The 288,358-nt window shown below is 44.1% G+C and overlaps 1 protein-coding gene across 4 annotated transcripts; it reads left to right on the forward strand.

Annotated features, from left to right (window-relative positions):
* Positions 1–91,418: 91,418 nt before the first annotated feature.
* Positions 91,419–194,814, forward strand: LOC146861264 (uncharacterized). 4 transcript variants are annotated; one of them, XM_085645451.1, is made up of 6 exons: positions 91,435–91,592; positions 129,170–129,278; positions 129,664–129,760; positions 145,243–145,350; positions 150,225–150,570; positions 192,546–194,814. In XM_085645451.1, exons 2-5 carry the CDS (start codon positions 129,271–129,273, stop codon positions 150,393–150,395), a joined length of 384 nt encoding a protein of 127 aa, XP_085501577.1. In that variant the 5' UTR covers positions 91,435–91,592; positions 129,170–129,270; the 3' UTR covers positions 150,396–150,570; positions 192,546–194,814. The 4 variants fall into 4 exon arrangements, 1 of the variants encoding a protein (XP_085501577.1); XR_014978938.1 differs by lacking the exons at positions 129,664–129,760; positions 192,546–194,814 and having other exon boundaries at positions 150,225–152,067; XR_014978937.1 differs by lacking the exons at positions 129,170–129,278; positions 129,664–129,760; positions 192,546–194,814 and adding an exon at positions 149,088–149,466 and having other exon boundaries at positions 150,225–152,067.
* The last annotated feature ends 93,544 nt before the right edge of the window (positions 194,815–288,358 follow it).

Raw genomic sequence — 288,358 nt, forward strand, 5'->3', positions numbered from 1 at the left:
CTCCAGTGTGCTGCAGGGACCCACCCTGCCTCTGATGCCTGCCAACTTAACCCCCTTCTCACCCTTCTAAGCCTGCCAGGGAGGCCTTCCATCATCTTCCATCCCCTCCTAAGAGAAGTGCCGCCCTGGAGACGTGGACTATCTGTTATGAGCCCTACAGGAGCCACAGGTAAAGCGCTGTGCCCACCTAGCGCTGCCCAGCTGGGACTGTGCTCCACAGAAGATTAACCTGCCCAGACTGTTCCTAAGCGCTGTGGAGCTTCTGAGCGCTACTGCCCCTAGCATCACTGAGCTGCTGCCGTGCTTCTCTTCTCCCCTGCCGTGTCTCCCAAGCGCTAAGGCTCCAAGCGCTGCAGGCCATCACCGCCGCAGCCCAGGATTTCGCGGAGCTACCGCTGTGCCCCATTCAGGGTTTGTCTCCCCAGCGCTAAGCCTGCCAAGCGCTGCATGCCCCCCAAATCGCCGCTGCAACCCGGTACCTGCGACCCCCCCCGCTGAGGTCCAGGAGTGCTTGCCTGCTGAAAATCACCGCTGTGGCCTGTCGCCTGCTGCCTGAAGGATCGCCGACTGCCGACATCCCCGCCGCGGCCCCCGTGGCCTGGAGAGGGTCGCTGCGGCATTGGGAAGGCCCGCGCAGGGCCAGTGAAGCCAGCGTGTCCTGTGTCATGTGACGGGGGCGCCAGCCGCGTCACCAGCCACGCCCCTGCCACCGCTGAGCAGCCATTGGACGAGGCTGCCATGCCCCCAGCGAGCCGCGCTGGGATTGGGCGCTGCGGGCGCGCCCCACCAGGCCGGTGCTCGGCGCAGTGCAAAACGAGGAAGATGCCGGGGAGCCGGGACCGGCTCGGACACCCCCTGCCTCGCCCCACCGTGAGTGTGGGCCGTGGGGAGCCCGCTTTGCCTGCGCGGGCTCCCGCCTGACCCAGAACTTCCTGCAGCGAGCGGAGGCCCCGGCATAAGGTAATTCCCCTGAGAAGGAGGGCGGAGGGTCGGCGGGAAATAGCACGGGCTGCCCAGGAGTCGCCCCCGTTCAGCGAGGTAGCCCCGCTACCGCCCCTCCTTCTAGAGGTTGGCCCTGGGCCCCCAGAACCCCCCCCAATTAACTGCTTGTTGCCCGGGGCCTGAAGACCCAATAAAGGAGGAACTCACTGTGGGACTGAGCCCTGGTAGTCTAGCGGTAGGAAGGAAGTGATTGGTACCAGAGAAATGCACCGTTTGCCTTCCAGAAGTGAAGTAATGGTTGTGTAACAACGCACTGTTTGCCCCACAGGAGTGAATTAATTGCTGTAAAACATGTAATGTTTGCCCCTGGGAAGGAATGAATTGTTGTATGGGCATGCACTACTTTGTTCCACGGTATAAAGTACCTGATGCACTGATTCCGATAGTTGACGACAAGGACGGTTGTTCTGTGATTATCCCAATGAGTTAACGGTTGTCCTGAAACGCCCTGATTGATTAATGCCATGAATTCATTGTTCTTCTACCCTGCATTGCTGAAAGTAATTGAATGTACTGATTATGGTCGTTGCCTTGAAATTAATGGCGTTCATCCTGAAATGAATTGATATCCTGAGACCTACAATAGATAAAGAATCTTGTGTTTCACAAAACCTCTGTGGTGGCGTCCTTCATTGTGTGCGCATGGCTGAATCCGTGTGAGTGAGTGCTGCACCAGTGCTTTACACATTGCCTTCGGGTGCCTTCCTACCTCGCGCCAAGCTACCGTGTCGGAATTGGCGACCCCAGTTCTAACAAATTCACTAAATTTGAGCGAGATATTCTTACGTTTTCTCAGTTTCCTTGTTTTTTCTCTTTTCTCATGAAGGCTCCTCCTTGGAACTATGAACGCACCCGACGAGCTACGGAACACTATCGCTACCGACGGGCATGCGCGATGAAATACTAACTACTCTATTCTTTCCTAAATACGCATGAACACTAATACACCGCTACTCTCCAGACTGGATTTGGTGAAGGGCGCAGTTGGGAGGGTGCGCTCAAGCCTCACACTGTTCTCTTGTCCTCGCGCTCACAGTGAGAAGACTGGGGCACTAATGTTTTACTGGCAGCCATCTTAGGAAACCGCAAACCCACCAACTCAGTCCAAGACAAATTGTCATGCTTTCTCTGGGGATGGGAACAACCTGGGCTCCTCCGAATCTTGTTCCAAGAGACTGAGAGACTGCCCCCACCAACTGGCAGATATTCCTTTGAATTATACAGGTCTGACAGGAATCGGGGCAAAAAGCAACCACCGCCTCTCCTTCTACACACCCACCAGACACCTCCGCTCCGCACAACTGGCCCAGGCCACCATCCCATGGATCCAAAAGACCTCGGCTGGAGGAAGATACTTCTCCTACTTAGCAGTGAATACCTGGAAATCCCTGCCTCTACATCTCAGGCAATCACCGTCACTGCCTCAATTCAAGAAGGACCTCAAGACCTCGTTCTTGGACTGAAACGCGGATCCCCCTACATCACCTTGAGACCCTAACGGGTGAGTAGACGCTCTTTACAAGAAACCTGATTGATTGATTTAATGGCATGTACAAAATATGTTAGCCTTTACAAGAAATGAAGCTAATAAACTCACGTTAACAGTGGCCTGCAACTAGGCCTAGCACTTTTAAGGTACACGCACGGACATTCATTAAGGCCTATGACCTGTAAAAAAGGTATGCTGACACACGACTTGAGTACTAGAAGAACTGTTCTCAGAAGTCCTAAGGACAAGAAGATGAGACCCTGGAGGACTAAAGGCTGAAGGAAATCAACCAGGAAGACCAGTGCCAAAGAGACCACAATCAGTAGATCAGAGTGGGCCAGAGCCTGTAGTACCCAGAACAGATTGACCCAAAGGTCCAGGAAAACTAGGAGTAGGTGGACCAGAGGGAGAAAGACAGCTAGGATCAGGAGAATTATGACTAGAAAGATGAGAAGTAACACTTGGAAAAGATGACTAGGTGGCGGACCAGTAATTGGAGGCATTAATGATTCTTGTCCTCATATATTAGGACATACCCTTAGTAACATATGCCATACCTCTTATCAATGGTTGTTAGGCACTGCCCACTTTTTAGTTCCTTCACTGATCTTTTGCTGCCCACTTATTGGGGATATCTGTAATATAGGAAGGGAACCGTGAAGAGGATAGAACAGCCTGTGAAAACAAATTCTTTAGAAAAGCCCCCATTCTGTTAAAAAACATTGGGAATAGCCCCACACTCTACCAAAGTTGGGTAACTTCCTCCCTGCTTTCCACATAATACATTACCTGATGGTTTGATTGGTCACAAGAAAAGTGCACACACATTCATTTTCTATGTGTGTACACACAGAGAAAAATAGTTAGACGAAATTGATTCCATATTACAACCAGATCTCTCTTGTCAGTTACCAATATTTCTATTGAAGGAGGAGCCTATCTCTTCTGCTAGTGGAGGACCTCTTGCTTATGCTAGACTTACACCTACATGGCTGTTCTTTCCTCAATGGGTGACATCTTTAAGTTAGATCAGTGATCATTGTAGTGGACAGGCTCAAACATTAAGGACAAGTTGTACTAAAAACTGGTTGAAACATACTGGTTGCAATTTTCAAGCTGTATTTGTGTAACCAGAATTATAGTGGATCGCAATTTGACCTATATCATGAATATTAATGAGGTAAAATTAAATTGTGTCCCACTATGAGGCATAGCCATCCCAGATTCTCGCATGCTGGGATCTGCAGACCACCACAGTCTGTGATGGCTTTTAAATAAAGCAAGCATTTTGTTTATATGCAGCCTGTTTTCCCTAAAAGAGAGCAGGATGCATTTTGTTTTTAAAAAGAAAGAAGAGTTTAACTAGCATTTTTAAGAGTAGGCAGTAGGAACCCCTGCCTACTCCTAAAAAATGCTTTTATCAACATTCACAAAGGGGAAGGAGTCCCTTTGGACATTTTTATAGTCAGTAATCTATAAGGAATCAAGTACCTCCTGCCGTACATTATAATGGTGTTGCAAGTCACTGAGGAGTTCCGTAGCCATATAGAGGAACAAGTCCGAGTTACTTTATAAGGTTATGGAACTTCAAGGTGACTTCCAATTTCCTTATCGTGTACACCAGTGGGAAATATATTATGTGGTCAGACCATCACCGTTCCTACAAACAACGTAAAAACCTTGGTGCACAGCCTTTTCATATGAAAGAGTGAGCATGTTTTCAAACATCAAGAGTACAAATAAAACCTCCAGTGCAAAATTGAACACATTAAAAACATGTTAGATATTTGTTTCAAACAGATATTTGAAACAGTTCAATACAAGTCAATTTTTTAATTATTAAAACTACAATAGCTGAGAATGTGTAGAAACATGCAGAAAGATTCTAGTTTTTCTCTAAGGAGTTAAAACATATTCTGTCTGCTTACAACTTTCACTCACAAAATACCATACTAATCCATCTCATAAAACAAATACATTAGCATCCCTTTTTTCTACTCCTCAAAACAAAACATATCACGCACACCAGCACAACAAAATCTCTCATTCGCAACACCCCATAATACTTACCATCACAAACTACAAACATACACACACCTTTCAAATTACACAAATGAACAAACTCCAGTACCAGGCTTTCGCTCTATCACCACAGCCAGCACATATACAGCATCACAACAATTCTCTTTCAACCATCTGTCATCAATTGGACAATTTAGAGCCTTACTACATGACCCTCATGCTACACCGCCACCCCTAACTCATACACCTTCCACCCTAAACAGACACAAACAAAATAAGCAACGTGCCACACATCACAACTTTGCTTCTCCAGGTCTACTGCACAACAAGGTTGCTCTCCAAAAACAACACAGCACACCAACTCACTCTCAAACACTGTCTCCACCACCTATGCACGCAGACCCATGAAAATGCCTTCTTAGCCTGCTGGGCGAGGAGCACGATACCCAACAGTCACACGATTGCTATCCTCATACAGCTAATACCAACAGTAAGAACACCAGCAGCAAGCCCACAAAAAACTGCTCACTCCTCTACAAGACAAAGTCACACTATCTCCAAAGCACATTCTCTAAACTGTGTACTAATAAATGCTTGATCGCTCTCTAAGAACAAACATCACCTCCACAAGCTTCTCTTTGGCGCAAAACCAGACATACTATTCATTACTGAATCATGGTTGGAAGATGATATGGCTCCAGTCCTGCATGAAGCCGTTCCTGAAGGCTATCAAACGATCACCCAAAATCGTATAGGCAAAGAAGGAGGTGGCTTAGCTGTTGTGTTCGGGCAAACATTACATATCACTAAAGTTGGCAACGTCTCCATAAAAGATGGTGAGTTCCTTTTAACCAGATACAATCCTACACCGTCTTCCTTCTGTAACTTCCTGCTCCTTTACAGACCCCCACCTAGCAAGGCAACTTTCCCAGACGCACTTCTAGACACAGTTTGAAACCTGATAACACTACACTCCAACTTATGCATTCTGGGTGACCTCATCATTTGGTTTGACAAATCAAATATGCCCCTTCCAAAAACAATCATCGCTGGCCTAGAAGCACTGAACCTGCATCAGATCATCCACAAACCCACACATCCGAGAGGTCATTTTTTTTTTTTTTTATAATTCTTTTTATTGAACATTAGCTGGTCACAATTTCAAACAATCACATACATGAGTTGTATAGTTATGGAGACATGACAGAATCATATTTATAAAGCACCTTTTCATTAAGACATGATAAGTTATTATTATTACGGTGATGTTAGACCGTCTTGGGAGGAAAGGATAGGAGGCTCACATATATACCCAAGATAGGCATTCCATTTATCCCAGATAGCAGTCCATTTTTTAGGGCAGCCTCATGCAACGTAAACAGTTTTTTCCCTGGTCATGCACCAGTCCATATCCGCCTTCCAGGCTTTAAGTTTCGGCGGGGTTGCTGCCCCCCCATAGTCGTGCAATATTTATTTTTGCTACCATTTGACCCAGGGTTGCCCATAGTTTATCTTTGCTATTAAGATCTGTGGGTTCCCACACATTCAAGCGACACCTCTTTGCTTCAGGCCTAATCACAATTTCCAATACTTCGCTCATGCAGTCATGCACCTTCTTCCAATATTTTTGGATACACCCACACTTCCATATAATGTGCATAAATGAGCCCTCTAGGCCGCACCGTCTTTTACATTGTCCGTCCATCGGCCTGCCCATTTGTGCTAACCTGGGTCCAGAGACGTAGACTCTGTGTAAGATTTTTAGTTGGACAAGGCGCAGTCTGGATGAAATCGCCACTTCCTGTGGGGAGACTACTGCCTCCTGCCACTCCTTGTCATCCAGTTCCAACCCGTCCCTCTCCCATCACTCCCGCTGTGTTGCAAGGGGATTTGCAGTATTGTTGATGAGTTTTTTTATAGGTAAGGGAGATTACTTTATCCGGCAAGTAATCCTCAAGCAATCTGTCCTCTAAGGGAGAGGATTCTGGGGGTGGGGTTCCCTCTGACAGGTTCGATTGGAGGGAGTGCCGCACTTGCAAATATCTAAAATATTCAGTGTCTGCCAGCTAATGCGTGCGCTGGAGTGAAGCAAACGCCACCACTGTGCCTGCTTCCTATAGATCGCCGATCTGTGATATCCCTATGAGATCCATTTGTCAAACCCCTTAGACCTCCCCAGGGTGCCCAATTGTTCCGACTCCCACAGTGGGGTGGCTAGTGTGAGTTTTCGGTCTCACCCTAAGCTACGGTTCACTGCGTGCCAGACTTGGGGTGAGTGGCTTGTTGGTCCCGTTAAGAAGTTTCTGCGGGGTTTGGAGTAGAGCGTTTAATTGAAGTTCCCACCAGGAAGTATCCATCTATCCATTCTGTACCCAGGGTCGTCCTTGAGATGGTATGTGCAGTAGTTTACGGCTGCCAATTGGACAGCCCAATAGTACTTTCTAATATCTGGAAGCCCTATACGTCCGTTATACCACCCAAGTGTGTTTGTGTAAAGCAAGGCAGGGTCTACCATCCCACAGCAGTTTTCTCTGGATGCTCTCTATTTCCTTAAAGTACCTAGCCGGGACCAGGTCAGGGGAGTCCTGCAGGACATAGAGGAAGCGCGGCAAGGACATAATTTTTAAAAGCGCTACTCTTCCCAGAAGTGATATCGGTAACGCCTTCCAGCTCGCGGCATCGCGCTTCAATCTTTGAAGTGGGGGGAGGAGGTTGTATTCATAGCGAAGTTTGGTGTCTGAGGTGATAAAGATTCCCAGATATTTAAAGCCCTCTTGCGCTATTTGAATAGGACAATCTCTAGGTTGGGTGGGAGGAATCCCATGTAGGAAATAAAGCAGAGACTTGCTCCAGTTGATTTTATACCCAGAGTTTTTTCCAAAGTTCGTAAAAATGTTGAGAACTACATGCAGTGATGTTTTCCGGGAGGCGAGATACAGGAGAATGTCGTCAGCATACAAAGAGATACGGTCCTCCTACCCCTCCGTCCACGTGAGCCCCCTGATCAATGGATCTCTGCGTATCCATGCCGCTAATGGTTCCAGGGATAGAGCAAAAAGCAATGGTGAGAGTGGACAGCCCTGCCGAGTCCCCCGACCCAGGGTGAATATATCCGACTTCTTGTTGTTAACTACTACTTGTGCCAGAGGGGCCGAGTAGAGGAGCTTTACCCATCCGATGAAGACGGGACCGAAGCCCAACTTCCTAAGTACTGCAAAGAGGTATGTCCATTCAATAGTATCAAACGCCATTGTGGCGTCTAGTGAGACCACAATCGCATCTTCCTGGATCGTGTCCAGTCTTCCCAGAACACTGTGTATCCTATGTAGGTTTAAAGCTGTGTTCCGATGAGGCATGAAGCCAGATTGATCTGGAGGTACCAATTTGCGTATAACCTGAGCAAGCCGGTTTGCTAGTAGCTTAGCTAGGATTTTGGGTTCTGCATTTAGGAAGGAGATGGGTCTATAGGATGAGCATTCATCTCTGAGTTTTCCTTCCTTATGTATGGTGACCAACGTTGCCACCCTCTGGTCGCGTGGGAGTTGACCCCGTTTTCTACTCTCCTCGAACATGGCTTTAAGATGAGGGGCTAGTTTATCTGGTTTTAATTTGTACAGCTCAATGGGCAGTCCATTAGGGCCCAAGGCTTTGCCTGGTTGGAGGTTCCGTATCGCCTGTGCTGTTTCATCGTCTGCAAGGGCTAAAGTTTGACGTTCCTCAGCAGACAGAGTAGGTAGAGCAATATCAGCGAGGAGTGCTGTCGAGTCCTCCTCTGGTAAGTCCGAGCCGTTTTGGTATACCACTTTGTAATGGTCTGCGAATTCATTGACTATAGCCTGGGTATCCGATAGTATGTCACCGGAGCGACTTTTAAGTTCTGGGACCAGCCAACTTGCTCTCTCCTTCCGATCTAACCATGCAATCAATTTCCCTGCTTTATCTCCCTAGTTGTACAGTCTGCCGTCCTTGTCCCTCGCTAAGATCTTGGCCATATTTGTAGCAATGGCTTTGTACTCGTCCCTTTTTAGTTGTAGTGTGTGGAGTTCCTTCTGCCGGTCCCCTTCTCCCATTTCTTCCTCAAGGCGGAGGAGATCGTTTTCAAGGCGGACCATGTCTTTGAACTTCTCTTTACGCACTCCGGCTATAGCCGATAAAGCGTGCCCCCTTATGACTGTTTTGAATGCTTCCCAAAGAGTTAGGGAAGATCCAACCCTAGATGTCATTTTCCCTAACACTTAACTAGTTACCTTTTAAACAATGACTTCAGTCACATGGTCAGACCACCATTTGCTTGACTTCTAACATAAAACAACGCTAAGCGACGCACCTAAAACCACCTTACTTGCATCCACCTTACGGCCGTGGAACAAATTCAATTTGAAACACTTAGAAACACAACTAACATCCCATAGAGATCTAGAAACTATAAATGCTATTAAAAAACTATATGAGTGGATACAGGAAGCTTTTGATATCCTGATACCACTAAAAAACCACACAACAGAACAAAAGAAAATAACCATCTTGGAAAAATACAGAGATAAGAGAGATAAAACAACAAATTATAAAGCTGCAACGTGCCAGACTCTAAACATACGCCAGCCAAGACAAACTTTGCCCATAGAAAATTAACAGATTGTACAAGCCAGCTATTAAAAAAGTGAAGAAAGTACTATTCAGGCAGAATTAAAAATGCTAAATGTGCAAATAAAGAATTCTATAAAATTCTCAATGAATTTCATAAAACAAATTGCCTAGAAGCAGCTCATCCCATTACTCAAGAATTCACAGACAAACTGGCAAATCATTACGCGGATAAAGCAGACACGTTGGACTCATACTTAAAACAGAGACAGAGTATCAGCACTAACCCTTTTACAAAGCTACAATTCAAGAATACTCTAACCCAGCCTCTCCGTTCCTTCCAACATATTTCACGCAATAGATGTATGGACCTGGTCAAAGCAAGCAGGCCTGCTAGCAGCCCTTCTGACCTGTGTCCACCGCTAACCTTCAAGACAATTTTTCTAACAACCTCTGCTGCCACTCTAGTAAGGAGAATCATCAAAAACTCCTTATCTCCTGGAATATTTCCAGAAGAACTCAAAAAGTCATACATACATCCATTACTGAAGAAAACAAACTTGGACCAGCTTAACACTGACAACTACAGACCGATTTCAAATGGACCTTTCCTGGGCAAACTGATAGAAAGAGCAGCTTCGCCCAGATGTCACAATTCATTGAAGAGAATGCCATACTGTCAGACGTCCAAACAGGATTCCATCCAGGAAGTGGCACAGAATCTGCCCTCCTTGCCACCTGGGATGACCTAAAGAACACACTTTTTATTTTTTATTTTTTTTATTAGCATTTTCATATGAAAATACACAAAGAACAGAATGAGCCAGTGTATAGACAATGTATATCCAGGAATAAAATATACATTTACGGTTCACTGCAAAGCTTGTACATTAAGTGCCTTTATCACGAGTACTAGCCATGCAAGCATACAACTTACTTTATTGTGATGTCAATCAAAAAATATACGTCTGAGGGACCGTTGTTTTTAAATCTAGAGCCTCGGCTTATATTGCGTGCATGTTCAGCGGGGTAGCTACCTGAAGAGACTAGTGTAGCAAGTTACAGTGGCCCAACGGGTGACCTCGTGTGCGTCAATGTGTCCCCGTCTGATCCCTGCCGTTCCCGGGCCCAGATGATGAATGGTTCCCAAATGTCCCTAGGTCTAGAGGTGGGGGGCATCAGTTCCCAAAATGTGGTGAGTTGGGAGTGGCCTTATGTAACATCCCTTATCCACTCCTTAATGGAGGGCACCCTCTTCTTTCCCCAATGTACCGCCACTAGTCGTTTTGCAAGTGGAAGTAGAGCATGTAGTTTGCGTGTCTTGGGTTGCGTGTCTTTAACATAGCTCAGCAATCCTAGTAGAGGGGTGGGAGATAGAGATGTGCCAATGATCTGATTTATCATTGAAAAGATTTTTGACCAGAATGACTCCAGTCTCGGGCAATCCCATGCCATGTGTAAGAATGAGGCGGGTTTAAACCCGCAGCGCCAGCAGCTATCGTCTTCTCTTAGCCCCATGCGATGTAGACTTACGAGCGTCCTGTAAAATCTGTGGAGGAATTTGAAGTGAATCAGGCGAAGCCTATCATTTGGGGACAGTTCAGTGAGTTGGCAACAACAGTATGCCCATTGATCCTCAGTTAGTGGCACAGGGAGTTCCACGTTCCAGCCCTGCAATGTTTTGGGCTTCATCAATGGAGCCGAGGTTTGCATCTCTGTGTAAAGACGTATGACGAGTTTACGAGGTGAGGGGGAGAGTAGCAGGCTTTCTAATGCCGACAGTGGGGCAGAGGGCGACGGAAAGCTATCATGCAGGGAACGGCAGGCAGCACGCAATTTATGATATAGGAAGAGTTCAGCAAACGGTACCGTGTGACCTTCATCTGCTGTCGGGGGGAAACGAAACGTGTTGTCTGGATATAGATCAGCAAATGTGCGGAGGGTCATTTGTTGCGCCAGTGGTTTGCTACTACCATCTTTCAAGTTTGGTAAGATAGGGTTATGTGCTAATGGTATCGAAGGGGCATACAGTACAGGAGTGCCCACCCGCTTACGCAGTTCATCCCATGCCCAACGTACGGTCTCTGGGGTATCTATACCATTGCGAGGGTGGCGATATGGCTGATACAACGCCAAATGTACAGGGAGAGGTGCAACTGCATCGGTTTCCACAACCACGTGGGGCTGAAAGGGCGTAGGGTGGACCCAGTGGTGTAGGAACTGAGCCTGAGCACATAAGGCATATAGCTGCATGTAGGGAGCGCCCATGCCACCCTGTGCCAACACCTAAAGAACACAGTTGACTGCAACGGGGTTGCTGCGCTATTTCTCTTGGACCTCTCAGCTGCCTTTGACACAGTTGACCATGACCCTCTGATACAAAGTCTCCATGAAGCCGGCATAGAGGGGACTGGTCTAGACTGGATTGCGTCCTACCATTGCAACAGAACTAATGTCATCCGTACCCCACCTTTCTCGTCCAAACCGTACTTCACAGGAGCAGGGGTCCCTTGAGGCTCTATTATTTCACCCATGCTTTTCAACATCTACATGAAGTCATTACCGGCATGATCAATCAATTTCACCTCATGTGCTATAATATGCAGATGACATGCAAATACTCCTCCAACTGCAATGCCCCAAAGATATTGGAAACTCACAAATTTTCAGCTGTCTCAGAGCTATGGATCAATGGATGATGTGGAGCCATGTCAAATTGCATGCATCCAAAACGCAAATACTCACATGTGGCAATTGGAAACATTAGGACTCACTCGTCATGTGGCCTAATGATCTGGGATCACCGTTTAAAATATCGAAGGAAGTAAGAAACCTCGGAATGACCATGGACTCCAAGCTATCAATGAATGCCCAAGTGGACAAACTAGGAAGATCAACCTTTGTTACTATAAAAACTCTGCAACGAATCTTCCCCCATTTGGGATTTCCACACAAGGTCCAGGCTACCATCTCCCTTGTTTTGTCCAAACCTGATTACACCAATAGCCTGTACCATGGATCACCTTTAACCACCATGAAAAGACCACAACGGATTCAGAACTCGGCTGCCAGACTCCTCTTACATAGAAAACCGCAAGACCACATCTCCCCTGCCTTGAAAGCCCTGCATTTGGTTACCGGTAAAATCTCATGCGTTGGCTGACCACAGGCAACGTCCCTCTGGGCACACCTCATTGAGCGAAAGCTTAAAGCATGTTTAATCCATCTGATTGTGGCATTGAGTGAAGATGCAGTAAATACTTGAAATCAAAACATTTATTGATCTCTGGGCTTTTCAAAATGCTTCATGTGCTTTAAATGCAATAACGATGATATTATACATGCTCCATATCATCTGGTTGCCATAATCCCAATGCATTTCGGGCCCATTTGGCCCTTCATCAGGGGAGTCTAAACAAAAAAGATACACAACAATAAATGACTGTTTACAATGAGAAGTTGCGCCATAAGACAAAAGCCAATAAAGGACCCTGCCAGCGAGTTTACAAAAAGTGCCAAAATACCATGGTGGCCACATTGTCATGTGCTACAATGCATAAATAAACGTGATAAAGACCGGAGGTGTATTGCTTTAATCAAAGAATAACCGAGGCGAGTTGCCAACGGTAACGAAAGAGGTGAACCAAAATGCCGTGTTTTGTGCTCAGTAAAAATGACGAAGTGAGGAGGAAAAACGAAAAAAGGTAAACACAGCTGCTATGCGTCTCATAAAAATCAAAACGAGAAAGTGAAACGAGTGCCAATAAAAGCTCCATACATAGTGAACTAACGTACATGCAACTGAACGCACAAGTATTCCGGTTAAAGCAAGTGTTTACCTTGTGCTGATAATTCAGCTGTTCGAGCTGTAATAGTGCAGCGGTGCCGGTTTTCTGTCACGGAATGTGGGTAAAGCTGCTCGACAAACGGCACGCATTTAAAGTGAAAAGGTGCCGGTGTAAACCGGAAGTGATGTGTGATGGTTAGTCCGCATAGCAGTTTAGAACTAGCGGAAATAGTCGGCGCCATGTTTCAAGTACCAGTGAACGAGCAAAAAAGCAAAAGATTAATAAGGTGTGAACAGAGAACAGGCAGTTTGTAAAATGGGTGAAAACAAAGAGTGTGTATAAAGATAAAAAATGTCGTGAAAATAATGGAAGTTAAAAAACTGCAAACATGCACATGCAACTGTACAGAATTTATAGATAGCAAGCGAATTCCAAGCGGTCATTGAGACCCTTCGGTTTCAAAGAGTCCAGTTTATAAATCCAGAAATTTTCGCGTTGCAGTAGAAAGGTGTCATTGTCTCTGCCCTCCATCTTTGATACAGTTTCCAAAACCAGGAATTTCAATTGCGAAATGTTGTGTTGTTTCTCTAGGAAATGAGCGGCCACTGCTGATTTCAAATTGCTGGTGCGTATATTGCTTTTGTGCTCCAAAATGCGCGTCTTTATCTTCCTTATTGTTTTACCAACATAAACCAGGCCGCAAGGGCATTTTAGTAGATAAATAACGTTGTTGGTGTCACAAGTGGCATTAACATGCAATTTGATGGGAGTACCTCTCATTGGGTGTGCAACTGAGTTGCCCCTGATGATGCTGTTGCAGTTGCTGCAGTTTAGACAGGGAACTGTCCCTCGGAACAGTGTGATGGGTGCATCAATCCTAGGGCGAATTAGCTCTTGAATGTTTTTACTCCTGGTATATGCAAACATCGGTGGATTGCTGAAGATGCCATTAAAATCAGTTTCAAACGTCAGCATTGGCCAATGTTTTCTGATTGATTGTTTAAACCTATGGCTCATGGTGGAAAACCTGGAAACCATGACCATGCGATTCTTTTCTCCACGTGTAGTGGGTTGTAACAGTCTCTCACGTGGCGTATTAGCCACTTTTGTTATGGCGTTAGAAATGACCTCCTGAGGGTATCCACGGGTGGTGAAACGATGTGCCATGGCTTGAATTTGATCTTGTGATTCAGAATGATCAGACACAAATCTTTTCACTCGGAGTAACTGTGAAAATGGTAGGTGGTTCTTCAGTGCCGGTTGATGGAAACTGGTGTAGTGTAACAGGTTGTTACGATCGGTGTTTTTTCTAAACAAGGTGGTGGTGAGTTGATTGTCACGTATTGTCACCTGAACATCCAAATATGTTATAGTTGCCTCATGGAAACTGAAGGTAAATTGAATGAGGTCGTTGATCTGATTGAGATTTGTCAAGGCTGCCTTGAGAGAATCTAATGAGCCAAACCATAAGACGAAAATATCATCTATATAACGCAAGAATAGTCGTGCATGTTCCTTCCATGTGTCCAAACTCAGAATTAATTTATTTTCAAATGCATGCATGAACAAATTCGCGTAAGTAGGTGCGGCACAATTGCCCATCGATGTACCAGTGAGCTGTAGGTAAAAGTTGTTATTCCATCTGAAATAGCTTTGATAAAGTGTGAAGGTGAGGAGTTCCATCAAGAACACTTGTAGATCATGGTCCAGATCAGACTGCAGTAGTACCTCTTCAATTGCTTCAATTCCTAAGTCATGAGGAATAGTGGTATAAAGTGACTTGACGTCAATGGTGCACAACCACACTTCTTCGTCATCAGGCAATGTAACCTGATTGATCTTAATTAAAAAATCAGTGGTGTCCTTAACATATGTGTTCATACGTGAAACAAACTGTTGTAGGTGAACATCCAAAAACTTACCAATTGTTTCGTGTATACTGCCCCTTGTGGACACTATTGGACGTAGTGGGGGATTCATAAGATCCTTATGAATCTTGGGTAGCATGGGCAGGGTGGGTGTTCTGGGATGTTTGGAGATTAAAAATCTCTTGGTTTTTTCATCAATGGTTCCGTTTTCCACGGCCTTGTCAATAATGGTTTGTAGAAGATTGGCGAAACTGACTGTGGGATCTTGAGGTAAAATCATATACGTGTTGCCGTCATTCACGTGTAGATCTACTTGAGTTTGATAGAAAGTAGAGTCCATTATAACTAGGGCGCCCTTGTCTGCTTTTTGACAGGTAATGTTCCGATTGTTAGCCAGATTGTCCAAGATTGCTCGCTCCTTGTTGGTAAGATTTTGGAGTTTAGAACGTTTCCTAAAATTGAAGGAAAGAATGTCATTTTTCACCTGAAACCGAAGGGTCTCAATGACCGCTTGGAATTCGCTTGCTATCTATTAATTCTGTACAGTTGCATGTGCATGTTTGCAGTTTTTTTAACTTCCATTATTTTCACGACATTTTTTATCTTTATACACACTCTTTGTTTTCACCCATTTTACAAACTGCCTGTTCTCTGTTCACACCTTATTAATCTTTTGCTTTTTTGCTCGTTCACTGGTACTTGAAACATGGCGCCGACTATTTCCGCTAGTTCTAAACTGCTATGCGGACTAACCATCACACGTCACTTCCGGTTTACACCGGCACCTTTTCACTTTAAATGCGCGCCGTTTGTCGAGCAGCTTTACCCACATTCCGTGACCGAAAACCGGCACCGCTGCACTATTACAGCTCGAACAGCTGAATTATCAGCACAAGGTAAACACTTGCTTTAACCGGAATACTTGTGCGTTCAGTTGCATGTACGTTAGTTCACTATGTATGGAGCTTTTATTGGCACTCGTTTCACTTTCTCGTTTTGATTTTTATGAGACGCATAGCAGCTGTGTTTACCTTTTTTCGTTTTTCCTCCTCACTTCGTCATTTTTACTGAGCACAAAACACGGCATTTTGGTTCACCTCTTTCGTTACCGTTGGCAACTCGCCTCGGTTATTCTTTGATTAAAGCAATACACCTCCGGTCTTTATCACGTTTATTTATGCATTGTAGCACATGACAATGTGGCCACCATGGTATTTTGGCACTTTTTGTAAACTCGCTGGCAGGGTCCTTTATTGGCTTTTGTCTTATGGCGCAACTTCTCATTGTAAACAGTCATTTATTGTTGTGTATCTTTTTTGTTTAGACTCCCCTGATGAAGGGCCAAATGGGCCCGAAATGCATTGGGATTATGGCAACCAGATGATATGGAGCATGTATAATATCATCGTTATTGCATTTAAAGCACATGAAGCATTTTGAAAAGCCCAGAGATCAATAAATGTTTTGATTTCAAGTATTTACTGCATCTTCACTCAATGCCACAATCAGATGGATTAAACATGCTTTAAGCTTTCGCTCAATGAGGTGTGCCCAGAGGGACGTTGCCTGTGGTCAGCCAACGCATGAGATTTTGCTTGTCTTTTCACACTCCCAGGGTTATGAGAGTGATACCTCAGTGGCACCCGACAATTTCTTCACCTTTTCTACTTGCCCGGTCTGTGCACGACCCGACCATTTTTTTTGGATCTTCAATTTGGTTACCGGTAGCCAGAAGATCCATGTTCAAGCTGGTTTGTATCACCCACAAAGCGATACATGGAACGGGACCACGCATCATCAGGAATAAAATCACCAAAAATATTCAACAAAGGAACCTCTGCTCTAGAGTGGCACCTCGCCTCAAAATCCCAAAATACAAGAAAAAAACAATGGGTGGCACATCATTCTCTGTTCAAGCAACCAAACTATGGAATGCCCAAAAATGAGATCAACAGATAACCACCTTATCTTCAGAAACTACTCAAGAATTGGCTCTTCCCCACATAACCACTATACACAAATAGATAGAAATATACAGCATATCTCTCTGTATATAAGCTTTCTTTTTCTACTATAGATATGTACCTATGTGTATTGCTTTGTACAAACTTATAAAATACTTATGTAAAATGTTTTATTATATATAGATATTCATTAGTTCTGCTTAACAAAGCAGAACTAATGAATATTACTACACTATCCTTCTCAATCCAAATAACTGATTAACATATCCACCACTCAAATTATTTTCATGTTTTCATATTTTCACTACACTATTTCACTACTAATCCTTTATGGGTTCTGGAGCAGCGTGCTACTCGCCGAAAAAGCATTTAGAGGCCTCGTCAGGGGTAGTGAGCGCTATATAAAAACAATTACAATTACATTGTAAGCTATTAAAATAGAGTAGAAGAAAAAGCAGTGTTCCGTTTACGTTGCTTTAAAAAGCTACTTCAATTATGATCCGTGACCTTACCTGCCATTCACAGTGGCTGCTGGCAGCAGGCATTGTGATGTCAGAGCTCAACTGTAATAACGGGTTCTGAAGTATTTTCTTTATAATCGGCAACTGGTCGCCAATTAAAAATAAATTAGAGATGTTCATTTATACAGGGATGACAGAATCCCATGTATTATATTAATATTTTGCCACTAGATTTTGGTTGCAAAACATTATTATCATATTCTTTTCCTATTCCAAATCAGTACTTGGAAGGGACTCCCCAAATCAGCCTCTTCCAAGTGCTGATTCAGTATGTACTCGGAAATACAATTTGTGTTTGGTGGTTACCAAAACGGCCTTTTTCAGTTGCACTTGACCTGATTATGCTAATTGGGCCCTTTGAACAGCAAAAAACAGCAAACAGCAAAAAAAAAAGAGCTTTATTATGTAGTTTGGAGCTCTTTTGACAGATTCTTTCCATATGCTGATAACGTCTTTACCCTCACCGATTCGACAACTATCTCTAATATTAAACGATAGTCTGTCAAAATACTGAGCAGATAAAAGTTATAACACATTTTGCTTTCATACCATTTCTTAAGCTAACTGCATTTTTTATTACATCTCTTTGATTTCTGACAAGAGGATGAATCTCTCTTCGCCTTGGCTTTCCTCCTTATTTACATCGTATTCATGTTTGAAAACACCTACAACACATAATTGATATGTGACTTGTAAAGAAGTCTCTATATTAGGAAACGCAAGGGTCCAGATTGGAGCAGAGCCCACGAGTTGGCTTGGGGGGCTTACAATAGATACCCACTTTTATCACTTCCTAAATGTGAAGAGCTGACGATTTAGAGGTGTAATGTATTTTACAGAGAAATGCAAAGTTAAAGAATGACACTTTATTCAAACACAGAGGGTGAGTTGCACATTAATTTAATATCAACTCTTCAATTTAGCTCAACAACAGCAAACCTTATGCCATTCCTTCCCAGACACGAATTGTGTGAACATGGAGTTTTAGAAGAGATAGAGGAAGGGAGATTACTTAGTGCAAGTTTGACAAAAAATAAACAAGAATCCCTCAACTTCTCCAATAATTGGGAAATCTCATGCCAGTCATAAATTCAAAACAATCAGTTCCTGTGAAGTTCACTTCAGATGTTGAAAGGCAATCATTATAGAGACGTGCACCACTAAATTGTCTTTTCCAATGATACAGACGGACAAAATTCCTTTACGTTTAGATTTTCCTTATTTCAATAATATCATAAAATAGGCTCCAGCCAACGCGTTTCGTTCAATGAGGATTGAACTTCATCAGGGCTGAAAGTAACAATATAAAAGAACATAAATATGCAGGTATGCTGAAGTAAAGACAATGTGACAATATACATGACAAACAAGTCATGTGATATGGAAAAAAGGACACAATACAATCATACAATTATCAATTGGACAACTGAAATGAAAAAATGGCATCAGAAGACAACGAAGACAGAAGTAGCCATGGTCACAAATAAGATACAATATAAACCACATACAATATAAAAATCATTCTCATGTTGTGCTACAGATAAATATTTACAGCACCAGTACAGTAACACACAAACCCGTGAAATTGTTTGTTAAAAGAGCTCTAGCGCGTACCACGTAATTGTATATAACAATTACGAATGAACGAAGGGCATCAGAAATGAGAAATATATATGTATTCCAAGAAGGGGCTATTCGCTCTGTAGGACCCCAGTCATGATTAGAGTGTACACCACAATTTCAACCTTACTGGTACGCAATGAGCCTATTCATTTATTGCAAGCAAAAAAGCACATAGAAACATAAAACTTAAAAAGTATCAGGTGGGTGCTCAGAAGATGAGCAAATGAATGTAAAACACGGCCACCCTGTTCTTATGGTGAGTATATTGATTCAAGAACTGAAAGATAGCGTGCCTTTTATATTATATGGACAGTAAATGATCCAATTATGGGGTTTGGCAATTGATCAGCTATTAAGAGTACAACGCGGAATGCAATAATACCCCAGTGTTCCATATGTGGGAACCAGTGTCAATCACTGCGCTGAAGGTGTATCACGCTTGTGCTCCCTGATAAGGGCCCGGCATTCGTACCCAGGTAACAAGAAATAAAAGATGATTAGAAAAGATGTGTGGAACCAAACAGAGGAGAAACATAGAACAAAAGCACGACTAGACAGAGAGCCTAATGTAAAAAGCCTCCCTCAATGTCTGTATGAGACTATTCTGAACATGGGATGTGTAATCAAAGTGAGATTGGAAATTAGTACATTACGGGTGTCTATGTTCAGGCCGTTGATGTGAAAAAGTGGGAGGGAAATATATACATGCTAGGAGTAGATATTTACATCAATGCTACGGGCCAGGCCGCAGCCAGGATATTAATCATAAATATGCCAAAGACGTAGAGAAATGTATGCGCCACGCAAAACTACGTGTAGTGCTCCAAAGTGAAAGAAGGGTAAGTGGATGGTGGCGCTGCAAAAAAGGGAGACTAGGCGCCTGTGTGCTTCCCCTGTATATGCATGGTCTGCGCTCATACACTGCTTGGAGTAAGCAGGGCGGGCATGTCGAATAATTTATAATGCAAGGTGAGCGTAGTAGTTAATACGAAAAAAGAAAAGCACTATAACTGACTTAAAAAGTGTGCATGGGTCACTAGAAGTAAAGAAAAGAAAAGAAAAAGAAAATAACCCCATAGCGATATATAAATGCAAATTAATGAAGCACATGGAAGAGAATAGCTAAGGCACTTAGGGCATGGAGAGAATGCCAAGAGCTTCATGCAAAGTCAGGATAAACAGGAAAAGAAAAGGAAAACAACCCCATAGCGATGCAAGTTAATGAGGCACATAAATGAAACAGCAGAAAAAGCCTCCAGTCTCGTGTCACGACAAATACCTTGGACGCGTGAGTAGGGCATCTTCTCTCTGGACCGGGTTAAAGATCAAATGTGCTGCCTCGAGCGCGTCCCTTTATACAGTGATGGGCGAGGCAACAAAATGAAAGACGGCTCGCAGCTCAGGGTAGCTGGTGGGAAACGTATGAGATCCACATTCCACAGCATGACCTGCGCTGCTACCTGTGGCCGTATACCTGCCTGTCTGTAAAATTAGGCAGGCCCCCGGGGGGTGGCGTAATCCCGCAAAGGCAATGAAGAAAGTACTGTCAATATTACACGCCGATACAATTGAAAAGGTGAAGAAATGTGCCTAACCTTAATCATTGCGTAGATAAGCACTACTTATATAAAAACTTGTTTATAAGTAGTGCTTATGTGACATTCCTAATGATGAAAGATATCATCTTGGTATTAATATGCCTAAAGGCAGCAAACATTTGTCATTTTCAATAGGTCGCGCATTACTTAATTCAACATGCTTTTATTACCGATGGCCTATTGTGCCAACAGTCTGCTTGTAGTGGCGCAGGCCTCCCATTTTATATAATAAAAAAATAAAAAAAATAAAAAAAAAATATATATATACATGGTACTTCGTTTCTGGATTATGTGACATTACCGGTTCTGCTCTGCCGGTCTCGCGCCACCCCTAAAAGGATTGAGGGCACCGAAAGGAGGATCTTGTGTTTATATATAGATATATATATATATTATATATATATTATCTACTGGCGGTCGCCAGTAGATAGCTATAGTTAGGACCTATTTTCCATAGGAAATCCGCAACATTCTATTGGGAATATCTTTGGCGCCGGTTGACGAATCCTCACAAAATTTTCCAAACTTTTGGCCATCTCCGCTCCGCTCCTACCCTGAAAGTTTCGTGGTGATCCGTCAAGCGGGGGCCGAGAAAAAAGGGGGGTCCCAAAACGCGTTTTCCCCATGCAATTTCCTATAGGATCTGTTGTCGCAGCTACAGCCCGAACCGCTGAACGGAATGACACCAAATTTGGAAAAGAGGTAGTCCTCAGTTTGGACTCGTGCCTTTTGCATATATGGTGTGAATCTGTTCAGTAGTTCCTGAGAAAATTAAGGTAAAAAAGTTAGTGATATCTGTGGCCGGGGAGGATCCGCGGACCGTACCCGCACCGTAAGCGCACCCTCCCCGAACCGAGTGCGCACCCTCCCGATCGCGCGCTGAATGCTAATTGGCTGTCGAGTGTCTCTCTACATTCAAAACCAGGAACTGTTGGTGGCCATTTTCTGCCTCGGTAGAAGCGAGGCTGAAGAAGCAAGGGGAATAAGTGTGTAAAACATATAAAGGGGGCAGAGTGGAAATACTGTGACCCTCTAGAGGTGCTTAGGGGGTCCCAGAAGGACCCCCTGGGGCCCCCCTTTTAAAAAAAAAAAACAGCGAAATGCGCGCACGGTGCGGGCATCCTATTGCGTTAGATGCACGGATTCTCTCGCGGTGGGTGCGCGGATCCACGGCAACGTTTTTTAAAAAATGACAAGAAATCATTGGTTGTATGACAACTTTCTACACTGAAAGGTAGGGTGTATATTTTTGTTTTTTAAAGGTATGATTGTTATTGGTTAACAAAAACAGATTGTAAGGAACATTATATATGATAAGCGCTAAGCGCGACACTGATAGAGACTCCTGAGGCGGAAGCCGGGAGGGCGAAAGACATCTTTTTAAAAATTATTGTGATACCATGTACCTTTTAATTACTGCTTGATCCTTGCTTCTCCTGAACAGCGCGCCTCGCGCTGCAACGTTTATTTACATCTTGGTCGCCATTCCTGACGGCGAGGCGAGCCACGAGACACGCCCACCTCGGTTGGCCACGCCCCCTCACCAAACCTATAAATAGTGCGCGCAGATCTCTAAGCGCGACACTGATAGAGACTCCTGAGGCGGAAGCCGGGAGGGCGTAATTACTGCTTGATCCTTGCTTCTCCTGAACAGCGCGCCTCGCGCTGCAACGCTTGTTTACATCTTGGTCGCCATTCCTGACGGCGAGGCGAGCCACGAGACACGCCCACCTCGGTTGGCCACACCCCCTCCAACGCCCCGACCAACCAACATAAATTATGTGCCTTGGCAGGAAGCGCAGCGGACGAGCGCAGCGGGCGCGACGATTGCGCGCCGAAGGCGCGCTTAAGGCAAGCTCGTCTGCGCTCGTCCGCGACCGTCCGGGGCAAGGGGCACGCCACTCTGCTTGCTTTACCACCTACTCACCTGCCCAACTGCGCTGCCTTCGGGGCCCTTGGCCGTTACCTGCCTCCACCTGCTCCCACATCTTGTCTCTTGGCTTAGCTCCTCTTGCCCCTCTGACAATACCTTGGCCACAACCTCTGCCCCCGACTCCCTCTAGCGGTAGCGCTTCTCCAGCTGCTTCTAGGTCTCTTACGGCGTTCTATCTGAACACTAGGTCTGCAGTTGCCCACGCCCATGAACTTTCGGTCCTGCTGGATCTCCATGCCCCCGACCTTCTTTTCTTAACAGAAACTTGGTTCCGCGACGACTCCCTCCCCACCTTATTGGCTACTCTACCAGCTCCATATTATGCTATTCGTGCCGACCGGGCTAATGGCAAAGCTGGAGGTGGGGTGGCGGTCATCGCTCGAACCGACCTCCCCTTTCAGCCCCTGTCCCTTCCTGATATCGCTACTACGGAATTTTTAGCCATCCGTACCACCTCCATCACGCCCCCTCTCACCTGTATTCTCATCTATCGTCCCCCCCAATCTCCCTTATTGTTCCTTCCGGATTTCTTGGAAGTTCTGGCTACTATCACTGTCAACAACTCTTCCATTTTACTTTTGGGTGATTTTAATTTTTGGCCTTCTGACCAAGCCGAATGCCCATCTTCCAAGGAGTTCTCAGTTACCCTTTCCTCCCTTAACTTTACTTCCCACATTCACTCTCCCACCCATGTCAAAGGTCACACTCTCGACCAGATCTGGTCCTCCAATTGTCCCGTTGAATCCCTTTCAATCTTACCCTGCACCTGGTCCGATCATCACCTGATTTCCTTTTCTCTTCCCATTCACCCCCCGATCAAGCCCCCGCTCCCCAAAAACACCTGGGTTCGAGCGTGGGGCCGAGTAGACCCTAACAGTCTATCCTCCATACTCACTTCCTCCGCTCCCCTCCTCCAAGACCTATCTACCTGTTCCCAGGTCACGGCCATTGACCAATGGCTCTCTGCAGGCTGTGACACCATTGCTCCTCTGAAGCGGGTCTCAACCAAACGAGAGAAGGATGCCAACCAGTGGTTTAATCAAGATCTTAAAGCCACTAAACTGGCGGTGCGGCGTGCGGAGCGGGCTTGGAGGAAAAACTACTGCCCCTCCTTACGCTTAGAGTTTATAAACATCCTGACCCTATATAAGAAAAACATCCTTGAGGCAAAAACCATCTACTTTTCCTCCAAAATCCTCGCAGCCGAAAGCAAATCGAAGGAAATCTTTTCGATTGTTCACAATCTAGCGTACTCGGACAGAACCTCTCTCAAACCCACCCCTTCTCTGGAACTCTGTCACTCCCTAAATAATTTCTTCATTCAAAAAATCGAAACCATTAAAACCAATATTCCCCTTCCTTCCCCTACCTTTGTGGACCCTCAGTGTCCTCCTCCCAAGGACCATCTCACCACCCTCCCACCTCTAACTAAGGAATCAATAAATGCCATAATTCCACTTGTTAAATCAGGGTCCCCGCTAGATCCCTGCCCGGCTCATATCCTCCGTCATATCTTCTCTAACTGCCCAGATCCCCCCCTTTACCTTCTCAACAGCTCCTTATCCCAGGGTGTGGTACCCAACTCACTTAAATCTGCTGTAATAGTCCCTATCCTGAAAAGGCCTGGTGCCGATCCATCTATTCCAGCCAATTTCCGCCCCATCTCTCTCCTACCTTTACTGGCGAAAGTACTCGAGCGTCACGTCACCTACGCCCTGAGTTCTTTCGTGGAGAAGAACGGGGCTCTTGCCCCCCGCCAGGCCGGGTTTCGCCCCGCACACTCCACGGAGTCGGTAGTGCTCTCAGTCCTTGATAACCTCAGGGAGGGAATGGATACCAACCAACCTCAGGCCCTGGTTCTCCTCGACCTCTCAGCCGCCTTTGACACGGTGGACCACTCCATCTTACTTTCCCGTGTCAGGGCGGCGGGGATCGGGGGTACCGCGTTGGTCTGGTTATCCTCCTTCCTGAGGGATCGCACCCAGGCTGTCCGCCTGGGTGACTTCACTGCAGACTTCCGTGACGTTCAGTGCGGGGTTCCCCAAGGTTCCTCCCTTTCCCCCCTCTTATTCAATCTTTACATCTCCCCCCTTATCTTTTCATTGCAACAAATGGAGGTCACCGTATTTAATTATGCGGATGACCTCCAGCTTGTGTTCAACCTCTCCTCTTCCCCCGATTCTGTCTCCAACTTTCAAACTATCATGATTCACATCCGAGACTGGATGAACCACAACCATCTTAAGCTCAACCCAGATAAGACTGAGCTGGTGTTGACGGGTGGTTCATCCAGCCCCTGGTCCCCCATTTTCTGGCCCCCTTCCCTTGGTGCCCCACCTGTTCCCTCCACCTCGGTTAAAACCCTAGGCATCAAGCTCAATTCACAACTCACCCTTCACTCCCAGGTGAGCTCTGTGGTTTCTTCCTCCTTTCTGGCTCTTCGCACCATTCGCAAGGTGTCCCGTTTCTTTTCTTTTGATGCCCTAAAACTTATCACTCTTGCCATGGTCGTATCCCGCCTGGATTATGGCAACGCCCTATATGCAGGTATCCCTGCATATAGTCTTCGGCGTTTGCAGCAGATCCAGAACCAGGCGGCACGCCTGGTGTTCAAACTCCCTAAATCCTCCCACACCACTCCCCTTTTGAAAGCTTTACATTGGCTTCCCGTCTGGGCCCGTGTCCAGTTTAAGCTTGCATCTATCACCTTCCAAGCACGACTGGGCACGGCGCCAGCTTTCATCTCCTCGGAGATCATTCCCTACGTTCCATCTAGGGAACTGAGGTCATCTTCCCAATCCCTTCTCACTGTCCCACGGTTCCGAAGAAAGAAATGGGGAGGCTCGAAGTTTGCGACTCTCGCCCCGACTTTTTGGAACTCTCTGCCTGCAAAACTCAGGGCTTCAACCTCATATCTGTTATTTCGGAAACAACTCAAGGCATACCTTTTTGCCAAATCCTTTAATTAATACCTTAGTCTCTCTTTCTTCCCCTAACCCGGGACTTCTTCTCTGACCTCTTTCAGTTTTTAGCGCCAAGAAACCGCTGGTGTACGTGCGCTGTACAAATAATTTTAAAATAGAAATAGAAATAGAAATGATATGTTGAAAAGTCAAGCACACTTCCTGTCTTGTGTAGGAACATTGTGTGCTGAATTGTGACCTGTGAGCTCAGTGCAGTGTTCCATGACCTGTTTCTATGGTAACAGGTAGAAGGCAGATTGGGAGAAGGGTTGAAAGGTATTTCAGTTGGAAAGGGTTGAAATGTTTAACCAATAGAAATGTGTGTTTGCTTTTGAGTTTATGTGCGAAGGAGTGTGATTTGATGTTTACATGTATATGTGTGGAAAATGAAAGGGAAACATTTTCATTCTTTTCTTTTGCTGAGAGGTGCACAGTGCAGAGATTCTGTAAAAGAAAATATGGTGAGTGATTGATACACTCCTTAATCTACAAAAGAACTTGAAAGATGAGTTATTTAATTGTGAGGGGATGTATGTAGACTATTTTGATTTTAATCAGACTAATGTATTTTTCCTGCTAAAGTGTAGGGAGTACTTATTTTCTCTACAATGTGTGTGCATGTAGAAACCATTCTGTGATAAGCATTTGTGTTTTTCATGTGTTTGTAAACAGATAACTGTGCAGTTTTTATATTTTGGTAGAATTAGAAACCAGTCATTGTTTATGAATTTGTGAAATTAGTTATGTTATGTTTCTATACTAAAATGTAGTACTACTTCTAGATGAAGAAATGTGTTTTGATATAGTGCAAGGGATAGTGTTGTTTGTCTAGAATCACACAGTGAGTCTGTGTGCATTTGGGAACCACTGTGAGAGAAGCATTTGGTAACATTGTGTATTTGCTGACAGATAACTGATTTAACTTGTCATGTTGTGAAGTTTTAGTAGCATTAGAAGACAGTTATGGCTTATGATTTGATTAAATGAGTCAGGCTTTGACAGAAAAGTGCAGTCCTGAAATATGTAGATTGTGTGCAGTTCCCTTACCAGTTGCACTGTAGTGAATGAGTTTTGGTAAACTCCTAGGGATAGTGGTGCATGTCTAGAATCACAATGTGAGTTAGTGTGTATTTGGGATCAGTGTGAGAGAAGCATTTGGTAACATTGTGTATTTGCTGACAGATAACTGTTTTAAAACCAGTCAGGTTGTCAAGTTTTAGTAGCATTAGAAGACAGTTATGGCTTATGCTTTCATTAAATGAGTCAGGCATTGACAGTAAATTGCAGTCGTGAAATATGTAAATTGTGTGCAGTTCCCTTACCACTTGCACTGTAGTGAATGAGTTTTGGTAAACTCATAGGGATAGTGGTGCTTGTCTAGAATCACACTGTGAGTTAGTGTGTATTTGGGATCAGTGTGAGAGAATCATTTGGCAACATCATGTATTTGCTGACAGATAACTGTTTTAAAAATCTGTCATGTTGTGAAGTTTTAGTAGCATTAGAATCCAGTCTTTGCTTATATGTTGATTAAATGAGTCATGCTTTGACACTGATGTGCTGTACTTAAATATGTAGATTGTGTGCAGCCCCCTTACCCCTTCCACAGTAGTGAATGAGTTTTGGTAAAGTCCTAGGATAGTGTTGATTGTCTAAAATCACACTGTGAGTCTGTGTGCATTTGGGTAAGGATTGTGAGAGAAGCATTTGGTAACATCGCGTATTTACAGACAGATAACTCTTTTAAAACCTGTCATGTTGTCAAGTTTTAGTAGCATTAGAAACCAGTCTTTGCTTATGCGTTGATTAAATTAGTCAGGCATTGACATTAAAGTGTAGTCGTGAAATATGTAGATTGTGTGCAGTTCCTTTACCACTTCCACTGTAGTGAATGAGTTTTGGTAAACTCCTAGGGATAGTGTTGTTTGTCTAGAATCACACTGTGAGTCTGTGTGCATTTGGGAACCACTGTGAGAGAAGTGTTTGGTAACATTGTGTATTTGTTGACAGATAAGTGTTGTAAAACATGTCATGTTGTCAAGTTTTAGTAGCATTAGAACACAGTTATGGCTTATGCTTTCATTATATATATATATATATATATATATATATATATATACATATGTTGTGAAGTTTTAGTAGGAATAGAATCCAATCTTTGCTTATGCGTTGATTAAATGAGTCATGCTTTGACACTGATGTGGTGTACTTAAATATGTAGATAGTGTGCAGTACCATTAACTCTTCCAGAGTAGTGAATGAGTTTTGGTAAACTCCTAGGATAGTGTTGCTTGTCTAAAATCACACTGTGAGTCTGTGTGCATTTGGGTAAGGATTGTGAGAGAAGCATTTGGTAACATCGTGTATTTGCTGACATATACCAGTTTTAAAACCGGTCATGTTGTGAAGTTTTAGTAGCATTAGAAGCCAGTCATTGCTTATGCTTTGATTATATGAGTCAGGCTTTGACATAAAAGTGCAGTCCTGAAATATGAAGATTGTGTGCAGTTCGCTTACCACTTCCACAGTAGTGAATGATTTTTGGTGAACTCCTAGGTATAGTGGTTGTTGTCTAGAATTACACTGTGAGTCTGTGTACATTTGAGAACCACTGTGAGAGAAGCATTTGGTAACATCGTGTATTTGCTGACAGATAACCAATTTGAAACCTCTCATGTTGTCAAGTTTTAGTAGCATTAGAAGCTAGTCTTTGCTTATGCATTGATAAAATGAGTCAGGGTTTGACACTAAGGTGCAGTGCCATGTACTATTCTGTTCACTGTGGCAGAACTGAAAATTTAAAAGTTTTACCTAAGCACTGTCCTAGAAGTAGTCTGATTATTTAGTCAGTTTCTAAGTACCAAATAGACTGCTTCAAATGTCTATGCAGTATGCATGTAGTGTTCTAATATACTATACACTTGTCTTTCACACCTTCAATTCCCCAGTCAGTATCCGTTCACTTCCAGCAAACACCCTGTCACTCCATGTGCACTCCTCTAGTGACCCATTCAGCATCATGTACTAATCCATTCACTGCGCCAAACCCTAATAAATTCACCCAGGCACTCTCCTTGCAGTACTCTAATCATTCAGTCAGTACCCAAGTACTCATCCAGTGACCCAGGCCTTAGTATATGGACTGCTTCAAACCCTTATCCACTATGCATGCAGTCCTCTAACCACCTACACAATTGTCTTTCTCACCTTCAATTCCCTAGTCAGTATCCATACACTTCCAGGAAATACCCTGTCACTCCCTTTGCAGTCCTCTAGTGACCCATTCAGCACCATGTACTAATCCATTCACTGTGCTAAAACCCAAACACTTACAAATTCACCAAGATACTATCTTTGCAGTACTCTAATCATTCAATCAGTGCCTAAGTATTCATACACTGAGCCAGGCCTTAGCACATGGACTGCTTCAAACCCTATGCACTATGCATGCAGTCTTCTAACCATCTAGACACTTGTCTTTCACACTTTCACTTTCCTAGTCAGTATCCATACAGTCCAGCACTTGTGACTGCCTTTGCACTCCTCTAGTGACCCATTCAGTACCAAGTACTATTCCATTTCCTGTGCGAAAAGCCTAGCACTTATAAATTCACCTAGGCACTCTCCTTGCTGTACTCTAATCATTCAGTCAGTACCCAAGTAGTCATGCAGTGAGCCAGGCCTTAGCACATGGACTGCTTTAAATGACTATGCAGTATGGATGCAGTCCTCTAATCACCTACACAGTTCAATTCCCTAGTTAGTATTCATACTCTTCTAGCAAACACCCTGCCACTCACCCAGTGTGTCTCCTTATAGTACTGTAATCATTTAGTCAGTTAGCATGTAGTCTTTTAGGGCCATATGTAGGTAAATTACATTTACCGATTCTTAAATACCGAATTTTACCGATTCGGTATTTATGAATCGGTAAATGTAATGTAGGTAAAAAAATACCGATTCGGTAAGTGTTGGTATTTTAGAATCGGTATTTACCGATTCGGTAATGGTAACCTGTATCTCATTGATTCCTATGGGCCAGGAGGCCCATAGGAATCAATGGGAAGCCAGTTACCATTACCGAATCGGTAAATACCGAATCGGTAATGGGGGGAGCTCAATCAAGGGTGGCAGGGTGTCACATTGACACCCTGTTGCACCCCTGATTCCTGCATGTGTGCACATGTGGCACACATAAATGCCCTGAGGGCATGTGTGTCTGCCACATTGCACACATCTAAGGGCCAAATAATGCCTTAACTGAGACATTCGTCATTTACCACCAACTTTCAGTTGGTGGTAAATAACGAATCCCCACACCCACCACACACTCCCCCTACATCTCATTTCTGTATTCGGTATTTACCGAATCGGTAAAATTACCGATTCGGTAATTTTACCGATTCAGTAAATTACCGAATACAGAAATGATCCCCATACATATCAAAAGCCTAAATACCGGTCGGTAACGGTATAATTACCGAAAATCGGCCGTTACCGACCGGTATTGGGCTACCTACATGAGGCCCTTAGTGAGGTAGGCTTTAGGGCATGAACTGCTTCAAAGTAGTATGCACTATGCATGTAGTGTTTTAACAATCGTCACACTTGTGGTTCAGGGCTATAGTTTCTTAGTCAGTTTTTATATAAAATGTGTTTGTACAGTAATGGAATAGTATAAATTTGAAAGTTATTAATATACATTTATTTGTGATTCTTTTTTACAGATACAGAACAGGAGTGTTTCTCTTTGCACTCTTCTCGTGCAAGATTGTTTGGATGAAGGGTCCTTAGGTGTTTCATCATACTTGCTGTGCCGCACGAGTATTTTTTGTTAGGATCCCCTTGTAACAGAACTCTTTGGCAAATCTTGCGAATGAAGAAGGTGGCATTGGTCTTTGTTTGCCCCTTGGAAAAAGTTAAAAATTTCTTCACCACTGAAGAAAAACGTTGTGGGCGTGGTGCCTCCTGCAAAAAAAATTCCTCAGATTCGGTAAATATTTTAAAGCGGCAACATTTACAGTTTTTGTAAGTTAAACTTATAAAATTTTGTTAGCTGTATACATTTTATATATCTGTGATTTGTTTCTTGTGGTATTTTGTTGAGAATACCATGTTGTTTTTTTTTTAACAATCTTTCTGATTTTCCAGGTCTGTCGTCGACATCCGTGGTTCCCACAGGAGTGTTCCGCCTTGTTGTTTTGTATTATTGTTGTTACATTTTGTTTATTAGTTTATTGTTTATATTTATGTTAATAAAAAAATAAAGTTTGAAAATAGTTTATCGTTTATATATTTAATATTATAAAAAAATAAAGTTTGAAAAAAAAATTAATAATGTTTTTGGTTGTTCTCTTAACTGCTGTGTGACACTTTCTTGTTCTTATTACTGTTATTTGATGGAGTCCACCCTGGTGTTAAATTTTGGGGCACTTATCGCTGGAATACTGGTGATATCTGTAGTTTGCACCAACTTCTGAATAGTGTGTTAGATTTATCACAACTTTACTTCCGTTAAAGTGCTGATAATGAAATGGAGAGTAGCCGTTCCCGTGCAAAAAGACACGAGGTGCATCTTTGCGATTTATTCTAAATAGTAAAATCCTGTATTGTATTGCACTGAGGTATTGGCTGCACTTACAGTGTACACACAAAATCTATTAAGAAATCTCATTGTATTTATATTGATTGGGAATAGTGCGTCAGGGGCTGGATCTTGACGAGATACACTGCTCAGTTCGTATATTGTTGTGCACACGAAAAAAATCACATCACAACTTTCACACCAATTGCAATGCGAAACAAATTCTGGCGATAAGACACGTTAGCACCAGGGATTTTACACCTGCTTTCTGCTGGTGTTAAGCAGGACAACTACCTGCACCATGAAAGGGAACACACCCAAGAGCCACACCAGAACACCCACAGGTGCCATAGAGTCAATGAGCATGATACAGGGATACTCATGAGGGCCAGAAGACTCATCTCAACAACTCCAGGACCGCCAATGCCCCCCAAACCCACATCTTAGTAAGTGTGTCCCTGTGGTCAATGTCTTAGCATGATAGGCACGAGCCCTGCAACATCACAGTGTGCTGTCACCTCAGTGTTGGCTGTGAGCCTGGATGTGTAGCTACATACGCATCCTCCTGCATGCACAACTGGCGTGTGCTGGTCTGTTGTTAACAGGTCAGTGCAGGGGTGTGCCTATCCGGCAAGGGGAACGGGGTGTCTCGGACATGTCCGTGTACAGGAAGTGCGGTAAGTGTGTCTCTGTGTTCTGGTGTGGCCTGTTACAAGAGCCGCAGCAGTCGATGTTGTAAAGTGGCATGTACCACCTCCAAACGGCACTGTGATGTTGTAGTTGGAATGTAGCAGGACATGCGCAAATAGGCATTACAATGGCGTGCCGTACGAGTGCACGAGATACAACAGCTCACCGTACAAAAGTGTGGGGGCTCGTGGGAGGGAGGAGCAGCCGTTTGGCAACATAACACACAGTGAACTCGACCATGTGCCACATGCTGGGAATCTCATCCATGATGACCACGGTCGCAGACATCCCACAACACCAATGACTGGCCTTTGTACACATCCTGTATGAATGCAGCGTGGTTTTCACTTCTATGCTCGTTCAGTGGTGTGATGTTGGCAGGTTGTGTGACTTGTGCTCCTTGTTGGTGTGTTTCATTTTGGCCATTGTTAGTCTATATGTGTGTTGTACTTAATTGTGCGTGTGTACCATTCTGCCCATCTCCCCCCTCCCCCCACTCCCTGCTTCTTCCTCTTCCTAGTGCTGTTGTGTCTATAATTTTGTTGCTGCACACATAAATACATGTAAAGAATAAATTAGAATAGTTCCTTGATTCTTTTAGGTTTCAAAACTTCTCTATTGGTTTCTTTTTAATTTTTCATATGAACCGTTTTTTTAAATATTCAACAACACATAGAAGTCAGAAGTGCAACGTATTCTATCAACACACTTTCTAGAACATTCTACAATACATGCAGGTTAAAAGTTCATCAATTTTTTAAAACTTTACAATATTTTTTTTTTTGTAACATTTTCTTGAACATTTAACGACACGTGCAGGTTAAAAGTTGACGATTGTTTTAAGTTCGAACAGTGCCTTCCAGATGCAAGTAGCAGGTGTGGGTGAGCTGAGCAAATTTTATCCTATGATATGTACTCCACGTTGAAACTGCTTTTTCTTAACCAATCACAAAGATGCTATTCCACAAAACTAATGTGCACCCTACTTTTAAAAAAGAATGCTTTTCATGATATCTTCAGAGATAAGTTATAGATAGGAATTAACATTTAAAAAACCTTTGAAATTCACTGAAAAAACCATAGGTTTCATGCACGTTATAGTTAGGAATTGGCATTTAAAAAACCTTTGAAATTCACTGAAAAAACCAAAGGTTTCAGGGGCGTTATAGTTTGGAATTGGCATTTAAAAAACCTTAGAAATTCACTAAAAAAAACATAGGTTTCAGGGGCGTTATAGTTAGCTGGACATTTCCCCCGTACAAAATCCTAGAAATTCCCCTGTTATAGTTAGTTCAGCTAACTATAACTTGCGACCCAGCAATGCACTGCTGATGACGTCACATATTACATCACTCATGACATGGTCAGCGACATCACTGATGACATCTCAAATGACATCACTGATGACATCATCCATTGAGTATGTGTTTCTGAACAGTTTTATTATGTTTAATATATATAGGGAAAGGCCTGTTGAAAAATAAGTGGGTGTACAAGTGTGTGAATGGATGATTTTCTAGGTGCGTAACTGACTCTATAAAGTGAGTCATTAAATGTATCTTACTGCAGACTAATGACTAAACTGTGTGAATGTCTGTATGTGTCTGTGTGTTGGTGTATAAGTGGCTGCATGGTTTTGTCAATAGGTATATGAGTGTCTATATGGGTCATTGATTGGTTGTTTGAGTATCTGTATGGGCGTTATGGTACTATTAGCGCAACAAACAAAGGGCATTGTGCTTTATGACTGGGATCGGGTTAGCCCACTGGGGCATAACGTGCGCTTATGATTCACTTCTACCAAAACTCATATGACGGTCTGAGTTCTCCAAAATGCAAATTGTATTATACTTTAATCTTGTTTACAATTTTATTTTAGAATTGTTAATGAATGTGCAGAGGAGATCAGACCGATTTGAAGGACTGGGTTATTCCTAAGACCCAGCGGTGCCAGGGAACAACACCTGAAACCTTCGTGGGTTACCTGTTCTGGCGTACCAAACACAGAGACACGGGACACTTCCAGCGACGTCAGAGATCAGCGTTTATTTACTGCAGGGATACAGAGGTCACAAGAAGTACACAACGTGTAGGTTCTCGGAGACTGCTTCAAATTCGTAGAAGTGGATCGCTCCTTTTATACAGGTTTCGGCCATAGCACAGTATGGTGAACAAAGGTTACAACTCAGTTCCCACAATAAACTGCAAAAGGGTCGCATTCATGTTTCAAGAGGCCGGAACATAATTACAACAGTCTTGCCGGTTCCCAACTGTAAAAACATATCCCCTCCGCGATAAACACATTCCATCCTAACCATAAACGCATTAAGAGGAAGGACGGAAAACAGATGTAAGGAAAGGACAAGGATGCACAACAGGTTAGAAAAGAGGGTTGGGGCAATAAAGGAAACTCGATAGAGGGGTCAAAGACCTCGTGTCTAATGTATGCGTGGCTAAAACAATAGACCGGAGCGGCAAGATGAGCCTCGAGCGGGGCCATCTGCCTTAGTCGCGTCATTTCCCTCATCATAAAAGTCACCTCAAAGGAACACGTGTCCTTCGTGTAAGCTTGAGAGTTCCAGGGTCACGAAGCGGACAAGAAGCCCGTTCGCTGGCTACCTGAGGGCAAGAAACAAAATGGACGCTGTATCTAAAATGGAACCCGAGGGCTCGGATGAACGAACCCAAAAATGAGGCGAACCATAAGTGGCTGCATAGCGAAACTTCGTACACCCACTATACTCGTCATTTGCGGTTCATAGATACCAAACTCATCCATATTCGTCACCACTCAAAACTGCGGTCCCGTGTCATACGGAACCTCAGACGCTCCTTTTGCCCTCATGTAGGCAAGCACTAGTCAAGATCGGAATCTATATCAATATTCATCAGATCGTTCAGCTGCTGCTGGAACATCATTCTATCCATCAATGTCTCCTTGGTAACAGATGGCCGCCTTATACACGTCGTAGCACATAGGCCACATAAGGCAGGACCACACTGCACACAAAGACAACACGTGAACAGAAATGCTACAACAGCCCCTACGATCATTAGAATCTTCCAACCCCAGGTTGACATCAAGCCCCAAAACCATCCTAGGAGCGTCCAATTACCTTCGTCCACGTGTATGGACTCGGAAATCTTGTGCAACTTCGAGATGGCTTGATAAACAGTTGGAGCATTGTCAGGAATAAAAATGCAACAACTCGAATGGATAATTTTGCACACGCCCCCTCTATCTGCAAGAACAACGTCTAGAACCATACGGTTCTGCAGCGTCATGAGTCTATCCGCCTGTAGTTCAGCTGTTAGATTACCAAGGGCATTTGCAGTAATATTAGCAGTCGACTCTACCACACGGGTCAACTGTCTTAGGTTCCTACTATTAACCATAGGTCCCCAAAACGGCAAGAAACCCTTAAAGAAGTCTCCTGCTTCTTGACCAGCAGTATCCTCTTTGCTAATAACGCCTCTCATGACTCTAGTTTTGTGGTAGTCCGAAGCAACTGTGAAGGTTGGAGGCAAAAGATTCGCAATATAACAGGTACCCGAAAAGTCGCGGGGTAACCATGTATATGCGCGTTCATAACACACAAAATAGGTGCCCTTAGCAGTCAGAAAAACAGGGGAGGAGAGCATCGGTAGGACGTACGTTTCAGTGCAAGCACTGTTCCCAAGTTGTGCTCTCGGATTTCGACCCAAACCCTGCAAACAGAAATTTCCAAGGTGCGGTACAATCCATATTGGGGACGAGCTCTTAAGTTGTCTATCACCCACTGACGTACTATACTCAGTCTCGCTCAGATCCTTATAGGCCTGCACTTCTTCATCTGGAATGAGTGATGTATCAAAAACATCTCTATCCAGATCGGCTATGGCTATCGCCAAAGGCTTGTGGTACGGCCCAGGACCAAAGTTGACAGACCGTGGCTCTCGACTGGGGTAGGAATCTAATGCACTGCGAAACATAGTTTGGAATGCTCGAGCTGAACCCTGGGAGCTGTATGGAAGGACCAAATACGGAATACCCCTATCCATAGTGTGTGGCATTAACCCACACACCCAACAATTGGTAGTATTCACCACCAACTGATGCTGATGTAGGAGTTGAATAAAGGAATTATTCATAAATTCCGCACGTCTAACCTGCTCATGTTGAGGCAAAGGATGAAAGGAATGTGGGGAAACAGTGGTGAGGGAACTTAGGTTAAGAGCAGAGGTAGGTGAAACAGAAGGCAAGAACAACGATACTCCGAAATACACTCCACCCACCAATAACATAGATACAGTTAGAAACAATAGAAACACCTGGAACAGAAAACATTTTGTTTGTACAACCCTCCATAACTCTGATCTCTGCGCTGACACCCTTTCTTCGTCCACTAGCTTAGAGAATGCCATCCTCTACAAACCGTCCGTGACGTACTTGACGCACTTCGTTCTGAGTAGCGATTATCAATCCCCAGGAGTTCCCAGGAATCGACAAAAGTAACCGACCTAGCGTCAGAAACCTGCTAAACAGAAAGGAGTACCCGCACGGCCCTACGGTAACCCGGATGGCGAGGTTTCCTCGATTTATTACAAGTCTCTTAGCAGTGGAAAGCACAAAAAACTCAGAAAGAAAGGATGTAATGGTACATAATATTCGTAACGTTAAAGACCACTATACTGTCAATTTTTATTAGTCCTTGAACGAAGAAAGTATCGACTTCTTCCAGGTCGAGTTTGCTCTACGAACAATTGTTCAGATGGCGCAACAGTGTTCAATGAAACAGATGACGAGTCGGACCTTGGGTTCTCTGCTACTAATGACTCCACCTGTAGATCTGACAATGACGAATCCTCCTCCACAGGGTGAGCGTCGCTAAATGGCACAAAGCGCAAAGGAGTCTCAGTTTCTGCGGCCGAAATCCCAGTTCTCACCCAACAGTCGGTTGGTAAGGGGATCGGTACCTTCTTTGTGTGGCTGGCATGAACCCAATTTTTCCGGCCCGCCAGTCGAACCGCTGTCCTCGTCGTCAACAAGACTTGGTGGGGTCCGACGAATCTTGGCTCCAAATTACGCTTTTGACCAAAGTTTCGGGTAACCACCCAATCTCCTGGCCGAAGCTGGTGTCCAGGACCCTCTGTCTGCGCTGGTAGAGCTCCAAAGACCTGTTGGTGAATTAACCGTAGTTTAGTGGTCAAATCATGCAAGTAATCGATCAACATTGGATATTCAAGACTATCAAAAGCCCTAGGTCTCGGGACTCCCCAGATGTTCGCAGGGCGACCGAACACAATCTCATATGGGCTAAGCCCTACTCGAGAGTGTACAGTCGCTCTGGTCGATAGGAGAGCCAGAGGCAGGGCATCAGGCCATGACAGACCAGTCGTAGCTTGAATCTTGGCAAGTTTCAGCTTCAGGGTACCATTGTACCCTTCAACCAAACCCGCTGCCTGAGGATGATTAGCACTGTGGAATTTCTGACGAATTCCAAGGCCCTTACACACACTCTGCATTACACTTCCCACAAACTCACTCCCATTATCCGACCATACAATCCGGGGCATTCCGTACCGAGGAAAGTATTCCTTCAGCAGGATTTTTGCTGTGGACAGGGCAGTATTATCCTTAAGAGGATAGGCCTCAATCCATCTGGAGAACGCGCAAACCACAACCAAAACATACTTCAGATTATTGCATCTCTCCATATGGATGAAGTCCAGCTGGATAACCTCAAAGGGACAAACAGGAGGAGCGAAATGACCAGGTGGAGTGGGGGTGCCTTTCCCGGGATTATGCATCAAACACACCATACAATTCTTAACCACTCTTTCGGCACACTTAGCAATACCATCATTCCTCCATACAGGAGACAAGAACTTACATATTCCTTTCGCACTAATATGTGACAACCCATGAGCCATCGTCACAACAGCTAATACATATGCGTCTGGTAACATCCACCTCTGGCATTCCGTCAGGTCAACCCAACATCCATGCATATCCAATTTCCCTGTACTTTCTTTCCACTTGGTCCTTTCAGCTTCCGTAGCTTCGTTCTGAATTGCTTTCACACTTTCAACAGTATTTTCACACATACCAGTCTCCGCCGGCCACCTCACTAAACTCGTGACATACATTCGAGTCGCAAGATTCTTAGCCGTTTCTTTAGCAATCTCATCCGCAAATGCATTACCACGACCAACATCATCCGTCACTTTCCGATGTGCACTACATTTGACGATCGCCACTTGTTTAGGCAATGTGAGTGCATCCAAAAGATCATTCACGAGATGCCCGTGCTGGATCTTTGTACCATGCGATGTCATAAATCCTCTTTCTCTCCACAATCTTCCAAAATTGTGCGCAACACCAAACGCATACTGACTGTCGGTAAACACATTCACCCGCTTTCCCTTTGACAAAACACACGCTCTTGTCAATGCAATTAACTCTGCCGCTTGCGCGGAATTCTGGTTCAATCTTGCAGTTTCCACAACCGTACTCAACGTCACTACAGCATACGCAGTCGTCACATCACCATTCGGCAACTTGAAGCAAGAGCCATCCACATACAAAGTACCATCGGGATCTGACAAAGGAGTGTTTTTCAGGTCCACACGACCTTTTGTTTCTTCCTCAGTCCGTAAATAACAATCATGCGGTAGCACATCATCTGATTCCATATTAATCGGCAATAATGTCGCCGGATTCAGTACATTACAACGCTTGATCTGTACGTGACTTGCCAAAAGGGTCAGCTCGTACCCAGACAACCTTGCACTCGTCAGATGTTGAGTCTTTGTCCGATTCAAGAGAGTGTCAACTGCATGCGGAACCATTACTATGAGCATATTGTCCATGACCAGACCTGCGGACTGCCGAATAGACGCCGCAGCTGCCGCTGTTGCCCTCAAGCAACTTGGCAACGCTCTAGCCACCGGGTCTAAGGTCGAGGAAAAATATGCACACGGACGCTGCTTATCACCAAATTGTTGCGTTAGAACACTCAACGCACAACCGTCCCTCTCATGGACGTATAATGTGAAAGGCTTGCTGTAATCAGGAGTACCTAACACAGGAGCCGAACACAATGAATCACGTAGTTCAGAAAAACTTTTCTGACATTCTTCCGTCCAAGGCAAAGGGGTTGAAACGTCCTTGCACGTGAGAGCTACCAATGGCTTCGCTAACAGTGAAAAATTCGGGATCCACTGTCTGCAGTATGACGTGATACCTAAAAAGGCACGCACATCTCTCTGAGTTGCTGGCACAGGCATTCGAGCAATTGCTGCAATTCGTTCAGGGGTCAACCTTCTTCCCGCCTTTGACAATAAGTGACCGAGATAGGTTACTTCTTGACAACAATATTGTAGTTTGGAAGGTGACACTTTATGATGTAAAGCACAGAGATGCTGTAACAAAGACACTGTAGCGGCTCTACAGAGCTGTTCAGTGTCAGCAGCAACTAACAGATCATCAACGTACTGAATCAAGGCTGCACCAGCCGGTAACACAAACGCATCAAGCTGACTCTTAAGAGCTTGACTGTAGATTGATGGACTCTCACAGTAGCCCTGTGGAGCGCGTTTGAATCTGAAGCTACGACCACCTAATGAGAAACCAAACAAATCTCTGCTTTCCTCAGCAATTGGAATGCTAAAGAACGCATTCTTCAGATCGATGACCGAGAACCATGATGCAGTGGCTGGAATCAGAGTCAGTAAAGCTGTAATATCTGGCACCACAGAAAATTGCGGAACAACTACTTTATTCACCTCCCGTAAGTCGATAACTAGACGATACACGGGAGGCTTGGAGGGATCCGTTCGTTTCAGAATAGGCAACACGGGACTATTGCACACATTACCTCGTGTCTCCTCAATAACATCCTTGCCGATCAGATCATAAATGATCGCTAATAGTGCCCTTTCACCATCAAGGGAAATACGATACTGAGGTATACGTGGCAAACGCGCACCAACTTTTAGGTGGACAACATAAGGTGGTATATCCAACAGGCCCACGTCATTGGGACCTGTCGCCCACAAGGAGTCTGGAAGAGATCTCAATTCTGATGGGAGCTTGTCGATCGATAAATACATAGGGGAAATCACGCTCTTACCCAACGTAAGCTCAACACCCGTAGGAGAACAGTACAAAGTCGCATGTAACCTTTTCAACAAATCTAAACCCAAAAGATTCTCACCACAACCAGTAGTCAAAATCAAAGGAGCTTCCAGCTCATGAGACCCGATTGTAAGGGGCAAAGGGCTAGAAACTGGATTACTAACGGGGGCGCCAGAAAATCCAATGGAAACATTCGTTAAGCCAGACAAAGGCGCGCCAGGGAGTTTTGAATGCATGATGGAACTTTTTGCCGCACCAGTGTCCAACAGAAAAGGCTCAACAACGCCCATAGTGGCTACTGCAACATATGGCCCTCTCTGATCAACCGGAACTGATACTTCTCCCTTCCTTTGTCTATGGCTGTCCTAGTAGATACCATCCGTATCAACATCACACTCAACATAACAGTCATCCACATGATACTGTGTAGACCGGCCGGACGGCAGGTCGCGGCGATCGAAACAATTTTGCGAATCCGAAGACGTCGCAAAGCGTTCGGCCTGAGTCTGGGTAACTCCGCGACCTCTACCACGAGAGACCTGTTGAGGGCCACTACGTCCTCCTCGAGCTGACACACCATTGTTCCTATCACGGAGAACCGAACAGTCAAACTTCAAATGGCCCTCCCCACGTCAATTTGCACATTGATTATAGCCCAGCACAAGGCGAGGCGCAGGCGAAACATTTCGCGGCTGTGATCTAGAGAACTGTGATTGCGATCTGTTTGGCTGCTGTGAATCACTGAAATTCGAACGCGGTGGGTAGGCTTGCTGCAACAAGACCTTAGTTTTGAGATCCTTCGTTTTCTTTTCTGCACGCTCACTTTCCTCCTTTTCTCTATTCTCGTAATATTGGGCCGTAGCCAATATTTGGGCAGTGGTAGAAACAGCCCACGCACTCTCAGAATTCTTCAACTTGTTGCTAAGGTCGGGCAACAAATTCGATACAAACTTATCAACGAACAGCCGCTGACCACCCTCGGAACCCATGTCCTGACCGCTATGGTCAATGAACGCTTCCTCAAATCTCGTAAAGAAATCGGAAACACTTTCATCTCTCTTTTGCCTGCACGCCGATAATTTGTCCCAATTTACGCGCATCGCAGGCATAAGCGTTTTCATGAGGGTAATTATCCTCTGGGGCAAAGCCACAATAATCTGTTCGGGTTTAGCCCCACCGACCTGCCGGGCATCTGCCGCTGTAAGGGCAGCCCAGTCACCGCCTAACTCGGCTACGTGATTCTCGTGACGAATTTTCGCCCAAATCGGCTGAGGCACCACATTGCCAAACAACATATCAACATCGGCTAGGTTCATAACAGTAGCATCCACCAATTGGGACAGTTCTTTATAGTACCCTGCAGGATTCTTACAGGGATCAGGTAGGGATTGCTTCACTTGCAAAACTTCCGATCGCTTCCAAGGGAGGTGTATCCACACTCTCTGGAAATGGCCTGGGACAGGAGGGTTAGCAGCAGCGTCACCTGGCATCCATACCGGGGGAACTTCCCGCATAGGATATTGGCCAGGTTGTGCCATCCACTCCGCGGTCGCGTCCTTAAACAGCGCGCGCGGTTGCACTGTACATCGAAAGGATAACAAGCGTTCCAGAGCCTCTCGAACTTTGTCACCTATAATGACACCCGTGGCAAACCGAAGCTGTAGCTCGGAAACCTCAGGTGGTATATCATCAGCTATATCATCGTCCCACTCCTCTTTCAATGACTTACACAATTCTTCGAACACAAACCGTTGCGTGGGCACATTAAACTGAGAAAACGTTTCGAACACTACACGTGGGGTGTATTTAACAGGGTTGCGAATCCATCTACGTGCAGTTTTCACCAACGATTCACGTTCCCTACCATCAGGAAGCTGACTGCGCCTTTGAGCAATATCTGAAAGAGTCGAGCCAAGTATCGGCCCAAAAAGCGGAGAATAAAGAGAAGCAACAGCAGTTAAAAGACGACCACGAACAGAAGGAGAAGAAGACGAAGATGCAGGCGTAGCAGCCATAGGGGTGGAAACGGTAGAAGTAGACGCAGCAGCAGGAGTAGCGGGAACGACAGGCTGAGGAGGAACTTGGAAAAGCTCAGTAGGGAGAGAAGCCGGGACAAGAGGATGTACGATCTGTGGCCCAAGGGGATTCGGGAGTACGGGAGGAACGGCGGGCTGACCAGCAGCCGCCAAACCAGCGGGTTGAGGAAGAGGTGGACGAACGGGACCCATAACATCGGGAGCATAGGGAGGTGGCGATTTCATCAGATAAGACAAAAGCGAATCTTCCACCGATTCTTCTCCTGCCTTATCGGTCGTAGAAGGTAGCGCCGGATAACATTTGTCCACTGTCATGTGGTGAAGCCGAGCACTAACTTCCTGCTCTTTCTCATCTTTATCTAACTGATATTGTTCTGCATTGCGCATCACCGTAATAACACCTTCTCGTTTATTTTTCTTATTCTGTTTGATTTCTTTCTGTTTGGCCTCTTTCCGCCATAACCGGAAGGAATCAAACATGGCCGGCCTAGCTTTCTTTTTAAATAATTTAGCTTCCAAGTTATCTAAAATGGCAGTCTCGAAACTACCATGAGGTGGCCAACTAAGGACACCATCCTTTTTAGTGTAACGAACCCAATATGCATTATATACGATAGGACCCACGCCATGGCGACTATAGAGCTCGTAAAGCGGAGTTCCAGCCGGAGGTATCGGACATGAATCCTCCAGCCGGGAATCCATGCTGCAACATTTAAGGAACCCAAACAAAGTACTACGGCCAGGCATCGTGCACACTAACCGAGTATACAAACTTCAAGGGCTATCGGATTACGATGTCCTCGCAAAAATGCAAGACCCTCGGTTTTTGGCAATTGCAATCGTCAAATAAAACCCAACAACTAAGAACCACGAATGCTATGGAACCATGCAAACAACAAAGCAACACTGGGAGCGACCCACAAATACTTAACTGAAAGAACAATGGCGTCACCAGGAAGGCCCGTCAATCGTCTCGCCGTACAAAGGACTACGCCAGGCGCCAAAACAGGTCGACAGTCAGGGCATCGGTCCGTCGCAGCCGTCAGGAGGCGGGGATCTTCGCGGGAAAAGACGTCGGGCCACTTATTTCGACAACTGGATCGATGAAGCGGGGTGCACCTTCCCTCGGAGATTTCACACGAAGTTCCTCACGATCGTCGGGCTTTGGACCGGTACCGTTGATGTCGCCCCACGTTGGGCGCCAACTGAAGGACTGGGTTATTCCTAAGACCCAGCGGTGCCAGGGAACAACACCTGAAACCTTCGTGGGTTACCTGTTCTGGCGTACCAAACACAGAGACACGGGACACTTCCAGCGACGTCAGAGATCAGCGTTTATTTACTGCAGGGATACAGAGGTCACAAGAAGTACACAACGTGTAGGTTCTCGGAGACTGCTTCAAATTCGTAGAAGTGGATCGCTCCTTTTATACAGGTTTCGGCCATAGCACAGTATGGTGAACAAAGGTTACAACTCAGTTCCCACAATAAACTGCAAAAGGGTCGCATTCATGTTTCAAGAGGCCGGAACATAATTACAACAGTCTTGCCGGTTCCCAACTGTAAAAACATATCCCCTCCGCGATAAACACATTCCATCCTAACCATAAACGCATTAAGAGGAAGGACGGAAAACAGATGTAAGGAAAGGACAAGGATGCACAACAGGTTAGAAAAGAGGGTTGGGGCAATAAAGGAAACTCGATAGAGGGGTCAAAGACCTCGTGTCTAATGTATGCGTGGCTAAAACAATAGACCGGAGCGGCAAGATGAGCCTCGAGCGGGGCCATCTGCCTTAGTCGCGTCATTTCCCTCATCATAAAAGTCACCTCAAAGGAACACGTGTCCTTCGTGTAAGCTTGAGAGTTCCAGGGTCACGAAGCGGACAAGAAGCCCGTTCGCTGGCTACCTGAGGGCAAGAAACAAAATGGACGCTGTATCTAAAATGGAACCCGAGGGCTCGGATGAACGAACCCAAAAATGAGGCGAACCATAAGTGGCTGCATAGCGAAACTTCGTACACCCACTATACTCGTCATTTGCGGTTCATAGATACCAAACTCATCCATATTCGTCACCACTCAAAACTGCGGTCCCGTGTCATACGGAACCTCAGATTGCATTATTATGAAATGAATTGAGTAATTGCAAGATCAGCCGCCGGAGAGTCCGTAAATTACTTTGGACTACAAGTCTGTTGTTACTTTCTATTGTTTAGTAGTTTAACACGTATTACGTTCACACGCAGAGCTTATAATGGCGGCAAAACTTTATGGAGGCCGTTAGTGAACAAGCTTGCGGGACAAGCGAAACGCGTCTAACGTTGTAGCTGACTGCAAATAAAGGATATTTTGCGCATTTGACACGGCGTCGACCCTCCTGCTTTGTAGGAACTTTGTCAAATATATATGTATATATATATACATATTTCACTTTTCCTATGGGATTTATTATATCCATCTGAACCTTTTTTCTTCCCTTTTTTTCGGCATTTTTCTTTAATACCCATAGATTAGATTTAGTATTAGTTGGTAATTTTTAAGTGGTCTGCATGATAGTGACGCATCCTCAGTCACGTGACTCACATCACATGCTGTTGAGTGCTGCTTACTCCAGTCCTTAGTAGAACTTTTTGTAGTTTGTTAAGTGAGTGAGTAATAGGCTTAGTCGAACATCAGCAGCAACCAACCAACAATTTGGTGTTTGCAAAAAGTCGATCAGATTAGATAGGTCAATTTTATTGGAATGGTAGTTTCCAAAAATGTTTTTTTGAGCGTTTTTTTAAATTATTTTATTTGTTTCACACCAATCATCAATGTTTGTCTCTTTCTTTATTATATCTTACATGATCAGCACCCAGGGTCAAGAAGACGGGGGTCGGAGTCGGAGGGAGCAGCTAGAGAAGAACACCAGGGCCAGGACCGCTCCTCTACCGAGGGCTCTGCTGATGTCCCCAGTAAGTCTGCCTCCTGTTAATATTAATCATTATATTTCCCTAACTTTTACTGCACCTTATTTTTTCTGAACTATTATTTCCATTTCCTAATTCTATTTGACCAAATCTTCTTCGATCTAGACTATCTGTTTTTAAATTCTTGTTATCCCTGCCTCTAACTGCCTCTGCTCTGACTCTCTGTACTACTACTATATCATTAGTCTGTCTGTAGCTAAGCTTGCCCAGTTGGCCACTCTTTATTTTTATTTAAAATGTTTTAAAACTCAGATTCACCAATAGCTCTAGCCACTGAGTCCAGTCCTTTGGGTTGTCCTCTTCTACTCTTCCCAGTCTTGATAGGCTTTGACAATTCCCACCAACAAAATGCCCAACCAGATATTTTACTAGTTTTGTTAGGCTAGGACATATTCCTACTAGTGTCTACTCTCTTCTCCTGTACCCGGTTTGTACTAGTGATGTATGTGGAATATATATGTATTTTAACTATTTTTTCAATCTTGCTACTGAAAAAGAATCAATTGGGGGAGGCGTATATGGCATCTAAAAAATGTGTAATGTTTTTACTAGGCGTACTGACCATCAGGCGACGCCAGCCAGGAGGGAGCAGCGGATGCGGCAGCTGCCACAGGGGTGGGTGAGGCAGCAGCAGTTGCGGGCGGTGGTAAGTTATACTTATATTCCTTACTTATTAACAATAGTTACACACTCGCTGCAAGGGTGTACACTGTATGTTGAGAGAGACTAAGTTGTTTTGAACAACAGTTGAAGAAGAAGACACCCTTTACTTAGCATTAGAGGCGAGCAATTGAAGTAACGGTGGGAGTAGTTGAGTAACTAATGGCTTCTTCAATCTGACTTCAACTCAGCTGGGAAAGTTTTATGGAGAAGACAAAGAGTCAGACGACCTTGATGGATGGGTTGATCTAAAAAGGGAAAGAAGGATGGAAGGAGGAAGGACGGGCAAGATGTAAATATATATGACTGGCAGAGAAGGATACGCGCCACGTGGGATGCATGCATAGTTGGCTGATAGGAAGGAATCAGATGCATGGGTGGTTGAAGGATGAGTGGAAGGTGAAAGAAGAAAAGATGCCTGCCTGGGTGGATGAAACTGTATGTGTGATAGCAAGAATCCTCTGGGGTGTTTGATGGGTCAAACTCAAAGGCAAGCAAGGAAGGAAGGACGCATGGGGGTGGTTTAAAAAAAAAGTTTGTTGTTGTTAAAACAAACTAAGGTTTGTCGAGAGGTTAAGAAGAATGATAGACATGTTTACTTTGAATGGATGATGACTGGATGGTATTCATCACATCATATTCATAGCATAGGTGGAGACTGTCACTGGATGAAGAGTCTTTGAGGAGAATGTAAAAGAAACCAAGCCAGAGTAGCAAGCAAAGCCAAGGAGAATAGAAGTTGTATGTTCAGAATACTCCCTTGACTCACAGTAGTTTGCAAGCACAGCATATATTTTGTGTATGTATGTTATCAAGCGCCTCCTTCCGATTGCGATGCCTACTCACTACCTACTCACTACCTATGTGAATTTATTTTCGACTGTTTCAGCCTGCCATGGGTGGCCTTCACTAGCCTATCAGCTGCATGGATTGGTTACTAACCGGGTACACAATCAATTAAAACAAAGTACCTCATGTCGTCCCATATAAGCAATGATCATTTGGATAAGAAATCATCATGCCTTGTTGTAATAGGCAGGGTGAAAGTGAAATTGAGCAGTTGCCCTGGCCTTGATGTAACAGAGAGTATGGCCAGTGCCACCCATAATAGAAAAATAAGATGATTGTGTAGTCAGCATCACCACCTGCAGAGTGCAGACAGTAGGAAATATAACGTGAGTCTGTGTCACAAGTATAATGTTTGTCTTGAGCGCAAGCTGACTGAGCTGGCATGCCGGCTGCAACAAGGTTACTTAATTTAACAAGAGAGAAGAAGAAAACTGGTGCACTCGAGTCCATACTACCACAAATGTTATGTCACGTGCTTGCTAGTGCTACTGTGCCACTATGTGTAGAAATAATTTTGTGTTGCTGTTTTGCTAACAGTATTATCTTTTTTGATATAGGTAATCCTTCTCAACCAAAAAGACCAAACAGGAAGGAGTTGACAGCCATGGCCCGGCACCGGAAGCTTGAGGTCATTCGGATTGAGTATCGGCGGCTGGTGGCTCTGGCGGTGGTGGAGGCGGCAGAAGCTGCAGCCTCCTCCAATGCCCCGGGCCCCAGCCAGGCCCCTGGCCCTCAAGTGGTACGGTGCCGCGGTCTGGCAGCCTCCCGCTTCACTACATCCAGCACTGTTGTCCCCCCATGGATGCAATTGCCGAGCCTTTAAGAACCGCGTGCTCCTACGAATGAGGAGCAGGTAAATGAGGTCCTTAAGAGACAGCGAGCCCGCAGATAGACTGAGATCCCGTTGGATTGCCCCTTTTTTATTCTTTTTTTGGTAGGTGGGGGATGGGCTGCGTTGGGGAAAAGTTGGGGTTTATATTTATTATTTATTATGGACAATTTTTGAATTCAACGCCACAGACATTGTTTGAACTCTATCTTTTGACTTTTTGGACATTGGTTGGGGTTAGGGAGAGGGGTGGGCCAGGTGTTGTGGAATTTTTCACAATAGTTTATTTTGTTAGGGGATTAAATTATATTTATACTTAAACTTTACATACAATGTAAATGTTTTTGGGGGGGGGTTACTCTTTTACGTCAGACGGTTTGCTTACTTTGCTGCTGCAAAATAATCAGCAATTTTGTAACACACGAACAGATAGATGCGGTACCCTCACTGAATGACTTGTCCTACTAATACTGTCAGTCTCTCCTCGTAGCCTATGCAGTCTGCCACTGGACTCAAAGGTGTGGGAGTGTGAATTAATGAACCAATTAATTTCCATTATTAATTATGCCTCCCCCAAACTTCCTCTCTTACCTGTGATTGATGTTTAAACTTAGGCACAGCGATGGCTGGTTATAGTGATGATGGTTTGTGTTTCCCAAGATGTCATGGTTGTGGTGGTAGTAGTAGACACTGGCTGTTGCATTTGCAAAAAAAAGAAAATGAGACAGTCAGTCGCCTGAGAGAGACTCTGGGAGGAGTAGTAGAACGAAGTACTGTACAGTACACTAGAAGACTGCCAAACAATAATAATAATGCTGATTAGAAATGCTAAAGTAAAATAAAACATAACGGTGGTGGGGATAGCCTAGTACAAGAGCAAGTTGCAAACTGTAGTTGTGTGGTAAATAATTTAATTACCGGTACTTAATTTGATGCGGAAAATCTATAACAATAGCTCAGTAAAATAAGAGGCAGAATCCGTGGTATTAGAGGTTCGGAACGGGCTTTATTCCAAAATCAATTCGAATTGAGGACTCCATATTCCGTCACCACGAAGGTTCAGGAAGTGAAAGACAATACTTTATTGACAGATAATCATATTTATAGAAGAGGCATTATAGTGAAACAGATGCAGGAGGCGTAACAGTTGATAACAGAGATAAGGGCATACATACGTAACTAAAATGGGTGTAACTAGGCGTAACTAAAGAACGTCATTGGGTATGATGTCACAAATGGGTGGTTCCATGAAAGAATTTCGCAATGTCAGCAAAAATACTTGGCAGAGATGCGCGCGCAGCAGCATGACGTGTGATTGATGTGTAACTAGAGGGTGAAGGGGACTTGACATTTAGCTCTACATGTGGAGACAGAAGTCTGGGTTTATGTCAACCTAATCCCAAATCATATCTAATATCCTATGTTTAAAGAACTGTGTTATCCAAAAAGAGAGGTCTCTTAGGATAGAATCTTATTCTATACTGACTATACTGACTGTTAGTGCGTGTACAAGCATCTAAGTGTCTACACTAGATGCGAGGGGGTAGGAATATTCCATGGTAACAGGGCTATGAATTACTTGCATGAGGGCAGCGAGGCCTGGCCCCTTTGCACGGTAGCTGGAGGAATGTTTACCTAAACTACTAGACAGGAATGCATCGGATGAGGAGCGAAGCAGAGCAGATAATCTTGAAGGTGAAATACAGTTTTTGGCAGGCAGACAGGCCGAGTCAGGCACCGTTAGCCGCGCAGGGAGTAGGACAAAGTTCATGGTCACAGATGCAGGCTCAGACTGGAGCTTTCAGAGGCAGAAGGCAGAAAAGGCTTGATGGCAGAATCAGGGCCTACTCGCCTGGACTGTAAAAATGTGGGAAGTGAACCATATAAAGCCGGTGGCCTTTCATACTTAGGAATAGAATATCCGGCCCATTCATGGCGGATCTGAAAGAGGACATGTTGACGGTGGACGCACATGTGTTTGCGTCTTCATAACTGGAACTGGAGGGAACATACATGTACTTGTGATTTATACATGAAACCGTTGGGGTCCAAGATAGGGGACATAACTGATCATAAAAATCCATATTTCCACATTCCCTCCTTGTCCCCTACTTGCCCTTAAGAGATATCAATCTTCATCAATCCATCGATCTGTTCATATAACATCATTTGTTCTTCTTTCTTCTTCCGGGATCTTGAATGAAAACTTGGATGTGGGATACACAAGGTGGCACATAGACCACAAATCGCTGGCCCACATTGTAGACATAAGCAGCAACTGAATAGTATGAGAAAGCCAATACCTAGGAAGGAGAGCATTCTCCATCCCCAGGCTGACAACACGCCCCAGAACCAACCGGACCAAGTCCAGGTGCCTGGACTCTGGTGTATCTGGCTTACAATCTTATGAAGGCGGGTTATGGCCTTATATACAGACGGCGAATTTTCGGGTATGAAAATGCAACAACTTGATCCGATGACCCTACAAGCTCCGCCCCTATCGGCCAGGATGACGTCAAGGACAAGACGATTCTGAAGCACAACAATCCGCATAGCAGACTGCTCTTCTGTTAAATTGCCTAAGGCGGAAATAGTTTCGTTCACTACTGCTTCAAGGGTTCTGGTTAATCTACGTATCAGCTTACTATTAGTGACTGTACCTATATAAGGAAAGAAACCTTTATTGAAATCTGTGTATTTTTCCCATGCTGTTTCAGTGTAATCGACAATTGGGAGATCTCTCTGCTGTCTATTGTGTACTAAATGAGTATTTCTATGATAATCAGGAGGAGCTAGGAAAACAGGTGGTAGGAGGAATGCTATGTAACAGGTACCATCCCAATCTAAAGGTAGGCGTATATATGCGGTCTGGCCACATATAAAGTAGGAATGACGAGAAGCTCTAAATGTAGACTTGCCTTGATCACTGAATTTTATCACAGTGGTGCATTTACTATGGCCCATGTGTATGGAGCCATTCTTTCTTATGCATAGTTCCCCTTTAACCGGGAATACGGACATGGCGGACAAGATTGGTGTAGCTTCAGATTCAACGTTCAGGATCATGAGGTTAAGTGTAAAATTACCTAATCCATATACTTCATTTTCTAGATCAGTTCCTGTTCTTTTGGGAAGTCCCTCCTTGTTAGGGTAGCAGACTTTGAGCAAAACTAAGTTCAGGTTTCCCCATACCCAGTTGTCTTGATAAACTGCTGAGTTTGAATCTAAGGAATTAATTAAACTAAACCATGCTCCACAGGAGCCATTGTGTGTGAACGGATATGGAAAGAGGGGCAAAACTCCCTTATAGTTCTGATAGGGAGGGAGTCGGCCACATATCCAACAATTTGTAGCATTGCTAGTCTGATGGGAATGATGTAACATACTAATAAAAGTGTTGTTGCGCAGCGCAAATCTATATGACAACTCATGCGGTGGTAATTCACTAAAAGAATGTTCAGCAGTAACATTGTAAACATGTTTAGAAATAGGATAATATATGTGCAACAATATACTTGCAGCGATTATTAAAAGACATAAGAAAAACAAAATTAATAACGTCACTGTGCAATGACTACGCAGTGATTTACAGTACGCATGTTTTTTCAACTGCATTTGATTATTTCTTTCTCTATTCTGGTCCAGAGGATACATGTCAGAGACAAATTCAACCGATTCACCTTGGAGAGGACTTAAACAATCAAATTGTCTGACTGACTGGACCTCAATTTTAGTCTATATAGTTCTGAGTTCGTTTGCTCAACCAAGGGGAGCTTTAAGTCTGTCTTTGAGGAAATACAGGGTTTAGTCTCTATATCGGATGGTAGTCCATAAAATTTCTTGATATGACTCGAATGTATCCAACCTTTGCGACCTTCGATCTTCACGGCTGTCCTCGTGGTGAGCAGTACAAGTTGAGGCGATTTCCACCTCGGATCCAGCTGAGTCTTCCGGTCAAAATTCCACACCAACACCAAGTCCCCGGGAACTACGTCGTGGGGTTTCACCTCGGTGTTGTCGGGAAAGGCTGCAGCTACCTGTGAACGACAAGATTGTAGTGCAGACATCAAGGAAGCCAGGTAATCTGTCAGCATATTACAGTCAACGTCAGGGATTTTACGAGGTATAGGCGTCCCCCACATATTTGGTGGTCTACCGAAGATCACCTCATACGGGGATAGCCCTGTTCGAGAATGTGCTACCATTCTCATGTAAAAGAGTGCAACTGGTAAGGCTACTACCCAATCGACACCTTTCTGTCTACATATTTTGGACAATCTAATTTTCAGAGTTTGATTATGTCGTTCCACGAGACCTGCTGCCTCGGGGTGTCGGACACAGTGAAATCTCCATTGATAGCCTAACAAAAGTGAAACGTGTTTCATTAGTTCGGATGAGAACGGCTGGCCGTTATCTGAGTAGACAACACGTGGTAAACCGTACCGTGGGAAGAATTCTCGAACTAACTGTTTGGCAGTAGTCGGGGCAGTGTAATCTGAGACCGGGTATGCCTCTGTCCAACGGGAAAGAGCACAAACAACTACAAGAACATATTTGAATCCTCGACATCGTTCCATCTGGATATAATCCATCTGGAGGACTTCAAAAGGGTGATCAGGAGGCTGAAATCCACCCTGTTCTACGGGAATGCTTTTACCTGGGTTAAACTGACAACAGATCATACAGGTACGAACTTTTTGTTTAGCTGCTGCTCGTAAATGTTTGTTGAACCAAATGTGTTGAATGCTGTCTAGCATAGCCTTTTCTCCTAGGTGCGCTGGACTATGTATTGTATTAATGATAACTTGGACCATTGAGTCGGGAAGAAACCATACAGATTTCTCCTTCGTCATCCATCCCTGATCGGTTTGGATCCCTCCTAATTCAGTCCATTTCTTTATTTCTTCTGGTGTAGCATGTGTCTGTATGTCAATTACGTCAAGAGCGGGATCCTTAACCATCATGCAATGTGTTGGTGTCGGAACTATTGTCTTTGTCATGTCAGATGTGTGAGTTATATTCTGAGCAGTCTGTTTAGCTGTTCTGTCAGCTAGATCATTGCCTTGGGAAATGATATCAGTAACTTTCGTATGAGCTTTACATTTCATAATTGATATTGCAGCGGGTAGATGTATTGCATCTAATAAGGCATGAATGAGGGGTCCGTGCTGAATGTGGGCACCGTGAGAAGTTAAATAACCTCTCTCTCGCCACAGCACGCCGAAGTCATGTACAACTCCGAATGCATAACGTGAATCAGTGTATATGTTGACTTTCTTATTTGTGGCTTGAATACAGGCTTGTGTCAGAGCGATGAGCTCTGCTGCTTGAGCTGACAAGGTATTAATACGATTTGTTTCAATGACTTCAGTGTCTGTTGTGACTGCATACGCGGCCACTAGCTCTCCTGTATTTGTTCTCATACATGAACCATCTACATACAACGTCAGGTCTGGATCTGACAATGGGACGTCTGTCAAGTCTTGTCTGGGTTTCGTCGTGATAGTAATAACTTCAATACAATCATGTGCTAGTGGGTCTGTTCCGTTTACTGGCAAAAGTGTGGCAGGATTCAATGTACTACAACGTCTGATTTCTATGTGTGGCTGGAACAATGTTAATTCGTAACCGGTGAGTCTTGCTATAGTCAAGTGTTGTGTTTGCGTGCGGTTCAAGAGAACCTCTACTGCGTGTGGTACTTGTACTGTCAATTGATGTCCTAACAGTATGGCATCGCTTTGTCTGATTGCTAAAGCTGTCGCTGCCACTGATTTCAGGCACGCAGGCAGAGCCTGAGCTACGGGATCTAATGTACTAGAAAAATAAGCACATGGTTTGTGTGCTCCTGCTTGTTCCTGTGTGAGTACTGACAAGGCAGTACCTTCGCGTTCTGTAACAAAGAGTGTAAACTGTTTACTGTAACATGGTGTTGCTAGGACAGGTGCTTGACATAAAGCTTTCTTTAAGCTTTCAAAGGCGTGTGTATGTTCCTGAGTCCAAGGGAGGACAGTCGATGTGGCCGCCTCCTGTGTTGTCAACTGAATGAGTGGTTTTGCTAGAAATGCATACTGAGGGATCCACTGCCTACAATATGAAGTGAGGCCTATAAAAGCCCGTACCTCCTTTTGTGTCTTGGGTATTGGCATGTTATCAATTAACTGTATGCGGTCGGGTGTAAGCTGCCTTCCCTCCTTGGACAGCGAGTGCCCAAGGTAAACAACTCGCTGGACACAGAATTGCAGCTTAGAAGGGGACACCTTGTGCCCCTTTTCGGCCAAAAATTGTAAAACCGTCAGTGAGGCTTTTTCACATTCCGGTTCGCTTCTAGCGGTGATCAGCAGATCGTCAACATATTGAAGCAGGGCAGTGTTGACTGGCATGTGTATACTGTCAAGTTCTCGTTTCAGTGCTTGGCTATAGATGCTGGGGCTTTCTGTGAATCCTTGAGGTGCGCGTGTGAATTTAAAGCTTCGTCCATTTAAACTAAATCCGAACAAGTATTGGCTTTCCGGATCTATTGGGACGCTGAAAAAGGCATTCTTGAGATCAATTACAGTAAAGAATGTTGCTTCGGAATCAATGGCAGTCAGTAATGAAGAAATGTCTGGAACTACGGGGTATTGTGGTACAATACATTTATTTAATTCGCGCAGATCAATAACCAATCGATATACTGGCGGGGCTTTAGGATCAGTTCGTTTAAGAATCGGAATTATCGGGGAATTACATACATTGGAGTCGGTTTCCACAACCACTCCTTGGGTAATAAGCTCGTCAATGATTTGCAGTAAAGCCACTACAGCATCTGGTGGTAACTTGTATTGTCGCATTCGTGGTAGTACCACTCCTGTCTTTAGTGTGACTCGATATGGTGTAATGTTCATGCAACCAACATCTGTAGGGCCTTGTGCCCATAAATGTGTGGGTAAAGTCTGCAGTCGGTGATCCATGTCTCGGGACACGTAGTGCCCTTTGAAATCACGTAAAAACAATCTTACTCCTTCCGGAGAACAACATATTATAGCTCCTAGAGCTTTCAATGTTTTTATACCTAACAGGTTTTCTGGACATGATTTAGTAAGCAATAAATCTGTAGTTCGTGTCAAAGGACCAATCGTAAGGGGAAGAGGCTGTGATACTTCGTTAATGATAGGTTTTCCTGAAAAACCAAGGGAAATATTCTGTGAGCCTGAGAGGGGTGCCCCTGGAACTTCACTACGTTTTATGGTTGTTCGGCTTGCCCCTGTATCAAGTAAAAATTTTCTGTCTTGGCCTAATAATTCACTGTGTACATAAGGTCCTTCTTGATCTACAGGGACCTCGATAAGGGGTAAGCCAACTTCCCTCTCTAGGCTGTTTCATGAGTATCGTTGATAATCAGGATAGTCATACTGTGCGGTCTGGTACATCTGTCGTGTCGTTGTTGGTGTGGCAGCAATAGGCTGCGGTGGTGGAGCTGGCATAGACTGTTGCGGAGCTGGCATGGCCTGTGCATGCTGCGGAGCTCCTTGTTGGTTCTGATCCTGTCTAAGTGGTCGTGGTCTTTCTTTTGTATTACCTATGGCGATATTATGTTTTAAAACTGGACAATCGTGTACATAATGACCTGGCTGTTTACAATAGTTGCATGTCCCTTTTACAGAAACTGCTGAAACACTGGACTGTGTCATACCCTTTTTATGACCGTCAGCTGGAACTGTCTGGGAAACTAGCATTTTCATTTTCGTGTCTTTCATGCGTCTTTGTTCATGTTCTTGTTCCTCTCTAATTCTATTGTGATGGTACTGTAGCATTTGTAACATTTGTGACGGAGTGTTACCTTGCCAGGTACTCTCGAATTTCAATACTCTATTCTTAACTTGGGGCAGGGCATTTTCAACTAATTTTGTCACAAACAGATGTGGATAAGATTCGCTACTTGCTTTTATTCCACTATTTATACCAAAACATTTTTCGAATCGGGCATAAAAATCACTAGTGTCTTCATCTTGCTTTTGTTTACAGGCTGAGATTGCACCCCAGTCTTCCTTTTTCGTAGTTAATAAACGTGGCAGTACCTGTACTAATAAACCTGGTAGTATTTTGGTCTTTTCCCCAAGCCCTAAACCTGGACCTCGAGCTGTTTCTTCGTTTTCTAATGCTGTCCAATCTATCTTTTGGTCTCCCACCTCCCAATCCCTTTCTTTGAGTTTTTCGTAAATGCCCGCAGGCATTAATACCTTTAATATTTTCATAATGTCGGGATAGGTATACTCTCCCATGAGCAACATGTCTTTAATTTCACGGTGGAAACCCGCTGGGTCTTTGTCATGACTGGGTACCACTTTCTTCATTTCTAATAGTTCCATTTTGGATATGGGTGTGTATACAAACACACGTTTAAACCGATTGTCATCACCTTTTATCGGGTGCACTTCGCGTAAGGGATTCTGTCTATCCATATAATATGTCGTTCTTTCCTTGATGGGCAGTGAGACATGTTCGGGGCATATAAAAAGAATGTACTGCTTTCTGGATTCTAGTATTTCTCTAATTAACTCAGTACCTGAACCTCTCCATTTATTCGTGAGTAATTCAGTCAATATATCAGGTAAGGGACCAGGATCGGAGTGTTGGCTTTTATATAATACGAGGAGTTGTTGAATCATATAGATACCAGCTAAACGCTGTTCATCTGGGTTGAGGTTCAAAAACGTGTGTGCTAGTGTATCATCACTATATTTTCCGGGACTGTCAACCCAGTGAACGGCTGACCTGGCTAATTCTTGTTCGTCCATAGAATCGAGTATATGATAACCCCTTCGTTCTCGAAGTAATTTGTCAGCGGCTTGGAACGCATGTTCGGGGGACCTTATATTTATTATTGGTGTTTGGAAATTTCTGTTATTATCTGGACGTATCGGACGTATCGGATCAGTAAAGCATCTAGTATTATTGCAAGATCTTCCTCTACCTACATAGGCCATTGTTTCTAACTGTCCTGTGGGCAGTTCTAATTCTTCCTCCTCTTCGGTTTGTTCAGGCTGGTCTACTGCTAATCTTTCTTCGTGTATTCGTTCTACTTCTTTGCGGATTTTTCGGCACATAGCTATTATACTTAATCGTTTATCATGTCTCCCTTCTGATATATTCCGACTCCATGTGGTAAGAATTTGCATTTCTTCCGGATTTACTCCTGGTCGGTCTTGATTTCTGACCACACAATTTATGAGGAAACGTAACAGTTCCCCCTGTATCTCCACTTTCTGGTACTCCATGGCTCTATTAATACTTTCAGAATCTCGCCCTGACTGGACAAAATGATATATATTTTCTAAATGTGTAGTCATTCCTGGTAGCCTCCCTAAATATATTGCAGCTCGTCGGATACGTAATGATGCCAGCAGCATTTCGTCCTCTTTGCCGGGCACAGGATCATATCTACAATCTATTAGAAGTTCCTTAAGCATGTCGGGAGTTACTAGTTTGGGCGTACGTTGGTGAGCTAATTCTTGAAAGGAAAGTTTATTTACTCTGGGTGGCGTGGAAAAAATGTTTGTTGTACCTCCTGTAGCACCGCCTGGGGTGCTGAATGTGAAAGGATTCGTTGAACGTGATATAGCAACCATAGGTGTGGGTACAGCTGTAGAAACAGATGTGCTTGCCGGAACTTGTGTCGGAGTTTGTTGTTGCGGAGGTACAGACGGAGGAGGGTCTTGGCGTTGAACCCCCTCGGCAGGCGGTCTATGTGGCGCGGTATTAGCATACTCGGGAGCTGCGTCGTCTAAATAAGAAGAAAGGAAAACATCTTCTGCGGTTCTGGGATGCCCTTTGGGATGTGCTTTTATTGGAAACAATGGGGGTGGCAAGTCTTTTGGTATCTCCGGAGTAGCCTTAGGTAACCCTTCGGCCAGAAGAGGATACATACCATTCATAAGGGCATTTCTTTGTCTGTCTACTTGTTCTGATTTTACTCGAGTACCTTCTTCAATTAATGGATTTTCTCGGACTTTATTTGAATTCTCCTTACTCTTCTCTTCCTGTCTGCGTGCTTTTTCTGTACGTCTATACGATTCTTTACGCCATAATTCAATGGCATCTTTCTGTGATTGTCTAGCTTTCTTTTTCCATAATTCTTCCTCTACTTTCATGATGCAATCTGCATCCCAGGTCATAGCTGCGGGCCACCTCTGACTTTCTGGTAATTCCTTGGTGTAGTCTGCCCATAAATCAAGAAATAATATGGCGTCTAGGCCATGTTTATGATACATGAAGTACCCTGGAGTGTCCCTAGGAGGAATGGGAACAGCTTCTTCGAGTACCCCTTTTCTAGTTTTGATCTGTCTTAATTTCGAAAAGAGCGGCATATTGAGAACTGATCTGATACCTAATTCTGAACACGTTTTAATACAACAAAACACAATAATGAACAGTCATTCACACCACAATATGCAGAACGTATTTAAAACATTTTAACATTTAACATTTAATGAACAACAATGATGGCCATTTAGGGAACTAGTCACTAAGCATAATACTCGGCACTAACTAGGTAATTCTGAATTATATACTAGACATACTTGATATACTGCTGAACAGTACAGATACACTGCTGAAACAGTGCAGACCGGATTTGTGTACCCAAACCCGTCTTGACCGGCACAACCTATGTGCACGTCAGAACGCCTCCCCGACAATGGTACTCACCGGGTAGCTCGGAACGGAAGGCCTCGGAACTGAACTGAACTGGACTCGGACCGGACTGGACTCGACTCGAAACTTCGGAACTTCGGAACCTGGTGGGCCTCTGTATACCTCGGATCTTGCTCTCTCAGCTAGGCTCTGGTCGGGATACTTCGCACTTCTCACCGCCTCGTCTGGGTGTTGATCGCAGCCTCAGTTACCTCCGCTCGGCAGGAGGGAGATACAGGAAATCCTGTGGGTACGCGTTGTTGTCCGTCCAGCTGTGGCAGGAGACCGGGCCTGCAACGCACCTCCGGCGCGTGAGATGAGAAAGTGTCCCTGTTCGGGCGCCATATATGTGGTAAATAATTTAATTACCGGTACTTAATTTGATGCGGAAAATCTATAACAATAGCTCAGTAAAATAAGAGGCAGAATCCGTGGTATTAGAGGTTCGGAACGGGCTTTATTCCAAAATCAATTCGAATTGAGGACTCCATATTCCGTCACCACGAAGGTTCAGGAAGTGAAAGACAATACTTTATTGACAGATAATCATATTTATAGAAGAGGCATTATAGTGAAACAGATGCAGGAGGCGTAACAGTTGATAACAGAGATAAGGGCATACATACGTAACAAAAATGGGTGTAACTAGGCGTAACTAAAGAACGTCATTGGGTATGATGTCACAAATGGGTGGTTCCATGAAAGAATTTCGCAATGTCAGCAAAAATACTTGGCAGAGATGCGCGCGCAGCAGCATGACGTGTGATTGACGTGTAACTAGAGGGTGAAGGGGACTTGACATTTAGCTCTACATGTGGAGACAGAAGTCTGGGGTTATGTCAACCTAATCCCAAATCATATCTAATATCCTATGTTTAAAGAACTGTGTTATCCAAAAAGAGAGGTCTCTTAGGATAGAATCTTATTCTATACTGACTATACTGACTGTTAGTGCGTGTACAAGCGTCTAAGTGTCTACACTAGATGCGAGGGGGTAGGAATATTCCATGGTAACAGGGCTATGAATTACTTGCATGAGGGCAGCGAGGCCTGGCCCCTTTGCACGGTAGCTGGAGGAATGTTTACCTAAACTACTAGACAGGAATGCATCGGATGAGGAGCGAAGCAGAGCAGATAATCTTGAAGGTGAAATACAGTTTTTGGCAGGCAGACAGGCCGAGTCAGGCACCGTTAGCCGCGCAGGGAGTAGGACAAAGTTCATGGTCACAGATGCAGGCTCAGACTGGAGCTTTCAGAGGCAGAAGGCAGAAAAGGCTTGATGGCAGAATCAGGGCCTACTCGCCTGGACTGTAAAAATGTGGGAAGTGAACCATATAAAGCCGGTGGCCTTTCATACTTAGGAATAGAATATCCGGCCCATTCATGGCGGATCTGAAAGAGGACATGTTGACGGTGGACGCACATGTGTTTGCGTCTTCATAACTGGAACTGGAGGGAACATACATGTACTTGTGATTTATACATGAAACCGTTGGGGTCCAAGATAGGGGACATAACTGATCATAAAAATCCATATTTCCACAGTTGTGTCAAGTCACTCGACACAAGCGTAACCTTTAGTGCTGTAAAAGGAGGATGATGAATCCAATCGATGCCGGCAATTAATTATGTTGGATTAGGTTCCTTTGGACAAACAAATTGACTTGCAAATATACTGAGCATGGATGGGCAAGCAGAAGGAGATCCTCGCCCTGCCTTGAAATTGAATCAGTGTTGCTTTCACCACATCCGCCCCATTAAGCGTGTGATCAATTATTGGTGTACATTTAATTTAGTCACACCTCAATATAAATCACATAGCCCGGGGGAAGAGGGTTAGGGTTTGATGAATGGTTGGGAAGGGGGGTTTGGGGAAAGGTTTGACAAAGAAAAACACTACGTATGGACAAACAACAAAACACAATCTTGGCAGACGACCATCATATCCATAAATCTGTTAAGGGAGAAAAAGGAAATGCATGCATGATGATAATGATGATGACTTGATGGTTAATGATAAGTATTAGTTACTAACTAGACATGTAGACAGTACAGGGCAGCAGTATATTATTAATTATTATGCAATTTGCTATGCCTGTCTGCCCTTAGAGAGACCCAAATTACATATATTTTTACTTCTGTTATACCAGGCTTACTTTTGAAAGCTAGCAAAGAAAATTAAAAATTAGGTGTGGGGATCAATTATAAGCAGAGAGCAAACAACAGCAACACACAGTCATAACAATTGAAGAGAAAAAGTGAATCAAATTATTTAAAAGATTAATAATGTTGTTACTAAAGTGTTACTGTATGTTATCCTGGTCAAATTAGGGAGTTGCATCGCGGCATTCCTCTTGGTCCTCCCTTCCATGGACGCTGCATCCGTCAATCTTGGGTGCCACTGCCTGCCTGGCGGATGCAGATTGATAGGTGAGTGTGAGTTGTTTTTCTCTGTTTAACACAGGGCAAAGGCTGGCCTGTAAGTGTAGATGGGAAAACAAAAAGGATATTTAAAAATCATGGAGAAAAAAAACCCATCAATTACGGAGGAGTGCAAACACTTTCAGAGCGGCATGGCTAAATCATGTCTACTCTGTTGTCTGTTTCCAGCATTAACCTACAACAGCAACAGGACAGAGCAGGCCCACAGCGCACACCCAACCTCCACTTAACTTAGATTTTGACTGAGCCAGACAGAGCAAACACGTGACATATACAGCAACATAGCATTTTCCAAAGTAATTAAATAAAATCAATGGCATGCATCAGTCATACCACCACTACTACACTCGTGACTCGACTCCACCACTACACAGACATGTAGGTCTGCTGTGGTTGTTGTTGACTTGTTTACCTTTTATGCTACTCATGAAACGCCCTGAGTTATTCCATCAATCATCTCCGATCCTACTGACTGACTGCGAAGATTTTATGTCACTGTGGTCATCATCATGGTGTTGTCCAACTCAGTCTGCAGTGTACCGAGTGAGTCCAGATTCCATATTCAAGAATGTATTGGATCGGCCTCATTAGAAGTACCATTTTGTTACTAAACAACAAGGAGGGAAACATTGACTTGAGTCACTTTTAGTGTGTGGATTAAATATTACTTCACTTCATACACAACAAACAACAGCACAAACACTAATCATCCCGAGTCAGCGTCCAATGCAGACCATCATTATTACCTGTTCCTTGTTCTCATCTTAAGTTAAGGGGCAGTCTCTCTCGGCTTTGAAAGGAGGATAGCTATAGTAGTCATCATGTTCCACTTCTTTTGGAGGGACTCGACGAGGCAACTTTTTTTGTACTTTTCTCCATCCAATCATCATCTGGCTTGAGGGAAATGGATTTATGGCGAATCAGGAGGGTGGAGCAGGACTCAGAGGAGTGGACTTAAGTTAAATGCACAGAGCTGAAACTACAATATGGAAATAAAAAAGACTAGAAGACGGTGGCACTGGTCATGTATTTGTTGTGATTTGAAGTTTCGAACCAGAAAGACAGGGACACACACAACAAATAAAAGTAAAATAAGGAAGAAAGAAAGTAAGAAGTTCAAAGCCTAGTGTCAGGGAAGTATAGCTCGTCCTCAAACTCTGGTGGTTCAACCAGAAGTAGGTAATATCTAAGACACTACTTCCATCACCTAGGTCGATGTCCTCATGTTCTTGCATTGATTCGCGTATTTTGTAATTCGGTGGTATAAAGTGCTGATTCATTTTGATCATGGTTAACCACTCAACGTTTTTGGGCGAGAGACTGGTCCTTCTCACTGTTACAATGGCACCAGCAGCACTGAAAACACGCTCAGAAGAGACACTAGCAACAGGGCAAGCCAGATAGTGTATCGCCAGCCTGCTGAGCACTGGCTATTGGTGCCTTTTACCATACCAATACAGCAATGGGTTTTGATCAATGTAGACCTCTGTTGGGTCATCCAGATAGGCCTAGACCATCTGCTCAATGTTCAGGGGTGCTCCACTTTGCTGGGCCTCTTTTGTTTTTTGCATCAGCACTGGACCTAGCAAGCACTTCCTGTAAATACCAATCCCGTGCCAATTTTAGTGGAGCTGATGATCCGGTTCTTGCTGTTGTCGATAGTGTTGGTGACAACTCTGAGCCAAACGCACTGCCCTCAGGCTCTGAAGTTGAACTTGACGCAGGATGCCTTGTAGTTCTTGTTGTGGGTTTCAGTATTGGGCCTTTAATTACCAGCCGTTCATTTTCCAATTTACTGGCTGCCTCAGCTATCCAAGTTTTGTACTGGGCAACATCCACTTCTGAAAAAGGAATGAATGACTTACTGTTCAGTGCCGATTTGTACCATGGATTCAGAATTGTGGCACAAATGTAATGTTTTTCTTGAAACAATGCGAGTTTGCACCCTTGTATTTTCAGCTAAGTGACGGGATAAGCTCTCCACCAACTTATATGCTTCATTTATTTCCTCCACACCTGTGTATGTTTTAGACACCTCCTTCAGCTGTTGCTCTAGCATGTGCAACAATGGGATAGCTTGGCCCATAGTACAGTCTTCCTTGCTGACTTCACGTGTGAAGAGCTCGAAAGGAAGTAGCATCTCTGTCAGGCATTTAACTAGGCCCCATTGGTCCATCTGAACGGTCATGCCTTTCACATTAGCATCCCCTCTTTGCATGACATATTCATTCATTGGTCTGTACTGCTCAAACAGATGTTCAAGCATGTAATAAGTTGAGTTCCAACATGTTGGCACCTCCTGGATGAGTGCTTTGACTGGCATTCTATACTCATGTTGAATGATCCTCAGCTGCTTTCGGGTTTTAAAAGACTGGCTGAAATGTGTGCATATTCTTCTGCTGGTGGTCAGTAAGTTGCTGACTCAGGCTTCTTTTTTCAGAAAGTCTTGAACAATAATGTTAATGTAGTGCACCAAACACAGGACCCTGAAATAGGCACCATCCTCCATGGCCTTAACTATATTACTGCCATTATCCGTGGCAACAAAACCAATGTTAAGCCCTCTTGGGTGCAGCCATACAAAGACCTTTCTGTTAAACTCTTCCAAAATGTTTGCAGCAGTATGAGATTTCTCCATGTCGAACATGTCTACAGTTGCATGTTTCCGAGTAGAATTAAAAATCTCAGCAGTGTCAACAACACCTGCTTCAGATATCTTTTCTCTAACACCCAGAAAAAGAGATCCAGTGTGCAGTGATTCACATGTAATCAGTGGCTTGGCAACTGGTCCACATGTCTGTTGTCAGGTGGATATTGTGAACAACACTCTGCGTCAAAGTTTGTCCAAGCAATTCCAGCACATCATGATGTAGTGCTGGACCAGCAACTCTGGTGAAATAGGACCTGCTGGGAACCTTCCATTTTGAGCAGATGGCTATCACAAATTCAAGGAAACCCACCCCTTCCACAAAAGAAAAAGGGAGAAGGTCCAGCGCTAGCATTTTAGCCAGCTTCGCATTGTACAAACGTGCCATTGGGTGGTTGCGTTCATACTGCCCCTCCGACCTAAGCATGCTGACAATGGTAGGCTTGATTATTTTCCTTTCTGGTGCAGCTGATGCAGGTGACTTCTTGAACCCAGTTAGGCTCAACTAAGCACTTTTTTTCATTGCAGCACTCTGTTGCCTTGGTGTCTCAGCCTGACTCTTACTACGGTGGTGCCACTGAGATGTTGCTGAGGATGTGGACGGTGCCACTACAATGCTGGGGACAGGGCTACTTTGTGTACCAGAGAAAATGTCTCCCTCTAGTTCACCTTCCTCCGCGATCATATCTTCTTCTACTTCTTCATCCACAGCAACAGCAATGGGTGCAGCTTTACTTTTTAGGCCTTTAAGGCGTTCTTCCCACTGGATCAAGTGGTGTTTTTTCCAGATGGGTTGTTTGGCCTCCGGAACCATAGTTTGTACCAAGCTTACCCCGACTAACACTGTGTCAACAACTTGAGCATATAGCAATGTTCTCCTCCTTACTGCTAACCTGAAAGAAGTTCCAAACTGGGGAGGTGAACTTTCTTGCGCTGCTGGAGGTGCCACTTGCAATGACGGATGAACTGGAGGGTGTGCCTGGAATTTGACTCTGGGCAGTACCACTACTACCTACTGAGGTGGTGGTTGTGCTGGATGTAGTTCCCTGCCGGGCCTTTGCCAATGCAAATATGGAAGCTGGAGGTGGTGTTACCTGTCTTGGTGGTATCCGTGCTACATCTCTTGCAGCAATTTGGGATAGGGTAATAATGTTGGTCTCCATCTCCACTGGGCCGGGAGTGATGTTCATGATGACTGGCTTGTCATCATCCTCCTCTTCTAAATCTCTCTCCATAACTCTAAGGCTTTCTGGAACCTTCCTTTTTCCTAGCCTTGTCTTGTGGCGTGCCTCACTCTCAGACTGAGCTGGTGGCTTCCAAGTGGCATCTAGATCATCAGGAGAGGGCTTGAAGAAGAAGTTGATGGACTAACCCTCCTTTTCCTTGCTGGGGATCTGGAAGACAATGGATCTTCTGAAAGAGTGGTTTGCTCTTCTTCGTCTGCAGGAAGCTCGATTTCCTGAACTGCCCCTACTTCGGGAGGAACAACTACTATTGTCGGCTGTTGTTGCGGCTGTTGTTGCGACTTTTGTTCAGGCTGTTGTTCTGGCTGTTGTTGCCCACTTGTCTGCTGAGTTTCCACCTGCGTTGATTGGGTACTACTTTGCAATAATGACATTTTAACATCACTGCTCATTGGCATTTGCGCAAGTAGACTGGCTACCTCTGCGACACTCATGGGCTTGTGCCTAGGTTGGTTGGGTGGGCCCGCTGATGCAGAGGTGCTGCTCCCAGCTTGGTCCCCAGACACAGCTGATGCAGGCGTAATTTTTGTTTTCCCCAAAAACATATTGGCCAGCACACCAGTCTTGGTAAGTGGCAGTGCCACTTCCTTCTTCTGTTCCCTCTTCTCACTGGCAACTTACTTGATACTGGAGGACCTGGTACCTTTCTTTGGGGCCACCTTCTTCCTTCCGATGTCAGCAGGACGCAGGTTCACAAGTTGCAGAGATGTCTGTGGTCACACGTGACGTGGTGCGCAGCAGGACTTCTGTCTGGCAGTACAACGGGTGATGATGACACCTCCTCCTCTGTCTTTTTGTGCACCTAAAAGCAAAGAAGCCAGGAGAAGAACATCAGTGCAATGTTGCATTTGTTGTTGTGGTTCAATTACTACTAGTACAAACGGTCAAACATAATATATAACTTAGTGTGTGGTGGTCATACTTGTTAGTGTTATATTATTATATTTTATGAACTCAGTTTAAGTGATAAAAAAAAATAACAGTGTAGCAATTTGTGAGACTTTGACAAGGGCTTTCATGGTATACTGTGTACACTCAGGAAAGATAGGAAAGAAGAAGAATAAAAACAAAAATACAAATGTAATGGAAGTGGAACCTGTTTGGTATTAATTTGCTCATCACGTCATTCAGGGAGCTGCAGCTGGCAAAGGGGATGGAAGCAGTAAGCCAAGAGGAACAAAGGAAAGACATGCAGGCCTATATGGCAAAAGCAGCACACTACTAAACTACCACCACAAAATGGCCACCAGCCATATGGTCGCTAACAGTCACAACAAGCAGGAGGCCTGGAAAACAATGAACTCAAGCAGGCCTATATGGCCAGACATAGGAGGCATGCTAAACAACACAGCTTTAATGCAAAAATGCAAAAACAAAAATTCACAGGGCTAAAAAAGGTTGGAAAGTTATGCACCAACCACACCAGACACACACACACACATCCAACAAAGGCATTTATTTAACACACACCAAAAAAGTGAAATAACCCCAAAAACACATTTTGCAATTCAATCCAATGTCATCCATGCCCTAAATGATGTTTAAATTCAACAGACACCACATAAACAGTTGTTTCATGCACCCATGACTAGCTCTGGGCCTACTGGCTACCCACAATATATTTTTTTTTAAATGATGAAAAGTACAAAAATTGTAGTTGCAGCAACTGCAATGTGCCAATCAAACAAACAACACCAACTTACCTGTAAAATCTCAAATCCAAAAGTCCTCAAATCCAATTAAATATGATGCAGCAGACACAAAGGGTGATTCTTCCAGCTCCAAATCCAAGTAAAAAACTGAACAGGACATGGACAAAGCACTGAGAAGAGCCTACTGGACAGGAACAGGAAGTTGGAGACTCTGGGGCACTTCCTTCCTGTCCCAAAAAAAAGAAAAAGGACCCCTTGCACAAAAAAGTACAGCCAAATGTCAATCTGAGGAGTTTTTTTTCATCCAAATCATCATTTTCGAGAAGGTTTTATGCTGCTCGAGAGATGTTCTTCTCTAGATTGCAAATTTTGCGTGTTCGGCATAGCGAGCTTCACTAAACTTCCGCCGGATGTCCGATGGTGCGTCCGAATGACGTGTTTGTGATCACACTCTCTCGCGTGATCTTGCGGCCGGCTACCAAAATCTTGTGGCGCTTGCGAACGGATAGGAAAACTCGACGGCGAACGCAGTAATCCCGGTAAGTCGCTACAGCGCGTGCAAAAACACATTTTGAAAGCGCGAACAAGGGAAAAACTCTGCTACGCCACAGATCGCAGAATTTTCGGTAACTCCGCGTTCTACGCGGAATGCGGAGTCGCCAAAAATCTGCAAACTCCGCGAGCGGAGCGGATTTTACCGCCCGGGCTTACTTTTTATTAAACTGAACTATAATACTCCTCTTCCAAGAGGGGGGGATTTTATTTGTTAGAAAACAGTAACTAAACAATGGCGCTAAAAAATCTCCCCATGCAGCTGACTCCTTTTTAATTAGCGCAATTGGTATTCCATCCGGCCCTTGTGCGCCGGAGGTTCTGGCGTTCTTTATTAAACTTACCACTTCCTCCCGTGACGGGGGCCAAATTCAGTAAGAGAAGATTTATCCACATCAAACATCACGGGAACAACTGGGCTGTTATTTTTGTATAATAGGGAAATGTAATCCACCCAGTCCTTTTCTGGGATCGGTATAGGAAGAGCCCTCTACCTTGAATCACAATATTCCGCAATCAAGTGCCAATACTTTCTTGAATCTTTGGCCCTTGCGGCTTCCCTCGGCTCATCCACTTGGCATCGAAATCCCTTCTCTTTTCACTAAGTTTACAGCAACTTCTTACTCGCTTAAGGCGATTAATTCCCTACTGTCGACCAGTGAGAAATTGTAAATAATGTTTTCGAACAAGTCGGTTAATTTCTTGATTTAAAAGTTTCAGCGAGGAAGAACCCTGTTTAAACAAACGAGGTCTGGGAGATTTAGGACTTAAATTAAGTATCTTCTCCATTTGAGTCTCAGAGAGTTGCGCAATATTGCAATAAGCATGACCCTGCTGTTCTTCATAGGCCCTCTTCACTAGCGAGCCTACTTCAGAGATTTTTTTTTGCGTCCAAAAGGACCGACCATTTGCTTTATTAAAAGTAGCCGTACCCTGGCCAAGATTCCCCGGATCACAGACAGGAAGATCAAAGGCCACTGTCATACCCACTATGCTATGGTTGCTCCATATCGACGGGAGAACAAAGAAATTTTCACAAGCCCCGAACATTTGATAGGAGATAATCACATAGTCTAAAATGCTCTGAGTGAGCTGGGAGTGATAAGTAAATTGTGCTATTTTGTCAACGGGCACTCTCCCATTTAGGATAACAAGATCTAAACTTCTAATGATGTCAAGCAAAAAGAACCCCCGTTTATTTTTCCTGGAAATGAAATCTCGGTTTATATGCCAAATTTCCTCTTTATCAGTGTTGACATAAATCCCCGAAGCAGAGTTCGAGATTTTGGCATTTAGATCTCCCACAATTATCACTAGGGGGCATTCTTCTCTAACCGCTATATCCTGAATATAAGAAAAAAATACACTCAAAAGATGATCAAAATTTCTCCCAGGAGGGATTTATAGGTTTGTCTCAAGGAAGAAAATGGGCCTGGCGGAATCTCCCAAACATGCCAGCTTCAGACATATACAAACATTTGAAGGGTGGCAAAAAACCTTCTGATTCCAATTAATGGAATTCTTAAGCAAAATGGAAACCCCCCCCACTGGCGTGTTTCCTTTCAGAACGCTTAGCATAACAGGAATAAACAAAATAGCCATCGCAATCAAACTCTTTGCAAGACCATGTTTCTTGTTAACATATAATTAAAGGGTTCATGGTTTTCAAAGAATTCAGTTTCAATTCATTGGGTCCCAAACCAGCCATATTCCAAGACAAAAGTAGCTCACCCAGGCTACCTCAACAGGGCTCTCCTTTCAGCTTCTGGATGGGTGTTGTTCAAGGCTCTTGCAACCCAACTCCACTGGGCCAATTCATCTTTTGTGTCCGGGCCTGAGGAGCAGCAGACACGAGATTTATTGAGCATCCCTTCTTGTCCACGGAGACCACAATGTCTTTAGGTTTACCCACTGAATACTCAGTATCAGGGCCCAACGCATCTAGCGCCACTGAATTGACAGCCCTAGGGACTTTCGAACAGTGAGTTGTAGAGCCCATAGTATGATGTTCCTCATATTCTATAACAGATGATATATCAAACCCTCGTTTCAAGAAATGCTCATAATTCGGCAGAACCAAATTGGCCATGATGAAGGAGCCAAAGGTGACTCTGGAGTAGGGAAAAGTGTCATATACATTAATCATCACATTTAAAATATCCTTGCTTGCTATCAGCTTTAATGCCTCAATTTCCGAAAAAAAAGTTAAGAATGAATCCTCTATTTACCGGGATATATTCATTTCAAATAGCCAAGTAAAATCCACAATGGGAGATGAAACAATCTGTACTCCACTAGTTTTCTTTGTAGCGTCCCTGCAGGGTATCCATAAAGGAACCCTATTACTAAAGCTAACAACTTATGCACCACCATCAGGCTGACTATTCAAATACGAGACGATGTTGGAGGTTTGGGCCTCTATGTTTATATTGGTCAGAGATGTAGTTCCTATGGGGATTCTGTTTGACCTAGCCTGGGTAATAGTTGGTATAAGGAACCCCCCCTCCAGGTTGCTATCCACCCTGGAATCAGGGGCCCCAGACCCTGTCTGGAGCAAGGGAACCCCCCACCCCATTCCCATTTCCCCTCCCGATGAATCAACCATCTCGTTAGTCAATAAGGGATAGATTGCTTGGGGGGACAGCAACATCAGGGCTAGTGGGGATGCTACTGATCCAGAGTCCCCCAATTTCCCAGCTGATACCATATACGGTATGGGGGGTTCAATAGGAATACCATCTACTAACGTGGATTTAGGACCTCCCTCCTCCATTATTGTATGAATATCACCCTGTCTTTCGGGGGTCCGTGAAAAATGCAATTTTGACGCTTTTCGTTTAGAAAATCATCTTGGTTTTTTGTATTTCTTTTTCATATTTTCACCCTTATGATTTATTACGGGGCTACCCCTCTTCCCTACTTTCAATCCTCCCTTCCCTGTTGATATAGGGGAATGAGCCTGAGTTGTAAATGGAGTTAGGACCACCCCCTCTCCTCCCCCTCCCCAACTGCTTGACTTGCTTAGCATGACCCCTGGTTTTCACAACTTCACAGGCACCTGCTTTTTTTGCCTTTATTAAGCAGAGGGAAAGTTTTCAAAATTGCCTTTTCTGGAGGGGGACTCAATTCGGCCTCCCCATATAATATACTTAAACAAAGCTGTTCCTATTCAAGATTGCACCTAGGTACTGTGGGGGCACCAAGTAAAGGGGCATTCCTACTTGCAACCAGACGTCTCTCGACTCTCTCAAGGGAGCGAATAATACTGGCCTAGCATTTGCCATTTCTTCCATCTGGGACTGTATCATAGGCACAGGTTTGATGGTATCAGACTTATTTACCTTTTGCACTTCAAATAGCATTACAGAGATCATTTCCAATACATGATCAGACCTCAATACAGAATTCTCTAATAAAGATAAAAATGAAATGTAAGAACTTTTCAATGCAGACGAGATATTCTGAGGGCACACCATCCCTCTCATTTACCAGTTTCTGTTGTGAACAAGGCAGGAATACATCATGGGAAGACTCCATAGAAGTACCAATGACTTGTACTACAGTATAAAAAAAGCAAAGAAAGACGCCTAGGAGAAGAGCTTACAATTGGAATATTTTTTCCCCTGGATCTACTCGATAAATGATCATCTTTATGGGTTTGTCATGAGAATCTCCCCAGTCCCTTATTTGAGCTTCTATATCGATATCAGGGAGTGTAAAGTCTTCCCCTGGCGTTAATGATGGAGCAAGGGGTCGTAGAAAAGAGACTTGCTCAGAAGCAATCCGCTCGTTTAACTCATTAATATGTTTTTAATTATGTTTTGTGCCAAAACTAATGCGCAGCACATAAACACACGGGTTAGTGAAGCTTGCTTATGTGTTTGCTAACATTAACAACTCGAACGAATTACTAAAGCTGCTTTAATGGGGAAATCTTTACTGCGCATGCGTTAATTGCATCTACGCAATATGACAAAGTAACGCTTGGAGGGAAATTCTTGCGCATGAGCAGAAGGCACTAAAATTGAGTCTTAGAGACTCGCGTGCATGGCACTTGCTTAGCTGAAGCGAAAACAAACTATTTTACTAATGTTAATGTGGGGAAAGTATTAATAAATAAAGAGGAATAGAGTAGAGATGGGTGGTTGTTCTGCTTGGGTTTTCGGATCAGATAGAACCCGCTCATCAGAGCCTCACTAACCCAGCCAGAACGTTACCCCCTCCCTAGAACCTATTTACAGTAATGCAACCACATATATCTACCACCTAAGGACAGGGGATTCCTACTATACATACCAAGACCTCTTATAATCGGCGGCCTCGCGATCCCATACGGATCCAGACCTCTCTGCCCGTACGACAGTATCACAAGTGGCGGCCTCGCGATCCCCTACGAATCCAGACCTCTCTGCCCATACGACAGTATCACAAGTGGCGGCCTCGCGATCCCACACGAATCCAGACCTCTCTACCCAGACGGCAGTCTCAGCACAATCGGCGGCCTCACGATCCAATACGAATCCAGACCTCTCTGCCCATACGACAGTATCACAAGTGGCGGCCTCGCGATCCCACAGGAATCCAGACCTCTCTACCCAAACGGCAGTCTCAGCACAAGTGGCGGCCTCGCGATTCCATACGAATCCAGACCTCTCTACCCAGACGGCAGTCTCAGCACAATCGGCGGCCTCGCGATCCCCTACGAATCCAGACCTCTCTGCCCATACGACAGTATCACAAGTGGCGGCCTCGCGATCCCACACAAATCCAGACCTCTCTACCCAGACGGCAGTCTCAGCACAAGTGGCGGCCTCGCGATTCCAAACGAATCCAGACCTCTCTACCCAGACGGCAGTATCACAAGTGGCGGCCTCGCGATCCTATACGAATCCAGACCTCTCTACCTAGACGGCAGTCTCATACGACAGTTCATCCTATGATCACCATAACATACAAAAAGGGAATCAGTCTCACTATTCATCAGATCACACAAGGATTGCCAGTTCGAGCATAGCCTGTTCTCAGGTTCGAGGGGCTCCTCTTTCCCTTATTCAGTTACCACTTACCTGATCAGGGTTAACATCTGTTCATGTAGCCGCAGCTGACTAGAAGAATAGACTACCCTCTCATACAAGAACACGCAGCACATGTTGGTTCACTACAAACTGGGTACTTTATTACTCATTACATACACAATCACATAACATTACGATATAACACCTAACCTGCAAAGAAAAGTGAAAGATTAAGTTGTACACTCTAATAAGAAAGGGTCGACATCACCTTAGTAGTATGTAGCCTGCACTCAGTGGTCATCTAGGTTCCCTTCTCGTCTGTGCCTCGGCTCGCCTGGAATCACCCTTCTCCGAGTCACTGGGACCTCTTCCTTATCGGCTACTCTCTCCTCTCTGGCTATTCTGCTAGGAGAGCATCTGTCTCTCGGTTCTTCTCCGCCTTCAAGATGGCGTCTGTCTTCCCTGGAATAAGTAGTAGCTTTACTGCTAACGGCTAGATGCCGCCTACGGACTGAACATGTAACTGCCTCAGACTTTCACTAATATAGAGGTGCGTTTCCTCATGGAAAATTCTGGCCCGTAACCTGCCGCCCACCAAATTCTTGTACCTCCCCGTACCAAGGACACGTTCCCAGCCGGCCGGCCTGATGTAGTGTCTTCGGCATGAAGAAAAATACAATCCTTCGATAAGGGCCGGCCTGAACCGGTTCTCTCCAAGCGAATAACACCTCATAACTAAAACATTACATTTGACCTAGAAGCATCCCAAGCTGCCGGAGCAGAAAGAAAGATGGAGTCTCTCCCGTTTGAGGCCTACCAGGCCTGAATTCAGCACAGCTCCATGAAATACCCTCACTACAGGACAGGTTATCCCTAATACTAACAAATCTATCCCCTAGGCTATGTGTGCAAGCCCTGATCTATGGGGAAGAGCACAGAATCATGTCGAAGTGCCTAGTAAATAGGCTCCATTCACTACTCTAACCCTTAGACTTGAATGATAAGAGACTGAAGTCACATTCCATCATTGTTCCTCACAAGAAGGCCGGGAAAATCGAGCAGAACATTTCACCCTTGACTTCAGTCTATTATACATTCATTAAACAGAACTAATATCTGTGGAAGAATAATATGAAACAAGACTAACTGATCTATGTCTAGTACCAGGTGTGCAGAATTGAAGTAGTGAAGGAATACACTGAATAAAGCAACAGATAGAAATCAAAATGCCGATAGCAATCAGAATACCTCCTAATATCTGACGTAACATATGTAAATCAGGTAACCAATTAAAGAGCCAGTCAAACCAGCCCTGGTCAATGTGTTTTCTAACTTCTTCTGTCAAGTCATGTAGTTTATCAATGTGAGCTTGAATGGATTTTGTATGATCCGACAAGTTAAAACAACAAAGACCCTCAAAATCAGAACAATCGTGTCCATGTTTAAGCAAAAGATAATCAATGGCCGCTCGATTTTGCAAGATAGCCCTACGTTCACCCTGGGCGTCTAATAGCATGTCAGACAGGACTGTAGAAGTATGATTGATGGATTTCACCATCCAGCAGGCCATTTTCCCAATAGATTTGGCATTATAAACTGCCAAAGCAGGAACACCAACAATTGAAATAGCTAGGCTAAGGTATTCAGACTTGGAATATAAATGCAAAGATGAGTCACAATCCTCCTGTAACCTCACTGTATCTCGAATCACACGAGAGTTGGCATTCGGATGTGGAGAAAACATTAACAAGCTCAGTCTAGTAATGGCACAAGGGCCTCCAGAAATATTTGCGGGATTATATGGCCAGGAAGTATTACCACATGAGAAAAGCCATCCGGCAGGTAGTAACATCGTGCGATAATGACTGGGGGTAACTACCAAACTCTTGCAAGTCATGTTATTCTGAACAGAAGTACATGTTTTCGGTGTCCTTTGAAGGCACAAAGTTCGTTCATGAGCGGTGAATGAAGTGGCACCTTTCAATCTTAAACGCATACATTCAGAAATCGCACTAGGATCACAAGTAAGGAAAAAACACAAATCGCCCTGTGTGATATTATAGGTAACTATTTGGGACTGGATGGGGGGTATCGGGTCTGACAATACAGTACACAAGGGGCAATACTCATGGGCAGCGAAATCGCCCAGAAGAACATTGGGGCGAGCATTTGATATATTAAAAATATGAGTCAAAGTCTCCAATGAAGCAGGGACAGCAACTAAACAAGTCGCTAGAATGTCCGTCACCGATCTCATCGGTGTCAAGCAGAAATGAGGGGCTTTAGTCACTTGTTTGGCTAATGTAATCCAAAAGTTCGACGACGAATCCCACGCAGCGAAGGAACGCGACACTCGGGTTCTCAACTCAGCCCGGGTTGATGGGATCCCTCCTCTCTCGTCGTACCAGCCCAAAAGGAGTCCAACGCCGACACATCCTGCAGCAACAGTCCAAAGAATGATCTGAAAGAGAATCAAATACAGGCCTTATTCATTCTCGTAAGTAACATTTGTCAGCCGGGACTGCTTCCCAGCTATCTTTCCCTGGTCTCATAACTAAAATGGTGTTGTCTTGACCGGTTGCAATGACTTCTGCTTGTTCAGGGGGATTCTTAGGCGACTGCACCCAAACTCTGGCCCCAGGATTATCTGTGGAGCCAAAACCTTTCTGGCCTCGTACAGTTAGCAACGTTGGGGCAGTGCCTTTTGTGATCTCACCACTGAAAACAGGCATTATTAGCAATTGAGCCACTCGGTCAGTTTGATGTATCAGTAAGTCAACCTCACTGCTATTCAGCAGGAGCACCTTAATCTCTCCCTGATAATCACTATCAATGATTCCTCCAAGCACCTGAATGCCTTTTACAGCCAGCCCCGATCTAGGGGCGATTAATCCGAAATTTCCAGTTGGTATATGAACACCAACACCAGTTTCAATGATGACTCGATCCTTACTTTTTATAACGGTGTCATCCATGGCATGCAGGTCTAAACCTGCCGACCCTGGGGTCGCTCTACATGGAGCCAAAGCTCCGGGAGTAATCTCCCAGTACATCACGGTCTCTCTGATTTCATTGGGCTTAGCATCAACATTCGGAGGAAACAAACGCATAAGTGGGGATTCAGCATTTAAAAAAGGACGGTTATTCAAAATCAATAGCGCTTGAGGCAAAAAGTCTCGCCAATTCTTATACTTGTCATCTGTTAATTTTCGTAACTGATTTTTCAGCAGGCCATTCAACCTCTCCACAAGACCCGAGGCCTGTGGATAATATGGTATATGAAACACCCATTCAATATTGTTTTCCACACAGAATTCCTGTACCAATCTTCCACGAAAATGGGATGCATTATCAGATTGAATTTGGAATGGCACACCATAATACATCATAATCAATTCCACTGTTTTAATAGTATTCAATTGGGTAGCTTGCTTACAGGGAAGGGCCACCAACAGGCCACTGTATGTATCAACAATAGTGCAAACATATTGACAATTCCTACTCATAGGAAGTGGACCAATGTAATCAATCTGCCAAATTTGAGCGGGTAATTTCCCGCGATGTAAATGACCTTTAACAATTTGGGGCACTTTGCGCTGCCTGATATGCTGACAAATGGGACAATGTAGAATAACATTTTTAATTAAATCTAGGGGAATATAAATTCCTCGATCAGCAGCCCACCTGCTAGTGGCTTTCTCTCCAAAGTGTCCTGCTTTCTGGTGGGCCCATTTCGCCAATCCCGCAATATCAGAATCTTGCCTGTCCACCACTGCCTCAGCAATTTTAGATTTCTCATCTGCAATGTTATGAAAGAATTTGTCAAGAGAGTCTATCGGGGTATGAGCATCCACATGGAAGATTGTAACAGTACTCTGTGGGAGCATTTCCCAAATCTCCTGCCATAATTCTTTTCCCCACAGTTCTTTTGAATGGATTTTCCAACTATGGGAATGCCAAGTCGGTAACCAAACTGCCAATCCATTGGCAGTAGACCAAGAATCGGTGAAAATATGACATGTGCCAGGTAACTCTTGTTTCAGAACTTGATAAACAGCATAGAGTTCAGCAAATTGACTGCTCTTACCCTCACCAGTTGTACTCAGCAATTTTTGTGTGATCGGATTATAGGACACCGCCTTCCAATGCCGTTTCGTCCCTATGAACCTTGCTGAAACATCCGTAAACCAGACATGGTTTCTGTCCTCTGCGGACAAATCATCAAAAGGTCTACCCCACTTAACAGGAGACTCCTGTACTAAAGGTACGGAACATTCACTCTCAGTCTCAGTTGATGGCGCCCGTGCCACCTGCTCATGCAAAGATGCAACTCCTTTTTGTCCCACACGTGCCCTGTCTTGTATATACCATTTCCATTTAATCACACTCGCCTCTTGAGCGTGTCCAATTCGGTGAGTTTTCGGCGAACTCATAACCCACTGCATGATAGGAATTTCAGGTCGCAAAACTATATCATGTCCCAAAGTCAATTGCTCGGTATCCACCAGAGCCCAATAACATGCAAGTAACTGTTTCTCAAAAGGTGTATAACGCTCACCAGCATCAGGTAACTTTTTGGTCCAGAAACCTAACGGTACTCTACTCCTGCCTTGTTTCTGCCACAAACTCCAATTCGCATAAAGGCCTTGTACAGACACATTCAAATCCACATCACCATCACATACAGGCCATAAATCCAGAGCATGCTGAATTGCTTCTTTTGCCAGACTGAACGCATCTTGCTGTGGTTTATCCCATTCAAATGCATTCTTTTTACGAGTGACCTGGTACAAAGGGGCCAATATTTGACTTAAATGAGGAATATGCTGGCGCCAAAAACCAAACAAGCCAATGAAGCTTTGGGCTTCTTTCCTATTCCTCGGAACTGCAAAATCAAGAATTTTCTGTTTAACCTGAGGGATCACTTCTCGGTGCCCCTCATGCCAATTAATGCCCAAAAGTTTCACAGCCTGGGACGGACCTTGTAATTTATCCGGGTTGATTTCCCAACCTTTCTCACGCAAGCACTCAATGACTCTATCTAATTGGGTCTGAACTTCCTCTTGTGATTCGCCTTGGATCAAAATATCATCAATATAGTGACATATCTGAATTGCGGATGAACCGGTACCTCAGCCAAATGCTCTGCCACCAGCCGGTGACATATCGTAGGACTATGCACATAGCCCTGGGGAAGACTTCTAAACGTCATCTGACGCCCGTTCCACGTAAAACTGAATTGTTCCTGACACTCAGGGGCAATCGGAATCGAAAAGAAAGCATTAGCAATATCAATGGACGCATACCATGTACCTGGATGTTTTTGGATTCTTTCAATTAGGGTAATAACATCCGGTACTGCAACAGTCAAAGAGGGTGTGTGTCTATTCAATTCTCGATAATCAACAGTCATGCGCCAAGAATTATCACTCTTACGTACAGGCCAAACAGGATTATTCCAAGCAGAAGTAACTGGGGTTATAACTCCTGCATCCACCAACTCCTGAATAGTGGTACTAATCTCTTCATGACCACCTGGAATACGATACTGCTTCTGACGAACCACTTTTGTCGCCTGGGGAACTTTTATGGGGGGCATTCTTAAACGACCAACCCGTACAGGCCTGGACGATATATAATGTTTAGTTCCAAATTGGTAACATCCATCATCTAAGTGCAAAGTCATTCCTTTCAAAATATCAATTCCAATTATGAATTCTAAGAGTGGCACCACTAATACAGAGTATTCTTTTCTAGGAATTCTACCTATTCTCATTTCAAGTAAAGTTTGAACTGCGGGAGTTTCCTTTCCACCTAATCCGGTAATTGTAAAAGGCTGACCTTTAAACTTCTTTGATTTTCCATGAATAAGAGTGGCCTCCGCTCCTGTATCTACCAATGCTCGGGCCCTTTGGATATTACGATGTCTCCAATAAATATCAATATCTACATAGGGTCTATTATCTCTGTGAGCTCATCTGTGTACTGGAGCTTGACCTATTTCCTAGTCATCTTTACTGCGTTCTGTGTACCAGGATAAATCAGGATAAAGACTCTCACGTTTCCCAGGTATCGATACCTCCTGTTCATATCCATCTCCATTACGAAATGGATTCCTGTTCTCTGCATTGTACTGCGGGTTTCGATCGGCCAATATGTGTCGATCCTCTCTCCTTCTCAACTCAGGGGATTGACCCCTATCATCTCTACGTCTGCTGTTAACATAATCATCTCTCCCCCTCTCTCTTTCCCCCTCTCTCTCCCTGTCTCTCTCACGACGGGGGGACAAATCACGTACATACCGTCGATCATCACGACGATCAGAGCGCCCACGGCGGTCGTCATCACCGCTACCGTCAGAAAAACCACGATCACACTCAGTTGTCCGAACACGCCGGGCACCCTCCTTTCGATCCAAGCCACGTTTGCGAAACATTTCCCACAAACGAGAAGTAGTCTCACCATCAATGTCCTCCTTCCGCACACCATCGGCCATAAGACTAAAAAACATATCACGTCTAGTAAGTTTATTGTCACCAGGAGTACGAGTGTCAGGCCGGGACTGCCGTTCAGGTTTAAACCACTCACCCAACTCACCGAGTTGGCGTACCGATTCCAGCACCACAGATAACATGTTACCAGTCTGATTAATCAATAAAGTCATCATGACCTGCTTATAAGCAACAGGGGAAGAACGAATAATACGATTCCGCACAGAAGATGTCAAGAAACCATCAAGCAACCTGTCAGCAGTATTTAGAAAAATTGCCGTTTTCATCACCTCCTCTTTGAGACGTTGTGCAGCATCGCGCAAAGTATACCACGGTTTGTCATTCACAGGCCAGTCAGACTCAGTAGGATATTTTTGATTACAACCCTCAGTCGCCAATTGAAGCAAAGAAATTTGACCACCAACATTAAAGTTACGAAAATGATCCTGTACAGTAGAATCCGAACTCAAGGAACAAAACTTCAAACAATCGCCAGTATCCAACATAATGCCAGCAGCGCCCAGTTCATAAATCCATGTGAGTAAGGTCTCACCAGCTCGCTGCCGAAATCGCTGCAAAATATCACAAATTTCTTGTTGAGTAAAATCCTCCAAAGAGTCTAAAGCAATACCATTCGGAGCACCGGGAGCCTGCTGCAACTTCCGCCGAAAAACTGGATGCACCGAGACCGCGGGACGAGCATCACAAGGAGCTCGACCAGTACACGTAGAGGAACAATCAGTGTAAGAAGCATCGACCCCGCTCGAAGGACGAGCGCAATCACGGGGTGCACCATCAGAGGCGCAAGAAGCAGACTTACAATCACGGCCGGAGCGAGAGGACTCGCGCTTGGCAGACTCCTCACCCGAGGAAGGAGAATCACTCGAGTTCCAGATATTACCATCCCATTCATCAGGATTCCAATCCAGTCCGGCTTTCGCCACGACCAGACGCACCTTTCGCGTCGAAACCCGACCACGCCGATTCTTGTATTTATAACGAGCAATTCGCACAGCCGCCCTCTCGGCAATAGTTTGGTACGTCTCAAGTTTATCAGCAAGCAACTTATTTTGACATCGCAACAAAGTATGAGCATTCTGAATCTCAACAAAGTTCGCTTCCAAATCCTTATGCAAGTTCTGTAACTTCAACAACCTCTCATGCAGAATCCTGTACGCAGACAGAACAATCCAACCTCTGCGCCCCAAAACGGGAAGCTCATCACCCTTAGATACCGGCGCCTTCTGTAAACAAGTAATCACATTAGCCGGCTCCGCCAGCTCCAAAAAAGAATTCCAATTCTCACTCAAACCAGTAGAATCAGCCCACTCACGGGCTAAGGCTTCATAAGGCGTTGAATCCCAGCCGGGAATATCAACGGGCAACTTAAAAGTAGATTTCGACTTTCTAGAAAACATCTCGGAAAAGAAAGAAAAAGAGAAAAAGAGAAAGAAGAAAGAAGAAAAAGAAAAAAAAACTACACTCACAATTATATAGAAATAATATACAAACGAAACCAAGCACGCGCCGAAAGCAAACACGATACAACCACAACGCACACAGGTTTCGTAAACGGTTCGTGACGCCAAATGTTCTGCTTGGGTTTTTGGATCAGATAGAACCCGCTCATCAGAGCCTCACTAACCCAGCCAGAACGTTACCCCCTCCCTAGAACCTATTTACAATAATGCAACCACATATATCTACCACCTAAGGACAGGGGATTCCTACTATACATACCAAGACCTCTTATAATCGGCGGCCTCGCGATCCCATACGGATCCAGACCTCTCTGCCCATACGACAGTATCACAAGTGGCGGCCTCGCGATCCCCTACGAATCCAGACCTCTCTGCCCATACGACAGTATCACAAGTGGCGGCCTCACGATCCCACACGAATCCAGACCTCTCTACCCAGACGGCAGTCTCAGCACAATCGGCGGCCTCGCGATCCCATACAAATCCAGACCTCTCTGCCCATACAACAGTATCACAAGTGGTGGCCTCGCGATCCCACACGAATCCAGACCTCTCTACCCAAACGGCAGTCTCAGCACAAGTGGCGGCCTCGCGATTCCATACGAATCCAGACCTCTCTACCCAGACGGCAGTCTCAGCACAATCGGCGGCCTCGCGATCCCCTACGAATCCAGACCTCTCTGCCCATACGACAGTATCACAAGTGGCGGCCTCGCGATCCCATACGAATCCAGACCTCTCTACCCAGACGGCAGTCTCAGCACAGTCGGCGGCCTCGCGATCCCCTACGAATCCAGACCTCTCTGCCCATACGACAGTATCACAAGTGGCGGCCTCGCGATCCCACACGAATCCAGACCTCTCTACCCAGACGGCAGTCTCAGCACAAGTGGCGGCCTCGCGATTCCATACGAATCCAGACCTCCCTACCCAGACGGCAGTATCACAAGTGGCGGCCTCGCAATCCTATACGAATCCAGACCTCTCTACCTAGACGGCAGTCTCATACGACAGTTCATCCTATGATCACCATAACATACAAAAAGGGAATCAGTCTCACTATTCATCAGATCACACAAGGATTGCCAGTTCGAGCATAGCCTGTTCTCAGGTTCGAGGGGCTCCTCTTTCCCTTATTCAGTTACCACTTACCTGATCAGGGTTAACATCTGTTCATGTAGCCGCAGCTGACTAGAAGAATAGACTACCCTCTCATACAAGAACACGCAGCACATGTTGGTTCACTACAAACTGGGTACTTTATTACTCATTACATACACAATCACATAACATTACGATATAACACCTAACCTGCAAAGAAAAGTGAAAGATTAAGTTGTACACTCTAATAAGAAAGGGTCGACATCACCTTAGTAGTATGTAGCCTGCACTCAGTGGTCATCTAGGTTCCCTTCTCGTCTGTGCCTCGGCTCGCCTGGAATCACCCTTCTCCGAGTCACTGGGACCTCTTCCTTATCGGCTACTCTCTCCTCTCTGGCTATTCTGCTAGGAGAGCATCTGTCTCTCGGTTCTTCTCCGCCTTCAAGATGGCGTCTGTCTTCCCTGGAATAAGTAGTAGCTTTACTGCTAACGGCTAGATGCCGCCTACGGACTGAACATGTAACTGCCTCAGACTTTCACTAATATAGAGGTGCGTTTCCTCATGGAAAATTCCGGCCCGTAACCTGCCGCCCACCAAATTCTTGTACCTCCCCGTACCAAGGACACGTTCCCAGCCGGCCGGCCTGATGTAGTGTCTTCGGCATGAAGAAAAATACAATCCTTCGATAAGGGCCGGCCTGAACCGGTTCTCTCCAAGCGAATAACACCTTATAACTAAAACATTACATTTGACCTAGAAGCATCCCAAGCTGCCGGAGCAGAAAGAAAGATGGAGTCTCTCCCGTTTGAGGCCTACCAGGCCTGAATTCAGCACAGCTCCATGAAATACCCTCACTACAGGACAGGTTATCCCTAATACTAACGAATCTATCCCCTAGGCTATGTGTGCAAGCCCTGATCTATGGGGAAGAGCACAGAATCATGTCGAAGTGCCTAGTAAATAGGCTCCATTCACTACTCTAACCCTTAGACTTGAATGATAAGAGACTGAAGTCACATTCCATCATTGTTCCTCACAAGAAGGCCGGGAAAATCGAGCAGAACAGTGGTATACAGTGAAATTATTTATTTTTGAAAGTAACATTATCTTTCTGACTTTATTATTAGTGCGCATTTGGGCCTCTCGTGTATAGTTGAAGTAAGCTGAGTCACATGACAGCTGCGCATGACTATTGAGAGTGGACCTGGAAGGATGACACAAAGGTTGGAAGAGGGACAAGGTCGCAGAGTGTCCGAGCCTGAGAACAGGTGGTGAAAAGTTCAAATGAATGGATCTACATGTCAGATTTTTAACAAATGTTGCAGATGAAATGTGAATGCGGGTGGGAAATAAAACCTATGAATAAAAATTAAGGGGATGGGTTAAAAATAAAGTGACATGTAAGCATGGTGTGATGATCTTTCCCCCCTTGCCTGACCAATTAGATTTCAAATTTTTACGATATTGAAACTTTAGTGGGTGGTACATGAAGAACGAAAGGTATAATTTAGATAGTTTTAGTTAGTTAGAGAGATGGGGTCTTGCAGAGCACCGGATGCTGTCGGTGGTGCTGATGCTGAGAGAGATGCTGTGAGATGCTGAAGAAGAATCGAATGCAGAACCTATTATCATAACTAATTGGGTTAGAAAGAAGATCGTGGAAGAATCTCAAGGAGGAAGACAGTGTCAGAGAGGGGTACATACACAAGCCTTGGTATTAGAGAGGTCATCTATCCTGTCCTTATTTGTATCCTGAAGCCTTTGTCGCCTGATCTATCCCAGGGGACCCTTACCAGCCCTTTGGCCAGGGGGTTGGTCTTCACACCATTCCTGGTAAATATATATTTTGCGTTATTTGTAGATGTACTTTTCTCTCTGTCCTCTCCTTTCTGAGCATTGATCATTACGTGAATCTAAAGTATGGGTTTAATTGAATTTCTCTCCTAAGAATGAGGGTGACTGCACTGTGTATTTGAAATGGTTCACAGGAATTTAATTTAGATAAAGATTTAAAACTTTCCAGAGTCTGTGGTTATTTCACTTTTAATAAAAGAACAAGTTAGCATATGTCTTTCCACCATCAACTAGTTCAACTAATGGTCCATCGACCAGAGGAAAGAACTGTTTGATCAGTGAAAGGTTAGTTAGGAATAATGAATAACTAATCTTAAATTGTGGAAATCATAAACTTTGACTCCAGCGGTTTACTCAATTTGTAAGTGTGTTTATGGGCCCAGGTGAGTATGTGGTAGTGGAGTATCTGTTGTTGGTATGCTGCTGGATCATTAACTCTTCACATGTCTTTGCCCTCTCAATCATGGGAGAAACATCACCCATAGGATCATCCAAACCACCATCCTCGCTTGGTCCCTTGTGGATGTCCCCCCGAACCAGTAAAACTGCAGGTGTAACATCAGTCATGCAGTCTAGCCTTGGCTGCTTTGGCTGCTTTGTCCTATTCAAGGAACTATGTAGCTGGCTGTGCTGGATAACGAAAGAGTCTGAAACCAAGTTTGCGCAGGGTTGAGCATCAGACAGTAGCTCACTTGAATCATTCTCAACCCTTTCAGTTATCTGGGCCCGAGTCCCATCGCAAAACTGCGCCTGGTACCCAGCAGAACTACACTGATTTCCCTGTGATTCCACAAGGGGCAGCGAAGAAGACGTTGCTGGGTGGATGTTGAAGGTCAAACCTTCTTGGACCACTGCTGCCACTTCAGGAGTAATCCGGGGCATTTTTCAGAAAAGAACTGTAATGGCAGGAGATGATTTGTAGCAAAGTTGCTGTAATTGTCTAGTGCTGCTGAACGATCTTCTTAATTTATGAGATTGACTTGATGATGAGGAGAGCACACGCTGTTGTGTAATTTTCTAGAGGACATCTCGCCTGGGCTTACAGGCTTACGTGCCTGCCTGGCTGGCCTGGCTGGCCTGGCTGACTACTACCTCCACTCACTTAATCAGAAAGATGCGCTTCAACTTTCTGGCCATGCCAGGCCCTTCGCTCTCTGCTCGTCCATCCACTATCTCCAAACCGGATCCGGAGACTCCAACTCTCAACTCTCACTCTGTTCAGTGGCCTATCGCCAACTACTGCTTTTCCTGCTGCGCTGTGACTTACAAAGGTTCGAAGACCACCCTTCAGCTAGCAAAACTGGGCCTTAACCAAGACCAGACTTGCGCTTGTAGTTGAGCTGAAATAGGGTTATAACTGGGATAATTATAAACAGTGTTGAGCAGTGTTGATCAACAAAATGGCGGAGTGGGTTACGTTTCCCTTAATTCGTTAAAGGTGCACCGATTCACAAGCCACACCGACCTAATGTCAGCCGCTTCTGCGAAATTGGGCAGTACCCAGTACCCACAAGACCCTCTGCTATTTGCTTCTTGCTCTTGTTCCCCTCGAGTGGTGCTTAATAAGTGGCGTCTATGGCCGGCCTGCAACTCACGGCAACTCCCAACCGCGGCTATGGCTAACCTGTTTGTTGAGCTTTGGTGCCGCCACTGGAGCCGAGGTATGCCGAAGTTGGTTTGATTCGACTTACTTCGGCTCAGTTCAAATTAATGCTACAATGATACACGGCTCGTGTGCGCTGCTCGGCTACTCCGGCTGCAGAGCTCCGGCTCCGCTTCCACTGCTCTTGCTGCTCTCGCTGATTGCTCCTCCTCTCTGACTTCCGTAATACGGCAGTGGCTCACGCGGCGCGGCTCCTGCGGCTCACGTGGCATGACTCCTGTGGCTCACCAGCTCTGCGGCTTACTTGGTGTGGCTTGTGCAGATCGGTGCAGCTCACGCAGATCACCGGCTCACGCGGCTCTGCGGCTCTCTGGCTTTCCGTCTGCTACTGCTCACTGCTGCGTACTGCGTCTTGCGGCTCTACCTCGCTCACCCGCTACCTCTCAGCACCGGAAGATCCACTGATACACTGCTTGCGAATCCAATCTTCGGCTCAGGGAAGGTGTCTGTAAGGAATCCACCAGAAAGATCTGCAGAAGGGTTTCGGCAAGGGAATCTGGCAAAAGCCAGGAGAGAATCTGAAGAAATACTGGGCAAACATTATAACATACAAAGTCCATAGATAACACACTCTTGAGCACACCATAAGGGGCAATTGTCCTTCAAGTTCCCAAGTTGCAGACTGCAACATCAATACATTATCCCACACTGGACATGTGAACAACATCTCTTTCTCAGACACATGTGGATTCTAACATTTTCTCAATAGGTCTCCAGTTAATGCTTTGCTTCTTCTTCACAGGCTCTTTCACCTACCTCTAGTACAGTAATGTATCGATTCTAAATTAACAATGCACGTGATTACCTGCAAGAAATGTCATATTAGCAGAAAATGGAAAACAGTACGTTATGAAATTTAGCATGGTGAAATACAAGCCTACATTATTAGGTCAAGTTAAACATACATTCAATGATGCACATTTAATATGCGTGGGCACATTTAAACTTAAATGAATATAGTTTCTAGTACGTTATTAAATTCATATTACTTGTGGCATAGAACAAATCTTAGATTTGATCAGGTGTAAGTATGGTTTAAAACTACATTTAACTGCATATACTTAAAAAATAGTGCACACATTACATAAACTTTGTTGTTTCAAGTAAGACCATATTCTACATATATGAGGAGGGCTTTAAGCACAGTTTCAAGTCATTATGTGTTAACCATACATTATAGCACACGTTTAGGAAAGTCAAATTTCACCTTCAGAGTAAGTACATTATAGAACGAGGATGGTTTTCTAATCATTACACTTCGTTCAAACATATTATTTAGCATGGTTAAACACACTTGTGAGTAGATTTTCTAATTCTACTATAAATGCGCTCTATAGTAGTAATGCCGAATGCAACATTTTCATTAATCATTCAATCAAATAAGAAATGTGCTAAGTGCACGTTCATGTCATGTATATATTTGCATTTACTGTTGTAATGTGTGACATGTAAAGAGTGGGCAACTTTGCGCTGCACCACAGGTGTTCCCAGTAATCTTTAAATATCATCTCAACTTGGGTCACGTACGCTTATCTTTGGTCTTGGTCACGGCCAGTGGCACCAAAACACAAGCCTTCAGTGTGTTGCCATAGACAAACAAGCTTCAATTTGTCTTTGTGCCCTTGTTCTTTTTGAATTGTAGGTGGCACACTGAAAAACAAGGCTCAGTAAAAATCTGCTCAGCTGTAGGTTTTATGAAGTGGGCCTCCACAATAGTCGGTTTCAGTTCCTCCACTGGCGCTCTTTAACTACGAGTGCCAATTTTTGTGAGGCTGTTGGACCATTCCCCCCATAGGTCCCCCTCGATCTTCTGCCCACAGCACCCCATATCGCCACACTGGCATGGTGGCAGGGAGAATCCGTTTATTCAATATTACCTGCTGGCAGTCACCAATGAGTAGTTACAGTTAGGAACTAGTTTGCATAGGAAAAGCATTTTTTTGACTTGCTTATAACTTTGGCACAGTTTGATGGATCTTCACGAAAAATAAAAAGAAGTGCCCCACTTTATCCAGTTTTGCATTGAAAGTTTTGTGGTAAACCATCATGCAGGGGCCAAGAGATAGGGTGGGGTAAAAAAAAGTGCATTTCCCATGTTAATTCCCATAAAGATTTTAGACATGACTGTCCGAACTGCTGAACGGAATTACACCAAATTTGGCAGAAAGCTAGATCTTGGTCCAGAAAGTGTGCTTTTCTGATTTATTGTAAATCCATTCAGTAGCTTTTGAGATAATAAAGAAAAAAGAAATATAGAATCTAATGATTGAGACCCTCCGTAGATCCCCCGTGGGGGATCCACGAAGCCACATGCTACCAGCAATGCCTTGATTGACTGGTTGCAACATGATTAGAAAGTTGCAGCCGCTATTTTAGATTTTGGGGAACGGTCCCCTGTTGGAAAAATTGAGATGTAATGAAGTACAGGGGGTCAGGGTAGAGGTACCCGGACCCTTGGGTGCAAAATAGGGGTCTGTGATGGACCCCCTAATAGATTAAAAAATACCCCAAATATGTTTTTACCATGCATGAGGGTTCATGAATCCCCAGCAATGCTCAGCGTAGCCCCCGTGTAGAATCACAGCTGGTTAGCAAATTCTGCTGAAGACAAAATACACACACACAATCTCTCACACACTCATACACCTACTCACAGACCCACCGAGATACTTTCACACCCACTCACTGACACACTCCGACACTGTCACACCCACTCACAGACCCACTCAGACACTCTTACACCCACTCATAGACCCACTGAGACACTAACACACCCATTCAGAGACCCACTCAGATGCTCACACACCCATTGGTAGACTCACTCAGACCCTCTCACACTCACTCAGACCCACTGGGACACTCCTATACCCACTCACAGACCCATTCAGGCACTTCCACCCCCAGTCACGGATTCACTCAGACACCCACTCACACTCATTCACAACCCAATGGCAAGAGTCCTACCACAGGCTGACTGGTACACAGAGAAACCCATGCTGATAAAACGGCACTGCAAGCAACTGGAGCACAAATGGAGAACACGTCAAGGTACCACAAGGACAACATCTTCAGATCATCCCTAAGACACTATCACCAGCAGATATGAAACACCAAGTGCACAGTTTGCAGATCCCATCGACTCCAGCATTAACAGCAGCAAGGAAATCTTCACTATCATCAAAGATTTAAATGTGCCTCCTGTCGCCTCACAATACCTTTGAAACAAGCTCTCTGAATCCTTCTGTAACAAAATCACCTCCATATATGGCAACTCTGACACTCGACCAGGCCCCTTCACTCTCCCCACTCAATTTCTCATCACGGCTAAAGAATGAACCCAAAGCTCATGGCCCACCATCACAACTGTCAAAATCATTGCAACCATGAAGATCTTCCACTCCAGGCCCATCCATCTGACCCTTGACCTCCACCATGCCTTCACCAAAAGACTCCTACTGATCAGTGAAGTGCTATCATGCATCTTCAAAACCTCCATTCCCGGACACCTTGAAGCACGCCACCATCACCACCCTACTCAAGAAATCATATGCTGATCCAGATAAGCTTCCCAACTACAGACCCATTTCCCTTCTACCGTTCTCTTCAAAGGTCTCTCAAGAAACAAATCAACCGGCACCTCATCGACCACCACAGCAACCACAACCTCCTCAATGTCACACAGTCCTGATTCAGGCCCAACCACTGTACAGAAACTCATCATTGTCACAGATAACATCTGCATGATCCTTCACAGAGGAGACACTGTTTCATGCCCCATCATCATCAGACACTTGCACAAAATTGCCATCCAACTACTCACTCTCCACTGAACCTGTTTCTCCTTAATGGATAGAACACAAGCTGTTTGTCTGGCTCCTTCCTCCTCAGAAGTCCATAAAGTTATCTATAGAGTGTGTCATGGTTAATCGCTCAGCTTTACTCTCTTCAGCGCATACATGATCCTTCTGGCCAATATCATCCCCGCACATGATATCAACATTCTTTCCTACACTGACAACACACAACCCATACTCTTCTTCTCGGACAAGACTCCCAACACAAGAAACAAGTTCACTGCCTACATGACTGAAGCTGTAACTGGATGGAAGCTAACTGTCTCAAGCTCAACACTGACAAGATAGAAGTAGTGACCTTTGGCAAGAACACCTCATCATAAATTTCTAATTAGTGGCTAGCCAAACTCTGACCCACACCATGAACTTCAAAATAATCAACAGCAAACTGGACCTGACCTCACAAGTTAATGCCGACATTGCATCCTACTTTCAGGCCGAAAATGCTGAGGAAGATCTCCATATGGATCTCAAACAACGCTAGAAAAACTGTCACTCACACCCTAGTCACCAGCAATTTGGACAATGGAACACCCTCTGTGCTGAAATCACCTGGCAACTCACTACAAACCATTCAGAACTTGGCAGCCAGTCTCATCCTTAACCCTCACATCACACTACACCTCATTGAGCTCCACTGGCTCCCAATACACAAACGTGCTAATTTCAAACTCCTCATACACACATTCGAGGCACTGCACAACTTAGGCACCACCTACCTGAAAAGTTGCATCTATGTCCACCAAAATCCTATAAACCTCCGCTCTGCAGGACTCCTACTCGAACACATCTCAGGAGTAAACAGAACCAGATGAGGAGGGCGGATGTTCCCATACATTGCTCATAAAGTGTGGAACAGCCTCACACTCCACATCAGAGCCTCCTCCTCTCTTCTTGAATTCAACAAAAAACTGAAAACCTAGCTTTTCATGTAACCAACCTACCATAACAGGGCTAGGCACACACTCCTGCTCAGTCTTGCACTTTACATAATAACGTAATGTCACATCACGTCAGTCTCCTCATTCTTGAACATGTCTGATAATATTCAATATCCTCCTACCCTCCATTTATGGAAGTCTCTAAGCAGCATCACCTATACAAAGATTGAGGTAAGGTGAATCAGAGTGCAAGGAAATGGTAGTTTGCTGAATTCTAACCATTGTGTCAGTCTATCCGACATATTAAACGTCGTTAATACTGGTGTGTTTAAGTATGCCCTGACCGGCCTATGTCAACTTTCCCACAATTGGTTGGTTCATTAGCGCCTATTGGGTGTCCATCTCATGTTTGAACCACTGTAAAATACTTTATAGCTGAACTGCTTCATAATATCTCCCAATGTTCGGGACTGCCTTTCCCACCGCCCCATAATTTGGATTGCTGGAGTAGTCGCATTGCTAGCCTAGGTCTTGCCTCCTTCCAAATAAATGCACTTGCAAGCTTTAGTAACTGCTAAAAAAAAACTACTGTTTATGGGGGTCAGTAAAGCTTGAAAATTATATAGGAGGCGTGGTAGTATATTCATTTCAATTGTGTTTATTCTTGACAGAAATAGGGATGACCACTGCCTGTGGTCATTCGTGACTATTTCCAGTAGGGGAGGGAAGTTCACTCTATATAGGTTTGGCGTAACCCTCAACCCCAAACACCTAATATAACTTTTTGCCGATCTAAAGGGGAGGGCATATTTGGGTAATACCAGATTTTTTATTTCTGATTTCCCTAGTTTATTTTATAGCTGGCCACCTCCTCAAAGATTTTCAGTTGCTGGGTTTGTGCTGGAAGCGACTGACCGGGTGTTCCAAGCGTAGGACACATGTTGTCCTAAAAAAAAACCTTAATGTTCATCCAAACCCAATCTTATCCCCTTAACCTCCTTTTGAAGACCTGATTTCACTAGCAAAGGCTTCTATGCTTACCACAAAGAGCAGTGGGGAAAAAGGGGATCGCTGCCACATGCCAGGTCCTAACTCAATTCCCTACAACATCCCTCCACTTGGGGATATTTCTGCCAGTTGTGTTCTACCATGATCCGATTCAATTGTTCTGGCCCCATTCCTGTTGATGGGGTGATTTCCCCTTTCTCTGAGCATTATTTCAATAAAATGGTCAGTTTGGGTGCCTGCTTACTTCAGTGTGTTTTATAGAAAATTCCCAGAACCCACCTGGGCCTTGGGGCTGTCTCTGAGGTGATATGTTTACTGATAACATTAGCCTGAAAGGAAGTAACCTTGACAAGAGCCCTCTTGTTCCACCATCCCTTGTTGTCAAGACGGCAGAACCTCTACTCACTTGTATAACCAAAATAGGTGGAGAAAACTTGGAACAACATTTAGCCACCTTCCTAAGGTTTTTAATGAGAACCCAATCCCCCTTTTTTTAGAGGTTGGTCTATAGAATGTTTTCCAGCATCAAAACATGCTTTCATGGAATCTTGTTTGACTTTTACCTGTTCTTTAAAGGACGTAGAATCATGTGTGGAATTACAACTCTGCTTGTTTTTCTCATACAACCAACTAGGATTTAAATGTGTGTGTACTTTTCTTCTTCTAAGAAGAGTGAATCGTGAGACGCCTGTAGTTGTGTGTGGAGTAGTGTTATATGCCCACACTTTGTCATGTACAAAACCCAAAGCGCCTTGCCTAGAAGAGATTGCAGTTTGTATACCCTCCTTAATGATCCAGTTTCCTCTCTCAACCAAACCATTAGAGGAGGGTGAGTACAAAGCAACCTCGAAATGAGAAATGTCGTGCATTTTGAGAAAAGAACACATTTTGTGTGAAACAAAATGTGTGCCATTGTCAGTCACAATGATTTTAGGAAAACCTTTAACATCAATTACAGTTTGCAAAAACGTAATCACATTTTCAGTTGTAACTCCATTACAAAACAATAGTATAGCCATTTGGTAAAGTAATCAACCAATAAAATCAAATACTTGTTTTCACTAGACAAATTTTTGTAAGGGCCAGACAAGTCCAACCCCACTTTATCCCAGGGATTCTCGGGAAGTGGAATGGGATGCAGAGGAGTAGAAAGGTCTTCCAATGTTTGTCCGATAAGAGGCATTCTACACAACTGTCAATCATTTTCCTGACCTGTGCCCCCATGGAGGGCCACCAATATTACTGTTTAACCCTTTGACAAGTTTTGGTAACATCTTAATGTCCTTGAGGAGCAGTTTGAATAATAGAATTGCGTAAAGATTCGGGTTGGACAAACAAGTCATGTTGCATGACCATATCGTCAACTGCAGATAACTCATCAGACTCATTAGCAAAGGATATTAGCTCAGAGGATAAAACTCTATGCTCAGGTCCTTTGTTTGTAATAATTGTTTAGACTTTGGTAAGTATGCTGTGTGCTCTACTCACTTTCAGAGATGGGTGAACATTCAGAGATAGCATCAATACCTTACACCAGTGTTCTTCAATCTGTGGGGCGCGACCCCCTGGGGGGGCACGACACCATCTCAGGGGTGCGCGCACTCCACCGTAAAATCTCACCTTTGTTTACCACTATCCAACATCGCAAGTACATTAGCTTCCGGTATTTCTTCAGCCATTTCAAATGGGGCCTTTGGATTGGAGAACAGCAGCCAATCAGCACATAGAACGTCACCACTGACGTTCCACCAATGAGGGGGACAGCATTATAGATGGGAGGAAGTTCATAAACTCCTGCATACTACTACCTTTTGGTTGTGTGGCACTTATTCACTCCTGCCGTTTGCCACGTGCTTGCTGCCTTTTCTTCTTTGGCTGCTGTCCTTTGCCTGCTGCCTCGCTGTGAAGGATCTCGCCTCGGAACATTTTACATCACCAACAGGTAAGTGAAAGCGAACAGACAGTCCTTCCCAGGGCGGCTGCTTGCCTAAAATAAGTCTGTTCACTTTCGGTTTGACAGCACAGGAGACTCAGTGCCTTCCATTGCAGTGGAGGCCTTTCGGGGATGGGAGAGGGAATGTAGCTATTACAATTAACTTTATTAAAAGTCAGCTGCGACCATCTTATTTAAACTACTTTTTGGATGTGTACATTGTCTGCCCACGAATCACACATCAGATCCTGTGACATCATGGGGTTTTGCTGATACTATTTAGCCTCCCCACTATTTGTTTCAGGGACTGGCCCCGAAAGTCCTGGAAGTTAATTGGACCTGGCAATAATATATAATAAATGCACTACTGAAAATAGCTCTCAGATGGGGCACAGTACGAAGGGGAACTAGTACAGATCCTGAGCTATGTGCGGAGAACCAAGGACTGCTCTCGGTGATGCAGGCTGTTGAGGGCAGGCGCTTCACTCCCCGAGTTGTGTGTACAGAGCTGGGTCAGTCTGTTGAGGACATCTGCTGCACTATGCTTCATGTCTTGTCTTTCCATACTCAAATTTTTTAGACAGCCAAGCAGTGTGAAGACGACTACTGCAGCTGCTTGCCAACCTGCTAGCAGGCTCTGTGTTCCTCTCGATTTTCTTTAATAAGATGGAACCTTTAACTTCTCTGATGCTTCAGAATTGAAGGTTCAAATGCATCTGCGTCAGCATCAAGAATTGCATTCCCTTTCCCAATCTGAAAACCCACTGTATATGTCTTCCTGCTGCCTGCCCTGTATCCGAGGAAGTGTCTTCCACTCTACAGTTTAAGTCTGCTCGGTGGTAGTGTAGACATCAAACAAGGGACCAAACTTGTACCAATCACTGGTTGCATGTCTGCATATCCAGTGCTTTCCCAGTCGCACAACTGATGTCTTCCCAAATGCTTTGGCTTCAGAAATACAAACAAATGTGCTTCATTTTTGTTTGCCTAACTGCTGAAGATGTACATTATGGAATGGCCAATTTGTTGTGCGTTTAAAAAAATGACATCCTCCTGCCTTTTATTTGACACTCACTGTACCCAAAATAGATTGACTGCAAAGTGAAAGGAGTTTGCAAATACCAATTCCAATGTCAAAAAAAACATAACAGAAATTTGACATTGGACACAGAATGACATTTGGTCTCTGCCTTTGAAGTGCAGCAAATGAAACAAGATAAATACAGATTTTTTTAAGGCATCTTTATTGCTTGAACTTTCGGCCCACCAGTGTATAACCACCCACAGTTTAGGAAACACTGGCTTAGATTATATAGGTTTTACCATACAAATGGCCACCAAGATTTTAAAATCTCATGCAATATTTTATAATGGATTGCAATGGGCTGAATGTTAGTCTATGTAAAATTCCAAACAGTCATTGCTACTTTTTCATAATGATAACAATAAACTCAATCATTGCAATACCTGAAATTCCAATGTCATTGTCTGGGGCAGTCTACTCAGTGATTTCATGGAAGCCAGCCTCCACAATTATACATTAACAGACCAGGAACCCGCATATAACCGCTTCCTTGCTGCAACCGTCTTTGATGTATTTGTGACAAAATGGAAAACGGGAACAGGATGTTGGCCATTCCTGAGCCATTCCAGAACCCCTGCACAATCCTCCTCTAAACTTCTGCACGTTTTGTTCTGGAAATCGAGCACATTACAGAGGATGGAGAAAAGAGTCCTATGGAAGACTAGAAACCAAGTAAATATTTCAGCACAGACCGAATCTGGCCGGATATTGCCACCAGTTGCAGTACAGTGGGTATTCATGCTCATAGAGCCAGGGAGTGCAGAAAGCACAGGGACTATCTTCTCTGCACTGGACATGCCTGAAGGTACAGGAAGGGCTGTGGATATTCGTCCAGTCTTATTGACAGTACCCCAGGTTCTGAGCCTTGCACAGACAGATCCTGAGAACAGCTTGGTAAGACATCTATGCACAGATTGCAGCTCATGAGTAACAGAAAGGTGGTAAGTCTTAACACATAAGTAATCTTGTATCCGTAGATTGAAAGGTGTGTAGTGCCCCCGTCTCATGTTTAATTAGCTTTTTATGTCCGTGTTGCCTGTATTATATGCTATAAAAAACTGCTTTTTTCCAGTTTTTGTGACTTCTTGTGCCACAAAGGCAACCTGCTTTTGCAGCTGTACTCCCCTACACACTGTACTCCCCTGGCCCCCATATTTTAGGGTTCCTGTTATCAATGAGCAGGTCTTTTAGGTAGCACATGGGTTAAAATATCGCTGTGCTTGACTTTTGGGTTGTAGGAGTTTATGGAAAAAGCCAAATTGGGGATTATACCTGAAGAATACTTTAACAGTACAATCCACCATTTAAAACCATTCTCTTTCATTATGTATTCGTTTTTTTTCTAAATGTATGCGGTACAATGCATTGTTTGAACTATTTTTTTTCATAAGATAATCACACTTATTAAACCCAACCCTCTTTTAGTTTGCGCTCATCCACTGTGCTCGTTCGCGTACTGTACATGGATTGATGCCTTCTGCCCCATCACTTTTACCATGAGTTTGTTAGCAATTTCACAGGTGGGAGAAGGGTAACCGAGCCCATGTAAATAAATAGTAAGTTGTTACATTTCCAATTGTATTTGTTAAATTTGCTCAAAATACACCAGAGCTGCTGACTTATAACTGGGGAATCAGGTTCCAGAAATGGTGGTGGGGGGGCCTGACATCTAAAATAATTCAGCTGGGAGGGCTCAACCTAAAAAAGTTTGAAGACCTCTGCCTTACACCACACACTCAATATCATCAGCTACCTCAGGAGCTTCATTCAAGGACATGCTTGATAAACAGTCAGTCATAAAGTTTTTCCCTCCAGGTATGTGTTTAATGATGAAGTGAAACTCCTGAAGTTTAGATAGTAGCCGCACAGTCTGCTTTGTTTGAGGTACTATTTGAAAGCATGTGCATCAGTGGCTTATGGTCAGTATAAATCTCAAACTCACGACCCCAAATATATGACTTAAACTTGTGAATACCCCATACACATGCTAGGGCTTCTCTCTCAATGGTGCTATACCTGGTCTCAGCTGACTGAAGCGCTCTGGAAGCAATAGCAACTGTATGTTCTTTGCCTGCCACTCATTGTCCCAACACAGCTCCTAAACCAGTAAGGCTGGCATCAACAGTGAGAAAACACTTAAAACCATCTAAGAATGGATATAAAGCTGGAGAGTCCTGAATTAGTAGTTTCACCTGGTCAAAAACATTTTGTAGATCATCTGACCATGCAAACTTTACACCCTTTCTTAGAAGAGGCCTTAGAGTTTCTACAATTTGAGCATTACCTTGCACAAATCTAGCATAATATTCTGCTAGCCCAAGGAATGAGCACAAGGAATCTCTATCATTGGGAGGTGTGGCATCTCTGATAGCTTTTATAAGAGTTAATTTGGGTTTTATGCCTTTAGGTGAAAGGGTATGACCTAGATAATCTAACTCTTGTACTACAAACTTGCACTTGTCATGTCTGACAGTCATTCCAGCTTTCTTCAGTGCCTCCAAAACCTGGACAAGGATTTTATCATGCTGCAGTGATATTACCAGCAAACACCAGAATATCGTCCTGTTAAGCTTGTACACCAGGAATGTCTTTCTAACAAAGTGTCCATTAACTTCTGGAAAACGCTGGCCGCGTAAGCCAGACCAAAGGAAAGTCTAAGATATTTGTAAGCCTCGAATGGAGTTACAAATGGGGCCAGTTCTTGAGATTTTTCTGAAAGTGGAATCTGGTGATATGCGGAGTTTAGGTCTAATAAAGAAAAATATTTAGCCCCACCCAAATTGGCTAACAAATTGTGCATGTTCAGTAGTGGATGGCAATCCACAATGATATTGTTATTAAGGGAGCGCAAGTCGGCACATAATCTGACCTCACCTGACCTTTTGCGGACTAAAACTATTGGAGAAACCCACTCAGAGGAGTTGCACGGTGTGATAATTCCCTCATCGCATAAGTCCTTCAGAACTTTTTTTAATTCATCTCTTGCACTCAAAGAGAGAGGTCGAACTTTGTGGACGACAGGTTGTGCGTTTTGACTTAAGACGAATTTCATGCTCGAAACCTAATGTAAATGTAAATGTTGTATACTTGTAAAGCGCACAGCTGCCCCAGCAACGGGGCGTCCCGGCGCTGTATACCGCTGGGGAACCCATCCTGGCTTTCCCTGTGAGATGGTCCCTACTGGGCATCTCCAAGGTGAAGACAAGCATCCCCGGCGCTGATGGGGCCGTTAGTGGAGATTAAGCAAGCTATTGCCCAGAGTTGCTGCGTGGGATCCATGGTTAAAGTAGGCACCGAGGCGAGAATTATCGAGTCCGCTGACCTTGGCCCAAGACCCTGCCGCGTCGGGAATCGAACCCTGGTCCCGGGCTGACCTCTGCTTCCGGGTCTGCCGCCTGTAACCAGTGACCCACACCACTCCACTAAAACATTGCCTACCTTGTTCTCAAATACAGAAGGAAATTGACTAAGTAAGCTGTCAACATTGTAATCTGAAACTGACAGATTGGAAACCTAATATTCTAATGTTCATGGTAGCTATAGTAATCATATGGAATATCTCCCACAGTGACGAGTTGATCTGAACCAGGTTTGAGATACTAGCCCATCTTGGCTAAATGTAGCCAACCCAGAATGTTTCTACCCTTAAGAGCAGCATGAACTTTGGTGAAGGTACGTCTGCCAAGACATTCAACCCTGGAATGAAAGTAACCTAACACATCTATTTCTTTTTCACCATAAGCTTTAGGGTTGACGTCAGATTTAGTAAGAAAAACATGACTACCCCAGTTTGCATCAAACGTTGAGTCTGACAATATGGTGATGGGAGAACCTGAGTCACCTTTGACTTGTAATGGAATTGTTCTGACCAATAGTTCACACCATGGGCCTTTGACTTTGTAAAGGTCAACAGAGTCACATTTGATGGATTACATTACATTGTTAAGTTTTTCTGAGCACGTCTCTGGATTCTCGTTGAATTCAATATTGTTGACCCTGGTGAATCTCTTACCACACCTGCATACTGCTTGAAAATGTCCAATTTCTTTGCAAGATGAACATCTTTTGCCAGAAGTAGGACAATTGAGGGAATTCCCAAGATGGTTCTTTGAGCCGCATCTGTAACAAATTGTTGGTTTTCTGGAGAACTGTCTAGATGATTTATAAACAAGATTTACGGAGCAAGTGGAAGAAGAGCATTCATCAACCATATGAACACTGGGTTGTGACTGACTTTCTTGTAAAACTTTTGAAGAAATAGTTGCACGTTCTATGCTCTTAGCAATGTCTACGGTTTCAGCCAAACTGCGATTTTTACAACTCAGCAATTTGGAGGCGGATTCTCGGCGGTGGGTGCGGGAGAATTTCCCGCTTTTTGCCAAGTTGTTGAATGAAGGAGATGAGCAAAGCAGGTTTTCTTTGAAAGTCTATTCAGAAGCAACACACCAATGACCGGAGCCGTTCAGCTGCGGAGAATCCAACGCCAACACTGGCGTTGCTAGGGATTCTTCGCAACCAAGCAGCCACGCTCAAGAATATCAAAACGAATGTACACAAAATTACCATGAGTCACGTGGTAACACATGACTCATGGAATAGTATAATATTACAAGAACATTTGCTAGTGAAAAGTTGGGACCCACAAATATGCAATCTCGCTATCATGGTTGAAAAGTATCAGTCCAAAAGGAAAGAATTGAGGTGGGTGCCAGAAAATTGGAGAAACTGAAGTCCGTGTCATGGGGATATGTTTCTGACTTCTGTTGGAAACCGGCAGAATATATTAAAACCCAACTCAGAGGGAGAAAGACTTGTTTTATGGGGCCTAGATCTAACAGACCCTTCATGTGCAGCTCTTCTATTCAAAAGACTCGGAGGGAAAGCTGTAGTTTGTCCTTGCTGGCAGCCTGGTTACAAGAATTTAAGGCACTTTATCCTGTTTTACCAAGCATTATAGCTTTTGCTAAAGAAGTTTCATTCCTGTCCGAAAAAAGAATACATTCAAACCGCCAAAACCGCATTGTGTTCTTCATTGACTTCGAACAGGAGGAGATCAGGTCCACAGGTTGTTATCTCCGAGAAGGTTGGCGGAAGAGCGAGGCACCAGCAAAAACTGGCACCTCCAGATCTGCCACTTGGTTGAACTTTACGCAGTTTGGGAAATCCAAATAGTGACCCGATATCTTCTCATAGAACCTCTTGGACCTTAGGGGAAAGAATCGCATTGTTTTTCCTTACCCCATTGTTACGAAGGAGACACTGTCTCACACTGCCTTGTGTGTGGTTGCATCCAATTTAGTTGCCTGCCAGCAAAAAAAAAAAAAAACAAGGGCCACATCACATAGAGTGAGCACTGGGAGCTCTAAGTGAAGACACAGTCTCTTCCCCAGTTTAGGGCTGACTGGCATCTTAAATTGTTGAACAGTGACAGGAGTGCTATTTTCCCACTGTGAACAGTAGTGAACGGTGGCTGCTGAGAGGAACTTTGAAGGCAGGTGCTGCTGTTTATTCAGCGGGTTTCCCAGATTGGCATAAATAGGTAAACCTGCCATTCTGAATCAAGGAACAGCTGATAAGATTTTAAAATGATGATCATTTTTTTTTACTAAATCCAGTGATTTCATCATTATTGGGCCATCTATGATGTTCAAGTAATGACCGTAAATTTAACGAAGTTTTAGGACTATGAGGTTCTGTGACATGTCTTCAGCTGAGGCTTTTTCGTGCAATAAAGCTATGATGACAACACGGACTCTGTGACTTCAATGTCATTTGTGCCTCATATAACGATCGGTTGACTTGATCCTGTATGCTGCTGCGTCCAGTGACCACTGAGGCCGGCAGAATTAGGAATAATGTGTAAAGTGATGTGAAAATAGATAAGCCTGATTTAGTGATATATTTCTTGTAAAATAATAGTTGTTCTTTCCAGATATTCCTTAGTAATAGAATACGATCAATGGAATCTGAGCTTTAGCATAATTACAACAAGAAAATACGCACCTGGCACAGCTTCAGTCTTTATATTCACCAGCTGTCAAGTCATTTTCGTATCCCAAGATGTTTTCTCACTGAAAACACACCTGTTCTTGCAGCGCTGTACCCATTTTTTTTTGGATCATCACAAATAAGGCTTATACATATGAAAAAATCAATCTCCCTGGCTGCAGCGTTTTAATGATTTCTTAAAATGCACATTTACTAGGATATGAAACACTGACATTTCTGCAATTTGCTAAACCCTTTAAAAGCGTATCCCTAACATAAAAAGCTCCACTAAGCAAATATTAAGTAGAGAACATAACACGTATCTAGTCATAAAACTCACTACTGGAGAGGACACAATACACTGAGAAACACTCCAGGGACTGTAGGACATGTTCTCTGATCACAACCCCTGCAATTTGGCAAATCGTGGGCGTTGAGACACGAAAATGTTTTTGGGTGAACATGTTACCAAATCACTAAGGGCCTAATTACGAGTCTGTCGGTCCGAGGACCGGTGCTCTGACTGCCCTATTACAACTAGGGTGGTTGGACTGCCACAGCCGTCAGGGAACCGCCGTTTGCTGGCGGTAGTGCAGCGGTCTTGAGGCAGCTATATGCTTGGTGGGACTGCCGCAGGCCCACCAAGCATATTACGAGTGTCCTCTCTGCCATGGTTTTCATTGCGGTTCCTCCTCCATGAATCCGCAGCGGAAAGGAAGCGTAGGGCCCCCTGTTGCCTCAGGGCCGTGGGGTGCATACACCCCAGTTCCTGCGCAGCATGGACTTTACAGTCAATGCCGTGCCAGACCTTTTTTGAGGTTCCCATTGCGGTGCCCATTTTCAGAGGCACCACAATGGGACTGCCAAAAAAATACCTGCCAGGCACAAGAAACACTTGCAATCTGGTGGGCGGTGCGACAACGGGTTTGGCATAGCAGTCAGCTACGGCACTGCCAAAATCATAATCAGGCCCCAAATCCTTTAATAGACAGTTAGGAATCACTATTTGGAAGGGGCATTTTTAGGTCATCCCTTGTAAATAATGATTTCTTATGGTATGTATTAATATTTTGCAACCAAAATCCAGTTGCAAAACATAAATATTTTCCTGACTGCAAACCGGAGTGTGTCCGTCAGGGACCCCTTCCTCTTTGTGAATGGTCAAAAGAACATTTTCCCAAGGACCACTGGATGCTCCAAAAGAATGTGTTTTTGACCATGGGACCACTGCCTTCTCTTAAAAAATAGTTTTAAATACTTTTTATTTTTAAATGCATTCTGTTTTCCTATAAGGAAACTGGCTACATAAAAAAAAGATTGCTTTATTTAAAAGCGTGGTGGTCAGCTGATCCCCCCCAAACCACCATCTTTGTGATGGTAGCGAATGGTAGTGGGTCGCAATTTGCAACTACCTCATGAATATTCTTGAGGTAGGTCTAATTATGAACCACTGCGATTTGGCATTTTGTGAACCAACCTATTACCACAAAGGTCAGTTCGCAAAATATCATAGGATTCTCAACATTTGTTGCGCAAATTTCAAACAAATTTTGCGAATCCTAGCTTAGTAGATCTGGCCCCAAGTCACATATTGAGTGCAACTCTTCAGGTGCCCTCTTCACACAGAACCAGTTTGAGGGATTTTTTGAGTAATTGTTCGACTCCTTTATGTGATTTCCTATGATAGCTTTCTCTATGTACCTTATGGAAGTACCGGTCCCGCCTGCAAAGGCACTAACATTGTGGCAGGAGTGATGCTGCCAGTGCACCTTCACTTCTATAGTGAACGCTCAAGTCTCTGACTGCACCCACACTCATGTTGATCTCAAGGTCAGGGTTTTACTACAGCAAAGAATGAAACAGCTCTCTTTCCAGAGCAAACAGTGATTCTGTGGGTTCTACAGAGAGACCATTTTTATTTCTGATTAGGTCCATTTTCCTGGACTTGGCTGGGCTCGCCTAATGAAGGCTCAAGCCAAGATAAAGCAGGCTGTGGCACAACGTGCACTAATAATGTTTGCTCTTTGTGTTCTGCACCTACCTGCTAATGCTTAGCCATTTAGTATGATCCATTCTATAATGGAATTGTTGATCTTTGAAAGTTCTATACCAGACAATTATTTGAGGAGAAGTCTGTGGCTGAGGTGACATTAAATATGAACCTGGCTTTACTTAAACTGTTGTCATGATTCCATCTTGTCAAACTGGCAACAAGTGGAGGTCAGTGTGTTACATCAAAACGTCCACTATTGGCGTTTAAATGAGCTGCAGAGATTAAGAAGTTGCGCCTGTTTTAATTGGTATTCCAGTTAGAAGTGAGCCTTGGTGACTCTTTGATAGCAACGCCAATGAAAATATATTGAAGAAAACATCTGCTGGGAAACAGAGGTTTGGGAAAATTACAAGTAAGTCACTGATTTTAATGTTATGGGTCACTGCTGTGCAGCGCATAATTCAGGGTGCACGTCAACATTGGGGTACCAATGAGGCATGCTATATTTTCAAAAGCAGCCAGGGTGGAAGGCTTAAAGGATTACCTGTGACATGTGCTACGCCTTCACAAGCTGATAGCATGAACAAAGTGTGGTGATGATGCTATGTTGGCACATCATTCATCAAGTGCCAGATCAGGAAGGAATGCAAAAACAACAGTTGATGGACAGAACGCAGAACGATGTCATACATTCAGCCCATTACAGAGATCTGGGCCTAAATCTATCGTTTTTTTGCTCACCATGCCATTCCAGTTTGAACCCAGCCATATGCAAATCTGTATTGGCCCTGTGCCTCATGGGAACAGTCCAGCCGGAACTGCCAAGCCAGGTCCTCCCTGGACTGGAACCAAGCATCGTAGGACCGGTTTTGGGGTTTCACCCCTTTTCAGCCAGGATAGTTTGATTCCAGTGCCATGGAGAGCACGGGACTCACGTCTGAGCATACCCATCCCACTCGGGGTGACAAATGCAAAAACAGCAGTTGATGGACAGAACGCAGAACAATGTCATACATTCACCCCAGTACAGAGATCTGAGCCTAAAGCCATCGTTTTTTTGCTCATCATGCCATTCCAGTTTGAACCCAGCCATATGCAAATCAGTCTTGACCCTGTGTCTCATGGGAACAGTCCAGCCTGATCAGGAAGGAAAGCACATGTGCTGTGGAGTAGTGCATCATAGTAATGAGGAAACGCAGGGGTGAGTGGGCGGAGACCAGCACAGCCGCACACTTCGTGTAGTAGTGTATCAAGCTACTACACATTCTTTTCATAGCTTAGATCGGTTGGAACTTTGACAAGGAAAGAAGCTGGTGATATTAGGTAAAAAGGGAGGCTGCATTTTAAAGTCATCTATAAAAGTGCACCAGCTGACAATGGATGAAAGAGTCAAACCATTCACATCTTCACATACAAACAAAGAGGGGTCAAGGCAATAGAATCCTGCACTTGTCAACAAAAGTATTGGACAAAGTATAATATGTTTCTGGTGGTGCAATGAACCCGAAGTGCAGCCCCTCTATACTCCTAAAGGAAACAAAATTTCCAAACAACATGCATAATTGGTGGATCAGCACTCAGGATTTGATAATTACATCAAATAGAATGCATTTATATTTCAACATGTATTCTTGTACTTTGCGCTACATAAGTGTTCAAAACAACTGAAAATCATGTATGTAACAAATGCATAGCAAGAAATTTTCTTTGTTTAATGATCCTTTATTCGTTTTCTTCTTTAAAAATCATGCTAATAGACAGTAGCCACAGTAGCCAACACGTTTCATCCTACAAGGACTTCTTCAGGGCTCTGAATTATATGCGAACAAAGTTGGCTCTTCGAAGTGTTACTGTATAGAGATGATCAAGGATTTTGACATCCAGTGAAAGTGTAAGAATTGGAGTGCATGTGTCCCTCGATGAAAAAGTGTACGTGGCATCTGCATCTACTGATCTCCTGAAATCTGACTTGAAGGAAACATCAGTTGGTTAGTATCGCAATGTCTACTATATGTTGTCTATACACCTTTAAGGAGACATTGTATTTATAGAGGAGTGGATGGTCTTTAGTCTATATATTTTTACTTGTATACACTTAGGGGCCAATTACCATGGTGGCTGGCAGAACGCCACCCGCTATTGCAGCAGTCAGGAGACCGCCCGACAAGCAGACGCGGTCCAACTGCTGTATTACGATGTGAACGCCATGCTGACAATCAGAAAGTGCTCCTTATCATGGCAGCTTGTGCTGCAGCCCTTTTCCTTGGCCGTAGCGCAAGCTGCTGTGATAAAGAGCACCTCCTGAATGTCCATGTGCCATGCACCATGTCGTGCATGGCACACGGTGCATGAGGGTGAGTGGGGGCACTACATGTGCCCCCAGGGCCACTTTATAGTGGCCCATGACTGATGGGGGCCCTATGTGGGGGCCCGAAATTTCATTTTTGACAGCCTTTTCATGGCGGTCTTCCGGACATGAAAAGGCTGTTGGAAATGGTTATCGTAATCCTGACGGCAGTGCCTGCCTCAGCGCCACGCCATTCGGGAATATGATTCCGACCGCCGCCCCATCGGAATCACAGATCCTGTCGGAGGCGGCGATCTTCTGTCAGTCTGCAGTGGGTCTGACCCCTGGAATTGTAATCCATTGGTCAGACTGATGGACTTACTGCGGTCAGGCGGCCACTAATGGCCTGTCGGTGTGCGATCCGACTGCCATCATAATCGGCCCCTTAGTGTTGTGAAGTAAGATGAAATAAGATAATTGTGCTTATAAATAGTTGAGCAAGGGAACAGATTCTGTGATTTATTTTTTGTTACAACTGAATTTATCGTGTCTCTTCAAAATGGAAAATGTTACTCCATAACCATTTTTTAAAGTCATTTTTAGGGAACCACCTATGAAATTATCTAAATAGAAGAAGATATTTTAAATTATCTATCACCATCTCAGCACTGCACATGGGCCCGACCCGATGGACGCTGCACAACACACAACTCAATTCACAGTGGCCCTCTTCTGGCATACAGGGGTGGTCAACATTGTTCTGCACACGGGCAATGACCCAATCGGTGCAGTAGCAGTCTCCTCACACCTTGAAAAGGGAGACCACTAGACAAGACTCCCCACTGAACCTTGCACTCTCCAACGCTCTCCTCTTCCTCACAGGTTACACTGGACTTGGCAAGCAGGCAGGCCCTGGCGCTCCAGACTCCAGGGCAGGTGGTCTCTCTGGGTGATGTACCCACACTCAGCAGGGAGACTTCCAGGCCATGGCCCCCAGTCCTAGTCACAGGCAGCAGTTTTGCAGAGCTTCCCCTCCTCACACAGCCCATCTGGCTGCTTGATAGATGACAATTTTTGGGATCTCAAACTCCCATTTTTATAGTCCATTTGCAGACATCAAATGTGATTTAGGGTCTGAATCATTGATGTTTTATGTTGGGGTTCTGCTTTATTTGAATCGTCCCCTCCTCTGCTCTCTCTTCCTCTGAAAAGCAGTCTGTGACAGCAGGAGTGACTCCAACAGAAGCCATGGGAGTTGCGTTCGCACCTGGATGTCAGCCAGAGTGATATGTGTATCAAAAGGTTAGTGCAGGGCCACAACCCTACTCTATATGATTCTCTTATAATCCCCATCTCCTTCTTGAACTGCGCACAGACCCCCTACTTTGTGCCCTCTCACTGAATAAAAAAAAGCACCCCTGTGAAGAGTGCAGGGGAAGCATGACTCTCCTGTCTTCAATGTGTGTCTCACCGAGCTTACAGGAATTCAGCAATAAACTCATCTGTCTGGGGTAATTTCACTACCTCCTCTCCATATCTCACCATGCAAGTCTAGGTGTCCCAAAATAGAACCCAGGGACTGCATGTATTGTACCATCCACAGGTACACGTACACCCAGGGCATGTATACAACCTACACACACTGCAGAGCACTGTATCCTTTATGTATTGTACCACTCATAGGACACATACATCCAGCACATACATTTAGCATGCAAGCACTACACAGCACTGCATCCTTGATGTACAGTACCAATCACAGGCACACATGATTAGCACATGCATTTACAATGCACGCACTGAACAGTGCTAAATCCTCCATGTATTGCACCACTCATGGGCACACATACACCTAGAACATACACTCACCATGCATGTACTGCTCAGTATTGCATTATCCTCGGTTGTACCTATAACAACAAACCGATGTAGGCCAAGGGTGAGTTAACAACACAGCAGTGAAACTTGAAAAATGAGTGAGCCTTTAGGCCTCACTCTAGAGACACAGGTTAAAAAGGACCTGCTCACTCCTACTGATCACTACACAGTATGCTACCAACACTGTGTTCATGCTGTTTAATTCTTGTTGAAGGCAGTAGCCTTCCACCACTATGAGTGTAGCGCTTTGGGTGCCCCTCCATGTCCAACAAGACTTCAGTCCATGAGACAGGCTTATGCAATGGCACACGCAGACACCAAAAACAGCATTGGGGGCATCAGTACAGTTGGGCATTAAGGGCAGGGGTGCACATCCATTATCATGCAGAGGACATTTCAGTCCCAACCTAGACTGTGGTCCAGCCCCTGCACGCTGTCCTCCCTGTGCCCCTGTGCAGTGTACCGAAATGAGGACACATGCAGCAGTGCTCTTGCATTCAGTGTTTGTGTATTGTGTACAGGAGTAGTCTGCATGGGCTGTATAGGGCTCTTTTTTCAGTCTTCAGCACAGTGCAGTACTTGACTTAACGGACAATCACTAATTCCATTTGTCAGAGTTGTTCCTATGATGGCACTAGGTGTTGGAGGTCATAGATATGATTGTCTCTTGAGGTTCGGATTAATAGATCTCATCTTCAGATGGAGAAGTGAATCCGGGACCTAAAGATCAAGCTTGTCACCTCCTAAATCGTTAATAGATAAATTGAGAAATGAAAGTACTTTCTGACTTTTTTCAAGCTCCTTATTTATGGCACATGTTATGTTGGAATGCTAGGTATTCCTTTCTATGTGTGTATTTACTAATACTTACAGAGCACACAGCAACTTTTTTATACAGCGTTTCATAACACACTTCTGACATTTCCAAGTACTATACAAGTGTTACTCTTACCCAAATTCATGGGGTAATAGTAAACCCAATAAAATAGCTAAAAGTAATGTCTATTACTTTTTAATGGTACTCAATTAGATTACCAAAAAAGGATGGATCCTGGTTTTGGGCCTAACCTGGGAGGCAGCACACACCACAACACATTTCTTGGTGTGAAAAAGGCCGCTTTATTGGAAACAGGTGCACCTTACATCCAAATTCCCTTGGCCTGTGCCGTACAAAACTAAGCCTCACTAAATAAAGTCTTCCTACCTTACCCCCACCCCTAACATGTTTCCCCCCCCTGCAACAATTATAACAACTGGCCAATCCTAACTTCTCTACACCTACCTAACTAGGTAAACTTTGTATGTTCTGTTCATAACTGTAACCATCCAACCTTATCCCGAATGAACTAGGGAAAAACGCCTCCACAGCATAACTCACCACACCCGCACCTGTTCCAGCGACAACCCCCATAACATGATCCCCCCCAATGCACCTGTTCCCCCAAAAGCCAACCGGAAAGCTGCATGAACTAGCCAAGTCCCCTGAGGACCACCCCCCCAAACGAGGATAACAGCCACCAGGGTGGGAGGGAAAATGTATGCCAACCCGAGCCTCCCCAGCCGGCTGTCGTGTCGCGACCACCAAAATGGTGGCTCGCGACACAAAATAGCCGGCTTTAAACCCACCCAGCCCAATAACCGCCCAACCCCAGCCCAACAAGCCCAACAAGCCCAACGCAACACACCACGTGGTACGGCTGCCTCCCCGGCCCAAAACTCCCCGGGGGTGGCAGGCCTCCCGCTGGTCGGCCACCCCCCCAAAACCCCATTGGGCCTAATCTGGGAGGCAGCACATACCACAACACATTTCTTGGTGTGAAAAAGGCCGCTTTATTGGAAACAGGTGCACCTTACATCCAAATTCCCTTGGCCTGTGCCGTACAAAACTAAGCCTCACTAAATAAAGTCTTTCAACCTTACCCCCACTCCCTCCCCTAACATGTTTTCCCCCCCTGCAACAATTATAACAACTGGGCAATCCTAACTTCTCTACACCTACCTACTAGGTAAACTTTGCATGTTCTGTTCATAACTGTAACCATCCAACCTTATCCCGAATGAACTAGGAAAAAACGCCACTCGAAGGGCGTCCTGGACACCCTCTGACCCCCCCCCCCCCTAGGAATCTGGAGCTTCGGGTATCTGTGCACCCCAAAGTGCCTTGTCCAATACCTCCTTTAGCTCTATTATGTACAATTCCATGCCATAGCGGGACAGATGAACCCCAACCTCTCTAAAGAAATATACCGCCGCATAGCGCAGCTCCGGGTGCTCCATCCTCCCGATACCCTCCTTATCGCAAAAGGCTCGCATATCCCTATTGATCTTTCTACACGCTCTATCTATAGCCGCAGGATGCTCCGCCCCCCTCCACATTCTCCTGGGTACAAATTCCGACCATATTATATGGCACCCGGACCACCGCTGCCGAATCTCCATCAAATCCCGCTTCATTTGCTTCACCAATGCCAAGCCTTTGCATTGTACCAAGTCGTTCTCGCCTAAATGAATGACTAAGACATCCGGACAAATCCCCCCCTTGACCACCTGATTCAATATCGGAAATAACTCATGCCACCTCATGCCCCCCTTCCCCTGCCACCAACAACTGAAAAGCCTAGGATCCAGTCCTAAATTGAGATTCCTGTGCCTATCCCATTCAGTGTGCTCTGCCCGCTTCACAAACGAATGTCCTAGGATGAGGATCGACAGCCTTTCCACGTCCGGTCCCGCCACTGCACCTGAAAAGAGACGCATGTAAACAACGAACTCCCACATCATGCTTCCTCCTCCATCCCGCGCCCCCTCAATCTGATGTACTGCTTAAAGCAATCCGACTTCCACCGCCCCAAGCGCATAAGCTCCTCCCTCCCCCACCCATTCCCCGCCGTGTCCGTTGCCACCCCTATGCAAAACAAGTGCGTCCCAAAACTTCTGGGATACTCACCCAATGCTTGTAAAGCGTGCCGTAGAACCCAAAGCAGCTGCGCCGCCGTCACTCGTCCTCCGTCAGTCTGGCGGAAAACCTCCCCGTCCTCCGTCCTCCCCCTGCCCGCCAACCTCCCCCTCCACACCGCGGGGCACACTTCCCGATCGACCACCGGGCCCAGGACCACCCACTTACCCTCGCCCCTCTGATCGGTCTTCGAGCGCCGCAACAGAACCGCCACCTCCCACGACCACAATTCCACCTCCCCCACCGCAGTCCTTGCTGTCCCCGCAGCCCTACTAGTTCAGACACTCGAAAAGCCCCGAAATACATCCACGACATCAGCGTGGAAAACAACCGGACCTCCTCCCGATTGCGGCAGATATCAGGCATGAGCCGTATCAAGCCACCAAGAATACCCCCGTGATGGGGCGGCGCTGAGGTGCCCTGCCTCCCCTCTCTCGCACCCATCATTCCAATACCCACGCACCCAATTTGCCTGCCGACGGTGCGTAGCCCCACAACATCTTCCCCATAAAGGCTATGGCTGACAATTTGCCGGCAATCATCACCTTTGACCTTCCCCTGTCCATCATTGCCAACATAAACTGCACCAACTGCTCACTCCTCACCCAATGATTGTCGTGTCTGCCCCGCTCGCCAAAAACTCCCGCCATGCCTGCACGTATGCCCTCCAGGTAGAAGTGGCCACAGACTTTCTTACCAATTGCGCGACCCTCTCTTTCCTATTGACCACAGCCCGGCTGGCACCGGCGTCTTGCACTTGTCCGCCTCCGTGGCTAACCCATGGAACCTCTGCCACTGTGAACGAGACAAAGCATCCTCGATGTCATTGTCCACCCTTGGCACATGACGTGCTTGAAACAAAATGTCATGCTCCAAACATTGCATTACAAAAACCCTCAACAGCTTAAGCACCTGCGGATCCCGGGCCGACTGTCGATTCACGACGTGCACCACCGCCATGTTATCCACCTTGAACATCACCTTTTTGTGTGTGAGCTCCTGCGCCCACACCATCACCGCCACCACCAAGGGAAACAGTTCCAGAAATGCAATGCTTCTCCCCCCATTCTGCCAAGCGAACGGCCATGTCTCCGCACACCACCTCCCCTGCCAGTACAGCCCGAAACCGCCCACCCCTGCCGCATCCGAGGAGATGGTCCCGTCCTATTCCCATTCCTCCGGGGGAACCATGGGGATACCATTGAAGCGCTCCAGAAATGTCCGCCACATACGCAGGTCCTCCTTCGTGCCTGCTGACAACCGCAAATGGTGGTGCGGTAATGTCAATCCGGACAAGGACAGCCCCAAACGCCGGCAAAACATGCGTCCTGCCCGCACCACTCGGCACGCAAAGGTCAAATGTCCCAACAGACCCTGCACCTCTCTCACCGTCACTTTCTGTTTCCCCAACATAGTGTCCACCAACCCCAGCATGTGCATCTTTTTGTCCCCCAGCAAGCGTGCCTCCATAGCCACCGAGTTCCAGCTCTATTCCCAGAAATGACAGCACCAGGGGCACACCCAGGTAGCCACCACCTTATGCATCTGTGCCGATTTCAAATTCTCGGCCCACCGCGCGATCCGCGGACCCTCATACCCCAGCCGGAAAACCTCCTGAAACCCCCGTCGCAACAGCCCCACGTCTTCGGTCCGTGGATAAGACACCAAGAAGGGTTCCAGCCGGTCCAGTTTAACTGGCGTATGAGCCCTTTCCCAGAGCCCCCTGCCCCCCCTACTGCCCCTGCCCCCGGACTGTTGCCCCGTCGGGGCGAACTGCTGCCCTTGGCTGCCCCGTCCCCCAGCAGTGCAGCACCGGGTGGCGCTTTGTGCATTTAGAACATTCGTGCCGTGCGCAAGCTCCCTTGTTGTAGTCCCAACACGCTCCCACATTGGCCCCCCCAGCACTCTCTCCTTGCCCCACCCCCCCCGGGGCGGGCCGGAAAGTGACGAGGCGCGAGCGTCAGGCCACTGGCCATGTAAATCGTTTTCCCGAATTTCGCCCCACCCATAGTCTGCTGGTAGAGGTCCGAATTGATCTCCCCCCATTTCGCCTCCGGGTCCCAGGCCATACGTGCTCGAAACTCCTCGTCATAGTGCGACCAAGCGTAACCCCCGTACGTTACCTGAGCCCGCCGGGTCACATCCATGTATTTAAACAGCGCAACTGACCTTTCCGGGTACTTATCACAGTACACACTCGCAAAGATCAAGAAACCCGCCGACCAGTTCTCTATGTTCAAGGGCACTCTGGGCCACCGAGCCAGCTCCAGCTCTTCCTCCTTAGACCCCTCCTTTGCCGTCAGCTCCCTATGCAGGAGCTTCAAGATGTCCACGTACTCCCCTTTCCAGATCTTTTCCTTGGTGGCCAAAGACAGATGCGCTCCCAAAGACTTCGCAATGCCCATATACGGGAGTTTGCGCACCGGGACCTCATGACTCTCCTTCCCCTCCTTACCCTTAGTGGGCGTCCCCCCAGCCCCCGTGCCTTGCACGGCCTCCGTCCCCTCGGCCCCCGTGCAGTCCGTCCCCACCCCTGTGTCCCTCACGTACGTTCCCTTACTCAAACGCACCCCCATCTTCTCCCCTTGCATCCGTGCTTACCGATATCCCCACCTGTGAGGTACCGCCCGCCCCCGTCCCCACTCTTTGCCGTGCCTTACCTGGCGTCAAGGTGGGCGTCCGCACCGGATCCCGCCGCCTAACCAGGTTCCGCAGGAGGGGCCGTCACTTTATCCTTCTTGAATCTCCCGGGCTGCAAAAAACTAGCACAAGCATTATTCCGCTCCCCCCCAACCCGACCTTCCGGTATCTCCCCCTCCTCCACACTCTCCTCATCATCATCCAAAATGTGCGGGCCGCCCTCCTCGGACTCCAGCCCTGTTGGCACGTGTTCTGGCCACAGGCCGCCCTCACCGGGCTCCAGCCTGCTCAACCCCGCCCGCTCCCTACATGTGCGCAGCAATTCTCCCAAGTCCACACTCCCACTCCCTCGCCCTGTGTGCTGCTTCTCATGTGCCCGATCTGGACTGTCGAAACTCCGACCCCGTCCCCCGGAGACCGCATCGACCCTGCGGGGTGAGGCCGGCGGGGACCTACCGCCCCACCTCCTGTATGGCGCGACATCTGGGTCCCTCGTGGGAGCGCGACCGCCCGCATGAGGCAGAGCCGGCCCATCCCCTCGGTGGCTTGGAGCCGCATGAAGCTCTCGCGAGCACCTCGCTACGCCTACCCGTTGGAAGAAAGAAGTGGTGTCCAACATGCCGGGGTTAAACCTATCCCACGAACCGCCGCACTCCCCAGCGTCCCCCCGACCCCCCTGGCCCCTCCCGCCCCCCGCCCCAGAGGAATGTCCCCCACGCCGTGACAGCGTAGACCTCCCTGCCCCCAGAGTCCCACCCCTACCCCAGCCGCTCCACCCCCATCCCCCCATCCCCCCATCCGCCCCCACTCTCCCCGTCGCTCCACACCAAGGACACCAGCTCCCGCCGGACCGTGCCGAACCCTTGAGACCCTCCCGCTGCCCCTGCCCCTCCCCCCATGGCCCCATCACTGGCCCGCCCTCGCTCCTCCGCATCCGGCCCTCCTGTGCCCCATCCCCCCCAAGCCCCCATTCCATCCCTCCACCTCCAACGCAGGCCGAGAACCCCAACGTGCCAGCTCCCCACCCTCCCTTGTGTCACCCCCCACCGTCGCCCAGTAGGCCTCCCCACGGCCCCCAAGGATACTCCCTCCCCCTCCTGCCTGCTGGACCCCCCCTCTCCCCCGGCAGCCCAGCCTGCAAACCCCCAATCCTGCCCCCCTCCCCAGACCCCACACACCCTCGAGCCTGCGGCCTCCCTGCTGGTGGGCTCCTCACCTGACTTCCCCCTGCCCCTTCCCCTTCTCCCTCACTCTCAATCAGCAGGGGTGACACCACCCCGCTATGCCCCGCGTCCCCAGCGCTATCCCGCCTTCGCCCAGTAGCAGCTCCCCCGTCCCTCTGCCCCTGGCCACGCTTCCCACCTTTTGCCCCACTCGCTCACGACCCCCCCGCTATCCCCCCACCGCCGCCCCATGCGGCCCGCATCCTCCAACAGCCTCAGCGCCTCAACGACACGCGGATCCTCCCATTGTGCCATCGCCGCCACGGTAAGCACCGCACAGTCAAGTCCTCACTTCACCGTCCGCACGCCGCGTGTGTGCTCTACCGTTCACCTGACGCTACTCCCGCACGGATTGCCAGGCCCACGCTACCCCACCAAAACCTACTGACCCAGGCCAAAAATATGCCAGCCCGAGCCTCCCCAGCCTACTGTCGTGTCGCGACCACGAAAATGGTGGCTCGCGACACGAAATGGCTGGCTTTAAACCCACCCAGCCCAAAAACCGCCCAACCCCAGCCCAACAAGCCCAACAAGCCCAAAGCAACACCCCACGTGGTACGGCTGCCTCCCCGGCCCAAAACTCCCCAGGGGTGGCAGGCCTCCCGCTGGTCAGCTGCCCCCCCAAAACGCCATTGAACTTGTCACCTACATTACTACATGCTTACTTCATGCTTCACCACTGATAATAGTTGTTCATTTTTCCAGATAGAACCTATTTTAACAAATTCAGGATTATGAAAGATTGAGATGCTTTTCAGGTTAGGTGCAGTTGTTATTAGCTGATGCATATCTCAATTAGCTACTTTCGCGGGAATGTAACTTCTGACCAGTGAGTTAGACAAGGATCTCTAATATGAATCTGTTACTGACACATTACATCTTGCTCTAGGAACATGATTCCTCTAAGCTCTGTAAGATTCAAACATTTGACCCAAGATTGCACAATAATCTCTGCAGAAAGTGGATTGCCACCTGATATATACTTACTGATATCTGCTGGATTCACATTGGTGTCTCCAACACATTCTATAACCCCTAAGATATCAAACATGTAGTCCTATATTGAATTAAGTAGGGCAGAATAGCATTACTATAAAAAAGATATGAATTTCTTTTATGGGCAGAATGTGTACAAATAATGTATATGTGCTAGAAAACAATAGACTAATTGTTATTGACTCGAATCTCCATGATGCCACCCCATAATTTTTGATTTGTGCCTATTCTCCACTTACCAGCCTCTCTCACAGGTACAGCACCCATGAGTATCTTTTGATGTTTGTACAGTTATTCTCAGGTTTGCATGGACATGCGGCTGTGTTTGTTGTTAATGGTGGGGTCACATTGCACAAATCTTGTCTTAAATATTGATTTCGTAATTCAGGTGATGCAATTTATGATGTGACTACATTTGAATTATTACACTTGAAACCTGCTATCTGAATTGTCATGATACTATATTACAATGACTACCGTACTTTTGCTGTGTGTATCCATTTTTTTTTTTATAGAATGAGTGTGAACCACTGTTGTTATTTGTACATATATGCCCAGTTTTGCATGTACATTTACGTTGGTCTTGTTTCCTTGAAACTGATTATTTTTTAAGGCACAGGGAGATTAAGATCCAGATTTAGATGTTGGTGGTCAGGCCATTTTTCTGTCAGAGCAGCGGTGTACAGGAGCAGCCCGTGCAGGTAAGAGCAGTGGGGCGGTGGGGTGGGGCGGGGTGAACTCGACAGATGACGGTGAGGGAATATTAAATAAATAATTATTTTTCCCTCATCGTCGTCTGTCGAGTTCCCCCACCCCACCCCACCAACGCTCTTACCTGCACCAGCTGCTCCTGACGGTGTACATCCCTCTGTCACCCTGGTGGAGATCCCAACCTCCAGATTTATAAATGAACTCCAACCTGGCGGTCATTTATAAAGCAGAGGCAGGAACCGCCGTCATGGTGGTTCCTGCCAATGCATTTTGCTGGCTTTTTTTGCAGGGACCATCAACATTATAGAGCTTTGCACCAAACAGTTTTCTTTTTTTTATTTTCAATAAAAAATATAATGCCTCCCTCGCCATAGGAGTTATCTCCAACAGCGAGAGGGCCATTATTCCTTTTTTACTGTCTCTAACCGCCAGGTTTTGCCTGGCAGTGACGGATGGTAAAAAATATGGCTATATGTCCACTCATCCTAATAAGGCAGGCAGACATATAGTCAATTGTCTAACAGCCCTTAAGCTGCCAGAGAAGTTTGGCTACGATAGTGACAGAATAGTGACTGCCCTAGCCAAACGTATGATCCACTCACATCTAAATCGTATTAGCAGAACACCAGGAAACTCTGTTGCCATTGCGATGGAGTTTCCTTTCTGCCAGCATATAAATCATCCCAAAAGTTATCTGCCCAGTATCACAGTATGTTGAGTTGACACCAGGAAATGAACTTGGTTCTCTAGTTACAATGGCTGCAGCTCTGGCCCTTAGGCCACATCCCTTACCTGAATCTACTTCAGATGACTTTGCCCTATTCGTCTACCATCCCCTCCCTCAATCAATTTGTGAGTTTCTGGAGAATCTTCCTGCTCCAGCAATGGTCCACTAAGCTATATCACTGGCTACATCTGCTGGCAAAGTGTATCCACTAATAATATAGCTCAGACGGTCAAGATGCTTGTTGCATAACTCTGTCTGTACTCAACGGGCCCCAGATTCTAACATTGGTAATACTCATCAGGTGGATAGTGTGTTTCCTGTGGAAATCTGTAAGCAATCTGCAGATTGCCGATATGTGCAAAAGAAAACTAACATAAAAAAGAATGTTCATAAGATATCTCAAAGAGTTAATGTGCCTGAAGTGGAAACTTGCTTACAACTTGCAGGTCACAAGATTCTCGGCCTGATTTAGATTTTGGCGGACAGTTTTGTCACAAAGGTGAGGGATATCCCGTCAGCCGAAATATAAATCCCATAATATCCTATGGGATTTATATTTCGGCAAACGGGATATCCGTCACCGTTGTAACGGAGTGATCCATCCACCGAAATCTAAACCAGGCCCTAAGTCGAAGTCTCAGTGAAGAAGATGATGATGCAAGTAGGGCAATGGGACAGGAGGGTGTGATATAGTTATCTTGGGACAGAAGTAGTAGGGATAGGTACTGACCCTCACATTATCTTACAGGGTGGAGCTCTTCATGTTTTGTTACACCAGGGCTCACCACTATGGACCTTTTAAGGAGCCAGCCGAACATCTTTTGTGACCTATTCCCGGGTGTAAATCCTTATCCATCCAGTTCTAAATCAGGGTCAATCTCCTCCAATTCTGAATGTGGCATTCAAGAACAATTTATAATTACCCATGGCAAAACGTTCTTTTTCAATTCAGTCTGTTCGATGGCCACTTACCACTAGAAGCCAAGAAGAAAGGGTTAAATCCTCGTAGAGTAAGGAAATCTCACTGCACAGGTTTCGAAACCAATTACAGGCTGTTAAAACAGTCCCTTCCTATAATGTATTGCTTAAGTGTGATATCAACTGCTTTTAACAGTTTATGGCAAAAAATATGAAACAAATACAGCTAATAAAAGGATAGTCATAGTCATTAGCTAGTAATGGCTTAGTGATGAATTTGCATTTCTTTACGAAATACATTTCATGTTGTGTTTCTGGTAGGTCGTTAATCCTCGAATAGACACATTTTTATTATCAAAAGTTACATATTTCCAAAGCAGAGTGCCGATTTTTTGTCCGAATATTAAGCAACTGAAAATATAGATACACCACCAATGAAAAAGACAAAACTAATATTAAAAGATTTTATGAAATGCTAAATTATATTGCAAGATGTGTGTTTTAGAGAATTGTATCCATTCTCAATTTGGAGAAGAGACAGCACGGCGAATGGAATTCTAGTTTTTGCATAATTAGTAAAAAAAATATCAAGCTTGGCAAATCGTCAATTTTTTTCAATCAGCAGCTGCTCGATCTTTTGTATACTCTAAGTTGATTTGTACAAGTAAAAACACACCAAAAAAAAATATACTCCTTTCTTGCTGGTTCATTTCTGATGAACTGATTTGCTTGTAAAATAAGTAGATTGGAAAAATTAAAGAGGGGGAGGGGAGTTGCAAATGCTGTTCATCGCAGCAGCAGAATCTATCTTACAATTTCTGCTCTTCGTCCATCAGTGAGAAAGGAGACATTTATGAAACCTCATCTTCAGCTAAAAAAATAATTCTTTCAGAATACGTTTAAAGGCTTTAAAGAGACATCAGTAATAACTACAGCTCATTCGCTTTGCCAAATATCGTGTCGGGAACCCCGACCCTGGTTTTGAACTTTCAATTATTCACGACTGGAAGCAAACCTCTTACTAGTGAGGGGCTGGTGATCTCCGAATGTGATGAGACGTCATATTAGTCTGAATTCTTGTGAGTGAGTGAAGCGAGCAAGCCCAATTTCATCTAGAGGGTTGTGGACTCTTCTCCTGAGGAAATGTTGACACAATGGGGACAAATAGTGTAATTTAAAGCTAGATGCTCACAAAAATTCGCTCAAAAAGTCATAGACTTTGAAAGAGTAACCATAAATATGCTAGTCTTTTCCTAGTGTGCCAAACAAACGAAGCCTGGCACAACAAGGTGATGGATGGAATGCTTGAATTAATATCAGTCACTGGCTATGACTCGGGCCACACCAATATCCATCTTTTTTCACCCCCCAAACTGAAGTGGCATGGTAAGGGAAAAAAGATGGATTATGATGTTGCCTGAGCATTTACGAGTGGCTGAAATTAATTCATGTATTCCATTCATCACGTTGTTTTTTGATGCCTAAGAGCGATGGGCATGCCAGACGTGGGTCCAGTGCTTACTGTGGCACTGGAACAAAACTATAACTGGCTGATGAGCCCTATCTAGGGTGAAACCGGTCCTGGGTTGCTTTTGTTCCAGTTCAGGGAGGACGTAGCCTGGCCTGGAAGTTCGGGCTGGACTATTCACACTGTAGCAGGGTCAAGACTGATTTGTGTATGGCTGGGTCCAAACTGAGGTGGGATGGTGGGCGAAAAACAATGGATTGGGAAGCGGCCCCTACCGATCACAACTGGCTGAGATTGATTCAAGTATTCCATCCGTCACTTTGTTTTTTGATAAAACAAATGAAGTCTGATGCTCACTAAGAGTTGACTCAATATTTTGGAAAATGTACTATGGGTACATCAAAGGCCAACAATTACCTGCATTTTGCCAGGTTGACATTTTATCAAGGTTTATCCTGCCATGCCATGGATGCCTACTTATGTTAACATTACACTCAGTAAGCCAGTGCCAGAATTTTGCCATTCAGGCAATCCGTATACCATGGATAATCCTCATGTCAAAAAGTACCTGCAGTTTCTCAAAGCCAGCATTTTGTCCTGGTTTCCTACCATATGCAATTTTTGTAGTCCCACGTGCCGAGAACTACTTCCATTGTGCTAGGCACAGCATTTTGCCAGGGGTGAGTGACCCTCATACTAAGAACTGCCTACAGTATGTCATCACTAGCATTTATCCATGAGTGCCCCACCATGGTCGGTCGCTAGGGCAACATAATGGCTGTTACTAAGAATCTTACCTTCTATCCTTCTCCATTTATGACCATTTGTGCTAATCTGGAATGCACTTTAAAAGAAGGAGAGTATAAAGAGTAGTTCAAGCAAGAAAACATCACACCTTTTGAAGAACTGGTAAAGGAACTGAAAGACTGGGAGAGTTTCAGATCTGCCAAGTAGGTCATTGGATTCTACAGCAGTAGGTGAAAAAGTTGAACAGGACCTCACATTTGAAGAAGCATTTGCAATGCAATCGGTCTCACCTTTGGGACCTTATATGTATTTAGCTATGCAGCGCATTAGCCTGGGTGCGGAAATATTTACTGTTCTTTAACATGGAGGGAAAGTAAGCACCAAACTGCGTGACACGCCAGGTATGGGAACCCATGGAGAGAAATATTGCCTTTCAGTGCGAAATGGTATAGTCCAAAGCTGTGTTTTTAATATAAAATCAGGGCCTTCGGTGGTCATATCACTGGAAATACAAGATTTGAAAAAAATATTATTGTCTACGGGTGTTCATGGAAGACAATTTCTATGGACTGGAATCTAGAGAATGCTAAAGTGATTCTGGTATTTTACTGAGCTCTGCTGGTCTTTTTCTATCAAGGCAGTTAAATAGAGGCAGTTGAACAGAAAAAAAAAGTCCCCAAGCGGAAGCAAACGAGTCGTAGGGCTGATCTCCAGAGCCCACAAAGTACATACACATATAAGTATATAATAAGTATATACTAAAGTATATACAAGAGGTCTCGAATGCTCGACCTAAAAAGGGATGCTAAAAGAGGATCATGATGGGCATTTCATTTTCTTGATTTATAAACTGCTGGTCTCTAACCAACAAGTGGATTGTTCAGCAGTCCAGAAAAGTGGTAAAAAGAACTATGTACGGTACATGATGATGATGACTGGTGTCAAGTTCACCAAATGGCACAAAAAGCTAAACAAAATATGAATTTTTTGCATCAAACCCAGTCTAAAATGGACAACTGAGACAAAATCAAGCCTCAGAATTTCTGGAGGGGTTATTCTGTGGAGGGCGTCTTAGTGCATATGAGTGCCAATTCAGTAGGCCTGGTAATATCTGCGAAGTTGTATTTTCACCTTTAAAAGAATTGTTGCAGGTCACAATCTCAAAAGACCCTGGTGTGATATTATTGGGCCTCACTTATTCTGTGGAGGTGGATTTTTTGTCTGAGGGATAGGCAAGTGGTAAAGATTCTAAGGCATGTACTTCAAGCAATTCTAGTACTGTGGGGCATGAGATGATTCAGACACAGTATAATTGGATATTTAGGACATGGTGCTTCTTAGCAATGAAACAGTTGTGCACTCCCTAGATCACACAGCCAAATCCTTGGGTATGGATTGGGCCCTGTTGGAGACCTACTTGACAAGGGACTTCAGATAACGGACAGGCCCCAAATACGTTAAGGTAAAGCATATATTTCACCTGATCTCGCTCAGATATAAGGGGTTTCTGCTCTCATAAATTGGACTAGAACCCAGAAAGATATAGCACATAGGGGATTGCTACACACCTGTGATGCTCACTCAAGTTTATAGTTGTGTAGCCAAAGGGTGAGGGAGAAATGTGGAAGGATGGTGGGCCTCCAGGGCCTTGTTTGGGATTGTTAGTGGTTGAATTTCACTTCTGTTTTCTCGATGGCCAATTGATTTTGGCAATGGTATGTGTTACAATAATAGTGTTGATCCTAAAGTTAAGGGCATGGTGGTACAGGGAGGCTGGAGACAATGTTGCAACATATCTCTCGAGAATCAAATCAGAACTAGAAAGCCTTGAGAGCCTCTTACATCAAAGTGGTAGAATTCCACCGCCTACCCGGAGGCAGAAGTTATGGTACCTCCCACCCTGTGTTCTCTAAAAAGCAATATGCTGCAAGGGAGAGTAGAACCTGAGGTGTTTATTAATTGAGTGGAAAGGTTGCCCATGAGAAGCGAAGGAAGGAACATACTTTAGACCAAGGGAGCCGGCATGATTCTCATGGGTTTAGAAGTCCTGGACAAGGAAGCCATCACACGGGCCTCTGCAAAGCAGAGAAATCTTAAATTTGAAGGCAATAATATATGTGCCAGATCTGAGCAAGACGATAGAGCAAAACCGACAGAATTTGCAAGTGGCTAAGAGGGATTTTAAACAAATGAATGGCAGTCTCTCGTAGTATCCAGCCAAGCCAAAAGTGGTGGAAGGTGTCAAACTATGCATCTTCACCCAGACACATATGCCCAATACTTCCTGGAGGCCAAACATGCAAAACGTGTGGTCTTAGTTCCTGGAGCGAATGCCACGTCACTGGCAGATACTTCTGTGGGATATTCTCACCCATTAGTGGGGGTCATGATAGGGGTGGTAGATTCTTGGGAGATTGTGGTGGAGGTTTGTTAATATTTTTGTTAAATAAATTAGACTTAAACATAAAATGAAGGGCAATTCTTAATGGCTACTTGAGTTTGAGTCAAGAGATGTGGGTCAGTACCCTTGTGCCCAATGCCTGCCTTCTAACCCAAAGAAATCTACACCCAGGAAATAGAAATCCCTCCCTTGCCCTGTTGGCCAATATGGTTAAAACTGCATGCTATAATTCTCCTTCATAATAGTTAGCTGCTCTGTTGCTCGATATATGTAGAGCACAATTGTATGTATTTGCCTGTACAAGATTGTTCTCAATCAGTGGTGGCTGCTCCTGTTAATCGGTAGGGGGGTGGGGAGGGGGTGTGTAGAAAAATAGGATCTCTTATCTGCTAGCCGGCCGCCTCCGTCCTCTCCATCCTCTTTTCCTGGCTTCTCTGCTTAAAGGAAGTAGGAAGCAACCAGGATCCCTAAGCCAATCAGAGCGCTACAATGCAGCATTGTGATTGGTCTAAGCGCAGTGGCTCGGAACTTAGACAAGAAGCGGGAGCCTGGGCATGTTCTCCACCGATCCTGCAATGCAGCGCAGACTGCCGACCAAACATTCACGCACACTTACAAAGTGTGCTCACCACTCCCCCTGCTCCTGCTGTCAGAGCAGCTTCGCCCGCCCCACGTTACTGCCTCAACACAGAAAAATAAAATGACAATAACCTTGTGTTATTATCATTTTATTTTTCCTTTTTTGCACTGCTGAAAGGCAGTGGGCGACTCTCCTCTGCGATAGAGGAGGAGCCACCCCTGTTCTCAATACCGGCATTGCAGAGAGGTTTTTCTTTCAGACTGTGTGCATGGTGTCTTGCTTAGGACCTCATTATCAGTGACCTAGGTGGTGTTCTGATAATTATCACACGTTTTAAAATCCAATACCACTGAGATCAAAATGTAAACTTTCCAATAATTATCACCTATTACAAGCTGTTCTCTTTAAAATGGAGGCAATCATGCAAATGTTGTTGCGTTCCACACCAAATCTGCATGTACCATTATTTCTTGGATATTTCCCCCTAGTCAAATATGCTGAAATATACCTGGGGAAAATTGCTGGTATATGTTAGTTACAACAAAACTTCCAATGCCAATTCTTGTGACTGTTTACACAGATATCAGAAAAGGGAGAGGGCCTTTGAGTCTTATTAACAGGGGCACCCAATGCAAAGGCCACGAAACATACTTTCCTTCTGGGCAACTATGATTTCTGTACTTTTGTCAAGTTGCAGGGTCATTCATTTTTGCCATTGTTTTAATTTCTTCTGTGTTTCCAAATTTCTCAGGGATACTTATCACATGTTATTCTTTCGACATGATCCATGCATAACTAATTTTATTTTCCTTGTATAGATGATTGGGAAGTATGGGATTCCTTCTTTTTATACCTTTGTAACTCAATCATCAATAGGGAATTTATTTTGTCAAACACACAAAAGCTGATGGGAGGAATGCTTGCAATAAATATGACCTCTTGTAATTGCTCCGACTTGCATTCTAATCCATCTTTCTTTTGCCCACCATGCCACCTTAGTTTGGACCCAGTCATATGCAATCAGTCTTGAACCTAATAGGACCAGTCCAGCTCATCCTGCAAGGCCAGGTCCTCCCTGAACTGGAACACAAGAAATCCAAGAACAGGTTTGTTCTGATTGGGCCTTGTCTGTCGAGTGTGCCTTGGTTCTAGTGGAAGAGAGAGCACAGAACCAACATCTGGGCATACCCATGACACAAAAGGTGATGAAAGAAATGTTTCTAATAAGTCTAATCAGAAGCAATCGCTCGGGGTAGCATTCTAACCCATTGTTCTTTTGCCTCCCATGCCATCTCAGATTAGACACCGCCGTATGCTTTTCAGTCTTTACCCTGTGCCCATAGGAACAGTTCAGCCTGAACTGCCAGGGATATAGAGTGGGAAGATATTTAATTAGCAATGAATGTATAATTAATTCTTATTCATAATTAAATTATTTAATTGAATTGTAAATATATAAATTATGGACTGTTTAAGCTGGTAAATTAAGTAATAATTAATTGACAATTATTTATAGTTAATTAACTATTTAATTGATTTTAAAACTGTAAATTGTGGAATACTTATTTTAAAAGTTATATTTTAAGTGCGGGCTGCTATGTTTGGTCGGTAGGGGTATAGAGTAGGAAGGTAGTTAATTAACAATTGAATGACAAGTAGTTATTAATTAATAATTATTGTAATGACTAGTAATTATGTGAAATAGTAATTTTTTATTATATATATGTATTTATATATAACAATTAATAATATTTATATATTTATATTAAGAGTGTAATATTATTTTCTTACATTCATGGAGTTACTTATATATTTAATGTGTTTACAGTAAAATACTTTCCCTACTCTTGTTTAGACTGCAGTAGGAATAGAACATTTGACCTCTGCAATTTGGCACTTTCCCTACTGTTGCATTGTTTGGAGTGGATATAGTAAATTTTACTTCTCCAAAGTCCAACATTTTCCTACTGCTGTGCTGTTTGGAATAGTAAATTTCACACCTCAGAAATCCAACGCTTTCCCTACTGATGCACAGACTTAAGTGGGAATAGTAAATTTCGCCTCTCTGAAATCCTATGTTTTCGATATTGTTGCAAAGACTTTATGGAATAGTAGATTCCATCCCCCGAAATCCAAAGCTCTTTCTACTGTTGTACAGACTGGAGTGAGAATAGTAAATCTTACCTCTTTGAAGTTCAATACTTTCCTTACTGTTACGCTTATTGGAGTGGGAATAGTTTAATTCACCCCTCCGAAATCCAACACTTCCCCTACTGTTGAATGGGTTGGAGTGACAATAGTGAATGTTACCCCTCCAAAGTATAACACTTTCCCTACTGTTGTGCTGTTTAGAGTGGGAATGGTAAATTTCACCCCTCTGGCATCAAACGTTTTCTCTAATGTTGCACAGACTGGGGTGGTAATATTGAATTTCACCCCTCTGAAATCCAGCGCTTTCTCTACTGTTGCACGGATTGGAGTGGAAATAATAAATTTCACCCCTCTGAAATCCAACACTTTCCCTATCGTTGCACAAACTGGAGTGGGAAAAGTATATTTAATATTTGTAGACTCCAATCATTTTAATCATGTTGGTTAAATAGTGTTTATAGCATTAATTGTTTTATTTTTGTATATTTAACATTACGGGCCTGACACCAACTCGGTCCTGGGACCGACCGACCTCTGGCCGGCGGTGCTGACCGCCCCATTAGGGTGCAATTGAATACAGTTCTGTTGCATGCCTGCATTTCCCTATGGGATCATGCATTACTGCCGTAAACCGGCCTTAATACATGACCCCATAGGGAAATGGGAGGTGATGTTCATCCCTGCACCCGTGGTAGGCACGGGGTGCAGGGATCAACCTCTGCCCCCAACAGCAGGCCGCGCACCCAAGGGGGCCCTGCTGTGGGCCTCCCAAACAAGCTTTCCGACATGTGATGTAATTTGAGATGTCATCAGTGATGTCCTCAGTGATGTCACTGACCATGTCATGAATGATGTAATATGTGATGTCATCAGCAGTGCATTGCGGGAGTGCGAGTTATAGTGAGCTGAACTAACTATAACGGCTACATTTCTCTGGTTTTGTAAGAGTGAAATGTCCAACTAACTCTAACGTCCCTGAAACCTATGTTTTTTTCAGTGAACTTCAAAGGTTTTTTAAATGCTAATTTCTAACTATAACGTCCCTGAAACCTATGATTTCTGCAGTGAATTTCAAAGGTTTTTTAAATTTTAATTTCTAACTATAACGTCCCTGAAACCTACGTTTTTTTCAGTGAATTTCTAAGGTTTTTTAAATGCACATTTCTAACTATGTCTACAGAGGTAGGAAATGTGCAGAAAGAGGAAGAAAGGCGCAGAAAGAAGCAAGATAAATGCAGAAAGAGGCAACAGAAGACCAGAAAGAGGAAGAAAGGTGCATAAAGAAGCAAGAGATATGCAGAAAGAACCAACAGAGATGCAGAAATAGGCCTTGTTGCAAAGTCAACCTGTGCCCTGGGCACCCCCCCCAACTTTTTACTGATGTTTACTGGTGGTAACTGACTCTGCCTGACCCTGGGCTCTGCCTAACCAGGCCCGGAGCCAGTGCTATGCTGAAAGACACTTAGAATACAGTGAAAATACCTACATACACTAGGGTACACTGTGGGTTGGGGTACCTCTGTGATTGGCATCCCTGTAAGGCCCTCGTACATAATAGGGCAGGGGGATTAAAACTACCTCTAAGACCGATTATATTTCAAATGCTTCTTTAACTGGTGGTCACATTTGCAGAGTTGTGGAGAAACGAGGCTGGGCCTCCAACCAGCACTCAGAAATACCGCTGCGTAGGACTTACAGGAGGTATCAGGAGCAAAGTGGACTTTATCCCCCAACCAGTACTGTGCCAGGAGTCGCATTTGCAGATTGGTGGAGAAAGGTGAGCGTGCCCTCTGAATACCTTTCAGCAATCACACTGCTTGGGTCATACTGGAGCTAACAGGAGGGGTAGTTGGCCCCCAAGGTGAACCTTGAGGGCCAACTACCCCTCCTGTTACCTCCAGTAACTACCACACAGCAAGATTACTAAGTTCTCATAACAGGCCACGCCCCCTTTCCCCACCATTGTGCAAACCCACTTCCTGGCGAGCTCTTGGATGAGGATTTACGCCCCCTTCACTGGTGGGGATTCTTAGGGGCCAACTAGCCTACCTGATACCTCCAGTATTCCCCAGATAGTAGGATTGCTGAAAGGTGGGCACAGGCCACGCCCCCTTTCTCCACCACTCTCCAACCACACCTCCTGGCACATTCTGGGTTGGGGGCAAAGCCCCCTTGTATCCTTAGGGTCCCTAGGGGCCAACTAGCCCACCAGGTACCTCCAGTAAGCCCCAAACAGTGAGATTACTGAAAGTGGTCAGAGGCCACGCCTCTTTTTTACACCACTCTGCAAATGCACCTCCTGCCGCACTGCTGGTAGGGCAATGAGGTCCTCTTGTGTCCTGAGGACCTCAGGACACCAGAGGACCTCATCACCCCACCACAGTGGGGGGTTCAGTAGTAATCAGGCTAGTAACCAGTAGCCGTTAGCAGCCCCGGGTTGGTTGATCCAGAGGTAAAAAGCCCCCTAGGGACCGGGGCCCGGAGCAAGGGTAGAACAGCTGCTAGTTGCACTGCCTTCCTGCACACAGAGCAACAAGGTGCTCTGCTAAACCCGTCAGAAAAAGCCCTGATCCCTAGGGGTCTTTTTACCTCGGGATAAACCAACCCGGTGCTGCTAACTGCTTCTGGTTACTAGCCTGATTACTACTGAACAAGACAAGCAGTAGTGCCAGAATTACCCAATTTCTATTTCTCCTTGGTCCTGATGAAGTGCCACCAGACCCGTTAGGGGCTATAGAGGCATTAAACATGTTGCTGCTATTCACCACACTAGCCCTATAGGAACATTATATCCCATCATGGCAGATTACTTTTAACTAGGCTAGTGCCCCTTGAGAATAAAACACTTTTAGTTTGGACGGGCCTAGACCTATTTTAGACTCACTCACTCACTACACTACCTAAATCCCACACACCCGCACTCACTCTACGGCTTCATACAAAAAATCTCTGCCAAAGAGCCTCTTCGCGGGTGCCCGTCGGGCATTGTAGCCCCAGCCTGACCAGGAGCAAGGCCCAAAGATGACACATGACATCCTTCGGGGTGTGTGCGAGCACTTTTCAGAAAAGACCTTTCATCCCCTAGGAACTGTACAGTACTGGTATTCCTTACTTCCCATTGGATTACAGAAAGAGGGGTGAGAAGTTCAGAAAGAAGCAGGAGAGCTGCAGAAACAGGCAAAAGAGGTATAGAAAGAGGGAACAGGGGTGCAGAAAAAGGCAAGAGGGATACCGAAATTTGCAAGAGAGGTGTCGAAAGAAGCAAGAGCAGTTCAGAATGAAGCAATAGCAGTGCAGAAAGAACCAACAGAGGTGCAGAAGAGGGCAAGAGGGGTGCAGAAAGAGGTAAGAGAGAAATGCAGAAAGAAGCTACAGAGGTGCGGAAGGAGACAAGAGAACTGCAGCAAGAGCCAAGAGAGTTGCAGAGACAGGCAAGAGAGGTGCAGAAAAAGGAAACGGCTGCAGAAATAGGCAATAGAGGTACAGAAAGAGGGAAGAGGGGTGCAGAAAGAGGCAATAGAAGTGCAGAAAGAAGTAAGAGCAGTGCAGAAAGGAGCAAGAGAAGTGCAGAAAGCAGCAAGAGAAGGGCAGAAAAAAGCAACAGGTACAGAAAGAGGTACAACGGGGATGGGGAAAAGGCAAGAGGGGTGCAGAAAGAAGCAACGGATGTGCGATGGAGGCAAGAGAAGTGCAGAAAGAGTCAAGAGAGGTACAGGAAGAGGCAAAATGGGGGCAGAAAGACGGAAGAGAAGGTGCAAAAAGAAGCAACAGAAGTGCAGAAAGAAGCAACAGAGGTGCAAAAAGAGGCAAGAGGGGTACAGCAAGAGGCAAGAGAAGTGCAGACAGAAGCAACAAAGGGGCAGAAAGAGGCAAGAGGAGTGTAGAAACAGGCAAAAGAGGTGCAGACAGAAGCAAGAGCAGGGCAGAAAGAACCAACAGTGGTGCAGAAGGAGGTAAGAGGGGTGCAGAAAGAGGCAAGAGGGGTGCAGATATTTGCAAAAGAGGTACAGAAAGAAGCAACAGAGGTGCAAAGGAGACAAGAGAACTGTAGAAAGAGTCGCAGAAACAGCCAAAAGAGGTGCCGAAAGAGGGAACAGGTGGGCAGACTGAGGCAAGAGAGGTACAGAAAGAGGAAGAGGGGTGCAGAAAGAGGCAAGAGGGATGCAGACATTTGGAACAGAGGTGCAGAAAGAGGCAAGAGTGGTACATAAAGAGGCAAATGCAGTGCACAATGAAGCAAAAGAGGTGCAGAAAGAGGCAAGAGAACTGCAGAAAAAGGCAAGAGAGGTGCAGAATAAGGCAGGAGAGGTACACAAAGAGGCAAGCGGGATATAGAAAGGGACAAGAGGGGTGTAGAAAGAAGCAACAGAAGAACAGAAAGAAGCAACAGAAGAACACAAAGAAGCAACAGAGGTGCTGAAAGAGGCTAGAGGGGTACAGAAAGAGTCACGAGAAGTGCAGAAAGAAACAACAGAGGTGCTAAAAGAGGCATGAGGGGTGCAGAAAGGGGTAGGAGAGGTGCACAAAGAGGCAAGAGGGATACAGATAGAGGCAGGAGGGGTGCAGAAAGAAGCAACAGGGGTGCTGAAAGAGGCACAAAGGGTACAGAAAGATGTGAGAGAAGAGCAGAAAGAAGCAACAGATGTGCAGAAAGAGGCAAGAGAAGTTTAGAAAGAAGCAAGAGAGGTGCCGAAACATGCAGGAGAGGTGCAGAAAGAGGGAATAGGGGTGCAGAAGGAGACAAGATGGGTACAGGGAGAAGCAAGAGAGGTACAGAAAGAGGCAGCAGAGGTGCAGAAAAAAGGCAAGAGTGGTGCAGAAAGTGGAAGAGATGAGCAGAAAGAGGCAAAAGAAGTGCAGAAAAAAAGAAAGGTGGAGAAAGAAGCAACAGAAATGCAGAAAGAGGCAAGAGAAGAGGTGCAGAAAGAAGCAAGAGTGGTTTGCACACCATTAGTACCAATTTAATACACACATTTAGCAATAAGTAACAGGTGACCATTCTAGGTTTGCAAAGGACCTTCTGCCACACTGTAACATTTGTCGCTGCATTTTTGTTAGCGTTTGAGCACTTTGAGTTAGAAACAAGGTTTTTTTTGTTCAAATCTGCAGATTATACAGCAGATGATGGATTATGTGGCAAATGTGTAAAATGTATAATTGTGCAAAAGTCGGTGCAGCCAAACAGTCGCATAATTCCAGTGGCCCTGCTAATACCTCTGACTAGGTCCAGAAGAGCTCCTCAGTGGTTCCTTCTTTTTTTTGTCTCATTGAGTTTATAGTTTAGCTTCTATGAAAAACAGGAAGACTAAACCTGAGGTTACCACTCCAAAATGTAGACTACCATACCACATAATTACTTTCCATAACAGATAATCCCACTCTACATAATTCCTATACACTAAATACCACATACTTTCTATCCACATAATTTCACTGCACAACATACCACATAATTTCACTACACACACCATACATCCACTCCACTCCCCAAAAATTTGTAAAAAACCTTTACATTTAAAATGCCAATAGCTCTAACTCTCGCAAATGCTTCTTTAACTGCTAGACGAGTTTGCAGAGTGGTGGAATTCAGCTGCGTAGGACTTACAGGAGGTACCAGGAGGGCTTCTTGGCCCTCAATCCCGATTTGTGAGTCTGAATATTATGGTCTGTGTATGTCACACTATCAGATTTTCGAGATAAATATTCAATAGATGATACCTAGAGGAAATTTCTCGAGAATCTGATAGTGTGACATACACAGTACATAATATTCAGACTCAGGAATCGGGATTGGCTAACAACAATGGAAATAGTATAATACACCTAAGAAGATGGTAATTATCAATTTCTAACATAGCAACTGGCTTGATCTCAACCTCCTAAATATAAAACCTTTGAAATGAATTTATTTAAAATTGCAGCGGTGGATTGGATAATGACCCCAAGCATCTATGATCACTTTAGTTTCTGATTGACTAGAGACAACTAACCTCAGAATTGAAATGTTTAAAGATTTGAAGGATTGTAGCATATCACACTAAATAGGGAGTGTAATATGATCATGTGTCAAGGTTCGAACCTGACCTCTGTCAGATGTTTTTCATAAATTTCGAAAAAATATGCATAAATCTATTTTGAACAATAATTTGTCTCAATTTTGATGTTAAGCTATCACTTTAAAAACTCATTATTGGCCATTTAGTTTTTAAAGCTGTATCTAACTTGTAACAAGGGCGAAGTATGCGAGAAATAATAATGGGCATGGAAATAAAAGCTGTTAATAAGCAAGCTTAATAGCATCTCACACTAAATACAAAGGCTGGCATGACCAAGTGTGAGGGTTCGAGCCTGACCTTCGTTCTGTAGTTTTCTCAAGTTTTAGAAATATATTATTTTAATATCATGTCTAACAAGAATTAGTCTCAATCAACAATTTTGATGTTAAGGTATCATTTAAAAAACTCATTATTGGCCATTTAGTTTTTTTGCGCTGTATTTAATTTGTAACATAGGAAAAGTGTGAGAAATTACTATGAGCATGGAAAAAGAATTTGTTAATAAGTAAGCCAAATAGCATTTGACACAAAATATGAAGGCTAGTATGACCAAGTGTGAGGGTTCAAGCCTGACCTTCATGCTGTATTTTTCTTAAGGTTTGGGAATATATTATTTTAATATCATGGCGATAAATCCAACTAATATCAAGAAATCGCTATATGACTCAATAATTTAGCATATCAGGCGGTATAAGAAGTAATACAATTTCTGTTATTTTGGGCCCCAACTGTACAATTTTAAGATGTAATATTGTGCTAATTAACTTTCCCACCATCACCAGCTGATAACTATCAGAAGAGGGAGGAGTATATATAGCAGGAGTAGCGATCAGCGTACTACCTGCAGAAATCGGAGGTGCAACGGCCGTGGAGACGTCTAAACATGCAGCGGTAAGACGATAGTTATTTGAATAATATAAACAGGGATTTTGTCTGTGAATCTTAGCATGATTACGAGTCTGTCCCTGTTTAATTTTGTAAGTTTGTAATCTCAGAATCCGCATTGAGGGCGGCTTTTTGAAATGATCTGTTTGTCCCAAAGATAGTTAATGGGGGGTTCAGATATGTTACCCGTTTCCGTTTAGTTTCAAAATTTCATTGTTTTGAATACCGCATTTAAGGTTGCTATTTGAAAACAAAATCGTTTTTCTGAAGATAATGAGTAGGGAGGTAGCTGTAAGCAATAAATCATGTGGGGAACAGCTGTTACATTTGTTTAACACGGACTTGCAGACTGGGGAGTAATGTAGGGTCACTGTTCTTTCCATCACTACAGACCGTATCAAGGGGCGCTAATCTTGAATTATACTGTGCAAGAACATAAATTCAGTGGATTATACTGCAAACTGCAGGTGATACTAATAACTATCAAGGTGAGAAAATTATCTCAAGATGAAATATAAGAAGCTTGAAGTATGATAGTACTGTAGAAAGTAAAAGGAGAAATAAGCAATGGGACTATAAAAAATCTTTTTTAATGTGTTCTCAGGAGTTTGTGATTAATAAGGAGGCACATAACACATTTGGATAACATTTCTACACAAGTTGCTTCAAGGAATGTGAAAAGGTAATGGAAAAACGTGCCCTTTAATCAGCATGTAAAATTTTGGTTGCAAACATTAGAGTAAATAAGAAAACAAAACGTTACAATAAGGACAAAAGAAATGCCAAGTCAAAATGATGACATATAATAATGATATATAAGGAACGGGGTGGACCCTATTCCTTCCAGCTAGACAGGGTTAATATTAAGATTCACAAAAGAGAAAAAAGCTAGCTGGACATTCAACCACTATCAATCACTGCAAGACCAAACTATTAAATATAATGATCCAATGATTTAATCATATCAATATTTAAATATTTTTGTTATGTCCACAAAAAGATTTTTTGGTGTTGGATAAGGAACAACAATGCACACTTCTCATTATTTACAAAACATATACAAAACACATATTATATTTCATCTACAATTAGACATAAATGAATTTAGACAAAAATCCACATTACACAGAAAAAACATCCAATGACTGTTCAACATTGACATGCAATCACAAATATATACAAATATACACTGCTTCCAGTCATAAGCAGAGATCAACAACAGCTGCCCAAAGCCTATGGTTCAGGGCAACCACCCAACGGGGATATATTTTATAAGCAACCTAAGTAATCGATCTGCAATGCAGGTTGTGCATTGTCCAAAAAATCACATTTAAAATGAACAACAATCCTTCATTTATCTAAAGAGCTTCGAACTCAAAGTATTCCAATCACGGCCCTGAAGAGAAGCCCCTGATTAAAAGGGCTTCGAAATGCGTTGGCACCTTGTTCATAAACAGGGGACTATGTGTTTGAAATAATGCAGCAACTGAAGAAATTAATTCAAAATAGGTTGCTTATAAATACCTATAATAATGAGGCACAAGGATTCTACCAGCCCTATGGCAAAATATCAGCATGAACAAATGAAATGATAAGAAGAATGTATATTGTTTGGATACGAAAGTATGCATTGTTCAATAGGTTCACCATGTTTATGGTTTTTGTTAGGCAATAGGGTGATAGAATTGGGTATTACCTTACTTGTGTACTAATGTAAAATGTGTGTCTAAATCAGATGTATATTTGAACAATTATAATTATGATTTTAATGTATTAATTTTTGTTATGTGACAGCCCTGAAGAAACACAGTGTGCGCGAAACACGTGTTGGCATTTCTTCTAATCTTCTCTCTACAAAAGAAAAAAGAATAAACTTCCAAAAAGAAATGAAAACAGAAGCCTTATTGTTCTATTTAATGTTCGTTGAGTGAGAATGTTGACATCTCAGTGTTGATTGTATTGCATATTAGTAAATATACTGGTGGGGACCAGTATCTGAGATGTTTTGGCGCCGGGCAAGAAACCTGTAACCCACACTGTATTGTGTATATATATATATATATATATGACCTAGTGGAAGTCACCAGTAAGTATTTATAGTTATGGACCAAGGTTTCCATAGGAAAAGTGGTTTTTGTTATGCCAATAACTTTGGCGCCGCTTGGCAAATCACCATGAAATTTTCAAAGAACTTACCCTTTTTCATTCAGCAGCTGTGTTGAAAGTTTTGGGGTGATTCGTCAAACGGGGCGGAGAAAAAAGGGGGGTCCCATAACGTGTTTTCCTCATGTTAAGTCTACTGGGATTTTCATTTTTTTAACACGATTACAGCCCAAACTGCGGAACAGAATTACACCAAATTTAGCAGATAGCTATTTGTTGGTCCAGAAAGTGTGCTTCTTGTGATTTGATGTAAATCTGTTCAGTAGTTTTTGAGATGCCTATCTTAAAAATCTAGATATCTTCGGACGCAAGTCCCTGCAGTGGAATCGCAAATCCTACTAAAATTTGATTGGCTGACAACATTTAACCAGGAAGTGTTGGCAGCCACCTTGGGACACAACTGGAAGCCGAGTCCCAGAAAAAAAGTTTCAAAAAAAGAAAAGAGGGCAGGGTAGGAATAACCTACCCCCCCCAGATATGGTGGAGGGTCTCTCAGGGACCCCGCCTAGGAAAAAGCATTTTTTTTAACACTGAATCGCGGTTGGATCCACAAATCCACAGCAAAAGTTTAAAAAAGCAAGTGCTTTGGAACAAACCCTGGGTGGGCCAGGTCCCGAGGGTACAATGGAAATGTAGGAGGGGGCGCATGGGACCCCCATCCTAGGGCTGTGGACTGCCACCTTCCCTGGGCTAAAATAGATAATAATGTGTGGGGGGCTCTGGTCCCCATGCAGCCAAGCGGCACAAATTCAATAATGAAGGGGGTCAGGGACAGCCACCCCCGGGGAAATTTGAACAAAGGAGGGGAGCCGTGCAGCCCCCCTTGTGAAGCTCGACATGGCCCTGGGGAACTCCACCCCCAAAGGCCGAATCCAGCAATGGCCCAGGGTGCCTTTCCTGGCCCACCGTAGTTTGATATGGCATGGTGGGAACACCACTCCTGCCATTCCATTTCAAACCTGCTCTGCTTTCAAAAAGCAAGAACAGAAAATGCTCTCACTTGCTGAAAGCAGGTCATGTCTGTTTCCATGCCTGCTGCAAAGTGAATAGGGAATCAGACATTGCTTTAGGATCCAGGGAACTGCAGGTTAGCAGCTTTTTTGGTCTCAAAGCAATGCTGGCTCCAGCTTGAGGCCTTCATGCTCTCCCGTGCTCCCCAATGTCGAAAATGTGGGTGCTCAGGTCCAGCCAGGCCCCAGGGCTTGAGTTCTCCAGGACCAAAATTGGCCCGTGGGGGTGCACATCCCACCTCCCTTAAAAGAAATATTAAAAAATAAATATATAAAAAGAAGAAAGGCTGAGCCCCGGGGATAGGGTCCCCGAGGCGGAAAATGGCTTTAGAAAAAAACCCATAATAAAATAATATAAAAAAAGGATAGGGTCTGCGGGGCTGAAATCAGCACAGGAGGAAGGACCACATGGCCCCCTTTCCTAATTTTTTTTCAAAAGCCTGCAACTCGTGAGAGGCTCTGACCGCTTTCTCCACCAATCATGCAAACATGACTAAAAAACTATAGAAATTCACAGAAAAAAAACAAAGGTTACAGGGGCGTAATAGTTTGGAATTAGCATTTTAAAAACCTTAGAAATTCATTGAAAAAAACAAAGGTTACAAGGATGTTGTAGTTAGCAAAATACATTTTAAAAAACCTTAGAAATTCACTGAAAAAACAAAGGTTAAAGAGATGTTATAGTTAGGCTCATGTTTCACTAGTACAAAACCAGAGAAATTCAGCAGCTATAGTTAGCTGAGCTAACTATAACTTGTGCCCCCCCAATGCACTGCTGATGATCTCACATATTACATCACTCATTACGTGGTCAGTGACATCACCGATGGCATCTCAAATGACATTACTGATGACATCACTGTAGACATCATCCACAGAATCTCTAACGCACCCACTCACACCCCAATATAGCCATTCATATACCCACTCCAACTTCCACACTGCCATTCACACCTAATCACTGATTTATAGGTCTTTCAACACATCCACTCAGTCACAAATACAACCACTCATACACCAACTCACTCACTAATACAGCGACTGATATATCCACTCATTCACCCATACAGCCACTCACCCACTGTCACCTATACAGTTATACACACACCCACTCACAAATTCATACATATACTAACACATACTGACTCACCTATACAGTCACTCACACAAGCACACACTCACCCATACAGCCAGTCTCACAATAACTTACTCACACAGTCACTCATATACTCCAGCACTCACCTATACTGACTTTCACATATGCAGTTAATCACCAATATGCAAAAACAACAGTTGATGGACAGAATGCAGAAAAATGTCATACATTCACCCCAGTACAGAGATCTGGGCCAAAATCCATCGTTTTTTTGCTCACCATGCCCTTCCAGTTTGATCCCAGCCATATGCAAATCAGTCTTGACCATGTGCCTCATGGGAACTGTCCAGCCCGAACTGCCAAGCTAGGTCCTCCCTGGACTGGAACCAAGCATCCTAGGCCCGGTTTCGGTCACTACGCCACTGGAGTTAAGCTATCCTGGCTGAAGAGGGGTGAAACCCCGAAACCGGTCCTAGGATGCTTGATTCCGGTCCAGGGAAGACATGGCTTGTCAGGTCGGGCTGGACTGTTCCCATGAGGCACAGGGTCAAGACTGATTTGCTTATGGCCATGTTTGAACTGGGGTGGCGTGGTGAGCAAACTAACGATGGATTAAACCCAGATCTGTGACTGGGGTGAATGATTTGCCAATGTGCAACATTCCGTGCATCATCTTGTGTGTTTTGCTGTTCGCCCTATGTGAGAAGGGTATGCTCAGACGTGGGTCCCGTGCTCACTACGCCACTGGAGTCAAGCTATCCTGGTTGAAGAGGGATGAAACCCCAAAACCGGTCCTAGGATGCTTGATTCCGGTCCAGGGAAGACATGGCTTGGCAGTTTGGGCTGGACTGTTCCCATGAGGCACAGGGTCAAGACTGATTTGCATATGGCTATGTCTGAACTGGGGTGGCATGGTGAGCAAAATAACAATGGATTAAACCCAGATCTGTGACTGGGGGTGAATGTTTTGCCTATGTGCAACATTCTGTCCATCATCTTGTGTGTTTTGCTGTTCGCCCTATGTGGGAAGGGTATGCCCAGACGTGGGTCCCGTGCTCACTACACCACTGGAGTCAAGCTATCCTGGCTGAAGAGGAGTGAAACCCCAAAACCGGTCCTAGGATGCTTGATTCCGGTCCAGGGAAGACATGGCTTGGCAGTTCGGGCTGGACTGTTCCCATGAGGCACAGGGTCAAGACTGATTTGCATATGGCCATGTCTGAACTGGGGTGGCGTGGTGAGCAAAATAACGATGGATTAAACCCAGATCTTTGACTGGGGGTGAATGTTTTGCCAATGTGCAACATTCCATCCATCATCTTGTATGTTTTGTTAATCACCAATATACCATTGATTCACTCACTGATACAGGCATACACACACTCAGTCACCCATACAAAACCTCATAGATGCACTCACTAACCCACGCATCCACTGACTCACTCATCCAGGCAGGTAGTCACACACTCCCTCACCCACCTACACAGACACTCATACAGCCATAGAGGTCCTACCTTAGCCATTTTGTACCTGCAGACTGTCTGTGGGTCACTTGATTGGGTCTAGCTGACAGCTTTGTGTGTTGCTCCTAGACAGCCAAAAAATAGAGCTCTTAGGTGTGCCTGGATGGGCCGTCACTGGCAGGATGGTAGTGTGGAGCTGGGTACAGCACTACTTACACTTGATTAGGCTGTTTCCTACCCCCACACAAAGGGCTGAATACCCCCCGTAGTTAGTCTGGAGCCAGGACAGAGTAGTCAGGATTCCTTTGAAACTTCTATAAGCTTCTCCCACTTCAAAGGAAGGCCATGTATAAATATTAGACCCCAGACAACAACTCTTCAGTACACTTCTGGACCTGTGGATACTCTGCCTTCTTGCCAGGGTGAGAAGGACTGGAACTGTAAGGTTGAACCCAGGACCCACGAGTGACTCCAAAGCCTAGTTGGCTGTCCTCCTGATCAGAAGTCTCAGGGAAATAACAAGCTTCCAACAACGTGGAATCCAGCACCTGGATTCTGACATTTGCATCTCCTGCCCTCCCAAGTGGTGCCATCCCAGTTCTGGGCCCTTGGAATTAGGCATGAAGGTGCTCTGCCACACCCAGCTGTGGTTTCCACCGGCACTGACATAAAAGGACGCGAAGCTCCGCAAAGCCTTGCTGCACAGCTGTCAGTCTCATCGGAACAGAAGCAAAATGACGCAAAGCCCCGACCACTACGCCGCACAGCTCACCAGACCCAAAGCAGAGCTCTGCAACGCCCTGCCACACAGCTTCATCGGAACCAACAGCAGGTGACACACAGCCTCGCAAAGCAACACTGTGCAGACCATGCACCAGGATTTAAGGTTCTTTGTCCAGTGGGCCTAGCTTGGTCTCTGTTGCCGGCCCACGCTCCATCATGATTGGTCTGAACTTGTGACTTTGTCCTGGTCCAGCTGACCAGATAACTACTGTTGGTGCTACGTGCTTGTTGGCATTATTTTCACTTAAATATGTAAAATTGCATATCTCCGGTTCCACTGATGGGATTTTTGTCATTTTGGTCTTGTTTAATTTATTAAAATGTGTTCTATTTTTCTAAATTTGTGTGGGATTTACCTTGTGTGGTGTTTTCACTTTATTAGAGTTTGAAGTGCTGCATAAATACTTTCCACATTGCCCCTAAGTTAAGTCTGACTACTCTGAGCCAAGCTACCAGAGGGTTGGGCACAAGCTAATTTGGGGCTTTTCTTGGACCTCACCCTGACAAGGATTGCAGTTGCTGCTTGAGTAGAGTTCCCACTCCCCTTAATCAGTATCCCATTTTCTTACACTCATCAACTGCAGATACGAGATTCTCTAGAAAGTTTGTCTCATTCCTAACACTCCTTAGCTAACACAGCGCCAATCATTAGAGGGGTGATAGACACATGCCAGTTCTCCTTTTCCCCATAAAGGGTTCTTTTTGCCTTGGGAAAAAGGCAATGTACCTGACCCCAAAATATTGGGTGAACATGGCACGCTCTTTTTGGCAGAATAGTTACATTATAGGATGAAATAGGACACTCCGATGTTACACATGGGACTAACACACTCCTGCCAAACCGTTACATTGTAAACATGCAGACAATAGCATTTTAGGTAAGGAGGCAAGAATATCTAGAACTGGGGAACACTAACAACTCTGCTTCCTTCTGGATAGCTGATACCTCTAGATTGTATAATTTTTCTGGTAACATAAGTTCACTATTTTTCTGGCCTCTTTTACCTTATACTTTATTTGAGATTACATTTCAGATTTGGTTTGCCTTATCACTATTTTTCAAAGTTGCATTTGTGACGTGCTACTCATCTGAACTCCAGGTGGTTCCAAGAGGGTGACGTTATTCTCCGACTCCCAGTGGGACCTAACGTGATAGCTATGAATAGAGAACACTGCTTCCTCATAAGTGCTCAAGGGTAAGGGAGGTTGGAATAAGAAAGAGAAATACCAGCTCTTCTAGGGTTCTGATTCTTGCGTCAAAGCCTGCAGGGCTCAGGAAGGTGAAGGTTCTCGAATCTGGACACTGGATCACTGGGTTTTGTGGGTCATTTGATTTAGCGTATGCTTTATGTCCTATAAGGGAAATCACAAATTAGATATGGCATATGTCCATAACCCAATACTGCATACATATGCAAACTACTGGTTGAATATACTCTTAATGTTCAGCATTGGTACATGGCAACTATTTTTACCAGAGTTGTCTTAACCCTTTCCGTGCTCATGACGTAGCGGTTCCGTCATGAGCCACGGTCGGCGTGTGCTCATGACGGAATCGCTCCATCATGGCACCCACCCATGGGGGAAGCGCTGGCGCTCCCCCCATGGGCAGCCGATCTAGCCCCCACAGAGGGGGATGGCAGCGGAAGAGCACGTGCCGGCATCATCAGGAAGCGCTGGACGCCTGGAAACCATTTGTTTCCAGGCGTCCAGGCGAGGAGCAGGTAGGTTTTGTGCTCAGTGGGGCGGGGACATCGGTTTACATTGAGGCATCGGGGGAGAGGAAAGGGATATTTTTTTTGTGTAAAGGAAGTGACCCCTTGGGCAAGGGTCACTTCCTAAGGGGGCAATATTATTTTAAGACTTTTCTGCCCCCCCCCCCGGGGACAGATCGCCTGATTTTTTTGGTATTTCTGGCCCCGGGGGGGCAGAACAGCTCACTAGAGCCAGGGATATTTAAAAAAGTAGAATGGAAGCGACCCCTTGGGCAAGGGTCGCTTCCAGGGTGCATATTATTTTTAATGTGTATTCTGAATTATTGTGCTAAAAGTTTCACGCTGCAGAAAGTAACAACAAATTTCCAACCCCTCAGCATTTCTCCAAGTATCCCAATAGAAATGGTACCCCACTTGTGTGGGTGGGCCAAGTACCCGCTGCAGAGAAGGGCCCAAAACCTTTTGAGGCAACGACAAAATTAATCAAAAACCAACCTGGTTTTGCAAGGGGGTCCCATGAGATTTTGGCCCGGGGCTCGGCGGCCATCTAGGGAAACCTACCAAATCCACACATTTCTGGAAACTAGACACCTGGGAAAGTCCAGCGAGGAATGGCTTGTGTGGGTCCCCCAACATTCACCTACCCAGAATCCCCTGCAAACCTCAAATTTCGCTGAAAAAATCACTTTTTTCTCACATTTCTGTGTGGGAATGTTCTGGAATCTGCGTGGATCCTCAAATTTCCTCCCAGCCAGCGTTCCCCCAGGTCTCCCGATAAAAATGGTACCTCACTTGTGTGGGTAGGCATAGTGGCTGTTACTATTTAGAAAGAAGGGGACCCCTACAAACCTAATAGACTTGCTATAGGCATAGTGGCTGTAACAGGAAATGGCCCAAATTGTACTGTGGAGACTTCAAAATTGGTAAACATCCATTTGTACACGGTCATTACACCGCGTACCATTACTACGCAAGGGTTACAACGCATGCGCTGTTATAACGTGTAGCCATTTCTACGCATGTTATTACAACGCATGCATTGTAATGCGAACCACATCATTGTGAGGAAACTAAGTCCTTTCCTCACAATGACGTGCAACAATCACCGCCCTTCTGATGACGCAGGTAGGGAGGAGAACAGAGGACACGAGGAGAGAGAGGTAAGAGGGTCTGTTTTTAAGGGTTTAGGGTAGGGGAGGGTCGTGCAGGGGGTAGTCTTTTAGGATTAAGGGTAGTATTGTGTTTGAGGAGTAGTGTTTTGGGGTTTAGGGTAGTGTGGGGGGCATTCTGGGTAGGAAAATGTTGGGGGATCCACGCAAGCCATACCTCATTGGACTCCCCCGGGTGTCTAGTTTTCAGAAATGTTTGGGTTTGGTACTTTCCCAATATTGCCACCGAGCCTGGGGCAAATCTCTCAGGTGCCCCCCCAAAACCAGGTAGTTTTGTTATAGGTAATTTCGAAGTCTCCACAGTACGATTCAGGCCATTTACTGTTGCAGCCACTATGCCTACCAACATAAGTGAGGTAACATTTTTATCGAGAGACCTGGGGGAACGCTGAGTGGCAGGAAATTTGTGGATCCACGCAGATTCCAGAACGTTCCCACACAGACATTTGAGAAAAAAGTGATTTTTCAGCACAATTTGAGGTTTGCAGGGGATCCTGGGTAGGGGAATGTTGGGGGACCCATGCAAGCTATACCTCGCTGTACTCCCCCAGGTGTCTAGTTTCCAGAAATGTGTGGGTTTGGTAGGTTTTCCTAGATGTCCGCTGAGCCCCGGGCCAAAAACTCATGAGACCCCCCTTGCAAAACTAGGTTCGTTTGGGATAGGTAATTTTGATGTCACCTCAATAGGTTTTGGGCCCTTGCCTGCCGCGGGTCCTTGACCCACCCATGCGAGTGAGGTACCATTTTTATCGGAAGACCTAGGGGAATGCTAGGTGGGAGGAAATTTGTGGATCCACACAGATTCCAGAACTTTCCCAAACAGAAATTTGAGAAAAAAGTGATTTTTTTCAGCAAAATTTGTGGTTTGCAGGGGATCCTGGGTAGGAGAATGTTGGGGGAACCCACGCGAGCCATACCTCGCTGGACTCCCCTGGGTGTCTAGTTTCCAGAAATGTGTGGGTTTAGTAGGTTTCCCTAGATGGCCGCCGAGCCCTGAGCCAAAAACTCATGTGACCCCCTTGCAAAACCAGGTAGGTTTGTGATATGTAATTTTTATGTCACCTCAATAAGTTTTGGGCCCTTGCGTGTCACGGGTCCTTGACCCACCCACGCGAGTGAGGTACCATTCTTATCGGGAGACCTGGGGGATGCTGGGTGGGAGGAAATTTGTGGATCCACGCAGATTCCAGAACTTTCCCACACAGAAATTTGAGATAAAAGTGATATTTGCAGCGAAATTTGCGGTTTGCTTGGGATTCTGGGTAGGATAATGTTGGGGGACCCACGCAAGCCATACCTCCCTGGACCTGGATTCCCTCGGGTGTCTAGTTTCCAGAAATGTGTGGGGTTTGTAGGTTTCCCTAGATGGCCGCCGACCCCGGGTAAAATACTCATGGGACCCCCCTTGCAAAACCAGGTTGGTTTGTGATAGGTAATTTTGATGTCGCCTCAATAGGTTTTGGGCCCTTGCCTGTTGCGGGTATTTGACCCACCCACGCAAGTGAGGTACCATTTTTCTCAGAAGAATTTGAGAAACGTGGGGTGGGTGGAATTTTGTGTACCCACCCAGATTTCAGAACTTTCCACCACAGAAAGGTGAGGAAAATGTGTTTGTTTTGTAAATTTTTTAGGTTTGCAAGGGATGCTGGGTAACAGAACCTGGTGAGAGCCAGTCAAGTCACCCCATCCTGGATTCCCCTGGGTGTCTAGTTTTAAAAAATGTATAGGTTTGCTAGGTTTCCCTAGGTGCCGGCAGAGCTAGGGTTAAAAAAACTATAGATAGGCACTTTGCAATAAAAGGGTCATTTCTCACTGTGAAATTGTGGTGTGTCGACGTTGCGCTTTGCTCCATTTCCTGTCGCTGGCACTAGGCCTACCCACATAAGTGAGGTACCATTTTTCTCAGAAGACTTTGGGGAATGTGGAGTGGGTGGAATTTTGTGGATCCACGCAGATTCCAGAACTGGCCACCACAGAAATATGAGGAAAATGTGTTTGTTTTTACATTTGTTAGGTTTGCAAGGGATTCTGGGTAACAGAACCTGGCGACAGCCAGTCAAGTCACCCCATCCTGGATTTCCCTGGGTGTCTAGTTTTAAAAAACTGTGTAGGTTTGCTAGGTTTCCGTAGGGTCCGGCAGAGCTAGGGTTCAAAAACTACAGCTAGGCACTTTGCAAAAAAAGGGTCATTTTTCACTGTGAAATTGTGGTGTGTCCACGTTGCATTTTTCGCCGTTTCCGGTCGTGGGCACTAAGCCTACCCACACAAGTGAGGTACCATTTTTCTCCAAAGACTTTGGGGAACGCGGGGTGGGTGGAATTTTGTGGATCCACGCAGACTCCAGAACTTTCCACCACAGAAATGTGAGGAAAATGTGTTTTTTTTTGTCAATTTGTTTTTTAGGTTTGCAAGGGATTCTGGGTAACAGAACCTGGTGAGAGCCAGTCAAGTCACCCCATCCTGAATTTCCCTGGGTGTCTAGTTTTCAAAAATGTATAGGTTTGCTAGGTTTCTCTAGGTGCTAGCAGAGCTAGGGTTAAAAAACTACAGCTAGGCACTTTGCAAAAAAAGGGTAATTTTTCACTGTGAAATTGTGGTGTGTCCACGTTGTGTTTTGCGCCTTTTCCTGTCGCGGTCACTAGGCCTACCCACACATGTGAGGTACCAATTTTGCTCTTAAGACTTTGGGGAACGCGGGGTAGGTGGAAATTTGTGGATCCATGCAGATTCCAGAACTTTCCACCACAGAAATGTGAGGACAATGTGATTTTTTTGGACAATTGTTTAGGTTATGAAGGAATTCTGGGTAACAGAACCGGGTGAGTGCCAGTCAAGTCACCCCGTCCTGGATTCCCCTGGGTGTCTAGTTTTAAAAAATATATAGGTTTGCCAGGATTCCCTAGATGCCGGCAGAGCTAGGGTTAAAAAACTACAGCTAGGCACTTTGCAAAAAAAGGGTAATTTTTCATTGTGAAAATGTGGTGTGTTCATGTTGCGTTTTGCGCCGTTTCCGGTTGCGGGCACTAGGCCTACCCACACAAGTGAGGTACCATTTTTCTCCGAAGACTTTGGGGAATGCGGGGTGGGTGGAATTTTGTGGATCCACGCAGATTCCAGAACTTCCCACCACAGAAATGTGAGGAAAAAAATTCTTTGACAATTTTTTAGGTTTGCAAGGGATTCTGGGTAACAGAACCTGGTGAGAGCCAGTCAAGTCACCCCATCCTGGATTCCCCTGGGTGTCTAGTTTTCACAAATGTATAGGCTTGCTAGGTTTCTCTAGGTTTCAAAAACTTCAGCTAGGCACTTTGCATAAAAAGGGTCATTTTTCACTGTGAAATTGTGGTGTGTCCACATTGCGTTTTGCTCCGTTTCCTGTTGCGGGCACTAGGCCTACTCACACAAGTGAGGTACCATTGTTCTGGGAAAACTTTGGAGAACGAGGGGTGGGTGGAATTTTGTCGATCCATGCAGATTCCAGAACTTCCCACCACAGAAATGTGAGGAAAATGTGTTTTTTTGACAATTGTTTAGGTTTGCAAGGGATTCTGGGTAACAGAACCTGGTGAGAGCCAGTCAAGTCACCCCATCCTGGATTTCCCTGGGTGTCTAGTTTTCAAAAATGTATAGGTTTGCTAGGTTTCCCTAGGTGCCGGCAAAGCTAGGGTTAAAAAACTACAGCTAGGCACTTTGCAAAAATGGGTCATTTTTCACTGTGAAAATGTGGTGTGTCCATGTTGCGTTTTGCGCCGTTTCCTGTCGCGGGCACTAGGCCTACCCACACAAGTAATGTACCGTTTTTTTAACACTTTGGGGAACGTGGGGTGGGTGGAAATTTGTGGATCCACGCAGATTCCAGTACTTTCCACCACAGAAATGTGATGAAAATTTGTTTTTTTTTACAGTTTTTTAGGTTTGCAAGGGATTCTGGGTTACAGAACCTGTTGGGAGCCAGTCCAGTCACCCCATATTGGATTGCCCTGGGTGTCTAGTTTTCAAAAATCTATAGGTTTGCTAGGTTTCCCTAGGTGCCGGCAGAGCTAGGGTTAAAAACACTACAGCTAGGCACTTTGCAAAAAAAGGGTAATTTTTCATTGTGAAAATGTGGTGTGTTCACGTAGCGTTTTGAGCCATTTCTTGTCGTGGGCACTAGGCCTACCCATACAAGTGAGGTACCATTTTCATCGAGAGACTTAGGGTAATTCAGATTTGTAGAGCACTGTTATTACCTATTGACTTTCGATGCATTTTGAAAAATGACCGATAATTCTCATGCCAGTATGAGTATTCCCAATTTTGGCAATGTGCAAATATCTACTGTTTCTGAAACCATATATTTTGTTCCCATTTCAGAAATACATAGGTGTCTTTCATACCGATTTTTCCATGTATACATTTTCCCAGAATAATTGCTATATACCCGGTACATAATAAAAAACCATTGCAAGTTGCTGCTCAGTTTTTGCCTCTTGGTTCGTCGGGTTCTTGGTGAACCTACAAGTCCTATATATCCCCACAACCAGTAAGGTCCAGCAAATGTAACAGTATATTGCTTTAAAAAAGCTGTCATAATTAGAAGACGTTACAGGTGCAAACGTTGACACAAATTTGTTGACAAAACTTTTTCAACTAATTTTCATTTTTTCCTATATCTAACTGTTAGTTTCTATAAAGAAACCTTGAAGGATCTACACAAATGACCCCTGGCTGAATTCAGAATTTTGTCTAGTTTTTTAAAATGTATAGCTTTCCAGGATCCATTATTGCTTTCATACCCATTTCTACCATTAACTGGAAGGAGGTTGAAAGCACAAAAAATAGCAAAAATAGGCAATGTCCCAGAAAAATACCAAAACTGTGTAAAAAAGTTTGGTTTTCTGACAAAAGTCTGTCATTCCCTAAAAGCTGGGAAAATAGTGATTCCAGCCCCACAAACCCTTTTTTTGTTACCATTTGCAGGGAAAAAAACAGACACTTTCATTTGCAGCACTTTTTCCCATTTTTCCCCAAAAAAACAAAATATTGCTGTATTTTGGCTAATTTCTGATTCCCCTCCAGGGGAATCCACAAACTCTGAGTACCTTTAGAATACCCATGATGTTGGGAGAAAAGGACGAAAATTTGGTGTGGATACCTTATGTAGCCAAAAAGTTACAGGGGCCTAAGCACGAACTACCCCAAATAGCCAAAAAAAGGCTTAGCACAGGGGGGAAAGGCCTAGCAGCGAAGGGGTTAATCTCAATCAGTATGCATACACAATATGCAGACACAAAAATAACCACAGTCTCTTGTAGGAGTTTCAAATAAACAATGCTTTAAATAAGCAGTGATCCAGCAAAGTTCAGGGTCACTACACTTAGGGCCCAATTACTTGTGGTGGCTCGGAGGTGAAGGTCCATTATGACTTGAGCTGTCGGACCTCCATGGGACTGCTGACGCCACCATGCAACTGTGTTCCCCGGAGGTGATGAGACCGCAATATACTTGCTGGTACCGCCATGGTCCCATCAAGCATATTACGAGTTTCCTCTTCACCATAGCGGAGAGGGCACAAAGAGGGCCTACAGAACCCCCTGGCGCCTCACAACATGTGAATGCACACAGGGGGTACAACATGTGCCCCCAGTGTGCATGCACACCAGTTCCTGCATGGCATGGGTGTTACAGTCCATATCGTGCAGGAAAGTTGTGTGGTGTTCCCATTGCATTGCCTTTTTCAAAGACACTGCCACCTTTGAAAGAGGCACCGCCATAGGAACCACCACCCCACTCCCCACCAGACCACTTTTAAATTGTAATCTGGCAGGCAGCAGCAACTCTTGGTGGTGCAGGCGGTGGCATGCCCCCCACTCCCTCACCGCAAAAAAATCGTAATCAGGCTTGCGACACAATGGGTAATGCGAGCACCCCACAAGGTTCCTGCATGGCAGGGACTGTAACGTCCATGCCGTGCAGGAACTGATGTTCTTACACACAAGGAGGCGCATGTTATGTCCTCCTGTGTGCATACATATGGCAGGATGCACTAAGGGACCCTGTAGGGGCACCTTTGTTTCCTCTACACCACGGTTTCCATGAAAGTCGATCCACCATGAAAACTGTAGCGGAGAGGAAACTTGTAATATGCTTGCAGGGAGCGCAGCGGTCCTGCCTAGCATATTTCTGCCTCAGGACCGACAGGGCACCTCCAGTGAGCGCGGTTTCCTGGAGGTGGCGGTGGTCCCATTGCGATCCGACCGCTCAAGTCGGACAACTGGTGAGTCGGTGGCTGGACTGCCACCGCCGCACCACCATGAGTCTGGCAGTCCACAGACTGCCAGACTTGTGATTGGGCCCTAAGTGTCTTTAATGCTGAACCTTGTCTAATGCTCCTTGAAAAACAACAATGTCATTGGTGCATCTTTAGAGGAAATACGGCTTTCCTGACGAGAGTTCCAGCACAGTCCTAAAAGTTATGGCTCTGTAGACATAAACATAAGTGCTGCTCAATTGCCACTGTTTTGTGTAGCTTTTAAATCTTAGTCACTGGGCATTTCACCATGAAAATGTTTTTCCTGCTTTGTGCCCAAAGATAGCCTCAGCGAGGCGAGCACATCAGAAGGAACGCGGAATCCATCGGAAGGAAGACTTGATCGTAAATACAACACTGCAGTCCAGGGTGAGAGCTGAACGGAGCCAGGTAAATGCTGCTTTGCTGCAACACTAAGCAATGGCTGTCTTCACTGCGCTGTTTAAATAGTCTGCGGTACATATGAAGGGTCTTTGGGCAAATATTTCCTCTGGCTGCTGTTTACCAGCCACAATTACGGTAATGATGTTCACGTTGGGTAATTTCTCTGAGAATGCTTGCATGAGTCCACGTGCAACTGGTCGCTCAATTAATTATGCTGATGAGGCTAATTGCACATGTTCACGCGCAAACAGTTGTTCTATTCTATTCACGTTGTTGCCAGTTGGTGTAAGCCAAGAATATACGTGGATACATGAATAGCAGGTGTAAGCCCATGATTTACATGAAAGGTGCCTAACACTCACCACTGCCACCAGGGTTATCAGACATGCGTGTACAAAGCAAACAAAAAATAACGTGCACGGTGTCTATCGCTGCCACCAGGTTTTTATACATATGTATATGGATGGAACTACCTGATGAGGCATATACCCGTTGCAGACAAAGGGTGTGTACTTTCACAGTGGCATCAGAGACCTGATGAGATGTGGCACTTATGACGGTATTAAAAGTTGGTATTAAATTCTCCATTTTAGGGGAATTTGCCACCAGCCAACTTGCTAAAGATAGGGAATCTGGCTGTTACCGTGAGGAGGGAGAACTATTAATAGGATGAGCGGGGACATTGTTCTGATCAACAATCTTAATTAAATCGCAACAGAATGGTAAAAAGTTATATTTTTCCATACAGGTTGAGTTCTTTGGTTAACTTTGAGTTGAGGACAGCAGAGTCGAAAGTATGAATGTTTCACCTTTACCTGAAATTTTGTGCATGATGTGCTGGTCTCAGACAGACGCATTAAATACTTGAACAGGAGGGTGTGTGTTGCATTTTTCCTTTCAAGCTTCCTCATGGAGATAATGCTCTCCAAATTGTGCCCTAAGGAGTGCCAACCTTTCAGACTTTCTTGAGCAGTTTCTGCAGCTCTCTTTTAAGGCTCTCAGCACCTAGGGGATAGCACTTAATGGTCAGTTTTCGTTTCTTTGGAGGCCACTACCAGGGTCCTGTCCAGGTCTTGTGTCTCCTGGTAGTTGGTCACGTCAGGAAAAAGGCCTCTTGAGGCTTGGGATTTTCCCTGTAGCCACACAGGAGGTCAGCCAATTTTCCTTTGAAGTTCGTGCTTGGTATAAGTGGGAGCAGGTCCAGTATCTTACGTCTTCATATAGGTTACAAACAGCAGATTCAGTTCTCTTCTGTTCTTCCATAGGTAACAAAAGTGTTCTGATGACTGTCGATGAGGTGCACCTTATGTAGAAGTCTTTTGGTGACTCCTGGACACTGCCTAATCAATGAGAAAAAGTTTCCCATAAACAACCCTTCCCACGTTTGCAGCACATTCTGTCTGCCTTACTGCAAGTACCCCACAGAGCACTATTCAGAGTAAAATCCATCATGACAGCACTCTGTAGGAGGGTTTTATAGAGAAACGAGCAGCCCCAACCTCCTCTTCCCTTCCAAACTGGTTATGGGGCCAGATCTCCCTCCTTCGGGTCTTGTACCAAGCTGGATACAGTTGGCCCAGGGTCAAAGTCTACTCATCCCCAGGTCTCTATTTTACCATAACTAAGAATGAGCAGGTCTCCCTCTTTTACCTTTTAAGGTAATGAAGTTCATGGACTTTCCCCAGATGCCCTTTGTGTGCTGAGATTCACACCAAGGTCTTCCTGCAAAAAGTCCTGGGACACTGTTTCTGCTGTGGGGAAGCACTTGAAGGGCCCTGATGCTCCCAAGCTAATGGTAATTAGCCTACTGTAGTTTCAGACAAAGTCTAATTTAATAAACCTTACTTTGCCTAAGTATTTATAAAAAAATATGACTTCGCTAGTGAATTGCATTTTTAATGAATATTAAAAATAAGTGAGCCGAAATAGTATTTTATTCAGAACGTTAATTTTTCTCATAGTACAGCTCCAGCTCCCTACCATGAAGAAAGCTTATGGGGGTTACTTTGGGGCATGGGTCACTGTACGTACCAAGACTAAATTCTTACACGTACCACTTTTAAATACTAGGCACCCTTCCTTATTGGCTACACAGCCTACTCTGGGTTATTTAAAAAAAGTTTGCCTGTAGGTTAAAGAGCTGCAGAGGTCAGGCTAGACAGGTAGGCCTGAAGCCTCTCTCTCTTTGTCATCCTAGTGGATGGCACAACATGTGCTGCAGTCTACAGTTGACAGCTAACTTTCCATGCACCTGGATTATAATCCTGTACCATAGTTTATGGTCTTCCAGTAATGTTAAAACAATCTAATTTGAGATTAGCTAATTTTATCATGCTTGAGGGGTCAGGGCAGACACATGTGGGGCCTGGACAGTGTAGTTCCAAAACCAGAAGCATCAGTCAATAACAAATATGGGTGATCACACAAAAAGAGGGTTTTTCCTCACAGTAATTGTAGCATGGCTCATTTTTCCAAAGGTAATTCTTAATTTCTCTGTTGCAAATTGTCAAATCAAATATAAAATGAGAAATACAAGTGTTGTGTACAATTATTATTTACCATTATGGCAGATACATACAATTTGCTGGCCCATGCATCAAGCAAAATTGTCCTCGCTAAATTAGTGAATCGGTAAAATAGGCCGTTAGCGAGCGCCAAACAACAGATTCCAGTGCATCAACCCCAATAGCGAAAAAACAAAAGAATCGCTAAAAAAAACCCCGGTAAATTACCGAATCGCAAAATGAATAATCGGAAATAGCGAAAACAACAATTGCGCTTGCCAGTAGCGATTAGCAAACAAAGAATCGCAAATGAATGCATCAAGAATCGCTAATACCGAAAATCCTCAAAATCGCAATTTAGCATGAGCAGAATAGGGGGAATTTCAAACAGGAGGTAAATAATTAAAGTTTATCACAGGTGTAATGAATCAGAAACCCTTCAAATATGGCCCCGGAGACCCCATATTCTTTTCCAAAATGGCAGCCCTCCACGTGCTTGCAAGGAGGATGAGAATAAATGCAGCAGCACAGCGCAGGAGGAGGATCCAGGAGAGGGTATTCAGAGTGCCCATTACATTGCTGGGCCAAAATGAGGATGAAGTATATGACCGTCTGAATCGTGCCATGATAATGCGCTTAATTGCTGACCTGGAACCACTACTGCAGCACCAGACCCGTAGGACCAATGCCATTCCTGCGCATGTCCAGGTCCTATGCAGCCTGCACCTACTGGCGTCTGGAAGTTTCCAGGGGGTTGTAGCCGTAGCGGGTGGCGTCTCACAAAGCGCACTTTCACGCTTCTTCCGTAAATTCATTGATGCCATGCTGACAATGATACATACACACATCACCTTCCCCACAACCCCACAGCAGTTGAACCAGACCAAACTGGACTTCTACCAGGTGGCCCAATTCCCCCATGTCATAGGATGCATTGACTGCACACATGTCCCCATCTGTCCCCCCTCAGCCACCGAGTCCATCTTCCGTAACAGGAAGTCCTATCATTCGATCCACGTGCAGGTCGTGTGCAATGCCAAGCACATAATTACGGACAGAGTGGCACAATTTCCAGGGAGCACACACGACTCATATATATTCAGACACAGTGGCATCCACAGGCATCTGCTCAATGGTGAATTCGGAGAGGGGCACCTACTTGGTACATACACATACCTTTTCATCAGCATCACATATTTATTTGCATTACTGCCACTAAGCCTTTGCTTCCCCCTGTAGGTGACAGCGCTTACGCCTTGCGGGAATATATCCTCACCCCCTACCTCAACCCAGCAACACCACAGGAGCAACGCTACAATGTGGCACATATTAGCACCAGAAATGTGAGAACATTTGGGATCCTGAAAAGTCACTTCAGGATCTTACATAAGACTGATTGTGCTTTGCAATATAACCCCAAGACCTGCTGCAGGATTGTAGCAGTATGTGCCATGCTGCACAACATTGCAACCAGAAGGGGGATACCCATTGAGATGGGCAGAAATGACAAAGATCGGGATGACCAACCACCCGCACAACACCGACAGTCACATGTGCCAAACACAGCTGAAGGTCAAAGGAGGCGGACATACATCACACAACATCACTTCAGAGCCAGGTAAGAATGAGCCATCACAATATATTGTGGAGTGCAAATGTTTAATTCACATGAGCACTTGTCAAAGTAAATATTCATATTTAGTAAAAATGACGATGATTCAACACATTGTGAAAAGAAACATATCCGTTGACAGAACGGGAGTGCAATCACAATATTTAAGTGGCCCATGGTTACACCATTATGGACAAATAGGCGGAACTGCATGTCTAGCGCCTCTTTCCACGTACCCCCAGCCTCCTGTGGCTTGGCTCCTCTACATCATCACGATGTGTGTCTGTGGCTGTAGAGCTGCGTGAACTGCGCCTCCTGTTACTGGTTTCCAGCACGGACACGTGATTCACGCTCGATGCCGCCTCACTGCCCTCCTCCCCTCCCAAGTTGCTAGCACTAAATGTGTCAGACTGTAGATGTTCCACTGCAGTGGTCACCTGGCCTAAGGCCTTCGCTACATCCCCGCAGTAATGTCCTAGGTCTATCTGCAGTGACACGGAGCGGCGTGACAAGACAGCAGTGCTGTTGCAGAACTGGGTGATGGCCCTAGTAGATGCAGAAGAATGAAGCAAGCTCTGCCGATGCCTCCAACACTCTTGTCCTGCTAAAACGGCAAGGGTGAGCTCCTGTAGGGTCTTGTTGATTTCAGGATTCCCCTCTGCTACAACTGTGGTCAGGTGACGCACAGCGTCTGTCATCGTGCACATGTGTTTGGCCAGTTTTGTGATGTTGAGGTTCATTGTGCCCATATGTCTCCCCTGCAGGCGCTGAACACGCAGCATCTGGGACTCTACCCCACCATAGACATTTGGAGCCTGTTCGGATCCGGCAGCAATACTGCCCATGGACCTGCGCTGCTGTCTGACTTGGCCACGTGCTGGTGTTGGAGCTGGTGGAGTGACATGTGTCTCGCTGGGAACCTTTGTGGATGCTGAGCTTGGCTCTGTTTCCATTACATGCAGGGCGGGAACATGTGCCCTGCATCTTGGTGGTGTTGTCGGTGGTGGTGGTGGTGTCGGTGGTGGTGGTGGTGGTCGTGGTGTCGGAGGTGGTGTGGATTGACGGTCCTGCGGAGTCTCTCCATCTGTCTCTGCCGGTGTTTCTGAAATGGTGAGGGGCTCGCTGTCATCTGAGTCCACCGGAGATGCATCTGTGTGTGAAACAGTGCATTGTCATTTTATTTTGTTACTTTATCTGTTCATCATTTCGCCTACTTTTAACATAACAAATAACATATTGAGACACACTGTTGGACCTGTACTGCTAGTCTCATTTCTTGCGCATTGGTGATCATACATGCAAACTTGGCTAACATGACTACAACTCCCATGATGCAATTCGTATGTGAGGGTATATGTGTAATGCACTTCTTCCTGCACACTGTGATTAGCCTGGGGGAATGCCCAGCGTATCAGCGCAGGCATGCATCTTACCTTGTTCTGTGGTTGCTGCGCCGGAAGTGTCCATTTGGGTGACTCCCACGACTGCCTCTGGCTCAATAGTCCCCTCAACGAGGTCCTCCAGGGCTGTGTTGGCGGGTACTCTGGATGGCCCCCCTCCTGTGCCAGCTGCTTCCTTCACCCTTTCTGCAATGCTCTCCTTCGCCCTTTTCCTGATGTCATACCACCTCTTCTTCAGGTCGTCAATGCTGCGGTGCGTGACTCCCACAGCATTTACCCTCTCCCTAATGCGCAGCCATATCTTGCGCTTCTCGGCTTCTGGCACCTTGAGGGACAACTTTCCAAAAAGTCTGTCATGCTTGCTGATCACCCCCTCTATCAAGTGTTCCAGTTCCCTATCTGAGAACTTTTTCTTCCTCTTCTGGGCGTGGCAGATGGATTTGACGCATTGTTGTCCATCCTGGATAGCTGTAGTGTGGCTGGGTTGGGAGGGTGAAGTCTCTCAGCTCAGCTTCTGTGCTCTGCCTCCTCCTCTGAGCTCCTCAGGGCACTGAATGAAGCATGAGCTGAATGACTTCCTGGTTGTGATGTCATCAGCCTGCTTCCAGAGCGACCTGTATTTTTGCGAAATCGCTATTAGCGATTTTGCTATTACCGAAATCGCTATTACCGATTTTGGTAATAGCTAATTTTTATTTAAAGGAATCGCTATTGTGTATTCGGTTTGTCTTTGCGATTTTTACCGAATCGCTAAAATTTACAGAATCTGTACATGCATCCCGAAAAACGAATCCTTATTTGCGATTCCTTATTTTTCGCTAATAAGGACTCGCTTTTCCGAATTTTGATGCATGTGCACCATAGTCTTTAAGTTCCAGTGCCTTAATACATACATTTAGAAAAAAGCTGAAAACTGATCAATCTTCTGGAACTTGTATTGGTAAGATAGGTTTGCTGCTCATATAAATATAATATATAATATAAATATAGCAATAAAATCTATGTAAGTTCATTTTTATGTTTTATTAATTTGGCTAATTGTCTGTTTATTCATCATGAAATACTCAACACATTTTTTCATGATTGGTTAATCAGTCATGCTGTGTTATGAATCAGTTGCATATATCACCCACAAATTTGTAGCCTGACTTGAATATTAATTATTCCCTATGCTACTCTATAAATACTATACAAAAATTACATCATTCCATCTGCCATTGTCTTCATTCAGATTCATATTATTCATTTCCATTTTTGCATGTTTCACATGAGTTGCTTTCTCATGATTTTGACTGCAGTCACACCTCTTATGAGACTTCATTATTCTTCTGCTAATGTCAACATAGCCAATTACATTGCCAACATACAGTGGATTCACGTTCATTAATGATAATCTGCAGTGCACAACCCATAATAGAAACAAGTCAAGCAAAATGACGCAGTGATCCTCCAGTCAAACACCAGACACATGCCTCAGAGGGATTAGCCAAGAGAGTGATGCTTCTAATACAATAATCCAATAGAAAACGTAATTCTTTGGAATCATTGGTGTTCACAAGGGTCTATCATATATGATTTTTCATAACTCCACGTCTACATGGTAAATGCAAAAAAGCATTTTTGAGCACAGACGCCTTTACGAAATTGCCCTGAAACTTCCAAAGGGGGCTGTCCATATATGTAACCCTGAAGAAGGTGTTCAGAATTAGAAAACTGGATCTGAAAATCCCTAATATGCTGGGAATAATAGTGAAAAACTGGGACTCTGGAAACTATACTAGTGTAGTGTTAATAATTAATTTCTACATCAGCCCTGGAAAGAAATACATCTTGGGGAGCCTACAAAATCAAAAGCCTGGGCAGTAGCACTAACTGAGAGTCTGAAACACCTACACACGTACAATGTTTTTCAGCCATAGAAGCCAGGATTTCCTCACAATCACTCAGATAAATAAATGATCATTGCCGCAGGCCTTTTTGGTGGATGCTTTTAAAGGGATACTGGTAAAGAAAGCTCCTACAACTGATATACTGCGTTTTTCCTATAAAGGAAGCCAGACATCAGGAATATTCAGGACAAGCAAAGCATTATTAACCCACTATGCACATTTTTTATATGACCACAAGCTCCTCCTTTGAAATATATTTGTTTGATATCTGTTTATTGAACAAAAGCAAATAGGAAACAATACATGCCACAGGGAGCGAAGGGAAGGGGCAAGGGGATATCAAATAATCAGCAAGAAAAGCAAGGCCCCCGATTTGAGGTTCTAACATAGGGAAGGCGGGGGGGGGGGGGGGTACAAAATTCAAAAGGTGAAATCACATACGAAATTGGGACAAAGCAAGAGTCCAGGACTTGAAAGTCAATCTCATGGGGAGGGTTCTCCTACAATGCACAGGAAGAGGCCATGGAATGAACCAAGGGCCCAAGGCCCAGTATGGAGAGGTTTGACTATCCGGAAAGGGTCAAAGCTATACGTAGGGAAGCAAATAAGGACTACAAATTTAAAAAGTTAGGCAAAACAGGGCCCCCGTCCACTCATAAGGCACAGGTCAGAGTGCAGCATCACTAATACAATTTGTGGCAATCAACGTGCGAACCAATATCGAGCAGAAAATAAAAATAAGAGTGAGACTAGGAGGAGACAGAAGAGGAAAGTCAAAGACCAAAGGGAAAGAAGAACAAAGATGACAAGAATAAGAAAGAGAGGGGTGAAGGGGAGTGGAAGCGCCAGGAGGCAGAGGGGGAGGGACTGATGCCAAGTCCTAAAGTGGAGGACGGGAATTCCAGGAGTCAGGAGGCTCTTCCAGCAGGCATTGCGAACTACTCCAGGTGATCCGGCTGTCTGCCTCTAGAATAAGGTTCCAAAGGATCATCAAACAATTGTAGTGCCCGCAGTCTAGGAGGCATTAGACAGGAGTGTTCAATTTTAGTAAGTTGATGGTAGATCATGACACTTTTCAGTTAGCAGGTTATGGGTGTTTCGCCGTCCCCGCACAGAAACTAGGATCAGGTAGAGCAAAAGGAGGATTAATCATATACGTGGACCTGCAACTGGAAGGAGTGTGGACAAATTTGAATTGGAACTCGAATCACTTCCAAGCCCTAGGGCTTCAGATAAATAGATTAAACATTATTCTGATCAACTTCTATAATGCCACAGCATCGAGCAGGGAAGGTTCAATAATATGTGATTTATATAATCATCTGACCGCTGAGATCGATCAGAGTAAATCAACGGCGGCCCCATGTGTAGTGCTAGTGGGCGATCTAAATTGCCATCTGTGTCCCAACCTAAAACCTAGGATGGGTGACTGGTTTGGGTGCACTGTGACAAAAGGATTGCACCTCGAACACACCGAGGAGGGGAGGGAATTAGAGAAAATCATGAAAATCCACACATTAAGACATACACTTGATTTGGTGGGTTTAGAAGAAGGAGGTGGGGTCACCCCAACATTTAAGGGGAGAGGGTATAGCTCCATCATAGATTTCATACTAGTTTCCAATCTATTTCGGGATTGGATAAGAGGGGCTACTATCGATTGGAGCATATTTAGCGATCATAACCCGCTTGTATTATGGATAAAAAATTGGTCCTCCCAGGAAGTAATGAGAGGTGTACAGACACGCAGCATAGAAAAGGCAATGGACCAGGGGAGGCGTCTAAGATGGTCTAGAATAGACTGAGATGCCTTCTATAAGTCCTTAATTGAGAAAGGCAAAAAAGAGATTGAGGTGTGCACCGACCCCTTGGTAGATGGCCCGGCTGTGACCAAAGCATTTGAAACAATGGCCAGTTTAATAGATGGGCTGTTAAAATCTACTCTGCCCCGGAAACAAAACAATGCCCGAGATGGTTTAACAAAGATTGCTCACGGGCACATAAAGATCTTAAACAAAGTCTGAAATCAAGACCCAGATATAAACTACGTATAGCACAGTGTAGGATTGCCTATAAAAAGGCTATTAAATGCAGGAAATTTGCCCTAAAGCTCCAAACCTGGGGAGATTAAAGGGAAGCAGCGGACAGGAGGGACACAAGTGCCTTCTGGAAAATTATAAATAATCCCTGTTTTCAGGACACCGCAGCCCCAGTAGTTGGCACATCTATTCTCCCTGGGCATTGCTTTAATCATTTTAAAAGCTTATATAATTATTCAATTGAGAACCCTCAGGCTGATGAGGAGCTGTGCCCTTGGCGGGCAACTATTGAATTCACCCTTGAAGAAGTCACAGTGGGTATCCAGGGGCTAACACATAATAAAGCACCAAGTCCAGACGGGATTCCCCCAGACCTTCTTTTAAGCAAGACAGAATTATGGGCCCCTATACTGACACGGGTAATTAATGTAGCCATTGCCGTAGGCATGCCACGGTCATGGGCATCGGCAATAATAGTGCCAATTTTTAAAAAAGGCAAAAAGGACGACCCACAGTGCTATCGCCCCATATCTTTAATTGATGTGACGGCGAAAGTCCTGGGTAGAGTAATTTTAAACCGTTTGTTTGACTGGGCGGAAGAACATCACATAATTTCAGATCTTCAATATGGATTCAAGACTGGTAGATCAACAACAGACCAGTGCCTGAATCTCTATTTATTAGTGGCCAAATATACCCTAGCAAGTGACCAGGCAGTATATTTGGGGTTTATGGATCTCTCGGCAGCATTTGACCACGTAAACAGAGAAAAACTATGGGGCCTTATGATAAGATTAGGGGTAGATCCAGGCTTAGTAAACATCATGAGAGCACTCCACTGGAATACCTCCGCCAAAGTACGTTTTAACTTGGCTGGAGATACTACTGCACCTTTTTGTTTTACCAGTGGAGTGAGACAGGGCTGTATATTGGCCCCGTTCCTGTTCTCTCTATATATTAATGAACTGGAACAGGAACAGGCATTGTGTAAGCAGAATGTAGATACCCCAAGGGTGGGCTTCCATTCAATCCCGGTGTTGTTATACGCCGATGACGCGGTCCTATTGGCACGAACACCGAAAGGTCTGCAGTGTCTAATAGACGGTTTTGTTGATTTTATGGACACCCTGGATCTGTCAGCCAATTTATCCAAATCTTATGTCTTGCTAGCAGGAACTAAACCCTGTAAAAAATTCACCTATAGAATAGGCACACATACATTAGAACAAGTGAAAACCTTTTCTTACCTGGGTCTTTTATTTGATGGGCTTTTAAATTTAAAATTTTTAATTGAAGAACGGAGCACAAAACTGGTCTCGTCATCAGGGGCTATAATGAATTATGGACGAAGGCTGGGTTGGTGGTCACCAGAACAGGTTATGCACCTGTATGGCTCTATTTGCTGCTCCAAAGTAATGTATGGAGCAGAAGTTTGGGGCTTTGCCGGGATTCAGCAAATACAGACCGAGGAGAATAAATTCTTGAGAAAGATACTCAAAACTTCTCAAAGTTCTTCGGCCCACATCATTCATGCTGAATTAGGGAGGACTCACATCGAGGACCTGATCAAGGCCAGACCCCCTATGGCTTGGCTTAGGATCTGGTCCAACACTGAGGCAGACCTGAGTAGGCAAATCATCAGAGAATGCATAAGTAGGGACAAGGGGATGCGTATCCCGTGGCTTAAATATGTAAAAACCACCCTGGAGGGAATAGGATGCATGGATCTCTTCACCAATCCCATCACAATTATTCCCCAAGATAAGAATAGAATCAAGAGCTTGCTCCTGGCAAAAGCCGTTGAGCGCAGAGCCTTCATTGAAGGTAGGAAGCCCACAGTCTGTGCTTATAGTATGGTAAAAACAGTAGATGGTATGGAACCATATCTTACTCTTGTGCATAATGCACAAAATAGGTTTCTATTTACTCGCTTTAGGCTTAACCTCATACACCATTTATTGGCGGACCCCTCTGGTTTTACCGCTACTGTTGAGCAGAAGGGTACCTGCGGCTGCGACAATAAATCTCCACAGGATACCCTTAACTTTGTTTTATTATGCCCTTTTTATTCTTCCCCTAGGCATCGCTTCCTAGTAAGAATTTAAAAAAATGGCAAATTTAAGGTTGCCTTATTAGATTTGCAAAGGGCTGAGGACCCACTGACCCTTGCATGAATAATACATTTTTTAAAGGTTGCTTTTAGATTAAGAAACACCAGAGGGTAGTTTGGATCAAAAAGGGCTGAATGTATTTAATGAAAATGTTTTAATCTGTAAATGTACTGAATTGACTTTTTTGTACTTTTATGATATTTTTTAGATATTGAATAAAGGTTTCTTTGCAGTAGTAAGTTGATGCACAAGAGGACGCCATATGCGGTTAAAGCGTTTGTCAGTATGGGCAAGGTGGGCTGTAAGCAACTCAAGGGAGAGGACGTCCCATAGACGGAGAAACCATGCAGCAATAGTCGGGGTTGGGGCCACTTCCAGCAGGAGGCAATGGTCTGTTGCGCTGCGCCCAGTAAGTGAAGGATGAGGTGCCAGTGGGCCGATGTCAGGGCCCTTAGCGTGTTGGGTCGAATGCCTAGGAGTACCAGGGACGGGGCAGCAGGGATCGGGAAACCCACCATCTCCATAATGTGGCTGAGAACCTCCTTCCAGAACACAGTGAGCTCCGAGCAAGACCACCAGATATGCAAAAAATTCCCTCTATCAGTCTGACATCTCCAACAGATCGGGGAAGTGCCCGGGAACATCTGATGGAGGCGAGTAGGAGTATAATACCACCGCGTCATTAGTTTATAGGCAGATTCGCGCTGAGGAATGCTACGGTATACCTTAGGAATATCCGTCCATAAGCGGTCCCATTCCTCCGGGGAAACGTCAGCAGCCAAATCAGCGGCCCAGTGAGTTTGGTAATCATGGATTGGTAGATGCCCAGCGTGCTGAAGAACCGAATAGGTTTTAGAGATGAGGCCTTTAGATCCGTCGAATCTATTGATCTATGGAAAGGGGGTGAGACGCTGAGTCACTTACCGGGAATACACGGGAGATGATAGCCAGTGACGTACTTGGCAGTACTGTAGGCGCTCCTTGTCAGTTAGACAGAAGAACTGTTTACATTGATCAAAAGAGCGAAGAGCAGAGCCCTGAAAGAAGTCCTGGAGGACACGGCGACCCTCTACAGTCCAAGCCTCGAAGGAACGGGGTTGAAGAGCAGGAGGAAACGCAGGGTTGCGTGTGAATGGTGTGTTAGGGGAGGAGAAAGTTGTGAGACCTCAGGAGAGCGCCAACCCATCCTATACCTCCAAGGCCGTTCTCGTTGGCGTCGCCAAGTATGTGCTGCATGGGCGTGCTGCGCGCGGGAGCCAGGCGAGGTCCCAGAACGGTCTACAAGTCACCGCACGGTCCATGTGGAACCAATGCTTCTCACTTTCAGGGACTATCCACTCCAAAATAAAACGGAGGTGGCAGGCCTAATAATATTCCAGAAGATTAGGTCAGGCCAGACCCTGAGATCTGGGGAGTAGGATTATCCTGTGGGAGAAGTGGAGGTGCGATTCCACCAAATGAGCTTAGTAAATTCACGTTGCAGGGCATGAATATCCGCATGTGGAACGGGGTGGGGAGAGACTGGAACAAATAGAGGATTTTAGGGAGAAGGGACATCTTAACAGCATGAAGACGGCCCAACCATGCTAAAGGAAGACCCTCCCACCGTCGCATCTCCTCGTGAACAGAGTTGCGAAATTGAGGCCAATTCGAGGAGGTCCAAGAAGAGAGTGTAGGGGTTAAGTCCAAGCCCAGGTACCATATTGACTCATCAGTCCACTGCACGGGGAGCAGGTCCCGTAAGCGCTGGACCTCCGGTGCTGGTAGCGTGAGATTAAGAGCATGGGATTTCTCCAGATTAATGCGATAGCCCGAAGCAGCCTCAAAGGAGTCCAAGAGCTCTGCAACTGCAGGCAGGGAAGACGACAGAGAGGATAGAGATAGCAACAGGTCATCAGTAAAAAAAGAGGCCTTATGTTCCAATCCCCCATACAAATGCCTTAAATATCCTGATGGCGTCGGATTTCCGATAGCCAGGGGTTCAACAGCAAGCACAAAAAGAAGGGGAGAAAGCGGGCACTCCTACCGTGTGCCCCGGTGAATGGAAATAGGGGTGGTGGTAGAGCCGTTAAATGTATACGAGTAGTAGGTTTAGCATAAGAGGCCATCAATTTAGAAATAATGCCCGGTCCCAGGCCAATCTTCTGAAGAACCGCTCAAAGGAAGCCCCAGCCCACGCGGCCGAATGCCTTCTCAGCATCAAGGGAGACCAAACAAGCAGGGATGGCTCTGACACACAATTTTTCCACCAGGTGGGCAATGCACCAGACGTTATCAGCGCCCTGACGGTGCCGAATAAAACCCACCTGGTCAGGGTCAATAAGTCCCGGTAGATGGGGCTCCAACCTGTTCGCTAAAAGTTTAGTGAAGAGTTTGGCGTTGGTATTTAACAAGGCAATGGGGCGGAAGGAAGCCGCTAGGGTCGGATCCTTTCCAGGCTTAGGGACCATGACAATCTCCACTTCATTCATTGTAGGAGAAAGGCCTGTACTATCCGTAAAACTATTAAAGAGATGGAGTAGATGTTCCCGTAATTGTGGGTAAAAGACCCAGTAAAAAGTAAGCAGAAGACCGTCAGGACCCGGCGTCTTGCTCGTCTGGAGTTGCTTCAGAGCTTTGGCAAGCTCCTCCTGAGAGATAGGTTCATCAAGTAACCCCTGAAAGTAAGGGTCAATACGGTCCCAGGGGCAGGTATCAAGAAACCTCTCAATCGCCTCCGGGGAGCAAGGAGCATGAGCATAAAGATCCTTATAGAAGGCCATGAGGGTACTACCCTTGTCCTTCTCCGAGGTGGCCCAAGAGCCATCAGGACACTTGAGTTCGGAGATCGAGCAACCTGGGCTCGCAATCGGCGCGCCAAACACGCTCCAACTTTATCACCCCCGATGTAGAATTTCTGTTTAAGATTGACAAGCAGCCGCTCAGCCTTATTAGTACGGTGCAAGCAAAGTTGGCAGCGCAGAGCAGCCAGTCGGCGTTTATTAGCAAGAGATGGAGAGGCATGGTCCACACGTTCCAGATCTTTAATATTGCGGGAAAGAATGGTCTCAACTAACCGGGCCTCACGGGTCCGGGCAATAGATATAGAGGTGTTGACCCCTCGAACAGTCGCCTTGAAGGCATCCCAGCGAACATCCTCAGGCGTATCATCAAGGGTATTAGACACAAAGAAAGATTTGATATCCTTACGGATGTCCACCACGTCCACAGGGGAGGGGGTCATCTCGAAGTGCGGGAAGTTGAAGCGTAAGCAAGACATGCTCATGGTCAGAGTTAGAGATGTCCAAGATATCCACCGTGCAAAGGTCACGCGCCAGGGGAAGTGAGAGGAAAAAGTGATCAATCCACGAATATGAACGGTGAACATGGGAATAGAAGGAATAATCCCTGGAATCTGGATGGATATACCTCCAGGCATCGACCAAGCCAAGGTCAGTAATGGCATTTTTCAATTGCGCCGACATTGCCCCCGAGACATGGTGTGCCTGTGCCGTGCGGTCCCACTCAGGATCCCAGACTAAATTAAAATCGCCTCCAAGGACAATAGGGGTAGAGAGTCCGCACGTAATAACGTCCCTAACTGCTGTAGCAAATATACGTCTTATTCCTGATTGGGGGCGTAGATATTAACAAAAGTGCAGCTGCCCTGGCCTCGATTCATATCAATTTTGAGAAATCTCCTGTCTTTGTCAGCTATGCATTGGGAGATGGTCGCTCGCCAGCCAGGCTTAAAAGGAAGCGCCACCCCCCCCAAGTCTTCGTTGTGGAACTTGCCCAAATCTGGGTGGGATATTTGTGGTGGGACATAAGGTGATTGTCAGAGGAAAGCAGGTGAGTCTCCTGAAGAAAAACCACACCAGGATCGTGTTGGGAGAGAACGCCGAACCTGTCGACACTTAGAGGGAGAGTTGAGGCCCTTTACGTTAAGGGAAAGGAAAGTGACGGTGCGGATCATGATGTAAGGGAGTGGGTGCAGTGCGCTTCAGTGCCAAATAAGCAGGAAGGAGCAACACTTTAGACCAGCCAGGGGAAGACCCAAGGAAGTAAAGGTGATGGACCCCAGTCCTGAGAGATCCATTGCCGCCCCTAAACATGCACAAGAGGGGTGGAGGCAGAGGGCTGTGGACAGCCGCAGCAACCACAAAGCAGGCATGGTGGTAGAACTCCAGCCGACCCCACATGGTGGCCAATAGGCCCCCCCTGCGAACCAAGCACGATATTGCCAGTCAGAGAACAGGGATGACGCATCCGGAGAGAACAGTGAAAAGGAAAGACAAAGAAGAAACAAAAGAGAAGAAAAAAGACATAAAAAATAAACAGGTCAACTGGACCCCAGCAATATATAGTCTATTCGGGACAGTCCGGTGTCCCGAAGGCGGACCATCCCAGAGAAGTCACTCCCCTATAGGACTCCAAAGAGGGGGGGTGTCGGACACACACGAAGCGTAGAGCCTCTGCCGGCAGCATCCCGTGCATGGATGGAAGAGAAGAACACTAAAGTCCAGTCACTGGGTACTAGTGGGAGGACCCCGTTGGGAAGGCACAAGGCTAAGGCACAGCCAGAGACATCACAGCGTCGGAGGCAGCTAGTTTGTGAGAGACAGAGAGGCACTCAGGGACCACACTTGATTGATGGCCTCCTGCTTAGCTTGTGCAGATTTAAGATCTCTGGAGAGGTGCCTAGAGCGAGGTGGAGGAACAGTGGACAACTCCGGTCGGAGGGAGCCCATAAGACATGTACCAGAGGGCGGAAGGTCATCGCTTTCAGGGTCAACAGGAAGATGGAGGAGACGCTGCGCCTCCTGCAGGGGACCAGACGCTCCGTCTTCTACCCTCCCAAGAGAACATCAAGGCAAAACGGTGACCCCACTGATATTTAATCGCAAGATCTCTCAGCTTGTCCGTCACAGGCTTGAAGCTCTTCCTGCGCCTAAGTGTAGAAGGCGAGAGGTCCTGGAAGATCTGAATCGAGAGTCCATTGTATGAAATTGTTTGAACTCCCTGTACTTTGCGGAGGATAGCTTCCTTGTCAGTAAAGAAGTGGACCCATGTAATGATGTCCGGGACAAAGTTGGGGCGGTTGCGAGTTGCAGATAGCCGGTGGGCCCTATCGAGCATAGGCGGAGAAGAGCCCTCGCCCTCCCGAATGGCATGAAGGAGGTCCGCTGTGTATGAAAATGTGTTTCCCCCCTCCGTTCCCAATAGAACGCCTCGGATACAGAGGTTTTTCTGCCTACTGCGGTTCTCCAAGTTCTCCTGATTCAGTTGAAGGGTGATATTCTGGTCTTCAAGTTCAGACTCTTTCTTCCAGAGGCCATCAACCTATTCGCCAATTTCAGTAAGCTCTCTGCGAATGTCCTGCAGCCCATCCTTGAAGTCTTGGCGAAGAGAGCCAATCTCGGTCTTGATCTCCTGCAGAAATTACGACATATAAGCCTGGGTGATGGGCACCCCGGCGGTAGGCACCCCAGAGGACGTCAAGGAAGAAGCAGGTTCATCGTGCGTGTTGGGAAGCGTCTTAGACCACAAGGAGGTCACTGGGTTCTCCCGGGAGGCTGCAGCGTCAGGACCCTTAGCGCCCCTATACTTAGGAGGCATATCTGCAATGAACAAGGATGGTGGGGGCCCTGTCGCAGGGGGATACCCACCGTTAAGTCAGGGAGCAGGCGATCGAGGACCTGGGAGAGGCTAGCCAGGCAATAGGGGGTGCGGACACAGAGGCAGCGCGTTCCCCGGTTCATAGGGCGAGGCCAGGGGCCCACAGCTCACAGGAGTGCAGGGGCAGCAAGGTGACGACCAGGCACAGGCAGCGGCGGCCCCAGAGGCCGATGTGAGACAATCAGGGAGTAGACCGGCAGGATCAACAAGACAGAGTATATTCCCAAGGCAGGATGTAGGCCCAAAGCTGCGTGGAGCTCACAAGGCTGTATCAAGGCTGAGCAAGCCAGGCAAGGACCAAGGAAAAAGTCACTGGGAAGAAGCACGGTCGCACTGGACCCAGAACAATCCCTCGCAAAAGCCAGGGCGTCCCCAAAGGCCACAAGAAGCAGGCATGTTTCTCAGTGGGGCTCAGAGGGCAGGAGACACCAAGACGAGCAAGCAGTGAGGAGGGAATCACAGCGCGAATCCCCAGGCAAGTCAACCTTCACAGCCGAGGGTCAGGCAGCAGGCAGAGGCACCAGCGTCAGGGCCAGGGTAGCGCAGGCTGCAAAGAAAGGCAAGATGGCGGCGGGGCCGGGGAACACATTAGAAACCTCCTGGCCCGCCCGCACCTGAAATGGTGCACCCCCGTCCCGGTACCTCCTGCCTCAAAGTGGCACAGCAGTGTCTCTTCCTCCCATCGGGCTTGGTGATGGCGCCGCTCCACTGCGCAGTGAAGCCCAGCAGGCCCCGGGTGTCGCTCCCGTCTCCTCCAGCAAGCGTCAGGCCTCAGATGGGGAGAGCCGGCCACCGACAGGCTCCCAGACGATGCAGAGATGACTCGGAGCCTCCGAGTCTCCCCGGAGCACAAGCACCACACCAGGGCTGCGAGGGAAAGCGTCGGCCACCACCCGAGGCCTCACCGCGGCAGTCGGGTAAAATGGCTGCGGGGCGGATCTACGCCGGTCGAGATCACCGCAAATCAGGGTCCCTGGGCTGCCTCCACAGTGGCAAATACTAGCAGCAGAGGTCGCCAGAGGTCTTAGGGCCCCACAGCAGAAATGACGGTCCCAGTGACTGGACAAATTGCGTATGCGGGAAGCGCCCGAGCAGAGACTCGATGGCAGACATCTCACTCCATGCATGCCCAAGCCACGCCCCTACTTCGAAATATTTTTTATTCCTACAGAATTAGAACTTACCACCAAGTGCTAGGTTATTTGCATTAGAGAAGCATTTGCAAGCTTTGTTAAATATACAAATATAGCAGAGAGCCAGCTAAATGTGACAATAGGGAAATGTCACACAAACTTTCAAATGGCGCCCAGCAGTTACAATGTGGGCTGCTGAGTAAGGACGCTCCGCAACCTCTGACCTTTCCGTAGCAGCTGGCAATATGCAAACAAGATTCCTCAGCAAAGGTTTGCAAGCACTGCACTCTCAGGGAGCATGTGGGGATCAGAGTCGGATAGGCAGGGCCAGCTGTAGTGCTATTGGCGCCCAGGCCGACAATAATTTTTGCCCCCCTAATGAGCTCCTCCTCAGATTACCCCGTGACCACCGGGCAAAATGGCCCTTCATCTCTCCATAGCCCCTCTCTCACAGACATTTCATTTCTTTTAAAGCACTGGTGAAGGCTGACTTTACAAATAAGAATGTATATGTACCCAAACAAACCCTTTTCATCAACATCAGGAATAGATCATGAAAGACTGGGGAAAAAACATAATGCCGTAACCTATTGTATGCAGTTTGCATGCAGCTCTTCGATTACAGTTCGTCACAGTCACTGTTCTATATAAAGGATATCTTGACATAAGCAGTCATCCACTCAGCTATCTACATAAAACGCAGATCTCTGATCTGCATGTACGACTTCTTTGCAGCAGCATATTAACCCTCTGTGCTACTTTATGGCAAGCGAAAACTGCCACTAGACAAAACCCTGATCTCTCTGTCTAGCAGGAACATTAATCACAAGAGTTACCTTGACATTTCTAATGCTCCCTCAAAACTGGGTGCACAAGAAACTCTGCAGCAGGTGTTTTTAAATTATAAGTTATTGCTAAACACAGCGCCCCCCCTGAGGTCAGCACCCCCCCTTCCAGGTCAATGCCCAGTGTGGCCTAACCAGTCGCACTGCCCTAAAGCTGGCCCTGGGGATAGGTATCAGAATTAGGCCTGGGCACTCACAAAAAAAGTGGCCCACATTCCAGAATCGTTCTTTTTTTGTAGTTTTATATGGTGTGAACTCGGCCTCTGACAGGAAAAGTAGAACAACAGAGACTAATTTATGCACTCCCACTCCCCTGCACTGGCCCTAAGCAACCCCCCACCACCCTAACATTCAAGTTCTCCACCCTACCCCAGTCCTCTGAAAAGCGAGTGCTAATAGCTTCCCATCAGCAGCTCCCTGAGGCCTCAGTTGCACCTGGAGGGAGCCAGGTGCACACCTTCTGCTGTGACAGAAGGAACAGCCCATTGTCATTCTGCCTCTGACAATTGCCAACCTGGGGTGGGTCAATCTCAATATATGCATGCAAAGGCTGTCATAACAGCCTTTTCAGTCCTGCACTTGCAGTGTATATAGGGATGGCCCTGGCTGATTGGACTGCTTTGTCCACCAAAAGAAATGGCCCTCCAACTAGCTTCGGCAACAGGCTTATCAGCCCATGTCCGATTGCCCGCCTTGCCAATCCGAGACTGGTGGGGATCAGTGCTATCTGCTACTTACACTCCTGTGAATTGTCTCTTCTGTTGTTGATTGGTATAATCCTTTTTAATTATGTGATGTTCAATTACTGCTATAGGAGCAGATCCTTTTAGAGTCAGTCTCCTAAGATGCAGCTGGCAACAGTGGACAGTGAATTATGTTTTATCTCAAAATGAGGGTAACTGAATCATCTCCATTTTGCTAATTTCTAATGCTAAGCATACTTAGGTGGTCTTTTATTCACAGTGTTTGCTTTTGATCATGTCCAATAGCATGATTATATGTTGAGGTTTTTCATCTGTTTGAATGTATAGAAGTGTTTATGATTCTAATTAAGTGAAATAACATTTCTAGTACTAAGTACTCTTTGAAGCCTTTGAGAATCAGCCCTGAAACGCGCAACTCCCTATTAGTAATATAGAGCATACAGTCTTTTCTAATTGCATTATTTGTATTGGTCTATTCCTTTAGTATTTTAATTTTTCCGACCAACCTAACACAGATCAGTTTGCAAAAATGTGGGGGCTGATTCACAGAACTAATCTGAAACAAAATCCTAAACTTACTAGTTCTGGTATTCACAATTTTAGGTATTCACAGAAATCACTTACGACTCCTAACTTTACGTCCGCAATCAGGCCGGAATCTCCGCACCCGGACCGTACTCTTCCACACCTAGACGGTACTCTCCGGCTTGGGCTGTACTCTACAGCTCGAGCCGAAATCTTCAGCTCGGGCCAGATAAAGTGCAATCAATGGGCTGGAATGCAATTTTTTGCAAAAAGGAACATTAGGAATGTGTGATAAATGGTAGAGGATGTCATGAAAAATGTAATTCCCTTAAAATAATTCGGATGAAGCTGATGAAGGTATTTTATAATCAGACACCCAGGGTGTTTCGTATAACTAAGGCGGCACTTCTAATAAAATCTTCCTAGTTACACTTCTTTGCCCATGCCTTTTTCAGAGTACCCTTTCAATTTTTTTTATCCCACTTACAGTGCTAGATAGTACCCCTATGCATGTAGGCCCCATTGCCAATGTGTTTCTGCGCTTGAAGAATATTTGCATGCACTTCCATTTCTACCCATGTCAGACGTGCCAACACACCTGTCTCAGCAGGGTGACTCATGATTTTTTAAACCATATACAGCTTTATTTTTGCTGTCTCCTCCCTAAAATTGCCTCCAAATCAATGCAAGCCAAATAAATTCCTCTGATTTATTTTTGAACGTCCCTCTTTCTTGCTTTCAAATGTTAGCATTATGCCAGTAAAAAAGTTATTAACCAAAGGATGTACATAGTCAAAACGACGTACCTTCAAACAATATATAACTGTGTCCAGAATATCCAATCCTTGTCAGTTGTAACCAGCGAATATGTAAAAATTAAAGTGTATAAGCATCTGACTGTCCAATGGTAGAGTTCCGCCTCATATAATGAAAAGTGACATAATATCGAGCAACCATCGTATTCCCAAGTACCACACAATATAGCTAACACACAGTTCGTAGTATCTGTTACCATACTTCAATATAAACTAAGTACAATTGCTGTGAATCTCTATTTCGCACACTACTTGAAATGCTATTGGGTTGGGTGAGTGCAATACAAAAGTCAAAACCATCATAGTCAGTCCTTACCCAAATGCGGTCCGGCGTCTCGAATATCTCAGCACAGTGTTTCGGTGTCAGTTACTCTGGGACTAAGCAGAAGTGTGTAAATATACACTCAGAGAGCGTAAGGTCAATAATCACCACCATCTTGAAATGGTAAACAAAGTGTTTATAGATTAAATTAGAACTATTAACCACATATTCCTGTAATATTACCGAACTTTGATTCTATAATTCATCCAGAAAGGGAATTGATGGGTCCATGTACTATAATCCTTCTTTCTATATTAAAATAGTGAAAAATCGTCAGGGTCAGAAAAGTCGCAAGTATTCTTATGTCACAACGCACGTATCTTGTCTGTGATCTAAATCTAACCTGCCATCTTTAAACTGGCGATCCCCAATTATTATAGCAGATAAGTTTCCATCTACTCCGTTCTGTGGACCAATTCTATACTACAATATAACAACAACATATGAAAGAACTCCCCGCACCTAAATAAATAATTTATGTCTATGAGAAAATGTTCATTAAAATAATTAAATAACCTGGCAAAAAGAGCCACCAGCAAAAAGAAACAGTATTCAAATATTCCTGGGTGAGCAGTGGCAATCAAGTACAGTGTAAATACATAAGGAACACAGTCACAAAGAAACAGTATCCAAATCTTGCCCATAAGTGGGGAAACGTGTCCAACATCCCATATTAAAACCACTGCAAGGTGACAATATTAGGTCTAACACTCGTATCTTGAATAGTCATTACCCAAGTACACATATACTCCTGCATATTAGTCTTTGTTAATTCAAGGGACGTGCCAGTGATATACCTAGTACATTACATTACACTAATTACTGATTGTGATACAAATGTTCTGAGCTCAGGGCACACTGAATAGGTGTGATAGACATCTCTATGGTAACAATTCCACAGTAAATAATTTATTATTATAATCGTGAGCACAGAGACCTCATGATGTATATAATCATAATAGGGGAATTCTATCATCCAAATTACCTGTCTCTTAATAAAAAATAATTAAGTTCCTGATCTGTATTAAGCCCAGTTACAGCTGTCTCCTAAGGGTTAATTATCTATTTCCTCCCCTTGCATCTCGTGGTATATGATCTATACCGAAGAACTCAAAGTTCTTGTGAAACCCCTGTGTTCTACACTCTCTTATGTGTACGGCTATAGGGTATTTGAGGTCATTTCTTTACTGCTCTCATGTGCTCATATAAACTATCCTTGAGAGCCCTTATCGTACTCCCAACATACATGAGTGCACAGTTGCACATTATGGAATAAACCACAAACGTAGTGTGACATGTAATATTGTGTTGTATACTGTAGTTTCTCGGTCTCATATCTGTAAAACATTTGGGGTTGTCCCTGGCCCCTCTGCACATCGTGCAATATCCACATTCAAAAAAACCCAACGTGTGTATCGTGAGTCAATTGTCTTGTGATCCTTTCCTAGGATAACTAGAACATAGTATGGTCCTTAAGGTCTGGCCTCAATGGTAAGTGACCAATGGATATTCTGTCAAAGCCTCTTCCAACATTTTGTCACTCTTCAACAGATGCCAATATTTATTTATACATTTACGCTATTTAGTAGACATGCTATTGTAATCGTTATATGATAAACATGTTTAGAGTCACTTTTTTGTTAGTACGATTCTTCAGTGTTTGTTGTCTATCTATGCTCATCATTGTACTTTTTGCTAATCTTCCCACATGTATACTATATCCTCTTTCTCTGAAGCGCTACGTATTCCATCGATCTGACTTTTAGGATGGGAGCTAGAAGCGTGTAGGGTTGCATTGCATGAAGTGGGTTTCCGAAAGAGTTTACTGTGTAGTTTGTCATCCTTAACAAAAAGTTCTGATTCCAAGAATTTTATATGGTCCTTACTGTATTTGGTAGTGAATCTGGCATAATTGGAATTAGGATAAGTAAAGAAATCCTTCAACTGTATCTCGTTGCCTGTCCAAACCAACAGGCAAGTATCGATATACCACCCCCAGTATAAAATGTGATCAATCCATTTTGAACCTCCTGGGCCCCAGACATGTCCCTCCTCAAACACCCCCATAAAGAGGTTTGCATAAAAAGAGGCAAATCTGGAGCCCATCGCAGTCCCCTGCAACTGTCTGTACAGCGAATGGTCAAACAAGAACACATTATTCTCCAGAATAGTCCTAGTCATTGATAATAGAATCTGTGTGTGTGCATAATAATTTACTGATTTAGTGTTTAAAGTACGATTCAAGGTTGATATACCATTCTCATGTGAAATACACATGTAAAGAGATGTCACATCAATTGTGACTAACCACAATCCAGGCTCCCACTGTACATCCTGTTATATATTCAGAACATGTTTAGTATCTCTTATATATGAGGGAAGTTTTCCCACATAAGGCTGTAGAAACAGGTCAACATATTCTGAAATCCTCTCTGTAGGTCCCCCAATACCTGATATGATGGGCCTCCATGGCGGGATTGCAGTATCCTTATGGTCTTTAGGGAGCGTATACAGACATGGATATCTTGGTCGGTTAATACGTAAATAGTAACATTCATCCATAGTCAACAAGTCATCATCATATCAATTTTTCAGTTGTAGAGTAATCATCTTACACAGCTCAAACATAGGATTATTATGAAGTCTCTCATTCCAAAGCGTATTGTTAAGTTGTGACATTATTTCCTTGTTGTAATCAGAACGTTCATAATAACGATATTGCCCCCTTTGTCTGCTTCTCGTAAAATAAGATCAGTACTTTGTTGGAGTAGTTTGAGGGCATCTTGTTCACCTCTACTTAAATTATCATCAATCTTGTTAGGTCGCGACTTTTTATCTGTATCCCATTTCTCCATATCTCTACTCATTAAGTTGTAAAATGTGTCAATAGTGTTGCCACTTGACAATTGTGGCGTCCATTGAGAGTTACTTTTCAGTCCACTATCAACACTCTTATCAGATAGCACATTAAGAGATTATAAAACACTTTCTGCAGTGGTTGCATCACCCTCCATGTACGTAATAGATAGTAACATTACTGTATCATGTAAATCCTGGGAGAAAAGAGAAGGGTTACTCGTGGACACAAAGGTAACCACTTCTCTACCTACTGTCTCACGTAGCCCTGCCAAGCACAACCATCATGTTTCCTACGACTTACCAAAACCAAACAGCAATAGACATGCAGTTTACCCAAATGGACTCATACGTAATAATCTGGGCACAGTCACCCAGCACAGACCCACCCTAATTCCGTATAATTTCTACGACCCAAACACAGACAGAGTCTTGCTTTGGCCAAGAGGCTCATCCTCATCCAGAAGCCCCCACCTGTGCAGAACAAGCAACTCAAACTGATACCACGCTATTTGTCCAGAGGTGAAGGACTGGGTTATTCTTAAGACCCAGCGGTGCCAGGGAACAACACCTGAAACCTTCGTGGGTTACCTGTTCTGGCGTACTAAACACAGAGACACGGAACACTTCCAGCGACGTCAGAGATCAGCGTTTATTTACTGCAGGGATACAGAGGTCACAAGAAGTACACAACGTGTAGGTTCTCGGAGACTGCTTCAAATTCGTAGAAGTGGGTCGGTCCTTTTATACAGGTTTTTGCCATAGCGCAGTATGGCGAACAAAGGTTACAACTCAGTTCCCACAATAAACTTCAAAAGGGTCGCGTTCATGTCTCAGGAGGCCGGAACATAATTACGACAGTCTTGCCGGTTCCCAACTGTAAAAACATATTTCCTCCGCAATAAACACATTCCATCCTAACCATAAACACATTAAGAGGAAGGACGAAAAACAGATGCAAGGAAAGGACAAGGATGCACAACAGGTTAGAAAAGAGTGTTGGGGGCAATAAAGGAAACTTGATAGAGGGGTCAAAGACCCCATGTCTAATGCCTGCATGGCTGAAACAATAGACCGGCGCGGCAAGATGAGCCTCGAGCGGGGCCATCTGCCTTAGTCGTGTCGTTTCCCTCATCGTAAAAGTCACCTCAAAGAAACACGTGGCCTTCGTGTAAGCTTGAGAGTCCCAGGGTCACGGAGCGGACAAGAAGCCCGTTCGCTGGCTACCTGAGGGCAAGAAACAAAATGGATGCTGTATCTAAAATGGAACCCGAGAGTCCAGATGAACGAACCCAAAAATGAGACGAACCATACGTGACTGCATAGCGAAACTGCGTACACCCATTATACTCGTCATTTGCGGTTCGTAGATACCAAACTCGTCCATATTCGTTACCACTCAAAACTGCGGTCCCGTGTCATACGGAACCTCAGACCCTCCTTTTGCCCTCATGTAGGCAAGCACTAGTCAAGATCTGAATCTATGTCAATATTCATCAGATCGTTCAGCTGCTGCTGGAACATCATCCTATTCATCAATGTCTCCTTGGTAACAGATGGCCGCCTTATACACGTCGCAGCACATAGGCCACATAAGGCAGGACCACACTGTACACATAGACAACACGTGAACAGAAACGTTACAACAGCCCCTACGATCATTAGAATCTTCCAACCCCAGGTTGACATTAGGCCCCACAACCATCCTAGGAGCGTCCAATTACCTTCGTCCACGTGTATGGACTCGGAAATCTTGTGCAACTTCGAGATGGCTTGGTATACAGTTGGAGCATTGTCAGGAATAAAAATGCAACAACTCGAATGGATAATTTTACACACACCCCCTCTATCTGCAAGAACAACGTCTAGAATCATACGGTTCTGCAACGTCATGAGTCTATCCGCCTGTAGTTCAGCTGTTAGATTACCAAGGGCATTTGCAGTAATATTAGCAGTCGACTCAACTACACGGGTAAACTGTCTTAGGTTCCTACTATTAACCATAGGTCCCCAAAACGGCAAGAAACCCTTAAAGAAGTCTCCTGCTTCTTGACCAGCAGTGTCCTCTTTGCTAATAACGCCTCTCACGACTCTAGTTCTGTGGTAGTCTGAAGCAACTGTGAAAGTCGGAGGTAAAAGATTCGCAATATAACAGGTACCCGAAAAGTCGCGGGGTAACCATGTATATGCGCGTTCATAACATACAAAATAGGTGCCCTTAGCAGTTAGAAAAACAGGGGAGGAGAGCATGGGTAGAACATACGTATCAGTGCAAGCACTGTTCCCAAGTTGTGCTCTCGGATTTCGACCCAAACCTTTCAAGCAGAAATTACCAAGGTGCGGTACAATCCATATCGGGGACGAGCTCTTAAGCTGTCTATCACCCACTGACGTACTATACTCAGTCTCACTCAGATCCTTATAGGCCTGCACTTCTTCATCTGGAATGAGTGATGCATCAAAAACATCTCTATCCAGATCTGCTATGGCTATCGCCAAAGGCTTGTGGTACGGCCCAGGACCAAAATTGACAGACCGTGGCTCTCGACTCGGGTAGGAATCTAGTGCACTACGGAACATAGTTTGGAATGCTCGAGCTGAACCCTGGGAGCTGTAAGGAAGGACCAAATACGGAATACCCCTATCCATAGTGTGTGGCATTAAACCACATACCCAACAATTGGTAGTATTCACCACCAACTGATGCTGATGTAGAAGTTGAACAAAGGAATTATTCATGAATTCCGCACGTCTAACCTGCTCATGCTGAGTCAAAGGATGAAAGGAATGTGGGGAGACAGTGGTGAGGGAACTTAGGTTAGGAGAAAAGGTAGGCGAAACAGAAGGCAAGAACAACGATACTCCAAAATACACTCCACCCACCAATAGCATAGATAAAGTCAGAAACAGTAGAAACACCTGAAACAAAAAACATTTTGTTCGCACAACCCTCCATAACTCTAATCTCTGTGCCGACACCCTTTCTTCTTCCAACAGCTTAGAGAATGCCATCCTCTACAAACCGTCCGTGACGTACTTGACGCACTTCGTTCTGAATAGCGATTATCAATCCCCAGGAGTTCCCAGAGATCGACAAAAGTAACCGACCTAGCGTCAGAAACCTGCTAAACAGAAAGAAGTACCCGCACGGCCCTACGGTAACCCGGATGGAGAGGTTTCCTCGAAACTTTCAAATTTATTACAAATCTCTTAGCAGTGGAAAGGCACATAAAAACTCAAAAAGAAAGGATGTAATTGTCCATAATATTCGTAACGTCAAAACCATCATACTATTAATTTTTATTAGTCCTTGAACGAAGAAAGTATCGATTTCTTCCAGGTCGAGTTTGCTCTACAAACAATTGTTCCGCTGGCGCAACAGGATTCGATGAAGTGGACAACGAGTCAGACCTTGGGTTTTCTGCTACTGATGACTCCACATATGGGTTTGGCAGTGACGAATCCTCATCCACAAGTTGAGCGTCACTAAACGGCACAAAGTGCAAAGGAGTCTCAGTTTCTGTGGCCGAAATCCCAGTCCTCACCCAACCGTCAGTTGGTAAAGGGATCGGTACCTTCTTTGTGTGGCTGGCATGGACCCAGTTTTTCCGGCCCTCCAGTCGAACCGCTGTCCTCGTCGTCAACAAAACTTGAAAGGGTCCAACGAATCTTGGCTCCAAGTTACGTTTCCGACCAAAATTTCGGGTAACCACCCAGTCCCCTGGCCGGAGCTGGTGTCCAGAACCCTCTGTCTGCGCCGGTAGAGCTTCAAAGACCTGTTGATGGATTAACCGTTGTTTTGGTGTCAAATCATGCAGATAATCAATCAACATTGGATACTCAAGACTATCAAAAGCCCTAGGCCTCGGGACTCCCCAAATATTCGCAGGGCGACCGAACACAATCTCATATGGGCTAAGCCCTACTCGAGAGTGTACGGTTGCTCTGGTCGATAGGAGAGCCAGAGGCAAGGCATCAGGCCATGACAGACCAGTCGTAGCTTGAATCTTAGCGAGTTTCAGCTTCAGGGTACCATTGTACCCTTCAACCAAACCCGCTGCCTGAGGATGATTAGCACTGTGGAATTTCTGCCGAATTCCAAGGCCCTTACACACACTCTGCATCACACTTCCCACAAACTCGCTTCCATTATCCGACCACACAATCCGTGGCATTCCGTACCTAGGAAAGTACTCCTTCAGCAGGATTTTTGCTGTGGACAGGGCAGTATTATCCTTAAGAGGATAGGCCTCAATCCATCTGGAGAACGCGCAAACCACAACCAAAACATACTTCAGGTTATTGCATCTCTCCATATGGATAAAATCCAACTGGATAACCTCAAAGGGACAAACAGGAGGAGCGAAATGACCAGGTGGAGTGGGGGTACCTTTTCCGGGATTGTGCATCAAACACACCATACAATTCTTAACCACTCTTTCGGCACACTTAGCAATACCCTCATTCCTCCATACAGGGGACAAGAACTTACATATTCCTTTCGCACTAATATGTGACAACCCATGAGCCATCGTCACAACAGCTAATACATACGCATCTGGTAACATCCACCTCTGACATTCCGTCAGGTCAACCCAACATCCATGCATATCCAATTTTCCTGTACTTTCTTCCCACTTGGTCTTTTCAGCTTCAGTAGCTTCATTCTGAATTGCTTTCACACTCTCAACAGTATTCTCACACATACCAGTCTCCGTCGGCCACCTCACTGAACTCGTGGCATACATTCGAGTCGCAAGATTCTTAGCCGTTTCCTTAGCAATCTCATCCGCAAACGCATTACCACGACCAACATCATCCGTCACTTTCCGATGTGCACTACATTTAACGATCGCCACTTGTTTAGGCAATGTAAGTGCATCCAAAAGATCATTCACAAGCTGCCCGTGTTGGATCTTCGTACCATGCGATGTCATAAATCCTCTTTCTCTCCACAATCTTCCAAAATTATGCGCAACACCAAACGCGTACTGACTGTCAGTAAACACATTCACTCGCTTTCCCTTCGACAAAACACATGCTCTTGTTAATGCAATTAACTCTGCCGCTTGTGCGGAGTTCTGATTCAATCTCGCAGTTTCCACAACCGTGCTCAACGTCACTACAGCATACGCAGTCGTCACATCGCCATTCGGCAATTTGAAGCAAGAACCATCCACATACAAAGTACCATCGGGATCTGCCAAGGGAGTGTTTTTCAGGTCCACACGACCTTTTGTTTCTTCCTCAGTCCGTAAATAACAATCATGTGGCAGCACATCATCTGATTCCATATTAATCGGCAACAATGTCGCCGGATTCAGTACATTACAACGTTTAATCTGTATATGACTTGCCAAAAGGGTCAGCTCGTACCCAGACAACCTTGCACTCGTCAGATGTTGAGTCTTTGTCCGATTCAAGAGCGTATCAACTGCATGCGGAACCATTACTATGAGCATATTATCCATGACCAGGCCTGCGGACTGTCGAATAGACGCCGCCGCTGCCGCTGTCGCCCTCAAGCAACTCGGCAACGCTCTAGCTACCGGGTCTAAGGTCGAGGAAAAATATGCACACGGACGCTGTTTATCACCAAATTGTTGCGTTAAAACACTCAACGCACAACCGGCCCTCTCATGGACGTATAATGTGAAAGGCTTACTGTAATCAGGAGTACCTAACACAGGAGCCGAACACAATGAATCACGTAATTCAGAAAAACTTTTCTGACATTCCTCCGTCCAAGGCAAAGGAGTCGAAACGTCCTTGCACGTGAGAGCTACCAATGGCTTCGCTAACAGTGAAAAGTTCGGAATCCACTGTCTGCAGTATGACGTGATACCTAGAAAGGCACGCACATCTCTCTGAGTTGTTGGCACAGACATTCGAGCAATTGCTGCAATTCTTTCAGGGGTCAACCTTCTTCCCGCCTTTGACAATAAGTGACCTAGATAGGTTACTTCTTGACAACAATATTGCAGTTTGGAAGGTGACACTTTATGATGTAAGTCACAAAGATGCTGTAACAGTGACACTGTAGCAGTCCTACAAAGCTGTTCGGTGTCAGCAGCGATCAACAGATCGTCAACGTACTGAATCAAGGCTGCACCAGCCGGTAACACAAACGCATCAAGTTGGCTCTTAAGAGCTTGGCTGTAGATTGATGGACTCTCACAGTAGCCCTGTGGTGCGCGTTTGAATCTGAAGCTGCGACCACCTAATGAGAAACCGAACAAATCTCTGCTTTCCTCAGCAATCGGAATGCTAAAGAACGCATTCTTCAGATCGATGACCGAGAACCATGACGCAGTGGCTGGAATCAGAGTCAGTAAAGCTGTAATGTCTGGCACCACAGGAAACTGCGGAACAACGACTTTATTCACCTCCCGTAAGTCGATAACTAGACGGTACACAGGAGGCTTGGAGGGATCCGTTCGTTTCAGAATAGGCAACACGGGACTATTGCACACATTACCCCGTGTCTCCTCAATAACATCTTTACCGATCAAGTCGTAAATGATCGCTAATAGTGCCCTTTCACCATCAAGGGAAATACGATACTGGGGTATGCGTGGCAAACGCGCACCAACTTTCAGTTGGACAACATAAGGTGGTATATCCAACAGGCCCACGTCATTGGGACCTGTCGCCCACAAGGAGTCCGGAAGAGATCTCAATTCTGGTGGGAGCTTGTCGATCGATAAATACATAGGGGAAATCACGCTCTTACCCAACGTAAGCTCCACACCCGTAGGAGAACAGTACAAAGTCGCATGTAACCTTTTCAACAAATCCAGACCCAAAAGATTCTCACCACAACCAGTAGTCAAAATCAAAGGAGCTTCTAGCTCATGAGACCCAATTGTAAGGGGCAAAGGGCTAGAAACTGGATTGCTAACGGGGGCGCCAGAAAATCCAACGGAAACATTCGTTAAGCCAGACAAAGGCGCGCCAGGGAGTTTCGAATGCATGATGGAACTTTTTGCTGCACCAGTGTCCAACAGAAAAGGCTCAACGACGCCCAAAGTGGCTACTGCAACATAAGGCCCTCTCTGATCAACCGGAACTGATACTTCTCCCTTCCTTTGTCTATGGCTGTCCTAGTAGATACCATCCGTATCAACATCACACTCAACATAACAGTCATCCACATGATACTGTGCAGACCGACCGGACGATGGTTCGCGCCTATCGAAACAATTCTGCGAGTCCGAAGACGTTGCAAAGCGTTCGGCCTGATTCTGGGTAACTCCACGACCTCTACCACGGGAAGCCTGTTGAGGGCCACTACGTCCTCCTCGAGCCGACACACCATTGTTCCTATCACGGAGAACCGGACAATCGAACTTCAGATGGCCCTCCCCACGACAATATGCGCATTGATTATATCCCAGCACAAAACGAGGTGCGGGAGAAGCATTTCGCGTCTGCGATCTGGAGAACTGTGATTGTGATTTATTTTGCTGTTGTGTATCACTGAAATGCGAACGCGGAGGATAGGCTTGCTGCAATAAGACCTTAGTTTTAAGATCCTTCGTTTTCTTATCTGCACGCTCACTTTCCTCTTTTCGCCTTTCTGCATTTTTGCTGTGACCTGGTTGGAGTTGGGAGCTTGGAGTTTGCCATCAGCCATCAACTCACTTCTGCGCTTGGAGTGCTGCCTGCCATTGTTTACAGGGGGATGCTGAGGGAAGGATATTGGTAGGGGCTGCGAGCGAGCGCGCGCGCTGCACTGGGACTACATATCCCAGGAGCGCCCGCCTGCCTGCCTGACTTGCTACACCTGGGCCGCTCTCCCCGACCCCTCCCCCCTCTCACCGAGCATTTATCAGCTGTTCTTTGGATCTGGCAAGTGGGACGCCTTTCTGCATTTTTGCTGTGACCTGGTTGGAGTTGGGAGCTTGGAGTTTGCCATCAGCCATCAACTCACTTCTTGCGGAACCCGCTCCGCGGGTCCCGCTGCGCTTGGAGTGCTGCCTGCCATTGTTTACAGGGGGATGCTGAGGGAAGGATATTGGTAGGGGCTGCGAGCGAGCGCGCGCGCTGCACTGGGACTACATATCCCAGGAGCGCCCGCCTGCCTGCCTGACTTGCTACACCTGGGCCGCTCTCCCCGACCCCTCCCCCCTCTCACCGAGCATTTATCAGCTGTTCTTTGGATCTGGCAAGTGGGACGCCTTTCTGCATTTTTGCTGTGACCTGGTTGGAGTTGGGAGCTTGGAGTTTGCCATCAGCCATCAACTCACTTCTTGCGGAACCCGCTCCGCGGGTCCCGCTGCGCTTGGAGTGCTGCCTGCCATTGTTTACAGGGGGATGCTGAGGGAAGGATATTGGTAGGGGCTGCGAGCGAGCGCGCGCGCTGCACTGGGACTACATATCCCAGGAGCGCCCGCCTGCCTGCCTGACTTGCTACACCTGGGCCGCTCTCCCCGACCCCTCCCCCCTTCTCACCTATTCGTGCATATATTACGGGCTCTGCTCTTCCGCTGCGCGGGAGCGCGCGGGAGGGCGCCGGGAGAAGCCCGGGACAAGGGCGGGACCGTCTGTGGCCGTCAGGGGCCAAAGGAGGCCGGGCTGGGCCACCCCACTGACGAGTAGGACTCGAGATCTGTTTCTTGTAATTCGTTGTTCTCGGGACTCCATTGATCCATTATATTGTGTGCCCCACTGTGTTTATGTACTCGTAAAACCTACCAATAATGTCTCACATGTTAAATACTACCAGCTTACCACCTCCCCATTCTGAGGGTGGTACGACCATTCTAGGCCCCTTGGACAAATTCTTTTCCAATCGTTCCAATCAAGATATAGACAAAGAGATCTCACTGGCGGAGAAACGTGCAGACCGTAGGCTGTCCATTGAGCTTCTTAAAAGCTCTATGGAAAAAAGGTTGCCGCAAGCCTATCCGGCATTGGTAACCCCTCTGTCCTCTATAACTTTGCCTGGGGTGATTGAAATACAAAACACTTCTCCCTCTACTTTGGAGATTGAGGACGGCCCACTACAAAGATTGGACAATGCCACTCTGTCCACTTCTTTACCTTTAGACCCCATTGTTCATTCATCTACAGTGAAAACCATAATTAAAACTAGTATGTCAGGCCTAAAACCATGTGTAAAAAGGAAAAGGATTACTGCCCCAAGGAAACTCCATCCTTCCAAACCCCCTAACAAGGTAAGAAAAGTGGTAAAAAACCCTTTATTTACACAAAAGGCACACAGTGGGGTAAGTGGAAGTGGCGACTTATTAAATGAGGGGGACAATGTAGTTATAGAGAGTTCTAATCCACTATTTAGTGATCCCCAGGGGAACGGGTTGGCTGCGAACATTCCTCCAATAGACTCATTGATACCTGAGCTGGAGAAATTACTAAGGTTGCTTCTGACACCCATTGAGGCCAAAGTAAATAAGCTAATGGATCGATTAGACCACTTTGAGCAGGCCACCTTGGATAATTTTTTCCATACTAAGTCACTAATTAAATTACAGCCCAAGATAACTGAGTCTAGTAGGGCTGAGGAAATTTCAGAAAAAGCACAAAATCTGCCTGTTGTTGTAACACTCCCCCAAGCAGGCTGCACTATAAGTAAGACCCAGGCAAAGGGACCAAGTCAACCGCTTATTTCACCAGAGCAGGTCTGTCCGAGCACTAGTGCAAGGGAAAAAGCATCTAAGGTCCAACACCCTATGGTAAAGGACAAGAATAAGACGGGCCTACAAAACAGCAACATTGTTGCAAGTAACCATCGGCGAATGCCAAGTATTTCCAATCCCGACATAAATATTGGAGCAGAGGGCCTTAATGGCCCCAGGACAACTAAAGCTTTATCCACAAACCCTCAGCAAAAATCAAATATCCCTAACCCTTGTCCTAGTGCCCCGGTTAATAGACCACCACCGACTTATTTGGAGAAACAACCCCGAAAGATTCCTCCTGTGAATCTTACCCCGGATTCCCACCCTTTCGTGGCGGTTCTCACTAATGTTCCACCTCTTTTAGTCGGTCAAGGAGAAAACTTCCAGATGCTCAAAAATAAAGTAATGCACTGGTTGAAGGAAAATAGACCACTCCCGGGGGGGCTGGACGGGTTGATAATAGGGGCAAGGAGGATCGACTGGATTGGGTACACCAGTAAAAACTTGGGGGGTGACTGTATTATCATCAATTTTCAAGACCCCAGGGTGGCTGGTTGGATTACAAGGCAGGGCTGGGGTATAAGTAGTGGTGGAATTGGTATCGTGGATCTTTCTTTTTTCTACCCAAGACAAACATGCTTATTAAAAGGTGGGCCCATGAATCTAAATAGTTCCACCAATCCTCCGTTGGTAATGATTGCACCCTCACCCTCTACCCTACTGCAATGGCAACCCCAAAATATTGGTTCAAATTATAATAATCTGGAAGGCACTGAATGTTTGAACTGGGGATATTGACCAAAGCTTAATATAAGGGGATGCCTTCCACACCAGAAGCCAATTTGGGTCCCCGAAACCCCGGAAATGACTACTGATGCTGTGTTGAAGGTAATAGAAGGCGATGAAAATGTTGCATCTGTAGAGGAAATTACCGGGGATTTAATGCAAAACATGAGTGGTGAGGTGTTAATGGAACAGAATACTGTGGACAATGCTCACAATTTGGGAGATGAGGATGATGGACAATTGAGTCCCATGGGATTGCCCATTTCTGATATAATGGGTAGTGATAGCCCTGCTATGGAAAGCTTTGTATCTTGGAACGTTGCAGGATTGGGGAGTAAGTTGATGTTACAATCGTGGGCCGACTTTATTAACGGGTTTGAACTGTGTTTCTTCCAGGAGACTTGGGCCTGTGATCCTATTTACCTCCAAGGCTATTTAAATTTTTCAATCCCGGCATGTCGAGGTCCTAGGGGTAGATCCAAAGGAGGCCTCACAGTTTGGATTAGACAGAGTTCCGGACTTACTGTGAAAATGTGGGACTTGGGCTGCAGAGATATTCAAATGCTACGAATTTCCTCAGTAGAGTGGGGTGTGATAGATTTATATAATGTCTATGCCAGAGGTTGTAATAAAGGGAGTTCCCCCACTTTAGAGGCTCTATTTAATTTTCTGCAATCAAAGTCCCTTGGAAACAGAATAGTAATAGCTGGGGATTTAAATAGGACTTTTGAGCCTCTGGATAGTACCGAAAACCCATTAGGACAGGAAGAGGACAATCTATGGGGTGTTCCCTCCCTGAATCTTGCCCCTGTCAAACGTTGGTCAAAAGATATTCTTTCCTTAAATGCTATGTGTTTAGAATATGGGATGCGTGCCCTCAATGGTAGAACAAAGGGAGATAAGGAAGGTATGTGCACATATGATAATGGTCATAATAGAAGCAGGATAGACTACGTTATTTGTAGTCTTAATCTTTGGCAGGGGGTTTGTGACATGGAAGTTAAGGGCAGGATAGAAAGTGATCACAACCCCCTCTGTGTGACCCACACTTGGTGGAAGCACACTCAGCCTTATCTACATGCTAGTAATGGGTTGCTCCCAGACATGGCGAATAATATGCGTAGATTGAAATGGCCCTCGGTATTGGCGAATGCAGCCTCCATGGATTTTATTGGGTCTGAAGTGGACAAAGCAATTGTTTCCATGGAATTAGCTAGTGCAACACTGCCAGGATCTAGGGCGATCACTGAAATCCATAACAATCTTTTCGCCACCCTAAAACCATACTTTATGAGAACATGTAAGGGTAATCGCACAGCTTCCTCTAAACCAGCAGGGTGGTTTAACAAACAGTGCAGGGCAGCCAGATTAACACTGGGTAATGCTATTAGAAGCAGGGACAGTGTAGCAATCAAAACTGCCAGGAAGCAATACAATACTAGCATTTTCTTGGCCAAAAAAGACTGGGATGAGAAGCATTGGGAGGAACTGAAGGAGGCTTCTGGAGCAAAGGATTCCAGGCTTTTCTGGAAGATAGTAAAGTGGGGCAGAGGCGGTACCCCAAACAAACCGGATAATAATGTTGCTGAATCCGATTGGGTGAATTACTTTAGGCCCCAATATGCTGAAACAAAGGAGTGGGGTGGTGGGGATGTAATCTTGGCTGTATTTCCTAAGGATGATCTGTTTTCCTCCAAGGAAGTTGAATTTGTAATTAGCTCCGTTCAAGGGGGTAGGGCCCCGGGATTAGACGGGATACCCTCGGACGTTTTTAAAAATGATAAAGATAGGTGGGGCAGATATGTGCTCCTATTGGGGAACGCAATTGCAAAGGGTGCGCAAGTCCCGGAACAGTGGAGGGGAGCCATCATTATACCCGTCCACAAAAAAGGAGATCGATCCCTTCCAGCTAACTACAGGCCCATAAGTTTGATTGCCACCGTCCAAAAAGTAATTGGGAAGATGGTGGTAAACAAACTTATGGACTGGGTGGACGAAAATGATTCTCTTTCCCCTTTTCAGGCAGGCTTTCGAAGGGCTACCAGTACCATCGACCAGGTGTTTCGCTTCACTATGCTACGGTGGGGGACGGTTCTTCTTGGTGGGGGCAGCCTGTATGTCGCTTTTGTCGACCTGCGGGCTGCCTTCGACCTAGTCCCAAGGGGTAAGCTCTGGGCAGTGTTAAGTAAGATAGGCATTCCCGCAGAATTGCTTACTTTGGTTATGAGGTTGCACGAATGCAATTTTGCCAAAGTACAGTGGGGGTCAAATGGCCAATCCTCTACTGACTTCCCTGTGGAGCGTGGGGTGCGCCAAGGTTGTGCAATGGCGCCCTTGCTCTTCACATTATATATCAATGGGATAGTCAGCAGGATGCAGGACGCTAGTGTGGATGCGCCTTCGTTGGCGGGCATCAGGGTTCCGATCCTGATGTTCGCTGACGACACTTTGATAATATCCAAAACCCCAGCTGGATTGCAACGGGCCCTGAATGTTTTTGATGACTTTTGCCAGGAGCATGGCCTGGAAGTAAACATAGGCAAGACCAAGCTGATGGCTTTCTCCCAAGGACAGAAGCCTCGCCCTAGGATACACTTGAATAATATCGGGCTTGAGGTCGTAAGGGAGTTCACCTACTTAGGGGTACAAATCGCAAGTAATTATGGTTGGTCCCACCACATAGAAAAGGCGGTCCTGAAACATCAGCAAATATCGGGGGCCTTACGGGTGGAGCACAATAGATCCAAAACAAAACCCATAAAACCTGTCCTCGCTGTATACGATGCTAAGGCAATAGGATCGGCCTTATATGGGGCGGAGCTGTTTGGCTTTGACAACTTAACCTCATTACAGATAGCTGAGAACTGGTTTCTTAGGGGCATTACGGGATTGCCCCAGAGTACACCATTAATCCCCCTTAGTCTTGACCTGGGAAGAAGATCGGTAACCGACCGAGCCAGACTGCGTCCCATCTTATACTGGAGGCGACTTTGGTCCACCCCTGAAATTAGGCATTATGGGGAAGGCTTCCTGGCAATAATCAAGAGTGATATATTCCATAAAATATCATGGCTAAAAAACCTAAGGGTATTGCTAGGTGAACTAGGTCTTTCCAACCTTTGGGACAATCCGTCGGGGGAAGTGTTCCCAAGCAAAAATATACTTAAAGCACTATATTGGGAATGGATAGATGAGAGGCTTTGGAGAAGGGTTAAATCTGACTCAATGGGAGGTCGCTTTTTGGAAAGTAAAATGTGTCCTGCTTTAGAAAATTACTGGGACAGTATAACTGTTCCTATGGACAGAAAGTTGTTTTTCCAATTAAGATCTGGTTCCCTCCCGTTGAGAGATCTAACAGGCAGGTGGAAGAGTTTGAACACCCAGTGCTGCCCAGCATGCGGCGCAACTAAGGAAAGTGTGGGACACTTCCTATTTGCTTGTAAGGCTTATGCCTCCCCAAGAAGGGTCTGGTTAACCCCTATCTGCAAGAACCTTGGGACATCCAGTGCGGTTGAGGCACAGAGAATTATTTGCACTACTTCTGAGGAGCCTATTGTTATGGGAATAGCAAAGTACCTGGGGTGGGCTTGGTCCATTAGACGGAGAGCCCTTTCTGTTTCTCCTAATGTTTCTTGATTATGTTTTATTTGTATAATGTTTTGTTTTACAATGATTAAGCTTGCGCAACTGTTTTAATGTATTGAATGAAATGCCCTGATTAAGTGTGATGTTTTTATAATATGCATGTTGTGCTTTTATGAGTTTATAACTCGAATAAAGCCTTCTACTACTTTCCTCTTTTTCTCTGTTTTCGTAATATTGGGCCGTAGCCAATATTTGGGCAGTGGTAGAAACAGCCCATGAACTCTCAGAATTCTTCAACTTGTTGCTAAGGTCGGGCAGCAAGTTCGATACAAACTTATCAACAAACAGCCGCTGACCACCCTCAGATCCCATGTCCTGACCACTATGATCAACAAACGCTTCCTCGAATCTCGTAAAGAAATCAGAAACGCTTTCATCCCTCTTTTGCTTGCATGCTGATAATTTGTCCCAATTGACGCGCATCGCTGGCATAAGCGTTTTCATGAGGGTGATTATCCTCTGAGGCAAAGCCACAATAAGCTGTTCAGGTTTAGCCCCACCGACCTGCTGGGCATCTGCCGCCGTAAGGGCAGCCCAGTCACCGCCTAACTCGGCTGCGTGATTCTCGTGACGAATTTTTGCCCAAATCGGCTGAGGCACCACATTGCCAAACAACATATCAATATCGGCTAGGTTCATAACAGTAGCATCCACCAATTGGGACAGCTCCTTATAATAACCTGCAGGATTCTTACGGGGATCGGGCAAAGATTGCTTCACTTGTAAAACTTCCGATCGTTTCCAAGGGAGGTGTATCCACACTCTCTGGAAACGGCCTGGAACAGGAGGGTTAGCAGCAGGATCACCTGGCATCCATACCGGAGGAACTTCTCGCATAGGATATTGACCAGGTTGTGCCATCCATTCTGCAGTCTCGTCCTTAAACAACGCACGAGGTTGCACTGTACATCGAAAGGATAACAAGCGCTCTAAAGCCTCTCGAACTTTGTCGCCTACGATTACACCCGAAGCAAACCGATGCTGCAGCTCAGAAACTTCTGACGGTACATTATCTGTCACATCATCGTCCCACTCCTCCTTCAACGAGTTACACAGTTCTTCAAACACAAATCGTTGCGTAGGCACATTAAACTGGGAGAACGTTTCAAACACTACACGTGAGGTGTATTTAACAGGGTTACGAATCCATCTACGTGCCGTTTTCACCAACGATTCACGTTCCCTACCATCAGGAAGCTGACTGCGCCTTTGAGCGACATCTGAAAGAGTCGAGCCAAGTATCGGCCCAAAAAGCGGAGAATAAAGAGAAGCAACAGTAGTCAAAAGACGACTACGAACAGAAGGAGAAGAGGAAGAAGATGCGGGCGCAGCAACAATAGGGGTGGAAACAGTAGAAGTAGACGCAGCAGCAGGAGCAGCGGGAACAACAGGCTGAGGAGGGACTTGGAAAGGCGCAATAGGGAGAGAAGCCGGAACAAGAGGATGTACGATCTGGGGCCCAAGGGGATTCGGGAGTACGAGAGGAACGGCGGGCTGACCAGCAGCCGCAAAAACAGCGGGTTGAGGAAGAGGTGGACGCACGGGACCCATAACATCGGGAGCATAGGGAGGTGGCGATTTCATCAGATAAGACAAGAGCGGATCCTCCATCGCTTCTTCTCCTGTCTTATCGATATTAGAAGGTAGCACCGGATAACACTTATCCACTGCCATATGGTGTAGCCGAGCACTAACTTCCTGCTCTTTCTCATCTGTGTCTAATTGATATTGTTCGGCATTTTGCATCACTGCAATAACACCTTCTCTTTTATTTTTCTTATTCTGTTTGATTTCTTTCTGCTTGGCGTCTTTCCGCCACAACCGGAAGGAATCAAACATGGCCGGCCTAGCTTTCTTTTTAAACAATTTAGTTTCCAAATTATCTAAAACGGCAGTCTCGAAACTACCATGAGATGGCCAACTGAGGACGCCATCCTTTTTAGTGTAGCGGACCCAATATTCATTATATACGATAGGACCCACGCCATGACGACTATAGAGCTCGTAAATCGGAGTTCCAACCGGAGGTATCGGACATGAATCCTCCAGCCGGGAATCCATGCTGCAACATTTGAGAAACCCAAACAAAGTACTACGGCCAGGCATCGTGCACACTAACCGAGTTTACAAACTTCAAGGGTTTATCGAATTACGATGTCCTCACAAAAATGCAAGACCCTCGGTTTTGGCAATTGCAATCGTCAAATAAAACCCAACTACTAAGAACCACGAATGCTATGGAACCATGCAAACGACAAAGCAACACTGGGAGCGACCCACAAATACTTAACTGAGAGAACAATGGCGTCACCAGGAAGGCCCGTCAATCGTCTCGCCGTACAAAGGACTACGCCAGGCGCCAAAACAGGTCGACAGTCAGGGCATCGGTCCGTCGCAGCCGTCAGGAGGCGGGGATCTTCGCGGGAAAAGACGTCGGGCCACTTATTTCGACAACTGGATCGATGAAGCGGGGTGCACCTTCCCTCGGAGATTTCACACGAAGTTCCTCACGATCGTCGGGCTTTGGACCGGTACCGTTGATGTCGCTCCACGTTGGGCGCCAACTGAAGGACTGGGTTATTCTTAAGACCCAGCGGTGCCAGGGAACAACACCTGAAACCTTCGTGGGTTACCTGTTCTGGCGTACTAAACACAGAGACACGGAACACTTCCAGCGACGTCAGAGATCAGCGTTTATTTACTGCAGGGATACAGAGGTCACAAGAAGTACACAACGTGTAGGTTCTCGGAGACTGCTTCAAATTCGTAGAAGTGGGTCGGTCCTTTTATACAGGTTTTTGCCATAGCGCAGTATGGCGAACAAAGGTTACAACTCAGTTCCCACAATAAACTTCAAAAGGGTCGCGTTCATGTCTCAGGAGGCCGGAACATAATTACGACAGTCTTGCCGGTTCCCAACTGTAAAAACATATTTCCTCCGCAATAAACACATTCCATCCTAACCATAAACACATTAAGAGGAAGGACGAAAAACAGATGCAAGGAAAGGACAAGGATGCACAACAGGTTAGAAAAGAGTGTTGGGGGCAATAAAGGAAACTTGATAGAGGGGTCAAAGACCCCATGTCTAATGCCTGCATGGCTGAAACAATAGACCGGCGCGGCAAGATGAGCCTCGAGCGGGGCCATCTGCCTTAGTCGTGTCGTTTCCCTCATCGTAAAAGTCACCTCAAAGAAACACGTGGCCTTCGTGTAAGCTTGAGAGTCCCAGGGTCACGGAGCGGACAAGAAGCCCGTTCGCTGGCTACCTGAGGGCAAGAAACAAAATGGATGCTGTATCTAAAATGGAACCCGAGAGTCCAGATGAACGAACCCAAAAATGAGACGAACCATACGTGACTGCATAGCGAAACTGCGTACACCCATTATACTCGTCATTTGCGGTTCGTAGATACCAAACTCGTCCATATTCGTTACCACTCAAAACTGCGGTCCCGTGTCATACGGAACCTCAGAGGGTGACACAACACATTTAACAGAAGTGCCATACTAAAACAGGTTAATACAATTGATACATTAAGACACTTGAGAACCCACCACATCAAAGCCATTGAGTTTAAACTCCATCCTGAAGCGATGGGCAGATGAGTAACCATGGTGATCTGGGCCAATCCAAAAATAGCCATGGAGGTATGGCAATACAAGGAATGCTATAAGACATGGGGCATAGAACTGAAAATAACAGAACCAGAGCGTTACCCAGGTCCTTTATGCCCAAACCCAAAAAGTCTAACAAACAACTCTTTAAGGATATAGGGGGTACTGAGAGACGCAATAGGCACAGAAGAACAGTCCTTCAAATGCCATCAAAATCTTAGCATATATCACACAGCAGACCCAGGACCTCCCAGCTACATGAGGCAGGTTTCTCTACCATCACAGCAGGGACCATCTCAACACAAGCTAGAGGCATGATTACAGCAGCACATGGTATAAAAAAATAGACCATTAAATTTGGGCTCATACAACAGCAATGGCCTTAGCAGCAAGGTGGGGGATACTGACTATAATTCCTTTCTCTAAGCTTTAACATCTTCCAACTCCAGGAAAACATGGGCTGAGCAACTGTCGCCAATTACGGGCTTTAAGGAGTACCATCAACCTGCGGTAAAAAGGAAAAAAGAGGGCAGAGACTCTGGCAGTCTTTCAATATTCACAACAAATCATCTAAGGTGGCAACATGAACAGGTTGACTTAGGCTTAACCTGGGCACAATGCATTCACTGTTAGTTCGGCAAGATCACACAATGCTCAGACACAACTCCAAACATAGCCTACTAATTTGCACTGTATATATTCACCCCAGTTAAAAGAGCAAAGCAGAAAAAATAAACTAATTATTATCAATCTTAAAATCTTTACAATACACTTTTCCTCAGTCAGGTATAATTCTGTCAGGAGATTTTAACATGCACTTATTACAAACTAATAATCATCAGCTGGATCAAGACTACAAGCAAGCCGCACAGTGTGTACCCCCAGTCATGGCCAATTATCACAGAACAGACCGCCAAGGGAAAGAACTCATTGTAGCCCTCAGAAACTTAGGCATGTTCATGCTCAATGGCCGTCTACCTCAAGACCATCGGGCATCCACCACAAGAACATCAAACACAGTTCACTCCATTCTGGACTACACATTAGTAGACACTGAACTGTTCCAGTTGATCACAAGCTTTCACATAACACCTAGAATAGATAGCGACCACGTCCCGCAAGTTATTGACCTCCAAATATGCCCGTCAAGAGCACCAAAAACCAACATCTTGATAGTTCCACAGAGTGCCTACAACCTGAAACGGCTCTCTTGGAATGGAACGGTGGCATCAACCATAATGGATTTTATAACTAGTTTTTCCACCCAATTGAGTAATACTCACCAGAACCTACTGTGGCAATTTTGGAAGCCTTTAGCAGTGGCACTAATTGCCAACTTCCAGCCAAACCAATTATCTAACTCAAAAACATCAAGCAAAGCAGCAATCTGGTTTACAAAATCCCTTTTATGGAAAAAGAGAGCCCTGAATAAGGAAATCAGGAAAATGCGTAAAAGCGACCCATCACATATTTTCTTCACCAAGCAACAAATTAACAATTTAAGGTAAAAATACAAAAAGGCAATTTGGCCGGCCAAAAAAACTCACCAAGTAACTATTTGGACTAATCTACTGCACACAAGCAAAACAAATAACAACAAACAGTTCTGGGCTGAAATTAACACACTGGCCAATGGCAGATATCAACACCACAACGCTGATATATCAGAAGAAGATTGGATAACTCATATTGATTCGGCCAGACTGCAGGCTATTTACATTCCAAATGAAACACACGCAACCACAATAAAACTCACGTTTCAGGACTCCCCCTCTGAGCGTCAATTGTTGAAAGAAACCCAAGTCAGGAAAACACTAAAGAGTCTAAGAGTAGGTATGGTGCCCAGACCAAATGGCTTGCCAAATGCGCTATTTAAGTATGATTAACCCTTCCGGACAACGCATTTCATCCCGCTGTTTAATCATGCTTTTACCACCAACATCATTCCGGCTTTTTGGAGAGGCAGTGTGCTCCACCCTATATTCAAAGCAGGTTGTCGTTCCAACCCATTAACCTACAGATGATCGCCCTTATCAATGCTGAAGCGAAACTCTACGCCACTAATTTACTAAAAGAACTTGAGACCTGGATCAAATACAGAAATATTATACCGGTCACCCAAACGGGATTCAGAGCTGGTATGAGCCCCATTTCCAACCTCATTGCCTTGAGTCTTGTTGAAAAAGCTTTTCATAAAACCTCCAAACTCTACACCTGCTTTATAGACTTAATCTCTGCATTTGAAATGGTCCAGAGAGAGAGCGTCTCTGTGCAAAGATGGCTAGATGAGGTGCTCCCCCGAAGCTACTGCGTGCCAGAGGTCAACCTGTACTCAGAGACCTGGGTACGAGGCAAAATAGGGAAGGATGCTAGAACAACCAGCAAGAGCCCCAAACACACCAGCTTGAAGCAGGGGTGTGTGCTTGCTCCCCGCTTATTCAACATCTACATGGCGAACCTCGATGCTCGTCTCTCAGAAGTACAAAGCAATGATCCCAGTGCTGTGCCTACAATATGCGGATGATATAGTTCTATGTAGCCAAACCTGGATTAACGTCTGGCGTCAGATAAACAAATTACTTTCCTACACAGAAACACTTGGTTTGGAACTAAATTACAAGAAAACCAATGTCATCTGCATCACCTTAAAGCCCACTCTTCATTACATCAAATTCATGTGGAAAGCAGCAGGGAACAAGTTAGAGTTTTTCAGATCGTAAAAATACGTAGGTGTGTTCATCAACTCAGGCCTAACGTTCAAGGAGCACTTACTCCAAAGAAGAGCTCTGACACATAAGCTGCTTTTTGCATTTAAGATTCTTGATAAAAAGCTTTGATTTATTGCGAATAATAGGAGCCAAGTTTCTTCCCTCACTCACGGCTTAGAACTGTTGAAGGAAAAGGACGAAACCACGCTAAATTAATTGCAGTCGATCCTATTTAAACTTATTTTTTTATCTTCCCCAACATATTCCCCAAGCACAAGTCTGACTGGAATTTGGGCTATTCCATCAATCCCCAATAAGGATGGCTGCACTCATTAAATTATGCTGGAAAATTAGATCTGCTTTACCTGATTCACTGGCCGCCTTGTGCTGGACATTAAAAACAATTGGAAAATGGTTCTTAAGCAGAAACTAACCACTCTTAATCCGTCCGAAGTGTGGGGCCTAGGTATCAGTTTCACAGCATTAAAAAAAATAGTTAACAAAGCCGCCAATCTACAAGTCTACAAGAGATAAAGCCTAGATGGCACATAACAAGCACAGATAGTCGGTTCTTCAAACCTACAACAATTGGGGAACACAACTTTATCTTTCAAGTCACAGAGCCCCATCAATTCAGCACCTCTTGCTTTTAATCGGTCTGGGAGCCTTTCTGTCAAAAGACCAGGTGCCAGCCTGGAAACAAACCTGGTCGGACCCTTACTGCCTTTTATGTGGATGTTTAGAGGAATGTGTATTACACTTCCTGTGCATCTGCTTCGCTGTTAGTCAGCTCAGATGTAAACTCCTAGGGCCAGTCTTTCGGGTCCTCCAGATAAGAGCCTGTCGCCCCCCCCTGTGATGACTCTATTAAATAGCCATCACCTTCAGCACTCCTGCAGGGCAACAACGTTTTTACTACAAGTAAAAAAGACTGCTATTCATGAAGCAGGGACACAGTGTGGGGACAGTGATGCTCAGACTAGTTGACTCTACGGCACCTTACATCTTGGCTACACAGCACCTTGGCTAGTAGACATTTTATTGCCTCATAGTCCAGTCAGGGCTCTTCTTTTACATCTTTAACATTATTTACGCAGCACACTGTATAAATGGAATTGTGTATAATTTTCTAGGTCTCATGTAGACTTTTTTAAAAAGAGAGAGATTTTGTAATGATTCCTTTATTTGTTTTTGCAATGATTTTAATTAATCAGCAAATAAAGATTCACTTAATATGTTTAACTATTTATTAAAGTTTGACCAGCTTCCTCTATTCCAGAAATCTTCTGGACAAAATTCCCTTTTAAATCCCGAAAGCCTTGTAAGGATAAAAATGTGTTCATTGGTCATTAACACTTTTGAATTCTGATTAAAAGTTTTTAATGAGAATCTAGTCAGTTAGACTTTTAAGCATTATAGAATTAAGCCCAATCAGAGAGATGCCATTCTGGGACTGTTATTATTCACAAATAAACACAATCCCTTCAATTAGATTTTGCAGAGGTTATGGAAACCCGCATGGCAGAGACTTTCTGTGAGGCAGAAAAGACATTCGACCTATTTCAGTTTATGGGATTGTAACAGTGTAAAAGCTGATTGTTCTTTACACGACATAAAACGGAATGTGACGAATGAAAACTAATGTGCACTTTGCACGCGTTTAGGAAAACAACAAAGAAAATGTCACTTGTCAGCACCTAAAAAGTGTACTTGGATTTATAACAATAGAAGAATTTACTTACTATAAGTATTAAATGATTATTAATCGATTATGAATTTTATTAACAAGATCATAATGAAAAGTTATTAATGAAGATGTTTGCTATAATGGTAAATTAACAAATAATTATTTTTGTAAATGATCCTCACACGGAATTATGCTAACATGAATGATGAAAACTAGCATCTTTAGCTTCTTTATTGTAATGCATCATGGAAAGAAGAAAGTGGTGCAAAATTATCATGCAATGTCGTATATGAAAGAAACTTTCAGAAATAATGCTTAATGTAATTTGGGTCTTAGATTTATTAAAATGAAACTTGTATGTTGACCTTTGAGAATATTTTGCATGGATGTCCTTTTACATTTTTTTCAGTAGTAGGCCATACATAGGTTTGAACATTTCAATGTAATAATCGTTGACAAAATCATAAAATATTTCCAACATATGATATACTAATTGAATTTCGTTATGCTTGAAAGTAATTTTGAGATTCTTTTGCTAAATAAGAAATGCTGACTTTAAATATATTAAACTGCCTTTTTCCCTCAGGTTTGCATTTTTAATAGTAAGCTATGTTCCTTAAAATGTTGCATTACCTGTTGTCTTCACATCATGTTTCCACACACATGAGCTACTTTTTCTTTATCTCTTTGTGTGAAAGCATAGGAACCTGTGTTTTTACTTCGACTCATGAAGAGCAACAAATTAAATAATTTCTTTTTCGACTAATCTATGAGGATGGAATAGGCAGTTGTTTCTCATGAGCAACATGGGAAAATATGCTGGAGTATCAATTTTGTAACTGGTGAACGGAAGAAATTATCACATGACAGTCAGACCATTGAATGCTGGCAATTTATGTCACAAATAGATGATTTGGAGTATAAAAATTGACTTTCCCTAGGAGGAGCGAGAGTCAGCTTCAAGGGAGCCCTACTACTGCCACAGACTCAGCCGAGTCATTTATGCGTCTTGCACTTGGTCTCTCTCTTCACTCCCATTGCCTTACGCCTGCCTGCTGGACTATCTTTACATGCCTTTGCCTTTTTCCGTTTGCTGATGAACTTGCCCTTTGGACAATATGGAGCTATCTGATGAGAGACCAGACTTGACCTTTCCTGATTACTGCTCCAGCTCATTTGCCCTTTCTCCTAGAGGACTTTAACTTGATCCCCTTTGCCATGCTTAGAGAACTCTTTTGAAACCATCCTCCTGCCTTTATTGGTGGTAGGAAAACTCTGATTCAAACCATCATTCTATGGATTTCTGCTATTCATTTATTCTAACTAAATATATGATTTGATATTATATGTTGTAAAACTCATTACCAAAATGCTTAAAATGTTCCTTAATTGCATTGATTTTGTATTTTTACTACAATAACCAAATACTTCAGAATTTCCCTGAGACTTTTATTAATTGTGTCTAATTTGTTTCCATATACCAGATTTGATTTCTAATGCATTATAGAGATAATCATAGATTGTTTTCAGAGCAAGAGGTTCTACTACACCTATTCTGCGTAGCAATTGCAGAATTGCTTGTCTGTATGATTTTTCCTAGACTGAACTTTTTTAGAAGGGTTGGTCTCCCTGCCGCCATCCGTTATGTTTATAGTATGGTCCTGATGGGGGTATATTTGAATTTAATCCCTTATTTGTGAGTTGGCTACCAATTAATTGGTCCTCATTGGGTGGCCAACAGTTCAACACCTTACTTCTAACCCCACACTACGACCAGCAACATCCATTGGAGGACCAATGCCTCTGATGGAAGTAGTTATAAAAATAATTAGGATTTTGGGCCCAGTACAGAAAATAAAACCTGCTTCCGCTGCAACAGGATTTACCTCAGTAGTTCGCAAGGGTGGTATGGCAAGTCTCTAAAGTGCCTATGCTGTGTTACTACTAAAAGCCATTTTTTTGCGTCTGGCTGAGTAGAATCTCTGTGGGGGATACCGACCCACCAGATTTAAAATTCACCATGTGTAATCACATGCTGTAAGTCCCTCTTTTTTCCACAGAATAATGTTTAAAAACTCCAATTTCCTATATGGTGTCTTGGGATTAAGGTTCTGTCTACAGGAAATGTATGCCTTGAATTGTACCTAAATGCTCAAAAATCTAGAATGATCAGATCTGTTTAGAGACACCCTGCTATGAGCTAATCAATTTAGTGAAAATTATAATTGTGTCTTAGTGTTTATTTCCATTTTAAGCACTTCAATGTGGAATAAACAAGAGTTCTTGAAAGAATCAAAATGGACTAGTACCACTATTTGCATAGACCAATAAATCATATCATCTAAACACAGTGAAAATATGTAGAACATTGAAGGAGGAGGGATGTACCCTCCTTGATTTTTAGATCTGTTATCTTGCAGTGACAGGGCTCCCTTTACTAAAGAAAGTAGATATGGAGTATATTTTGTCCATCTGGCAATATGGGAGAAAGTGGCATTGGGACATGAGCAATTAGAAATTGCTCACACGTATTTTAAAAAAGAATTTGGATTTGAATAATGTGATCAATGTGTGAATGGTATGTTAGAATTTTGAATAAATTGTACGCAGCTGATTGTAATGGGCTAATCCCTCTATGGCTAAATTTGTGGTGGGTTTTCTGGAGTTTACACTGTTGAGGGAACTAGATCTGCACACTTATATTTAGAGATAAAGAATCCGTATTTGTTGTAGAATGGTAGAGGTTTTTCGAATATTTGTATGTGAGTGATTTGTATGTAGTGTTTTAATGTGAACTGTATTAATTTGTAATTATTTGTACATTTGTGTTCTATCAGCTCTGATGAAGCCCTTGTGCAGGATGAAAGACATTGACTGGGCTGACATTCTCTTTTTTAAATCTGCATATACAAAAAAGAATATTTATAAGAAAGAACGGCTGGCAATAAATCCTTTATGATTCTGGACTTACATTGTTGTATGTAGTTCCTCTCCTGAACCTCTCAAATAGATAAGTGTTGAAATTGAAAGACATTATGCTGAACCTGTATACTGCTTTTCAAAAAATTAAATGCATTACATAGTTAACGCTCGATGAGTGCCTTCTCATAATGTATTTGTTTTGGGTAAGACATTTGGGGCCAGGTTTATCAAAGTTTTGCATTGCCCTGGGTCCACGCAAGGTAATGCAAGGGCTACATAAACCTAGATGAGATTTATCAAGCAACACGTGGCCTTGCGTGACTTGCTAAATTATAGAGTGATGCAAGTCGCTGCCTTGCATTATTGTGGTGGGGGTGTTACATAGATGGATTTGAGGCATTCCCAGATTTACCAACACTGGTAGACCTGGAATGCATCACAATTGTATGACTTTCACCAGAAGTGCAACAAGGTGAAATATCTTTATTTCTCCTCATTGTTTCCCCTTTAAGTGAATGAGTAATATGCCTCCAAGTATTGTTGTGTGCTGGAAGGTGTCCAAGGGTGCCTGCGTTGGTTCTGGGCTGCTATATGTGCAGCAGCACAGAAAGAGGACAGGAATGCACCATTTTTATCAAGATCTGGTGCATTCCTGCCTTCCCTAACTCTTTCACGCAGCATAGTGCGCGTAGCGCAGTAAGGTGCCTTGTTGCATTGAGCCACGTGGAAGTTTGATAAATCTGGCTTTTGGTTTAAAAGCGCCTGAACCTGTAATAGGTAGAGCACCACTTTACTTAAATCCACTAACGGGGTAGGTGCAATATAATGAAGCCATAATTGTCTTTGCTAGATAGAAGTTAATTATATACATTTCTACATCTTCGATATTTTATGAATTTGCATATTCTTGCATCACTCCTCCAATGCATTGTAATGAGATTATATATATATTTTTTAGATTATGATTGATGGAATTGTGATGTACTTCTTCATACAAAAAATGTAAGTACTGCAACGGTAGAGTAGTTTAGTTTATTGCATAATTGACAAAAGTGAAAGAAAGGAGCATGTTGCCTCCTTACAACAAAATCTATACAAATATTAGCAGTTCGAACAGGTTGCAATGAGAAACACATTGCAAAACTACAGTTAGATCACTCCAGATATGTTAAAAAACAACAAGTTAAAATACTACCTAAAAAGTGTCAAGGCTCGATCAATTTATTTTACAAACCAACTTAATAGCAAACCTGTTCCATTGAGACAGACAGCAACAGAATTCTCGTAGGTACTGTATTACAATCAGGAATTCACAATACAGCACTTTGAAAAGATTATTTTCTGTCACAGAGATTTTTTTGCACTTACAAATTAATAGAACAGTGGTTATGAATTCTAGTTTGAAAGCTTTCACTGTTCATCAACTACATTGTATTAATAATATATCGAGAGGTGAAAGTATCAGATTAAAGTAATTTATAGCACACCATCCAGCCAAAATAATATTCTGGTCAGGCAGGCCTTACTAACGTGTAAATGTATCCACAGTGTGAGTATTAAAAATTAGGGTGGAGGTTTAGACGAATATTTGGAGTCCCTTCCCTTTTCAATCAATCATAAAAGCTTTATTCGACAATATGTCATAAAAGTACAATCCTTCCCTTTTCAAACATCCTCTCAGCTAGGATATACACGAAAATAGATGTCAGTGAGGGCCCATTACAGAGTGGCTTACTGCTGCTCCTTTTTTTAAAAAATAAAACAAAGCACAGCATCTTTTGGCCAGAGCCTGGTGCTCACCTGGGATCACTTGAGGCACCCCCCCCAGGAGGACCCACCCCTCAGTTTGAAGACACCTGACCCAGGGCAATAACCTTTTCTAAAAAAAGGTAGGGGGCTACAGGGCCCCCCTCCCTAACCTTTAAAGGCCCCAGAAACCCAATCCCCAGTGCCGATTGTTAAAAAAACCGGAGAGGGCAGATGCGCCGCCACTCCTCCCCAAGCCATTTTAGGTTCCGGGGAAACCATCCACCGGGGCTAGCTCAGTTACTGTGTCCCAGGGAGCCCACCCCCAGGACACAGTATTTTCCCTGATGCACAAGCACCAGCAGTGAAACATGTGTTTGCTCCTGCCTGGCAGGAGCATTTTTAAATCTCCCACCAAATGGGAGCAAACATGCAAGTCAGCTCCCAGCCGGTGGGAGATTTAAACATGCTCTAGCTGGCTGGGAGCAGACTAGTGTTCTGTTGTCCTGCCCGCAGGAGTGCAGGCGGGGAAATATAATAAATATTGCTCCCTCCCGGAGGGAGCATGCATAATTAGCTGGTCCCTCCAGGCGGAGCAATGCCAGCTCCTGCACTATTCAAGGAACAGCTGGGGCCATTGGGAACCCTGGGCGTCTCCTCCTGTGACCCACAACTTGTGGTTTGTAGGTGCCCTGGTGGGCTTTGGGACACCCACCTCTGGCCCATGGGGTTGGGCTTCCAGGGGACCACAGGGCCCAAGAAGGCTGGTGGAGGTAGCTACATACCACCGCCACTTAAATACATTACGGCCCCTGGGGATGGTCCCCAGGGCCTAATAAGGCTTGAGGAGGGTGGGTGTGTGGCTCCCCTCCCCTTTTTAACTACATTTGGCCCCTTGGGATGCTTAATAAGCAGTGGGGAGAGGGATGTAGAGCCCCCTCCCCTTTTTAATTACATGTGGCCCAGTGGGATGTGGTTTCGAAGGCTGAAAAAGGCTCGTGGATGGGGGCTGCATGCTCCCCTCCCCTGTTAATTGCATTTGGCCATGGGACTAGGCCTATGTTTTAATTATAATTTATTTGCATGGCTCTCCTCCCCAGGCCGATTTCAGCCCTGGGGACCTCATCCCCTGGGGATTGGCCATGTCTTTTTCTTTTTTTAAATTTATTTTAAAGGAGGTGGGCCCCCTTCCCAGGATGATTTCGACCCCTGGAACCCCATCCCCCAGGGCCCAGCAACCCTACTGGGCCATTTTCGGCCTGGGGACCCCATTCCCCAGGGCCTGGCCTCTCGTTGGGGACCATGGGGGGATCCTCAAGGCCCCTGCAGTAGCCGGCACTGCTTTTGGGCAGAGGGAGCTACAAACAAGCAGCTCCCTCTGCCCACAAGCAATTCTGCTTTGCTTCATGGAAGCGAGAGCATTTTCCATGCTCTTACTTCCATGAACAAAGCAGTGTTTGCTATGTCTTTGTGGCATAGCAAACTGCAATGTCCCGGGTGACATTGCTGGAGCTGGCTTAGGGGCGGCAGTTCCCAGGGCCATGGAGGGATATAGCCCCGGGGAGGTGATGGTCCCTGGGGGTCCTCAATGGACCCCGCATTTACTTAATTTGTGACCTGGGGAGGTGGTGGTCCCTGGTGCTGTGTGGGGCGCTTGAGCTCCCACACTTTACTTTAAAAAATAGCCCTGTGGAGGTGGTGGTCCGAGAGGCTGCGGGGGGGACCACAGGGCCCCTCGCATTGAAGATAATTAGGCTCAGGGAGGTGGCTGGCCCCGGGGCTGCATGGGGGTGGCAGGAGCCCCCCAGGCATTTTCTTAAACATTTAAGCCACAGGAAGGTGGCGGTTTCCAGGGCTGCAGGGGACCACGTAGCCCCCGCATTCAATTTAAACCCTGGGAGGTGGCAGTTCAAAGGGCTTCCGCGGGCCCGCGCAAACCCCGCATCTCATATGTCATTGTCCCCGGAACATGGCTCACCCAGGGTCCTAAAGAAAACAAAGCGCGGGAGACAGCACTTTAAATTTTTTTTTTATTTTGGGCGGGATCTGCAAACCCAACGCGACTCCCGCAGAATTGTTTTTAAAGAAAATGTTTTTTTGGGCCCTCTGGGTCCCTATGGGACCCTTTGTGCAGGCCTAGGGGGTCAGGGTTTTTCTACCCTGCCCCAAGATGGCTTCAAACACTTCCTGGTTTGAAGTGTTGGCAGCCAATCAGAATTCAGGCACAAGATTGGGAGGGTTCGCAGATCCTCCACCTCCACAGTTGTATATCTGAGAAATATTTAAATTTCTCAGGAACTACTGAACAAATTTACAACATTTAACAAAAAGAGTGCTTTCTGAACCAAGAGCTACCTTTTTGCAAAATTTGGTGCAATTCCATTCAGCAGTTTGGGCTGTAGCCGTGTCTAAAGTTTCCTAGGGAAATTAACATAGGAAAAATTCATTTTGGGACCTCCCCTTTCTCTCGGCCCCCGCTTGATGAATCTCCCCAAAACTTTCAACACAGGAGCTGGCTTGACCGCCCCATTAGATTTGCAAATTTCACGAAGATTCTTCAAAATGCGCTAATGATTTTGGCAAAAGAATAAACGCTTTTTGAATAGAAACAAAGTACTAACTATAATTACCTACTGGCGACCACCTCTAGGCAATCCTACTGTGTGGGGCTAACTGGAGGTAACAGGTAGGCTAGTTGGCCCCTAAGGACCCAAGCAGCGAAGGGGACTTTATCCCCCAACCAAGAGCGTGCCAAGAAGGGGGTTTGCAGAGTGGTGGACAAAGGGGGTGTGGCCTGGTATCATAGCTCAGCAATCCTGCTGTGTGGGACATACTGGAGGTCATCAGAGGGGTAGTTAGCTCCAAAGGACGTCCTTGGGGGCTAAATACCTCTCCTGTTTCCATCAATAAGTTCCACACAGTGGGATTGCTCAGAGGTTCTCGGAGGCCACCCCCCTTTCGCCATAACTCTCCAAACGCGCCTCCTGGTGCAATACAGGTTGGGGAATAAAGCCTAATTTACTCCTAGAGGGCCTTGGGGGCCAAGAAGTCCTCCTGGCCCCTCCTGTGAGTCCTATTCATCGAAATTCCTGAGCGGTGGTTGGAGGCCCTGCCCCTTTTCTCCACCAATCTGCAAACACAACTGCTAGTTACAAAAAAACATAGCAATTCACTGAAAAAAACACAGGTTTGAGGGATGGTATAGTTAGAAATTAGCATTTATAAAACCTTAGAACTTCACTGAAAAAACCGTAGGCTTCAGGGACATTATAGTTAAGAATCAGCATTTTAAAAAACCTCAGAAATTTACGGGAAAAAACAAAGGTTACAGGGACGTTATAGTTAGGCTGACATTTCACTCGTACAAAACCAGAGAAATTCAGCAGTTATAGTTAGCTGAGCTAACTATAACTCACTGCCCCGCAATACACTGCTTATGACCTCACATATTACATCACATGGTCAGTGACATCGCTAATGTCATCACTGATGACATCAGTGATGACATCATATAGTGACTGTGAGTGTTTTTCAAAAGTTTATGTGGCATATTCTCAAGGACTTATCGCCGAGTTAGCGGCACTTTAACTCAGCCAAAGTGGCAGTAAATTTATCGCCCTATTCACAAGCTGGTGCTAACAGCCGATATCACCAGTTTCCATGCGATAGCAGCCGCAAAAAACATCACCACAGGTGACACTGGCAACTAACGCTAATGAGATGTAGAGTGGGCGTTCCCGTGCAAAAGCCGCGACAACACCACTTCGCAACATTCTCAACGACCAGCCAGATCGGTGATAAGATCACAAAACATGCGATAAGGCGCGTTAGCAGCAGGGATTTAATACCTGCTCCTACCTGGTGTTAAGTCGGACAATAACCTGCACCATAAAAGGGATCCCAGCCCAGAGCCACACCTGAAGAACAACAGATGCCATGGAGCTACTGATCATGCATCTCGGACACCCAAGAGGGCCACAACACCCACCGCCACCACCCACAGCACCCCCCGGGCACTACCCCAGGCACCCCTGGACAAAGATACTTCACATCAACTTTACGAAATCCTGAACAAAACAATTCGCCTGATGTTGCACAATTACAACAATTAATATTCATGTGTGGTCAAAAAATGGAGAATCATTCATTCATCATTGAAATTCCACACAAAATATTTCATTCAAATTTAACTCAAAACAACTATTTGGAAGAGTCATGACAGGTCTTCACTGGACAATCTGTAAGTCACAGTCAAAATTCAAGATAAGAAGGTGTGTCATGAGCTCATCAAAGGACAGAGAGAGAGAAAGAGAGAGATAGAGAGCAAGAGAGAGAGAGAAAGGGAGAGAGAGAGAGAGAGGGAGAGGGAGAGAGAGGGAGAGAGAGAGAGAGGGAGAGAGACTGTACAAGGAGTGCAAGGCCGCTTGGGCTTCTGGCTCATACATGCCAAGTGTTGTGTGTGTATCGCTATTGGTGCACCATGAGCCTTAGGCCCAGCCTCAATTGCTGTGCGAAAGCCACATCACATTTCCAGAATTCAACCAGTAGTCAGACCAACATTAGGGATAAAAGCTCCTTTGTCTCAATACATAAGGCGGAAGGACTTCTGTACCTCTGACCTTGGTCTGGCATGCGGCTGGCGCCCCCTGAGAGAAATACCCTTGCAGATGATGATGACCCCACACCACGCACAGCACTAATGAAAGACCAACGTATCCACACCCCACATACAGAAGTCCTTGCATGAGGTACTCCTGCATGGGATGCCTTTGACACTCACGTACACAACAACCCATTCTTCAAAACGTTGCACACACATATGACTCATTGCTCCAAGCTGTGGCATATCATCCACATAACTGCCGCAGGTTACAAGAGTGCCGGTTCTACGAGAGCCACCAACGCAATGGCGGGACATCCCGGGCACATGCACAATCCCTGTCACGTGGAACTGTACTGTGCAAGTATGCTGCATTTGTTGGGAGCACTGCCACAGCTTCTGTCTTGCGTACGTCACCTGCGTCCAGGCCTGGTTCCACTGTCGATCATGCACATTCAAGTGGCCCATGAATGTCTGCCTATCCAACACAATGGTAGCTGAACTGGATTATGACTTGTGTGTGTGCCCCCTGTTGGCCCACGACCAGGAGTGTAACCGTGATACCTGTGCATGGGATGACTTGATATTTGGCATATGTGCTGGCAGTTGGGTTTGGGAGATTCCACAAGTCCTCGTGTGCAGTGACCACATTGAGGCGCTCCCCTATTGGGCTGTTTTGCGGATTGGTGAAACGGCATGGAAGGAGTCCAGACCAGTTAATGGATTGGCTCTCCCTCGTGTTCATTGAATTTGACAATGATGTACTCTTGGAACTGATTGCCCAGGAAGCTGCGCTCGCATTTATGGACGAGTAACTATGTTCCTGCAGCCACAACTGTAACCCAGAGCACAGGTCCCAACACCTTGTTGCATCTCAGAGGAATGGCCACATATCCCACCACAACAGTGGACAAGTCTGCATTCGCCTGGACTCAGAATGCATGTGCGTGCACTATGCGTGTTGACACACACCTGTGCAAGGTGAGGCAGTCCCATGGGCGGAGCTGCACAGCGTCATTTGGCAACGTTCCTAAATCTGACATACTGCTGGAGGGAGAGTACACACATGGCAATATAGTACTACATGCGACCTTGTTGAACTCTTTCACCTGCTCACTGTCAGCAGAGCAGACAGTCAGCGCAGTCCGGTGGAACAGCACTATGCAGATCCCATGGGCTGTGAGTCGTGTCCCCTGACACGGGGCAATGGGCATACGACAAACATCACATGACTCGTCCAGCAAGGCAAGGTGGGCTGAGACCGTTGCCATCCGTAATGATTGGTGTTCATTTTTGCCTCCCCATTTCTTGCACCTCTACATGTTCATATGCTGCTTATGCTGCCTGTTAGTGTCTGAAGCATTGATCTGCACGTTGTGGCCCTTGTCTTGCCCGTACTGACACGCATATTCTAAGAAAGTCTAGGCAACTTCACTAGTGTTCAACTGTGATGAGTGTTGATTAGAATGACAAATCGTGTGCCTCAATGAGCATTGTCCGTACACAGGGAGGGACTGACTGACACATTTCACTTGGGGGTGATCCCTATTGACAGATCCACCTCTGTGAGCCAAACATTGTGGTTGTGATAGTTGCTGGTAGACCTGTGCTCTTACGTGTCTTCAGCAATGTGAGTATGGTGTCCAACTTCCTGCCATGTGGATCTACGTGATCCATCAAAACAGGCTGAGTCCACACAGTTGAGTGTGAGTAGGTATGCGAAGAGATGTTCTGCTGTCACATGTGATGGGGACACTAATCTGGGCCGGCTACAGAATTTGAAATTTTTACACTCTATATGTAATACATGGACGTGGGGCTAAGTTGGGGCGGTTGCGAGATTGTTGTTCATGAGCAATGAGTCCACAGCTAGTTCACACCTTCACAGTCATCTAATTGGCTATGTGGGTCAGGCTCAAACATGTGCATTGATGTCATTTCCCAGGGTGTACCTTTTTGTGCAATCAATGTCCATAAATTCCTCCATACTTTTATACTTGATTGAACATAGACATGATACATCTGTGTGATTTGGAATGTTTTATTCACATTCTGTGGTGTCTCGAAGCTGGAGCAGTACATGGCCATGCAAACCCCACATTACATGGTTGCCCAGTGGAGGGCCAACCAGAGTCCTTTAGGGAATGATAAGTTAATCAGAAGAGGAAGAGTTCAGTCCGCAGCCTGATTGCTGTGTCATTGGTAACCAGAGCAGATATGGCACTTCATGTTGGGGTCCAGGTGAATTTCGCAGAGTGTTTCGGGGGACAGTGGAAGGTGTTGTTCTAGGGCATGATGCAGAGGGCTGAACCACACAGGAACAGGCCATATGGCGGGGATGAATGCTACAACCTCCTTTCGCACACAGAGTCATTACCATCCACATCTTAGTCCTCTGATATGTCTTCTGTGTCAGGTGTGTGTGGTGGTGTTATGGCTGCCTCACTGTGTGCCACTGGCACATCAGGGTCTGGAGGTGGTATGGCTGCCTCTCTGTGTGCCACTGACACATCAGGGTGTGTGTGTGTGTTCGAAGTTCCTGCAGCATTCATCTGGGACAGGCTCTGTGGCAGCAATTGCAAATGAGGTTCTGCAGGGCATGGAAGATCTGCTGGTGTACATCCGTGGCAGCCATCCTTCCAGCCTGCATCCGCTCCATGTTCTCCATTGTCCTCCACATGTGTCCCAACTGCCGGCTGACATTGCTGGAGCCTGTCTGACTAGACAGTTCTTGTATCCGAGTAATAACTGCAGCGAGGTCAGCCAAGGAGTGTTGTTGAGAATGGTGTGGACTGTGGGTGCCTGTTGGGGACTGTAAGTGGTCCCTGATGGGACTCATACACCCATGTATGGCATCAGGTTTGGCTGCCATGAGGTCAAACCCCACCTTATTTATTTATTTATTTATTTAAAGGTTTTATATAGCGCTGGCTAGACCCAGAGGTATCAGAGCGCTTTACATGAGGATCAGACATTAATTGCAGGTTACATCTTTACAAAGGTTACACAGTTATTAGAGCATGGCAAAATAGTGACAAGTAAGGTTGATTCAAACAAAAAGGAACATATAGGTAAGGGAAAAGCAGGCAAGGAAAGAGATTCCGGGGAGGGGGGTGGTAAGAGCAGGGAAAGTAGACAGACAATGAAGGAGGGAAAGAGGAGGGGAGGGTGAGAGACACAGCATGGCAAGAGGAGGGGGAGGGTGATGGTGACACAAACCGGTAGACGAGTCAAAGCTGCGCCCAAAGTCCAGTAAGCTGTGATCCCAGGGGGAGTGGTATCATTTCCCCATCTCTGTTGCGAGAGCCTCCCTAAGCACAGTGGACTCTCTCAGAGGGGTCTCTGAGACTCCAAGGCCTACTTACTGGATCCTTCCCCAAAAAGGGGAGAGGGAGTGCTTTGGCAAGGGGTGCCATACCATACCTCAATTGTGAGTGGCTCCCTTGGCGCTGTGGACTTTCTCAGCGGGTATGCTGAGACTCCAGCGTATATATCTTGGATCTTTCCCCAACAACGGGAGAAGGAGTGCTTAGTCAAAGGGCACAAAAGGACAGGGGACTGGGTGGTGTAGCGGTCAAGGGGAAAGATTCAGGTGAGAGGGGATAGGAGCAAAGGAAGTAGACAAAGAACAAATGAATGCTGAATGGGAACAGATAGATAGATAGGAGACAAGGAAAAAGCAGAGTAACAGAAATACGATGGTGGGTGGGTGAGACAGGAAGACGGGGAGAAAAACTGTGCCCAAAGTCCGGCTGGGTAGGTGACGGTCAGGGGATGAACCAAGGCCGATCTCCTCGATAGCTGAACAGAGCAGCTCCACCAGGCGTCGGATATAGTGTTCAGACTCCGCTGTTAGGGTGGAGATCAGGAGTATGCTCAGAGATTGTCATTGTGCGTTGATTAGGTGGTGGTCGCTTCCACCCAGCCAGCCCCCTCTGGCAGTCTAACACACGGCGTTGGAATGCCATATGTTTTTCTGCAAGGTGCTGGGACCCAGCCGTGGTGGTGGATGCTTCCTGCTGTGTGGGCTGTGCAGGGGGTGGGGTCACCTCGATGCAGTTGGACTGTATGAGTGAGTGAGTGAATGTGAGAGTGGCTAAAGAGATGAGTGCATGCTTCTGTCAGTGTCTGTATAGCTGAATGACTATGCATTACTATTTATATGAGTAAGTAAGTAAGTTGCTGTGTAACTGTTTGAGTGAGTAAGTGGCTGTATGATTGACAGTATGGGTGAGTGTCTAGGTGTATGAGCAGTTCTATGGCTGACTCACTCGATGTGTGAGTGCTTATATGGCTGCATGAGTGGGTGGGTCTATGAGTGGCAGTATGGATGAGCGAGTGGATGTGTGTATAGATCAATGAATCAATGGGTGTGTAAGTACTGGCATGGCTCTTTGAACATTTTTGTGAATGGTTGGCTGGGAATGGCAATGAGTGTATGAAAAATTATATAGGGGTGCGAGTGGGTGCGTCAGAGATCATTTGAGATGTCATCAGTGATGTCATCAGGGATTTCACTGACCATGTCATGAGTGCTGTGTTATGTGAGGTCATAAGTATATATATATATATATATATAGATGTATATGTATATATGTATATATACATATACATATCTATATTTTCACTGAAAAAACCATAGGTTTCAGGGGCGTTATAGTTAGTTGGACATTTCACTCGTACAAAACCAGAGAAATTCCCCCGTTATAGTTAGTTCAGCTAACTATAACTGGCGCCCCTGCAATGCACTGCTGATGACATCACATATTACATCACTCATGACATGGTCAGTGACATCACTGATGACATCTCAAATGACATCACTGATGACATCACTGATGACTTCATCCAGTGAATGTGTGTTTCTGTAAAGTTTAAATATGTTTAATATATATAGGGAAAGGCGTATTGAAAAATGAGTGGGTGTATAAGTGTCTGAATGGATGATTTAGTAGGTGCATGACTGACTCTATAAGTAAATGATTAAACGTATCTTACTGAATGCATGGGTTAGTGACTAATCTGTGTGAATGTCTGTATCTGTCTGTCTGTTGGTGTGTAAGCGGCTGCATGGGTTTGTGAATAGCTACATGAGTGTCTATATGGGTTATTGATTGGTTGTCTGAGTATCTGTATGGGTGCCTGAGCGTTTGTGTGGGTGGGGTGTGTGTGACTCTGTCCATAGATGTGTGAGTGGGTGATTCACTGGGTGCATGGTTTCAAGAGTGCATCTGTGATGGACTGTATGGGTGGGTGAGTGTGTATGGGTGTGTTAGTGAGTGAATGTATATCTCAGTGGTACATGTGTGAGTAACTACATATGTGAAAGGCAGTATATTTGTGTGTTGGAGTATATAAATGGCTATAAGTGAGAGTGGCTGTATGGATGAGTGTGTGCTTGTATCAGTCATTGTAAGAGTGTAAGAATGTGCTAGTATTTGTATGAGTAAGTTAGCTGGTGTGTGTATAACTGTATAGGTGAGTAAATGGCAGTGTGATGAATTATTTGCATGACTGACTAGGTGTGTGAGTACCTCTATGGATGAGTGGTGGTGTGTGAGTGTCTATATAGGTGTATGAGTGCATATGATAGTCCTGTACTGAGTGACCATAAGTAGGAGTGACTGTACGGATGAGTGAGTGGATGTGTTTGCAAACCTAAGAATCAGTGAGTGGGTATGTAGATATTGGTGTTGGGGTGTCTATGGTTTTGAGAATGGCAGTCTGTAATTTAGAGTGAGGTGTATCAAAGGTTATATTAGGGTGTGAGAAGATGCATCAAATTATCACAGGATGATGTCATCAGTGATGTCATTTGAGATGTCATCAGTGATGTCGCTGACCATGTCATGAGTGATGTAATATGTGACATCATCAGCAGTGCATTGCGGTAGCGTGAGTTATAGTTAGCTGAACTAACTATAACGGGGAAATTTCTCTGGTTTTGTACTAGTGAAATGTCCTACTAACTATAACGCCCCGAAACCTATGTTTTTTCAGTGAATTTCTAAGGTTTTTTAAATCCTAATTTCTAACTATAACGTGCCTAAAACCTATGTTTTTTTCAGTGAATTTCAAAGGTTTTTTAAATGCTAATTTCTAACTATAACATGCCTGAAACCTATGGTTTTTTAAGGTAATATCTAAGGTATTTTAAATGCTAATTTCTAACTATAACGTACCTGAAACCTATGGTTTTTTAAGTGAATTTCAAAGGTTTTTTAAATGCTAGTTTCTAACTATGCCTACAGAGGTAGGACATGTGAAGAAAGAAGAAAAAATGCACAGAAAGAAGCAAAAGAAATGCAGAAAGAAGCAACAGAAGTCCACAAGACGAAGAAAAGTACAGGAAGAATCAAAACATGTGCAGAAAGAACCAACAGAGGAGCAGAAAGAGGCCTTGTTGGAAAATCATCCTGTGCCCACAACTTTTTCTGACGGGTACTGGTGGTAACTGACTCACCAGGCCTAGAGCCAGTGCTATGCTAAAAGACACTTAGAATACAGTGGTCTGCCACGAGGCACGTTTGCAGAGTGATAGATAAAGAGGGGTATGGCCTCTGAAGACGTCTTAGCAAACCCACTGTGTGGGAATGACTGGATGTAGCAAGAGGGGTAGTTGGCCCCCAAGGACATCCTTGGGGGCCAACTTCCCAAACTATTACCTCCAGTCAGTCCCACACAGCAGCATTGGTAAGTACTCATACCAGGCCACGCCACTTTGCCCACCACTCTACAAACACGCTCCCTGGCACGCTCTTGGATGGGGATTGAAGTCCCCTTCAGTGCTGGGGGCCTTTAGGGGCCAACTAGCCTACCTTTTACCTCCAGTAAGCCCCAGACAGTGGGATTGGTGAGAGGTAGACAAAGGCCATGCCCCCTTTCTCCACCACTCTGCAAACATGCCCCCTGGTGCGTTGTTAATTGGGAGATTAAGTCCCCTAGAATCCTGAGGGTCCCTGGGGTCCAACTAGCCTACCAGGTAACTCCAGTAAGCGCCATAGAACTGCGTTGCAGAGAGGTGTAAAAAGGGGCATGGCCAGGGCCACCACTCTGCAACGCAGACCTGTGGTGCTTACTGGAGGTACCTTGTGGGCTAGTTGGCCCCCAGGGGCCCTCAGGATTGAAGGGGAATTAATTCTCGAGCCCCCCCACACAGGTGTAGTTTTTTTTTATAAAAGCCCCGGGGGTGGCGGTCCCTGGGGCAACGGGGGTGCTGTGTGCCACCGCAAAATAAACAATAAAAGCCCCGGGGGTGGCAGGGAGGCTCCCCACCCATTAAAAAAGAAGCCCTGGGGTGGCGGTCCCCGGGGCTGCAGAGGGGCCATGAGCCCCCCGCAAATATATAATGTAAGCCCCGGGGGGTGGCGGTCCCAGGGGTTGTGGGGGCCTGCCTGGGCCCCCGCAATTTCAATTTTGCCCCTGGGACTTGGCCCACTTGGTTTATTTTCGGCCAAAATTCACGCTGGGTGCGCGAATCCCTCCGATTTTTTTTTTAATGCTTTTCATTGCCCTGGGGGTCCTTGTGGGACCCCCTGAGCAGGCCTAGGGGGTCAGGGTGTTTCTACTCTGCCTCCTTTTGTTATTTTTCACCTTTTGTTTCCCTGTTTTCTTGTGCCTTGGTTACCGAGGCACAAGATGTCTGCCAACACTTCCTGCTTTGGAGTGTTGACAGGCAATTAGGATAAAGCTTGTGATCGGGAGGGTGCGCGGATCCACCGTGCCTCTAAATATCGAAACTTTTTTTATTTTTATTTTCTCAGCAACTACTGAATGGATTTAAACCATTTAACTAAAAGGGCGCTTTCTGAACCAAGCACTATCTTTTTGCCAAATTTGGTGTCATTCCGTTCAGCAGTTCGAGCTGTAGCCGTGTCTAAAGTTTCCTATGGGAAATGCATTTTTTTTACCTCTATTGTTTGATTTTCTCAGCAGCTACTGAATGGATTTACACCATTTAAAAAAAGGGCGCTTTCTGAACCAAGCACTACCTTTTTGCCAAATTTGGTGTAATTCCGTTCAGCAGTTCGAGCTGTAGTCATGTCTAAAGTTTCCTATAGGAAATAACATGGAGAAAACTCGTTTTGGGACCCCCTTTTTTCTCGGCCCCTGCTTGGCGAATCACCCCGAAACTTTTCAACATAGGAGCTGACCGGAGCAGGCCATACGTTTTGAGAATTTCGCAAAGATTCGTCAACTGGCGCCAAAGTTATTGGGAAAACAAAAAACGAGTTTCCTATGGAAACTAGGTCCTAACTATAACTACCTACTGGTGACCGCCGGTAGGTAATAAATATATATTATCTACTGGCGGTCGCCAGTAGATAGTTATAGTTAGGACCTATTTTCCATAGGAAATCCGCAACATTCTATTCCCAATAAGTCGGGTGCCGGTTGACGACTCCTCGCAAAATTTTCCAAACTTTTGGGCAGCTCCGATCCGCTCCCACCCTGAAAGTTTTGCGGTGATCCATCAAGCGGGGGCCGAGAAAAAAGGGGGGTCCCAAAACGCGTCAGTAGTTCCTGAGAAAATTAGGGTAAAAAAGTCAGTGATATCTATGGCCGCGGAGGATCTGCGGACCGTACCCGCACCTTAAGCGCATCCTCCCTGAACCGAGCGCGCACCCTCCCGATTGCGCGATGAATGCTAATTGGCTGTCGAGTGTCTCTCTACATTCGAAACCAGGAACTTTTGGCGGCCATTTTCTGCCTCGGTAGAAGCGAGGCTGAAGAAGCAAGGGGAAGAAGTGTGTAAAACATATAAAGGGGGCAGAGTGGAAATACTCTGACCCTCTAGAGGTGCTTAGGGGGTCCCAGAAGGACCCTCTGGGGCCCCCTTTATTTTTTTTTTAAAATGGCGAAATGCGCGCACGGTGCGCGCATCCTATCGCGTTGGATGCACGGATCCTCTCGCGGTGGGTTTGCGGATCCAAGGGAAAAAAAATGAAATTGTTGGGAGATAAAGATTAACCTTAAGTGTTTTGTTCTTGAGTGGCTCTAAAAGAGCCGTTGTGTTCATTGACAGTTTTTGGTACTTATAAGTAAGTACCTATACAGAGTCTAAAGTTGTTGAGGAAGACTCTGTTTCCTTCATCAGTAAAGTGTACTCCATCTCTCCTATACATCTCTTGCATATGAAAGTGCAGATTGTTATTGTAAATGGACCCCATTCTATAGTCTCGGAGAAAAGCAGAGACAGATTTATTCACATGTTTCCTAGCTTTCTCAATCTGTGGACAAAAATGATCGGACCAGTACATATTTCAAGACTGCACTTTTGAGTCAAAGCCTGACTCATTTAATCAAAGCATAAGCCATAACTGTCTTCTAATGCTACTTCACAAAATGACAGGTTTTAAAACAGTTATCTGTCAGCAAATACACGATGTTACCAAACACTTCTCTCACAGTGGTTCCCAAATGCACACAGACTCACAGTGTGATTCTAGACAAGCACCACTATCCCTAGGAGTTTACCAAAAACTCTCAATGAACACAACGGCTCTTTTTAGAGCCACTCAAGAACAAAACACTTAAGCTTAATCTTTATCTCTCAACAATTTCATTTTTTTTCTCTTGGATCCGCGAACCCATCGCGAGAGGATCCGTGCATCCAACGCGATAGGATCGAGAATGGTGCGCATAGGGTGCGCGGATCCAAAAACATTGAAAAAAATGTATAAAATACAGTTTTGCACATATAGTTAAAAAAATATTTTGAAAAATATAAAAAAATATGTTTGAAAAACCCATTAAGTTCAAATAATATTTTTTAATTTTTAAAAGAATTAATTGAAAAAATAAGTTTAAAAAATGGTGATAAAAAAGTATTTTAAAAAAAAAGATAATTAATTAAATTGACACACGGAATTTGAAAAATATAGAAATCCAATCAAAATCATTAAACATGATATCTTCAGAGATAAGTTATAGATAGGAATTAGCATTTAAAAAACCTTTGAAATTCACTGAAAAAACCATAGGTTTCATGCACGTTAAAGTTAGGAATTGGCATTTAAAAAACCTTTGAAATTCACTGAAAAAACCAAAGGTTTCAGGGGTGTTATAGTTAGCTGGACATTTCCCTCGTACAAAACCCTAGAAATTCCCCTGTTATAGTTAGTTCAGCTAACTATAACTCGCGCCCCCGCAATGCACTGCTGATGACATCACATATTACATCACTCATGACATGGTCAGTGACATCACTGATGACATCACTGATGACGTCATCCATGTGATAAATGAGTGCATCTTCTCACACCCTAATATAACCTTTGATACACCGACTCAAAATTTCAAACGGCCATTTTAACAACCATAGATACTCCAATACCAATAACTACACACCCACTCATTGACTTTTAGGTCTACATACATATCCACTCACTCACCTGTACAGTCACTCATACTTACAGTCACTCTGTGCATTTATACACCTATATAGACACTCACACACTGCCAATCATCCATTGAGGTACTGACACATCTAGTGAGTCATGCAAATAATTAATCACAGTCCAATTTACTCACCTATACAGTTAAACACACTCAAGTTCACTTACTCATAAAAATACTAACAAATTCTGTGTCTTCCTGCAGAAAAACAAACAGCACATGACACAGATGGCGCATACAGCCACTCCCAAAATCACACACTCTCACATATAGATAGTTATATACTCTTACACACATATACACTGCGTTTCACATATGTAGTTACTGATACATGTACAACTGAGATATACATTCAATCACTAACACACCCATACATACACTCACCCAACCATACAGTCCATCACAGATGCACTCTTAAAACCATGCACCCACTGAATCACCCACTCACACTAGTCACAGAGTCACACACACCCTACCCACACAAACACTCAGGCACCCATACAGATACTCAGATAACCAATCAATAACCCATATAGACACTCATATAGCTATTCACAAAACCATGCAGCCACTTATACACCAACACACAGACACATACAGACATTCACACAGTTTAGTCACTAGTCTGCAGTAAGATACATTTAATGACTCACTTATAGACTCAGTTACGCACCTAGAAAATCATCCATTCACACACTTGTACACCCACTTATTTTTCAACAGGCCTTTCCCTATATATATAAAACATATTAAAACTGTTCAGAAACACATACTCAATGGATGATGTCATCAGTGATGTCATCAGTGATGTCATCAGTGATGTCACTGACCATGTCAAGAGTGATGTAATATGTGACGTCATCAGCAGTGCATTGCGGGGGCGCGAGTTATAGTTAGCTGAACTAACTATAACAGGGGAATTTCTAGGGTTTTGTACAAGGGAAATGTCCAGCTAACTATAACACCCCTGAAACCTATGTTTTTTCAGTGAATATATATATATATATATATATATATATATATATATATATATATATATATATATATATATATATATATCAGTCGAAACTGCTCCCCAGGCGTGGCTGAATCCCTGTAGCCTCTGACCCAGAAATCACAGACACGGACCAGTTTCTTCGTGCAAATTTATTAGCTTGTTCGCAAAATTGTCGCCATAACGTTTCGGCTCCCTTGTTCACATGACAACACATAAAACCAAAACACTTCCTTAAATAGGAAGACAGATACTCTGCACGTGATATGGTTCAACATGGACATGGAAAACAGACTTATAAAGACGAAGGTTTCAAAGGCAACACAGCGATTTTTTTGCATATGTACATTCGTATACTTCCGTAGATTTCCCAATGTAGACATTCAAACTATAGGACAATGTACTAGCAAAATGCATTCAGGAATACAAGCAAGAAATATGCTTAATATTTTGCTGGGCCTCTCATTATTGCTGCAACCTACTCGCGGTGCATCGTAAGCAATAGAGTATTCAGGATACTATTTACATTGCCAGTGAATACTAATGTGGCCCAGTAGGTCCTGTACTTGCGTATAAACCTTGTAATGTCTGTATAATTCATAAATCACGGGATAAATCCCCATATGTTCCATGTTTAGTCGTTCTTAACCAATTTTGGACTGCAGATCCCTGCAGTTGTGCACGAATGTAAGGAAGTGTGTAAAGTGCAAAAAGTGCCAATAAATAAACACATCATTAAATAATTTAACACTCAACCATTATACATATATATCAATTCCCATAAAAATATATATATGAATATGTTAACAACATTGATAAAGTTAAACTCTGAAAGTGCAGGAAATGTACGAGGTATAATAGAGACCCGCTGACTGATCCCAGTCACCGAGCTCGATTGCATCTACATGTAATTATTGTACTACGTATCATTTCTGAAGCAACTACTGAGTTACTAGCACCATAGATCTGGGTGTGGCAAGGTCACCCTCTCCCCCCAAAAACATTATTATACAGACAACGTATATGGGCAAAACACCTGTTTGCAGACATAGAGGTGATTTATTACCGCTGGTATTTTAAGTACCTCGTCGGATTTATACAATCCTGTTCAATTTAGTGCTGTTCTTTGTGGGGTATGGTGATATTAGGAACTTGATGATATCACCAATCTATATTATGGTAAGTGGAATATGTGATGTCTAGCCTTAGTTAAGAATCATCAAATAAGTAGTATACACAGTATGACTGATAAAAGGTATACTGATGCTAAAACAATAAATAAAGTACAATTTGGTTAAAATTATTTTCCCACAACAATAAAACCATTGGTAAAATCCATTGTTTAAAAGGCTAGATATTGGTAAATAAGACCACATTTGAAATGCATCATTTTCACATCCTGACAACCATAATAAATAAAAATATTGAGAAGTGTGCCCCTAATATAGAATTGTATGTAGGTCCTCAGTGACATTGAGCCCACCCGGAGATTTGGAGTCTAGTTGGAGTATATATTTTGTTTCCAACCGCCTTAACCTAGCTTCCCTGTTGCCACCACGTCTGCTAGCTGGTACTGCATCAATTACAAAGAAAGACAATTCTTTGCTATTGCTATGGTGTATATCCTTGAAATGGCGGGCCACTGGGTAGGTATTGTCCTGGTTAACTATTGCCCTCAGGTGCAGTAGGATACGTTTATGTACCTCTAATTTGGTACTGCCTACATACCTTAGTGCACATGGACATTGGAGCACATAAACAGCGTATTCCGTTTTGCATGTTAAAAACTTCTCAATTTGGTGCTTCCTGTCGCTAAAACCATCTTTATATTGTTTGGTATTGACCCCATGTGTACACGCTTTGCAGGTTTTACATTTGAAAAAAACCCCATTTGTTTGAAGCCAACTCGTCTTCTCCATGATTTCCGGATTGGTATCAACTATATGATCTTTCATGGAGAGTGCTCGGCTAAACGTTATAGTTGCTCTTCGTGGCAGGGTTGGACCTAGAATAGGGTCACTCAATAAAATGGGCCAATTCCGATTAAAAATACGATACAGTTCACAGTGTTGTTTGTTAAAACCTGTTATAATTCTAAAATCATTTGATGGTTTCGAAATTGTTTGGATTACTGTATCACTCTTAAACGTATTATCATATTTTTTAAGTAAATCTTGTCTGGATTTGATTCGGGATTTACTTATAGCCCTGTCAATAATCTTTTCTGAGTAGCCCCGTTGTAAAAATCTAATTTTACTAGCTGCTTGAGCCTCATCTAGTTCAATCTCGTTGCTGCAGACTCTGCGCAGTCGTAGCATCTCACCATATGGTATACTGGTGATAAGATGCTGTGGATGGGCGCTAGACGCATGTAGAATGGTGTTGCCAGCCGTTTCTTTTCTAAATAATTTCGTTTCAATGGCACCATTGGAGATATATACCTCCGTGTCCAAAAATGTAACACTGGTCTGGCTCATGCTAACTGTAAAACTGAGATTGAGGTTATTGTTGTTGATGGACCTAACAAATTCTTCAGCAGCTTCCTTGCTGCCCCCCCATACCACGAACAGATCGTCTATGTAATGATACCAGGCAATAACAAGAGAATCCATTATATCATTGTATTGAGTCCTGAGGACCAGCTCCTCCCAGGCTCCCATGTGCAAACATGCGTAGCTTGGAGAGAAGCTGGCCCCCATGGCTACTCCTTGCATTTGACGGTATACCAGATTGTTATACATAAACACATTATTATGGAGGCATATTTTTAACATTTCCATTAGCATGGTTGTATGATCTGTGAATTGTTCTTCCCTTTTAGATAGGTAGTGTTCAACCGCTGCCATGCCATCCTGGTGTACTATGCTGGTATACAATGATGATACGTCGAGTGCAAGCATCCAATATCCCTCCTTCCATTCAATCCTCTGTAGTTTGAAAAGGAAATCACCAGTGTCTTGAATGTACGATTCCAGTGCTTTCACAGATCCCTGTAGAAAGTAATCAATATAGACAGAAGTCTTTTCCAGGAGACCCCCTCTGGCAGAAATAATCGGCCTACCAGGGGGATTAACCATGTCCTTGTGGACTTTTGGGATAAAGTATATGAATGGCACTTGGGGATAATCCGTCTTAAGAAATGTGTATTCATCATTGGTTAACATAGATTTGTTTCTCCATTTTAACAGTTTCTTGTGATATTCAACTTGCATAGTTCTTAGAATAGACATATTGCTGCGTTCATAGTGCTGTCTATTGTTCAGCTGGGAGTAAGCCTCTTTGTCATATAGCGATCTGGGCATAAGTACAATATTACCTCCTTTGTCACTGCCACGTGTCAAAATGCTTTTGTCTTTGTTCAATTTCTGAATAAGTGCTTGGTATTGAGCATTCTTCACATCAAAGCTGTGTTTCCGGTTGCTAACTTTTCTGTAAAGATCTTTGATCTGAGATGTAACGTTCTCATTGAAAACATCTATGGAGTCCCGTAACAATACCGGTACAAACGTAGAGGCAGGTTTAAATGGCGTAACAGGCGAGATCTGTCTCATGGCCGCTTCCTGGCCGATGACACCAGTCCCTGCCTGTATGCCCGCCTGGGAATCAGTTCCGTTGTTGCACCATAACTCAAAATTTTCCCTAGGTATGGACAGATCAGAGTCAGGCCCTGTACCTATTGGCTCAGGTGTTTTAGGTGTTAGCCTATTCGTCTCTCGCGTGGCATGGAATTTGCGGAGTTTCAGCTTTCGTATGGCTTTGTAGGTGTCAAATCTGGTGTCAGTGTAGTTAAGGTTGGATTGTGCTGCGAAGGAGAGGCCTAGTTTTAGTATATTTTCCTCTGCTTGAGTAAGAACAATGTTCGTTAGATTGATAATCGTGGTGTCATCAATGATTGGATTTATTGATTTTTCATAGTTTTCCACTGGCCTCTGCCTCTCTTCCTGTAATAGGTGCCGCCTCCTTGTCCTGAACCTCTGCCTGCGCCTGTAATTGGAGCGTTTTCTCCGTAACTCTTTTGTACTCGGGCCGTAGAGATTGCATCCTTTCCTGACATAAAAAATGTATCTCCTCCCCCGGGTGTGGTTTAACAGTGCTGCTCGATGCGTTAGCTCATTGGTCCGATTCCGATTCACTGCTGGTAAATGAGCTTAAATCTGACCTGGTTGTGTCAGCTTGTTCCTTGCTGCTTGTTGTTACCTTGCGCGTATTTTGAGGCTTATTGTTTGGGCCCCGATATGTATCATACTTCTTGGAGAAGGTAAAGATTTGCCCCAGCTCGTAATCGTTTCGGTCCCTTTGGAATTTATAGGCTTTTCTATCCACTATCTTTATTTGCTCTTTTTTTAGCCTATCTCTCATTTCTTCCATTAATTTTTTCTTTTCATCGTTATCCTCCATGGTTTCCAGATCATCTTGTAAAGTAGCAATGTCTTTTAATAATTGTGCCCTATCGATTTCCGCGTATTTAACCAAAATCTGTACTAAACGTCTTGACGCTTCAAGGTTACTGTCAGCCCATTCTTTCATCATCTCGGGGTTGGGGATCTCATAGTTCGGTGCCGTTAAAATACGTAATCCTCGGGGGATCCGGTTTACATCTAGATAGCTTTGTAGGGACTTAGCCTCCCACCACTTGCTTTGTTCATTGCGCATCTTTTTTTCAAGAATTTTAATTTTATCTCTAATTGTACTGTTTCTTATCACAGGTTCACTGCTGCTCTTGTCCCGTGTATTTATTGATGTTTGGGGATTATCCGAAAACATTTTCAATGCAGCTTCCTCACGTTCGTTCATGTTGTCGGCTGACATGATAAATAAATATTGCGTATGATTATAGCTAGATTCTGATATCAAGGGAATGAACATTTGATACTTCAATTAGTTCTCACTCAGCATATCCCCGACTGCACTTAGACTTTCCTCCCCAGTAAATCAGAATATTGCAATTTGACGTGTTCACTAGAGTAATTACCTCCGGCGTGACGTATCCTCCGACTCGGCACCACCCGAGGGTTACTCCTCCGTGACTCCAGCCTTGTGCTCGTTACTCCGTTACTCGTGGGGGGACCCACGCCGTTCCTCTTCCAAGGATTCACAAGTGCCCAGAAGACCGGGTAATGGCTCCGTAGCTGGCGTTGTCCTTCGTGGAAAGGGTCTCGTGTAATGGCCGTACGTCGCCACTTGGCCAAGTATATCAGTCAAAACTGCTCCCCAGGCGTGGCTGAATCCTCGTAGCCTCTGACCCAGAAATCACAGAAACGGACCAGTTTCTTCGTGCAAATTTATTAGCTTGTTCGCAAAATTGTCGCCATAACGTTTCGGCTCCCCTAGAGCCTTGTTCACATGACAACACATAAAACCAAAACACTTCCTTAAATAGGAAGACAGATACTCTGCACGTGATATGGTTCAACATGGACATGGAAAACAGACTTATAAAGACGAAGGTTTCAAAGGCAACACAGCGATTTTTTTGCATATGTACATTCGTATAATTCCGTAGGTTTCCCAATGTAGACATTCAAACTATAGGACAATGTACTAGCAAAATGCATACAGGAATACAAGCAAGAAATATGCTTAATATTTTGCTGGCCCTCTCATTATTGCTGCAACCTACTCGCGGTGCATCGTAAGCAATAGAGTATTCAGGATAATATTTACATTGCCAGTGAATACTAATGTGGCCCAGTAGGTCCTGTACTTGCGTATAAACCTTGTAATGTCTGTATAATTCATAAATCACGGGATAAATCCCCATATGTTCCATGTTTAGTCGTTCTTAACCAATTTTGGACTGCAGATCCCTGCAGTTGTGCACGAATGTAAGGAAGTGTGTAAAGTGCAAAAAGTGCCAATAAATAAACACATCATTAAATAATTTAACACTCAACCATTATACATATATATCAATTCCCATAAAAATATATATATGAATATGTTAACAACATTGATAAAGTTAAAGTCTGAAAGTGCAGGAAATGTACGAGGTATAATAGAGACCCGCTGACTGATCCCAGTCACCGAGCTCGATTGCATCTACATGTAATTATTGTACTACGTATCATTTCTGAAGCAACTACTGAGTTACTAGCACCATAGATCTGGGTGTGGCAAGGTCACCCTCTCCCCCCAAAAACATTGTTATACAGACTACGTATATGGGCAAAACACCTCTTGCAGACATAGAGGTGATTTATTACCGCTGGTATTTTAAGTACCTCGTCGGATTTATACAATCCTGTTCAATTTAGCGCTGTTCTTTGTGGGGTATGGTGATATTAGGAACTTGATGATATCACCAATCTATATTATGGTAAGTGGAATATGTGATGTCTAGCCTTAGTTCAGAATCATCAAATAAGTAGTATACACAGTATGACTGATAAAAGGTATACTGATGGTATATATATATATATGAAACCAGGATCCCAGTGAACGACCGCAGTGGCCAAACAAGGGCACAGACTCCAGTTGAAGATGCAATGAATCAGTTTATTGTTTTTAGCATGTCAGGATGACGCGTTACGACCACAAGCCTGTGGTCTTGATCACATAGCGCGCTTTGAAAATGGACATTGTTTTTATAGTATCTATTAGTGACTTTTCTATGTTTATTGTGACATGGCAAAAACGTGGCAATTTTGCAGCATGCAGTAAAAACATCATGTCATCAGCCGATGACTAGGCGCAAAAATGACAAGCAAACTTCAATGACATGGCAAAAACATGGCAATTTAGCAGCATGCAGTAAAAACATCTTGTCATCAGCCGATGACTAGGCGCAAAGATGACAAGCAAACTTCAGTGACAGACATAGACAAAAGACTAGCTCTATATAACAGTACAGATGGCCCAGCATTCTGTAACTCCAGTGATGCGCATTGTGTTAAGTGGTAAGCAAGTGTGGGCAAAGATAGAGGCATTGTCAATGTGTGGAAAACTGCGTTATGATAGTCTTCCAATACAATTTCAGTGATAGAAACTAGTTCTATAATTAGATGAGATAACACAAGTATATGTTCCTGAAAACCACCAAGGATGCCATGTGGCACGGGTAAAATGCAAGGAACCAGGTATGCCATCATCAGTGACTGGAGAACATTCGAGGAAGCGCATCTATTGCAGCCTTTACGTGTTAGTACCCATGCAGTTAAATATTATGCGCAAGCACATGTGGAGTCATGTTGCTATGTATGCTAAGTGCGGGTACTTAAGTGGGCCTAAGTGTGATATGAGTCATATCTAGCATGTAGAAGTCTGCGTGTGATGTGTGTTGTTCACTAAATGGCAAAAAGATGTGAGTATGTTAATCTACTAAACAAAGGGATCACTAATAAATAATATAGGAAACAAGTGAAGTACGACGGGGGAAGTGTTGAGGAGCTGTAACGTGCGAGTATTAAACCCTAAAGTTGCTCCCAGAACTGGCGAGCCTGGTGCAGTGTGTTAACACAATGTTCCTAATCATGAGAACAAGAAATGCAGTGGGTTAAAAACAACCAACTAAAAGTCAGCTGACTTTTGGAAGTCAAATGGGCGAAAGTGTGTAAGCGCAACTGTGGTAACTGCCTTTTACAGGAAGTTGTAAAGGTCTTCACTGAGATTCAGTCCTGTCGGGGCATTGATGTTGAGTTCAATTATATATTTGGACTCCAGTTGTCTTAACAATTTCTCTCTATTTCCCCCACGTCTGAGTGGTGGGATGCAGTCAATTACACAGTACTTAAGGTGGTCCAAATTGTTTTGATGTATTTCTTTAAAGTGCCTGGCAACAGGGTATTCCGGGTCACTGTTGACAATTGTTCTAATGTGTTGCAAGATACGTAGGTGCACCTGGAGCTTAGTGCTCCCTACATACCTGAGCCCGCAGCTGCAGGTTAGAATGTAAACTGCGAATTCTGTTCTGCAAGTGAGTTTTTGTTGGATCACTATGGGTTTATTCCTGAACTCCGCCGTGATTTGGGTGGTGTTAACTCCAAATCTGCACACCCTGCAGCTTCTGCACATGAAAAACCTTTTGACACCTGATAACCAATTTGTAGTGTTAGTTATTTCAGGGCTGTTTCTAACAACAGCATCATGCATGGAACTCGTTTTCCTACAGGTGATGTCAGGCTTGGGGACAACCATGGGTCCTAGTGTGGAATCAGTCTTGATAATGCCCCAGTGTTTGTTGAAAATGGATTTGAGTGCACATGCCTCAGTGTTGTGAGTGATGATTAGGCTCGTGGTTACCCAGCTCTCAGGGGTCAGCTCTGGTTGAGTATCTATGTTGTTAGTAATGTCAGCACATGTGCCCTGTAATAGCATCTCTCTGGGAAATGAGTTAGCTTTGGTAATCGGTGCCCTGATCGTCTTTTCAGTGTACCCCCTGGCCCTCAATCTCATGTGAGACTCCAATTGGCACTTGGTTAGGTCTGTAGTGTTGCTGCATATTCTGCGCAAGCGCAGCATTTCCCCATAAGGAATGCTTGCTATCAGGTGTTTCGGGTGGAGAAGAAGTAGGGGACACGCTGGAAGACCTTTATTGGAACAGCTCGGGCATGAAATGAAATGAAACAAAAATGGCACTTATAAAGCGCATGGCTGCCCTAAGGCCTCCCAATGCTGAGAACCAGACCTAATCAGTGAGCGTTTTAGATGGTTGGAAACAAAAAGTCTTTAACTGTCTGTGAAAAACTAGGTGGTTATCTTCCAAACGAATGCGGTCTGGAAGAACATTCCACCTCTTGGAGGCAATATAGGAGAACCTTCGACCCCCACTTTTGGCCCTCTGAGTTCTAGGTACTATGGCCATCCGTTTGTTTTCTGAGCGAAGAGCTCTGCTGGGATGGTAATGGGAGATGATAGACTGTAGAATTGGTGGGGCTTTGGAGGTCATACTCTTGTGGGTAATGCAGAGGGATTTGAACTGGATCCTTTCTGCAATTGGCAGCCAGTGTAAAGAGGCTATAGATGCTCGCGCCGATTCTCTGTGAGGAGTATGTAGAAGCAGTCTAGCTGCACAATTCTGAACCATCTGAAGTCTTTTTATTGTGGATCGGGGAGAGCCCAGATAAAGTGCATTTGCATAGTCCAGGCGAGACAGAATTAAAGCCTGGACCAGCAGTTTCTTTGCACTAAATGGGAGTAAGGGTAGGACTTTCCTTACCACCCTAAGTAATCCGTAGCAGCAACCTGCTACCTTCTGGGCTTGTACCTTCATGTCTAGCTTGTGATCCAAACAGACTCCCAAACTTTGTATTTGTTCTTTGGGCGGTGGTATGCTGCCCAGGCATTTAGGCCATAGGGGGGTGAAACCTACTGGAGACGGCTTTCCTAGAAACATCATGTCTGTTTTTGCTCCATTTAGTTGTAAAAAGGAGCACTCCATCCACGCCAATACTTTTTCCTAACAATTCGCTAAGTTGTTTGGCTTGTTTCCAGGTTGATTAAAGGAAACTATCAATTGAGTATCGTCAGCGTATGTAACAATTTGTATGCCAAAGGGTTCAACAATTTTGGCCAAAGGGCTCATATAGAGTGGGACTTAGGGATGAGCCCTGTGGCACCCCACACCTCAATGGCATACTCTTGGAGATGGAGTTGTCCTCGAAGACCTGAAATGAGTGGAGATCTAAAAAAAGACTCCAGCCACATTAGCATGGTTCCTGATACCCCTACCTCTCTGGTTCTGGAGATCAGCAGTTGATGGTTCACGTTATTGAATGCCGCACTCAGATCTAAAAGGACGATTGCTGCCGAGCCTCTACAGTTTAAAATTTTTCTAGTTTCCTCAACGACAGCAATCAGAGCTGTCTCTGTGCCCTGATGGGATCTAAATCCTGTTTGCGTAGGATGAAAACAGTCATTTTCCTCCAGAAAGGTGGATAAAATGGAGTTGACGTGTTTTCCTGCAATTTTTGTGATCCCTGGCAGCAAAGAGATAGGGCGATAGTTGGACAACACTTTAGGGTCCGCCCCTGCTTTTTTGAGCAGAGCTCTCACCGTGGCTTGTTTCCATAACGAGGGGACAATCCCTGTACCCAGGGACATATTAATGAGTTTTAAAATAGTGGGGGCAACTGTTTGGAAAACTTGGTTCAAAGCAGTGGGAGGGGCCATGTCCCTGGGAGAACTTGATTTTAGATTCCTAAGGTAAATTTTAAGAGATTTAATATCCAAAGGCGGAAAGATCTCCAATCTAGTCACTGGTGGATCTCCCCTGTTTTCCAGCGGAGGGTAATTTAGAGGGATAGTGGCAGTGGGGAATGCTAAATAGGTAGATTGAATCTTTGTATGAAAGAACTAAGCTATCTCATTGCAGCGTCCTATACTATCAACCGCAGGTAAGGCTGGCGGTAGAGGGGTAGCTAGTGCTTTAAAAATCTTAAACATTTCCCACGGAGCATTAGATGCTGAGGAGATTTTAGTAGCGTAATACTTAGATTGTGCATAATGCATTTCAGCCTTATGGCCTTCTTTGGATGCTGCTGATTGCAAGGTACTGCTCCACACCCACCTTTGAATGTCCAGGCTCTCTCCCATTGGCGGTAATCCGCTTGACCTCCGGTTACATGGTCGCAACTCCACTGTAGCTTCAACAAGACTACAGTTCCCAAAATGCAGTGTTATCGGGTAAGTGTTGCCTGGGGAGAGCCCGATCATTGTAGGCTCTTGAGGGGGTTTGATGTTAGGCAAAAGGTGCGGAGTGTCCGAATTTGAACAACTACAAAGCATTGTGGGCGCTGTGGTCCGAAACATTTTGATAAATGCACTAAAGTTAACTACAGTGAAAATCGAAAATGCAAAGATATGCAAGACTATTCGAAGGATTGCTTTAGCAGAAATATATGACAATTTTCACATTTGTTGTGATTCAGAGATCGTGTAAAACTCTTACTAACCCACTGCCACTTTAAAAACTGATGGTGATGCATGGATGTTTGTCCCTTTTCATTGTCTGCAGCTTTATTTAAAAGTAGCAAGTGACTGCTCACCCCTCATTCATTGCATCTGATGAAAACTTGCACGAGTTGAAATGCGTTATAAACTTGCCTTGAAATAAAGAACCTTTGTATTGAAGCACGAGTGGTTGGGCCTGTTTGCACGGCATTGAACTGGCACATGTTTTCTTTTGGAAATATTAAGGTGTTTGACGCACCCAAAACAGGCCCAACCCGAGATGCTGGGTGTCTATATATATATCTACACTGCAAAAAACAAAGGTTACAGGGACGTTATAGTTAGGTTCAGATTTCACTCATACAAAACCATTGAAATTCAGCAGTTATAGGGGCTTGAGCTAACTATAACTTACGGCCTGGCAATGCATAGCGTATGATTTGTACAGGTCTAAGGAGCACGTTTCCGACCAATTTATTACGATGTTGGATTCGGACAGCCTTTCTGACTCGGTTTGTCTGACACGGATCAGCTGTTGAAACCGACTTTGGGGGCTCTTAGCAGGCCCCCCTTCACCTGGAGTCCTCCGGGTGGAGCCCGTGGGGGTACCCATCGGTCCCCTCTTTCCAACCATACATGGTGTGGCAGGTACCATGGGGTGCCCGCCACAGGTTGCAAGACTTTCTGTAACCACCCCTTTCTTCAATGGGAGCCTGTCTTGTCGGTCAGAACACAGGCTCCCATTGAAGTCAATGGAAGTCCGACCGAACGGTGTTCGGATCCATCATAATCAGTCGGTCCGACTCCCATAATCCGATTTGGTTGGAAACCATTCTGAAAAGGAGTCGGTCGTAATGCTTTCTGACTGACATTGTAATGAGGCCCTAAGTGTTGCTATCTTACCAACCAGAAAATGTTTTAATGCCTTATATTTTGTATGGAGAGTGAAGGTATTTTGTAGAATATATTAAGGCACTATTGCCCAATTGTGAGATGAGATCCACTGCACTGGATGTGAGAGTGAGCAAGAATATTTAGATTTATCAAACTCTGCCACTGATCAAGGGAGTTGCCAGAAAAATAAAATACACCCCATTTTGACCCATACATAGCAATAAATGTGTGCATAAAGTGAGCGTTCTCAACCCTTCCTACAAAACGTAATGGTAATTGTACCCATGAGAAAACGTTGCAGAAAATGGTGACTAATATAGCATGCTTTTAAAGCGATTCAGCCAAAAACAACACATTTACCAGTATAGACCTATTTCTCTCATTCATCTTTTCCATCATCTTTCTTTCTTTTATGCTTCTTTTATTCCTTCTTTCAATCATCTTTCTTTTTTTTTTGTGTATTTCATTTTTTCTTTATTTCTGTCTATTCTTTTCTCATTCCATCAGTCCTTTTTTCTTACTTCCTATCTGTCTTTATATGAGTTTCTTCTTGTGTTGCTGTTGGCATTCTTTCACGCCTTCTTTGTATCTTTTCTTTTTGTATTCCTTACATTCATTAAATCTTTCTTTCTCTTCTTTCCTTCAATCACCAATCCTTTCATCTCACATTTCTTCTTTATTTCATTATATTTGTCTGCTTTTCTTTTTTACTCTCCTTTCATTTTTTCTATTTTATGTCTTTGATCTTTCCTTTTCTTCTTTCCACCCTTCATTCTTTATTTTCTTTCTTCCTTTTCTTTTCCTCACACCATTTGTCCTCATTTCCTGTGTTCATTTGCACCCTTTTTCCTGCATGCCTTCTTTTTCCTTCCCTCGTTATTTGCACTTCACTTGCTTTCCTTTCCACTGTCTCACTCCATTGGCCTCTTTGTTTGTCATTTTGATCGTTTTTCTTTTTGTCTAGCGCTGTTTTAGACTGCGTTTAGGTTTTCTTTTAGCCCTCACCCCACAGCTGTGTTATAGTTTATTCTTGCATAATTTATTAGTTTTAACTTATGGCCTGCTGTTGACCTGCCAGCCAAAGTTAAATGTTGAGAAGGGCTATAAAAATGTTTAATCTCCCTCAGTAGCATCCCCGCTTAAGCTGGTATAGTGGGTGGTTCACTACATCCTTTCTCCTGATTCTTTTTTCCCCACTATCAGACTTGTCTTGTTTGTTTTGCAAGTATTTGACATGGGTTAGCCTCAAATATATCACTAAAGGAATCCCAGGAAGATTCATTTCTATTGTTGGTTTGATTATAGTTTAATATTTCATAGGCATCATCAGTAGTTGGTAGATTGATTGCTTTCTCCCGTTTCCGATTGCAAGAGCCATGAATATTTGTGTGTCAGTACTGGTGGGTGATTCACATTAATTAGTATACTGAAAGGTATCTTTTGTAGTTGATAGATGTACGCAATTATTGTACCAGTGAAAGTTCCTATAAACTGAAAAGCAAAATCTCATAAACAGATTACAAAAATAAGGAGCTAATGAGTGTTCACCTCAATTTTCCAAATATGCTGTTTAGTATACCCATAAAACCAGGCAAATGTACAACTCAATTTTTAGCAGTAATATCAATTAATGGTTTTTCAAGTAAACCTTATTCATTCAGCAGATCTACCTCTATTTGAGTGAAGAGTTTCTGCCTTCAAAGAATTAGTATGTGTTCTTTTATATATAGTATTTGGGGATTGGATTTGTTACAGACTTTGGTCCTGGTATAGGGTTCATTGGACAGGTTACTCATCACAAACATTACCGATATTCCATTCACCATACTACATTAGGGATAAAGTACCCCCTGCCCTACATTATGAGGATATTGCAAGTCACTAAGGAGTTCGATTACCATACAGATGAATGAGGCTGAAGGCTGTTTTCCTTCATAAGGTTATGGAACTCCAAGTTGACTTACAATATCCTTATCATGTACTCCAGGGGTACTTTATCCCATATAATGCATGGTCACACCATCACCTTTCCCACAAACCACTTAAAACCTTGCTTCATAGGGATTTCATATGAAAGCACAAGTCTGTTTGCAAACATGAAGAATACAGATCAATCCTCTAGTGAAAAATTAAACAAATCAAACTCCTGTTAGATATTTAATGCAAACAGATATTAGAAACAGTTCAATACAAGCCAGTTTAAAAAAAAAAAACTGCAGGAGCTCAGAGTGTGCACAAAGAATCTAGCTTTTTATATCTAAGGAGTGGAAAAAATAAACATGTTCGCTCTGCTTGTGATTGTAAGCTATTAATATAGAGAAGAAATAAAAGCAATGTCCTGTTTGTTACTTTAAACCATACGTACTCACAAACATTTTCCCAGGGGCCGCGTGATGTGACCAAGGGCTGCATTGATACCAGCACGGTGACGGTCGAGGTTTGGGGAGGGGTTTGTGGTAAGGTAGGTGTGAGGGAAGCTAGGCATATACATGTAGTGCCTGAATTGCACAATGTGAAACCAAAAACCTGGGAATAATGCTGGCTTCTTTGCTTAACCAAACTGTGTGATTGGAGGTAATTATTTTATTTCACTTTTTTTCATTAGCACATAAGGACCTCGAAATACATAACTGCAGGGTGTGTGCTGTACAAAGCCTTCTCCAGTGTTTGATTTAATAAACTATAGGTTGTTCATGTATAAAAGAAACACCAGCCCTCAAAAGGAGCACATGACAACTGACTTGCCTCTTCGTACACTATTGGCATTGTTATCAGTCTGTAGGCAAAAATGAATGTTTCTCAAATCAATATAAAAAAAATACTTCTCAATGCACTGATGATCTGATGTACGAAGGTGAAACGGTTCTGCAAGTTAATGAGTTATTAATAGACTTAATCATATTTTTACTGCAAGATGTTTTTATAAATTATTGTAATCCTAAAGTTAAGTGATTTAGGGCACCCTAGTTTCTTACTTTCTTTCGTTTCAATAAACCTTTAAATAAAAGCGTGCCAGTTTATTTAACATATTTTTTATTTTAGAGCTGAGTCACGTAAACATTAGCCCAGTGCTTCTCTTGACCAGGTGGCCACATGCAAAGGTCAGAAGGTCCGCATGTGGCCCCCCGGGCCGTACTTTGAGTATCACTGCTTTAAACAGATGCTTTAATTATTCTCCCGGACCTGACCTGCCTTTCACCTCTGGCAGCAGGCATTGTGACTTCAGAACTTCAATAACCTTATAATAGCTGAGCTCTGATGTATTTTCTTTATAATCCACAACTTGTTGTGTCGCCGATTATAAAGAAATTAGTGATTACCTTTTATACAGGGATTACAGAATACCATGTTATATAAGTGTATAGTGTCCAATGACACTGATAATATGGCGCACCGGATATCTCTCATGTTTCTGATGGAGTAATCTGTCTGCCAAATTCTAAATCAGGCCCTTTATTCTTATCCTGTTGCTTTGGGTTTAGTGGTATTCTCACACTAAAGGACTGGGGGACACAAAATGAGCCCCTTAATAAATGCAGCTGACCATTTGATCGATTCTATTTTACCATTATATAAAGCACAGATAACAACGTATGAAAAGTTTCCATCATCCTGTTACTCTGTCAATTGTTGAAATAAGGTATAATAGTTATTTGATATAATTTATCAGATGACACAGAGGCTGTGTTGCCATGTTTTTTAAATATGAATTAAATGAGAAGAATTGGTTAGATGACAGCTTGACATCTGAAATATGTTCTTGGTATTTTTTTCTTACTGTTAATTAGAATGCTGATTTTGAAAAAAATCAATTGTTTCTTAGGAGCAGTAAAAATGTAGGTTTTTTTTTACAATAAAATGGAAAATCTGAGCTTTAAATCTGCTACATTTTGACAGAAAATATTTTATATTGTGGTTGTGATTAACGTTCAGCAAAGACTTGGAATATATTAACCAGTATAATGAACAATTATTTTGTGTGTGTGTTCTGTGCGTTGTACATTAATATTCAGATTTGAAATTAACTGTGCTAGTTATTCAAAAATTGGTTAAGGGGCAGAGGTAAGCAAAGACGACATTATGCGAGCCAACTATATGGCAGAGTGAAGTGATAGCTCAGAAAATGAAAAAAATGCAGAATTTAGAAAAGGTTCATGCACCAGCTGAGGTGAGAGTGGCTGCCATATGTTACATGTGCTTCTTGCTTCTATTTTCCGTTCAGCTGTTTGGGAAAGGAATATCCATATTTAACAGTGAAATCCGCTCTGCAGCTTCATGGAATGATCTGAGAACATCATAGTTTTAATGGATTAAATGCAAGACCTGACTCTGTGGAAATGCTCCTACTGTGCCTGCGCATGCAACTCATATACAGGAGTATGGATTTTATAATGTATATTTACAAATGCATTTGGTCTGGTGTGGTGCCGGGCTGGTAGCATGATAAAATCTTAAAAAATGATATTGACTACTAACAGAAAACTACTGAAACAGAAGATGGTGAGAGCCCACATCATTTGAAAGGATATGGTCAAATTAAGGATCATATGAATGCAGACTGAGGTGATTTAATCACACACCCCATCCTGCTTCAACATGCATGGGCCCATTTATAAAATAATCTTAGTTTCTTGCTGGTGTGCAAGTGGGCTTTTCCGTAGATGTCTCAATTGTAATCAAATTCACTAAGATGCTGACCCAATGTCGTTCTTGTCTCTTAAGTGCAGTTCCACCTCAGGATAAGATGTGAGGTCTCCTGCAATTAGAGCACAGACTCGGTGCCGTTTGCTACGTTTTCTCGACATCCACAGTAAATAAATTTGCTATCAATAATTGAAATTATTTTTGATATACTCACTTGTTGGCTAAACATCTGTAACTGATCTGTCCTGTCTAGGCCTACGCTGGACACCCCAGATACATTAGATACCAAGCCTGTCGCCTACTGTCAGTAGCGTCTCTAGAATTTAATGTTAGTGGGGGCACACATTGGGTCACAAATAAAACTTGTAGGACACCCTATAAAAAGGTCAAACAAAAAGTGTGTTTATGTGTGCATTTATAAATGTAAGTTAGTGCGTTTGCTTAAAATATTTTAATCTGACTTAGCATATTTGTGTGCATATATTTGACATGTTGAGTTAAAAAAAGGTGCTTTGAAGTGAAAGGTGGTTGTACAAATGAATGTGCGCTGCAAGGTGCAGTGTCCCTTATTTTCTTTTTGTTTCTTCCTGGCACATGCAACGGCTATGGTGGTGTGCCCGGTGGAGGAGCAGGACATCTAGAAGGGGTGGGGGGGGGGGTTTGGGGGGGGGGGGTGCACGAGCCCCAACCCCATCATGCTCCCTTCTAGAGACTCAAGTGCATGTTATTAAGCTGGGGCGGCCGTTCAATATGTTGTAGGCGAGCGCAATGCAGAGATATGTTGAAAAACTCCTCACACACAATTCTCACGAGGAACGCAGAACCTTACTAGTGTGTGTATAATGTGCATCTGTGTGTTATGCAAATCAGTGCGGCTCAGATCGTTACGTTTGTTTTTAAATTTCCCTTGTTTTCATACTTCTATACCTCTTTTTGTTACTTCGACATCGGTTTTTATCTAGCAATACTGGTTTTAGTAGCTCTGATCTCCAACGAAACAAAGTGGTTCGTGTTTTCCCAACCCGTGGATTATAGTCAAGGGAAAAGCTGACAGGAAATGGTGGACTTTCCCTTTAGGCCTCCAGGAGCCATCTATCATTCTGGCACAGAACGGGGATATTATAAGGCATGGGGTAATATTTATTTCATTGAGCAGTTGAGATGCCTGTTTAACCTTAATCAAAAACGGATTAGGACATCATCAAAAGAGGTCTGAAATACGACCAGCTGCCCACATGTCCTCCTCTTCCATTCTGCAATTGAAGTTTTAAACAGTGGATTGTATCCAATATTTTAAATCGTGTACTTGTAAAATATACACATATGCCTGCATAGGGAACATCCTCCCCCATATATCCCTGACCACCGTCTTAGATGAGTATGCACAACATCTCACCAAGGCCTCGTATAGAATAAAAGTACAAGTATACATCATTCCTCTCACCACAATCAGTGACGTCTACAGAGTGTGCATCATGTCTCTGTTAACAATGCCCAATAGCAAACTTATTAATCTGCACAGTAGTCAGGTGAGAAGACAAAAAGGTGTGCTTGGTGTCCCAAGTGATCACACATCAGCACAACCAATAGAAAAAGGTGCACGTTTATTTACATAAGAATAAACAAAAGTCTTTGTTTAAAAACAGGTAGCATGTGTCAATATTAATCATGTTGCGACACTTTACAATCAATTACTCTAGACACAGTCAGTCTGCTACTTTGTCTATCACATTGTCTATCACGTTTCTACCCTGTTAATAATTTCAAGGTCATCATCAGGAAAAACCCTTTAGGGGGCACGATGATGCCTTGGGACTCAACCCCCAAATAGACAAGTCAAGTCAAATAAAACTTTATTCGGCCACGAGGCCAGGAAAGCATAACACAAAGGTAAAAAACATACAATGCAATTTTAGAAAGATCCAACGGAATGTATCCATATGGATGCTAAACATAAATCAAAAAGATGCATACACATTTTAAATTCATCCGTTAAAAGTATTTCGTTAAGTTTCATATCGTTTCCAAGTATAAAAAGCAGTTTTCATGACATTTAATAATGAGTAGCACAATTCTACCGAACCCAAGAACTTCAGAAATATTAACTGTTCCTCATGGAGTCTCAGGCTGGATTTGCATAGTATTGGGACCAAGAAGGAAAGTCTTGTCCCGAATATAGAGTGCAAACTAAGATAAAGTGCCTAGTGCTCTGTTTTGACGTACCATCGCACCCGCAGGGTGAGAGATCCCTTTTCCAGGCCCCTGCTATAGGAAAGGCAAATTTAAAATGCAAAATTCCCAGCCAAAAAATGGTTAGGCAATATTGATATGTGGAATTCTCAATCCACCCTAGTTAAGGCTCAGTGCTGCAGTTGTGGCGACTAGGGCGTACCTAACAACTGAATCCTTGACCTCGGCAATTTCCAGGAGTGTGTTTATACAGTAATCCATACAACATTGTTTCATGTGAGATTCGTATTTGTGCTCAATCATGGAGGGATTGTCGTACAAATCAGTTAGGCCTAAAGTCTTAAAGGTGCTTTTCACATAAAAGATAGCCATGGTACCTGATTAGCTTTATCTAATGACAGGCATTCAGCAATGAAGGTTCTGATCACAAAGGACTCGGGCGAAGCCCAGATTTAAAACCCAAAGTCATAAAGGGACTAGGCTGATTAGGTCTTCCATGTATGACAGCCTCAGTTCTTAATGACATATTGAAGTAGCTGTGCTACCCCAAACTGGCAACAGTCTACGGGTAAAGTTGTTTTCTGGCTGTATGTGGTATACCAGCTTTACTATGAAGCCACAGCCCGGTGCCATAAATGCTGCTGAGATGCACTAGCTCCTGTATAAACTCCTGTATAAACTCAACATTTATATTATTGGTTTGTTTTGCAGCTTTCGAACAAATCTAAATATGGCTTCAATCTTCCTATTAAAAGACTGAAGTCTCAGCGTTAAAATATATGCCCAGCTAAATGATTGGTTAAAAAGAATTCCTAAATATTTTAAATGATTTACATTTGCTAAAATATGGTCCCCCATTCTAAAAATCTTAGGGCCTGATTATGAGTTTGGTTGTGTGGGAGCGGGACTCCAACACCACTGCCCTGCTCTCACACCGCCCCGCCAAATATCACCGCCGCCCGCCAGCCATCTTACGAGTTATTTTGTGGTCTGGCAGGCTGGCGGGCGGCATGGCGGTCCCGTGGTGGCCCAGTGCAAAGGCTCATATGTGAGCCTTAGAACTCCACTGCAGCGGGACCACCAATGCACTTTCGAACATGGCTTTGACTGTGCAGTCTATGCCGTGCTGGAACAGGGATGCATACACACAAGGAGCACAAAATGTGCCCCAATGCATGCACCCCCATGTATAGAGGCAAGAGGTGGCCCTGCAGAGCCCCCTTTGTTTCCTCACCGCCAGCAGTTTCACAGCATGAAAACTGCCATAAGACCGCTAGTGGTGAGGAAACCCTTAATACGCTTGGCAGCCCCACTAAGCATATTGCGGCCTCAAGACCGCCACACCAATGCCGGGATCGAGTATTCCTAGGAGTTGCAGCGGTACCATGGAGGTCCGACTGCTGTACTTGTAATAGGGAGGTTGGACTGCTCGTGCGGCGGTCCCTGACCACCACCAAACCGCCACTCGTAATTAGGACCTTCGTTTTTGTGTTGGGTCAGCCGCACTTCCTTATGAAAGACTTTGAATAGTTAACTTGAAGATCTAGTTCTTTCATAAATGCCAGAAATAGATCAAGGAGAGTCTGGAGCCTATTTGCTGTGCATTTAATCAGTACTGTGTCATCTGCGTATAATAAAATGGGGATGGGCTTATTTCACATACCAGGCACGTCTTTCCCGTTTTCCATCAAAATTGTGTTTATCCCATTGATGTATAACAGGAAAAGAGGGGGGCAGGATGCACCCCTGCCTGACTCCCCATGTGGACTTACTGTCAGAGCTTGGTGTAGGTGGCAAATAAGGGTTAAAAGTTCTGGCTCTACACCCATACTTCTCATTATGACCCACAGTTTATCACGATTCGCAAGGTCAAATGCGCACAATAAATCTATGAAACCCAAGGGCATGGATTCATTTTTGGCCGTCATATCTTTTCCCAGGATTAAGTAGGGATTTACGCATTGTTCAACCATCCCTAGACCAGATCTAAAACCAAATTGGGCTTCGGAGAGTACATTATTTGCTGAAGCCCATTCTTCAAGTCGGGACAGTAAAACTCGGCCCAAGGTTTTTGCACTAGAATAGATGCGTAAGATCGGTCAGTAGCATGTCGGTTGGGACCTGTCCCCTTTTTTAAATATTAGGACTAGTAGTAGGACAGTCTTCAGGAGTTGGAAATAGGGGCCTGGGTTAACGCCTTAAATATGTTTGTTAGTAATGGGACCCACAAAAGGGTATTTGACTTAAAAATGTCTGCGAGGGCACCATCTGCTCACGTTGCCTTTCCTGGATTACGTTTATTAATAGCTGTGATGACCTCATTGATATTAATTGGGTTTTGGGGATCACAGCCTACTGTGGCCTGAAGGTCACATCTTCCCCTTGTGAGAGTACCACCTCCCCCGGGGCAAAAAAATGTGGAAGTAGATGAGTCAAAATTCAACTAGTGGAGGACACAATGTTCACAACATTTTGCCTTTACAGTAATAGTTGAGAATCTGTTGAAGGCAGGTCCTTCTACAAGAAGATCTCAAGGGTACAAGGGACGATTGAGAATCAATCTTAGTGTGAATGAGTAATTTAATGTTACAATCACGATTTCAGAAAGTCCTGAAAAATCGGTAAGTGGGCTCCAGTGTGATGTTAGAAAAGTATCATTTTCACTTTGCAGCACAGACAGCGAACGTCACACCTGTTCATGTTGTATTGGGCCGTATATATGAAAGTCAATTGTCAGCATCATTCCACCACTAGATTTGTGCCATATATGAGCCCACTTCCCGAATATGAGTTTGTAAGTGAAGGGATGGGGAGCATTTATAATAATTATATTTTTATATTAATTGTAATATTTTTATAGACATATCGGGCCTAATTACAAGTCTGTCAGTCCTTGGACTGCCACATTACGACTCTAGTGGTCGTGCTGCCCTGGGCCCATCGACTTTGCCAGGGAACCGCCATTCCCTGGCAATGGTGCGTTGGTCCAGGGGAATCCATATGCTTGGAGGGACCGCCGTGGTCCCGACAAAGATATTACAAGTTTCCTCTTTGCCAGGGTTTACATGGTGGTTTCTCATCCATGAAAGCCCTGGGGGAGAGGAAACAGAGCCCCCCATGCCCTGTGGATGCACACGGGGGGCATATCATGTGCCCCCCTGTGTGCATTCACACAAGTTCCAGCACGGCATGGCCTTTTCAATCCATGCCATGCTGGAACTTATTTTGACATTCCCATCGCGGTGCCTATTCGATAGGCACTGCTGTGAGAAAGCCAAAAGCATTGCCCGTCAATGACGAAAACATTCATTATTGGATGGGCGGTTCTCATGCGGGTTTGGCGGTGCGGCTGCAATACGGTTCTGCCGCCCCACCATCAACCGCGTAATCAGCCCCATACTTGCTTTTATAATAGTAATATTTGAAAAAATTGACTAATATGTTTTAAATGCAAACTTTTATTGAAAATGTTTTTATTGCTTTTATTGTATATTTTTAGAAAATATCTTTGTATGATGTTTATTTTATGATGATTCTTTAGGTAATTGTTTGAATGGTTTATTATATTTGGATATTTGGATATTTCTTGTAGGTTATTTTTTTTTGTTTCAATTTAAGTTATATAATTATATTTCATATAAAATGTTAATATTTTGGTTATATTTGTTATCATGTTTAAATATTTCGTTTCTATATATTATGGTTGAAATGTTTAACATTGGTTTAATTATTGTTTAAGTGAATAAGGTATTATTAATGTGATATTTTAAAACATTTGTTACACATTTATTTTGAAAATTAAAATATTTAGTTATTTAATTTTGTTTGGGAAATTTCATATTTTTTTTGTTGCAAATTTGTTTAATTTTCATTTACAATTTAAAGGTTTTTTAATATTTTTATTATTGTATGTGTTTATGTTATATATTACTGTGCTTTTTAATTGTGGGAAGTTGCTTTGTTGTGTATTTTCTTTTTAGATTTATTTATTTAATATGTACTGTAGGCTGTTTTATTTAGTGTGGAAATAGTAAATCTGACCCTTCTAACGTCTAGCACTTTCTCTATCGTGGTCAACCTTGGAGTTGATATATTAAGTCGGACATTTACAAAGAGCAGCACTTTCCCCAATATTGCTATGATTGGAGCAATATTACCCCTTGTGTGCTCATGACGAGCCCAGCTCGTCATGAGGCACAGTGGAGCTGTGCTCATGATGAGCTGGGCTCGTCATAACGGTCGCGCCACTCCCACACGTAATTGATTCCCCGCCTGCGTGGGAGAATCAATTAGTGGGCTGAGTTGTGACGAGCCCAGCTCGTCATGAGCACAGCTCCACTGTGCCTCATGACGAGCTGGGCTCGTCACGAGCACAGCGCCACCGCCCCCCCGCACCGCAGGGGAATTACCCCCATGGCGAAGGGGTTAATAAATACGCAACCCCCAATAAACAAAAAAAGTCCAGTACATTCCAGAATGTGGCTTACTTTGGAGGAGGAATAGTAAATCTGCCCCCTGCAAAGGCCAACACTTTTCCCAGTGTGGTTTAATTTGGAGTGCAAAAGTGAATTTGAGATCCCACCCCCTCAGCAGAGTCCAACATGTTCCTCAATGTGGTTAAGTTTGGAGTTGAAATATTAAATCTGATCCTCTAAAAGTCCAACACTTTCCCCAATGTGGCCACGTTTGGAATGAGAATAGTAAATCTGATCAACTGCCCCAAATACAACAGTTTCTCTAATGTGGGTTAGTCTGGTGTGGGAATAGAAAATACGACCCCCCAAAGTCCAATATTTTTATCAATGTGGATAAGTTTGGATTTAGAACAGTAATTCTGATCCCTCAAAGTCCAACACGTTCCCCAATGTGGCTACGTTTGAGTGGGAATAGTAAGTGTGAACCTGCAAGGTGCAACAATTTCTCTAATGTGGCTACTTTTGGAATGAGAATAGTCACTCTGATGTCTCCAAATTGCAGCACCTTCCCCAATATGCCTTACTTTGAAATAGGAATAGTAAATGTGACCTCCATAATGTATCACCAATTGGTAAAAGTGTACTTTGTGTAGTTTACATATTTCAATTATTTTTACTACAAATATTTTGTATTTACTCACATAATTTTTTATTAACTAAAATGTTTTACATTATTTAGTTCTGTTTTTCCCCTTCCCACTCGGTTTGTTGCTGCTTGTTGATGGGTTAACATGCTTCTCTCAACCCCTCCACTGTTATTATCCTGTCCCTCCTGTACCTCTTGTGTTATTCTAATTTTCTTTTATTTTTACTCTTTAGTAGGGCCTACTACTTGCAATTTGCCATTGGGCCACTCCCTTCTTTAAATGCACTTTTACACACCTTTTTTGTATGTACCACTTCAAGGTGGCTGTCCAAGATATTAGAACCGTAATTGTTTTTGTTTTTAAAGCAAAATGGCTTCTGCTTCATGACGTATGCATGCAAGGTCATCATGTTGGAACACAGTTTTGGCTTTTTTTGCCTATACAGGTTAGCATTGGCAACAAACATTGGCAAAGCCAAAAGGTCGGTCACAACCTCAAAGGTGAGACCTCTTAGCTTTGCCAGTGCTTGTTAAACTCAGAGAGCACCCTGCCACCTATTAAAAAACACACGTGCTGCATTAGCACTAAACTGTGGACTCGAGTCCACTCTATTACGTAGCTCATAGGGGGCTATCGAAAGATGACTTTTAGAGGGCAGTAAAAGAAACGACTGCTAAAAAAAATATACCCTCAGTTCATTCCTCCTTTACCTTAAAGTAAAGCATGCTTTTTTTCAATCCTATCTCTTCGATGAGATTAAGAACATTTAAAGAAGTAACAGTAATGAATACAGACCGAGAGTTCACAGAGAGACACATGACCCAAAGAAATAGATTGTTAATGTACAATACTATCATAGGTCTACACGTATTATATACATATCAAATTCTCTTTAAAAAATTGCAATTTATCTTACACGCTCCAAATCGTGTCTGAAGACTACAAATGCATTTCAATTCTTGCTATGCCTGGCCAGATGGCAACAGCAACCACATTTCGCCTTCTTCTTTCAAGTTCGTGTGCCTTAACAACAGATCTATTTTTACTATTGATCTCTTGACACAAATTAACCATGTCCTATCATTCAACAGCTTTACATTTTTTTAATCACGATTGCTCTTTTTTTCCTCCAAAAAAAAATGAATACATCGGCCAGTGCGTACTTAAAAGTCTAACGTCCAATTCTTAATTAATTAGTTTAAGTATTTTGAGGAGTCAGTCGCCAATTTCTATTGATGTCAGTATACTTCTTGTATTATATTTGACTCAGATCCTGACTCCAACATAGCTCAGGTTTAATTCTCACCACTAGAGTGACCTGTAAATTTCATCGGCAGCCCCATTGTAACACTGATTTGAATAGTAGTCGGTGCACTGTGAAAAAATGCCTATCCTACTATTTCAAATAATTTGCTACAATGACCCAGAAAGACCATAGTCATTATTTAGAGTTTGTTATTGGGTATCTTTAATGACACCTGTTTCTCTCATGGCTTTTTACCATGTTATTTCTAAATAAAATCCTCACTGACAGCAAAGCATGAGATGAAGGCTCTTGTTCAGCAAGACTGGAGTTCTGTGCATTGTTATTTTTTATTATCAGTCCTTTCAATGCCAAAATGTTTGCACACTCCCGGCAGGGCCTGAGTTTTTAAAATCATTTTCACAATAATGTATTTAATATCTTTACCACCTTTGACTTGTAGTGTGCATTTATGCTTTTTTAGCACAACCACCTTGTAAACCAATCAGCGCGCCAAGGCGATTGAGCATACAGAAATCAGTATTTTTTATCTTTGCAGTAGAAAATTGGTATCGCTTTGAACTGTCAATAAACTAAGATGAATGTACAGCAAATATTTAGCTTGCGTTGCATTTTATTTTCCATTAAAAGAACACGTTGTGTATTGCTAATAACGTCGGTCCCTTTTCCATCTACACAAACGTTTCAGAAACGGTGTTTGATACTTAGTATTTTCAAGTGGCTTAGTCAGGGGAAGATCGAATTTTAAGGTTGTGAGTTCAGCATTTCCCTTGGTTTGAAGACAGAGGCCACTGCTTCAATGGGGTGGAAATCCACTTACCATTTTATACATTGCCTAAAAATAAAAAAAACGATTTAATAAGGCACAGATATATTAATCTGACCTAGCAATCTGATTGGATGCCTGGACCCAAACAGATTTGCCCTGGTTATTCTGTAATCTGAAAATCAGATTCTCAGTCTGTGATAGGCATGGTGGCCACACAAATAGGAGAGAACTGAGCATGCGATATAGGTATGTAAAAATGTGCAACCCCTCACAATGAAAAAGGTGTGCTGTTGGGTTTTGATATTGAATGAATTGGTTAGTTGCCTAAAATATATTCACACATAGGAGAGGAAGAGAATCTGTATTCAAGCACAGCCTCCTGCACTAAAATTAAAATCACAACGGTTGCTTGAATCAAATTCTAATCTCGATATTATGTGCTAGTCGTAGTACTCTCTGGAGATTATCAGTATTCAAAAGATAGTGGAGAGGATGCTTCACCCACAACTTATCGTGGCATACTTCATCATAGGCGTCCTCACCACATCAGAGTAGGTGAATACCACGCAGGCTAACGCAAGCACATTGGGAGTTCCTATATAATTCTTATGCTGGATTTAAGCAGGGATCCAGTAGTAAAAACACCTAAGGGTAAGCCCAAGAGATTCCTTTCATTAGCGGGTACCCTTGATATGATCAAAAGAGAATCTTTAAAGGATTTTAGAGGAAGTACAATGGTTTGTCAATCCATTTTTCTGCCGACATATATCAACCGATTTTGTAAGCCCACAGGGTCCACGGTCTTCTTCAGGGCCTAACCAATCCCTCCTTACTAATTGCATATATTTCTTGCAAAACCATGAGGTGTAAGGCTCTCATACCTGTCTTATGCTATCCCCTATTCTAGGATGTCATGTAGCGATAGAAGATGGTGTGCCTAGTCGGTCAAAACATGTTGGCAGAAAAATTGATTTTTGAGCCATTGTACTTCTCCTAAAACCCTTTCAAGATTCTTTTTTAATCACATCAAGGGTACCTGTTAATAAAAGGATTCTCTTGGGTATACCTTTAGATATTTTTAATACTTGATCCTTGCTCAAGTTCAGAGCAAGAATTATATAAGAACCACTTGGTTGTGTAAAATCTTGATATCCACTATTTTATTGACCTGCCATCTTTGGAATAGTCTTAAAGAGTGTCAAACAAAATGAAATGATAAAATGTTTTGCAACATTCACAGACCATGTTTTAAGATTGTAGAACACAAGCAGATTCAGAAAGGAAATATAATGAATGCGGCAGCTCTGCTCGGTCTCCATTCTCCATGGCCACAGACCAAACCCGGACACTCCTAAGGGCATTGGCAGTAGACACAGGGTACAGCCAACTCGATGCTGTGGTCTTAATAACCATAGGTTATAGCACATTGATACTGTCAGAGCAGAAAACTCTCATGAGATAACTAAAGAATATACAATTTAACTTGTATCTTCAGTGCTTCATGAACATTTATGCTCTGCAGGTACTGCAGAAATGGGTGATGGGCACAGGTAATGGCCAAAGTCTATTTTACTAAGTAGTGGCCACTGGGAATGGTCACTGTTCATGCATTTTGGGTATACAGGATGGGAACTGGACCAAAAGCGTGGCAGAGTGCCATGCTCTCTGTCCAGTGTCTGCAGGTGACTGTAGGAACAGAAGTACTAAGGAAGTAGCACAGGCAGATACAATAAGGACATGGTAAAACACAAGGACAAAGGATGTGAATGAATGAACAAACTAATGAATGAATGAATAGCTTTATTGTTCAGTTAATGAAAACTTAAAATTAAAACACAAGCTGAAACAGAACCACAAAAAGGACCTGATATTTAAGATGGCAATAAAAGTCCAGCTGTAAACAAGTGTCTCTGTGTTCTTAATAGCTCTCCAGATGAAAGAGCTTAGTACAGTTAAAAAAACAATTTCAAAAACGGAAACGCAAAAAAAAAAATATTGGTGTTTGATAAGTGTAAGAGTCTTTCTGTCAGCCATTGTCTCCATGCTCCTGATGGCTCGCTATATAAAGATGCTTAGTGTAGTTAGAAGCAGCTATACTTAGATATTATTGGCTAAATGCAAGCAGCTGACATGGCTCACTGAGTAATTAGCTTGCCGGTTTGTGCATTGTCAGGTAATAGTTCAACTTCGCAGATTAAAGGGCTAAGCGTGTTATTCAAGGAGGGCAAATACTAAGCTATGGTAATTACTAAGCTGTGAAGGACAGACTATGGTTTATAAAATTATTAAATATATATTTTAATATATGTGTGATTTATTATGTTTACTTATTTTTTTTTAATGTTTATTATGTTTGATAAATTATATATCATTTAGTAGAGTGAAAGTGTTTTTTAATATATTTTCTATCCATTTTAAGTTTCATTATTACATTATTACTTATTCATTATTAAAATGTAATATTTATGTAAATTAAGTGTTTGAATGATTTATATTGACTGCACACATGTTTATTTTTTACATTAAACACCAAATTTGGCAAAAAGGTAGCTCTTGGTTCAGAAAGAGTCCTTTTTAGGTCTCGGCTGCGAAGGCTGCGCTTGCGCAGTCTCGCTCCGAGATTTAATGTTTTTCAGAAGAGGGGCTTGAACCCGCCCCTCTTCTCCCCTCTTCTCCATTGGCTGGCCTCTTAAATGCTGGTCAGCCATTGGAGAAGAGCTTTGTCTCTCCAAAGAAGCCCCGTCTTTTTCGGATTCGGGGGCATGTTTTTTACTTTCTTTCTCTCCTCTGGAATGTAAACATTCCAGCCAATGGCAAGAGGAGAGAAAGAAAAACACGCCCCCGAATCCGAAAATGCCGCTGCGTTTCTCCGAGGCATTTCTGCTTGACCTCGGAGAAAGGCGGTGGTGTTCATGGCGTCATATGGCGTATAATGAGGCTTGTTATGTTGTGGTTTGTGTCTTTTGCTTTCCCCAGAGTCCTTCGTTTATACATGTCCTTCATGTTTGCTTTGCCCATGTCCCTCGGTGTTGCTGTGCCTGAACATTTTTTTTGCTGTTCTTTGTGTCTGTGTCTATTTACCGTTCCTATGCGTTTATATTTTCCATGCCTGGGTTAATTTGTGTCGTTTTCCATCTTTCTGAGTGAGTGAGTGAGTGTGTGGTGTGGTGTGTGTGCGTGTGCGTTTGCGTGTGCGCGTTGGACCCTTCGTCTTTGCCGTGCTTGAGTTTAACTGTGCTTCGTGTGCTTGAGTCCATGTGTTTGCTTTTCCTGGGTAATGGTGTTTGCTCGCAGACCGGTTTTCTTGTGTGTTTGCAGTGCCTGGCTTCCTGTCTTCAGAGACCCATTTCTGTTTGTTGTGTCGCGATCATGTGTTTCCTGTTCCCCACTCCTTATGCGTTTACCGTTTCTGAGTTGTTGCCCCCACCCAAACACACACACACAGTAGACCACACAACTTATATCTGATTAACCAAGCATAAATTTACCCTTGAACATGTGTTGAGAAGGGCGTGTTCAGGCACAAAGTAAACGTCACAAAGTATAGAGAAATGAAGGGGAAGGCTGGGAAGTAAGTTTTGTAACTTTATTTACTGCCTCGGTAAAGCATTTTGAATTAAAATCAAGGCAAAAGGACCCGTAAAAGGTAAATAATTAAATGGTTTCAAAAATTCCGACTGGATTGGCACCTGTTGTGGCGAGTGTTAATATATATTTTAGTCCAAGTCAGAAAATGTGCATTGCTCTCTTGTTTTGTCTGGGATGGATTGACTTATTGCTGTCAGGCTGGCGCCGACAGATCCGCGATGAATCCCTCTTTATTCTATTTTCTCGCTGAAGGTTTACCATGAAACATAGGGGTGCTCCCGGTGGAATCTTGGGCCTGTCTTCGGACTGACCTGTTTATTAGTTTGCGTTAAGCTGCCACGAAACAGCACATGCCACAATTAATAAAATCTTCATTCTAAATCTGCAAGTGGAGACTTCTTAATAAAAGGACATTAATGTTGTGAACTTGGTATTCAGTGGGTAGATGAAGTTCAGGGGCTAGTTAAAATTTGAAGGCGCATTTACATTTTACTGCACGGGCCTTCATCTACGGCCGGGGCACAGAGCTCAGTGGGCGAATGCATCCACCGGGAATTGAAATCCTGACGGTGCCTCTCAGCCGCTCATCTTTCCGGGCTCTGGGTAGCAATGAAGTTCTATAACGCCGTGAGGTCCCAGCGCTCTTTATATGGTTTACACATACACCAATTGGGTAGTAAGTAGCGGCGTGGAACATTTTTATTACGTGTATGTGAAGTTGCATTTCGGAAGAGTTAACTTTGGCCCTTTTTAGGTCTCGGCTAGCGTAGGTGGCTCTGTGTGGGTGGCTCTGTGTGTGTGGGTGGCTTTGTGTGTGGCTCTGTGTGTGGGTGCAAATGCAATAGGTCTCGCATTTGAGAGAGATTAAGCTATTGACATTGTAAATAACAATGGCGTTTCTTTAAATGTTTTGAAAACAAAAACATAAACAAAAATAATGTCATGAGCAATGCCAATAGCTCTAACTTTAACAATGCCGAGACCGTTGCATTGTAAATGCTTGTTGTTAAATGGTGTAAATCCATTCAGTAGTAGCTGAGAAATTAAAGAAACAAAAAAATGTATATATCTGAGCTCCGAGGAGGGTTCGCGAATCATCCTGGGCACGAGTTTCATTCTGATTGGCTGCCAACACTCCAAACTAGGAAGTGTTGGCAGCCATCTTGTGACTCGGTAACCGAGTCACAAGAAAAGAGTAAATAAAAAGGTGAAAAACAAGAAAAGGGGGTAGGGTAGAAACACCCTGACCCCCTAGGCCTCCTCAAGGGGTCCCAAAGGCACCCCCAGAGCCCAAAAAAGCATTTAGAAAAAAATAATTTCGGCTTAATTCGCGTTGGGGTTGCGAATCCCGCCGAAAATGTTTAAAAAATGAAGCGTGGGCTCCTGCGCTGCATTTTAATGAGGCCCCCGGGTGGGCCAGGTCCCGGGGGCAATGACAAAAAAATAATAGCAGGGGCCCGCGGAGCTATGCAGATTATGTGCGGGTCCCCGGGGCAATCTTTATTTAAATGCGGGGGTCCATTACAGACCCCCGGGCACCAGGGACCACCACCTCCCCGGGGCTTTAAATGTTAGGAGGGGGGCGCTCGGCTCTCCTCCTGAAGCCCTTGATGGCCCTGGGGACCGCCACCCCCCATGGCCGGCTCCTGCAGTGTCCCGGGGTGCCCACCCCTGGGACACTGCTGTTTGCAATGGCTCCCGCCCTGTCGTAGCAAACTCTGCTTTGCTTCGTTGAAGCGAGAGCAGGGAAACCTGCTCTCGCTTCAATGAAGCAAAGCAGAATTGCTTTTGAGCAAGGGGAGCAGCATGTCAGCAGCTCCCCTGGCTCAAAAGCAATGCCGGCTCCTACAGGAGATGGGGAGGGGGCGGGCACGTGGGGACATTGGGGCTCCCCCCACGGTCCCCAACACAAAGGGCCGGCCCCGGGGGATGGGGTCCCCTGGGCCAGAAGTGGCCCAGGAGGGGGACCACATGCCCCCATCAATAAATAAAAAAAATATATAAAAAATAAGAGGCACAGCCCGGGGGATGATGTCCCCGAGGCCAATAGTGGCCCCAGGAGGGGGCCACGCAGCCCCCTCCTTAAAAAAGATTTACTTTTTTTTACAAATTTGTTGCCCTGCCCCGGGGGATGGGGTCTCCGGGTCGAAATTGGCCTCAGGAGGGGGCCGTGTGGCCACCTTCCTGTTTAAAAAAAAAAAAAAAAAGTAAAAAACACAGGTCAGGCTCTGGGGGATGGGGTCCCCAGGGCCCCAAATATTGTAAAAGAAGGGGGGGCCACACAGCCCCCCTTCTAAACATTTTTTTTTTAAAACCCGGCATTGCGCCGGAGGCCCCGTCCCCTCCCTGCAGCACTCAGCAAACGCGCCCCCTGGTGCGTTGTAAGTTGGGGAATTAATTCCCCTTGAATACTGAGGGTCCTTGGGAGCCAACTAGCCCACCAGGTACCTCCAGTATGCGCCACACAGCTGAACTGCAGAGAGGTGTTCTGAGGCCACTCCCCTTTTTACACCTCTCTTCAACCCAATTTACAATGCGCCAGGGGGCATGGTTGCCCAGTGGTGCAGGGAAGGGGCAGAGCCTAACAAAAAAAGTGTGCAAATGTGCCCCCTGGCGTATTGTAAATTGGGGGATTAAGTCCCCTTGAATCCTGAGGGTCTCTGGGGGCCAACTAGCTCACCAGGTACCTCCAGTATGTGCCACAGGGCTGTGTTGCAGAGAGGTGTTCCGAGGCCACGCCCCTTTTAACACCTCTCTGCAACGCAGCTCTGTGGCACTTACTGGAGGTCCCTGGTGGGCTAGTTGGCACCCAGGGACCCTCAGGACTCAAGGGGAATTAATCACCCAATTTACTATGCACCAGGGGGCATGTTTGCACAGTGGTGCAGGGAGGGTCGGGGTCTAACAAAACAAGTGTGCAAAAGTGCCCCCTGGCTCGTTGTAAATTGGAGGATTAAGTCGCCTGAGGGTCTCTGAGGGTCACCTAGCCCGCCAGGTACCTCCAGTAAGTGCCACAGAGCTGTGTTGCAGAGAGGTGGTCCGAGGCCATGCCCCTTTTTACAAGACTCCACAAACGCGGCTTCTGGCATGCTGCTGGTGGGGTGATGAGGTCCTCTTGTGTTCTGGGGCCCCAGGACACAAGTGGACTTCATCCTCCAAGCAGCAGTGCACCAGAAGCCGCGTTTGCAGCGTGGTGTAAAAAGGAGCATGGCCTCGGAACATCTCTCTGCAACGCAGCTCTGTGGCACTTACTGGATTTACCTGGTGGGCTAATTGGCCCCCAGGGACCCTCAGTATTCAAGGGGACTTAATCCCCCAACTTATAATGCACCAGGGGCATGTTTGCACAGTGGTGCAGGGAGGGGGCAGGCCTAATATAACAAGTTAGCAATCCTGCTGTGTGGGACTTACTGGAGGTAATAGGAGGGGTATTTGGCCCCTAAGGTTGACTTGGGGGCTAACTACCCCTCCTGTTACCTCCAGTAAATCTCACACAGTGGGATTGCTAAGAGGTGTTCAGAGGCCACGCTCGCCTTTCTCTACCACTCTGCAAACGTGACTGCTATGTTATAGTTAGTAATTAGCTTTAAAAAACCTTTGAAATTCACAGAAAAAAACAAAGGATTCAGGGACGTTATAGTTAGAAATTAGCATTTAAAAAACCTTTGAAATTCACAGAAAAAAACAGAGGTTTCAGGGACGTTATAGTTAGTTGGCCGTTTCACTCATACAAAACCAGAGAAATTCGGCCGTTATAGTTAGTAGAGATAACTATAACTCGTGCCCCCACAATGCACTCCTGAGGACATCACATATTGCATCATTCATGACATAGTCGGTGACATCACTAATGACATCACTCATAAAATCTCAATATGCATATGTGAAAGGCGGTATAGGTGAGTGTTGCAGTTTATAAGTAACTGTATGTGTAAGTGAGTGATTGTGAGAGTGGTTGTATGGCTGACTGTGTGCTTGTGTGCTTCTGGCAGTGACTGTATAGGTGAGTAAGTATGTCTCAGTATCTGTATGAATAAGTGAGTTGGTGTGCATATAGCTGTATAGGTGAATAAGTGGTTGTGTGATTGACTCTATGGGTGAGTGAGAAGGTGTGTGAGTAGCTCCATGGGTGACTGAGAGTGTGTGACTGGCTTTGTGGCTGTATGAGTAGATAAATCAGTGGCTTTATTAGTGGGTTAGTTGGTGTGTGAGTGGCTGTATGAGTAATTGAGTGGATGTGTGTGTAAACCTATGAATCAGTGAGTGGGTGTGTAAGTACTGGTTGGGGTGTATCAATGTTTTTGAGAATGGAAGTGTGAAAGTTGGAGTGGGTGTATGAAAGGTTACATGGGGGTGTGAGTGGTGCATCAGAAATTCTGTGGATGACTATAACAGCCCCGTAACCTTTGGTTTTTTCAGTGAATATTTAAGGTCTTTTTAATCCTATTTCCTAACTATAACAGCCCCGCAACCTTTGGTTTTTTCAGTGTATATATATATATATATATATATATATATATATATATATATATATATATATTATCTCCTGGCGGTCGCCAGTAGATAGTTATAGTTAGGACCCTGTTTCCATAGGAAATCCGCAACATTCTATTTGGAATAACTTTGGCGTCGGTTGACGAATCCTCGCGAAATTTTCAAAATAGGTGGGGCGCTACGCTCCGCTCCTACCCTGAAAGTCTCGGGGGGATTCGTCAAGTGGGGGCTGAGAAAAAAGGGGGGTCCCAAAACGCGTTTTTCCCATGCATTTTTCCATAGGACCTTTAGACACAGCTACAGCCCGAACGGCTGAACAGAGTTACTTGAAATTTGGCAGAGAGGTAGTCCTCAGGTCAAGGAAATGCCTTTTGTAGGTTTGGTGTAAATCTGTTCAGTAGATCCTGAGAAAATAGCATTTAAATCAATAAATATATATGTGGCAGCTTACGGTGCGCTTACCGTGCGCTTACGGTAAGCTTACCGTACGCGTACGGTGCCGTGCGCGAGCGCGATTCTGATTGGCTGTTAGATCTAAGTAAACATTCGAATCGGTCGAATCCAGGAAGCGGCAGCCACCATTTTCTCTCTCGCACTCTGAGTGAGGCAGCAAAAACAAAGGCAAAAAACATCTAAAGGGGCAATGTATTCAGTTCCTAACCACCTAGCATTGATGATGGTGTACCCAAAGAACCCCCAAGGCCAAAAATTCAATTTTTTTTTTTTTATGAAAAATCGCCGATTACGCTTACGTGTACGGTAAAAATTAATAAAAAAAAAAAAATATCCACAATATCCCCTCCTCGTGTGCAAACGGTGCCCGGAGGGTACCTTTTGTGCATGGCATATTTCTCAAAAATGAAAATATAAATGATTACCTTTCACAACGAAGCGCATATTATGTCCTCCATGTGCGCACGGTGCGCGAAGCGCATCGTGCGTACATGGCCCATCCCGCGTAACGTGGGCACGCGGTGCGCGCAGCGCACCGCGTGACCACCGTGCGTGCACGGCACTAACTGCGTAAAGTGGGCGCGCGGTGCGCGAAGCGCACCGTGCGCGCCCGGAACGAACTGCGTTAACTGGGCGCGCACGCCACGAATGGCGTAAAGTAACTTAGCATTTAAAAAAATGTACAAATTCACTGAAAAAACCATAGGTTTCACACACGTTATAGTTAGGAATTAGCATTTAAAAAACCTTGCAAATTCACTGAAAAAACCATAGGTTTCACACATGTTATAGTTAGCGGAAATTTTAATCATAAAAAACCATTGAAATTCCCCCGTTATAGTTAGTGCAGGCAACTATAACTCACGCAACCGCAATCCTCTGCTGATGCTAATACTGTATTTAGACACTTATTTGCCCATGTCTTCTTCCATTAAATTTTAGCTATACATATATTGCAAATATTTTTTTTTCATAAAGACACATATGTCATCAGCAGAGGATTGCGGTTGCGTGAGTTATAGTTGCCTGCACTGACTATAACGGGGGAATTTCAATGGTTTTTTATGATTAAAATTTCCGCTAACTATAACATGTGTGAAACCTATGGTTTTTTCAGTGAATTTGTATATATATATATATATATCCACACGAAAACTGCTCACACAATGAAGCGCCCCCTCGACGTTGAAATTTCACCTTTTTATTTTTTTATTTCAACTGACAGCAGCGAGGCCAGTGCACCGACACAAGCAGGGTTTCTTCAAGCCTTTTACCGACGCGTTTCTGGAGACATTTCTCCCTTCCTCATGGCTGGCTTATGGAGGAGAGATTCAGCTGCCTTGCATTTTCATGTGTTTGCAAATTACATAGTCCCGCCCTCTGGGGCGTGTTGCACCGTGGCATTCTGGTTCTTGTAGTGAGGGTAATTGTAATCCATAGTGGAGGCAGCAGTCACTCAACCTTCCCAAATTAAGATCCATCAGGTTGCTCGTATATAGATATACATATAGATATATAGATATATTTATAAAAAAGTCTCAATCCTGGCCCACCTCGTTGCCGATAGTTCACCCAGGTACGGACCACCTCACACAGAGACAGAAATAATCTTCAATAAAGTGCTTTAATCGTGCCAATAGAACACAGTCTATATCAGGCTAGTGCCTGCCATGACACGTTTTGGCCGTCTGAATGCGGCCTTGATCACATGACATGCCACTAACGTGCAAACATTTAAATAGTGCACAACCCCAAACCGTGATCGAAAATACCATGCACAGTTGAAAGACATAAAAATAAGACATCTTACAAATGTATAAAACATATGTGCTGCATTGATGGCCACTCAAACAATTGCCAACTGTTTTTTTATGTTAAACCCTTCGCTGCTAGGCCTTTTCCCCTCCTGTGCTAAGCCTTTTTCGGGCTATTTGGGGTAGTGCGCGCTTAGGCCCCTGTAACTTTTTGACCACATTAGGTATCCACGCCAAATTTTCGTCCTTTTCTTCCAACATCATGGGGATTCTAAAGGTACCCAGGGTTTGGGGATTCTCCTAGAGGGTTCCCAGAAATTAGTCAAAATACAGCAACATTTTGTTTTTTTGTGAAAAATGGGAAAAACTGGCTGCAAATGAAAGCGTCTGGGTTTTTCTCTGCAAATGGTATCAAAAAAGGGTTTATGGGGCTGAAATCACCATTTCTCCAGCTTTTAGGGAATGACAGATTTTTGTCAGAATTCCAACATTTTTTACACAGTTTTGGCATTTTTCTGGGACATACCCTATTTTTGTTATTTTTTGTGCTCTCAGCCTCCTTCTAGTTAATGGTAGAAATGGGTACAAAAGCAATAATGGATCCTGGAAAGCAATACATTTTTGAAAAGTAGACAAAATTCATTCTGAATTCAGCAAGGGGTCATTTGTGTAGATCCATCAAGGTTTCTTTATAGAAACTAACAGTTAAATATAGGAAAAATTGAAAATTAGTTGAAAAAAGCAGCCTTTTGTGTCAACGTTTTCACCTGTAACTTCTTCTAATTATGACATCTCTTTGAAAGCAATGTACCGTTACATCCGCTGGACCTTCCTGGTTGTCGGGATATATAGGACTTGTAGGTTCACCAAGAGCCCAACGAACCCAGAGTAAAAAACTGAGCAGCATTTTGTAATGGTTTTTTATCACGTTCCGGGTATATAGCAATTATTGTGGGAAAATGTATACATGGAAAAATCGGTATGAAAGACACCTATGTATTTCTGAAATGGGAACAAATTACAGAGTTTAGAAATAGTGCATATTTGCACATTTTTGGAATTGGGAATACTCATACTAGCATGAGAATTATTGGTCATTTTTCAAAATGACTTTTTTTTTTACACAATATCTTTCATTTGGAATGGAGAAATGCATATATATATATCCACACGAAAACTGCTCACACAATGAAGCGCCCCCTCGACGTTGAAATTTCACCTTTTTATTTTTTTATTTCAACTGACAGCAGCGAGGCCAGTGCACCGACACAAGCAGGGTTTCTTCAAGCCTTTTACCGACGCGTTTCTGGAGACATTTCTCCCTTCCTCATGGCTGGCTTATGGAGGAGAGATTCAGCTGCCTTGCATTTTCATGTGTTTGCAAATTACATAGTCCCACCCTCTGGGGCGTGTTGCACCGTGGCATTCTGGTTCTTGTAGTGAGGGTAATTGTAATCCATAGTGGAGGCAGCAGTCACTCAACCTTCCCAAATTAAGATCCATCAGGTTGCTCGTATATAGATATACATATAGATATATAGATATATATATAAAAAAGTCTCAATCCTGGCCCACCTCGTTGCCGATAGTTCACCCAGGTACGGACCACCTCACACAGAGACAGAAATAATCTTCAATAAAGTGCTTTAATCGTGCCAATAGAACACAGTCTATATCAGGCTAGTGCCTGCCATGACACGTTTTGGCCGTCTGAATGCGGCCTTGATCACATGACATGCCACTAACGTGCAAACATTTAAATAGTGCACAACCCCAAACCGTGATCGAAAATACCATGCACAGTTGAAAGACATAAAAATAAGACATCTTACAAATGTATAAAACATATGTGCTGCATTGATGGCCACTCAAACAATTGCCAACTGTCTTTTTATGTTAACCCCTTCGCTGCTAGGCCTTTTCCCCTCCTGTGCTAAGCCTTTTTCGGGCTATTTGGGGTAGTGCGCGCTTAGGCCCCTGTAACTTTTTGACCATATTAGGTATCCACGCCAAATTTGCGTCCTTTTCTTCCAACATCATGGGGATTCTAAAGGTACCCAGGGTTTGAGGATTCTCCTAGAGAGTTCCCAGAAATTAGTCAAAATACAGCAACATTTTGTTTTTTTTGTGAAAAATGGGAAAAACTGGCTGCAAATGAAAGCGTCTGGGTTTTTCTCTGCAAATGGTATCAAAAAAGGGTTTATGGGGCTGAAATCACCATTTCTCCAGCTTTTAGGGAATGACAGATTTTTGTCAGAATTCCAACATTTTTTACACAGTTTTGGCATTTTTCTGGGACATACCCTATTTTTGCTATTTTTTGTGCTCTCAACCTCCTTCCAGTTAATGGTAGAAATGGGTACAAAAGCAATAATGGATCCTGGAAAGCAATACATTTTTGAAAAGTAGACAAAATTCATTCTGAATTCAGCAAGGGGTCATTTGTGTAGATCCATCAAGGTTTCTTTATAGAAACTAACAGTTAAATATAGGAAAAATTGAAAATTAGTTGAAAAAAGCAGCCTTTTGTGTCAACGTTTTCACCTGTAACTTCTTCTAATTATGACATCTCTTTGAAAGCAATGTACCGTTACATCCGCTGGACCTTCCTGGTTGTGGGGATATATAGGACTTGTAGGTTCACCAAGAGCCCAACGAACCCAGAGTAAAAAACTGAGCAGCATTTTGTAATGGTTTTTTATCATGTTCCGGGTATATAGCAATTATTGTGGGAAAATGTATACATGGAAAAATCGGTATGAAAGACACCTATGTATTTCTGAAATGGGAACAAATTACAGAGTTTAGAAATAGTGCATATTTGCACATTTTCGAAATTGGGAATACTCATACTAGCATGAGAATTATTGGTCATTTTTCAAAATGACTTTTTTTTTTACACAATGTCTTTCATTTGGAATGGAGAAATGCATCAAAAATCAATAGGTAATAACAGTTGGTTACAAATCTGAACTACTCTAAGTCTCCCGATAAAAATGGTACCTCACTTGTGTGGGTAGGCATAGTGCCCACGACAGGAAGTGGCTCAAAACCTAGCGTGAACACACCACATTTTCACAATGAAAATTTACACATTTTTTGCGAAGAGTCTAGCTGTAGTTTTTTAACCCTAGACCTAGGGAAACCTAGCAAACCTATACATTTTTGAAAAGGAGACACCCAGGGGAATCCAGGATGGGGTGACTTGACTGCCTCCCACCATGATCTGTTACCCAGAATCCCTTGCAAACCTAAAAATTGACAAAAAAACACTTTTTCCCCACATTTCTGTGGTGGAAAGTTCTGGAATCTGCGTGGATCCACAAATTTCTACCCACCCCGTGTTCCACAAAGTCCTACGAGAAAAATGGTACCTCACTTGTGCGGGTCAGGCTAGTGCCGGCGACAGGAAACTGCACAAAACGCAACATGGTCACACCTCAATTTTGCAGTGAAAAATGACCTTTTTTTGGCAAAGTAACTAGCTGTAGTGTTTTAACCCTAGCTCTGCCGGCACCTAGGGAAGCCTAGCAAACCTATATATTTTTGAAAACTAGACACCCAGGGGAATCCAGGATGGGGTGACTTGAGTGCCTCCCACCAGGGTCTGTTACCCAGAATCTCTTGCAAACCTAAAAAATTGACAAAAAAAACACTTTTTCCCCACATTTCTGTGATGGAAAGTTCTGGAATCTGCGTGGATCCACAAATTTCCACCCACCCCGCGTTCCCCAAAGTTCTAAGAGAAAAATGGTACATCACTTGTGCGGGTCGGCCTAGTGCCCACGACAGGAAACGGCGCAAAACGCAACGTGGTCACACCTCAATTTTGCAGTGAAAAATGACCCTTTTTGGCAAAGTGACTAGCTGTAGTTTTTTAATCCTAGCTCTGCCGGCACCTAGGTTAACCTAACAAACCTATATATTTTTGAAAACTAGACACCCAGGGGAATCCAGGATGGGGTGACTTGAGTGCCTCCCACCAGGGTCTGTTACCCAGACTCCCTTGCAAACCTAAACAATTGACAAAAAAAACACTTTTCCCCCGACATTTCTGTGATGGAAAGTTCTGGAATCTGCGTGGATCCACAAATTTCCACCCACCCCGCGTTCCCCAAAGTCCTACGAGAAAAATGGTACCTCACTTGTGCGGGGCGGCCTAGTGCCCGCGACAGGAAACGGCACAAAACGCAACGTGGTCACACCTCAATTTTGCAGTGAAAAATGACCCTTTTTTGGCAAAGTGACTAGCTGTAGTTTTTGAACCCTAGCTGTGCTGGCACCTAGGGAAACCTAGCAAACCTATATATTTTTGAAAACTAGAAACCCAGGGAAATCCAGGATGGGGTGACGTGAGTGCCTCCCACCAGGGTCTGTTACCCAGAATCCCTTGCAAACCTAAAAAATTGACAAAAAAAACACTTTTCCCCCACATTTCTGTGATGGAAAGTTCTGGAATCTGCGTGGATCCACGAATTTCCACCCACCCCGCATTCCCCGAAGTCCTACGAGAAAAATGGTACCTCACTTGTGTGGGTCGGCCTAGTGCCCGCGACAGGAAACGGCACAAAACGCAACGTGGTCACACCTCAATTTTGCAGTGAAAAATGACCCTTTTTTGGCAAAGTGACTAGCTGTAGTTTTTGAACCCTAGCTCTGCCGGCACCTAGGTAAACCTAGCAAATCTATATATTTTTGAAAACTAGACACCCAGGGGAATCCAGGATGGGGTGACTTGAGTGCCTCCCACCAGGGTCTGTTACCCAGAATCCCTTGCAAACCTAAAAAATTGACAAAAAAAACACATTTTCCCCACATTTCTGTGATGGAAAGTTCTGGAATCTGCGTGGATCCACAAATTTCCACCCACCCCGTGTTCCCCAAAGTCCTACGAGAAAAATGGTACCTCACTTGTGCGGGTCAGCCTAGTGCCCGCGACAGGAAATGGCACAAAGCGCAACGTGGTCACACCTCAATTTTGCAGTGAAAAATGACCCTTTTTTGGCAAAGTGCCTAGCTGCAGTTTTTAAACCCTAGCTGTGCCGGCACCTAGGGAAACCTAGCAAACCTATACATTTTTGAAAAGTAGACACCCAGGGGAATCCAGGATGGGGTGACTTGACTGCCTCCCACCATGATCTGTTACCCAGAATCCCTTGCAAACCTAAAAAATTGACAAAAAAAACACTTGTTCCCCACATTTCTGTGGTGGAAAGTTCTGGAATCTGCGTGGATCCACAAATTTCCACCCACCCCGTGTTCCCCAAAGTCCTACGAGAAAAATGGTACCTCACTTGTGCGGGTCGGCCCAGTGCCCGGGTCAGGAAACAGCACAAAACGCGACATGGTCACACCTCAATTTTGCAGTAAAAAATGACCCTTTTCTGGCAAAGTGACTAGCTGTAGTTTTTGAACCCTAGCTGTGCTGGCACCTAGGGAAACCTAGCAAACCTATATATTTTTGAAAACTAGAAACCCAGGGAAATTCAGGATGGGGTGACGTGAGTGCCTCCCACCAGGGTCTGTTACCCAGAATCCCTTGCAAACCTAAAAAATTGACAAAAAAAACACTTTTCCCCCACATTTCTGTGATGGAAAGTTCTGAAATCTGCGTGGATCCACGAATTTCCACCCACCCCGCATTCCCCGAAGTCCTACGAGAAAAATGGTACCTCACTTGTGCGGGTCGGCCTAGTGCCTGCGACAGAAAACGGCGCAAAACGCAACGTGGTCACACCTCAATTTTCCAGTGAAAAATGACCCTTTTTTGGCAAAGTGCATAGCTGTAGTTTTTGAACCCTAACCCTGCCGGCACATAGGGAAACCTACCAAACCCATACATTTCTGAAAACTAGACACCCGGGGGCTTCCAGGGAGGTATGGCTTGCATGTATCCCCCAACGTTTCCTTACCCAGAATCCCCTGCAAACCTCAATTTTAGCTGAAAAAATCACTTTTTACACATATTTTGGTGTGGGAAAGTTGTGGCATCACCGGGCTCACACAAATTTTCCACCACCCAGCGTTCCCCCAGGTCTCCCAGTAAAAATGGTGCCTCACTTGTGTGGGAGGCCCAAGTACCCGCGGCCCACGGCCCAAGTGACCCCCCTTGCAAAACCAGGTGGTTTTGCGATAGGCCATTTTGATGTCGCCTCACTATGTTTTGGGCCCTTGCCTGCCACGGGTACTTGGGCCTCCCACACAAGTGAGGCACCATTTTTGCCGGGAGACCTGGGGGAATACTGGGTGGTGGAAAATTTGTGTGAGCCCGGTGATGCCACAACTTTCCCACACCAAAATGTCTGAAAAAAGTGATTTTTTTCAGCTAAAATTGAGGTTTGCTGGGGATTCTGGGAAAGGAAACGTTGGGGGATCCACGCAAGCCATACCTCCCTGGAAGCCACCGGGTGTCTAGTTTTCAGAAATGTATGGGTTTGGTAGGTTTCCCTAGATGGCCACCGAGCACCGGGCCAAAAACCCAAGTGACCCCCCTTGCAAAACCAGATTGTTTAGACATAATTATTGGTTTGTTCCTACAGCGTGAGAAATTTGGGACAATATTGCAATGAAAATGTGGCAGACATTTTGAGGTTTGCAGGACATTGGGGATAAAAAAACTTTTTGAATTCACAAGAGAGAAATCACCATGAACTCCCATGGGTTTTCGACAATATCTACAGTTGGTGGGTTATTCTTACATGGAAAGTACACTTTGGCAGAGAAACTAAAGACAAAGATTACTGCACAACCATCTATTCCTCAAACACACACACATACTGGTTGGATTTGGCACGAGGGTGAGTGATGGTTCAGTATCTACAATTGTATTAGCAAGTGATTTCACAAAAATGAAAAGCACTGTTAATAATTGAAAGGGCGAGAAACTGAACCATTGACTCACAGCTCGTGAGCTGTAAAGCCACGACAAGGCACCAACCTCTTTACAGGCCATTCATACACCTTTCATACATGTGAGACATACAAAACCATTCACACCGCCAGCCGCGGGCCCATCACATAACAAAACTCACACCAGCACACAGCGCCATTCAAGGGCCCATCACTTTCACACGCCCACAATCCTGACACAGCAACTACACAGGCAGATGGATTCCGTGGAGTGGCACTCAGCTAGCAGTGTGTGTAGTGACCAGCAGAAAGTCACTACTCACACACAGCCAGCCGAGCGCCAGTCCACACACACCGCTAGCAGAGCGCCAGTCCACGCACACCGCTAGCCAAACACCAGTCCACGCACACCGCTAGCCAAGCGCCAGTCCAGGCACACCGCCAGCCAATCGCCAGTCAATCGCCAGTCCAGGCACTCAGGCAGCCAATCGCCAATCCACGCACACCGACAGCCAAGCTCCAGTCCACGGACACCACCAGCCAAACACCAGACCGCACACACCACCAGTCCACGCACACTGCCAGCCAAGTACCAGTCCACGCACACCGCCAGCCAAGCACCATTCCACGCACACCGCCAGCCAAGCTCCAGTCCACACACACCACCAGCCAAGCACCAGTCCACGCACACCGCCAGCCAAGTACCAGTCCCCGCACACCGCCAGCCAAGCACCATTTCACACACACCACCAACCAAGTGCCAGTCCACACACACCAACAGCCAAGCGCCAGCCTACACACACCGCCATCACATTTAGGATTTTTTTAGAAAAAAATAAAAACACAAACAAATCGCAAATAGATACAAATCTACAAACACAAAATCAGCAACTAAATACATTGCACTAACGCCAACCTTGAAACAGAATCACATTTTCCAAAGAAGACAGATCAGGCAGTTCACTTTACCACTCATGAATGCTCCCAAAAATTATTTTGCGTGTGGTATGCTCTAAAACAAGCAGGGACACACAGCCCAGGTTTAGAAGGACAGTCGGGGCAGTACATACGAATCTCCTTCCGTGTACCTCTTCGCCAACAGACTCTACATCTCCTACTGGGAAAATCTTTTGAGGGTGTGGGAGGAATGTGATCAGGAAAGTGGCGATCTCTCAATCTAGCAACATCCTCCACCACTCCTACTCTAGGAACACTTGCCTGTTCCACTACAACAAGGCTGCCTATTACAGACTCCTGAAACTTAGCAAAAGTCATCTTTGACTCAGGGCAAGAATCCTGGAACACAACAAAAGCATTAAAGATTGCCAAGTGGAATAGATGGATAGCCAACTTCTTGTACCAAATGTAAGCCTTACGAAGAGCAGCGTAAGGTTCCAACCTCTGATCTACTCTGTCAACACCACGCATGTGCCTATTATAGTCTAAAATGCACACAGGTTTGCGCACTTCAGCAACCTGACCCCAAACAGTCACAGGTGCAGTGCTTTCATCATGGATGGTAGTCAGCATGTAGACATCGCTCCTGTCTGAAAACTTCACAGCAAGAAGCTCCTCGCAACGCAACGCACTGCACTGTCCCCACACAAGCTTTTGACAAACAAGTTCTTTTGGGAAACCTTTACGGTTAGAGCGGATTGTGCCACAAGCAACAGTGTCCACTTTGGCCAATTCCCTGAACAACCGCACACCAGCATAGAAGTTATCTACATATAAATGGTGGCCTTTGTTAAAATATCCTCTACCAAGTTCCCAAACACGTTTCTCAGTCACTCCAAAAGTGGACGGACAACCAGGGGGGTTAATCCTGGATTCCTTACCGGTGTACACCCTGAAATTAGAGACATATCCAGTCCTACTGTCACACAGCATATACAGCTTAATTCCATAGGGTGCCCTCTTACTAGGAATGTATTGCCTAAAAACCAAGCGGCCCTTGAACAACACCAAAGACTCATCCACTGCAATTTCTTTCCCAGGAGCATAGATCTCAGAAAATCGATCAACAAAGTGATCAAGGACAGGCCTAATCTTAAAAAGACGGTCACACTCAGGGTGATCTCGTGGCACTGCTAAACCATTATCAACAACATGCATCATCCGAAGCAGAATCAAATACCTGTCACGACTCATGACTGCCGGAAAAATAGCAGTTGCCAACAAGGGACTAGTAGACCAATATGAAGACATTGATGGCTTCCTTAGCAAGCCCATCAATAAAGTTAAACCCAAGAACTTCTTCATCTCTTCAAGATTTGTGGGAGTCCACCGGGTAGCTCTAGAGTGTGGCTTAAGACTGGCACAGTTGTCCCTCAAAAACAGTTTGGCATACAAATTAGTCTGCTCAACAATCTCTGCCAAAAACACATCGTCCATAAACAACAGAAAAAAATGTATCGGCAAAAAATTTTCAGTATTCACTCTACACCCTGGAACACCAGTAAAGTCTGGCAATGCCGGCTGCACCATGCCAGGGGCAACCCAGAGGTCATCACTTTCAAAAGGAAACCTTGCAGCCCCAGCCTGCAGCCCAGATGCCTCTTTGCCACACTACACCAACGGGAAGCCTTGCAGCCGCAGTCTGCAGCCCAGAAGCCTCTTGCCGCACTACACCAACGGGAAGCCTTGCAGCCCCAGGCTGCAACCCAGATGCCTATTGCTGCACTATCGGCACATCAGTGTCCTCCTCTAACACAGGGACTTCATCCGCACTAAGAGTATCTTCATCATCCGATGACTCCATATGGAGAGAAACTCACTGCCAGAATCGTCCCCTGCCTCCTCTCCCTCAGATGCAGAGTCAGTCTCTGAACCATGGTCAGAGGAAGACTCAAAAAGCAAACCAACAACCTGCTGAGCAGTAATCCAGCGGCTAGCCATTATACTTACTAAGATAGAAGACTGCACAAACAAGTCAACAACAACCAACAATGTGCAAACCAAGTAAGTAAAGAAATGTGTACCTTTATCACAAAGATCAATGTACTCAAAAACTATAGAATTCAATTACAAGAGACAGCTACACTCACCAGAACCTACTCTGCAGTGACACAGCAAAACCAACGATATCCAACTAGAAAGAACAAAAAAAAAAAAATTATTCACAAGACAACAAAATACACATCGAGCACAAATGCAAACAGTTTTTGACACTCAAAAACCAAATATACTGCTATTATTACACCATTTGCAAAAGAAATTCATGCAGAGAAATCAAACACATTTACATTGTACAAAAAAAGTCTCTTACCAAACTACACAAACAGCAGAACCACCAGTAACGAAACCGCAAACTGAAAAGAGCAAAAGCCTTCACCTAGAACAAAAAAGTAAAAATAAAAACAATTACAATTGCAATTCACAAAAAATATAACAATAAACATTATAACATGCTATGCTACTACCCAAATGGTAAATCGGGTTGTGTGCCAGGTGGGGCAGAAAACAGCAGGAAAAAAAAACAGGCTAATCTGTCCCGGGGCGGGGGGGCAAAATACATATTATAGAAAATTGCCCCCTGGAAGCGACCCTTGCCCAAGGGGTCACTTCCTTTTTTATTTAAACTAATTCCCTGGTGTCTAGTGGGCTTTTCTGCCCCCCGGGACCAGAAACGGCTACACAAAAGACTGATCTGCCCCCAGGGGGGCAGAAAAGTCCTAATAAAAATGTGGGCCCCCAGGAAGCGACCCTTGCCCAAGGGCTCGCTTCCTTAATGCTAAAACAGACATCCCTGGTGTCTAGTAGGCTTTTCTGCCCCCCCCCCCTGGGAGCAGAAATGGATACAAAGACGACCGATCTGCCCCCAGGGGGGGCAGAAAAGTCTTAATATTTATTTTGCACCCCAGGAAGCGGCCCTTGCCCAAGGGGTCACTTCCTTAAGTCTAAAAACAGACATCCCTGGTGTCTAGTGGGCTTTTCTGCCCCCCCTGGGAGTAGAAACGGATAGAAAGACGACCAAAAAGTCTTAACATTATTTTTGCCCCAAGGAAGCGACCCTTGCCCAATGGGTCACTTCCTAATGCTGAAACAGACATCCCTGGTGTCTAGTGGGCTTTTCTGCCCCCCCTGGGAGCAGAAACGGATAGAAAGACAACCAAAAAGTCTTAATATTTATTTTGCCCCCCAGGAAGCGACCCTTGCCCAAGGGGTCGCTTCCTTAATTCTAAAAACTGACATCCCTGGTGTCTAGTGGGCTTTTCTGCCCCCCCTGGGAGCAGAAACAGACAGAAAGATGACCGATCTGCAGAAAAGTCTTAACATTATTTTGGCCCCCAAGGAAGCGACCCTTGCCCAAGGGGTCGCTTCGTTTTGCAGAAACAGACATCCCTGGTGTCTAGTGGGCTTTTCTGCCCCCCCGGGAGCAGAAACGGATACAAACACGACTGATCCTGCCCCCAGGGGGGGGGGGGGCAGAAAAGTCTTGACATTTAATTTTGCCCCCAGGAAGCGACCCTTGCCCAAGGGGTCACTTCCTTTCTGCACAAAAAGACATCCCAGGTGTCTAGTGGGGCATCCCTGCTCCACGATCGCGACGCTGTGCGCGATCGTGAAGCAGGAATGCCCAGCATTGAGACATCAGGGAAGAGGAAATACTCTTTCCTCTCCCCCGATGCCTCAATACTTTCAAACATGCCCCCGCGGCCCCACCGGACAAGAAAACTCACCTGCTGCTCGCTGGGACGCCTGGAAGCAAATGGCTTCCAGGCGTCCCAGCGCTTACTGATGACATCAGCGCGAGCTGTGCGCGCTGACGTCATGGGGAAGTGTGGGGGGGTTCGGGGGTGGCAGCGGAAACTCTTCCGCTGCCATCCCCCTCTGTGGGGGCAAGATAGATGCCCCAGGGGGGAGCGCCAGCGCTTCCCCCAGGGGCTGTGCTCATGACGGAGCGGTTCCGTCATAAGCACAGCCCAACCGATGCTCATGACGGAACCGCTCCGTCATGAACATCGAAGGGGGTAAACTACGTTTTATAATTGTTATGTGTAAGGTAAAATCTAACAACACGCTATTGTTTCACCGTTAGATCTTGAATAGACAATATTATTACCTTCAATAAAGTGCTAGTGCTATCTAAATCCATTGATGACAGATCCATAAATAGGACATTTTTGGCACAAATACCAATATTCTATTGAAAGCTTGAGCCAGGCATCTGTGTTATATAATGTAGAAACTGCTTTGATAATCATTGCAGTGTAAGTACCTATAAGAATCGTTTTGAAAAGATAACTAAAGTGATCTTAAAAATTGCTATGTGCTTGTTTACGACAATTACAATTGTCTAAAACAACGGAGCCACCCAGAAACGCCTTTCTGAACCTGAATAATGTTTATAATGTGCAAGTGCTGGAACCAATAATGGCTGGTCAAACAACATAATTTTCTGTTAAAAAGTGAAAAAACACAATACTGCCTTGTCTAAAAACAAAGAGTAACATACTTGTTAGAGTAATCGAAATATTTCTTTGAGACACACTGATGGCTTGACATGGATGGATGTGTACGAAGCCAAGGTGACCACCAGGAAAGAAGCACGCATGATCAAACCCCCTACGATCGTTTTGATAATATTAGACAATTGCTAAAAATCAAGAACAAGATGTTGATATACACATACATTATAAAAAATTGTGCAAGTCCTCACTTGTGTTTAAACCATTTGGCATCTTTGTATCAAGTGCCAGTATGAAGTGAGGCTCTAACTGTCGTAAACGTCTCTTTATGTTACCACCACGTCTAGATACCGGGACAGCACCTATAACAGTACGTAAGTACTTAAGCTCCTTCAAATTGTTATGATGTACTAACTGAAAATGTTGGGCTACTGGATAGTTAGAATTTGAATTGACCACTGCCCGCAGGTGTTGCAAAATTCTGTTGAATACAGGGAGTTTAGTACTGCCTATGTACTTGAGCCCACATGTGCATTCTAACACATACACAGCGTGGTCAGTTCGACATGTGAGATGGCCTTTGATTTGTACAGGTTTTGTGCTGAATTCTGTTACATATTCAGTAGTATTGGTGCCAAATTTACAAGCACGGCATGAACTGCACTTGTAAAAACTTGTTTTACATAACCACGTTTGTGTGGGGATGAATTCTGGGCTACTTTTTACTAGTGTGTCGCTCATCGAAGATGCTCTTTTGAACAAGATGGAAGTGCTGGGAGAATTTGGTTTAATTTTATATCGTGAGGACAATTGGCCAATGCGAATAGATTAGGGGTGGGCGGAATTTGCGAAATTCACTTTCGCAAATTATCGCGAAAATGTTAAAAATCTCTGCAAACACGAGGAAATATCGCGAAGATGCGGAAGTATTTTTACCGCTCGTTCGCGGTATTTTCTGCGTGGTCGCGGCTCGCCAACTTACCCATGCGGTTGCTCACGGACACGGCCATCTTGTTTTCACTTGTCTCGCGGTACATGATCGTGAGAATAAAGACGTGATCGCGTGACGAATGACGTTACTGCAGGCGCGAACTGTCGCGAGACAGCGCAAAGGACTACCAACAATCCAACATCTCGTGGAGAACGCGACCGGATCGGGAAACTTGTCGGCGAACGCGGGGATTCAGGTAAGGCGATCGCGCGCATGCGAGAATGTATTATTTTACAGCGCGAGCAAGCAAAAAAATTTCTGGTAAAATGCGGATTGCGGAAATTTTGACATTCTCGCGCTCTCCGCGGAACGTGAAAATGTCAAATTATCGCAATTTCCGCGAGCCGGACGGAATTTTAGCCCAGGCCTAGAATAGATGATGTCTCTGATTTTGTTCTCTTGTTTGCTAAATGTTGTAATTAATCGTGTAGCCTGTAATGTCTCATCTGTTGGAATGCTGAGGGTGGGGGTGGTGGAGACAACAACTCTCTCGACTTTTGGTAAAAGGGAAAACTCTCTTGTGAGTGAATTCGCCTTACAGAGAGCCTTCTGCACCTCAGAATTTTTATATCCACTGGTAATAAAATGTTGTACAGCTTCTTGTTGACACTGAACCAAGTCTATGTTGGAACTACAGATTTGGCGTATATGTAAAAATTCGCCATAAGGAATACTGTTTATAAGGTGTCGGGGGTGAGAACTACTGGCATGGAGAATGGAATTTCAAGCTGTGCTCTTACGATGAAGTTTGGTTTGGATCTCACCCCTACACAAATTGAGCTGCACATCTAAAAATTCCACCTTGAGATTGCTAATCTCAGCTGTGAATTTTAAATTTAACTTGTTGTCATGAATAGCCAATACGAAAGCTTGTGTCTCTTTCTGAGTACCATTCCATATTATACAAACATCATCTATATGTCTTCAATAATGCTTAACATGTGCATCCCACATCAATTTGTGTTGATCTTGAGGACATGCTCCTCCCACCAGCCCACATGAAGACATGCGTAGCTGGGGGAGAAGCATGCCCCCATCGCCACTCCCCTCAATTGCTGGTACACTTCCCTGTTGAAAAGGAAATAATTATTGTGGAGGCAAAGTTCAATCATCTTAAGAATCATACAATTATGCTCATGTAAATAGATCGGTCTTTGGCCTAAATAGTGCTTAATAGCAACCAACCCATCCGTGTGATGGATACTCGTATAAAGTGATGTTATATCCATTGTATTAAAAAGGCAGTCTTGGTCCCAATGTATATCATTGATCTTTCTCAAAAAGTTCCCAGTGTCTTTGATGAAAGAGGGTAAACTAGTTACATGTTCTCGTCTCCATGATGCTCTTTCTAGCAGAAATAATTGGTCTTCCTGGAATGGGTGACACATTTTTGTGTACTTTTGGCATAATGTGCAGGTGTTATTGGGGTGTTCGATTTTAGTCAATAGCCCCATCAGTTTCCATGATGATAAATGTTGGAAAATCGTATCCTTAATTGTCCGAAGATCATGTACTGAGGATTTCTTGTAGCAAGATGAGTCCCCTAAATGTCCCTTGGCCTCTTCGAGATATTGTTGTCTGGGCCACAGAACGATGTTACCGCCCTTATCTGCTTTATTGCTTGTGATTTCATGATTATTTCCCATCCATTTGCGAATGCCACGAGATTTGGTAGCTGGCCGCACGGTCCCGCGAGAGTGTGCGATCACAAACACGTCATTCGTGCACGCTATCAGACTACCGGCGGAAGTTTTGTGAAGAACGCGATCCCGAACACACAGAATTTGCAATCTGGAGAAGAATCTCTCTCAAGCAGCATCAAAACCTTCTTGAAATGATGATTTGGATTAAAAAACCTCTTCAGATTGACATTTGGCTGTGCTTTTTTGTGCAAGGAGTCCTTTTTCTTTTTTTACTTTTTTTTTAAGAAAAAGGAAGTACCCCAGAGTCCCCATCTTCCTGTCCAGCAGGCTCCTCCCAGTGCTTTGTCCATCTCCCGTCCACTATTCATTTGGATTTTGATCTGGAAGGCTCACTTTTTGTGTCTGCTGCATCATATATCATTGGATTTGAGGACTTTTGGATTTTAGATTTCACAAGTAAGTTGGAAAATTGGTGTTGTTTGTTTGATTGGGGCATTGCACCTACATTTATTTGTACTTTTCATTGTTTTTTAAAATAGTATTGTGGTGGGTGTCCTGTAGTTTCAATAGGGACCTAGTTGTCCTAGGGCACGGAAGACATTGGATTGAAAAGCAAAATGTGTTTTTTTTGGTATTTAGCTTTTTTATGTGTGTTAAATAAATTCCTTTGTTAGATGTGTGTGGTTGTAACTTGCAAACCTTTTTTTGCCCTTTGGATTTTCGTTTTTGGCATTGTTGCATTAAAGCTGTGTTGTTTAGCATGCCTCCTTTGTCTGACCAGTGTGTGAGTGTGTTTGTAATAGTGGGTCAGAATTTGCCTTGGCTTAGCCTCCCCGTGTGGCCAGGGGCCATTTTGTAAAGTCTGTGTCCATATAGGCCTGATTGAGTTAATTGTTTTCCAGGCCACCTGCTTCTTGTTGTGGCCTGCCTGGCCATGTGGCTGGCAGCCATTTTGTGAAGGCAACCAGTGTGCTTTTGCCATAGGACTGCATTGTCTGTCTTCCCTTTCTTGTTGTTGTGCCTGGCCATGTGGCTTGCGGCCATTTTGTGAAGGGGCAGCCAGTGTGCTTCTGCAGTAGGCCTGCAAGCCTTCTTTGTGCTGGCCATGCCTTCTTGCTGGTTGTTGTTTTGCATGCAATTTTTTCTTTTTTTATCCAGCAAAAAATGTAGCACAGTTCACTACATTTTCTAATACGTTTGCAATATAAATCCCACGTGATGCACAATGCCAAACAGGGTCTGTTACATTTTTGTTGTTCTTCTTCTTTCCTATCCTTCATCAGTGTACTGTACACTAGTACACCAACCATGAAGGCCCTTGTTTTTGTCAGTTTTACAAATGTCTACACTGTATTAAGTTTTTTAAATAACTGAGGTAATAATACATTTAATAATATGAATAAGTGTGACCACACACAACGTTATATATTATATTTGTTTGTTTGTACTAGTAGTAATTGAACCACAACAATGAATACCACGTTTCACTGATGTTCTTCTTGCTTCTTTGCTTTTAGGTGCACAAAAGAGGAGGAGGAGTCATCACCCATTGTACTACCAGACAGATGTCCTGCTGCACACAACATCACGTGACATGTGACCACAGACATCTCTTCAATTTGTGCCACTGCGTGCTGCTTACATCTGAAGAGGATGGCCCCAAAGAAAGGTACCAGGTCCTCTAGTGCCAAGAAAGTTGTCAGTGAGAAGAAGGAACTGCCACTTACCAAGACTGGTGTGCCCCCCAAGATCTTTTTTGGGGAACAAAAAATTGCGCCTGCAGCAGCGGTGTCCGGGGAGAAATCTGGGAGCAGCACTCCCGCATCAGTAGACCCACCCCTTCAACCTAGGCCCAAACCCATGTCTGTCGCAGAGGCAGCCAGTCTAATCACGGCAACGCCGACGAGCAGTGATGTTGAATTTGACTTATCGTTATCGCAAAGTAGTACCCAATCAATGCAGGGAACTGATATAAATGGGCAACAAGAGCCGCAACCGCCCCCAATAGTAGTTGTTCCTCCCGAAGTTGGGGCCGTTCATGAAATAGAGCTTCCTGCAGAGGGAGAAGAGCAAGCCACTCTTTCAGAAGATCCTTTGTCTTTCAGATCCCCAGCAAGGAAAAGGAGGGTTAGTCCATCAACTTCTTCTGCAAGCCCCCTTTCTGATGATCTAGACGCCACTTGGATCCCACCTCAGTCTGAGATTGAGACACGCCACGAGGCAAGGCTAGGGAAAAGGAAGGTGCCACAAAGCCTTAGAGTTATGGAGGTATATGTAGAAGAGGAAGATGATGATGAAGAGCCAGTCATCATGGACATTAGTCCCGCCCCAGTGGAGACCGACATTACCCCATCCCAATTTGCTGTGAGGGATGTGGCACGGATACCACTAACAGAGATCATACCACCAATACCACCTCCAGCTTCCATATTTCGCGTGCAGCCATGTACATCCACCACAAGTACCACAACTGTAGACGTAGATACTGCAGACAGTCAAACTTCACGCCCACCTACCAGTTCATCCGCCATTGCAAGTGGCACCAGCAACAGCACCAGGAAGTTGACCTTCCCAGTTTGGGACTGGTTAGCACGAAGGAGGTGAACATTGCTATATGCTCCATTTGTGGACAAGGCATTAGTCGGTGTAAGTTTGGGACAAACTATGGTACCGGAGGCCAAACAACCCATCTGAAAAAAAATCACTTGATCCAGTGGGAGGCGCACCTTAGCGGCCAAAAAACTGCACCCATTGCTGTTGGTGGGGATGAAGAAGATACGATTGCGGTGGAAGGTGAACAAGAGGGAGACATTTTCTCTGGTACACAAAGTAGCCCTGTCCCCAGCAGTGCAGTGGTACCGCCCACATCCTCATCAGCAACATCTCAGTGGCACAAGAGTAAGAGTCAGGCTGAGACACCAAAGGGTCCCAGCCACAGAGTACCACAACGAAAAAACATGCGGCGTTGAGCCGAACAACATCAGGCGTCAAGAAGTCACCTGCATCAGTGGCACCAGAAAAGAAAATAATCCAGCCTACCATTCTCAGCATGTTTAGATTGGAGGGGCAGTACAAACGCAACCACCCAATGGCACATTTGTACAATGCGAAGCTAGGTAAAATGTTAGCACTAAACCTCCTCCCTTTTTTCTTTTGTGGAACCGGTGGGTTTTCTTGCATTTGTGACAGCCATCTGCCCAAAATGGAAGGGTCCCAGCCGGTCCTATTTCGCCAGAGTTGCTGTTCCAGCACAATACAACGACGTGCTGGAATTGCTTGGACAAGCTTCGCAGCAGAGTGCTGTTTACACTATCCACCTGACAACAGACATGTAGACCAGTTGCCAAGCCACTGATTACATGTGCATCACTGTACACTGGATCTCTTTTTTGGGGGTTAGAGAAAAGATATCTGCAGCAGGTGTTGTTGACACGGCTGAGATTTTTAATGCCACTTGGAAACATGACACTGTAGCCATGTTTGCCATGGAGAAATCTCATACTGCTGCAAACATTTTTGAAGACTTTGACATAAAGGTCTTTGAAAGGATGCGCCCAAGAGGGTTTAACATTGGTTTTGTTGCCACGGACAATGGCAGTAATATAGTTAAGGCCATGTATGATGGTGGCTATTTCAGGGTCCTGTGTTTGGCACAAGGCATTAACATCATTGTTCAAGACTTTCTGGAAAAAGAAGACCGAGTCAGCAACTTACTGACCAACTGCAGAAGAATCTGCACACATTTCAGCCATTCTTTTAGAGCCTGGAAGCAGCTGGGGATCATTCAATGTGAGCATAGAGTGCCAGTTAAAGCACTCATCCAGGAGGTGCCAACACATTTGAACACGCTTGAACATCTGTTTGAGCAGTACAGACCAATCAATGGATATGTCACGCAAAGAGGGGATGCTACTGAGAAAGGCATGACCATTTAGATGGACCAATGCGGCCTAGTTAAATGCCTGACAGAGATGCTACTTCCTTTCAAGCTCTTCACACGTAAAGTCAGCAAAGAGGACTGTACCATGGACCAAGCTATCCCTTGTTGCACATGCTACAGGAACAGCTGAAGGGGGTGTCTGCAATGTACTCAGGTGTGGAGGAAAAAAAAGAAGCATATGAGTTGGTGGAGGGTTTAACCCTTCGCTTATCTGAAAATACAAGGGTGCAAAGAGGAATTGTGTCATCCAACCATTACATTTCTGCCACAATTCTGGATCCACTGTACAAACCAGTACTAAACAAATTGATTCCTTTTTCAGAAGGGGATTTTGCCGAGTACAAAACTTGGATAGCTGCGGAAGACCATCGCTCAGAAAAAGAATGGCTGGGAATTAGAGGCCCGCTACTCCAGCCCACAACAAGTACTGCAGGGCAGCCGGCATCAAGTTCAACAGTGCGTTTGGCTCACAGCAGTCAAAATCACTAGCAACACCAAGAACGACATCAACAATAATAGGAGCATCAGACCCACCAAAATCGGCACAGGAATGGTTTCTATAGCAATGACTTGTTAGGTCCAGTGCTGAGTCAAAGGCAAAAGAGCCTGAGCAAAGCAGTGCACCCCTGAGCATTGAGCGGATGGTCCAGGCCTATCTGGAAGACCCAACAGAGGTCTACATTGATCAAAACCCATTGGTGTATTGGTATGGGATAAGGCACCAATGTCATGAACAGTGGAGCGCCTTGGTGCTCCATCCACCAGTCGCACAGCAAATTAAGGATGTATTCCACAAATTCCATCGTAAATTAAATACTCAGTTTAAATATACCTGCACAATGTTTCTTAGCAGTGAAACTGACATCCCTCCTCTTTATCTCATCGCTATGCAAACACTAAAACAAACTTACTGCTACTACATGACCGCAATTAAACCATTCCCCCTTGTGAGCCTCCCACCTATTCACCTGTTATTATTTGTCAGTTCAAAACAAAGCCTATGTGTTTTACGCAATTGGAAGTCATCGTCCCCACCCTCACAGGAAGAATGGTTAGTGGCAATGATACAGACGGCTTTACATGAACGTACGATCTATAACCTTCAGGATCAAGCTGATATGTTTCTCCAGACCTGGTCTCCTTTCCTTGGAAATGTTTAGCAAAATACGTGTGCTGGGTGGCATTTTTACCTAAAAATACACGATGTTCTGCATGTTAAAACCTTCCCCACGGGCATTATGATAGGTGTAAAATCAATTTCCTTTTGTAAAGTTCGATATTTCTAGGCAGCCTTTTTTTGTGAAATCATTTCGTTCTTTTTTTTCTTTTCATCCTGGTTGTGGATGCAAATGGTCCATGGGGCAAAAATTCATTGAATGTATGTTTAATATGACAGGATGCACGCCTTCATGTTTAACAGTCCATATTTACAATATACTCATAGGCAATGTTTAGCTAAACATTGTGCAGGTAAAAATTAGTTTGATTAGTTTGTGGAAGGTACCATGTTGAGTGGGTTTAGATTGATACACACTGTGGGAGTTTTAGTATTTGAGTTTTAGTATTTGAGTTTTCAATGCTGGTGGGGTTGTGTGTTAATTCACCAGTTTTGTTAGACAACTAAGCATTATAGTTTAAAGAATGTGTCAAGATATTACAGTTTGTACATGTAGTCGAAATGTTATAAAATATTAATATTGGTTTGAATTTGGATTTGTAGCTACCCCTGATGAAGGGCTGTCTAACCCGAAGTGCATTGGGTTCAAGAGATCTCAGCTGTCTAGGATGAATTGCGTATTCCCATGTACTACAGACAAAGGCTTGAGGCCTATCTATAGCATTTGAAAAAATGGGGATACACACAGCCTTTTATGTGGATGGAAAACGCTAAGAGAAAATGAGAAAATTGTGAATAAAATAAGGATCAAAAAGGATTACAATGGATCAAAACGGAGTATTTAGTTTACAATGGAATTTGTGGAATACATCCTTAATTTGCTGTGCAACTGATGGATGGAGCGCCAAGGCGCTCCACTGTTCATGATGTAATACCTATGTGCTGCTGGGGCAGGGCACATTGCCAGTCTGCGCGCTAAACATTACCTATGAGTATACTGCAAAAATGAACTGTTAACCCCTTCGCCGTGGCACAAATTTTGCGACGGTGCTGGGGGGGTTTGGGGGCAGCGCGGCGCCCCATGCTCGTGACGGAACCACTCCGTCATGAGTCACGGGCGCGCTGTGCTCATGATGGAGTGGTTCCATCACGACTCCGCCCACTGTGCTAATCGCCCGCACAGGCAGGGAATTAGCGCTGCGTGGGCGGAGCGGCCGCCAACGGCCGCAGCATGACGGAACCACTCCGTCATGAGCACACGGCACCCGTGGCTCACGACGGAGTGGTTCTGTCATGAGCAGGGAAGGGGTTAAACATGAAGGTGTGCATAGTGTCATATTAAACATACATAAAAGGCACCAATGGCCAGTGCTCAGCAGGATGGTGATAAACTATCTGGCTTGCCCTGTCTGAGCATGTATTCAGTGCTGCTGGTGCTGTTCTGACAGTGAAAAGGACCTGTCTCTCACCCTAAAATGTGGAGAGGTTAACCATGATCAAAATGAATCGGCACTTTATACCACCGGATTACACCATACCTGAAGTAGAACAGCAGGATGATGATGACTGCGACTTACGTCATGGAAGTAGTGTGTTAGATGACCTACTTCTGGGTGAACCACCAGAGTTTGAGGACAAGCTCTACTTCCCTGACAGCTAGGCTTTCAACTTGCTTCTTTCACTCTGCTTATTTACTTTTATTATTTGGGTGTGTCTCTCTCTTTCTGGTTCAAATCACAGCAAATCCATCATTCTTACTCTTTTATTGCTGGATTGCAGTTGCAACTGTGTGCAGTCAGTGAAGAAGTAAGTCCACTCCTCCGAGTCCTGTTCCAGTCCACTCCTGACTCGCCCTAAATTCATTTACCTCAAGCCAGACATTGGATGGAGAATAGTAGAAGAAATGTGTACCAGCCTCGTCGAGCCCCTCCAAAGAAACTGACTATAGCTATCCTCCTTTCCGAGCAGAGAGGGACGGCCCCCTAAGAGCAGGCAAATGATGGCATGCATTGGACGCTGACTCTGAGTGATTGGTGTTTGTGTTGTTGTTGTGCATGAAGTCTACTTGTATAATCTACACACAAAAAAGTGACTCAAGTCAATGTTTCCCTTCTTGTTTAATAACATTGCGGCATATTATCAAGCCAGGCCATAAAATTATCGCCGCTTTAGCGGAAGAAAACTGCCGCTAAAACGGCGATAATGGGCTTGATAATATGCTCTATGGAATTCCAATTGAAGCCCATGTTAGATGTGAAGGACGTCTAACATGGGCTTCAATTGGAATTCCATATAGCATATTATCAAGCCCATTATCGCCGTTTTAGCGGCAGTTTCCTGAAGCTAAAGCGGCGATAATTTTATCGCCTGGCTTGATAATATGCCCCATGATTATACTACTGCAGGCCGATCCATTGCATTTTTGATTCTGGAATCTGGACTCACTCGGTACACTACAGAGTTGGACACCATGACAACTATACTATACTCGCAGTCAGTCAGTAGGATCAGAGATGATTGATGGAATAACTCTGGCATTTCATGAAGTGGCCTAAAAGGTAAACAAGTCAACAACAACCACACCAGACCTACATGTATGTGCAGAGGTGGAGGCGAGTGTAGTGGTATGACTGACAATGTTGCATTGATTTAGTTACTTAATTTGGAAAATGCTATGTTGCTGTATATGTGTGCTCAGTGCTGCCTGGCTCAAAATCTAAGCTAAGTAGAGGTTGGGTGGGCGCAGCAGGCCTGCTCTGTTCTGTTGTTGTTGAAGGTTAATGCTGGAAACAGAGTAGTCATGATTTGGCCATGCCACCTCTGAAAGTGTTCTTGTTGCACTCCTCCTCAATTTATGCATTTTAACTTTTCTCCTTGATTTTTCAATATCCCTTTTGTTTTTCCATCTACACGTAAACGCCGGACTTTACCCTGTGCTATACTGGGAAAAACAACTCACACTTACCTTACCAATCCTCATCCGCCAGGCAGGCAGTGGCACCCAAGATTGATGGACGATGCCTCCATGGAAGGAAGGACCAAGAGGAATACCGAGATGCAACTCCCAATTTGACCATAACATAGTAACTTATAGTATCATCATCTTTTAATTTGATTCATTTTTTCTCTTCAATCATTACAACTGCGTTTGGTGTAGTTTATTATGTTTCCTTATATATTTGACCCCTTCACCTCTTTTTAATTTTCTTTGCTAGCTTTAAAAGGAAGCCCGCTACAACAGAACATAAAATGTATGTAATTTGGGTCACTCTGGGGGCAGACAGGCAAGGCAATTGCATAATAATAATAATTAATAATATAATGCTGCCCTGTACTACTAGTCTAGTACTACTCATCATTAACCATCAAGACATCATCATGCATTCATTTCCTTTTTTCTCCCTTAACGTTCTCTGCCAAGATTGTGCGTTGTCCATGCGTAGTGTTTGTCTTCCCCTCAAATACCCCTGCCCCACCATTCGTCAAACAATAACCCTCTTCCCCCGGGCTGTGTGATTTATATGGAGGTGTGACTAAATTAAATTTACACCAATAATTGATCACACATTTGCTGGGGGGCAGATGTGGTGAAAGCAACACTAATTCAAGGCAGGGCGTGGATCTTCTTCTGCTCTAAATATATATATATATATATATATATATATATATATATATATATATATATTACCTACTGGCGGTCGCCAGTAGGTAGTTATAGTTAGGACCACGTTTCCATAGGAAAACCTCAACATTCTATTTTGAATAACTTTGGTGCCGGTCGACGAATCCTCGCGAATTTCTCAAAATAGGTGGGGCGCTACGCTCCGCTCCTACCCTGAAAGTCTCGGGGGGATCCGTCAAGCGGGGGCTGAGATAAAAGGGGGGTCCCAAAACACGTTTTTCCCATGCATTTTTCCATAGGACCTTTAGAACGAGCTACAGCCCGAACGGCTGAACAGAATTACTCAAAATTTGGCAGAGAGGTAGTCCCTAGGTCAAGGAAGTGCCTTTTGTAGGTTTGGTGTAAATCTGTTCAGTAGATTCTGAGAAAATAGCCTTTAAATCAATATATATATCTGAGCCCGCTTACGGTACGCTTACCGTACGCTTACGGTAAGCGTACGGTGGCGTGCGCGAGCGCGATTCTGATTGGCTCTTAGATCTTAGTAAACATTCGAATCGGCCGAAACCAGGAAGCGGCGGCCGCCATTTTGTGTATTTCACTCTGAAAAAAAAGAGTGAAAACAAGGAAAGGGGGCAATGAGGAGAGTTACAGACCCCCTAACAATTGTAAGGGGGTCAAAGAAGGACAGAAAAGTACAAAAAATACATTTATTGATTTTAAAAAAAATCACGGGGTACGCGTACGGTAAGCTTACGGTAAGCGTACGGTAAAAAAAAATAAAAAAAAATAAATGATAAGCAGATTTAAGAGTTTAGAAATTAGGGAGCTCTAAAAAGAGCTGTTGTGTTTATGGAGTCATTTTTTTAGTGGTACCTACAAGTAAGTACCGATGCAGAGTCTAAGGTTCAAGAGGAAGACTCTGTTCCCTTCATCATTGAAGTGCACACCATCTCCTCTATAAATGTCTTGCATGTCGTAACGCAAGTTGTTGTGGTAAATGGCACCCATACCATAGTCACGGAGGAAAGCAGAAACAGATTTGTTGACGTGCTTTCTTGCTTTGTCAATCTGAGGACAGAAATGATTGGACCAGTTCCATTTTTGCCTTTGGCATATGTTGGAAAACACAAAGGCAGTTTTAGGGAAAAGTGTAAACAGTTGTGCAAAGGTGTCCTTCATAAGCATTTCCAGACCTACCCCAGTCAAAGTGCCTAGGTCATTGCCACCACAGTGCACTATTATGAGGTCAGGGTGTTGGATTTGAATGAAGGATTTCACCAATGGCATCAATTGGTGCCACTTTAACCCTCTCTGACCAATCCATTTAATGTCTACATTTGGCAAAGCAAGGTCTCTCACCATATCTGTTTTCTCTGCAAACTTTTCACTCCAGAAGACATAGCTGTGCCCTACAATCCACACTGTGAACATCTTCAAAGGAGAACTGGATGCACTCAGGAGGTGTCTTTCAGTAGAATGGCAATATGAAAAGAAAGACAGTTTGGAAATGGAGGCATACATATTTTTTACAAAGCAAAAAGAACTGATTGGCTGTTTCATACCATTCTAGAAAAAAAACTAGGCTGTATGTGAAAATTAAAAGAAGCATGTTTTGTATTGGTACAAAAAAATGTGTAACCAAAGAACAGTACTATGGATTTGCTGTTAGGTTTGAAAAGTCAAGCACTCTTGCTCTGTGGAATTGAAACATTGTGTGTCGAACTTCTGACCTAACTGCACACAGCAGTGTTCCATGAGCTGTTGCTATGGTAGCAGGCAGAAGTCAAGTTGGGGGAAGGGTACTAGGCAGAAGTCAAGTTGGGGGCAGGGTACTTTTGGAAAAGGGTTGGTTTTCAACCAATAGAAATGTGTCATTACATTTGAAAAAAAGGGGGAAGCACTGAGATTTGAAACTTACATGTATATGTGTGGAAAAATAGAGGGAAAGTTTGCCATTATCTGGTTCTGCTGAGAGGAGAGAGGTGAACACAACAGAGATCCTGGCTCTGATAATCTGCTGTTTGAGTGTCACATTTCTTTCACAACTAACTAATTTTAAAGGTGAGTTTACAGTTTGAGAGGGGATGTATGTGGTAACTTAAGAAATGAATAATAGAAATGGGAATTGTTTTTGTTGTAGTTACACATGGTGGTTTCATAATGTGTCAGTCTGTAAAAGTGATTTTCACTTGGCCCGAAAAAAAAAGAGCAGTAAGTGTGCTTTCAAATTGGCAAAGAAATTTCGTTTTGGCACTAATGTGAAAACATGACTCTGTGTGCATAGAAGAATTATAGGCAGAGATTTATTGCGTCTTGCTCTGGTGATTTCACAGTTGCAGTAGATGGAAAGGGGGAGCGAATTTTTGGGGGAAGAAGCAGAGGCTTAGCACACACCCATGTGCTTGCCATGTATAGTCATGCACAGTAATTAGAAGCGAGTGGGGTTTTCAGGTTTAAGTCTGTAATGCAAATACATTCAGCATCACTAAGGCTGGTTGCCCCTGCTGGAGTGTAGGCAGTCACAGAGAATACACACGGTGGTGGTCTGAAAAAAAAACAGCTTGGACATGTGCATTTAAATAAATTTAAAAAAAAGGTTTCAGAATGTGTCAGTCTGTAAAAGTGATTTCAAATTGTAAAAAGAGATTTTCACTTGGCCCGAAAAAAAAAGAGCAGTAAGTGTGCTTTCAAATTGGCAAAGAAATTTCGTTTTGGCACTAATGTGAAAACATGACTCTGTGTGCATAGAAGAATTATAGGCAGAGATTTATTGCGTCTTGCTCTGGTGATTTCACAGTTGCAGTAGATGGAAAAGAGGAGCGAAATTTTGGGGGAAGAAGCAGAGGCTTAGCACACACCCATGTGCTTGCCATGTATAGTCATGCACAGTAATTAGAAGCGAGTGGGGTTTTCAGGTTTAAGTCTGTAATGCAAATACATTCAGCATCACTAAGGCTGGTTGCCCCTGCTGGAGTGTAGGCAGTCACAGAGAATACACACGGTGGTGGTCTGAAAAAAAAACAGCTTGGACATGTGCATTTAAATAAATTTAAAAAAAAGGATTCAGAATGTGTCAGTCTGTAAAAGTGATTTCAAATTGTAAAAAGAGATTTTCACTTGGCCCGAAAAAAAAAGAGCAGTAAGTGTGCTTTCAAATTGGCAAAGAAATTTCGTTTTGGCACTAATGTGAAAACATGACTCTGTGTGCATAGAAGAATTATAGGCAGAGATTTATTGCGTCTTGCTCTGGTGATTTCACAGTTGCAGTAGATGGAAAAGAGGAGCGAATTTTTGAGGGAAGAAGCAGAGGCTTAGCACACACCCATGTGCTTGCCATGTATAGTCATGCACAGTAATTAGAAGCGAGTGGGGTTTTCAGGTTTAAGTCTGTAATGCAAATACATTCAGCATCACTAAGGCTGGTTGCCCCTGCTGGAGTGTAGGCAGTCACAGAGAATACACACGGTGGTGGTCTGAAAAAAAAACAGCTTGGACATGTGCATTTAAATAAATTTAAAAAAAAGGTTTCAGAATGTGTCAGTCTGTAAAAGTGATTTCAAATTGTAAAAAGAGATTTTCACTTGGCCCGAAAAAAAAAGAGCAGTAAGTGTGCTTTCAAATTGGCAAAGAAATTTCGTTTTGGCACTAATGTGAAAACATGACTCTGTGTGCATAGAAGAATTATAGGCAGAGATTTATTGCGTCTTGCTCTGGTGATTTCACAGTTGCAGTAGATGGAAAAGAGGAGCGAAATTTTGGGGGAAGAAGCAGAGGCTTAGCACACACCCATGTGCTTGCCATGTATAGTCATGCACAGTAATTAGAAGCGAGTGGGGTTTTCAGGTTTAAGTCTGTAATGCAAATACATTCAGCATCACTAAGGCTGGTTGCCCCTGCTGGAGTGTAGGCAGTCACAGAGAATACACACGGTGGTGGTCTGAAAAAAAAACAGCTTGGACATGTGCATTTAAATAAATTTAAAAAAAAGGTTTCAGAATGTGTCAGTCTGTAAAAGTGATTTCAAATTGTAAAAAGAGATTTTCACTTGGCCCGAAAAAAAAAGAGCAGTAAGTGTGCTTTCAAATTGGCAAAGAAATTTCGTTTTGGCACTAATGTGAAAACATGACTCTGTGTGCATAGAAGAATTATAGGCAGAGATTTATTGCGTCTTGCTCTGGTGATTTCACAGTTGCAGTAGATGGAAAGGGGGAGCGAATTTTTGGGGGAAGAAGCAGAGGCTTAGCACACACCCATGTGCTTGCCATGTATAGTCATGCACAGTAATTAGAAGCGAGTGGGGTTTTCAGGTTTAAGTCTGTAATGCAAATACATTCAGCATCACTAAGGCTGGTTGCCCCTGCTGGAGTGTAGGCAGTCACAGAGAATACACACGGTGGTGGTCTGAAAAAAAAACAGCTTGGACATGTGCATTTAAATAAATTTAAAAAAAAGGTTTCAGAATGTGTCAGTCTGTAAAAGTGATTTCAAATTGTAAAAAGAGATTTTCACTTGGCCCGAAAAAAAAAGAGCAGTAAGTGTGCTTTCAAATTGGCAAAGAAATTTCGTTTTGGCACTAATGTGAAAACATGACTCTGTGTGCATAGAAGAATTATAGGCAGAGATTTATTGCGTCTTGCTCTGGTGATTTCACAGTTGCAGTAGATGGAAAAGAGGAGCGAATTTTTGAGGGAAGAAGCAGAGGCTTAGCACACACCCATGTGCTTGCCATGTATAGTCATGCACAGTAATTAGAAGCGAGTGGGGTTTTCAGGTTTAAGTCTGTAATGCAAATACATTCAGCATCACTAAGGCTGGTTGCCCCTGCTGGAGTGTAGGCAGTCACAGAGAATACACACGGTGGTGGTCTGAAAAAAAAACAGCTTGGACATGTGCATTTAAATAAATTTAAAAAAAAGGTTTCAGAATGTGTCAGTCTGTAAAAGTGATTTCAAATTGTAAAAAGAGATTTTCACTTGGCCCGAAAAAAAAAGAGCAGTAAGTGTGCTTTCAAATTGGCAAAGAAATTTCGTTTTGGCACTAATGTGAAAACATGACTCTGTGTGCATAGAAGAATTATAGGCAGAGATTTATTGCGTCTTGCTCTGGTGATTTCACAGTTGCAGTAGATGGAAAGGGGGAGCGATTTTTTGGGGGAAGAAGCAGAGGCTTAGCACACACCCATGTGCTTGCCATGTATAGTCATGCACAGTAATTAGAAGCGAGTGGGGTTTTCAGGTTTAAGTCTGTAATGCAAATACATTCAGCATCACTAAGGCTGGTTGCCCCTGCTGGAGTGTAGGCAGTCACAGAGAATACACATGGTGGTGGTCTGAAAAAACAGCTTGGTTTCATAATGTGACAGTTTGTAAAAGAGATTTTCACTTGCCCAAAAAAAAGAGCAGTTTGTGTGCATTCAAATTGGCAAAGAAATTTCGTTTTGTGACTATTGTGAAAAGAAATGTAGTAATATATTTAAATACAATAAAGGATTTTTTTTTTAGTTTTTTTCAGGTATTACTGAAGAACAGTGAACAAAATTTAAGATGCCTACAAAATCTCGAGTTCAAAAAACGCTAAAAAAAAAACTATATTTGAAGACAACTGGAGGACCAAAGTTAGTAGAAGATGCTGATGTTGGGAAAAAGAAAAAATCTTCTGGTAAGCAAAAAAAACAATTTCTAAACAAAATATTCAAAACAAAGAAAAATGTACAAAATGTCTGTTCTCAGAAAAATGTAACAAAACATAGAGAACAGCAAAAAATTGAGAATTTAGTTAATGCAAATATACCTTCTGCAATTGAAAAGTTTAACATAAACAGAAAAACAGCATTTAAAGAGATACGTAGAAAAATGTTTCAGAGAAGAGTTATGTCCAATTTGATAAAGGATATAAAGAAATATAAGCAAAAGGCTAAATATTACAAGAGAAAAAAAGAAATTGAAGCCATTGCAGCAAAAGCATTAGAATTAAAAAGGAAACTATTCATATTAATTTTGAATAGGATGCGTACATTAGATAAAATGGTTAATGTACTGAAATCACAAAGCAAAAGCAAAAGAGTAGTGAACAGAACAAACTTTTGTAAAGTGTTTTTAGGAAAGTGGATGCATAGTTCAAGTAGTGAACCTTTTTTTAATGAAGAGAGCTATTTTCAAAGTAATAGTTTGCTGCATGCAGTTGACACCAGAGGTCGTTCATACGAAGTAAAAAATGGTTGCATAATGGAGAAGGAGATAATGGTTCCAAGAGATGAGGTACAAGTGATGGCAGATGAGGCAATGGGGAGACGTCCTAAAGCCCCAGTGTACACTTGGAATTGTAGTAGTATTTGCACTGTGCGTCAGGAATCTATTGACAGATTTCGAGAGTTTCTAAGAGAATATAGTAAAAAAAGTGTAAAACAAAAGATTAAGGTGCTTCAAAGTCTGGATCCATGCAGAGTGAGAGAGAATACTGGTTTGCAGGGTCATTCTCTTGCTTGTCTATCTAGAAAAGTGTGCAATAGTGTTTTCCATCATTTTAGGATGCTGGCTGTTCATCATACTGAAATGAGAAAGTTTGTGAGACGGTTGTATTTTGCCAAAAGTCCAGCAATAAAGTTAAATGAATTGAATAGGGCTCTGTTCCGAGGAACGGTATCAGATGTAGAGAAGGTTGTTGATGAAATTCAGTTTTGTTACTTTGGTCCTGAACAAAACAGTGCAGAGAAGGACACAGTAAATGAGGCAGAAGTGGAAGAGAATGTAGAACCTTGTGTAAGTAAGACATTTAATGATCACATAACAAAATTTGCAATAATCTCTAATGAAAGACCAAATGTTACTTGTATTTGTTGCCGCAGAACTCATTATAGAAAACAAACTAGGAATGTTGATCTCTACAGAAAGAGTGAAAATGAAGATAATTATAAGTGGATGGATTTTGCCACATATATATTTCTTGAAAATTGTTTTGAATTGGGTGAAGATCAGCGTATTTGTAAATACTGCTACAACAAGTTAGAGGAAAATAGAATGCCGACCAGAGCTGTACATAATAATTTAGAATTGGATGCTATTCCTGCTGAACTTTCTGAATTAAATACATATGAGTCTATACTCATTCAATGTGTTCATCCGTTCCAGACCATAGTACGTATGGAGCCCAAAACTGGTAAATTACCTCCTTCAGATTTACTGAGAGGTTTAAAAGGTAGAGTGGTGTATTTGCCCTTGGATTTGAAAAAAAATATGGAAACTATTGATGCGGATACTTTGGAAACTGAACCATTAATTATTCTGGTTAATGGTGTACCTACAAAGAATAAGAAGATTTGGCAGGAGCTGGTAGATGTGCGGAAAGTACAAAGAGCAAATTTGTATTTGAAAAAAAATAACAAATGGTATGAATCAATTTATATAGAAGAAGAAGAAGAAGAAGAAGATTTACAAGGAGACACAGAAACACCAACTGGACAAATTGAAAAAGTGGACAAGTCAAAGGAAGAAGAAATTTATGAACATTTTAGCATACATCCTCTCCATTCGAAAGAAGTTATGGGAGACAATATTGATCTCTTTCAGATGAAGAAAGCAAAAGGAAATCCCGTGAGTGTATGGGAGGAGAGCTTGGAAGCTCGATGTTTTCCCCAGCTGTTTCCTAAAGGAAAAGGAGGACGATACGATGAACGTCCAGAACAGATTCCAGCTTCAGAGTATCGAACTACAAGACTATATGCTGAAGATCCCAGATTTCGACAAAGTATTCCTTATTTGTTCCATCTTTTATTTGAAAGCGACTTGTCTGCACTGTCTTATGCAGTAAATCACATTTTAAAAAGTGGAGTACATTTACAAAATGTGTCTGCTAAGGATTTTATGGAGAAAGTGCAGCACCGAGATGATCATTTGGAAACACAACTGATCAATCTGATGGCTTGTCAGCGTGGGACAAATGAATATTGGTACCGACGCCATGGTGAACTAAAATGCATGTTACGCAATTTAGGAACACCAACATGGTTCCTTACCCTAAGCTGTGCCGAGTACGCTTGGGATGATTTACTGGATTTTCTACGAGAGGCCAATTCAAACATTAAAAACATCGAATACAAGACAGCAGGAGAACTGTGCTCATTGGATCCGGTTAATGTTTGCAGATATTTCAATCATAGATTTGAGGCTATGATGTCCTTCATCTGCAATAAAAAAAATCCACCCCTTGGAGAAGTAGTGGATTTCTTTTGGAGAAAAGAGTACCAGGCAAGAGGTGCTCCTCATATTCATATGCTGCTGTGGATCAAGGATGCCCCAAAGTTTGGAACAGATACTGATGAAGCAGTGTTATCTTACATTGAAGAATATGCAACATGTGCTATACCTAAAAGCACAGAAGAGAACAAGTTAAAGGAGCAAGTTCTACGTTTCCAAAGTCATCGGTGTGGAAAATACTGTCGACGGAAATACAAGAGCAAAGAAAAATACTACACTAAATGTCGATTTGGATTTCCTAGACCTGTTCTTACAAATGGAAGAGTCAACAGTTTTATGTCAGCTGTGAGACATACTATCACAAGAAAATCACCTAAGAATACCTACAACCTTAAAAGAAAAGAAGAATCAAAAAATATAAATGACTACAACCCAGTCATTTTAACCATGTGGAACGCTAACATGGATATACAGTATGTTGCTGACAATTCCATTGCTGTTGCTCGATATGTAACGTCTTACATTACGAAATCAGAAAAAACAGAATTGAAGGAAATGTGGGAAGAGATTTCTCACGAGAAGACTGTCAGTAAGAAGCTGTACAGTTTCAGTTTGAAGATGTTATCGCATCGAGAAATTGGATCCTACGAATGTTCAGATAGGTTATCTTCTGCAAGTCTCTACTCGAAGTCAAGAAGAATAATTTGGGCAAGTTTAGGCCTTGCAGCAATGAGAAATCGGGTACTGAAATCTGTTGGAGAAATTGAATATTTGGCCGAGAATGACCAAGAAAGTACAGACATATTGAAAACAAACATGTTGGACACATATTATCCCAAGAGAAGTCATCATCTGGAGAACATGTGTCTCTATGAAGTGCTGCAGAACTACATTTATTCACGGAAAGCTGCAGAAGACATCAACAGTGGAAAATATAAAGTTGTTGGTGAAGAAGGATGTTTGGTGAAGCAAACCAAAGGAAGTTTGATAAATCACCGGAAGCTGAGTTGCGACACTACCGACAAGAAAGAATTTTACTACTTGGCTCTTTTACAGTTGTTTAAACCATGGCGTACAGAGGATGAACTACTGGGAGAATTCCAGAGCTATGAAGATTCTTTTAATGCTTGCAAAGACAGCATACAATGCAGTACATTCTCAACTTATCTGCAAATGTTAAATGAAGAAATTGAACAGGAAACTACAATTGCAGCAGAAATAGCTAGAGACAGTTCTTAGGACAGCCAAAGTTCAGGAACACACAGTCAAGATCCCCTAGGACAACCAATCGTTGAAAATGAAGCATCAATAGCCATGAATGAAGTGGAAACGGCTATGAATCAAGCTCAAGAAGAATTTATAGACTTAGAAAATTTGGAAAGACAACTGAATCAAGAGCAGCAACAAATTTATGAAGAGATCAAAAACAAAATTGATCACGGATTTCTACATATCAAAAAAGAGTGCTCATGCACATCATTTCATCCAATCAGGATGTATGTAAGCGGACAAGCTGGCACTGGAAAAAGTTTCCTAATTAAAGTCATCAGAAGCTACCTAAAGCAAAAAACGGATTCTACTTTGTCTTGTGTGGTTACTGCTCCAACTGGGTTAGCAGCATATAACATAAAAGGAATCACCTTACATCGTTTGCTAATGTTACCAGTGGAGCATGAGAACAAAATACAATTCAACAAGCTAACTGGAGAAGCATCCTTGGAAGTTTCACGAGTATTGAAGAAGATGCAAGTTCTCATTATTGATGAGGTGAGCATGGTATCAAACTTAATGCTTGCCTTTGTGCATTTAAGAATGCAGCAAATTTTGAAGACAGACTATGACGTGTTATTTGGTGGAAAACACGTCATAGTTTTTGGGGATCTTTTGCAACTTACTCCAGTTAAAGGACAACCAGTGTTTAATACTGTGACACATGAAGACACAAAGAAGTCATTGGGAAGCATTGGAAATACAAATATTTGGTCCTTCTTTGAGTACAAGGAACTTACAACTAATATGAGGCAAGCAAACGATGAAGAATATGGAAGTATTCTGAAAGATATCAGGATTGGACTACTCACAGATGTTGGGAAAAAAGCATTACAGAGTCGGCTGCTACATAATTTATTTCCAAAGGAAGAAATAGTTGCAGAGAAAATATACAAGAATATTGCAGAAAACAAAAGTGTCATCTGCTTAATGCCAACTCTACGTGAATGCTCAATATTTAATGAGGAGCTTTTGAAATTGGAAAAGGAAGACATCAGGAAATTGGAAGCAGTGGACAAAATTGAGGATGGAAGAATTACAGTCACAGTAACAGGCAAACTGAAAAATAAATTGGACTCACTAGAGAAGAACATCTCCAAAACAGCAGGATTAGAAAAAAATCTTTATGTTTGCATGAACTGTAGAGTGTTTTTAAGGAGAAATTTGGATGTTGAGAAAGGCTTAGTGAATGGAGCGATGGGAAGAGTTGTGGGTTTTATTAATTATCAGAAAAAAGAAGGAATTGAATGTTTACAGATAAAATTTGATCAGATAGAGGAAGTTAAAGACATTTGTCGTTGTTCAGTTCGTTTCATGCTTGTGAAAGACTTATATGTACGTAGGAAGCAGTTTCCGTTTTCACTAGCATATGCTGTAACTATCCACAAGTCTCAAGGATTGACTGTAGATTGTGCATTTGTGAACATTGGTTCAACTGTGTTCAAAGAAGGTATGGCATATGTAGCTTTGTCACGAGTCAAAACATTATCAGGTTTATTCATGATAGACTTTGATGACTCAAAAGTTAGTGCTGATACAAACTGTGTAAAGGAGTATAATAGATTAAGAAGAAGCTATGCTCCTCATTTAGGTCAGTATCCTGTGTTGGAGAAACGTGTAGTTTCTCGTAAAAGGAGAAATGAGAATATCTGTAATGAAGATATAGAGAAGAGGAAAAAAAAGAGGAGTGATGTAATTGCAAACAGAAAGAAAAAGGACAATGAAGAACAGGTTGTAGGATGTCATTTTGAAAATAGCTCTGGTGTCAACTGCTACGCTAATGTAGTGCTGAATGTTGCATTTTATCTGGAAAGTTTGCAAGAGCAGATAATAGTAAATCAGGGAAAAAGATTCTGTTCAGAGCTCAGTCTCCTTTTTCAAAAGCTGAGTAAAGATAAAACTCAAATAGAAAGTGCTACTGATATTAGAAAACTTTTAGATGTATGTTCAGGACGAACACAGTTTTCTCAAAATGAACAGCAAGATGCACACGAATTTTTGATGTATTTTCTTCAGGTAGTGGAAGAAGAAGGAGTTCCCATTGACATTTTTTTTGGTCTCTCTTATAAATGGGAACATAGTTGTGATAATTGTTATAATATATGTGGCTCTATTGTTGATAATGAAAGGTTTATTTATTTGACATTGCCAGAGAGTAAAACAGTCACTTTTGCAAAATTAGTTAAAGATGCTAATCATAGCATGAAATATGGTGAGTGTAATTCTGACATGTTATCAACATTAATTTTAAGGGAATACGGACAGTATGTAATTTTAATGATGCAACGATGTAGAGCTGATGGATCAAAATTGGATACTTTAATAAAGAAGTTTACAGGACAGCAATTATCAATTTCAGGAAAAACTTTTGTAACTGTTGCAATAATTTTCCATGATGGACCTACTGTTACTTCTGGACATTACACAGTTTATCTAAAATGTGAAAAAGGCTGGACACTGTGTAATGATTCCCAATTGATTTTCAAACAACGTTTGCCTTTTGATTTAGCAAATTCCTATCTAATCTTCCTGAAACCTAAATTTTAGAGAGATTTGGCAAGATCTGGACAAAATAATTTTACCATTTTACTGGATTACCATTGCAATTTTGTAGAAAAAAGATTTTTAAAATTATCATTTGGCCTAAAGGAAAGATAACCAATTGTAATGTGGACTTTTTTAAATTTTAATGCAATTTTCAAAAACCAATAATTTAGAGATAATCGGTAACTTCTGCACATTTTAAATTATGGAATGCTATTGGACTGCCATTGGAAATTTTTTCAAAAATGATTTAAAAAATTACTATTTGGCCATGTGGAAAAGTAAGCAATTCTATTGTGGACTAAATAAATTATTCAAAAAATTTTCGTGAACCAAAATGTTACAGAGAATTGGTGAGATCTGGACAGATTAAACTTTAGAATTTTAATGGTTTTCCCTTGGAAATTTATTCCAGGAAAAAAAAAAAAATACTATTTGGCCTAAAGGAAATAAAATCAGATGTATTTTGGAGTTATTTGAGATATAATATTGTGATTATACTTCTGAAACAAACATATCAGACGGTATTTTAAAGAAAAAAGTATTGTTTTTAGATGATATTTTTTTAGAATAATATGCATTTCTGTAATGATAAGTTTAAGTGAGAAGAGATTCTGGGCTTTTTTAATACAATCTTTGTGATTGTTAATTTTTTTTGCCCGCTGTAAAATGATGAATGCAATTGCTTTCACAATTAATAGTGAAATGCAATATATTCTGAAAACAGCAAAAATAAGGCAAAAATATTTTTTGGTAAAAAATGTAAATATGTGTACTGTATTATAAAATGGATAAAAAATATTAATACTTTTTTCTTTATTTTCAGATCGATATAGAAAATTTTCGGAAACTACAACCATTTTAAAAACTATTTTTTAAAAAAACAAATGAATAAATATTTTTTTGAGTGAGTATGGTAAGTTAAAAATAAAAATTGTAGTCTCTCAAGGACTTTGTAATGAGATAAATGATTTTTAGTGTTTTTTTTTAAAAAATAAAAAAAAGGTACGCTTACCGTACGCGTACGGTAAAAAAAAAAAAAAAAAGTTTTTAAAAAAAAGAAAAAAAAAGATGAAAGATAAGGTTGGCTCTTAAAAGAACCGTTGTGTTCATGCAGAGACAGAGGAAAGAAAGATTGGGAATATTAGACGGTACGACAAGTGTGCTGATCTATTTTACTGTTCACCAGGGAAACACTGGTCTCCCTATAAGTAATTAGATCGTGACAAGTGGCGCACCGTACTTCAACCCTCGCAAACCGAGGGTTAATTTCCAGAGGGCCAGCAAAAGGAGATTCTCCCCCCACAGATGAAGGGCTCACCTGACCTGCAGAAGAAGGAGTCTGCCCTGCAGATGATGGTCCAGGCTGAGCTGCTGTGGATGTACTGGCTCGTCTTTCTGAAGAGTTACCTCCAAAAAGATGACCATGTGTCCTTCTGTGTACATCCTGGAGGTGTCTCTTCATGGTGTGATTCCCAAAGGAATACTTCCTGTTAGGATTACCTCTAGAAAGTACACGCTTACACAGCTTGCAAGTAACTAAGGGTGCATTCACCTTTTGCTGGCCTTCTGGAAAAGTAAAATAATCCCAAACATAAGAAGGCTTTACTTTCCTCGCTCTCTGCCTCAAGACAGTGCTGCTGGTGCTAGCCTCACTCTCAGAAGAGCTCTGCTGTTCTGCCATCGTATCCCAAAGACAAACCAGCTCCTTCTCCCAAGGGATCACAAGCAGAAATGAGGGGAATGGGTGTGGTGTAGGAGAGTTCTAGAACTGAAAGTAGTTTCAACCAATCAAAAGTTGTGTTTCAAGATCACATGACCTACCGTACGCTTACGGTACGCTTACGGTACGCTTACGGCAAAAAGTACGCGTGCGCGTAAAAAAGACACGCGCTTGCGCGCATGCGCATAACAGTCACTCCCCGGCACTTCCGCGTAACGTGCGCGTGTTGCGTAAGCGCGCACGCGTCCCACGCGCAGTACGCGCGGCTACGCAAAGTACGTAACTATACGCAAGCAGCGTAGATAGATTACGGACGTTGCGTAAACCGTACGCTTACCGTGAGCTTACGGTACGCGTACTATAAAAAAAAAAAAAAAAAAAAAAAAAAAAACTGGAAATACATTTTACATGTTTATTTTAAAAAATATATATAAAAAAAATATTTAAGGATTTTAAAAATTTAAGCATAGTCTTTATAAAAGATAAGAAAATTAAATTAAAAATATGTTTGAAAAAAATGAAGAATAAAAAAAAAAAATAGCATTTAAAAAACCTTGCAAATTCACTGAAAAAACCATGGGTTTCACACACGTTATAGTTAGGAATTAGCATTTAAAAAACCTTGCAAATTCACTGAAAAAACCATGGGTTTCACACACGTTATAGTTAGGAATTAGCATTTAAAAAACCTTAGAAATTCACTGAAAAAGCCATAGGTTTCACACACGTTATAGTTAGGAATTAGCATTTAAAAAACCTTAGAAATTCAGTGAAAAAACCATAGGTTTCACACATGTTATAGTTAGCTGGACATTTTACTCGTAAAAAACCAATGAAATTGCCCCGTTATAGTTAGTTCAGCTAACTATAACTCGCGCGCCCGCAATGCACTGCTGATGACGTCACATATTACATCACTCATGACATGGTCAGTGACATCACTCATGACATCACTGATGACATCTCAAATGACATCACTGATGACATCACTGATGACATCATCCTTGTGATAGAGTGGCAGACCTCCTCTCACCTTAATATAAGCTTTGATACACACATTCAAAAATAGAGACTAAAAATTTCAAAACAATGGACATACCAATACCAGTTACAACAACCTCTTCAGTAATTCTAAGATCCACATACACATCCACTCATTCACCAACAGTCCTATACAGTCACTCATACATGTACTCACTCATCATATGTACTCATACATCTATACATCCTGTTACACAATGCCACTCATCCATAGAGTTACTCACACACATAGTCACTCATGCTAATAAAGAATAAAACATACATTTACTTGCATATACAGTAATACACACACCACCATACTTACTTCTACGGAAACTTACACATACTTAGTCTTTTAAACAATCACTTATAGAAACACATACTTATTCATACAGGAACTCTTTCAATCTCTCCCTCTCACATATACTCACATATATACACCAATAGTCACATATACTAGTTAAAAACATATGTAGTTACTCCTGAAGACACTATTGAGACAGTCATTCACTCACTAACACACCCATACACACACTCATCCACCCATACAGTCCTGCACACATGCTGTCTTCAACACATACAAACAGTGAGTCACTCATTCATGCATCTATGCACTACGTAATACCCCCCACCGTACCATACAGACACTCAGACTGATACTCAAAAAAACAACTAATAACCTATATAGACACCCATGTAGCTACTCACCAACCCATGCAGCCACTTATACACAAAGTGAGAGATACACTTAATCAGTCAGTAACACAATCAATTTTTCAAAAACAAATCATCCATTTAGACACTTATATACCCATTTATTCTTCCATCGACCTTGAGATACACATATATAAAACATATTTAATTTTCAGAAAAACACACATTCACTGGATGATGTCATCAGTGATGTCATCAGTGATGTCATTTGAGATGTCATCAGTGATGTCATGAGTGATGTCACTGACCATGTCATGAGTGATGTAATATGTGACGTCATCAGCAGTGCATTGCGGGCGCGCGAGTTATAGTTAGCTGAACTAACTATAACGGGGCAATTTCATTGGTTTTTTACGAGTAAAATGTCCAGCTAACTATAACATGTGTGAAACCTATGGTTTTTTCACTGAATTTCTAAGGTTTTTTAAATGCTAATTCCTAACTATAACGTGTGTGAAACCTATGGTTTTTTCAGTGAATTTCTAAGGTTTTTTAAATGCTAATTCCTAACTATAACGTGTGTGAAACCCATGGTTTTTTCAGTGAATATATATATATATATATATATATTATCTACTGGCGGTCGCCAGTAGATAGTTATAGTTAGGACCGTGTTTCCATAGGAAATCTGAAAATTCTATTTTGAATAACTTTGGCGCCGGTTGACGAATCCTCGCGAAATTTTTACAACTAATGGGATGCTCCGCTCAGCTCCTACCCTAAAAGTCTCAGGGTGATTCGTCAAGCGGGGGCTGAGAAAAAAGTTCCTGAGAAAATTGCAGTTAAAAGTACATAAATAACTATATGCGCGCACGGTGC

Source organism: Triturus cristatus, chromosome 3_1, assembly GCF_964204655.1.
Source record: "Triturus cristatus chromosome 3_1, aTriCri1.1, whole genome shotgun sequence".
In the NCBI taxonomy this organism is placed as follows: Eukaryota; Metazoa; Chordata; class Amphibia; order Caudata; family Salamandridae; genus Triturus; species Triturus cristatus.

What these genes read in the sequence shown, in the direction of transcription:
- LOC146861264 (XM_085645451.1), top strand. An exon ending in TGATACTAATAACTATCAAG is followed by an intron (nt 129,761 to 145,242) that starts GTGAGAAAATTA and finishes TTGTGCCCAAAG; the next exon opens with ATAGCCTCAGCGAGGCGAGC. An exon ending in TGAGAGCTGAACGGAGCCAG is followed by an intron (nt 145,351 to 150,224) that starts GTAAATGCTGCT and finishes TCTCCCCTGCAG; the next exon opens with GCGCTGAACACGCAGCATCT.